This window comes from Oncorhynchus mykiss, chromosome 9 (assembly GCF_057628025.1).
Source record: "Oncorhynchus mykiss isolate SJ-2025 chromosome 9, ASM5762802v1, whole genome shotgun sequence".
NCBI classification, from domain to species: Eukaryota; Metazoa; Chordata; class Actinopteri; order Salmoniformes; family Salmonidae; genus Oncorhynchus; species Oncorhynchus mykiss.
Genome location: NC_143030.1, coordinates 55,208,850 through 55,450,895, shown reverse-complemented (window position 1 = coordinate 55,450,895; position 242,046 = coordinate 55,208,850). Strand labels below are relative to the sequence as shown.

At 42.6% G+C, this 242,046-nt stretch overlaps 3 protein-coding genes across 11 annotated transcripts; 1 reads left to right on the top strand and 2 right to left on the bottom strand.

Annotated features, from left to right (window-relative positions):
• Positions 1–16,890: 16,890 nt before the first annotated feature.
• Positions 16,891–160,924, bottom strand: LOC110532305 (plexin A3). 2 transcript variants are annotated; one of them, XM_036988238.2, is made up of 32 exons: positions 160,715–160,924; positions 153,232–154,500; positions 133,681–133,863; positions 91,910–92,050; positions 88,156–88,256; positions 82,279–82,402; positions 81,892–82,048; positions 80,973–81,072; positions 74,509–74,623; positions 57,945–58,145; positions 44,771–44,867; positions 43,757–43,947; positions 43,462–43,610; positions 43,184–43,304; positions 40,299–40,435; positions 39,927–40,097; positions 39,293–39,386; positions 35,097–35,336; positions 34,641–34,784; positions 33,042–33,276; positions 32,461–32,609; positions 31,624–31,880; positions 31,426–31,492; positions 29,437–29,583; positions 23,562–23,721; positions 23,084–23,187; positions 22,857–22,953; positions 22,580–22,770; positions 22,290–22,459; positions 21,440–21,652; positions 21,190–21,340; positions 16,891–21,055 (listed from the first exon to the last, which is right to left on the bottom strand). In XM_036988238.2, the coding sequence occupies exons 2-32, from the start codon at positions 154,411–154,413 to the stop codon at positions 20,960–20,962; spliced, it is 5,685 nt and encodes a 1,894-aa protein (XP_036844133.2). In that variant the 5' UTR covers positions 154,414–154,500; positions 160,715–160,924; the 3' UTR covers positions 16,891–20,959. The 2 variants fall into 2 exon arrangements, with proteins under 2 accessions (XP_036844133.2, XP_036844134.2); XM_036988239.2 differs by having other exon boundaries at positions 32,467–32,609.
• Positions 160,925–180,291: 19,367 nt separating this feature from the next.
• On the bottom strand, positions 180,292–195,454 carry LOC110532304 (tyrosine-protein phosphatase non-receptor type 18). Its single transcript, XM_021616072.3, has 15 exons — positions 194,672–195,454; positions 189,530–189,638; positions 189,339–189,415; positions 188,711–188,806; positions 188,497–188,535; positions 188,291–188,359; positions 186,068–186,130; positions 185,168–185,310; positions 184,725–184,791; positions 184,487–184,564; positions 184,274–184,363; positions 183,218–183,303; positions 181,336–181,664; positions 181,037–181,126; positions 180,292–180,826 (listed from the first exon to the last, which is right to left on the bottom strand). The coding sequence occupies exons 1-15, from the start codon at positions 194,753–194,755 to the stop codon at positions 180,753–180,755; spliced, it is 1,494 nt and encodes a 497-aa protein (XP_021471747.2). The 5' UTR covers positions 194,756–195,454; the 3' UTR covers positions 180,292–180,752.
• A 4,466-nt stretch (positions 195,455–199,920) lies between these two features.
• On the top strand, positions 199,921–241,609 carry LOC110532303 (GRIP1-associated protein 1). Of its 8 annotated transcripts, none has more exons than XM_021616070.3 (28): positions 199,921–200,099; positions 201,015–201,081; positions 201,336–201,397; positions 201,559–201,585; positions 202,316–202,423; positions 202,636–202,792; positions 202,930–203,102; positions 205,691–205,739; positions 206,355–206,425; positions 206,729–206,776; positions 206,885–206,916; positions 208,561–208,608; positions 208,768–208,867; positions 209,108–209,185; positions 209,962–210,054; positions 210,458–210,592; positions 210,845–210,940; positions 211,329–211,541; positions 211,649–211,762; positions 212,176–212,253; positions 213,404–213,499; positions 213,678–213,734; positions 214,265–214,364; positions 219,965–220,098; positions 221,067–221,183; positions 222,639–222,732; positions 237,347–237,531; positions 239,522–241,609. In XM_021616070.3, exons 1-28 carry the CDS (start codon positions 200,058–200,060, stop codon positions 239,597–239,599), a joined length of 2,652 nt encoding a protein of 883 aa, XP_021471745.3. In that variant the 5' UTR covers positions 199,921–200,057; the 3' UTR covers positions 239,600–241,609. The 8 variants fall into 8 exon arrangements, with proteins under 8 accessions (XP_021471745.3, XP_021471746.3, XP_021471743.3 ...); XM_021616068.3 differs by having other exon boundaries at positions 199,943–200,099; positions 206,259–206,425; XM_021616067.3 differs by having other exon boundaries at positions 199,943–200,099; positions 206,256–206,425.
• The last annotated feature ends 437 nt before the right edge of the window (positions 241,610–242,046 follow it).

The following is a 242,046-nucleotide window of genomic DNA, read 5'->3' as shown; positions in this document are numbered from 1 at the left end:
TTGTAAATGATATCATGAATAGGACTGGTGGAATTGCCACACATGCAGCTAACAAAAATACATGGAAATGTTTGCTCTACCCAAAATTACAACCAACTAATTGCAGCAATATCGCAAAAATGGAAGAGGCAAGAGGAAGGAGGAGAAAGTAAGCATCTTGTCTGTCGGCCCCACATTAAATATCAAAATTGGTTACAGAAAATTGTGATAAATATAAAAGTATACCAGTTTAATTTAAGGACAAAAAAATTGACAGCTGTACCATATAGATTGTAAAATAGTTGCAAAGAGATTTTCGATGTAGCGATTCCATGGAACATGGTTTATGAAGTAATACGCAAAACGATACCAGGTTCAAACTTAAGAATGGTTCTATTTAAATTCTTGCAACCAATAGAATGTTATATATATGGGGGATACAACCATCCCAGCTCTGCAAATTTTGCTGCAAAGAGACGGAGTCATTGGATCATTTGTTTTGGTACTGTCCATATGTAGCTTGTTTTTGGTCACAGGTCCAGGAATGGCTGAAGAATTGCAACATTTACAGTTGAAAAATACATGTCAAATAGCAGTCCAAAGGATGGTGTTATAGATAGGAGGGGTTGAGTGGAACTAATATCAACAAGATAACTAATGTAAAATATACTGTGTCGGTAAACTGTATATAGGTTCAGAAATTTTGTGAAAAATACTTTTAAAATAATGTGTGTGTGTGTGTGAGTGTGTATATGTATATATATACATAGTAGGTGTTCTAAAAGTAAAAGCAATGAGTGGGTGTTCTAGTAGGTGGTTTTTCTTTATTTGTACTATTTTCTACATTGTAGAATAATAGTGAGACATCAAAACTATGAAATAACACATTTGGAATCATGTAGTAACTAAAAATATTTTATATTTGAGATTCTTCTAATAGCCACCCTTTGCCTTGATGACAGCTTTGCACACGCTTGGCTTTCTCTCAACCAGCTTCACCTGGAATGCTTTTCCAACAGTCTTGAAGGAGTTCCCACATATGCTGAGCAGTTGTTGGCTGCTTTTCCTTCACTCTGCGGTCCGACTCATTCCAAGCCATCTCAATTTGGTTGAGGTCAGGGGATTATGGAGGCCAGGTCATCTGATGCAGCACTCCATCACTCCCCTTATTGGTAAAATAGCCTTTACAGAGCCTGGAGGTGTGTTGGGTCATTGTCCTGTTGAAAAACAAATGATAGTCCCACTAAGCACAAACCAGATGGGATGGCGTATTGCTGCAGAATGCTGTGGTAGCCATGTTGGTTAAGTGTGCCTTGAATTCTAAATAAATCATAGATAGTGTCACCAGCAAAGCACCCCCACACCATAACACCTCCTCCTCCATGCTTTGGGAAATACACATGCGGAGATCATCCATTCACCCACACCGCGTCTCACAAAGACGGCGGTTGGTACCAAAAATCTCCAATTTGGACTCCAGACCAAAGGACAGATTTCCACCGGTCTAATGGCCATTGCTCGTGTTTCTTGGCCCAAGAACGTCTCTTCTTATTATTGGTGTCCTTTAGTAGTGGTTTCTTTTCAGCAATTCCGACCATGAAGTCCTGATTCACACAGTCTCCTCTGAACAGTTGATGTTGAGTTGTGTCTGTGACTTGAACTCTGTGAAGCATTTATTTGGGCTGCAATTTCTGAGGCTGGTAACTCTAATGAACTTATCCTCGGCAGCAGAGGTAACTCTGGGTCTTCCATTCCTGTGGCAGTTCTCATGAGAGCCAGTTTCCTCATGGCGCTTGATGGTTTTTGCGACTGTACATGAAGAAACTTTCAAAGTTCTTGAAATGTTCCGTATTGACTAACCTTCCCCAGCTAGCACAGTGGATCTAGGCCTATTCCGGCTCGAGAGTCGGGGCACTCGGCTGAGAGTTAGACTCGGCCGACATCATGTGGCCCGAGTCTGGGCCACCTTTGGCAGTATTACTTATTGCTAGGATGCGGGGATTGAGCTCGGGCCGATTCCAGCGAGAGTTATCTGGCCCAAATGTATATATTACTTTGGGCTCGGGACGATTCTGGTGAGAGTTATCTGGCCCAAATGTATTACTTTGGGTTCGGGGCTACTCTCTGGCAGATGATTACACGCTTTATATAATTAACATTTCATTATTTATTTTTCCATATTTTCTCATTGTTTCTGTGATCAAAAAATATAATTAACATTTAAATGAAATTCTTTAGGAGTCCTGTGTAGTATTTTAGTATTTTGATACTTTGTGCAAGGCAATTGATAAGCATTAAAAACTTTGCGGCTGGAACTTCCCAAGTGGCACAGCGGTCTAAGACACTGAGTCGCAGTGTAAACTGCGTTTCTACAGATGCTGGTTCGAGACCCATGCCGGCCGTGAACGGGAGACCCATGAGGCAATGCACAATTGGCCCAGCATCGTCAGAGTTAGGGGAGGGTTTGGCTGGTCGAGATGTGCAGTACCAGTAAATGTTCTGCAAGAGGACCGAACAGTTGGTGGTTAAGAAGCCCTACGGCACTTTCGGGCAGTCTTATCCAGCTGGCCCTTCACTGCAGACAGGACAAGCGCATCGCCATAAGCACAAAGAGTCTCAGCTTCCCCAGCCCACCATTGCCAGCGTATCGAAGCCGGTTAATGGCTGCGTTTAAACAGGCAGCGCAATTCTGATATGTTTTTCACTAATTGGTCTTTTGGCCAATCAGATCAGTTCTGAAAAAGATCTGATGTGTTTAAGACCAATTCATGGAAAAAACATATCAGAATTGGGCTGTAAACACAGCCAGTGTGGCTCAGCATAAGACCATGTAGAACAGGGGTCTTCAAAAATTGTTCCTGGAGTTCTACCCTCCTGTAAGTTTTCACTTCAGCCCCAGTTGTAACTAACCTGGTTCTGTTTATTAACCAGCTAATTATCAGAATCAAGTGTCCTAGATTAGGGTTGGAGTGAAAACCTACAGGAAGGTAGTTCTCCAGGAACAGGGTTGGAGAGCCCTGATGTAGAACCACCATAAAATAAATATGGATATTTTCTATCAATCTTTGAAATTTGTCTGATCTTATGGATTCACAGAAGATATTTATATAAGCTGTACAGGGCTCTGTAGCATCAAACAGATGCTAGACATTCAGATATCCAAAGAAGGTTTGTTTATTTATCAAAATCTGAAATAATGGAGAGTGTACACTGTTTAATGCTAACTCAAGAGAACTGGGTATTCAACAATGCTATATGGTAAAAGTAACATACCAAAAACAGTGTAGTACAGTTCAGTATGTCCGAGTGTGTCTCAGGTGTAGAGACAAACAAGTGCAGAGAACTGTAGTTGCAGATTGTTACACCAGATAATGTGATTTGCCCAAAGATTTTTGCCGTCATCTTGTCTATTTCAAATCTTCTCTCACTGATTGAGACAGGTGGGTGTCCACCCCAAAGTGCTGCATGTCATGATGACAGCGACCCGTCTCGATCAATGAGTGAGAAGACTTGAAACGATGGTGGTGCACATATTGTTGGATTACTTTATGGAGCAAAAAAAGTATTTATTTTAATAACGGAGCATTTTCTAAATTCAAACTGACCCCCTGCAACTGGTAACAGACATTTTATGAGACTCCTGTTTCCCCGAATCAAGGACGAAGACAGCACCGCTGACATCATGTTGTTGGTCCAATATTCTTTGTGCTTCACCAAACAGTACCTATCTTGTAATGCCCAGTAATGTATATCAAAAATCTTTGGTTAAATCACATTATCTGGTGTAACAATCTGTAGCTAAGAGACCTGGTGATCAGCAGGTGATGGGAGAGATCTTCATGATGAAATTGCTATTCACAAAGAAACATACAGTATGTTCAGGGAATACTTGTAAAGCTGCGGGATGGGTGTTGTCATGATCAAACTGCCATTCAGCTTCTCATGAGTCATTTGTTTGAGATCCAGCATAATGTCTAATCCCTCGAGAGGAATACAGTTGTGTTACATTGACCCCCCCCCCCCCCCCCATTTGTTTTGTATACTGCTGCTACTCGCTGTTTATTATCAATGCATAGTCACTTCACCCCTACCTATATGTACAAATTACCTCAACTAACTTGTAACCCCGCACACTGACTCGGTACCGGCACCCCCTGTATATTGTTATTTTCGTGTGTTACTTAAAAAATAAATAAAACATTTGTTCATTTGGTAAATATTTTCTTAACTCTTCTTGAACTGCACTGTTGGCTAAGAGCTTGTAAGTAAGCATTTCACGGTAAGGTCCACTACACTTGTTGTATTCGGCGCATGTGACAAATAAAGTTTGATTTGATTTGACACGCGCAGGCAAAGGAATTCTGTTCCTGTGTCTAAAATCCACTCCAGGAAGACGACCAGGCGCCACACGATATTGTATGTAAGACTAAAAACAAATAAAATAATGCTCTATTGTACAGTTTGTACAACAGTTGAACCGTGCCAGTATGACATCAATGTTAGGGTAGACTAGTTGAACATGCATACATGTGCACAGGCACAGAGATTGGATTTACAACAATATCTAGCCTAATAGAAATAAATATTGTATAACCCTCAACCTTTGCACAGTCACCAAACCTTACAAATGAGCCTAGGTAGGTAGGCAGACAGTATCTACCTACAGCCATGTCTATCAGACATGCTTAAGCATGGAAACATCTATGAGGAAGAATGGCTCAGCCACAACGTGGTAGGACACAGAAGCTCACAGAACAGGAACGCCAAGTGGTGAAGCGTGTGTTGTGCAAAAATCGGTTGCAACACAAACTGCCTCTAGAAGCAGCATCAGCACAATAACTGTTTGTTGGGAGCTTCATCAATAGGTTTCCATGGCCGAGCAGCCACAAACAAGCCTAAGATCAACATGCGCAATGCCAAGAGTTGGCTGGAGTGGTGTAAAGCTCGCCACCATTGGACTCTGGAGCAGTGGAAACGCGTTCTCTGGAGTGATGAATCATGCTTCACCATCTGGCAGTCCAACGGATTAACCCGAGTTTGGCGGATGCCAGGAGAATGCTACCTGCGCAATTCCATAGTGCCAATTGTAAAGTTTGGTGGAGGAGGAATACTGGTCTGGGGCTGTTTTTCATGGTTCAGGCTCGGCCCCTTAGTTCCAGTGAAGGGAAATCTTAACGCTACAGTATGCAATGACCTTCTAGATGATTCTGTGCTTCTAGTTTGGGGAAGGCCCTTTCTTGTTACAACATGACAATGCCCCAGTGCACAAAGCGAGGTCTATACAAAAGTGGTTTGTCAAGATCTGTGTAGAAGAACTTGACTGGCCTGCACAGAGCCCTGACCTCAACCCCATCGAACACATTTGAGATGAATTGGAACGCCAACTGCGAGCCAGGCCCAATCACCCAACATCAGTGCCGACCTCACTAATGCTCTTGTGGCTGAATGGAAGCAAGTCCCCGCAGCAATGTTCCAACATCTAGTGTAAAGCCTTCCCAGAAGAGTGGAGGCTGTTATAGCAGCGAAGGAGGACCAAATCCATATTAATGCACATGATTTTGGAATGAGATGTGATGAGCAGGTGTCTAAATACTTATGGTCATATAGTGTATGTTCGCCAGCAATACACAATATGGGTTTCAGTAGATCATTTAAGTTAGCTAACTAGCCTGGTAGCATCCAGGAAAAATAATTCAGCTAGGCACCGTATTTGTCATCTGCCCTCTTGATGCTGGCATCGGCTGTAGCTGAGGTTCTAATGTTAGCTGAATCCAACTCTTTGTTCGAATTCTCTTCTCTCTATTCCGGTTGAAATATGTATGGTTGAATGTCTCCATGTAGCTAATAGATACTCCATCGTCGAATTCGTGCTGATGAGAGAAATCACTTGAAGCCATTGTATCTGGTCAGTTTTTTCAGTTTTGCCCAAAGGATTGTTAGTGTCTGCCTCCTTTTCAAAAGAACATCTAATGGCTCTATCGAACAAGGACATCCATATCTACACCCACAAAAGCGTATAGAGTGATCAGTATAACATTGAGCCTTCGCAAAATGCCACAAAGCAGGTTATATCAATACCCCCCTTCCCCCCCACCCCCATCAATACACCGGAAGACGTCATAGGGTGTATCATTCAGCACGCGAAGCCCTGACCTGCCTTCCTCCTGGGCAATTATGTGTGAAACACAGCTCACTGTCCTAGAAATGCCTCAGATATGATGACAACAAGCCCAGATTCCCCCAGGGTGAAATTCCACTTTAAAGGGACAAATATAAGGCTGTGTAAAGCTCACTCCTCTCTGGTCTGTCTGGTGTTGCCCATATAAAACATCAATGGGCATAAAGCAATAAAGCAGCTCTTGCCTTTCCATCACCCTATGAAATCCTGGTTAGGAGCACTCATGTGGAAGCTATTTAGTGTGCACCAAAGCAATTATATATTAAACAATTTTAAATGGGCTGTAAAGGGCACTTTACTGTGTTGTCAAGATGTTCCAAGGCAGAGAAATTGAGGTAGAACCCTGATTGGGTACCGCTGATGTCTCGCTGACCAATAACAGAGTAACTGTCGGAAAGATTATTTTAAATGTGCACACACTTCTGTATGAGAGCCATGGCTAATGCAGTGAATAAATAACTCATGGAGGAGGTTTTTAATCAACTGACATGGGAATGATGGAGATCTGGGATGGCAGGTCCTTGGGAACACAGGGTGACCTGGATTATAGTGCTGCTAACAAGGGAGAAGCCAGACGGGTAGCACCTCAACACATTATCCAGCCTGCATGGAATAGGTGTGAGGTCATGTGTGCGTGTGCGTGCGTGCGTGTAGGCTGCACTATTTGAGACACAACACAAGTCTATGTTCCTACTAACATACTAACACCCATTTGTGTTTTTTAATAGAGAGCATAGTGTTCAAAAGCCTACTGTGTAATCATTTTAAAATATGCAAATGACCCTAATGGTGTCACAGATACCTCGGGATGGAGATGTCCTCTCTGGCACACACACATGGATACATGTTAGCTATTGTAAGTTCCACACTGTTACCAGAACTGTGTTTACAGCTAATGTGGCTCATTTCCATAATGCAATCTGCCTCCCATCTGGTATAACTCATTTTAATTAAGACGGGTAATTCCCTCCCCCAAAATGCAGAGGCCTAATCATTAAAATATCCACGTTTTTGTTTGTTCTTGACGTTTGATGACAATGCCCAATGCGGCTTGGGTCAGGTAAGAGCCCAAACACCTGTCAGACGTCCGTCTCCCGGGCTGGTTCCACCTCCCAGCCTCCTCTCCTCTCCACACTGCTGCAGCCGACAGGCAGGCAGCCTTTTCAGACATGCAGCCCTCCTCTTTCTCTCCAGCGCTTCACTGCCCACTTCTGTGGCCAGATGTTTGGGACGTTACAGAGACAGCAGAAGCATCCATTATTGCTTTTTACCATGTGAAAACAGTACTCTGTATGTGTGTAATTGTCCCACAAAAAAATCTAGACTGACACCATGTTGTTTTTCTACAGATCTCTCGTCCAGGTGGTCTCCTAGGAGTTCTGGTACAGTAACAGTGAGTCGACAGGATCTGTTTCTTTCTCAGCCCACTGGAAGGACAAATTGGTTATTTACAGTAGCTCAGTGTTTTAGAACATGTGTTTGATTTCACATCCAATATGTCTGCTTGCACTCACACATGTATCTCATTAGGTCGTCTAAACTTGTCTGTGTGTGTTTATTGCACACACAACCTATTGGATCCTGTTGGAATGCTAGATCCAATTACTGAATTTCATAGACAGATTTTTCCATGAGGAAATATCCAAACTCTCAAAAGAATTTATCAAAACAGACTGATCCTTCAGAAGAACTATTGATTGCCAATAGAAAACGCAAGTTGGTTGTCTTGCTTGGCATTTCACCACTCTTCCCTACCCTTCAGTCAGAGTCCTGCCAAACCTTTCCTCCCTTATCAGTGGCAAACAGAACCCTCTGTTTGGCAAATCCGTGGCAGTTCAAATTGGGGCTAATGTCTTCCTCTTTGTGTGAGAGGCCGATCACATCACATGGATAAAGCGATTATGGAAATCCTGCCGTGGTGTAAAAATCAGCTTTAAGGGACCAGGGAAGGCAGTTGACATTGAGTCAAGAGAGAAGGAAGGGGCTGGGGAGTGTGGAGTATTTTATTGGAAACGCTTGGCTGTTCCATAATGATACAAGTTTTTTTGTAGTCAGACAGTCTGCCAGTATTGATATTGATCTGTCACCTTGTCTGGATTTCACGTTCATCAGCAAAAAGATTGTTCTTGATGAACCAGGGTACATAACATTTTGGCCAACATTTTGGCCAGGTTCCCTCAAGTCCCCGGACATTAGACAGAATAAGCCTCTGATAAAGACAGGTGGTTCATCATTGTCTCAGGAACGACGACCATTATTGATAAAGTGTATTAGAATTAAGTTTGATTTAGCTAAACCGGTATTCATGAGCAATCTACATCATTATCTAATATTTCAGACTCAGATTTCAGACAGGCAAGGGTGATGATGAATTCAATTTTATCCCAATTAGTCAGGGTTTTGGGCCATGGCATGGCAGTGGGAGAGATTAGGAATGTAATTTCAGAGAGCAAGCCAGTGTGTCTGGGCATGACACTGGTGTAGTGAGGAGATAAATAGGACTTTGGTGGGTGGTGTGCTGTATGAATGCCCTCTGGACTTATTATAGAGACATTACTCTAAGGTACTGTTCGGGGCGTTTATTTCACTCTCATAAGTGTAATAAGGATTTAAGAGTGAGGTTATAAGCACCGTATAAGCAGTTTTAACAACTGATGCCCTTATTATGTCAAAGCTATGCCAGTAATGCCACTTATATTTCATAATTGTAGTTATGCCATATGTTTAAAGCTTCCATCATGGGCTATGCGAAATGCAATACATCTCATAAACTGTTTTACAGATTTAAACATGGCTATTTCTGATCGGTTTATACGTTTGTAGATTTAAATTTGGTGGATAGTTTTCTCTGTTAAGGCATGGTTGCATTGGGTCATTTTTCAGGTTATTCATAGGGACATATTATGTGATGTGCCATTATCAGAAACTATCACTCCTGTGTTCCAATGGAATGTTGTGTTAGCTAATCCAAGTTTATCATTTTATCATCCTTTTGCAATTATGTTAGCAAAGCTGAAAACTGTTGTTCTGATTAAAGAAGCAATAAAACTGTCCTTCTTTAGACTAGTTGAGTATCTGGAGCATCAGCATTTGAGGGTTCAATTACAGGCTCAAAATGGCCAGAAACAAAGAACTTTCTTCTGAAACTCATGCGTCTATTCTTGTTTTAAGAAATGAAGGCTATTCCATGCGAGAAAATGCCAGGAAACTGAAGATCTCATACAACGCTGTGTACTACTCCCTTCACAGAACAGCGCAAACTGGCTCTAACCAGAATAGAAAGAAGAGTGGCAGGCCCGGTGCACAACTGAGCAAGAGGACAAGTACATTAGAGTGTCTAGTTTGAGAAACAGACGCCTCACAAGTCCTCAACTGGCAGCTTCATTAAATAGTACCCGCAAACACCAGTTTCATCATCAACAGTGAAGAGGCAACTCTGGGATGCTGGCCTTCTAGGCAGAGTTCCTCTGTCCAGTGTCTGTATTCTTTTGCCCATTTTAATCTTTTATTTTTATTGGCCAGTCTGAGAGATGTATTTTTCTTTGCAATTCTGCCTGGAAAGCCAGCATCCTGGAGTCGCCTCATCACTGTTGACGATGAAACTGGTGTTTTGTGGGTACTATTTAATGAAGCTGCCAGCTGAGGACTTGTGAAACATCTGTTTCTCAAAGTAGACACTCTAATGTACTTGTCCTCTTGCTCAGTTGTGCACCGGGGCCTCCTACTCCTCTTTCTATTCTGGTTAGAGACAGTTTGTGCTGTTCTGTGAAGGGAGTAGTACATAGCATTGTACGAGATCTTCAGTTCCTTGGCAATTTCTCGCATGGAATAACCTTCATTTCTCAGAATAAGAATAGACTGACGAGTTTCAGAAGAAAGTTATTTGTTTCTGGCCATTTTGAGCCTGTAATCAAACCCACAAATGCTGATGCTCCAGATACTCAACTAGTCTAAAGAAGGCCAGTTTTATTGCTTCTTTAATCAGAACAACAGTTTTCAGCTGTGCTAACATAATTGCAAGTGTTTTCTAATGATCAATTAGCCTTTTAAAAGGATACACTTGGATTAGCTAACACAACGTGCCATTTGAACACAGGAGTGATGGTTGCTGATAATGGACCTCTGTATGCCTATGTAGATACTCCATAAAAAAACTGCCGTTTCCAGCTACAATAGTGATTTACAACATTAACAATGTCTACACTGTATTTCTGATCAATTTTATGTTATTTTAATGGCCAAAATGTTTTGATTTTCTTTCAATAACAAGGACATTTCTAAGTGACCCCAAACTTTTGAACGGTAGTGTACATTTGGATATTCTTCCCCTAAATCCCTTAGAAAACTCAAAACCAGTGTATCCTGCCTGAGCAACAACACACATCAAGAATATATAGTCATGCATACTGTACTTACATTTTCCCTATTCAGGCAAATTAAGTGAGTATTAGGGCTTTCAAGAGAACCAGAATGAATTGCATTTTCAAATCAGTGTGTAGATGACAAAAATTAACCACATAAAATATGAGAAGAGAGAAAGAGGGCGCTACTAACTGCAACGTGCAGCCTGCTTGGAAGAAATGTGAAACCATGACCTATTCAAATGGATAATTTGCAAAGATCTGTCATGTCTTGATGGAAATGCTAAGCACATTCATTTAAGACCCCTTCATTTTTTCTGTGCGGTTTAAAAAAGAGGCAGAGGAGTGAACAGGGGATTTGCCATAGCCAGGGATTAGATGAGGGGAAGCCTTTGATGGATTCAATTATTACTGAAAGTTTGTGAAGGAAAAGGGGAGGGACATCAAAGAGTGCAGGCGATTAACTCACTGCTAACTCTGAGGCGGGCGCAGGCTAATCTTAAAGGTGACACCAAATATCTTGTTGGCTCTTGAATCCCAATCTGGGCATGTGAGCGCTGAGCCTGTTGGTTAATTAGCCTGGATAACTTTAGTCCTGTCCTCTAGGAAGGGAAATCACAGAGGCCAAGCATCAAACACCGACTCACCTCTCCCCTCACTTCCCCCAAGTCAGGAGGACTGGCTCTGCTGCAGCTTCCATCTGGAGGACGGTTGGCCGGGATTTTACTCAACAACGCAATGCAGTTGGCACAAGCCGCAGTGGGGGAATCTAGGAGAGAGAGAGAGAGGCTGTTGATGTGTCACAATCCCCATGTTCTCTGATTAGTTCATCATTCTGGAGGATTTGGTTAAGTTGTTGAGGAATATCGACAGCATTTTTCTGTTGCTCCTGTTGATAAAAGGCTTTAGAACTAGCTGTAGGTCACCTGCATTGAGCTGCTAATCATGTCAATATAGCGGAGAATGTGAGATAATGGGCCTTGTGGGTATGTATATGAAGTCAGGGGAGGGGATTAATGATTTATTCTGCTCTGCTCTATGAAAAGAGTCTAATTGATGAATGAGTGTTATCTCAGTACCAATTCTGTGGCTCTGAGGCAGACGTTAACAGAGCATTAAAAGGCTCTGTTATTTATCATTCAGCATTAAAATGCCAAAGAGTTTATCATTGAGCCCCATATTTCCTTGTATTTTGAACAATGCTTCTTGGAGTTTACAGTTTGACAAGTATTGGAGGATCAAGGGCATAAGTGTACTTTGACCGAGGATGTGCTCGGTTTGTTGTTTATTCTGGCATAGAATCTATCAGGGTGGGATCTGGTGAAGGGTGAAAGTAAGGACATAAGGAAATTGGACATTTCCTTGAGTAATGTGCTGTAATGGTTGGTCCAGTCAGACAAGGAGGTAGAGGACAAAAGGCAGCTAGTCTAGCATATTGACGAGGAAACTAAATATGGCTGCCTTCAATTCATTATTCGTATCTCATTTCACATCTTTACAAATATGATGTCATATATTTATGAATTAAATATGGGCAGAATTGGTGACTTCTAGTCATTTCAATAAATGATTCAAAGACTTTCTTCACTGGTGCCATGCAGTTTTTATGGTAGAATATGTAGGCTACATCATTGGCCAGAAATATAGCTTTGAGTGCCTTTTGAAAATGATATGAGTGATGGCATATGAGTCATGACTGGTTGCCAGTCCATTTTTTAACAAGATAACAATATGGTAATCACAGTAATCAATGCTCATCAAATGTATATAATTTACTCATAATTATTTTGTCATCACTTCCACAATGAGTAAAACCAGCTATGATCACATAGCTGCCTGGTGGTCATTGTTGAATTATTCTGTAATACATGATTGCTGTGTTTTTGTTCACTCTTGTGTGAAATATCACCTCATTGTTGTAGCTATCAGAGGAGTGAAATAACCTTGGCAGTGCACACACAGGTCCACAGTGGCATTGTGTAAATATGAGCACATGCAACTGCTCTAAAACCCTCTTCAGCAAAGCCTTGAAGGACGTTTCACCAGCTTCTGTATCTGTAAGAGATGATATCACTTATTGTGTCCTCTCACCTCCCATGTGTTGACACAATGTAGTGATCTGGAGCTGATGATCACCACACAATCAGGATCTGGAGCTGATGATTGGTCATGACCTCCTCTTTATCCCACCTCATACAGACACAACAATGGGGCCTGTGTACCATTCTCCTTGTATACCTTTTCTGAGTCTAGACATAACATGGCCTTTCAGGCTGGGTCAAGTCAATGCTTTGTGTGATAACAAAATATGGGCATATAATCCCTCTGCAACCCATCCCTCCTGCTCATCCCTGGATGTCGCACCAGATCATGTCACACGGTGAACACACACACACACATTAGAGCGTTGGACTAGTAACCGAAAGGTTGCAAGTTCAAATCCCCGAGCTGACAAGATACAAATCTGTCGTTCTGCCCCTGAACAGGCAGTTAACCCACTGTTCCTAGGCCGTCATTGAAAATAAGAATTTGTTCTTAACTGACTTTTTTATTTATTTTTTATCTCCAAACACACATATCTCCTAACTTCTGTCAGTCCTTAGAGAGTGAAAGCAATTAAAGTGTAGGTCTATGGGCTCAAGTCTGGATTGGTCCAGATTTCCTAAACTCTCTGGTTAGTGAAATCATTAAGTTAGTGGCTGAGAGCCAGCTGTAGGGATTCTCCTGGACCTTGAGTTGAGCAGCACCTGTATTTGCATTGATACTCAGTTCAAAAGCCCTTCGGTGATGAATTTGCCAATTTGCTCCTTCAAGCTCTTGTTCATTGATTCCACCAACCAGAACTTTGAGAATGATAAGGATTCCTAAAAGAAGCAGAATTCCTTAAAGCACATGCCTGAAAAAAGTGTTCCTTCATCTCAGTCCAACCATAGAAAGCTCTCCCTATGGAGACTCTCTCTGCCAATGTTTTGAGGTTGGGCCATTCAGTCTATCTTACAGGTGTATGATCTTCATGTGAGCCAGTTTGATACAGCAGGAAAATACAGGAAATGTCAATTATTATATGGATTATAATTATTGGCAATTGTTGTAGGGGTTGATACATTTTTCGTAACGGAAAATCAAGTCTGAAATTTCAAAGTGGAAATTACAAACTTCATAAGCCAATAAACCTCAAATACACTACAAGTTGAACATTTCCTGCATTGTAGGATAGCTCTCCTGCAACAGGCTGATTAAATTAAGATCCTACACCTATACTCCTGAGTTCATATTCTGGCAGGGCCTTGCTGTGTTTATACCCCTATATCAGTAAATTATGCAAGAGGTAGTCAACTGGCATGATATTGCACTTCTACACCCAACACCATTTTGTGATGTATGGAGTAGTGTATCATAAAGTAAAATGGAAGACCTGCTTAGAAGAAATTGTAAAAGTATTCGGTTCAATTCTCATCCTTTATCCAAATTGATTGAAGAACCTAATGTGTCTTTTCAAAGGACATTACCTAATTGGATGCAACCTTGTTCATAACAGCAATATGATTCGGCAAAGCTGTTTACACGTCTCTTCTCTACTTTAAGTAAATAAGACACCCAGTCTCATTGCCGTTTTAAGTCTTTTCCCTTGTTTTGTATGTCACTCATACGACTCCATGCTCATTAATCAGACAATCAATAGAGGGGAATGCAGAGGGAAAAAGTGAAACATATTCTGAGTGTATGTGGGTATGTTGCGGGCTGACTGTCAAACAATGTAATTGGAGGCAGAAGGCAACTTTTTAATTTTCCAGAGTGGTTCTAAAGCAGTCTCACGCGGATTGGGATTAAATTAGGCCCGCAATGACAGAAAGATGCACCCAGAATCCCTGGCTCCATCCATCCTGACAGCTAACTGGGGCTTCAGACTCGCTCCTGGATAAATGGAACGGACACAAGAGCATAGGGCCATTTAGAAAAATGTGCTCCCAGAAAACTAACCCCTGAGAACCCCATGGGTTGCATGGACAAAGGAGCTCTTCTCCACAGAGAATGAATTGAGTTGGATGGATAGATAGAAAATATTCTTACCTATCCAGAGATTATACGGGAGATATAAATGATTTGGCCTCTGTAATTGTGCAGAGCCATTCCTCTGAATTATTCATAAAACACCCAGGTTTATGATTTTTGAATGTGACTGCTGTCTGACAGTAAGAGGCTGAAAGTGAGGTCTGAATTCTGCATACAAGACTACTTCAAGACCTCTTTTTTCATTCTACTTCATTTTCAGCACAGTTATTACCTGCCTTTCATGTTCTTCCACATTTACTTTATTCACAGATTATATATTTTTTTTAGAAACTGCACCTCTGTTATTTTCTCCCACTGTCTTTATAAGTCAGTGTTTTGGAAAACAGCTTTTGGCTGGGCTTGGCTAAACTGTCATGCCTGCTCTTCCTGGTCAGGACTGTATCTGCAGGGTTTGGGCCTGTCCTGGGAGAATCTATCGCTATAGTAAGAGTAATTACCTTTAATAGTACCTATGAGGGGCTGTGTGTTTTGGACTTTGTAATCCCTGGATATCCAAGGCATATTTCTGTCCATACACTGCCTACTGGGAGAGTGGTACCTTGTCTTTTCCCATCCTACTGTGGACCCCTGGAGATAGCTCTCTCCCCATTTAACAATAGTGTCTCACAATGACTTCAATATACCTAAGAAAAGTAATTTTTGTGGATACAACATCTGGATCATATTATGATATCTAAAGGTCAAGAATGTGGCGATGTTCCCCCTCGGTTGATTTCAAGATGAAAACACAATTGACATTTATAAAGTGTGTACACAGACCTGCTAAAACACATCACCATTATAAAAACATCCTCCTTCTGTGAGGCGGCGCTTGTGGCCCGTGGCATAAGACAGCAATATCCTCCTCACTCTGCTGGGGTCTCCTTTTAACTGAAGAAGTTACACAGTGGCTTGAAAGACTATAGAAGAGGTGAAGAGTGTGCTGGAGTCACCCAGCTAGGAGTGTGATTGTGATGGGGTAGCAGCAGCGCTTTAGGTGTATGTTGTGGAGACGGGGGTAGAAGCTGTGCTTGTGTGTGCAGTTATTTTGTGTTTTTTTGCAGCCACACATTTCTGTTCCCCTTAGTATTGAGAGTGCTCTGCTAATGAGCACCCCCCAGCATGCATTACTTATTTATAAACCCCACACCCCCAGAGGCAGCCTGCCTTTTGCCGTCTGTTTTCCTCTTTCTCTGTAATCCTTCCCTTTTGTCTGGAGGAGCAGCTCTTCCGCTCTCACTCGATTTATCCCTCCTCAGAAGTTGCACCTTCACACACATAAATATTCATGACCGTGTTACTTCCTTTCTCAAAAATATCAGCCAGTGAAAGGGCGAGTCACCATTGATTTGTAGAGGAATGTGCATATATATAACTGACTGTGCATGCCACGATTTGGAAAAAAAAATATATATATATAAAAATATATGAAACTGACGTATAAACTGTAGATTGTTCTAGGAAATATGCTACGATTGGTCCGTCAATCCGAGATAGTCAATGCCATCAAACATCGTCCGTATACAAATCCCTAATAAAGACAGTTAAAGGTTGTTATAACAAAAATAGAAAACGTGTATCAATTCACAACCACTAATATGAATAACATCCCACCTTGACTGTTTTGACTCATCTTCTAGGGGGAATATGGTTGTAATGATCTGTTTTTCAGCTTTGTTTACAATCCTGCTTGATGTTCTACATCTTTGATCTGCTGTCCTAATTAATGAAGTTGAGGATTCTGGTACTACTTTTTCTTAATATTCCACACCTAGATACTGTTTCCATGCATACCTGTACCACAAGTGCACATCTTCATGTGTCAGGCCCAGATTAATTCATCTGTTTTTGATGAAATGTGAATATGGAAATCCCTGTACATAAAACGGTCTGCAATCCCATTTTTCTCTCTGATCTGTATACCAAATCCTCTGCCCTGCTTTTAATCCAGGGAGGCAGAGAAGAAAGCACAATCTCCCCCTTTCATGATAAAGAGATGATATCTGAAAGGTGGGATAGATTTGCAATCTTTTAAAAAGATGTGATACATATTCTGTTTTTATTATGAACATGCTCACAGCACCACTGGTCATTTCAAGTGTATACTTCTTAGACTGTGAATTGATCTCCTCTGTTAGTTTTGTAACAGTATTTTGTGTACTGAAGGAGCAAAGTAAGGACACTGAATTTCATATACGTGGTCCACTTTGGATAATCTTTGTGGAATTTTTACTAAAACACTTGCCTTTATTTGAATTCAAACATTGTTCAGAGAAAATAATCATTGAGGATCATACACGAATAAAACATTCAAGAACATACAGCATCATCCACATATTTTAATTAGCAAAACAAAACACCATGCTTGTCATTTCAACATTAAGTTAGAATCCAATCTTTTAAAAACCTCTGACTGAGTAAAAAAAAGTGCAAATATATACAAAACACTTCATTGCAGCCAGCGTTTAAAGGACTCATTACTACAACTCCTTCAAACTAACAAAATAAAATATAAAAAGAAATAACAATAATTTAAAAGGAAACATTTTAAACAAATAATTATACAAAATATATTTATATATTTATATAGAATTAAGGACTAGGCAGAGCAATCATCCATTCGTCAGTCAGTCACAAAGCTACCTTCTCTCCAGACAAAGTTAATAAATTCCATATATCTTTGAAGCAGTAAAGAAATTTGTTACGTTAAATCGATTAAAACATTTGGGATAAACAGACAAAATCAACAAATAAATTATAATTTATTTATTTGAGACAAAAGTTTAACTTTTTTACTAGAACACTGACTGAAATGTAATTATGGATCTAAAACGGACATAGCTTCTACAGTATCTACTTAGAAACATCACAAGTTTGCACTCCCTCCTTTCTTCCTTACATGTTACAGGTGCTTTTTTTTATGTTGCTGTTTAAACAACATCGCAAAACCAGACGTACGGCCGCGGCTCTGAGTTCTACAGCCCAATCACCTGGCCCTTCACTAGTTTACATATGATGTATGTGTAACAGTGTGGATTCAGTCCCTCTCTTTGCCTCAATCTGGGCTCGAACCAGGGACCCTCTGAACACATTGGCAACTGCCTCCCAAGAAATATTGTTACCTATCGCTCCACAAGAGCCACGTCAAGGTCTCAGAGCGAGTGACGTCACCGATTGAAACGCTACTAGCGCACGCCGCTAACTAGCTAGCCATTTCACACCGGTTACATATGGCAGGCAGCCAAACTACTTTGGATGATTTCACCCCCAAAAATGGATACCTTATTGCAGTTACTATTTGAATTGTTTACTTATGTGGGTAGATTGCAACCAGATTCAAACCCTATGAGATGGCGTTAACCAGAGGTACTAAGTCAAAATTCAAGACGTTCTCTTCCAGATTTATGATAAACTTTAATTTTGTAAAGTGGCTCAAGCAGAGCTTTGATATCTGTAATACACCTGCAATGCTGACAGAGCAGCTCTGGCAACCAGGCCGTCATTTCTGACTGAGTCATTTTCACATATGGTGGAAGGTGATATCCCCCCCAGAGCTAGATCCAGATACACTGACCCAATTTCTCTGCCCCAAAATAACACCAGGATGTTGAAACCCATTCTCCTTAATTATCCTCCTGCAGCTCTTAACATGCTAATGAGCTCCAGTTTTATTTGAAAATGTATTTCTCTCAGAGTTCCAAGACCAAATTCTAAATTGATTTGGTGGTTATCTACAATGTGCATCTTCCATGTAGAAAAATGGGTCTCTCTCTCTCTCTCTCTCTCACTTGGTGTGGATTTAATGAAATGTGTGCAGGGTTATGAAAATATATAATAATGGCTCTTTTGTTCCTGGGCTGATAAGCAAGCCTAATTAGTCTACAGTAATGAGTTTGTTTCAGATCCATTTCGGTCAGATCTAAACAGAGCATAACCGTGTTAAAGGTCCCTATGAAAAACAACACACAGCCAGCGTCTAGAGGACTAACACCTGTACACTGATAGACCAAAGTATTGGTTTAATTTATTAACAATAAATTGTATTTCATCTTCGAGGAATTAATGGATAAAATAACTGTTAGTTATACTGAAATATTTATATTCAGGACCAGGATTACCACAAACCTCTGGCTTTAGTAGTACAAATACATATTTGTCAAACATTAGTTATGGGGAACATTGGAATTTGAGGCTTTATCCTATTAAACTAAAAATCTTTTAAAGGTATGTTTGTAGCTGAATTTTTAAACGTGGTGTAATCTATGGTTAACATATATTGTAATATGTGGGTCAACCCAAAGACAAGAGCGTGATCATCTGTTCTCTGTTCTCTGTGCCTCCTTTGGTCAGTCTGCATTCCTCACTGTTGTCACCAAACAGTTGATGTGGCGACCAAAGATTTACTTTTCAGTTATGGATGTGAAGGAACTCTGTTATTTACTGAATCTATGATGTATCCTAAATGAACCCGGCCCTGTGTGGGAATTGGCATCAAAAAGACTCCCGCAGCAGTGTTGCAGACTCGGCCTATAGTACAGTACAGAGCACACCAACTGTGTTCAGGTGTACAGTCACTAAAACTGTACAAAACAAGAGTTCACATTCTTGTGTAAAATGTAAATAAATATGAAATAAATAAAGACAAAACAATAAATACTTCATCATTGGATAGGGCCGAACTCAGAACCACATGTAAATGCACTCAAATAATATTGAGGTATAAGACCACCAGACTGCATTCCCTCCTAGTAGAGAAGTATGGAGAGGGAGCATAGGAGTGTGTACAGTAAGCCGCTGTACCACCACTGAAACACACAGAGCTTCTACTGTCTGTCATGGAGGGAGTCAACACAGAGCAATGGCATTTACCAGCTGATCAGAACCTACGAAACAGCCTACTGCTGCTGGCTCTCTGGGACCGTGGGGTAAACAGAATGAAGGATTAAGGTCTCCTGGGTTGGGAATCAGAATTCAACACAGTAACCTCTAGCATGGTAATGGAAACACGGGCAGCATAGAGGCATTTTCTCCATTTACTACTGCGAATGACCTACATAAGTGAACTCACAACCACACAGGTTGTATTTAGACCGCATTCTGTTTCTAGAATTTAAAAAAACAATGAATACTGGTGTCCTTGGTGTTGCGTTACACATTTTGATCAAGCTGTCATTTGCAATACGGAAAAAATCTGGAACAGAAAGATTACTACACAGAATGATTATCGCAACATAGAGATACTCTAACATAACTATTGGTTTAATGTAATCTAATGAAACATGGCTTGCTGTTTTAGAACTAGACTTATTGCTCGTGACGGATCGATTAGATTTAGGATGCTTGATATGGGTAAAAATAGTTGTTTCCACGACAGCAGTGGCCCTGGGCTCTGGATGGGAATTCCTCAGATCCTGACAGATCAGATTCACAGTGGTGCAGACTGACACAGGGATCTAAGTATAATTAGCTGGACAGTTACAATAGGGGTGGAACGTCTACGAGGAGAGGGCTTCACTTCCTGCAACACAAAGGCAAGCTTTAAAACTCTGGACTCTGAGCTGAGCCTCACCATCAGCAAAGGTCCATTTGGCCCCAAATTTTAAGAACAAAAAAAAAAAAAAAAAAAGGAAAAAGGCGCTTTGTCGCTATGGCATTTGAGAGACGGGGGGATGGCCCAGCCTCAGCCCAGCCCCAACACTCCCCTCAATTTGTCACTTAATTAGGCCTCTGGTGCTTCCAGAATTTGGTCTCTTTTGTCCATACACTGCCTCCTTCATCACACACTGGCATTGAATCTCCCACCCTAACACATCAAAACAGAGCCTCAAAGCTTTCCTTTGGGGCCAATAGGTTATGGTATCTTACAATACTTGTAGTAAAGCCCATACGTTTCTAGATAAAATCCAGTCCACACCTAAATGTTACTTTTCAGCACTTTGTACAAATATTATCCCAGACCAAAAGCTACTCATCCCATGGCACTAGCTTGGCAATTCAGAACAGTTCCCAAAGCAACTTACTGTATGCCTCTATTGGAATGTATCTCATATTATCCACAGTAGTCCTCTTCCATTAGATTAGGCAGTTACTAAAGAGTCTGTCATTGAAAAGGCCAGTGTGGAGAAAAAAATGACTCAGAATGTTTCACTGGCAATGGCAGGTAGAGGTTTGAGGGAGTGAGGATATTGGGCACAGAATCTGGTCAGTAGACATTGGGCTTAATGTGCTGTGCTGTGGTTCGTTGTGTTGATTGTCCAGTGTCTTATGTCTTCATTTTTACTAGCACAAGCTGCGTATGTTCCAACACAGGTCCGTTCCCCAGTTCAACTACCCCCCCCCCCCCCCCCCCTTCCTCCCGACCCCTGACCCCCTGTTCCATCCTCCGCCCTCAGCTGCTGCCCGACATAAGGTTAATGGCTTGTTCCAGTTTGTGTCGCAACTTGTGTTTGCGGCAGTACCCATCCCTGTCCAGTGCTGTCAAAATCTGAACAGAAGAGTAAGAGAAAGAATTCCTCAACATTAATAAGAACGTTCATTTACATTACATTTAGGTATAAAATAAGTTAACCTGTGCAATATGAGGCATAATAAAGCAGAGGATTGGCCCATGCCTCTTACCTCCTCTTTGTACTTGTTAATGTAGAAGTAGAGCTCACTGAGAGCACTGAGAGTGTTGAACTCGGTGCCATGGAGACGAGACTGCTCCACCAGATAGGCATCCATGTCCTGGTCACTGATGGTAGGCATCTTACTGATATCTCTGTAGTACCTGACACAAGCAAAGAGACACAAGAGTGCTCAGTGTTTGACTCTTTGAGAGAAAAGTCGATATGACAGCCAATAAAATTGATGGTAACTGAAATTATACCTCTCCACCCAGCTCTTGTAGTTGGGGATGTCTTTAGCGTACAGCAGCTTGTTGGAGGGGGAGTCCTTGCCCAGGCGGTGCTCTGATGTAGAGCAGGAGTCCATGAAGGTCTGGGCCACCACAGACAGACAGGCGTCCGTAATGCTGCTCTTGTGGATGTCAAACACAAACTGAGGGTTCTTGATCACATTCACCCAGAAACGCAGGGGCAGACTGTCAGAGAGAAAGCAGAGAAAAGGTAGGAGAAAAGGTTTGGGACCATTATAGGGGAATCTTAGAGTTAGAAACATGTTTTAAAGTGTCACTCCACAATGATACAATAGTTGGCAATACAAAATACAGATTTTAAAACCACATTGTGGACCACTCAAATAGAGCTTTGAGACAATAAAAGCAGTCACAGTCATGGTACTGTACGATACAATCTTATGAATTTTTATTAATTAAATCTATATTCCAAGTGTCCCATTTTAGTCATTTGTCATAAACACGTGACTAAAAAGACTCAGTTCTATACCTTTATAAAACGAAAGCCAAAAGCAACAGTGGTGAGAGAAAAACTCCCTTTGGTTGAGGAAGAACCGGAAATTGCACATAATTCTTTTCATTACTCCCTCCTTTGAAAAGTTGATTATGGAGTGGGCTTGTAAGTATGCCTGTACCATTCCTGCGAGGCTAGTAGCACTGACTCATTAGTGGCCATTTCAAACAGCCAAGAAGACTGAGACAGATTGAGACAGAGGTCCCAAACTCTTTTACCAAATGCACAGATACAGCTTGGGTTCCAGAGGCTTATTTAAGGGGCAGCTATAAGAAACAGGGGCAGACAGAGAGGTGACACTGTGCTCACCAGTTGCTCTTCCAGGTGTGGCGGACGTCCGGGTCAGTGATCTGCCTCCTGTCGGCCTGCTCGTCCAGGAAGTCAAACATATACTTGATGGCCAGAGGGAGGGCACTGCCGCGGTGGGCCGTGCTGAACACCGTCTCAAACAAATCATCTACAAACTTCTGCAGAGTTCCCTGTAGGGTGATCAGACAAGTGGTGTTAATACAGTGTCCAAGAAAGGAACGTGTGCCTGGCAATGATACATTATCATGACACATTATGAGACAATTCACAAAAATACAATGAAAAGAGACCTTGGTTGCCAGTAGGCGGGTGAGATAGATCTCAGACACCATCTTGCTGCCGCGGTCGCCCTCCCGTTGGTCAGCGTGCTCGTGGTTCTTGACCAGGTGCCAGAGCTTGGTGCCAGTCTCCTGGTCAGGGGTGATCATGGGGGCACGGGAGCGCAGGCTATCTGGGCTGCTGGACGTCCTCAGGAGGCTTTCTGGAAACACAACGACACAGTCAGATACTGTAGGAGGCTGGGTGGGGCCAGGCTTTCAAACAGTACTGTAGGTCATTGATAAGTACCATAGCGGCTCAGAGAGCGGGTGAAGGTAAACGAGTTAGCAATATTGTAGGCTGAGACTTGCTTCTGGACCAAGGCTACCAGAGAACCATCGGTCACCTGAAGGAGGAGAGATCTTTAATGTTGTATCATCAAATGAATGACCATCAATATGATAGTATTTGTCTTTGTGTGTGAATAATGTGGATGAGTATTATGTGGATGTGTCCAGCTGGTGTTGCTGTCTGACCTGATAGTGGGCCAAGGTGTTGAGCCTTTTCCAGTCACTCTCAATCTTTGTGGTGACGTCCTCATCTTGAAGGATAATTCTGGTCAGTCTACCTTGTCGCCACTCTGTGAGGACATAAAAAAACAACAGAAAATTGGTTAGATCTGATTAGTTTAATCTGTATCTTTAGTTTCAAAAGGGAATCACTATTAACCAATGTCGCAATTAGTTACAATAAATGCTTCACATCCTTCACAATAAATCCTTCATACCCAAGAAGACTCAAGGCTGTAATCGCTGCCAAAGGTACTTCAACAAAGTACTGAGTAAAGGGCCTGAATACTTATGCAATTAAGGTATTTCAGTTTTGTCATTATGGGGTATTATGTGTAGATTTATGAGGACAAAAAATGCTATTTAATCCATTTTAGAATAAGGCTGTAATGTAACAAAATGTGGAAAAAGTCAAGGGGTCTGAATACTTTCCGAAGGTTCTTACCCAGGTCCATGTCGTCAGCCTGGGGTCTCTGGGAGTAGGGGATGCCCTTGTATACAGCGTCCAGCAGCTTGTCCTTCACCTGAGTGACCGTGTCACAGTTCAGCACCTTCACCGGGACTTCCGTGCCTGCCTCTCCCTCCGGAGGGATACACATCAGAGTCTGGGGAGGGAGAAACCATAGGGCCGTCAGTACTAGGGATGATGCACTGTCAAACCTTTGTATAACTTCAGACAATCATTTTGAAAATAGCGCTCACAAGCCGAAAGTGGTCGCCGAAAATTGCATACTACGTCACATATGAGCAGATATGTGCACCACGTTATTGCTCTCTCAATCTCTCTCTGCTGTGTCCACTTGGACCCGCCCTGCAACCACATTGGATAATGCTGGGCAGGCCTTTTGCTAGCTGTCACTCAAATGGCGAGGGGCAAGCTCATTGGTTAAAACTCTAATTACCGGTGGTGCACGTGGGGTAAAATGGAGCAAAAATGGCGCTGCACAGCTTCCAGAAAACAAACTAGGGATTTTGTGGCTAGTTGAGGTAAAACAGTAATTCTGCTCATAGATTATGCATGTATGAACTACACATTGACACAACCATCCCAAAGCGGGAGGTTTAAAAAAATACTTACTAGGCGTTAAAGTACCGTTCAATCTCTTTAAAGAAAGAGAGAGGTTTTGACTGCAATTTCCTAAGATGTTTTTTTTTTTTCTGAATCACTTTATATGCAATTTTATCAATAATCCCCCCAGATATATTAACTGCATTGTCGATAATGAAGATTTCATCTGTTTGAAGACAATCACCGAAGAATAAAAGCGATATGGAGGACACATTTATGAGCCATCCTGAGGTCAATATAAAACTGACAGAGGACATTGATTTAACTACAAACAAGGATTTATATGACACAATGTACCATAGTTAAAAGGAGGAGATTGAGGATAGAGAGCAACCACATAACATCTTTTTAACAGTTCTGGCACCCCTTCACAGCTCACTCAGTCACAATATAGAGAAGTCAGGCTCTATTTGGGAAACTGTCATTATAACAAATGAAGATGCATTCAGCCTAATTTGCAACTTGCATTGACAGATTAACTAGCATAGAGGAGTGGTGTCACAACGAGTCCGTCTTCTGAGTTCATATACAAACTCTATGCAGGGATTACCATGTCACTGTATAGTGGACATAAATAATAGATTCCGTATTGTCTACTGGCTAATGTCTTTCTGTAAACTAGTGTGCCATGTTGACGGACGATAAAAAATGATGCTGTAGGCCTGACTGTTTCGCTAGAGGAATCCTGACTATTGGAAAAGCATTGATTCTTGTTTTCACACAATCTACTAACTAAAACGCCATCAAATGACCTACGTTGCCTTTTGGAATAACCAAGGTGTACTATCCATCCAAAAAGGATAGTGACCAGAGAGTAGAGGGGTCCTTCTAATGTATTTATATACTGGGCATGTACACACCATGCTGCCAGTCCATATAAATTCATGAGGAGACCTTTGGTGTGGGCTGGGTGCGTTAATCAGGTGATTAGCACAGTGTGCAGCTGGCACAGGGTACCACAGACATCTGTACCACTGCCACTCATTGATCATTAGCAAAGTCAATTTCCTTCTTGCCATGCACTGGAAATAGTTAACAAGTGGGGCATTTGTGATTAAAAACCAATTATAAAGCAAATTATAGGAATTCTCAAGGAATGGGAGAATCCTCATCATTTGAGGAGGTCCAAGGCCAAGCAAGTTCTGACATGGGAAGATTTGTGGCACCTTGGTGGTAAAAGATGCCTTCAGTGCCTTCAGAAAGTATTCATACCCCTTGACTTATTCCACATTTTGTTGTGTTACAGCCTGAATTCAAAATCAATGCAATATTTTTTTAAATATCACCCATCTACACACAATACGCCATAATGACAAAGTGCAAATTTATTGAAAAGGAAATACAAAAATATCTCATTTGCATACACTACCATTCAAAGGTTTGGGGTCACTTAGAAATGTCCTTCTTTTTGAAAAAAAACTGGCCTTCTCTAGACTATCTTCAGTTTCTTGGCAATGTCTCGCATGGAATAGCCTTCATTTCTTAAAACAAAAATAGACTGACGAGTTTCAGAAGAAAGTTCTTTGTTTCTGGCCATTTTGACCCTGTAATCAAACCCACAAATGGTGATGCTACAGATACTCAACTAGTCTAAAGAAGGCCAGTTTTATTGCTTCTTTAATCCGTTTTCAGCTGTGATAACATAATTAGAAAAGGGTTTTCTGATGATCAATTAGCCTTTTAAAATGATAAACCTTGATTAGCTAGCACAATGTGCCATTGGAACACAGGAGTGATGGTTGCTGATAATGGGCCTCTGTACGCCTATGTAGATATTCCATAAAAATTCTGCCGTTTCCAGCTACAATAGTCATTTACAACATTAACGATATCTACACTGTATTTCTGATCACTTTGATGTTATTTTAATGGACAAAAAATGTGCTTTTCTTCAAAAACAAGGACATTTCTAAGTGACCCCAAACTTTAGAACAGTAGTGTAAGTATTCACACCCCTGAGTCAACAGTTTGTAGAAGCACGTTTGGCCGCTGTGAGTCTTTCTGGCTTCGTTTCTAATACCCTTTAAAGATATAGAACGCTGCTACAGTAACGCCGCTACGGTAATGTGCTGATAGCGACAATTGATAACCTTTCAGACAATTATCATTATTTTATTTTTTATACAGTAGAATTCTGGCATAGAATGTTCTGTATTGTTTCCCTGACAACAACAAACGTTGCTGACTGAGGTGCTGTTGTGTTGTTTACATGCTGTTTTTTTTATGGTAGGGTAGCTAGATGTGTTTTCTTTCGACTAAATGTGTTGGTATGTCATGGTATTTAATGAACTTTAAAATGCATTTTTTAGGAGAGAGTGATGTGTGTGGAGGCAGCAGACATGCAGGCCGTGCGCAGGCAGTTGATTTGATTGACAGTTCTGGTTGCCTAGTGATGGACATTAGTCCCGCTTCAAAAGCGGCATTCCTTTGCAGACAAGTAAAATGCCTGTTCAGTGGCGCTTCGAAACTATCTCCAGAGAAGGTTTAGTTTTGGCATTTAAAAAGCTGTAGTGTACCCTTACAGACACGCCGTAGCCGAGACGCTTTCAAGGCAGCACATTCCATGTGTCTGAAAAGGGTGTAAGAGCTTTTCACACCTGGATTGTGCAACATTTACCCAATATTATTTTCAAAATTCTTCAACCTCTGTCATATTGGATGTTGATCATTGCTAGACAACCATTTTCAGGTCTTGCCATAGATTTATCCAAGTAGATTTCAGTCAAAATTGTAACTCGGCCACTCAGGAACATTCACTGTCTTCTTGGTAAGCAACTCCAGCGTAGATTTGGCCTTGGATTTGGTGTACTAGGTTATTGTCCTGCTGAAAGGTGAATTAATTTCCCAGTGTCTGGTGGAAAGCAGACTGAACCAGGATTTGTGCTTAGCTCCCTTCCGTTTCTTTTTTATCCTGAAAAACTCTCCAGTTCTTAACGATTACAAGCATACCCATAACATAATGCAGCCACCACTATGCTTGAAAATATGGAGAGTGGGACTCAGTATTGTATTGTATTTGCCCCAAACATAACACATCCTGAATTGCTTTGCCACATTTTTTGCAGTATTACTTTAGTGCCTTGTTGCATGTTTTGGAATATTTATATTCTGTACAGGCTTCCAGTTCCCTCTGTTAATTAGGTTAGTATTGTGGAGTAACTACAACGTTGTTGATACATCCTCAGTTTTCTCCTATCACAGCCATGCCATCATTGGCCTCATGGTGAAATCCTTGAGCATTTTCCTTCCTCTCTGGCGACTGAGTTAGGATGGATACCTGTATCTTTGTAGTGACTGGGTGTATTGATACACCACCCAAAGTGTAATGAATAATGTCACCATGCCCAAAGGGATATCCAATGTCTACTTTTTCATTTTTATCCATCTACATGTACCAATAGGTGCCCTTCTTTTACTTATTGACTCAAGACATTTCCGCTTTTCATTTTTTATTCATTTGTAAAAAAATATATATATATATATATATAAAAAAACATAATTCCACTTTGACATTATGGGGCATTATGTGTAGACCAGTGACAATATATCTCAATTTAATCCATTTTAAATTCAGGCTGTGACACAAGAACCAGCTGTCAGAGCAGCTCACAGATTGCTGCACCTGTACATAGCCCACCTATAATTTAGCCCAAACAACTACCTCTTTCCCTACTGTATTTATTTTATTTTATTTATTTTGCTCCTTTGCACCCCATTATTTTTATTTCTACTTTGCACATTCTTCCACTGCAAATCTACCATTCCAGTGTTTTACTTGCTATATTGTATTTACTTTGCCACCATGGCCTTTTTTTTCCTTTACCTCCCTTATCTCACCTCATTTGCTCACATCGTATATAGACTTGTTTATACTGTATTATTGACTGTATGTTTGTTTTACTCCATGTGTAACTCTGTGTCGTTGTATGTGTCGAACTGCTTTGCTTTATCCTGGCCAGGTCGCAATTGTAAATGAAAACTTGTTCTCAACTTGCCTACCTGGTTAAATAAAGGTGAAATAAATAAAAAATAAAATAAATAAACAACAACAAGTGGAAAAAGTCAAGGGGTGTACCTTCTGAAGGCACTGTATATCTATCCGATCTGTGTATCTATGGTGCATAGGATAACTTTACAGCATCAGAGTATCAAATACTGAAATACTTCCCAGTAAAGTTGCCAGTCTTGGTTAATGCCATTTAAAGGGATACAAGAGATAACCATGAATGATAGTTATCGATAGAGTGCCCAGATGGCCCTAGACTTATCAATAACAGAGCCTCCATCATCCATAGGTGGTACAGATTATGAGTGATTTAAGGGTATATGGAACCAGGGGGCATAAAGCCGTCCTATAGGGTTGACCTTTACTTGGGTTCCCCAGGGCCAGAGATATAGACAGCTCCTCGGGGAGCATCTGTCTCTTTAGGGCTAATTCCTCTGACATCTGCCATTCCTTCTATCGATCCCTCTGAAGGAGGTAGAGATGAACCTGTCCTGAGTTGATGCTGCAGTGTTTTACCAGGCAGTGTGCTCGCGAGTGAAGAATGGCCTCGGATGCAGATTCATGGAGAAGTGGAGGGGTGGGTGTGGGACGGGCTACTAGTGTATCCTACTAAGTCAGAGTATTGTTATTGTTCCATATAAATAACTAATATGAGGTAATATTTAGAGAATTCCTGTGCTGTTTCTATTTTTTATTCGCAAATGTGGGGTGTGACGCTTTTATGTGGAAGTCAATGGGTTGCTGACGGTGAGTAAATCAATAATTGTTTAAGTGTAGTATTTCCTGGCAGTGCTGCTTGGCCGCCTCGTTGGGGAGAGAGAGCGATGTGGTGGGAAGGTTTGTTTTATGGGCAGACAATAAATGCTTGATTTGTTTGAATCATTACTGGCCCGCAGCAGGTCATTGTGTGATTGAGTGATGAGTGGGTTCGTTCCAAGAGACCTCCTTCACCCATACAGCCCCAGCTCTGCCTACCCCTGCCTACACTGGGATCCCACAGCCAATGGGGGAGCCACAGCCCACATCACTTCCTCAGTAACATGACAGGTGATTTCCATGGCAAAGCATGCTAAACATCCTCCTGTTTGTTTTGCTTCTGCAACCACATTAAGAGAGAATCAGTACATGGATTCATCTTGCTGTCCTGGGACTGAGGGGGTTGGCTCCGTTGGGCCACACTCAAATGAAACATGAAACTGGTGTGTGAGAGCTGTGTGTGTGTGTGGAGGGAGGGTCCTTCCTTACCAGCTGTTTGTAGTCAATCTGCTGTCTGATGAGCTTGTCCTCACTGAGGGAGTAGCGCGCCTCTCCTGTGATGGAGTCTATAGGCCCCTTCTCCATCTGCTGCTTGATGGCACAGTACAGCATGAACAGAGGTTCGCCCGCACACTCCTGAGAGAGGGGGGGGGGGGGGGGGGGGGGGGAGAGTAGAAGCGGAAGAGAGGGAGTGATTGGGAGAAGGGGAGAGGGATCGGCAATCACATCCCTTTCAGACAGCGTAGTGAAGAGTGGGGAAGTTACCAATTACCCACTTACAGGCTTTTGATTACTAACCAGTGATACTGAGAACACTATTATTTAGTTCTTAAGGCTGATTAATTTGACATCATTAATTACAACGTGACATCCTGAGTCTCAAGCTGCTCGCACAGAGTGGCCTTCCAGCCCAGACACACAGAGGACAATGGACAATCTACCAGGCCTCCAAATCCTGCTGTCAATGAGCAAATGGAGCATTATTCAAATCCATACTCAAACAAAGGAAACCCCAAACACACAAACGACCCCAAATTGTCAAATTTAAGTAGGGCAATGAGAGTATGAGCAGCATTCAGTAAAACTGATTGGTCATGCTGGGATGTGTCAGGGATTTTCTGTATTACCGTACGTACTGTTTTCAAGGACATGCTCTTCTGTGGTCTTAATCTTTAAAGTTGAGTTGACGTCATATTTAATAACATCATAACTACAGATTTCAAGTTACTCTCCAGAATTTCTTCTCAGTTGAAAACCAGTCAAACTTCTATATTTTTCCAGACCATGTCCAATTAGATTAAATCCTCAGATAATTTATTCTTCACTAAATGTGTTTATGTTGCTAAGTAAGTTTTTTTGTTTGTTTTCAGAACTTTAGAAATCTTAACATGACATTACATGTGTTATTTTAAACAAGTCTAGAACCTTTACCTTCCCGAATACCATTTATTTTTATTTTTAATTTAACTAGTTAAGTCAGTTAAGAACAAATTCTCATTTACAATGACAGCCTAGGAAGACTGGGTTAACTGCCTTGTTCAGGGGCAGAACGACAGATTCTTACCTTGTCAGCTCGGGGATTTGCTCTAGCAACCTTTCAGTTACCAGCCCAATGCTAGTGCTCTAACCACTAGGCTACCTGCCACCCCCATCTACCATAAGGTACTGAACTCCCCCAGTTAAGATATATATTTGTGTTAAAACAAATGTTTTGCAGTGATAAGCCTTACTAAGAAAGATGAATATTGCTATGCAAGCTGAATATGAAAATGTGAAAGTTAATTCTGAATAGAAGTTTAAGTAAAGGCTTGTGGAAACATTTCAGGGTGATTACTTGGGGAGACTGGGGAGATGGCCAGAACACTTTAACATCTGCACTGATGTAACTTAAATTTACTTGGCTGCTATCCATAGCTACATTCCAAGAGGCATTTCAGGCATGAACGCTCAATGGGCCTGATGTTCGTGTCCTTAACGCAAATGGCCATTTCGATCCAACCCCAGAGTAAAGCAGGAGCAGCATATGGGCAGGAAAAACACAGAAAGGCCATTTTGGTTGGTGGATGTGGTTAGACAAAATGACCACAACTGCCCCTGGAGTGATTCCCCGATATGGTTCATGCTGTGGCCGTGCTGTGTGTGCACTCAACTGTGCTGCGGTCACACAGAGTGAGAATTAACAGCACCAGGACCATGATTAGCCAAAGAACTCCACCTCAAAAATATAATTACAACTCACAGATTACACTAATAATAGTCATTAAAGATCATTTTTACAGAATTTCAGGTTCAAAAATGAAAACGTGAACAGAAAGAATACAGGTCACAGTGTTGCTTTAGGCCTATTAGTGTTTCAGCCAAACAGACGTTTTTCGAATAAATCACGAACATAAATCTTCTGCTATGTACTTAAATCTCTCTTCTCTGAACCTAGATCAACCCTCAGTTAGAAATAAATCGGAGCACCATTAGAATTACCTTCAGGAATCGATGCAGCAGAAACGTAAACCAGTTGGTGAGCATCTTCTCTGCCACAGACTCTGTCCTACAGGAGAGATGAGACACCGGTCAGTTTCAAAAACACGTGTCCTGTACACATACAGCATGAGTAGAGGTGTTAGTGAGGGAGCGAGAAGATAACACCCAGCCCGTTTCTCTCCAGGTTAGTAGCCTCACCGTCGGAGCAGCAGTTTGGGATGGTTGCGGTTCTCAAGGTTCTTCTCGATGAGGTCTGCCAGCAGCTGTTTGAGCACCATGGTGGCATACTCCATGCGGCCCTGCAGCGCGGCCATGAGCAGAGAGGCCACGTTGCCGCGATCCCGCATGGAGAAGGACCTCTGGGCTTCCAGGGTGTGGATGAAGGTTAGCAGAAACATCTTATTGTGCAGCAGCTGGCTGAACAGACGCAGGGCTTTCTCCACATTGGCCGGGGACTGAGGGACAGGACACAGGAGGATGGGGGTGTACACAAATCACATTTCAAAGGGGGTGGTGTACACAGACACAGAGGTGGGAATAGACAAAAGGAGGTCCAAAGGGTTAAGAGGGGAGAGGGATAGAGGGAGAGAGAGGGGGAAAGTGTAAGAGAAAAAGGGGGAGAGAAAATTGTTTGTCTTTTGTAGTATGAGTATTACATGGAGTACCAGATAAAAACTTCACTATTTTCCAAACATTTCTGTAGCAGTCTCTAGACGAGTAGTCTACGGAGGCCTGGTGGGGCTCCTGCTTTGATTCTGCCTCAGGTTTTAATTAAAAAGAAAAGAGGTTGAGAGGAAAAGAAAATAGGTTGCTCTGAAGCTCAGCACTAAGAGAGGAGGAGTACTGCTGGCTACTGAGCTTGGGGGATTTTGAAACAGGATCTGTCGCTTTTTATATTCCTTATTATTTGGGCAGTGAGTTACAGTACAAGAAAAGTGAACCTCATGAAAGCATACTCTTCTAAGTTACCAAGACAAATGAAGATATAAACACAAGGCAGTGAAGTGAAGGGAACTGGAGCTGTAGTTCTCTTACACTTACATCCAGCTCCTTGAGGACGGGGTGCTCCTCGATACCGGGGAACATGACTCTCATGGTGTAGGTGCGATACTCCAGGAAGGGGATCTTCACTCCGTCCATGTCATTGGTCAGCTCCTGGATGTCTGTCTGCAGCTCAGCGAATGCTGTGTTGACAGAAGCAGAGGAGACAAATCTCTGAGTCACTGTCTGGATGCTTTGATAATCCTCATACTGTACACAGTCAGCCGTGTGACATGAGTAATACTTATTTTACCTCGTACAGAGTCAACGTCTGAGGAAACATATGGTAAAGAATGTGGAGTGATTCACTTGTATCATGTTGTCACATATCGACTGCAGGAGCATCACAGTAACAGAAACTGTTCAGGGCAAGCAAATGCTGATAGCACCCTTGTCACTACTCTTACAAAAGTACACACAGCTCTCTGATAAGAGAATATCAAAATAACCTGCGAGCACTGGTGTCATTTCAGTGACAGCCATGTATGTGGAACACATACACATAAACCTGTTTGTCAGTGGTCGTGGTGAAAAGGACAGGAGAGAAATAGGATAAGGAAGACCAGTGCTCCTACCTTCTTTACACTCCAGGGCCACTCTGGACTCCAGGTTGTCCATCTGCAGCTGCAGGCGTTTCAGGGTGCGGTCAGCGTCCCGGGTCTTCCTCTTGTAGGCGATAAGTACGGCGATGATGGCGATGAGGAGCACCCCTCCTCCCGCCCCGATCCCGATGATGGCCGGCAGGGTGAGGGTGCTGTCGGAGTAGATGTGCAGGGTGCCTGGGAAGTACTCCAGACCACCCACCACAATCTGGAGGAGAAACGCAGAGATGGAAAAATGTGTCTCTGTGATACGAAGGGTTTCATAACTACAGTATGTAGCAGAGACTCAGAGATACGTGTTGAAAGTTTTTAGATTTGACCCAGGTTCATTGGAGACCCTTCTAACATCTCCTTTTTAAACTTCAGGCCAATTACTGATGGCCTCCAACAGGTTTGGCTAACGAGTTTCACCTTTACCCGCCCATTCCACTCTTGCTGAGTGCTTTAATTATTGAGTGGCGTGGATGGAAGGGAACAGGGAGAATACCACTCTGCTGTCTGTCTGTGTGTCTGTCTGTTGCTGTGCTGTGTGTCAGGTCATTAACACAGCTGGCCCAGCCTTCTCGCTATACCATGCATCTCCATCCCTCCCTCCCCCTGGGAGGGAGATCACTCCACCTCACCCATCACCCGCTACTGCTCTCTCTTCTCTCCTTCTTCCCTCTCTCCCCCTCTCTTTGATCTCAGCTTTGATTTGTAAACGTACCCTTCTCTCCACAGCTGACTCTATTGATCTGATGAAATTGAGTCTGAGCGTTTCACTGAATCAACAGCCAGTTACCTCGTCCAGGCGTGTTAATGTCAAGTCAATACCATAGGATCAGGACGATGCCTTTGATACAAAAAGTAAACAAGCTGCCACACTCCAGACTAAATCTACCTGCTTCTAATCATTCTGTGCCGTGATTGTCTTGGCAGCTGGCACTGTATAAGAATACATGGATAACTGCTTATGACACTTGCAGTTATCAAATTGACCAGACTGCCCTCTGCCGATTAAATCACCTGCTCCGACAACGGTTGTCTGTCCATAAAACTGTTTAAAAAGGAATTGCATTTCATCAATCCAAGATGATTATTTTTCACCTTAACTGCTTAAGCCCACAGCTGAAATCATTGTGCGCTGAGGCGTGCCTGTAATAAAGAGAGGTAGTCCTGTCTGGCATTGATGATAATGCTCCGAGCTGCGGAGTCAACAGATAGTTAGATTAAATGGGAAATTGCTTGTATCAGCAGGCCTCCGTAATCATCATAAGTGCTTAATGCAGAATGACCCTTTCCCATTTGACCTTTACATTTGTTGGATTAGCATTCAAGTTAAAAAACATCCAGACAGCCAGAGCTATTATAGAATTGATTATGGATGTACAAAGCCCTCAGAGTCAGACATGTTCCCAAATAGCACAGATAAAAGTGCATTAACTACATGGCAAATATATTTAGGGAAATAACAGCACTGGGTTATGGCCAGAGCAGTTTTGACAATGTCAATAAAGGATACTTCACAAAAAGCTATTGTTGACATAAAATACTCAAATTACAGTAACTGGTGGGCGGGACCTCTGGTCTTACCAGGACTCTCTGCTCCCCGGTCAGGTCTGGCGAATCACAGAGCAGCTGAGACTCCGAGACGGTTAACAGACAGGGAGTTTCACCAATCATCACACTATAGTTCAGGCGGGTGTTGCCCGGAGCAGGGGGAATCAGATTCTTTCCCTGTTTTAAAAAGAAGCATGTTGTTAGTTTTCAAAATACATTTTTTGGGGACAATAATATCTTTATCAGACTAAAGCACACACACAATAAAGTGTTTTTATGGGTCTTCAATCCTGACTTGTAAGTCCATCCTCAGCTCAGGGATTTGTAAGTAGACATGTAGGGAAGTTGTCTTTGTACTGGTTCTGTCTCACAGGACCTCTCTTGCTTTGGGCCAATACCCAAGACGCTTCATCTCTAGAGATTTTTTCTCCTTTCTGTCAACTGACAAAAGTAACAGAAAATGAAATCAAACGAACACAATCTACTTACTTTGAGTATAATGGGAGAGCCAGGCTTGACCTCCAGTATCCCAGAGTTCCCTAGTGTTTCGAAGGTGGGGTTGGGGTAGTAGGTAAAAGGTGTCCCATTGAGGACGAGCAGCGCGGCCACGTGATCCAGGATGAAGCCGTACTCGTCGGGGTGCAGGCCTGACTCTGGTGCCTGGTGCTTGGTGTAAATGATGCCCGGGGCCAGACAGGTCATCACAGAATCATTAACCACAGTGCACACCTAGACAGGAAGAGGAAGATGAAGGAGGAGGGTCAAACCAGGAATACGTATGAGACAAAGGGCCTTGTCTTACCAAAACTAGCGCAATGGTAAATCTTAGCGCTGGCGGTTGCGCTATAGGTCTGGGGGTGTGTCAGAAATATTTTTTGCTATTTTCACAGTGGGAATTATGGGCACAAGAGGTGGCGGTGGTGTGAAAGGGCTGGGTTTTGATTAACAAATAAGTTGTAGGTGTGACGAAGGCTTGACCATTCACTAGCCAATCAGCGGCTTCCATGGCTTAATACTGCATGCGTTTTTCTCAAGTTGTGTAGCCTACCGTATGTTATTGACGGTCTTTGCTTTGTCATCAACTGCAATTAGTCTGGGGGCCGGAATATCCTCGTCCTAGTCCATTGTATATTGATATGTTTATTAAATACATAGCATAGGTTACAGTAACAAATAATACAAACAGTTTTTGCTAAATATGTTTGAAGAGTTGGCAGTCAACATTGATGTAATTGCTTCAATGAGTATAGGCCATACATGTCTTGATGTATCGCAATTCTCCTGAAATAAAATACTAGGCTCCCCTTAAAATGTTATGTAGCCTATTGCATGTGTGAGTCACTTTCGCAATAAGCAAGATATAGGCCTATGCACCATTGTGGCGTTATAAGACTGAATCATTTTGTTTGGAGGAGCGTGTCTTTGGTAACCGGACAAGAGGAGCACTTTGGAAATGGGGATGGATACAAGCGAAATGGAGTATGCAGGTAGGCCTATGCGAATTGTGAATAATGCAAAAGCATGACTGTAAAAGCCTCACAATTAGACCATTTGGAAACCTTTTATGGATAGGCTACTTTGCTAATGCATGGCCAGGACAAGAAAGATACTCGACGCATTGTTGTGGAACCAGCTTTAAGGGTAGCTCACTGAGCAGGGTTGGGGTCATTACCATTTAAATTCCAACCAATTCAGAAAGTAAACCAAATTCCAATTCCGATTCCAAATCTTCCTCATTGAAAAGCATGGAAGAGAATTGGAATTCCAGTGTACTACCTGATTTGACTGAAATTGAAATGGAATTGACCTAAACCCTGCTCCTGAGGGCTTGTTTTTCAATCAAATGAAACGGAAAACAAGCTATTCTTACAGGAAATAACATAAACGTTTCTAAATACGAGGGTCACCGACATCATCTCATCTCTCGTTCCATGATGGACATGTAGCCTAACTGGAGGGGGTTTTACGCACATCACAAATAATAACAGTAGCTGGCTGAAACAATGTAGGCCTATAATACATATACGAAAAGGGGATGTCAGCTAGATATTTGCGGCTCCCAAACGTAATCTTTTAATAAAGCTTTGGTGATTAAGATTTATTTAAAAGCGGTCTCACGAGCCAAACCCTTTCCTGATAGACTTGGCTACTTTGTGAATGCATTGGCAGGACAAAAAACAGCCTTCATTGAGGGGAGGGCAGGCTAATCTTGGGTTTTTATTAAATTAAACAAACCTTCTAAATACAAGGTTCACAGGCACAAAAAGCACATCTCTCTGTTCCATGTGCATATGGGCACTATGAGTCACGGCTGGATAGGCTACGGTTCCACTGTCCAAATCCATGCCATAACCAACCACGTTACTGCTAAGACCTGCTTTGGTGAGTCTTGAAGACCCAGTGGAGTGTTTTATATATATTTACACACTATGATCCCTGATCTCTCGTTTGACGAACATATCAAGACTGTTTCAAGGACAGCTTTTTTCCATCTACGTAACTTTGCAAAAATCAGAAACTTTCTGTCCAAAAATGTGGCAAAAAATGTAATCCATGCTTTTGTCACTTCTAGGTTAGACTACTGCAATGCTATACTTTCAGGCTACCAGGATAAAGCACTAAATAGACTTCAGTTAGTGCTAAACACGGCTGCTAGAACCTTGACTAAAAAATGTGATCATATTACTCCAGTGCTAGCCTCTCTACGCTGCATTTCTGTTAAGGCTAGGGCTGATTTCAAGGTTTTATTGCTAACCTACAAAGCATTTCATGGGCTTGCTCCTACCTATCTATCTTGCTCCTACCTATTACTGGTGCTCTTTCTTGCCGTCCCTAGGAGGGGTGCGCCACTTGAGTGGGTTGAGTCACTGACGTGGTCTTCCTGTCCGGGTTGGCGCCCCCCCTTGGGCTCGTGCCATGGGGGAGATCTTCGTGGGTTATACTCGGCCTTGTCTCAGGATAGTAAGTTGGTGGTTGAAGATATCCCTCTAGTGGTGTGGGGGCTGTGCTTTGGCAAAGTGGGTGGGGTTACATCCTGCTTGTTTGGCCCTGTCCGGGGGTATCATCTGATGGGGCCACAGTGTCTCCTGACCCCTCCTGTCTCAGCCTCCAGTATTTATGCTGCAATAGTTTATGTGTTGGGGGGATAGGGTCAGTCTGTTAAATCTGGAGTATTTATCCTGTCTTATCCGGTGTCCTGTGCAAATTTAAGTATGCTCTCTCTAATTCTCTTTCTCACTCCCTCTTTTTCTCTCTCTCTCTCTCTCTCTCTCTCTCTCTCTCTCTCTCGGAGGAGGACCATGCCCCAGGACTACCTGGCCTGATGACTCCTTGCTGTCCCAAGTCCACCTGGCCGTGCTGCTGCTCCAGTTTCAACTGTTCTGCCTGTGGCTATGGAACCCTGACCTGTTCGCCGGACGTGCTATCTTGTCCCAGACCTGCTGTTTTCAACTCTCTAGAGACAGCAGGAGCGGTAGAGATACTCTGAATAATCGTCCTTGAAAAGCCAACTGACATTTACTCCTGAGGTGCTGACCTGTTGCATCCTCTACAACCATTGTGGTTATTATTATTTGACCCTGCTGGTCATCTATGAACATTTGAACATCTTGGCCATATTCTGTTATAATCTCCACCCGGCACAGCCAGAAGAGGACTGGCCACCCCTCATAGCCTGGTTCCTCTCTAGGTTTCTTCCTAGGTTCCGGCCTGTCTAGGGAGTTTTCCTAGCCACTGTGCTTGTACACTTACATTGCTTGCTGCTTGGGGTTTTAGGCTGGGATTCTGTACAGCACTTTGTGACATCAGCTGATGTAAGAAGGGCTTTATAAATACATTTGATTGATATAAATCCATTTGATTATGAGGTTGGAATAATACTGTGAAATTGTGAAAATGATGAGAATGCCCTTTTAGTGTAAGAGCTGTTTGAAAAGACTGCGACAAACAGCTGCTTTGGGCCATTAAATCTCCGTATTTGCACTGAATGAAATTGCCATTTTCCACTTGTTTTTAAGGATACACCTCAAATATTGCCATCCTCCCACCTCAGCGCAAGTAATCTGATGTTAGACGGGTAAATTGCAGAACCTGGCACAAGGGGTACTTTTTCACATATGGAAATTTCCAACTAAAGTGTGATGACATTTGCGCAGCCTTAGCGCCAGACAAAAATAGAGCCCATAGATTACTGTGTAAAACCACAACACTGATGTTTCACTAGAATTCCATGGGCACAGTAGCAAAAGCTTATTGCGTAAGTCCTTGCTGCTACAGATGTGGTCAAATATATTGGCACCCTTAGACTTTACAATGGAGTGCAATGGAGCAGAATGTTAAGATTTTCCATTTCAAAACTGGTTGTATAGCTATTTTTACCCTGTAGACACCTGCAACTTACCACAGTTGAGATACATTACACAGTAAACAAGAATAATTGTCTCTAACCAAATTCATTTAAATGTTGAATAATTTAGTCCAGGCCATTGTTTTTAGTTCAAAGTGAAAAATCTCCATTTCAGTTTTGATTAGTTTCTTCTTGGTCCTGTGCAGTTGTAAATCAAACAAATATACGTGTAAACACCAAACGTTTTTTCAATTTCTGTAGCTATTATACACGTTAACCAACTGTAATAATCAAAGCGATGCTGTGCAAACATGGAATGTATTATATTTGGAACACTTGCATTAGTAGTCTCTATTCCTCCATACTTGGCACGGACTTTGGGTTCCTGGATGGTGAGCAGGTTGGTACCTGTGACGGTGATCAAGGTGCTACCACTGAAACACAAACAGAAGCATGGTGGTTAAGAGCTATCAAGCTATGCCAAATGACCTGCTAGTTATTGCATACTGGTGATATGGGCAGATAGAGAAAAAGGAATGAAATAAGAACTTCCGTGTAGCAGAGGTGCTATTTTGCTATAGCATGTTGTTTGTATGATTTATCTTACAGTACTGTTGGGATTCAGAGGAAAGGGAAGCTCTACAGTCCCCTCAAAGGTCCCATGAATTCTGATTTTATATACATTAGATACATCATCCCCCATACTGTCTATTGTGCTTTAAGTGTCATGGTGAAATGGCTACAATGGGACTGTGTGGGCATCTGTGTGTGGCTTTGGGGATCATGTTGTAATCTCTGTGTGTTCCTGGGTCATTACTGGCAGTAATAGATGGTTGGGCTGAGTTTCTCTTCAGGACTCTCCCAGGACCCTGGTTATGCTCTGAGAGGCTCCAGCCCGTTGGCTGGGAGAGGAGAGGAAAGGAGAGTAGAGGAGAAGAGAGGAGAGGAGCCAGGCTGGGATCACCACCACTCACTTCACTATACTCCAGCTGGGCTCGATGCTGGAGATGGTGGGGTCCTCTGTATAGATGTAGCGTGTGTCACTGCTGGTGACTTCAGCTTTGTCAATTAACAGCTTGATTGACGCGGGGCCTGATCCAGACAGTGACGACGGTGTCACACACACAATGTCCCTTTTGGTCCTCCTGTGTGGGTTAGGCAGAGAATGTCATATAGTAGTATCTCATAGAATGAATTCACTGTCTGAAATGACACTCAAGACAATGTCATGCTGTCACACTGTCACTGTCACAGGCAGAGTGTGTCCAGTATGTTCAGTTCTGAGTGTACTGCACAGACAACACTGCACTACTATACTACCACAGTCCATTCCCCTGACTACTCACTTAACAAACAGACACTCCTCCTGGGCGATGAATACAGTGACAGTGCTCCCAGCATCCAGATGACGGCCTGATATTGTCAGCCTGGTCCCCCCAGACACGGGGCCCTTCTCCGGGCGCACACGGTTGAAGCTGGGGGTCTGAGAGAGGAAGGAAACTCACTGTTAACACTCAGCACACAAAACAATTATACAGTTTTTGTGAAAAGCTACAGTACAACAAACCGATTCCCATTATATTTCTGGTAATTGTTGCAACACACTGCACTACAGTAAGTGTTTTCAACAGCACAGTGACAGTGACATGAGTGAGAATGTTACTTTTTTCTGTAATTAGCTACATACGTAATTGCTCCATTCACATGTATTCATTTGGCTGGGAGCTGCGTTTGGGTTCTGGTGGAATAGAACTGCAGGACTGCTATTGATTGCTTGTTTAAGGGCAGCAGTCAAGCCCATTCATTTCAGTCAGCTGCTCGCCTTGCAGGCTGAGGAGATTATAAACTAACGCCACATTACTGTTTCACCGCTGCTTAATGCTCTGTTGGGATAGCTGGGTAATTACTGTATGTCACATTGGCAGGGTTGGGTAGGTTACTTTCTAAATGTAATCCGTTACAGTTACTAGTTACCTGTTCAAAATCGTAATCAGTAATGTAACTTTTGGAGAACCCAAACTCAGTAATGTAATCTGATTACATTCAGTTACTTTTAGATTACTTTCCCCTTAAGAGGCGTAAGAAGAATAATATGTTATCAATTGAACAACATCTATTGCAGGATAAATCATTGTTTACTTTGTTGGGTAGTTATGTAGGCTTCTTCTAACCCATTGCTTTCTACTAAATAATAATAATATGATTAAATTATATATTTACACCAATATATTTAATTTATAAGTTCAAAAATGGATGTAGCAACTACAGATTGCCCCTTTAAGATTGCCCCAAAGCATTACATGGGCTTGCTCCTACCTATCTTTACGATTTGGTCCTGCCGTACATACCTACACGTATGCTACGGTCACAAGACGCAGGCCTCCTAATTGTCCCTAGAATTTCTAAGCAAACAGCTGGAGGCAGGTCTTTCTCCCATAGAGCTCAATTTTTATGGAATGGTCTGCCTACCCATGTCAGAGACGCAGACTCGGTCTCAACCTTTAAGTCTTTACTGAAGACTCATCTCTTCAGTGGGTCCTATGATTGATTGTAGTCTGGCCCAGGAGTGTGAAGGTGAAAGGAAAGGCTCTGGAGCGATGAACCACCCTTGCTGTCTCTGCCTGGCCGGTTCCCCTCTTTCCACTGGGATTCTCTGTCTCTAACCCTGTTACAGGGGCTGAGTCACTAGCCTACTGGCGCACTTCCATGCCGTCCCTAGGAGGGGTGCGTCACTTGAGTGGGTTGAGTTAATGAAGTGGTCTTGCTGTCCCCAGTCCACCTGGCCGTGCGGCTGCTCCAGTTTCAACTGTTCTGCCTGCGGCTATGGGACCCTGACCTGTTCACCGGATGTGCTACCTGTCCCAGACCTGCTGTTTTCAACTCTCTAGAGACAGCAGGAGTGGTAGAGATACTCTCAATGATCGGCTATGAAAAGCCAACTGACATTTACTCCTGAGGTGCTGACCTGTTGCACCCTCGACAACTACTGTGGTTATTATTATTTGACCATGCTGGTCATTTATAAACATTGGAACATCTTGGCCATGTTCTGTTATAATCTCCACTCCACTCCACCCTCATAGCCCGGTTCCTCTCTAGGTTTCTTCCTAGGTTTCCGGCCTTTCTAGGGAGTTTTTCCTAGCCACCGTGCTTCTACATCTGCATTGCTTGCTGTTTGGGGTTTTAGGCTATGTTTCTGTACAGCACTTTGAGATATCAGCTGATGTAAGAAGGGCTATATAAATACATTTGATTTGATTTGAGTCTATCAAAAGTGTGTGATTTTGTACATGTGTCCGTTAGGCCTATGGATAAAAATATTTATTAGCACTAATTAGATTGAGCAATAAAAGCCCCACTTTTATTCCATAGGCTGGGATCCTCACTATGCAGCTGTTGCAAGAGCACACTGGCTGTCCACTGGTTTCAAAAACAATGATTGATAGGCAACTTAAACTTCTTCAAATCAACCATTATTGGGTTCAAAAACACATTTAGATTTCTGAACAGCCATCCACAACAACCAGAATCCATAAGGCACAAATAGCTAAATGAGAGAGCAGCAGGGTGATTCACATCAATGCGCTATGTAGATATCAATAATAAGTGATATCAATATCGCTGTAGAATGCACCACTGCTCTCATCCTTACCTCCAAGCATTTTTCAAGTTGGATAATGTTCAGACGCTGACAGCAGTCGCACCATTGGAAGACATAGCTTGGACTGTCACCTACAAAAGCCTATTCTTGCTCTATTCCCGCGATCCATCAAACACATTTGGTGTGTCATCATAGTGGTCTCTGACTTGTGGTCAGACACTCTAAGGTGGAACAAACTTAAACTTGCACCTTTTTTCAATGCTGATTTGAATTTGATTGAGAAAACAACTTATTTTTTTTGCAAACATTCTTTCTGAATTTAAAAGTAATCCTCAAAGTAATCATCAAATTTTTCGAAAGTATCTGTAATCTGATTACAATATTTTTTTTGCCGGTAACGTAACAGATTACAGTTACCGTTTTTTTTGTAATCTCTGACATGTAACATTGGCCACACTTTCTTTCACAACACGTTCACCATCTCTGTATTGCAGCATAAGACTAGTTAGTTGCCGGGGAAGAACCACTGCAATTGATCGGGTATCCTTCCTTCGCCTCCGGAAACGGCCAGACACTTTCTCCACAGTCATCTTTCTGGGAAGAGATGGGGTCATGTGGGGTCATACGCACCACAAAGGAGTAGGTCTGGGATGACTGAGTGCGGTACTCTGCACTGCACACCCCGATACACAGCTCCACTGGGCCACCTGGAGAGTGGGGCAGTAGCGCCTCGGCCATGTCACACACGATCCTGAGGGACAGAATACACTCAGCTGTCAGTCAAAGGCCCACTGCTTATGTTGCCTAATGTTAAAAGGAAATAAAGTTAGAAGACATATGACCGAGTATCACTAATTTACTTGCATACCATTCAAGTGAAACCCTATTGACAAAGTCACCACACTCACCTCTCAGCACTGATGTACTCTGAGGGCACAGGGTTACAGCGAACCCCAGCCACCTGGACGTGGGCGATCTCCCGCACCTGCAGCCCGAGGTTCTCCCCCTCGATCGTCACTCGCGTGCCCCCCTCTTTGGGCCCCGTCAACGGGCGGATCTGTCCATGGAAACAGGGTCAAGGTCACAGAGAAGCAATCTCCCTGTCAGCATGCTCGCACACAGCAGAAGGCCTGGGTTCTGAGGCTCTAGAATTAAACACACCCATACAGTATTATACACAGTATATCTCTGCTCCAGTCTTACCATGGTGATGCGGGGGTGGCTGCAGCGGACGTTGTGCCTGCCGGGGTGCATCCAGTTCTGCTCCGGCGTCTGGCAGTGCTGCTTCAGGAGACACTTCTTGTTGTCCAGGCACCAGCCACACTCAAACGCTGTGCTGGCCTTCAGACACAAGCCACAGCTGTCCCTCTGGGCCTCACACTTATACAGCAGGGCTGAGCACAGACAGACAGACAGACAGACAGGGTTAACACTCGTCTAAGATGGAGTCTGAGACAGAAAGGTGAGTGGTGAGGTACGCGGCACTGTGCTGTCTGTATGTGACAGCACACGTCCTGAGCTGCTAATCTCCCTTTATCCCCTTGCTCAGCCTCGTCCTCGCTCCTACGCAGCCGCCTCGATAAAAACAGGTTTGAAGGTGAAGATGGTACACAGAGTTATTGACCAGTTCAGGAGGAGAACATAATCAAATACTGTGCAGCTAGCTACATGACTAGCTCTCTCCTCTCAGCTCATCTTCGCGCAGGGCCAATCGCCCAGTGGAGAGATGGTATCTGCAGTCTGATTGTGGAGCTACGAGTCTCTTTCAGAGTGGCCCGATGAAACCAGTGAGATAAAGCTCCTTTGAGGGAAGTATTGACAACCACTATGTGTCCCCGACTTGCAGTTATACAAGGTATGTTCATACAAAACATGGGACTGCACATTTAATTCTGTATTTTTTACATCTTACTCATCTAACAAAAATCTTTGTCAATTTAACAGTTTTGAAGACAATAAGAAAAAAAAACTGCCAAGGCTTAATCCACATTTGCGACTGAATTATCCCACTGAATATGATTTATTGTGTTAGCCATAGCCCCAATCCCCATAGAGTGCCACTAGAGGGCTCAGCATGGGATGACCACATATTTGACCAGTGTGTCTGCTGTTTCCTTGCTGTGTGCCAGTTACGTCTTCGACTTGTCCTTTACACTACTTAGCTGCAACACTATTATGAAGAACGTTTAATTCTGAAAATGAGAAAAAACAACATACCTTTCATGGTGGAAGGCTTGTCGATGAAGAAGTCTCCGTCCCAGACGATAGAGAAGTCAACAGGCAGGTCTCCCGTCTCGTCCCCATCATACCAGTACTGCAGGAAACACACACATTTAAACCATGAGTCAATCATCATACTGTACTGATGGTGCATAAAGCCCAACATCATTCAGAGCATGACAAGCCTTCATAGGGCCCTATTAATAAAGACAGTGGCACTCATTCCACTTATTGTGGTTTATGACTTGGCTCATCAGTATAAACTGAGTTCATGGCTGGCATGGCTGGCTGGCACAGTGCAGTGGAAATCATAATGCTATACTATACACTATACTGTACAACGAAAAACATTTAATCTGCTCTGTATAACAACCCATTAGCCACCAGCCTAGCCACTAGTCACAACATTCCATAGTTGTGAGGGAGTCAGAGAAACCTAGTGGCTTTTTTGACAGACTAGGCTTTGAGTTAATCTGGCTTTTTGCAGAGAGAGAGAGAGAGAGAGAGAGAGCGAGAGAGAGAGAGAGAGAGAGAGAGAGTGTTGCTGCTGCTGTGTGTCTGTCAAGTGAAGGAGGGGGTGTGGTTTTACTGCCTGTGTTTTAATTAGCAGCAATACTCAGAGCACTAAGCCAGCAGCAACCCTGAGAGAATATCGCTGATCAGCCACATTGATGCACGGCCAGAACACTTATGGGTGTTCTTAAGGAGGCAATGGAGGAATGAGGGCAGACTAAAAGCAAGCAAGGCCCTGAATTCAGCTTTAAAAATATAACTTATTTCAAACCACATTAAGATGACTCTCAGCAGATTCAAAGAGAGAGAGAACAGCTACAGTATGACCACCAAGATGGAGATACAGTAGAACCTGTACGTTCCTGTTGAACCGTGGCAGTATCAGATGTGGCATGTTTATCCATCCATACCTAACCTTTATCCATCCACAGCTCATCTTTATCCATCCATACCTAACCTTTATCCATCCACAGCTCACCTTTATCCATCCATACCTAACCTTTATCCATCCACAGCTCATCTTTATCCATCCATACCTAACCTTTATCCATCCACAGCTCATCTTTATCCATCCATACCTAACCTTTATCCATCCACAGCTCACCTTTATCCATCCATACCTAACCGTTTGTCCATCCATAGCTCACCTTTATCCATCCATACCTAACCTTTATCCATCCACAGCTCATCTTTATCCATCCATACCTAACCTTTATCCATCCACAGCTCATCTTTATCCATTCATACCTAACCTTTATCCATCCACAGCTCATCTTTATCCATCCATACCTAACCTTTATCCATCCACAGCTCATCTTTATCCATCCATATCTAACCTTTATCCATCCACAGCTCATCTTTATCCAGCCATACCTAATCTTTATCCATCCACAGCTCATCTTTATCCATCCACAGCTCACCTTTATCCATCCATACCTAACCTTTATCCATCCACAGCTCATCTTTATCCAGCCATACCTAACCTTTATCCATCCACAGCTCATCTTTATCCATCCACAGCTCACCTTTATCCAGCCATACCTAACCTTTATCCATCCACAGCTCATCTTTATCCATCCACTGCTCACCTTTATCCAGCCATACGTAACCTTTATCCATCCACAGCTCACCTTTATCCATCCACTGCTCACCTTTATCCAGCCATACATAACTTTTATCCATCCACAGCTCACCTTTATCCATCCACAGCTCACCCTTATTCAGCCATACATAACCTTTATCCATCCACAGCTCATCTTTATCCATCCACAGCTCACCTTTATCCAGCCATACATAACCTTTATCCATCCACAGCTCACCTTTATCCATCCACTGCTCACCTTTATCCAGCCATACATAACCTTTATCCATCCACTGCTCACCTTTATCCAGCCATACATAACCTTTATCCATCCACAGCTCACCTTTATCCATCCACTGCTCACCTTTATCCATCCACTGCTCACCTTTATCCAGCCATACCTAACCTTTATCCATCCACGTTGCCTAATGGGTAGGAGCATTGGGCCAGTAACCGAAAGGTTGCTGGATCGAATCCCCGAGCTGACAAGGCAAAAATCTGTCGTTCTGCCCACTGTTCCCCTGAGCAAGGCAGTTAACCCACTGTTCCCCTGAGCAAGGCAGTTAACCCACTGTTCCCCTGAGCAAGGCAGTTAACCCACTGTTCCCCTGAGCAAGGCAGTTAACCCACTGTTCCCCTGGGCAAGGCAGTTAACCCACTGTTCCCCTGAGCAAGGCAGTTAACCCACTGTTCCCCTGGGCAAGGCAGTTAACCCACTGTTCCCCTGAGCAAGGCAGTTAACCCACTGTTCCCCTGGGCAAGGCAGTTAACCCACTGTTCCCCTGAGCAAGGCAGTTAACCCACTGTTCCCCTGAGCAAGGCAGTTAAATCACTGTTCCCCTGAGCAAGGCAGTTAACCTACTGTTCCCCTGAGCAAGGCAGTTAACCCACTGTTCCCCTGAGCAAGGCAGTTAACCTACTGTTCCCCTGAGCAAGGCAGTTAACCCACTGTTCCCCTGGTGCGGATGACATGTATCTCTGAATTCCTCATCAGTCCAGGGGCATGTTAACTGGGAAATCATGTTGTTTTCATTTTTAATTCAATTGTATTTTTCACCACTTTTTTCTCCCAAATTTCGTGATATCAAATTGGGAGTTACAGTCTTGTAACATCACTGCAACTCCCGTACGGACTCGGGAGAGGCACCCTGCTTCTTGACACATTGTTCGCTTAACCCCGGAAGCCAGCCACACTAGCACGCCACAAGGAGTCGCTAGAGTGCGATGAGACAAGGACATCCTGCCTAGCAGGCCAAACCTTCCCCTAATCGGACGACGGTGGGCGAATTGTGCGCCGCCTCGCGGTCGGCTGCGACACAGCCTGGGATCGAACCCGGGAATGTAGTGACGCCTTTAGCACTGCGATGCAAGTGCCTTTGAACACGCTGTGGTATGTTTGACTGTGTTTGAATGTGTGTGACTATTTGTGTGTATGTGTGTGTGTGTGTTGGTTCTTCTCTCCTTGTGGGGACCTAAAATCTCCCAAACTCCCTACGACAATAGTAAAACAAGGAAAATTCTCCTTCGTTGGGACATTTTCCATGTCCCCATGAGGACAAAGGCTATTGTAAGTTTAGGGGTAAGGTGTAGGGTACGAATTAGGGTTAGGGGTTAGTGGTTAGGTTTAGGGTTAGGAGTTAGGGTTTGGGTTAGGATTATGGTAAGGGTTATGTTTAGGGTTAGGGGTTAGGGAAAATAGGATTTTGAATGGAAATACATTTTGGGTCCCCACGAGGAAAGAAGAATAAAACGTGTGTGTGTGTGTGTGTGTGTGTACGCTCACATGCCTGTGTGTGTGTGTGTGTGTGTGTGTGTGCACGCGTGTGCACACGTGTGAAGTCTTGAATCTTTGTGCAGCTGCTCTGCGAAATATCTGGGAGCAAGTCAAGCAGGGAATGCAACAGTGTGGGTGCTGAAAGGCTGAACTAAAGCCCACTGAACCTGTTGACACGTGGCTCCAAATGTTCTTACATCTCTATAGGGTCCAGTTGGTTCTGCAGGCACCAGTTCATAATTGAGGTAACTGCAGCTCCCTGGGTGGGGTCACTGAATTAACTTCCCCCAATCATATCGCTTCACAGTGTCACACAACAAACAAAAACTCAACTCAACTTGAGACCATCCTCACTCCTATCCATCAAACAGACATATAAACTAGTTAACCTTTGTGGTCTCTGTTTATTCAGCCGAAAAAGGGAAAGTCTATCGAAAATGCCTCATTCAATAACAGCATTTCGTGAAATGGTTGATAAGGCCAACAATATTCTTCACAGTCCAATGAGGCGTTACATTTGTTCAGTAGGTAAACCAAATCAGGTTGGTGAGTTGACGTCAGCGTTAAAGCCTTGGCAGGTTCAGAAACAGATATTCATTTGTAAATATCTAGGTTGTTGTCATGCAGTCTTCCCAAGGCCCTGATAATGAAAGCCACAGGAGAGCCATACAATGTATTTCTGGAATTAATATAATATGCATTTCCTAGCCTTCTCCCTCTTTTTCAAGTGAAAGGCAGGCAGCTTTGAGGAGATTAGCGGATATGTGTAAATGGGGGGGACGCTTTTGTGTTGGGCCATACAATGCAGCTTATCTCTGCCAGTCGTGAATTGATTTTCCTCCGGCCTTGGTTCCACTGGATCTGAGACTAGCGAGTGGAGACAAATTGGCCTGGTTCTGTCAGACATGTCTCTGGGATGACAACGAGGCGAGTAAGTGAGGTAATCTTACCTTTAAAAAAACAAATCCATCACTGGATACAGATACAAACTTGCGCTACCTCTGAGACAGAGACACTATTTTCATGATTTATTGTCTACTTATCCTTCGGTTTTAATGGGTTGCAAACAACAACAATGGAAGATATTCCTTTTGATATTCCTTTTGATCAATGAGAATTGGGTCTATTGAAGGGATTAATGTGAGAGATACACAATGTAAGCAAGTTCATTTTACTGTAGGAATTGGAATGGCAGGTAACCTAGTGGTTAGTGCGTTGGACCAAACAAGGTCGCTTGTTTGAATACACGGGCTGACAAGGTGAAAATACGTTGATGTGCCCTTGAGCAAGGCACTTAAACCTAATTTGCTCCAGGGGTACCATACTACTATGGCTGACCCTGTAAAACAACACATTTCTCTGCTGTATGTGACAAAAAAAAATATTATACTATATATCAAAGACGATACACGATACGTTCAGATAAAAAAATACACATTTAGAATTTGTGTTTATTCAGAATGAAGTAATTAAGATTTCAATTAAGCCATTGAACATTGACAAGGATCGACTGTAGTTATCTGCAGCGGCTCAACCATCAGTCTAAATGAAGAGGACAAATACTGTGAGTAGTAGAATTGGCTGCAACTGTGCCGTCGATGCTGGCTCCTTGTAGTGACAGAGTGAAAATCTATTTACCTTAATGATGAAGGCTTTCCTGTTTCATTTAATTAAGTTTAAAAATTCGACCGACTTCAGCAAAATTACCTTTGAAAAAGGGCATTTTTTCCTTCATAAACATACACAGTAATTAATAGGGAGTTCATATTAGTGAACATAAATTATATTTTCTGCAAACCAAACTTTCATCATTATGATTACTGCACTAGGAAAAAATGTGTACTTCGTCACGGTGACAGATTTAAAGTCACAAGGTTTTGGTTAAAGAAACAGACAGGGTAATATGGAGTGGTCTTATTGCCCGTGAATAATTGTGCCTGGTTCAGAGCTCACTCCATAAACACAGAATATATGACTTGCATGTTGAGGCCATGCTTGAACTTGTGTCATCATATTTGTGGTAAGTGCTTTAACACAAGAAAACCAAAGCATTCTTTGTAGATGACTTAGGGAATCTAAAAAAAATGTCAGAGCAGGGGTAACGAATGCCCTGATTTCTCAGTTAGGGGAATACAGCTGAGGCTCTCTCCCCTTCCATTGCTAGTGCCTAAAACAAACAGGATGAAACACAGACATGATGAAACAGGCTCATAATTCATGCTATTGATTGATCACCTCGTTTAGTGGACAATTTATTCCACCAGAACCCACCTGCTACAGAGCCTCACAGGCACAATCCAGTATATCCAACCTCAGAGACTGACAGAGGTGCAATATGCAACAATCAAAATGGAAAGGATAAATACCATAGCATTAGACTGCCATTTTCTATGGTAAATACAACGAGCAGGTGTAAGATAAATCTACATGAAAATATATGCATGCAGTGTACAATATATCATATCCTACTACTTAGTGTGCATGGAAGCATGTTTACATTGACCATGAGGTGACATATCCACAGTATCACTAACATGTAGATTGTTCCATGCTACATCTTTTCCATTAGTGGGGCCTTTGGTGTCAAGAGAAGGGCAGGTCATTTCCATACCTTCCACTTAGAAGCACCAAAGACGTTGATAGTCTGATTGGACACTTGATGAGAATAATAGAATAATGAGGGCATGCCGGTTCAGAAAGCCTGAAAAAATAACATGTAAGTGTTTTTATTCAAAAAAGATTTGCCACCATCGTTCGGGAATAATGGTGTTCTTTGTGAGAGCACTTTCCATCAAAAGGGTAGTTCAGAACTTGGTCATTGTGCAAAAGGCTTTACTGTACGTTTCCTGGGTAACACCGCCAATGCCTGTCGCTAAGGGGTCAGCAGCGCTTAGCAACACTTACGTCCATGGGATTCATTTGGATTTCCTCTCATCTTGATACAAAAGATGAAAAGTCCCATGTATGCCGATTCAGCCTATCAAAGGTTTACATGTGTGCCATGTGTAATCTGCAACGTAAAGCATGCTGTCAAACAAAAAGGCACAAAAACCCTTTACATTATCAAAGCAAATTCGTATTGAGTTTCAACGGCAAAGACCCTACTTATCATTTACTTGAAAGGCCGTGTGTATATGTGTGGGGGGTGTATCATACTGATTTACTCCGGCTGTGGGAGCACATTGTCTGCAGTACAAATCAAGCGGGGAGACAGATAAAAGAAAGAAACAAGCAGGCCTGCGTTTGAGCTGAATTACAGTACATCTACGCCTTTTGACGTGATACCAAATCACATTTCTGAAGGAAATCCCACAGTTGGGGAATGTGATTGATGGATTGATGTGGATCAGCATGAATTATCACACCGTGTTGTCTAATCTTTATGCATATGTACCTTACAAAAAAAGGTCATGCATTTCTGTTTGGATGCAGGATGCACCTGCTGCAGTAAAAATGTAAATGACATGTATCCAGCAACGCCAGCAGGAAGCCAGTACAACAGCGTAACGGTATCTATTCTATTTAGCTGGAGAAAATGAATGAATGGAAATGCCAAAGTAGAGGCAGAGAGACGGAAGAGGTGGAGCATGGAAAGAGGATGGCATGTATTTGACTTCAAGTTTTATGTGGGCAGAGGCAAGGGCACAACCTTGTGTTGTATTTATGCAGGATGTGCTGTCAGACACGTGTGTTGCTCTGGTCTGTTCACTGGTCTGTCTGTCTGAGGGAAAACTGTTGTTATCTGTCTGCATCACTTACACAGAGCTACTCGAGATCTGTGGCAGATGCATCTTTCACATGCTGAACTGCACATCACGGGTCAAATTCACATACAACAGTCCTGGAAACACACGCACACCAACATGGACACACGAGCCTCAGGGCTAGTGTCTCTGGTGAATGACATCTCTATGTACTGTATAGTGGACTTTTAAAATGTATTTACCAGGACAAACCAGCTGGCTCTAAATGGAGATAAGGGTGTACATACAGAGAGAGCATTGTGAGAGTGAGAAAGGCCAGGTGGCGGGAAACAGCAGAGAAGTGAGGGAGACGGGAGGGAGGCTTGTTGGTCCACTAGAACGACCCCTCTCTCCCAGGGAGGGCCAGGAAGGGGCTCTCATTAGAAGAGAAGATCGTCACAGGGATAAGAGTGCTGATAAGAGGACAATTATGAGGCAGTGATGGGGTAATATGAGGGGTCTGGCTGTGTATTTAGTTCCCATAGGATGAATCAAATCAAATCAGAGTTATATCTCTGTTAGTTCCCCCCTGAGAACATTTACATCATCAAGCAGGGCCAAAGTAGCCTGGGCGCCAGTCTGTTTCTGCTCTCCTGTCAACTCCTTATGGAATCGTCATGCCAAACAATGACACGGAATACAAGGAGTGAAATGTTAACTAAGCAGACGGGTACCCAGGCTAGGGCCAAGGCTACAGCTGAGTCACAGAACGATCACTCAATCTCCGCATTACTCTACCTACAGTAACAGTTTTAAAGCAAGACCTGACAGTGAAATCACATCCAACTGCAACATTCAACTACACTAGAAGTTGAAGTTGCCCTGTCTGGTAAAACATACTGTCACAGCTGGTGAACATGTCCAGCAGCATGTTTAACCTAACTAACCCCCCACCTCAGTGGCCTCCCATCAAAGCAAAAGTGCTGACTGATATCTGAAAGTTCTCAGTGAGGGGGAGACTAAACAGCAGATGAAATTGATTGATTCAGCATTGCCCATCTGAGGCCACTCACAATTGCATTAGCATGGACCCCATGGCCTCAAAGTCACCTGGCTGCAGCAGTCTTGACAGCCAATCGTCTTGACGACCATACTGATTGATAGCCGTTGAGTGTGAGGGGAGGGAGGACAGCACACACCCCAGGAACTGAGTGTAATCTGCGGCATGTCTTCACTATGGCTAGATTACGATTCAGGAGAGATCCATCAGATAGGGGCAGAGACAGAGAAGAAGGGATGATGTGGCCCCAGCCCACTGTGTCACAGGTAATAACACTATCAATTCATCTAAAAATCCCCTCCAAACAGAGAGAGGGGGAGAGTGGGAGAGAGAAAGAAAGAGATAGAGACAGCGGGTAGCAGCTGCTGGGGGAGGGAGAAAGAAAGAAAGAGATAGAGACAGCGGGTAGTAGCTACCAGTCAGAATGGGAGAGGGGGAGGGAGAAAGAAAGAGATAGAGACAGCGGGTAGTAGCTACCAGTCAGAATGGGGGAGGGAGAAAGAAAGAGATAGAGACAGCGGGTAGTAGCTACCAGTCAGAATGGGAGAGGGGGAGGGAGAAAGAAAGAGATAGAGACAGCGGGTAGTAGATACCAGTCGGAATGGGGGAGGGGGAGGGAGAAAGAAAGAGATAGAGACAGCGGGTAGTAGCTACCAGTCAGAATGGGAGAGGGGGAGGGAGAAAGAAAGAGATAGAGACAGCGGGTAGTAGCTACCAGTCAGAATGGGGGAGGGAGAAAGAAAGAGATAGAGACAGCGGGTAGTAGCTACCAGTCAGAATGGGAGAGGTGGAGGGAGAAAGAAAGAGATAGAGACAGCAGGTAGTAGCTACCAGTCAGAATGGGAGAGGGGGAGGGAGAAAGAAAGAGATAGACAGCGGGTAGTAGATACCAGTCGGAATGGGGGAGGGGGAGGGAGAAAGAAAGAGATAGAGACAGCGGGTAGTAGCTACCAGTCAGAATGGGAGAGGGGGAGGGAGAAAGAAAGAGATAGAGACAGCGGGTAGTAGCTACCAGTCAGAATGGGGGAGGGAGAAAGAAAGAGATAGAGACAGCGGGTAGTAGCTACCAGTCAGAATGGGAGAGGGGGAGGGAGAAAGAAAGAGATAGAGACAGCGGGTAGTAGCTACCAGTCAGAATGGGAGAGGTGGAGGGAGAAAGAAAGAGATAGAGACAGCAGGTAGTAGCTACCAGTCAGAATGGGGGAGGGGGAGGGAGAAAGAAAGAGATAGAGACAGCAGGTAGCAGCTACCAGTCAGAATGGGGGAGGGGGAGGGAGAAAGAAAGAGATAGAGACAGCAGGTAGCAGCTACCAGTCAGAATGGGGGAGGGAGAAAGAAAGAGATAGAGACCGCGGGTAGTAGCTACCAGTCAGAATGGGGGAGGGAGAAAGAAAGAGATAGAGACAGTAGGTAGTAGCTACCAGTCAGAATGGGAGAGGGGGAGAAAGAAAGAGATAGAGACAGCGGGTAGTAGCTACCAGACCAGAATGGGAGAGTGGGAGGGAGAAAGAAAGAGATAGAGACAGCAGGTAGTAGCTACCAGTCAGAATGGGAGAGGGGGAGGGAGAAAGAAAGAGATAGAGACAGCGGGTAGTAGCTACCAGTCAGAATGGGAGAGGGGGAGGGAGAAAGAAAGAGATAGAGACAGCGGGTAGTAGCTACCAGTCAGAATGGGAGAGGGGGAGGGAGAAAGAAAGAGATAGAGACAGCAGGTAGTAGCTACCAGTCAGAATGGGAGAGGGGGAGGGAGAAAGAAAGAGATAGAGACAGCGGGTAGTAGCTACCAGTCAGAATGGGAGAGTGGGAGGGAGAAAGAAAGAGATAGAGACAGCAGGTAGCAGCTACCAGTCAGAATGGGGGAGGGAGAAAGAAAGAGATAGAGACAGCGGGTAGTAGCTACCAGTCAGAATGGGAGAGTGGGAGGGAGAAAGAAAGAGATAGAGACAGCAGGTAGCAGCTACCAGTCAGAATGGGAGAGGGGGAGGGAGAAAGAAAGAAAGAGATAGAGACAGCGGGTAGTAGCTACCAGTCAGAATGGGAGAGGGGGAGGGAGAAAGAAAGAGATAGAGACAGCGGGTAGTAGCTACCAGTCAGAATGGGAGAGGGGGAGGGAGAAAGAAAGAGATAGAGACAGCGGGTAGTAGCTACCAGTCAGAATGGGGGAGGGAGAAAGAAAGAGATAGAGACAGCGGGTAGTAGCTACCAGTCAGAATGGGAGAGTGGGAGGGAGAAAGAAAGAGATAGAGACAGCAGGTAGCAGCTACCAGTCAGAATGGGGGAGGGAGAAAGAAAGAGATAGAGACAGCAGGTAGTAGCTACCAGTCAGAATGGGAGAGGGGGAGGGAGAAAGAAAGAGATAGAGACAGCGGGTAGTAGCTACCAGTCAGAATGGGGAGGGAGAAAGAAAGAGATAGAGACAGCGGGTAGTAGCTACCAGTCAGAATGGGAGAGGGGGAGGGAGAAAGAAAGAGATAGAGACAGCAGGTAGTAGCTACCAGTCAGAATGGGAGAGGGGGAGGGAGAAAGAAAGAAAGAGATAGAGACAGCAGGTAGTAGCTACCAGTCAGAATGGGAGAGGGGGAGGGATAGCTACCAGTCAGAATGGGAGAGGGGGAGGGAGAAAGAAAGAAAGAGATAGAGACAGCGGGTAGTAGCTACCAGTCAGAATGGGAGAGGGGGAGGGAGAAAGAAAGAGATAGAGACAGCGGGTAGTAGCTACCAGTCAGAATGGGAGAGGGGGAGGGAGAAAGAAAGAGATAGAGACAGCAGGTAGTAGCTACCAGTCAGAATGGGAGAGGGGTAGGGAGAAAGAAAGAGATAGAGACAGCGGGTAGTAGCTACCAGTCAGAATGGGAGAGGGGGAGGGAGAAAGAAAGAGATAGAGACAGCGGGTAGTAGCTACCAGTCAGAATGGGAGAGGGGGAGGGAGAAAGAAAGAGATAGAGACAGCGGGTAGTAGCTACCAGTCAGAATGGGAGAGGGGGAGGGAGAAAGAAAGAGATAGAGACAGCGGGTAGTAGCTACCAGTCAGAATGGGAGAGGGGGAGGGAGAAAGAAAGAGATAGAGACAGCGGGTAGTAGCTACCAGTCAGAATGGGAGAGTGGGAGGGAGAAAGAAAGAGATAGAGACAGCGGGTAGTAGATACCAGTCAGAATGGGGGAGGGGAGGGAGAAAGAAAGAGATAGAGACAGCGGGTAGTAGCTACCAGTCAGAATGGGAGAGTGGGAGGGAGAAAGAAAGAGATAGAGACAGCGGGTAGTAGATACCAGTCAGAATGGGAGAGTGGGAGGGAGAAAGAAAGAGATAGAGACAGCGGGTAGTAGATACCAGTCAGAATGGGGGAGGGGAGGGAGAAAGAAAGAGATAGAGACAGCGGGTAGTAGCTACCAGTCAGAATGGGGGAGTAGTAAAAAACATCAGGGCCTGAATATCAATCTCAAAGTGTGGTTTCTCTTTCTGTCAGATTGAGATGAAGCAGGGGAGTGTGAGGGAGGACTAACATTTACAGTTTAATGTGGTATACTCAATGTTTCAGCCTGTCCTTGTGTGTGGTAAACAGCCTCAAATGTTTACCTTTAGGTTTTTACTTTTTTATTTATTTAACCTTTATTTAACCAGGCAAGTCAGTTAAGAACAAATTCTTATTTACAATGACGGCCTACACAGGTGAAGTGATTAACACACTAGAACCCATCTATTTAATGCTGATTTCCTCACTATATTCATAGAGCTGTTGCATTGTTCACACAGCATCTGCAGCTTTATGCTTTGAACAATCCAAACCCCAATGCCCAATCCTCTAACCTTTGTACACTCACTTAATAATTGTCTACCACAAAACTACTTTTCAATTTCATTTTAAATGCATAGCCGCAGCACGCGGGGCGGGGGTCAGAGAAAGACATAACGATGAGGGGGAGGAAATGAGTGGAAACAGATGGAAGGACAACAGTTGCTCTTCGCGGCAGGGTCCTTCCGAAGGCCTTCACAACGTAGTGTGCCAGACAGCATGTGTCAGCCAGGGAAAGGACAACAATCAATCCTAACCCAACCCGCTGGGGAAGGGTGTGTGTGCTGGATACGTGATCCTCATTATTAAATTGCCACGGGACATCAATTGTCCTGTCAAAGGACAGTGGCCCACAGCCTGACCTTTGACCTCCAGGGGTTAAGGGGGTTAGAGGGGAGACACTCCGTGGCAGAGGGCTAGTCAAACCCTACCCAAGGAACGCTCCAGCACCTCCACCCACAACACATTCCCTTTCCCTAGGTCACATTGTCCAACCAAATTAAGACCCGCATCCTGTGACTGGCTAATTATTTTACAAGATTCCCTGGGGTTACTGTGACAACCAGATGGGTCACAGAAGGCAGCCGTCTGTAACATTACTACGAGACAGAGGGAGTAGGAGAGAAAGGGAGAGAGAGTTCTACAGAGCAATAGAGAGAGAGAAAGAGAGAGAGAGAGAGAGAGCGAGAGAGAGGGTTCTAAGGAGCAATAGAGAGAGAGAGAGAGAGAGAGAGAGAGAGAGCGAGAGAGAGAGAGAGAGAGAGAGAGAGAGAGAGAGAGAGGGTTCTAAGGAGCAATAGAGAGAGAGAGAGAGAGAGAGAGAGAGAGAGAGAGAGAGAGAGGGGTAGAGAGGATACTCTCAATGTCAGCTCTTTGACATGCCACATTTTTCACTGGGATTGAGAAAACAAGTTTAATGCTCTGAATTGATGCCTTTGCTGATTTTGCGGATAACGTTTTTTTGTGATCAGTGACTCAGTGGAAAGTCACCTTGATTTTTCTGCCTATTATTTCCATGAGACAGAGAGGAAGAGAGGGAGAGGGGAGGCATACTCTTTCTTTATACACGCATTAGTAAAATACCTGTGGAAAACTAGTTCAAAAGATCGGTATAAGAAAAAATAGTTTTTAAACTGGACCAATAACTAAAATCCAACAACAATTCACATCATCTTTAACAGTGAATACTGTATAAATAACAACATTCTGCAGGGCCTGGAAATAAGGCTGTCAGGGCGGGTAAGTCATAATTATAGGCCATGTACTCACTGAGGTGTTCTGGCATTGGATACAGGAGCTGTTGAAGCGCACAGCTGGGATGCGTTGCATCTTGCCCTGGATGTTGAACACACACTCATAGTTCTTCTGTCCAGACTGAGGCTGAGGGAGGTTCCGGGCTCGCAGCGTGATTGGACGAATGATCCCTGCAGGTACCAGGATGTCACTGGTGGGCAGGATCTGGGGACAGCCCTGAAAATCAACAAACAAAGTTACAAATGAACACAGCTCATTTTCTTTGTAAACTCATCAGAATACGGGATGCCAGAACTGAATAATAAACATAATCATTCATTAAAACTTGGTCTCCATACCTAAAGAAAATGTATTGATTCCAGTTTATTGAGCGGAGAGCAGCAGTGAGTTATGTCCATTAGCAGCTCTACTTTCCCAACAGAGCAGTGGTACAGCCAACCAGATGTGAAAGATCTGCACAGAGGCCATTAAAAGTGGAATAGTTTGAAACCAAAGCAAACGGAGGTTAAAATCCCTATTACACAGCTGTTGGATCCATCTCTGATTTTATGAGCCACAAATCATACTGATGAAGCGGGAAATTAATATCTTCCTTAGTCCTGCATGTCTGCCTGCGTGCTAGTGAGGTGAGCACAGCTCCAGAGCCCAGTCAGGGTCCAGGCATTTATTAAAGGGATTACTAGTGACATGGCGGGAAAGAACACATAAAGGATCTCGGAAGTCACAGGAAAGTCACTATTGATGCAATGATTACAATCCGAGAAAATTGCTGATGTGCCCATCCCCAACCGAGATGCCACAGCAGGCTAATGTCCCTTCAGACCCCCTGTGTATTAAAGGATCTTTAGAAATAATCTGTTATCCATTTAGCGCTGAACAATAATCAAGGAGGCTGTAAAAGCAATTTGCCAGACTGGAGGTGATAAATCAGAGGCCTTGTCTGGGCAGGTGGAGGCGGCAAGCGACGAGGAAGGCGGTGGGGCGGAGGGGAGGGAGAGAAGCCTCTGTCTGCAGGACAGATACACCGAGCACCAGCCAACACCATGGTAACAATGATGCAACTCCACAGCTCACACAGCCATAAATCTTGCGTCTGGCAAGCGATTTGTAAAGGTTTGTATATTGGTGCATCAATAAATCTCATTTTCATATTCTGTGGATGAAGAGAAAGATCTACTTCCTGCAGGGAGGTGGTGGTGGTGGGCACAGGTGGTGGTGTTAGCAGGGTTCTGCCTGCAATATGAATCCGATTTATCAGCAGCACCATTGAATAACCTCCATCTCCATAGTGAGGACAGAAGGCTTCAGACTGAAGATGGTTAGCCTTTTGGAAATGATGAAATGATGAATGGCTCAGATCGCTTCTCAACCCTGCTTTGTCAATTGGCAAATTGACGTTCAAAACACCAAATAGATCCACTGATATCACATATGCCACATTGAGTCATCAGGGACCTAGCCTCAACACCTGGTTTGCCAAAAAATTCAAAATTATGTCCAGTATGACAAATGTATACATCAAAGGTAATGTGAGTGAAAACATTTGTGAATAGCAAAACTTTTCCTGGTAACAGCCAAATACATTTGACCACATTTGTCAATTTTGACTGGATTCATGGTGAACAATGAGATGAGACTGAGATGAGACTAGAAACATCCTAGCAACCAGGCGATGGTGTGCAGTAGCACATCTCTGATGGCCTAAGAGCTACTATCTTTGTAGAGAGCTCTAGTCAATGGGTGACATATACAGTAGGTACAGTGGATCTGGTTACTTAGAGCCTGTTTATTGGATTTTATGGCTACCTACATCAGAGTAAAAGTAGCATCACAAAGATACTTTGAGAGGTTGGCACAACAGAAACACATGGTTCATCTAACAGAGTAGTACAGTCACAACTGTGACATATTTTAGGCGAGGACTCACGATGGAACTTAATGTTTTATTTTTTTCAATTATTTGAGTGGACACATTATAAAACCCCAAACTACTATTACATTGCTTTGGAAGTACTTATTTCTGCTTCTTTTATCAGAAAAGCGAGAGAGTGTTTAATCCTAAATGTATCATTCTATTGGCCATTCAAAATAAACTTTAAGCTTTCTCTAAGTCGTAACACGGTGTTCTCTGTATCTGCAACACTGTCATGTATAAGGCATTTCTACTGGTTTATCTCAGTGGAGTTTGAATTTTTATGAATTCCTCTTGTCTGTGTTTGAGCGGAATTGAATATAAGCGTAACCCCAAGACGCCACCACTATTTCCCCTTCATTCCCGTCTACTAAATTGCATTAACAAGCTTTAATCGGCTGCATATTAGGGCTGAAGCAAGCACAGGATAAGTGGTTTGTTTATCAGAAACGTTTGTGTGACATTCTAAAAAGCCCAGGGCAGGTAAGTGAGGTTTGTCATGATGAATTGGGACTCTTTTCATAGGCTGACTGGAAGACAAAGAAGGGGAGACCCATCCTCTTCAGTGAATTTCATACAAATAAAATAGTGAAATATTTAAAAAGTTTTCCTTTTTAGATTAAACTATACTGAATATTTTCACATCACCAAATAATTGATTAGAACACACTGTTTTGCAATGAAGGTCTACAGTTGCCTCAACAGCACTCTGTAGGGTAGCTAGTTTCCGTCCTCTGGGTACAGCTCATGGTTCTGGCCCCCTTCCATACACTTACACAATAATTATGACAATTTCGGGGGGCGTCCTCCAACCTATCAGAGCTCTTGCAGCATGAACTGATATGTTGTCCACCCAATCAAAGGATCAGATAATTAATCTAGTACTGAAAGCATAAGCTACAGCTAGCTAGCACTGAGGTGCACAAACTGTGGTGGGTAGCTGACTCAAAGAGAGAGAAAGACAATAGTTAAACAGTTTTGAACAAATAAAAGTATTTGAGAGAGAGAGAGAGAGAGAGAGAGAGAGAGAGAGAGAGAGAGAGAGAGAGAGAGAGAGAGAGAGCGCAAGCTACAGTGGCAAGAAAAAGTATGTGAACCCTTTGGAATTACCTGGATTTCTGCATAAATTGGTCATCAGATTTGATCTGATCTTCATCTGTCACAACAATAGACCAACATAGTGTGTTTAAACTAATAACACACAAATTATTACATTTTTCTTGCCTTATTGAATTAGGGATGCGCGATATATCAGTGAACATATCGGAATCGCCCGATATTAGCTAATGTGCCAACATCAGTATCAGCTCGATATCTAGTTTAACACCAATGTTAAAAACCGATTTCAAACTTACCGTGATGTAATGACGCCACGTAAAATTTTGCGCTACATGTGCAACACAGCATTCCTAACCTAGCCCACAATGTCTGCTGTGTGGATCGAGCAGTCATTTTAAAGAGTAAGAACATTTCAGCGAGACAACTCAAAGGCGAAATCCATTAAAGCCAAGATAATGGAATTCATTGCCCTTGACAATCAACCGTTCTCTGTCGTAGGTGATGTTGGATTTCGCCGACTGGTCGAGCACCGGTACACACTACCAAATGCACTATTTTTCAGATGTTGCCCTACCGGAGTTACACAGTAATAGCGCAACTGCTATTAGATTCACGACATACATACTATGGAACGCCGTTTGGGTCTTTGCGTATCAAAAAATATACAGTAGCACTGTCAAAGCTGTAGAAAAATGTCTGCAAACAAGCAAACAAGGGCCATGAACGATGTGTTTACAATACCGCGTTGGTAATAAAGCATAATTTGCTCGACCGCAACTCCTGGGATAGCTAGCTTTAGCTTGGCACCTAGCTAGCACCAATACAATCAGCCTGAAAACAATGACCAGTAGAAACTACAGTCATTTTCATTATTCTTGGCAATGATTTAGGAATCCCTGTGAGTAAGTATTAGCTAGGTTGACACCTTTGGCATACTTTGATTTTGAAGGCTAACCGCAAAGTCCACTATTGTGGCTAGCTTCACATAGATGGGTCCGACCACCATTAATCAAATAAGAACTGTCTTATAAATTAGGGTTGTTTTAGATGATGACACCTAGCTACTGAAACAGATTATGTCATTTTGCTATGTTTTTGGGGAAGAACAGTGTTATGCATCCATGAGCTAGCTAGCTTTTTTTTATGAACATCAATGTAGGTGACATATGAAATATGAGTGATACTGTAATCAATGTGTAATAATTATGTAAAAAATGTATGAGCGCGTTAAATTATTATGTGACGTGCAGTCATATTCAGATCCTGATTGGTCAACAAGTTTATTTGACACGTCAAATAGTGTTATTTGACGTGTATATTTTTTTACACACAAAGACCCAAATGGTGTTCCATAGAAATCCTGGTTGAGAATGAAACTACTGAACAAATGAACAATGAAACAGCACAGTGTCACGCCCTGGTCAAAGTATTTTGTGTTTATTTTCATTTATTTGGTCAGGCCAGGGTGTGGCATGGGTTTTTGTATGTGGTGTGTTGGGATTGTAGCTTAGTGGGGTGTTCTAGTGAAGTCTATGGCTGTCTGAAGTGGTTCTCAATCAGAGGCAGGTGTTTATCGTTGTCTCTGATTGGGAACCATATTTAGGCAGCCATATTCTTTGGGTGTTTCGTGGGTGATTGTCCTTAGTGTCCTGATGTCCTTGTGCTGTGTTTATGTGCACCAGTATTAGGCTGTTTCGGTTTTCGTTACGTTTATTGTTTTGTAGTGTTTGTATTTAGATTTGTGTTGCTTCAGTTTAATAAACATGGATCGCAATCTACACGCTGCATTTTGGTCCGATCCTTGCTACACCTCCTCGTCAGAGGAGGAAATAGAAGAAAGCTGTTACAGAATCACCCACCACAACAGGACCAAGCGGCGTGGTAACGGGCAGCAGCAGGAGAAGCGTGATAAGGACTTCTGGACTTGGGAGGAAATCCTCGACGGGAGAGGACCCTGGGCAAAGCCAGGGGAGAGTCGCCGTCCCAAGGTGCAGCAGGAGGAACGGCAGCAGGAGCAGCGAGAGGAATGGACATGGGAGGACGAATTGGACTGTAAAGGACCCTGAGCACAGCCTGGAGAATATCGCCGTCCCAAAGAAGAACTGGAGGCGGCGAAAGCGGAGAGGCGCTGGTATGAGGAGGCAGCACGGCGACGCGGATGGAAGCCTGAGAGTCAGCCCCAAAAATGTATTGGGGGGGGGGGGGGGCTCACAGGGAGTATTGCTACGCCAGTACCAGGTAGGAGACCTGCGCAAGCTCCCTGTGCTTACCGGGGGGCTAGAGAGACCGGGCAGGCACTGTGCTATGCTGTGGAGCGCACGGTGTCCCCAGTGCGGGTGCATAGCCCGGTGCGGTACATTCCAGCTCCGCGTATCGGCCGGGCTAGAGTGAGCATTGAGCCAAGTGCCATGAAGCCGGCTCTACGCAGCTGGTCTCCAGTGCGTCTCCTTGGGCCGGCTTACATGGCACCAGCCTTGCGCTCGGTGTCCCCTGTTCGCCTGCATAGCCCAGTGCGGGCTATTCCACCTCGCCGCACTGGCAGGGCGACTGGGAGCATTCAACCAGGTAAGGTTGGGTAGGCTCGGTGCTCAAGAGCTCCAGTGCGCCTGCACGGTCCGGTCTACCCAGTACCACCTCCACGCACCAGCCCTCCGGTGGCAGCTCCCCGCACTAGGCTTCCTGTGCGTGTTCTCGGCCCAGTACCACCAGTGCCAGCACCACGCATCAGGCCTACAGTGCGCCTCGCCTGTCCAGCGCTGCCAGAGCCTTCCTCCTCTCCAGCGCTGCCGGAGTCTCCCGCCTATCTAGCGCTGACAGAGCCTTCCTCCTCTCCAGCGCTGCCGGAGTCTCCCGCCTGTTTAGCGCTGCCAGAGCCTTCCGCCTCTACAGCGCTGCCGGAGTCTCCCGCCTGTTCCCGCCAGTCTGCAAGGAGCTGCCAGTCTGCAAGGAGCCGCCAGAGCTGCCAGTCTGCAAGGAGCCGCCAGAGCTGCAGGTCTGCATGGAGCCGCCAGAGCCGGCAGTCAGCATGGAGCAGCCAGTCAGCATGGAGCAGCCAGGGCTGCCAGTCAGCATGGAGCAGCCAGAGCCGCCAGTCAGCATGGAGCAGCCAGAGTCGCCAGTCAGCATGGAGCAGCCAGTCAGCATGGAGCAGCCAGAGCAGCCAGTCAGCATGGAGCAGCCAGTCAGCATGGAGCAGCCAGAGCAGCCAGTCAGCATGGAGCAGCCAGTCAGCATGGAGCAGCCAGAGCAGCCAGTCAGCATGGAGCAGCCAGAACTGCCAGTCAGCCAGACTCTTCCAGATCTGCCAGTCAGCCAGACTCTTCCAGATCTGCCAGACTCTTCCAGATCTGCCAGACTCTTCCAGATCTGCCAGTCAGCCAGACTCTTCCAGATCTGCCAGTCAGCCAGACTCTTCCAGATCTGCCAGTCAGCCAGACTCTTCCAGATCTGCCAGTCAGCCAGACTCTTCCAGATCTGCCAGTCAGCCAGACTCTTCCAGATCTGCCAGTCAGCCAGACTCTTCCAGATCCGCCAGTTAGCCAGGATCTGCCAGAACCGCCAGCCAGCCAGGATCTGCCAGATCCAACTACCTGCCTGAGCTTCCTCTCAGTGCTGAGCTTCTTCTTAGTGCTGAGCTACCCCTCAGTCCCGAGCTACCCCTCAGTCCCGAGCTACCCCTCAGTCCCGAGCTACCCCTCATTCCCGAGCTACCCCTCAGTCCCGAGCTACCCCTCAGTCCCGAGCTGCCCCTCAGTCCCGAGCTGCCCCTCAGTCCCGAGCTGCCCCTCAGTCCCGAGCTGCCCCTCAGTCCCGAGCTGCCCCTCAGTCCAGTGGGGTTCTGGGTGAGGACTACTAGGCCATGGTCGGCGGCGAGGGTGGACTATCCAAGGACGCGAGGAGGAGGGACTAAGACTTTGATAGAGTGGGGTCCACGTCCCGCGCCGGAGCCGCCACCACGGACAGACGCCCACCCGGACCCTCCCCTATGGTTTTTGGTGTGCGTCCGGGAGTCCGCACCTTGGGGGGTGGTTCTGTCACGCCCTGGTCAAAGTATTTTGTGTTTATTTTCATTTATTTGGTCAGGCCAGGGTGTGGCATGGGTTTTTGTATGTGGTGTGTTGGGATTGTAGCTTAGTGGGGTGTTCTAGTGAAGTCTATGGCTGTCTGAAGTGGTTCTCAATCAGAGGCAGGTGTTTATCGTTGTCTCTGATTGGGAACCATATTTAGGCAGCCATACTCTTTGGGTGTTTCGTGGGTGATTGTCCTTAGTGTCCTGATGTCCTTGTGCTGTGTTTATGTGCACCAGTATTAGGCTGTTTCAGTTTTCGTTACGTTTATTGTTTTGTAGTGTTTGTATTTAGATTCGTGTTGCTTCAGTTTAATAAACATGGATCGCAATCTACACGCTGCATTTTGGTCTGATCCTTGCTACACCTCCTCGTCAGAGGAGGAAATAGAAGAAAGCCGTTACACACAGGAAGTAATTGAAAGAAATAGGTTTTGATGATGTTTTACTGGTAATGGGGACATACCTAAATGCGAACATACCTAAAATACATTTTTGGTCAGTGTGGTGTGTGTGTGTGTAACCTTTATTTAACTAGGCAAACCAGTTAAGAACAAATTGTTATTTACAATGACGGCCCGGGTGACGCTGGGCCAATTGTGGGTAGCCCTATGGGACTCTCAATCACGGCGGAATGTGATACAGCCTGGATTCGAACCAGGGACTGTAGGTAGTGATGCCTCCTCCACTGAGATGCAGTGCCTTAGACCGCTGCGTCCATGTGTGTGTGTTAACTACTTAACTGTACTAGAATGCTTAAAAGGCAGCTAAACATTTTAAATATTGGTTATCGGTATCGTTTTTTTTGGCAAGGAAAATATTGGATATCGGTATAGGCTAAACATGTCATATCGGTGCATCCCTGTATTGAATACATAATTTAAACATTCACAGTGTAGGTTGGAAAAAGTATGTGAACCCCTAGCTAATTGGAGTCAGAAGTCAGCTAACCTGGCGTCCAATCAATGAGATGAGATTGGAGATGTTGGTTAGAGCTGCCTTGCCCTATAAAAAACACTTACAAAATTTGACTGTGCTATTCACAAAAAACATTTCCTGATGTGAAACATGCCTTGAACAAAATAGTTTTCAGAAGACCTAAGATTAAGAATTGTTGACAAAAGTATCTCTAAAAGCCTTGATGTTCATCAGTCCACGGTAAGGCAAATTGTCTACAAATGGAGAAAGTTCAGCACTGTTGCTACTCTTCCTAGGAGTCTGAAGTTTGAAAAATTGTACCTGGATGTTCCACAGTGCTACTGGCAAAATATTCTGTGGACAGATGAATCTACAGTTGAGTTGTTTGGAAAGAACACACAACACTATGTGTGGATAAAAAAGGCACAGCACACCAACAACAAAACCTCATCCCAACTGTAAAGTATGGTGGAGGAAGCATCATGATTTGGGGCTGCTTTGCTGCCTCATGGCATGGACAGCTCGCTATCATCGACGCAAAAATGAACTCCCAAGTTTATCAAGACATTTTGCAGGAGAATGTTAGGTAATCAGAATGGCTTCAACAGAAGAAAATACGCCTTCCCGGAGTGGCCCAGTCAGTCCTAACCTCAACCTAATTGAGATGCTATGGCATGACCTCGAGAGCAGTTCACACCAGACATCCCAAAAATATTGCTGAACTGAACAGTTTTGTAAAAAGGAATGGTCCAAAATTCCTCCTGACTGTTATGCAGGTCTGATCCGCAACTATGATGTCAAAACTGGTTATTATCCTGGCTGGGTTCTGTATGATGTGTAAACTGGTTATTATCCTGGCTGGGTTCTGTATGATGTCTAAACTGGTTATTATCCTGGCTGGGTTCTGTATGATGTCTATACTGGTTATTATCCTGGCTGGGTTCTGTATGATGTCTAAACTGGTTATTATCCTGGCTGGGTTCTGTATGATATCTAAACTGGTTATTATCCTGGCTGGGTTCTGTATGATGTGTAAACTGGTAATTATCCTGGCTGGCTTCTGTATGATGTGTAAACTGGTTATTATCCTGGCTGGGTTCTGTATGATGTGTAAACTGGTTATTATCCTGGCTGGGTTCTGTATGATGTGTAAACTGGTTATTATCCTGGCTGGGTTCTGTATGATGTGTAAACTGGTTATTATCCTGGCTGGGTTCTGTATGATGTCTAAACGGGTTATTATCCTGGCTGGGTTCTGTATGATGTCTAAACGGGTTATTATCCTGGCTGGGTTCTGTATGATGTGTAAACTGGTTATTATCCTGGCTGGGTTCTGTATGATGTGTAAACTGGTTATTATCCTGGCTGGGTTCTGTATGATGTGTAAACTGGTTATTATCCTGGCTGGGTTCTGTATGATGTGTAAACTGGTTATTATCCTGGCTGGGTTCTGTATGATGTCTAAACTGGTTATTATCCTGGCTGGGTTCTGTATGATGTCTAAACCGGTTATTATCCTGGCTGGGTTCTGTATGATGTGTAAACTGGTTATTATCCTGGCTGGGTTCTGTATGATGTGTAAACTGGTTATTATCCTGGCTGGGTTCTGTATGATGTGTAAACTGGTTATTATCCTGGCTGGGTTCTGTATGATGTCTACACTGGTTATTATCCTGGCTGGGTTGAGGTTATTGCTGCCAAAGGAGGGTCAACCAGTTATTAAATCCAAGGGTTCACATACTTTTCCCACCCTGCACTGTGAATATTTACACGGTGTGTTCAATTAAGACATGAAAACGTATAATTGCTTGTGTGTTATTAGTTTATGCAAACTGTGTTTGTATATTGTTATGACCTAGTTGAAGATCAGATCAAATCCAGGTATTTCCAAAGGGTTCACAGATTTTTTCTTGCCACTGTATATTTTTGTTGCGAATGCAGCTAGCTAGTTTAGCCTACTCAAACACCCGGCTGAAACAGAGAGGGATGCTATGCTAGCTAGCTGGCTATGGCTATCCAACACTGGAACTCTTCCAAGTCAAGGTAAGGTTTTGGTTTTATAAATGTATTGCCATTGGGACCAGCCGGTGTAACTGCTAAACTTCTTGCTGACTGCACACTGTACTCCATGATTGTAGTGGGTTTACTAACAAGTTAATTCTCGTAGCTATGTTGACTATGGCGTTAGCTAATATGGTGACAACGATGTAAGCTGTGTGTAGCGGTTAGCGGATATGATATGAAAGTTTGGCTTGGAAAGTTTTTTTTAGCTGGTCAGTGACAGCTGATGTGTTTTGCACTGAAGTCCGCAAGCGAAGTGAAAATGTGAGAGGAGGAGAGCATATAGATGCGAGAAGGAATTATACAAGCAAAAATATCATGCTGCTTGTATGTGATCAGGGTTGTATTCATTCTGCCGATTGTGTTGAAAATCGTTTCTTAAACGCATGTAAACGGAATGAAACGGGGATAAACATACCTGAATTTGTCCAATGGAAACTCTTGTTTGTAACTGTTGGACTAATGATTACACCCTAGATCAGCTAGATGTTGGCAAGAGTGTATAAGGCGGCATAGAATCTGTCACTGTCTGTCACCATGATTACTTTAATTTTCCTCTCGACCTTGAACGTTGTAAACGTAACCTCATGATGGGTAAAGAGAGAACCTGAGTCTCATGTAGTAGCTTAAACCTATCAATGTTACATTGAGCTGGGTGAATGGAATATGAATGACAGTCATCCAATATGCTGTAATAGCCATGCTCATAACAAAAGATTTGTCCTCCCTCATCTTAAACCTCACGACTGCCACTGCTGGCTATGCTATAAGACATGTAATACATGTGAGGCTAATGCAATAAGCCATGTAATAGAGGAGCAATCCCTCCTCGGTGGTAGGCCTACAGTACAGTAACAGTATAGTCTCTGAGGCAGCTGTATATTCTCCCCCAGCAGGGCCATTCCCTAATGCTGATTAGCACCCCATTAAGAAAGCCCGGGAGTTTACAGCCTGTTGACAGTGTTTCCATTAACCTTATTGTGCATATCCCAGTTATCACACAGCTAAGCACTTTTCTCTGTTGAAACATTAAAAGCCAGAGATGGTAGTGAGGTATAATTTTTCTCTCGCTTTCTCCCTCTCTCTCTCCCTCTCTCTCTCTCTCCCTCTCTCTCTCTCTCTCTCTCCCTCTCTCTCTCTCTCTCTCTCTCTCTCTCTCTCCCTCTCTCTCTCTCTCCCTCCCTCTCTCTCTCTCTCTCTCTCTCTCTCTCTCGCTCGCTCGCTCGCTCGCTCGCTCTCGCTCGCTCTCTCTCTCTCGCTCGCTCGCTCGCTCTCTGAAAGCAGTGACTAGCAAAATCGGGCTGTTGCTGCTTACATATGCCTACATTTCTCCTTCACCATTGCTTAGCCACTGTTCTTTCCCTTTTCTATTTCTCCTCTCTTAATCCCATTTACAGTCTCCATTCGCTGTAGTCCTTGAAATGGTCTCCCTACGCATGGTAGAAAAAAAACACAACCCTCCAAATCATCTGAGAGCTGCTCCAATTAAACGCTAGCTACACGGCAGGCTCCTAATTCTTCCTAATCAAACTCAAACTAGTAGCATCTAAACTCAACGTCGGAAATATATGGATTGAACACTGGCAGTTTGCTATTCTGGACTCCAGCATCTTCTACAATTTATGGATAGATTTTTATTTTATTTTATTACTAATAGAAAAGCAACCATGTTTTAAAAAAAAGAAGAAAAAAAAGAACTGTTATGATATCATAGCTGACATGGAAACAACCCTTGATGACAGAGAAGGATTCAAGTCACTTTGTGCCACAAAGACCGGTAGACTGAGGCAATAGAAAGTTCTCACATATAGGCTGTTACCAATAACAAAGCATGCAGGGAACCAATCTGATCTTGATGTTTTACTTGCAAAGTGTTTTGTAGCTTATCTTTCTTGTTTGGCATTAGAAGAGAAGACAGGGGGGGGGGGGTCTTATGCTTCTCCTCAGTGGGATGTACAGTGGCCTCTGGATTACACAGTGAGTAATGGGCCAACTTGATTTCTGTGGCCGTGGAGGGGGCTCGGTAATGGGCTACTGGTGACAGATGCACACAGTGTCACTTCCTGTCTTGCTGAGGCACTGAACCTCTTTTGCCGTCCCCACCGCTGAGTGCCAGGACCACTGCCATGCTTCCTGCCGGGCTAATGGCTCCTCGGTCACTCATCCCACAATTAATTACTGGGCCATCACTCGTTAATAAAGGGCCGTCCCACTGAGACACAGCACCGAGGGGAACAGAGGGTTGTTTTCGAGAGCCCAGCAGAGCGCTGTTTGATCTCAGGGGCCCTCTGGGAAAGGCCAATATGAAAATGTGTCTTTGAGCTCTCACTAAATATTAGGAGTCCCAGTGAGACGCTCCCCCTGAGCTGGCGAGGAGCTCCCTTTAAGGTTAAAGATCTACATGGTGTAATTAACTTTAGTGTAATGATTAATGTGGGGGAAATGTGGGACGGAGCAGGCTGCACAGTATCTATCTGCCAGCCTGTCTGTCTGTTGGGCTCTGTGGCTGGCTGGCTGGTGGGGCCAGAATATTTTCTTCAGATGGAAAATCGATTCCTACTCTGATACTCTCAACTGAGGAGCTGAGGCTGAGAATAAAAGAGCATCCTTGGCCGTGAACAACTCTGCGATCTCTCGGTTTAACCAACCAATTAATGTAGTAAATAAGGAACCTTTCACATCACAAAACCTGTTTCCAAACTCTGTATGCAAGATTTGGACTCTACCCTTACATTTGCAGCACAGCAACTTTTTAAACCCATATCAGGTTTCAGTCATTCAAAACATTCCCCTCACAGAAACCAAACAGTTTACGGCTGCTGGTTCCCACAGGGATGACTTTTCCCACCCTAATGAACCTGGTGAAGGACCAGTAATGAGCTATATATCTCATGTCAATAGTAGTCATCATCACATCACTGAATACACCAACTAATGACGCTACCTAATCTAAATGACAACACATGATTAAGGGCAAGAACATTTAAAATGAGCCTATAGATACATACAGAATGAAACTTTTATTTAGGGGGGAAGGGGTTTGTTTTTTATTTCTCATTTCCTGTGAGCCATGCATCCTTGTGGAGGACAGTGAGTTTGGACGGAGCTCAGTTCTGATCCAGTCCTATCTCTCTCTGCACACTCCTGGAATGAAGTAGGCCACTGTGCTGTGGATTATACAGTAGGATCTGGCGGGCTGGCGTGTCCTTGGAGAGACATGGGGGAGAAACCTGTTCTGAGTAGAGCAGCACATCTCCTCCCCCCAGCCCATAGCCCTCTCTCTTTCTGTTTGTCTGTTTGGAGTGCCCCCGCTGTTTCTCTGAAGCACCTCTCCAACCCAAGGCCAACAAAGCCCTGGTAGCACACTGGAGAACAGGGCTGCAGATGAGACACGCTCCACTGACACAATCACACACATATGCAACCAGAGAGATAGACACACTAGAGGGCTGCATTCCTGCGGGACCTGCATGTCCCGACAAAGATCAGTGCTTCATGGGCTGTATTTTTTGACCTGCGGTTGGGAGTGGGCGGTCAAACAGACAGCTTTGGGATTCAAATATTTGTTTTCCCACAAATCATTTGGAAACGGTTGACTTTGCGCTTTGTCTGCGCTAGCCTAGGCCAGGAATGGGCAACTCCAGTCCTCTGGGCCTGATTGGTGTCACACTTTTGCCCCAGCCCCAGCTAACACACCTGACACCAATAATCAACTAATCATGATCTTCAGTTTAGAGTGTGATTAGTTTAATCATCTGTGTTTGCTAGGGATGGGGGCACCCCCCAAGGACTGGAGTTACCCATCCCTGGCATACCTCTTGTATTAAAAACACATCTTTGTTGCATTATTCACACACTCAGAATTCGCTGCTTCAAGTTCAGTAGCCTACCTCTCCTCTCCTAGCTGGGCGTGCGAGATCAAGTGTGCCTACTATATGTGTAGTCTACAGGTTCAGTAGCCATACGTGGTGCGCGTGTGGTCTCAATTCAATAGAGTAGGCTATAGCCTATGCATAGACGGAGAAGAACGGGGCAGTTAGCTATCCAAGGAAATTTACTTCACAAATATGATTAGCCTCTAGTTTACTATATTGTCTAGAAATAAATAATGGTCAACCATATTTGTCTCCGTCTGAAAATCGTCCCTCCCCTAAAAGGTGGGCTATAAAACGGAGCTCAAGAGAAAGTGCAAGTCTCTCCAACTCTTCTCTCTTGAAACTATGTCTAGCCTATTGGCTGATATTGCCCAGTAATACAAATAGCCTATAGAATGGACCATGTGAGAATCTCTGGTAATTAGTTATTTATGCGCATTTTGATATTGCCAATAGGCTGCCCAATTGCTGCGACCATGGCTGGCAAGTGAGCTGCGTCATATTCATCTAAAATAACATTGGATATATAACGTGGGAAATAATGTGGGACTGCGGTTGGTTCCGGAACCAGTTATTGCGGTAGCGTGTGGGAGTCAGACAGAAAGTCAGCGGGTGTGGGCAGGTGTGCTATGAAAAGCCGTGGGTGGGAGCGGGTTGAATAAATCAGTCCCACACAGACCTCTAACACACACACATATGCACACAGAGACAGAGATAGACACAGACACGCGCACGCACACAGATCCACACACTAACAATCTAAAACTTAAAACCTGAACAACTGACATTGACCACTGGACAGAAATACTATCTGTTGAATAATAGAATAATAGAGTACAAAAAACGCTTTGGCCGTTCCTACGTCATAATAGATTTTTCCCCTTTGCTTTACTTTACAGCAAATGACAGTGAACTTGTTTAATCACAACATACCAGTCTAAGCCTACTTCTAAAATCCTCTTATGATATGTGTGCTCGTTTGTGAATCACCCCCTCTTTCTCTGTGGGGGTGGAGGAAGAGGAGACAATACTGACCTGCTTCTCCACCATATTCCCCCTCCAGTATCAACAGTGCATGAGTCACTCTTTTTCGCTGAGTAATTCCTTTTTTTTCTCAGAGGGAGATAAGGAGATTGTCAATCGTGGTGCTGGGGGCAAGGAGGCTGGGGGAGGCAGTGACGGGCTGGCTGGCACATCCCTGCCGCCCTGCTGTTGGCTGCCTCTGTCTGATAAGCCTAGATAAGGCATCGCTTTGATGTTCAGTTAAGTGTCAAATTAAAATGTGCCAAAAGCCGAAGGGAGCGTGTTTCCACCCCCCTGTTACAAAGGGACGCTGCTCCTCTTTTTTCTTAACTTCTCTCCCCGACCCCCTGTCACCCCTGATCCTTATTCTGAACAGAGATGGCTCTACTTGTAAAGTAAGGTGGTTGTTAATTAGGGGATGTATTCTTATATGATGCTTGTATTAGTCAAATGACTGTTTCATCTTCTGTCTCCAATTCATTACGAATCATCCATTATGATTCTCCTGCTAAGAACACAGAATAATGGGGTCAATTTGCTTTATTCTGTTTGTTTCAACGTTCATTGCTAATCTACCAGCATTTTGTGTTATCAATCATGTTTGAACAGAACATGGACGTTTACAAGCTGGTAGAATCTTCTGTGAGAAGACAACAACAGCAGATTGGGGGGCCTGTCTGTATCCCAGTCATATAAAGGGTGTTAAGGTTCTGTAGGGCATCTCTTGCTGAAAAACAACCACCGCAATAAAGCTACAGTGTTAAGTCTGAGCCTCTCAATACCCTCCTAATATACTGCTGCCCTGGGATTCTCAGCTGGTCTGTGGACCAGTCAAGTGTGTAATCAATGTGTTCTGAGACACTGAGAAAGAGAGCGACGGGGTAAGGGTTGATGCAAAGCCATTATGAGATCCAGACAATTACTCTGGTGTCACTCTCTGTCACAGTAAACCATCATTTGGCCTAGTTTGATGGTTTGACACTCTCAGGGGCATTGGGGAAGGAGCAGAGGCATATAGACGATGTAGGTTTTTATATATAACATCAAATAAATACACATTGTACCAGATATTATGACGTACAAAAAAAAAAAAAAGTATTGTGAAACCAATTCATAGCACATTAGTTTATTGTTAACCGAGAAGCTTTTGACCTTTCTGGTCAGTTCGCTAGTCACCTCATGCTCTTCTTTCCTGCAATTTTTCTGGAGGGGAATACTACAACCCACCTTAAAGTGCCTGCATGTAAACAAAGGAAAATTACATTTGCTTTGAAAAGATGGGCGAACAAAACTTCTATGGTTCAATATGACAAAGAATTCCAAGTTTACGACTGAATGGGACTTTAAGACCACTCCTCAAGTTAGTTCCCAAACAGTGCCGACAATGTGTCCGGGTCGTAGTGAATGCTCCGATTGCGTGGACGACACACACAACATTGGGACCAGTGTGTTAGACTATGGGGTCAGCCAGACCTAGGTTCACAGGACCATGACCAGGTTGGATTCTCCACGGGCTGTAAAAGGGCCACAGCGCTGAGGTCATATGAATAATAAAAGGAGACAGGCAGCTCCATGGACAGCCTTCCTGTCACCCTGGGGGCCTCATCCTGTGTTCAGTCTGCTGTAAGATGCCATTCATTAGTGTCTGTTTGGGCAGTATCTTACCTCCACGCTGCTGACGCGTCCCTCCTGGAAGGAGCACTCTGCCAGGTTGTTGGTGCAGATGTGGCGGTATTTACACCAGTTGCAGGGGAAGGGGCTGCTCACACAGGAGGTGCACCTGGGGAGAGAAGGGGGAGAGGGTGAACTCTCAGATTTAACAGCCCGACTTCGACTAAAGAGATCTACTGTCTGTGTGGATGAGAAGGGCTGCCTACAGATCTCCTGGTCAATATGTCCTCAACCTCTCTGGTAAGCCTGCAGGGCCAATGGGCTAGGCTAGCATCATATTCTAGCTGCCTTTCAATTAGAAGTTAGAAATTAATTACAGCCTGAAAAGCTATTTCATCTGCAATCAAAATTATGATTCCAATGAAATAATGCATCTAAGGACTATGAAATACCCGTGGACCACTGACAGTCCCACCATCAACGATAGGCAACACAGGTAAACGTCAGACTCTCAACGCATTGTAGGAGGACAGAATAAAAACTCAAGTGGTTTCCTTCCATGCTCGTTCCACTCTTACTCTGAGCCTTTCTGCGTTCCCCTCCGCCCCTCCTCCGCACTACAGCCTATTGCATTCTGAGCACAAAAAGGTCTGCATGAGGAGAGGAACATCCACTTTGTCCCATACTAATCATAGCCTTCCTCTGGAGGCACGGTTCAAATCCCCTTTGGAGGGTACTCAGCAGTCTGCTCACACTGACTCCTCAGCTACACTGCACTGTATAATCTCCAGGCTGACTGCTGCCTCCCTGTCGGTGTGGGGGATATCGGAAAGCATTCTGCAGGCGAGCCACATTTTATATACACCTGGAAATAATACCAACACATTTTCAATAGGGTGGACTGGCTACTTGTCGACCATGTTAATATGGCATTTGAGTCCGTGTATTCGTAGAGATTTACAATGCCTGCTCTACACATATAGTATACCTCAGCAGCCCTGACTCTTGTAAAGGGAATGAAAATGCCTGCTTTAATATGAGAACAATGAGTGCCACTGGCTGTAGGCTGGTGCAGTGCTGCCTTCCACTGCAGAGGGAGGGGATCTGTTGTAAATACTGTGTGCAGATCAGCATGTCTTGACTGAAATATGCAATATGCTGCGTCAGGGGTATAAACTCCATCAATTCACTTTGGTCTAATTTCAGTGAAGCCTGAGAAACACAGCACAGCCAAAACTTGACACACTGATGAAGTGAGTTTCCTTCCTAACATCACTGCTTGGAAGTGGATTCAGGAGCCTATCGGAGTGGTGTTTCTGGAAACTGGTCAAATCAAATTTTATTAATCACATGCTTTGTAAACAACAGGTATAGACTAAAAGTGAAATGCTCACTTATGGGCCCTTCCCAACAATTCAGAGAGAAGGAAAATAGATAAATCATAGAAAAGTAATAACAGTTAATAATACAAGTAATAATAAATACACAATGAGTAACGATAACTTGGCTATATACACAAAGTACCAGTACCAAGTCGAGGTCCAGGGGTACGAGGTAATTGAGGTAGATATGTACCTATAACTAGGACTATAGTACAGTTGAAGTCAGAAGTTTACATGCACCTTAGCTAAATACATTTAAACTCAGTTTTTCGCAATTCCTGACATTTAATCCTAGTAAAAATTCCCTGTCTTATGTCAGTTAGGATTACCACTTTATTTTAAGAATGTGACATGTCAGAATAATAGTTGAGAGAATGAAGATGATTGAGAGAATGCCAAGAGTGTGCAAAACTGTCATCAAGGCAAAGGGTGGCTACTTTGAAGAATCTCAAATATAAAATATATTTTGATTTGTTTAACAATTTATTGTGTTATTTTATAGTTTTGATGTCTTCACTATTATTCTACAATGTAGAAAATAGTAAAAAAATATATAAAAAAATAACCTTGAATGAGTAGGTGTGTCCAAACTTTTGACAGGTACTGTATATCTCTGATCTTTTATCTCCATATGAGCCAGGACGCAGCTTGAGATCCTCTGGCAGACCATTCCAAAGTCTAGTTTGAAAACTAAAGCAGACCGGGCATTTGCCATTAGGGCCCCTAGACCTTGGAATGGTCTGGCAAAGGAGATCAGGCTTGCAGATGCAGTGCCTCTTTTAAATCCCTGCTGAAGACATACTACAGTATTATAAAAAATACTTGATTTCACTGTAAGATTTTAATGAGCTATCTTGTTTCTTTCTCCTTCCTTCTGTCTATGTTTCTTTGTTAGCACTTTTATTTTATTTGATCATTTTATGATGTGAAGCACTTTGTTACTTGTATTGAAAAGCGCTGTACAAATAAAGTTGTTGTTATTATTATTATTGGAATGCCTGTGGAAAATATGACTGACAGGTAAATAATGGAGATAGGAAGGGGAGAACTGAAAGGTGTTGCAGGGGAGACGAGAGAGAGCCTTAAAAGGTATCCCAGAGATGTAATCATTTCTTACCTTCCAGTCTTACAATAAGAAGCTTTTGTGCTTAAATGCCTAAAATGGCAAGGGGAGATACGGTGAAAGTATATAATCAGTCAGAGCTTCAGAGCTAGCTAACTTCCCTTTTACAGGTGGTCATTATCCCTGAGGATGCAAGAAGGGAAGGAGCTCTTACAAAATTGCGGGAGAAGAAAATGAGAGGCAACGTGGCAGGGCTGGGGTGAGTGAGTGAGTGCTGTCCACTAGCAACACCAGAGGGGGAAACAATTCAAGGGCTAAATGTTCCCACAGGGTTTTTGTGAAAACAGGAAATCTGGCTTGGCTTCAGGCAGACTACTCTGGCAAGGTAGGCCTCTGCCGAGGTTGCCATGGCAACTGGCGAGCCCTGCATGGATTATGTTACCCTGCTTCCTTACACTAGAGAATTGATCGTTGTGTATGTATTCTGCCAGCCGACAAGGCCATTTTATTCTCTGACAAAAAAAACGCATTCATTTAATAATAATAATAATAAGTAGAGCGCTTGTCAATTTACAGACGTAAATAACCAAGCTCTTTACATTGAGAGCAACCATTAAAATGAAAATTAAAAGGGCTCTACAAATAAAACATTAAGCGAGAAATTAACAGATAGCTAGCGGTCTAGTACTATACAAGACACAGTAAAGGAGGCAACAAGGTCAAAACAATAGAACTCGACACTAACGTACAAGACCAACGACAGACACCCCAACAGAGATCACATTATGTGAAAGCCAGTTTGAAAAAGTGTTTCTTAATCTCAAACTTAAAGGCAGTGGTGGTCTGGGGCATGCGGAGGGTGTGAGGGAACTCGTTCCAGAACCGGGGTCCGAGAGAGCAGAATGCTTGGTTACCCATTGTTTTTAGGCGTGTCTTTGGGACTGCAAGAAGTCTTTGACCATTTGACCGGAGTGAACGTGAGAACTGTTAAGGGCTGAGAAGTTCACTGAGGAATTGGGGACCAGAGGCATTTTTGAGGAATAACAGGAAGATTTTGAAGTTGATTTTGAATTGGATGGGTAGCCAGTGCAGATAGGCTAGAATGGGGGTGTGATGTGGGTTCTTGTGAGGACCCTGGCATTTCTGTTCTGCACAAGCTGCAGCCTGTGGATGCCTTTTGAAGGGAGAGCACCAAGGAAGCCATTGCAGTAATCAAGTCGGGAGGTGACGAGGCAGTTGACCAGCTTTTTCAGATCAAGTTTGGAGAGAACAGGACAGTGATGTTTCTCAGGTAAAATGATTGTTTTTTTGCAGACAGATTTTATGGGGTCGGAGAAAGTGAGGGAGGGGTCCAGTAACACTCCAAGGTTGGAGACGGAGGAGGACAGTTGGATGGAGTGGCCGCCAAGGTGATGGGATTGGTTTTGGTGTGATGGCGAGTGCCGATGAGGATGGCTTCTGTTTTAGTATTGTTGAGTTGTATGTGGTTGTTTGACATCCAGGCTTTGATGTCATCCAGAATGTTGGTGAGGGTGTTTATGAAAGAGAGGGAGTCTGGAGTTGTTTTTATGTAGATCTGTGTGTCGTCAGCCCAGCAGTGGAAGTGGATGGTGTGTTTCCTGATTAGGAGACTAAGGGGGAGCATGTAGATGATTCATAGAATGGGGTCTAAGACGTAGTCTTGAGTGACGCCACAGGTGATCGTGGTGGGTTCTGACTTGGCATTTCCTTAGCCGCAAACAAATTATAGTAAGCATGTTTGGATGTGATGAAGACTGAGTTTGCCAGATAACCACTTTTTCTACATTAACGTGTTCATCTTAAACTGTGAGGCATCATGTAAATTCAAAAACAATGGCAATGTACACAATATTCAGTATGATACTGAGTGTCATACACTCCTCCATGTCAAAAACAAGAACACTGACACCCACACCATCGACCCAGTGCTAACCGAGAGTCTTGTGCAGCTGAAATGCAAATGCGCACATATGGCAGTAAAACGGTACAGCTCCACAAACGAAGCAGAAGAAAGACGAGACCTCGGGCATGGAGCTCAGCACTTCACAGAAGCTGGAGCCAGCGAGAGGCTCTGAGCGAGGGGCTCCGACTGATCCTAGGAGAGAGGCACAGTCCCATTGTTCTGCCTCAGCACAGATGTGGTCTGGAAGCCTGGCCCTACCCTGCGTGAGGCTGCTGCTGCTGTTCCAGACCAGGACCATCTGAAATCATATTAGCCAGCAGCATCTGGCCAGCCTGTCCAGGACGTTATCTGGTCATGTGTCCTGTGGTCGTATGATGGATAACAGCGACAAGGAGTATGGACGTAGCAGTGGAACATCACTCTGTGTATGGCATGATTGCCAGTTCTCATTGGTTTTGTCATTGTATTTATGTGTCCTTCCTTGTATTTTTGCTTTCCAACATGACGAGTTTCTGAAAGTCCTTGTTGAAAATAATGACAATAAACATAACTTTATACCATCTACAGCAGTGATCACCAACCTTTTCTGAGTAAAGATCACTTTCGCAGGCAAAAAGCAAAGCCGAGATCTACCACTCAGATTTGTTTTAAAACATGACTTGCATTTTTTAAACATTAACCTAATAAAAACAGTTCTGTTGGAATGAGGTTTGTGCAGTAGGCAAGCATAAGACTTTATCACAGCATATTGGCTAGATGTCAATATTATTCTTCTCAGACCACATTATATTTCAAAACTTGAGCTTTGATGACAAAATAGAACAGTTGGTGTAGCACCTGCGAGGCACAGCTGAGTATAAATTGAAATAATTTGCTTTTTTATTTTACTGGACTGATGGCACCTGTATTTGATGGTGATGGTGCTTTCAAGGCAACTGGAAAAAAACTAGATAAAATCACGACGTCAGTGACGTTCAGGTCGGAAAGTCGGGGCTCTAGAAAGACGCCAAAGATTTTGAGTTGGATGACCATTCAAAGCAATTTTTCCCAGTCTAATCTAGTTTTTTCCCTAGTTTCCAAATGTCTTGAACGCACTGAAGTCGGAGATGTCGGAGTTACGAGTTCCCAGTTGTTTTGAACACGGCATTAGTCTCAGCGGATTGAGGGAGAGAGCAGCAGAGGGTCCACCTCTCACGGTCCATGCTCTCTCCTTCCTTTCCTTCTGGTGAGACTGATCAGAGAGAGGGGACACCGTTGTCCACTTGATGGTGAAACTCGAGTCGCATCGCATCCGCATCTGCCTCAAGCACAAATTCTTGTTGCTCCTATGACCAGAGAAATTGAAATATTCCTTGATATTAAAATAGACATAACGAGCTGCTAATAATAACACAAATTCAGGGCTACTCATTCATTGCAGCTGCAGTGCAAACGGCAGTAGGGAGAAGGTGTTTTATGTTTTGTAATAGTGTTGAATAAAAACAGTGACAGTGCTGAATGAAAAATTGAACCTGAGCTCACTCATAAAAACAGCAGCTCTCTTCTGTATTCTTTGACAGTATCTCTGGTCATTGTTTTAAAAGTTATGAAATCTCAGGTAGGCTAGTATCAAACTTCTAGGCATGGTGATTTGAGCTATCCAATCGGCCAGCGCAGTAGGCGCACTCGATTTAGCCACAGGTCTCCTGGTCCACCAGGTAGGTAGAGTTTGTCTTCTCAGACAAATGAAATGGTTATAAACTTTGCCAACCCGGTATGCAGGGCTTCTGAATCAAGTGTACCTACAGCCAACAGCGCAACACGAATAATAAAAAAAAAGAACGCAAGCCTTTTATCGTCGGCTTTTCTACAGAAATGTTTGGTAATCGACTAGAAATGCGATCGACCAGTTGGTGACCACTGACCTACAGTATTTTTTATACCATCATAAAAACAACTTGACGAGGAGATAAATTAATGAAAAAAAACAGGTAACCTGTGACTTGTCAAGGCAGTTTCTCAGCCTGACGTGGCTACACAGTCCCATAGAAATCTTCAAGTAACTTCAAGTGACGGACTGACCCAATCAATATGTTACTTCACTGAACGCTCCTCTGTATTTCCTCTCCTCAGAGAGCGAGATGAGAGATCGTAATAGATAGATACTTACGACTGGAGCACGCTGCAGTTGTAGAAGATGAAGTCAGTGGTGATGAACTTGTGCCCTGTCTCCTTGGACTTCAGGAAGAACTTGACCACTCGTTTGTCACCTGAAACGACAAAAGACCCACAGTGAGCCAAACAGCCTAGAAGCTCGGAAACAATGATCCGTCCGTCTGAGATCCCATACCCCAGGAAAATAATCTTCTTCTAAGCAAATTAAATCATGTAGATTTGTATAAAAATGTCTAATTGCTCCTGCCTTTTATCTAACATTTCCATTACCAAGAGAAGTGCACTTATGGTCCTAAACAGGAACCCATGAACAGATGTACTATTTCATTTGAAGTAAAGGCCGCATCTCAACTAGTCCAATTATACCTGTAGGCCTGACTTCAAGATAATTGGCAAAGCATTTCTAGTGGACTTTAAATAATTGCCGTTAATGGAACAAAACACGAGCTACTGCACTTTTCAGGTTCCCATCAGTAGATCCAGCAAGAGCATTCAGTTGTTTTTCAAATGTTTTCGAAAAACACATTAAGGCCCATGTCCACAAGGCTCAGAAAAACCAAAACACTGTGTACGTCAGACACATTACAGCAGTCTGAACAAAAAGCCAATATGATACAACCAACTGAAGTGTATAAAAACGTATAGATAATATCATACACAAAAAGTATGGCTATAGTGATAAATATGATCATCAGAAAATAACAACATTATTATTCAACGGACAAACTTTGAACGTGGTCCTCTGTATCTCACTTGATAGAGCATGGCGCTTGTAATGCCCGCATAGTGGGTTTGATTCCCGTGACCACCCATATGTAAAATGTAAGTCGCATTGGATAAAAGCATCTGCTAAATGGTTTATATTATTAGTATTATTACTATAGATTTATAGTGGTATCTGATAGAAGCTTTACCGTATCCCTGTGCGAGGGAGGGGACATCTCTGAGGGAGGGGGACATACAGAGGATCTGCCCCTTGGCCAGCACCTCCCCTGGGCTCTCTGTCAACTCCTCAAACACACACGTCACCCCGGCTGACAGGCTGGGCACGTTTACCACTTTCACACTCAGCTGGAGGGAGGAGGGGGGAGAGAGACGGGAGAGAAGCATATCAGGTGACAGGTGGAGTCGTCCCTGCGCGTATCCTTGCATCTCAGTGAAGGTTAGACTAACACCAGAAATCTTTAACGACAGCTTAATGAGCCAACTCCATATTGGTCATGTTGAGATTAGCTAGCGTCGTGCTTTTCTCTGGTGAGAACATTTTTTATTTGTTTTATTTTTTTACAGCCTGTAATTACCTGGGTGGAAGTAGAGGTCACAGATATGTTGTTAGGTGTGACACTAATGTCCACACACTGGTCCAGCTCTGTGTTAAAATGCTGCGGCTCGGCCCACTTCTCACAGGCCTCCTGTCTGGAACACCTGGGAGAAAACCCAATGAGGTTAGGGGTCAATAATGATCACAACATTACATGCTGTACTACTCCTAAAATGACACTCAGCTCAATGCAGTACACAGCCTGCAGCCATATTACTGGGTAAAAATCCATCCACTCCAATGTCCAACAGAGCACCGGGAGTCTGGCACAAACTTGTAACCTCTGGAATAAGATTTAGGTGTAACAAATGACTGAGGTGGTTTAAGTGGGCAGGTCAGGTATGAGCAGCATAGAAATGATTCCAGTGTATGAACTAAGGTAGGGCTAACATGGCACCAATGGATGGTGCCTCGCTTCGAGCTCCTACAAAACATGGCAGGTTTCTACTTTTTCTTCACACCTGCACTGTTGGAGCTCGGAGCGTAAGTATTTCACTGTGTACTGCAACTACATCTTCAACCCAGCGCATGTGACTAAATAGACATCTAATCTACTCTAATCATGAACACACATTTAGGAAAATACATGGAAATACCCCAAAATTACACATTTGGAAATATTCTGAGCCAAGCATCACTTCGCAACAAACTTCAAAGATGTTTTTGTCACCAATTTCCCCATTGTCAGGTTAATGTTGCATAGCAGAAACTTTTATACTGCTAATTTACCTAATTTACCTGGTCTTGATGATTGGAACCAATTCTTTCATAAATCCCTATTGAAGCCAGAACAATGACAATTCAACCAAATGTTTTTTGTGATAAAAATATGATCAGGTTAATACGGCATAGCAGCCGTTCTCTCTCTTGTTGCAGTTTTGTTTTAAGCCTGTTATTTTCTGCTGTGGAAGTGAATGTCCTATTTTTCTCCTTACAGATTCTAAAGAGCAGCCGGATATTAAAACATTTATAACAGCAGCACATTTGTTAGACGTGGCGTTACTGTAAGTGCAGTTAAAAGTTTCACATGTTTAAGCTTGACAGCTGCACTGAAAGTGGCTGAGGATTATCCCCAATAAAAACTCCTGCTTACGCACCAACCAGCCCTGTCCTTTTTACCATGTCCAATATGCCACTGGATTTTACTGCAGACGATTAGGGATTATTTCACATTGGGACAGACAGAGCAGAGCATGACAACACACAGCATTATCTCACTACAATCTCCATTAACACCATGTCCAGAAACCATTCAATAAAATATTGTAACGTGATGAAAATTAAATATAAGGAAAAAAATAAACATCAAAATGAAATGAATGAAAATATAAACTGTTTTGTTCTGCCAATAAAATAAACTTGAAATGTGTCACATGCCTACTAATATTTCACAGGCTCGTCAATGCGAGAAAGCAGAAGCAGTGAAGCACAAACTTGATTTGAAGGTTAGCATTCAACTTAAGCGCATGATAAGCGTGTCTCCGGAAGGAAATGTATTTTATTTTCCTTTAGAAGAACATCTTCTTAAAGAATTAAGAAGCCGCTACAGTTCCAGGGCTGTTTTTTTTACCCAAGACGCAACACACCATAAATGATTTGTTTACTTCTAATTAAAGCCATATGTCTGGGGAAAGAATGGGAGTAGGCTTAATAAAAAATGCAGGGCCTAGACATGACTGCTCTCTGTAAAGTAAGTGGAACTGTGGTGCGTCTCCTCGCCAGCCAACAACAAACAATTCATATCACTGCGATTCTTCTGTTGCTTTGTCATTTCTTCTCATTCAGTTTCCAGGAATGAGATTTAATTCAATTACAGTGCAGCCCTCTTCCTAGTGGAATGGCAGATATGTGATTTATGGTGAAACGTTGTCCCCCTGGGGTGGAGGTCCCTTCAGCTGCTTTCTTTCTTTCTCTCTCTAACAGCCCTGCAATGACGCCATGAGAAATACAGGGGATCAGGGACCTGCATTAGTGACTGTTCTTTGTGGGGACAAAATGGACTCAACACATCTTCAATTAGCAGGTGAGGAGTCCTCTGTAATATATGATCAAGTGAAATGGGGATAGAAACTGTCAGAGGAGAATGTAGCGAGGCACTAAAGGCACTAGAGGGACATGGGTGAGAAACGGGAGATTGGGGGCTCACATTAACCCTAAGAGAAAGCCACGCGTTGAGCACATGGCTTCATTTAAACTTGAGAACAGGCTTTTTCTAAGGAATAAGCCCAAGAGAGTGGAGTAACTGATTTAGTCATTTATTTTGGCAGATAGGCTCCCACCCTACATGCCCAATTCACCACTTCAGGTTATGTGAATTCTATTAAATAAATCCAAGGCCACATTCAAACCACATTATTTAAATGTTTTGTTTCACCTTTATTTAACCAGGTAGGCAAGTTGAGAACAAGTTCTCATTTACAATTGCGACCTGGCAATTATGACCTCTGTGTTCATTCTGACACTAAAAGGCAAAGTTTCAACTTGTTCAAATTATTAATTGGACGGAGGAGATTAAAAAAGCCTTTCATAACACATGTAAATCATCTACTAATAATGTCATTACATAACTAAAATGGCAGTGTTGGGGTTAACTGGGAAGCATTGGGACACAGAGACAGGATCAATTGAGCACATTAATTGATATGGGGAGGGTGGGGGCCGTAACGGACACTAAGGGTCTGGGTTAATTATCTATTTGACTTTGATTAGAGAGAAAGACAACACAAGAGACAATCATGTCTGCTGAGGGGGCGAAACTATTGAAAGGGCAGTCACTTATCACAGGCTTTCTTCACTGTCCTTTTTACTATAACCTTGAACCATGTTAATCTGAAACACCTTCTCTCAAAGACATCGGACAACATTTTCAGAATGTGCATTAGCTGCTCTGCAAAATGTTGGATAAAAGAAAGGCTGTCTTCAAACAATAAACATTGCAGATGTTCCATATTACATTAAAAGCAAAAGCATATGATATTTTCCTGTAATAGTAGTTGCTCTCAATGATCCTCTAATTATAATAATACGCTGACAATCCCAGTCTTATTTAAACTAACGCAGAGGTACCTTCACCATTCAGTGAGCACTTTACATTAATAACTGAACAGATACTGACATATGATGGCGTGCTGTCATTTCACGGTGTGCTTTCATCATTTATAGAACATTAATGAAGTCTCTTGAGTAGGGGAAGTTTCCACAAGATAAATGCCACATGAGACATCCTAACCAATGCCCCACTCAACAGATAGAGTAGCAGAGAAATCACGAAATGAGCCTGATTTGAATCACACTGCAAATCCATCTTCCAGTTTCCTGTTGTTGCCATGGACACAGACCATTTCCCAGGGTGCATTTTTTTTTTCTCCTCTACCCTGGCTCGACTAACATGATGGCTCGAGGCTAAAGAGCCCTGGAGGAATAGCAGACAAAGCAGAGACAACAAGTAAAAGAAAGGGAAGCAGGTCAAAGCTAGTCTCCCAAACAAGAGTGTTTTTGGCAGGGGGTGTTTTTGAACAGCCATCTCCCATGGCAACCCATCTTCCCAAGGGAAGGGGAGCTCTGGCAACACGGTTTAAGAATTAAGATTTAACAACCCCAAAATTTCACTGCATCGTTTTTCGGAGCATCACTCCAATACGTGTCATAACAGTAGCAAGACAAGTGATAAGTGCCTAGATAAATGTAGATATTACAGATCAGAGGAGCACATGACAACCCACACCACAGTTTTCATATGAAAACTCATCATACCACCTTCAAAAGCTTGAGGCAGTGCATTCAGATTGATAAGTGCCTTAAATGAGGCCTTGAGAGTTATGTCACACAGACGTACCAAAATAAAGCTCTCTATCTGTGAAATGAGAGCAAGGGTTGAATGGGGCCATTGCCGACATCTGTGTTAAACACTGAAATATACAGCTGAAATAGCTACCTCATGATCAAAAAAGCAATATCCCACAAAGGACTCAAAATAAAAAACCTCAAGACCAAAAAAAAAACAGCTTTAGAAAGTTCAGTATATTATTAGTTTCATTTTAGGATCTGTGACCGCATCGATTGGCCTAGAAAAAGTAATATCAAAGATATCGAAGAAACCACAGTGAGTTTTAGTAGTCTGGTCAGAAATTCTAAAAAATGAAAGACAATCTAAAGTTGAGCACCAAGTAAAGTGTGTGCTGAAAACGTGGCTCATTGACTGGGCTTGAATAGGAGATGCCCATTGTGGTCCATGGAAGCGAGTCATCCCAGTAATTTGAGTTACCTCCTGCACATGAATGAGCAGTCTGAGGTTGCCTGGCCTGGCCTGTACCCTGCTAGGAGGAACAAAGCCCTGCTCTCTGTTTCTCATGGGCCCCAACACTGTGAGACGACACAACTCAGACTCCACCGAGCATATGACCTGAGTGTGTCCGCTGTCCCACTGACTGAATGTGCCTGTCACCCCATCTCAATCTGACCCAATCAAATTCCCTTTGTTTCTCTGTTTGAGCATCATAGGGGTTCAAGTAGACAGCCAGCCTGACAGACAGCATGTTGAAGCCATCTAAAGGAGCAGAACACGAGTGCATGGGAATAGAAGCGGATTGTGTCACACTGGGATGACGCTTCACCAGAGAGGAACAGAGGTTGGACGTATGAATCAGGCACAATTCAGCCATTCAATCTATTCATCACTTTGCTTGATCTCACACTAATTGCGCTGTGCAGTGGTTGTCACAAGGTCATGTAAAAAATGTTGGGGATATCGCATTAATATGCAAACAAATGTCACTTTCAAACTAGTTTGGCAAAATCTATGCTAATTATTACATCATCAGTCCGAAGATTGTTATCTTGATTAAAGTATGGATGGCAGGGAGAAATATAAAGGACTGAATTCATTTATTTGTCATTTAAAAAAAATTGGATGTCATTGAGGTTTTAGGCTCAGAAAAAAAGATTTTCATCTACCTCTGGACATTATCTAGATATGTAACACAGTGACAAAACCAGGCCTTAGTGTGAGAAATGTAACATAATGAAACAGTTTCAGGACTTTCCCATGGCTTGCTATTTGAAAGACGTGCTTACATTTCTGGACCTTTCATTGAAATCCACTCAGGGGATTTCTGCTCTACTTTATTAGTGTTACTTTGTTTTTCCGTTAATCATATGTCAGAGAAACCCCCTCCATATTGTGGCCATTACACTCAATAAATTAAAGTGTACACTATGCAGCAGCCACACATGCTTCTCCCTTCGCAGGAATACCCTTCTCCCCGTAACTGAACACATCACTCTGTCATGACGTACCCAGTCAATTAATCTACAGTGGGACTGGAGGACAAATGTGCATGATGACAAGTGAGGGAGTGAGAGAGGAGTGGCAGAGGGCCAGCAATATTTAGACATTTCCTGAGCTCCTACTAGCTGCTGCCCAGGGGTCATCCCAGGGGTCAACAGGAAGGATCACATCTGGAGCAGCTGTCACCTGTCACTTCCTGTGTGGAGCAGACTAGAGCGGGCCAGGTGGATTGGGTGACAGCAGGCAGCTTCCCACTAGTTGGGCTGAACCCCGGATCTCTTAGTGGTGCTATTAAAAGTCCATAATAAACTGGCTGTATTGCTGCTAGACTTTTACATTCCAACAGCATCTGGCCACCCTGATGTTTAACAGAGCCTCCATTATTCTCACTTTGATTGGTATCAAATGTCACCTTGGAAATCTGTGCAGCAGTTCTGGAATCAATTAATTCTGTTAAAGTTGGCATCAACTGAGGCAACTTGATCACACAAACCAACCAACCATTATTTTTTTCCCCCCCAATACATTAATTTAGCCTTACAAGATATGAATGTAAAGTGATCCACTTACTTGTTGTGAAGAACACACCATCCACAGTGGGGATCTCCAGAGCCCAGACAGGTCTTGCAGGTGGTGTACTGGCCACAGCTCTCCACAGGTAACCTGCTCACCTGCAGAACACAACAGAGCTTCAGCTTACCATCTGATTCAACCCACACACACCCTCATAGGCTCACGCTAGCACGCTAGCACTGTGCTTTTCACACATACAGGTTTTTTTTTTTAAATGCGAAGAGAGTGTCAAACAAATCTAAATCCAAGCCATAACCGTGAATTTGTCATGATAGCATTAAGTTTACGTAAGATTTTCTGCTATGAAACAAAACAGAGTGAACATTTTATGCTCACAATTTTCATGGGTTTTAGGGCACATCCAGGCTTCACAGACTAAACAATTCCCCGACACAAGGTCTGAATCAATTTATTAAACTGTGGCTTTCGACACAGACGTCTCGGATGCTGAAAATCTTTTTTTAGTGTAAGAGATGATGTGGATGCATCAGACCAAAAAACTGTAAGCACTACACTACACTAGACTACACTACTTTACACTACACTGTATTTGGTTCAGTGACACCAGCTAAGCCTCCAGCCTCTGCAGTGATAGAGTGGGTCAATTCAACAGTGTTAGTAAACATTTCAAGCCTTTAAACGCTAGACGACTTATTCAACATACCACCCATGGCTAACTAAGAGTGACACAGTGCAGAGTCAGTGGAAAGAGTCATTTGCGGTTGTTCCCCTGTCGTAAACACGCACAGTCTAATGGGTTGCCTTGAATGATTGATTTAAATATATAAAAAATATATATTTTAGTGATCATCCCCCTCCCTTTGGCATCAAGTGAGACCATCCTTTTACATTTCCAGATGTCACTGGGTAATATGCCACGTACACCGTATGTACAATTCCGTTCTCTGCATGTCAATCATGTGCCCGGAAAGGACTTTAACAAAGACATCCTTGCCACTTTCATCTCTCCTAAAGTGCTGAAATGCTTACGCTGAGGGTACCTAATCTCCTTTGATCGCCTTAATTTTTTATAATTTTGAAACAGAGAAAAACACAATCCCGCCCAAAGGGATGTGGCGTTGCCTTTCAAGTTGCTGAGCTTCTGGTTCCAAGTACTGCTGCAGTGGAGAGGGCTACTAGCATTAACGCTAAGCGTTAAGCCTGGCAGGCCCTGTGGAGCGCAGGCCTGCCTCTCTGCCTCTAGTGTCAGGGAGTCAGGCGGTGGGTGGGCGAGGTGTTATGCCGAGATCTGTGCTTCCTGTCCCATGCTAATTTATGCAGCAAAGAGCCAGCATGTAAACACACCACCACCACCGACATGTTTTATAATCCTCTGCCCTAAGTCTCCGTTTATGACATGATGCTCGGCTTTCAGCATCCCACAAGCACCTTGCAGACAGACAACTCACAAAGGGATGGAATTAAACAAGTCCATTTTATTGAAGCTGCAATATGTAACTTTTTGGGCGACCTGACCAAATTCACAAAGAAATGTGAGTTATAGATCTGTCATTCTCATTAAAAGCAAGTCTAAGAAGCGGTATATCTGGTCTCTGTGCGCTATTTCTATGCTTCCTGTTCTTAAGTTCAGTTTTTGCATCTTTTACTTTCAGTTTTGTACACCAGCTAAAACCAGCTGAAAATACAATATTTTTGCTTATGGAAAATATATATCACAGTGGTTTAGATGGTACAATGATTCTCTACACTATACATGCTTATTTTGTCACATAAACTGAAATTAGGTGATCTATTCGAATTTTAATAACCAGGAAATGGCGGAGCGATTTTTGCATAGTGCAGCTGTAAATCGATAATAAAAGCAGGCTGTCCACTGAGTACTTATCTTTTATCCTTTTTTTGTATGATGGTTATATATTATATATGCACAGTACTGTTAAAGTTAGTGTATGAAAATAGCATCATCAACTGCCACACATTAATCTGTGTTTAAAGTGGGCCCGTGTGAAAGGCAGAGCGCTATAGTAGTTCATCTTTGATCCAATGTATTTACCTCCCTGTGATGACCTACAACAAGAGGGTCGTTATGGGGCTGAGGTGCCCTCACGCCAACCTGTGCACCTGCCTTTAATGAAATATTCAAATCTCCCTGCAACGCTCTGCTCTGCCGGTCAGTGTTGCCTATTAATTATTTACCTACCGCAATTCAATCACATTTCATAAATACTGAAAACGTAAGCAGGAGGCAGGCTCTGAAGACGCATGTACGGTACAGTAGGCAAAAATCCCAGTGCAGGAGTGGTTTTAGAGAAGATGAGAAAAAGGATCGACTCTACATGCTTTTCTTTAATCAGTTCCAGATAAACAGCTCTTAATACACATTCTGCATACAAAACAAATCAATTGGGAATCATTTGACACACGCTTAAGCATCGGAGTGCCTCACATTTAATCATTATGGGGAAATATCAATATCTGGAGCAGACCCATGTGGTTTTACTCCATCATGCGTAAGGGAGGCCCATTGTTTGAGTGAATGAGCTCGGCCGCACAGTGCAGTGCCATTCTCCCTCTATCAGATTCCATTCTTTCATTCTGGCATTAGGGGATCCTCCTCTCCTCTGTGATTCCTGTCCTCGTGCCCCCCCCCCCCCCCCCATGCTCCAGGAGGGGCTGCTCTATTCCTTTGATCATGCACCACCTCTCCCTAACATCAGTCTCAATCTAACAACTCTTCAACGACAACTCTGGATTATAGCTGGGAGTTTAGAGAAAAGTTTTCTTTTTTTTGCTGTCCACTAAACTGTAGTACTGAGGTTTAACAAGAGCTCTACAAGCTGCGTGGCGTATATCTACTTATATAACACTGCGCCAAAATCATATCTCCTCATTTCGACGACGCAGACCTTTTCTAAATCACAAGACAGCCTGCCAAGTCTCCTCATTGGAGGGCTCTTTCTTTCTTTTCTCTGAGACATGGCATTCTGGCGGCAAAAAGTGAACGGCCAAAGATCAAATCTTTGTGAGAACTGCACAACGACAGCAATTCATCCTTTCTTTCAATGAATTGCTCAATTCCGAACAAAACAAATAACCTCTGAAAGATGTATTATGCAGGGGAACCAGCATCATTATTGTGCGCAGCTGCGTGTACTGTATGTATGTGGCTCTCTTCTAGTCAGCTGCAGAGGAACTTGGTGTGTTAACCTTCCTATCCGATCCTCAGCTGTACAATAAGACCTCTTAGAATAGAGCTATTCTGCAAGCCTCTCCATGGAGACACTTCCCCGAGGTTTCCTATTAGGGAAGCAGCTGAGGCAGAATTCAAAGACAGAACTGGTGTTTCATATTCTGTCTTCCTGTCGCGCAGATTCTAAAACAACATAACTGAAATTCCGGTTAGGTTTTAAAACAAAGCAGACTGTTGACAGTGCCTGAGTCTAATTTGATTCCTTTTGACAAATGTATCTTTATATGGCCAAGATAGGTCATCATAGCGCAGAACAAATATTTTCACACGCATTATGATTGGAACCATGAAACAAAAGTAAATCTCTCGAGAAGTAAATCAGCTAGAGATTACATAAAGGTCTGAGAATCTCTGAAAGTAAGACAACACTGTATTAAACTGTGGTGGTTAATGCTGGAACAATCTACTGTAGACGAGTTCATACTTTTCCTTTCTCACATCCTGAAATAAAACTATGGATCGTCTTTTGTGGTCAGTGCTTTCTTTATGCTGTGTGTGTGTTTGTGTGTGTGTGTGTGTGCGTGTGCGTGCTTCTCTCACCTGTTTGTCACTCAGCAGGTAAATGTATTGGTAGTCAGGGCTGAATACCATGTCACGCAGAATAGGTTTCCCTTCAACCACTGTAACGGTTTCATACAGCAAAGCACTCTGGGATGGGGGAGGTATGCCATCCACTCGGATCTAAGGAAGAAAGAGACAACAAATTGCAAAATAATTTCAGAATTTTTGAATTACTATTTCATGAATCATGACTATGTAATATCATGTGGAGATTTGTTATACACCAAACTGCATGTGGGGAACATTTTTAACGTTTACAAACATATATATGTTTTATTTTGCTTTGCATCAGACACAAATAACATTCCACAAATCTCCCACAAATCCTCAGCTCTTTCGATGACCTAGAAAATAAATTCTGAGGAATTCTGAATATGGATGGCAGAGGGGGGCTGATGAGGAGGAATATCCTCAATATGTAAGATCAGTAAAAAAGATTAATCAAATTTTAATGATGCTTACTATACACAAACAGTAACACACACACACACACACACACACACACACACACACACACACACACACACACACACACACACACACACACACACACACACACACACCCCACTGTTTCATCATTACCACCTTCTCTGTTTCCTTACACTGATAATTAGAACGCTGAGCGGGCTTGGTAAAGGAGTTCTAAAAATGTCAAATTCGCATAATCTTTGATGTGATTGGGAATAAATGCTGTGAGCTTTGACAACTGCAGTTACAGCTGCAAAGCTCACCTATATTCACATCCTTTATTCAGGAGGGAAAAAAAGGTGGCAGCTTGCTTTTCTGTCCTAATCAATTGTGATGGAAATGTGACAGGGGGAGGAATGGAATGGTAAACAAACCAAATGAATGCAGAGGAATCCATTTTGAAAGAACATGAAATAGAAACGTAGAAATCTAAGGACAGATAAAGTGGAGCAGATGTCAAGGTGACAAGCTCGGCTTTCTCCTAAATATCTGGGTCAGCCTGAAGTGACAAACATCGTTAGTCTGTTAATTAGCTGCCTCCTCATTGCTGCAGTCTTAGTAATTAGTGTTGACAAGGTGGCATCAATTAGTCGAAGGCTGCCATATTGGATGTCACAAGTTTCTGGCCAAGATGAAGACTGACTGAGACCATGTCCCCCCCAAAGCAGTGGGACAGCAGGGATGGAAAAATATGACGTTTATTGTCAGCGCTTTGTCAGTTCAAGTGATACCAGCTGCAGTCATCTCACACCCAGCTATCCGCTGCCATGTTCTTCATTTTCACAACTTCCAAATGCAGCACCATTAGCATGTTCCTCTAGCCAGTTCTCTCTTTTTTCATTTTTTAAATCCAGGGCCATCAGAAAATTTGGGAAATGGATCCTGGGGCTTATACCTGATTACACATCATCAAATATGAGATGTTAAACCACTTTGCATGGCAGTTACGCAATACTTTACATACAAACATCCAAAGCTAAGATGTAAAATGCCCTCAGATCAAACTGAAGAAAATCTTACTCATAATTAGTTGATGTCGTGATCAATAGTCTCCGAATCCCATTTCACGGACTCATCCTCTCAACGTAGTGAGTTGGAATTTATTTTATATATGTTTTAAACTACATCCAACTATATTTTCTTGCCAAATCAAAAATAGCAACAACAAAAAAAAGTGGACTACTTCACTGACAATGACTGAAACACTGACTGTAACAATTGTTGCATTATCAAGCAACTAAGCAAACAGGCAGCCAAAATACAGCAAGTTCACACTTAAACACATCGCTGACATGCAAACAGCTAAAGGAAAACAACCTGCCAACCTGACAAGATGCAGGACCTGCCGGGTCCAAAATAAACCACTGTCTAACAGTTGACCTTTTATTGTGCCTGTTTAAGACTGAAGAATATGTCAACACAGCAGAGGGAACTCCTTGCCCTTGTTGATGCTGTAAAACCATGTGGCATACAGTTAATCAGGCCTGATGGTACAGTACAGTTGGGCTAGCCCTGTGGGAATATGACATGCTAAACCAGAACAATATCACTGATGCTAAAAAGATGCTGAGGAAAAGGCTGGTTCATCTGACTAAATGAAAGTGCGGTGTTGTTTTAACGGAACAAACATTTGAAAAAAATCCTAATTAATAATCGGTTCTTATTTGTGAGCAGTCCTCAAGCCATTTTAGAATTACGCTGGCAGCCCTGCAGCAATGCTTCATGAAAGTAACACTGCTATGATCCACAGATATGGTGCTGCTAGTGATAGACAACATTTAGAGACCGCATGTGTCTAAATCAGTGGAGGTCAGTGCCATTTAAGATGAGGGAGAACAATTTATTTTATTTCTATTAAGGCATGTTGAATGACTATCATTTATATTTCATTCACCCAGTTCAATGTAAAAACGATAGGTTTAGGCTACTACATGATACGCAAATTTTCCCTATACCCATCATGAGGTTGCTACAACCTAGCCTATGAAGGAAAGTTTACAACGTAGGTGCACACAAGTCGAGAGACAAATTGACACAAGGACAGACAGTGTGATTCAATACCGCGTTGCACACTCTTGCCTGCATCTAGCTGATATAGGGTGTAATCATTAATCCAACAATTGCAAACGAGAGTTTCTATTGGACAAATTCAGGTATGTTTATGCTCATTTTGTTCCGTTCGCTTCCGTAAAAAAAAAAATGTTTTTGAACAGAATCAGCAGAATGAATACACCCCTGATTACGCGTTAACACAGTTCACTTTCCTAGCAGCAACGTTGTATTCCTTCTCGCATCTATGCGCTCTCCTCCTCTCACCTTGTCCCTTCGCTTGTGGACTTCAATGCACAACACATCAGCTGTATGTGACCAGGTGAAAAAACCTTTCCAAGCCAAACCGCTACACACAGCCTACACCGTTGTCACCATATTAGCTAAAGTAATGTCATAGTCAGCATAGCTAATAGAACTAACGCTTTAGTAATCCCGCTACAATCATGCAGTAACGGTACAGTCATTACAGTCAATAAGCAGTTACACTGGCGGGCCCTGGTGGCAATAAATTAGTAAAACCAAAAGCTTAAATTGACTTGAAAGAGTTCCAGAGCTGTGTTGGAAAGTGATAGCCAGCTAGCTAAAAAAAACATCCCTCTGTTTGAGCAGGGTGTTTCAGTAGGTTAAACTAGCTAGCTGCATTTTCTAGCTAAATAAGTTAAACTAAATGTGAAAAGAAATGACAATCTCTTCCTATTTCTCTCTTGCATCTCCATCGTTTTGTAAGAAATGAATGTGTTAACCCTAACTACTGTCTTTCTCTCTCTTTGAGTCAACTACTCAGCACATTTTATACACAGCAGTGCTAGCTGTAGCTTATTCTTTTAGTACTAAATTCATTTTCTGATCCTTTGATTGGGTGGACAACATGTCAGTTCATGCTGCAAGATCTCTGATCGGTTGGAGGATGTCTTCCGGAAGTTGTCATAGTTATTGTGAAAGTGTGTGGAAGGAGGTGAGAAGCATGAGCCTCCTAGGTTTTGTATTGAAGTCAGTGTACCCAGAGGATTATGGAAGCTAGCTAGCTACACCATGGTGCTACCCTACAGAGTGCTGTTGAGGCTACTGTAGACATTATTTGCAAAATAGTGTGTTTAATCAATTATTTGGTGACATGCGATTATATTTAGTATAGTTTTATCTGAAAATGATAACTTTTTCTGAAATTCACTGAGGAGGATGGTCCTCCCCTTCCTCCTCTGAGGAGCCTCCACTTGTCTAAATGTTTATACTGTAGGTGTTGTCTATCACTAGCAGCACCATATCACCAAGTAACATTCTGAGTATGAGTAAATGTGCTTGGCGAATCAAGGTGATTCTGATAGTTGTCTGCAGTCCGTATACTGCCACTGCCCTCCACACAAGCCTCAATATATCAGGACATAATGAAGTCTGGGATATTGCAACTGCATGTGAGTCTCTGGGAAGGTAATGTCCTCCTCAGTGTCGTTGGAGTGTTTGAAATGCAGAGAGCTTGCTACAGCCTGCTGAGAGCTGACCTCTTGACATCAAACAGATCAGATGAAGGTAATTGGAATTTAGATAAATATTACACTCTCCTGTCAAATGATGTCATGGTGGCACAGGGCTCCGATTCATCCATTAATGAACTTGCCTGGGCCCGGTTTCCCGACAGCGATGGAACTTAGGCTTACGAGCATTTTAACAATGCATCTTTCCTATAACGGCCGAAGCTGTAACATGCGTTTCCCAAATTACCACCTGGAGAAAACATTCACTAAGTGCGTCGTTGAGGCATGTGTCAAGACTGATAGGATCGACAGAATGGCAGCGCTGCTCTCGGATCAGCTATCTCCATTCAAATCTTACCTTAACATTAGAATACTGATGAAGGATCAGCTCCTAGAAAGATATTATCTCCTATGGCTGCAAATATTGAGGTGGCTTATTCGAATGCTTACCCTATAATAATACCCGAAATCAAGAATATGGCACATAAATGCACGCATGTTTTTACACACCATGCAATATATTGAGGCAAAAATGGTAACCTACAATAAGTAAAATATAATTAAATTGAATGACATGAAATTGATTAAAATATTAATGAAATATAGGCTTATAGCCTAAACTGTAGGCTATTTATATTTTGAATGCATGCAGTCATCTCGGTTTTCATTTGAGGCATATTTTTACCTTTCGCTTGTTTGTAACATTTGCAAAGACATTGGCAACTTTGAATTTGTAGTCAACTTCATTGTGAAGTTATGGGATGTCACAGAGAGACAGATAAACATCTTGATTCTATGTTTAGCGGAGATCTTCTGTGTATAAAGTGACGCGGTAGGGGAAAAAACGCATCTAATGACGCACTTAGCTGTTCTATGAGTAGTCTGAGGCAAGCGGTAAATGACAAGTGTTTTTAAGTGCAACTTTAGTAATGATGTTTTTGCGAAACAGCTCTGAGATTTAACAATGCTCCTACGAAGGTTCTAACAATGAGCTTAGCCTTAAGATGCTTTTGGGAAACTGGGCCCTGGCTGGCTGGTGGGAGAGAGCGAGACTGGGCCCAGGTGCTCTGACTGCAACACCGCCTGCCTGACGGGTTTCATCATAAGCCCATTTCACCTCTATCTGCTTGTTTGGTTGCTTGCCTGCAATTGCAAGAACTCATCAGGCCTTCTTTATAAGGGCCAATCATGTGTAGTTTAGGCTGATTTGTACCTTCTCTCTGTGAATCTGTAATTTATCTTATTTCAGTCTCCTATGATTTTGCACTGCATCATGGAATGGTGAGAGATACTTTATATTATGTAGGCATTCTTGCATGTTTTCTGCAAATATGAATATCAATTGATTATAGTTACTATTTCCGTAACTGCACTGAATGTTCTGTAAAATTGTACTTGATAAAAGAGATCATCTTCATTTTTGATTAAATTTGAGATAATAAAATAAACATGACTGTAAACATGACTGTAATGACTCCTATAATCCTTTTATTTAAATGTCTGCATATCCTCTGAAGCCGTTACAGTAAATCAATGTAGCTATGTATAAGGTCCTCCATGCACCAGTATATAAACACATGTTAAAGAGAGCAGGGCGTTGTGAGAGCTCTGACCTCTGTCTGTGTTCCAGGGCTGTGAGAATACACAGGCCGCTGGCCCTGGGCCCCAGCCATACAAGGTAATTGTGGGAAAGAGATTACATTTTAAAAAAGGGCAACAAACACATTAATTAATAAAGGTGGAGAGGGGAAGGAGCATTGTGAATCAGAGGTCGAGCAGGGGTTGTTGACTTTACCGCCAATCACAGCCGGATGGATTGTCTGTCTCAGGAAGGCGGCCATTCATCCGACAGAATGGAGGGTGAAAAACAGAAAGAGAGAGATGGAAGGAGGATGAAGAATGAGAGAAATGACACCATCTTAGGCCTTCATTGTAAAAGGAAATTAGAATTTGGAGGCAAGTACTTCAAAGAAGGAAGGTACAATACCTCCCCCTTCAATAGACAGGAAGACGTTCTGTGGAACTATTAATGAGCTATATAGTTAATTTGTCAAATCTCTCCCTAAATATCTAAGAGACTCACATTTCTCCTTGTTGCAAATGACAATAAATGTGGTCATTTTCAGAAATGGATTGAAAATCATCCTTTGATGATGAAGAGAGTGGAACCTAATATAGTGTGTTTTTCCACACAGGGGATGCACAACATCTTTCAGTCTTAGATCAACTTCCTTTATTTGGTTTCCCTTTATCCAGAATTCTTACCACAGATATGCAGTAAGCACTGAACACAGCTGAACTGAACTGTTCAACTATTTATATCTTATTTTCTACCCATGTTTCAGTCAGTATAACATATGCATCCTAAAACTGCAATTGCAATGCTCAGTGTTATCCATATAAGGAAATACATTACAAAGGACTTGAACACAATAACCATGGTCTGTACCCTCTGAATCCAGCCAAAACAAATTCCTGCTGCCCCAATGTGACTATAGTTAGGGTACGTGGGAGGACCAGAGAACACGCTTTTTGTTCAATAACTGCAACATATATTTGATCCACTGGTTCCTGTCAAAGTTGGATATAGCCTGTCTTACACTCAGGTCAACCTCGCAAAAGAAAAAACTCCCAGCAGCCTCAACATTATGTAATAAATGTAAAACAGACATTGGCACTTAAAAGCACTGCCTACGGACATGCCCTAAGCACTGCCACGCTGATCCTAACTATCTAACCTTTTCTTCAAAGCGTTTAATAAAAGCTGTGTACCTGGGCCAGATGTGGCCGTTCCTGGCTCTAAAGGTATAAGTGTGACTGGGGATGGTAATGGCAGATGGCTCATTTCCTTGGCAAAGGTGAGTTTCCTTCGATGGAGAGAGTACTAACGTTTTTAAGTGATTCAAGGGATCTGACTGAGCAAAAGTGCTGGCTGGAGAGTATTTTGCAATAACTGTCAGACGTGGGGCTTGAAATAAGAGATGAGGGAGGAATGAGACACGAATGCTATTTCCTTTTCTTTCTTCGTTTGCCATGTGTTGTATTGTATGTTAAACGTCATCAAAGAATATGATTTTATCACAAAATCCCACAGATATGACATGTAACAGTATCACTTGAATATGGTCTGCCGAGTGTATTCGAGTTAAGGAATACATTGAAGCAGCAGCAGTTTAAGTGAAGTGATATTTACTGCATGTTCAGTATTTATGTCCTCATGTGCCATATGTTTCAATGCAGAGCAAATGTCTACATAGCCTTGCTGTATTCTTCATCATATGATATTTTGTCACCTTGGCATATATAGTGCCTTCAGAAAGTATTTACACCCCTTGACTTTTTCTGCATTATGTTGTGTTACAGCCTGAATTTAAAATGGACTAAATTGAGATTTTGTGTCTCTGGCCTACACAATACCCCATAATGTCAAAGTGGAATTTTAGACATTTTTACAAATGAATTAAAAATGGAAAGCTGAAATGACTTGAGTAAATATAATAACTATTGAATATCCCTTTGAGCATGGTGAAGTTACTAATGACACTTTGGATGGTGTATTAATACACCCAGTCAATACAACGATACAGGCGTCCTTCCTAACTCAGTTGCCGGAGAGGAAGGAAACTGATCAGGGATTTCACCATGAGGCCAATGGAGACTTTAAAACAGTTAGTTTACAGAGTTTAATGGCTGTGATAGGAGAAAACTGAGGCTGGATCAACAACATTGTAGTTACTCCACAACACTAACCTAAAGGAACACATGAAAAGAAGGAAGCCTGTAGAGAATAAAAATATTCCACAACATGCATCCTGTTTGCAATAAGGCACGAAAGTAAAACTGCTAAAACTTCGGCAAAAAAAAAACAACTTTATGTCCTGAATACAAAGCGTTATGTTTGGGGCAAATCCTTCACAACACATCACTGACTACCACGCTTCATATTTTTTAAGTATGTTGTTATGGGTATGCTTGTCATCGGCAGGGACTAGAGAGCTTTTTGTAGGATAAAAATAAATGGAATACATCTAAGCACAGGCAAAATCTTAGAGGAAAACCTAGTTCAGTCTGCTTTCCAACAGACACTGGGAGACAAAGGTTCACCTTTCAGCAGGACAATAACCTAAAAGTCAAAGCCAAATATACACTGGAGTTGCTTACCAAGAGTGGCCTAGTTACAGTTTTCACTTAAATCTGCTTGAAAATCTATGTCAAGACTTGAAAATGGCTGTCTAGCAATGATCAACAACCAACTTGACAGAGCTTGAAGATAAAAAAAAATAAATAAAAAAAAGCAAATATTGTACAATCCAGGTGTGCAAATCTCTTAGAGACTTACCCAGAAAGACTCACAGACGTAATCGCTGCCAAAGCTGATTCTAACATGTATTGACTCAGGGTGTGAATACTTATGTAAATTAGATATTTCTGTATTAATTTTCAATAAGTTTGCATTTGCCATTATGGGGTATTGTGTGTAGATGTGTGAGAGAAAACAAATCAATATAATCTATATTGAATTCAGGCTGTAACACAACAAAATGTGGAATACATCAAAGGGTGTGAATCATTTCTGAAGGCACTGTACATAACACTGAAAGTTTTCACATACAAAATGTAGAATTTTATAATTGTTCATTTCATATTGCACCTTATAGACCCCACAGTACAGTGAATGTTAAGAAAGAGCTAATGCTGTTACTACACATTTGAAAAGAGAATGGGTAAAAAAAACATCCCTGATTCCCTATCAGATTATAAGGGAAAGATACACTCCTGCAGTTAGTTTCATTTTCAAAAAAATGGCGACCCTTTTGTGTTAGAAGGGAATTTATTCTACATTAAACCTGAAAGCTCTGGGTCTGTGAGATGAGGTCAAAATCCTCAAGCTGCACATTTATCCTCTTAAGAGAAGGGAGGACACAAAGCCCTGCACCCCAGGAACTGAACAAAGGGCCTGTGATTCAATTAAGAGCCTTATCCTGTTTCCCCGCAGCCAGCCTGTCACATCAGGCTAAAAGCACTGGTGGACCCAGCAAACAGAGGTGGCTCTCAGTCTCCACTCACACTCAACACCTGCTTTGTTCCAGCTCTGCTCCATGGCTCCACGGCCACATAGCCTGAGGACCAGCTCAAAGTTTCCAACACAAACGGCCATTCCTCTCTTACACCTCGATGGTTGGCCTATGGCTGTGTCTCTCTGACCCCTGACCTAACCTGACCTCTGTCAACATGAATCTGTGGTGCATCTGTGTTATGTCTGTTTTACAACTGTGATGAACAATTAATCGACCTGTATTTTTTTCAATTAGTCTTCATTAAAATTAATTGTAGGCTGTGTGTAGAGGTCAACATGATTGTGAAATTGCTGCCTCACGTAGAAAATCAGCTACACAGACATGATACTGACCCCAATTTGCTACAGAAATCTGTAAGAGTGTGTATGCCGTGCGGCACACTAGAAATTAAATCTTGTTTGAACAAAGTCAGCCAATATTGCTTCAACAAGTATAGTCACAGTAAAAATCCAATCAGGAATGTTGATGTCCAAGGGTGTCAAATAAATGTCTGACACTAATTTTCCTTCTATGACACAATTCTCAGACTCCTCACATCACTTACACTAGCATCTGCTCTAGCGACATCCAGAGATACACTTACGTAAAAATGGCCTCTTTTAGATAATCTTTTTTTGAAATGTGAGTTGCATTCATGTTTGTCCTCCTCTCAGACCTGTTTCTAGCATGTTTCGGTGGCCAAGCAGTACTTGGTTTGTGTGTTATCATCATATGCCTCCCAGGAGTCCTCTTTTCTCATCTCTAGGCCGGTAGGGTGAAATCTGTGTGCCCACACTTGGAGGTCCTCCACCAGCCAAGCATCATAGAGTGGCTCTCACCAGCCTAACTAGAGTCCTCCACCACAGTTGTCATCTATCTCACCAACAACAATAACTGCAGTCCTCCACTATGACATCCATCAGGTCTCATCTAAAATTAGCAATTACTGAGGAGTAGTCATGCTTACTGTCAATCCCCTACAGAAAAAGACAATGCAGGTGCAACACAGGTTAGTTTATTAGGTTAGAGTATGGCCTATCTTCTCCATTACTCTACAGCCATACTTACTAGACCCCCTGAGGTGACATCAGCAGATAATGTAGGCTGATCATGTGACATGGTTCTGGTTGATTAGACAACTAAATGCTGCACTTTGGTCAAGTTGCTAGGTCTATCCCTTTAATCACAAGCACTACGTAAATGATCTGACGTATCACCAAAAGTCATCAGTAGTCACTATCTATTATCCTCGCTAGTTAACCAATCATTGTTTTATTATTGTAGGAAGTCAACGTGTCAATTGGTTGCAGATGAATCAAAGCAGTGGTGGTGAAATCTTTCTTCCTGTTTGTTCTAAAATCACGACCTGCCAGAGAATCCCAGCAGCCAGTGATTGGTGGTGAATTCCGCTCAGGCCTCTGAGCCAGTCACACAGAGAAAAAGTAGTATCCCAGGATGTTCCCTTTCAAGAATTGCTGTCAGGAAGCAGAGTCTGGTCAGGCTCCAGTGATCACAGCGGAACCAGTTGCCAGCAGCCACTCCTCAGGTACTGGGCTGGAGCCAAGGGACTGTCAGTAGACTGCCCAGTCATCTCATAGCAAGACTACGAAACACACACACACACACGTGTACGCGCAAGCATACACAAACGCACATGATACACACACTCACACAAACACACATACTCAGGCATAAGGAAGGTCTTTGTCAGGGCTCTAGTAAAAAGGAGCTAAACTTGGTCTATGACCCCAAAGAGACTCCTAAAACTCCTATAAGCCAATCCGCCCTCCATCTCCTGGCCAGCCACAAACACCCTGAACATGAAACTGCACTTAATCTCGGAATTAATTAAGCAGGAAATTGCTTGTTGGTTTAGCACATCCTCATGCTAGGAATGCACCCCTGAAAGTGAACTGGCATATGAGTGGACTGACAGTGTTTGTGTTAGCTGAACCACAGTCCAGGGAACTTTATTTCCATCAAATCTTTAACAATGTTTGAAAGCTTTCCTATGGTCTACAACATGAACAGTGTGAAGTATAAAAAGCAGATAGACCTAGTTGCCCACAGGGCGGGTTATGACGGTTAGCTAGGGGAAAACAATTGGGACTATTTATGTGTAGAAACAGAGTAAAATGGAGCGGCTGCCTAATTTATGATCCATTATGTTTCTAACGCAAGTGTGAACCAACAAAAGCAGGAAACTAGGAAACTCACACAGGAAATGCAAACAAATGTCAGAGCTCTTTAACGTGACACGTGATATGACAAATGATTACTGACAAACCTTTCTTCTACCTGTTCCAGTGAAGAATGTGGGTACTTTCTAGAACAATATTAATCATTGGACAGGTCAGTACTTACATTTCTGTCAATTCTTCTATATGGAACAACCATTGTATTAATGTATTAAGAGGTTAGAAAAACATGATTACAATCATATAATTGTAATACACTCATGTTCTGCATCTTGTTGACTAATATGCCTGAAGCAGTACAAGTTTGAAGATTTCCTGGTGAATGAACGACAGTAGCCTTTACAACAGAATACATTATCATCGCCAGCAGTGTACACAATATCTGCATGACGAGCTATGCTGTTATCCTCCAAGTGCCAGTTCTAATCTGTCAGATTAATTTGAGTCATTTTGAGCAGAAACTGTGTACACTGTCTGTAAGGACAAACAACAGCCATGTCCCGATGTTTGAAGGCAAACAGAGTTAATGGAGCTTAGTGTGAGGCACTCTCCTGGTTCAAAACACTCCAGTGCTGTTGTTGAATCTCTCTCCGACTGTCAGGAATACAGGGCTTTGGCACAGTACAGTACAGTGTTGCCACGACCAGTACTCCTTCTCCATCATCTTTACTGATAGTTTTGCCTATCGGAAAGTTGATTAGGATTCAATTAATTTGCAAACAAAGGCTGTCTTTGTCATTCGCCTTCATTGCATGATCAACAGGGGCACAGAGAGATAAATTATATATATAACGTCTGAAATAGTTCTGCTGTTTATCTTAGTTTCACTTTTTTTTATTTTATTACTTATCGTAGCATCAGAGACAGACACCATGGGTTATGTTAAATCATACATTTGGCCAATTAAAATTCACTTAACATGTTGATTGTGTTTGGCTTGGCCAAAATGTGAGGCCCTGAGAAAACCATTAAACAGAGATTGAAGGAATCCAGGTGTCCTACTCTCCACACCCCTATGCCTGCAAAAGCAGAGGTGTAGAGTTACTGAACAGGAATGCCATGCACTCAGGTTCTGTGGCTCAGACAGGATGGAACACTTGGAACATCCATTTCCCCTCTCTCCCCCCTCTCTCTACGTCTGTGGCTGGTACTAGACCATGAACGCCCTCCTTTCTCACCCTAAATGGGGAATGACCAGCTGCCAGTGGTGGAGACTTCCTGGGACTCAGTTACTGTAGATATCCAAATTCCTCATCCCGCTCGGGTTCATAGACTTTTTACTCTCTACTTCCCGTTTGCATTCTCTCTTTACAATACCTACATGTCTGGTAGCATTCCTGGCTTCTAGGGCAATTTAACACACACTTACTCAACTTAATGTACTGTTCACTGTGCTGGAGACATTGTTATTTATGTGTGCGTATGAGGCATTCGTTTGATGTATAGGTCTTCATTCCATTGTATTTTTTTTAAGCTGTCATACAGTGGCGTCGCTGCTAATAAATCTATGGCAGAAATGTGACTATTCTCCGTCACTGTGCGTTACGCTCAATAACATTCCATGATTTGGTGTGCATACACAACACATATACTGCACATACATGAATCAGACCCCATGATTAACACTGACAACTAAACAATCACACCGACCCAGGAATATTGTCACCCGTGTTTATTTGTGTTGAGCGGACAGGCCAGGGAGTCACAGTAGTACCCTGTTGTTCTCTACTGTAGAACACAGACTCAGGAAGGCGGTGGACCTGCAACACTCCAACCAGCTAACCTTTTACAACAAGTTCCTGGCCACGATTTATGACCTTTAGTTGCAAAAAAAAAATAATCAACTCAACCTCTATATAAGCAATTTCAAGTCATCCTATATATTTGTGGCTGACCCGAATTGGTTTTTATGCACTAAATAATTACATTTGAACCATCTGGAAGGAAGCCTTGTGATCTAATTCCGTCCATCTCCAAAGAGCTGGCTGGCTGTAGTTTACAGCGTTTCCACCCATGCCTTTGTGGAAGCAGAGAGGGAGGAGAGAAGGGGAAAAAAAGTACCATTTTAGAGTGATGTGTCAGTAAGTCTCCCATATCTCAGAGCAGCTTGAAACTGCCTGGTCATCTCCGGGTGGGATATAGACCCGTTACTTCTTAGCACACACACAGCCTTGGCCTGAACTCCCGAATCAATCAGAGCATGTGTATATCTCTCAAAACAGATCTGTCTGTCGGGAAAGGTGGGGGTGTTGGTACTCGTCTGTAAATGGCTGACATGGGTTGGCCCTTTGAACCGATCTCTCTCTGCTCTATGGGAATGGGGGTGTCTGTACGCCCCTAACTTGAATAGCAGCATGTAAGCGTAGTCAACACAGAGCCTTTAATCACACCCCTATCCTGGGCTTTTTGTGTACTGCTGGCATCTAACACGTAAAACCCCACCCACTCGTTATCTGATAAGTTAGTGTTAAGACACAAGCAGTCTGTGTCAACAGAGCTCTGTATGTCTGTAGGAGAGGAGAGCCTCCACAATAGAGGAGCAGCACCTGGCCAAGTGATTCTTTCACCCATCCCCCATCCCCACACCTCCTCGCTCTGCCCACAGGCCCCCAGCCCCGTTTTAGTATGCACTTGCTAACAGGAGGCGATAATGGCTCCTTTCCACAGGGTGTGTGCTGCTCCTAAATTAGACACTTTCATAGCATATAGAGAGGCTGAAGCTTCACACAATTGTCAGAGCTGACTGAGGTTGGCAGACTTTCTCTCTCCCAGGACATTTATCCTGGAAAAATGGACCGTCTGATCATACATTATCATATATTGACTCTGATTCAAAATATGTGTGGCCAAATGTGGGAAGAAGGACATTTTTTGACATTCCCTCTAGTAAAGAAAGCCTGCAGCTCCTGTGTGAATATGGACACTGCGGTACAATCCCTACCTGTTCGACCTCTCTCTATCTCTCCTCTTCAGGCCACAGATTAAGAAGGCCAGACCCATTTGGCCTTATAAAGCCCTTTTAACTCTCTTTTTAACATTGTGAGTGCTTTTGACCGTGGACTGTCCAGAGGGTCTTGAATAAAGGATTGATTAGGTGGATAAAGGGAGGCCATTTTGCTGATCTTTTGCTCTCCACCATGGAGGGAATTATGGGTGTCTGTGAGAAACCAGGGGAGGGAGCCACTGTCGACTCCTCCACAGCAGCATGCCTCTCCCTCTCTCTCTCATTGGGGGCTGGAATGAGCTGAGGATGGGGAGGGGGGGGGGGGGCTATGTTGTTAGCTGGGGTACATGAAATACTATCTCCAATATTAGTGATGACAGCGATGATGAGTGGTCTGAGCCATAAGCAAATCCCAGCTATACTCATATACCCACTTAAAGGCCCCCAATAACAAATCACTGTAATTATATGACTAAAGCCATTGTTGATTATCTTAGCTAATATCTTTCAGCTCATTTGTGTTCCAGTGACGTATTCTAATCCAAGTCGACTCCTGGCACGCTTTGCTGACATTTCCAGTGAACAGGTGTTTCAAAACATTCAGAGCTATTTAAAGCCCTGACTTGCACTCCCTACTTCTCTAGCTCTTGTACGACTTCCTTAAATCCTGGTCTTACTCTATAAACCTGCAAATGTTCCTGCCAATAGCCATTCTGAGGAGAGAATATTAATCCAGAGAATATCCTGACATGAACACAAGCCAGTGCCAGAGAAATGCCCTTAAAAGTGAAGTAGACATATTACCTGTATATGTCTGATAGGATTAAGTGTCCTATTCCTCAATCCACAAAAATGAGCTATTTCATTTGTAAATAAAAATTGTTGATGAGGCTTAATCTTTATTTTGTATCATATCATATTCTAATTGTATTTAGTGGATTTTAAAAAAAAGTAACAGATTGATTCGTATAGAAACCAATTAAATCAACAGTGGTGTAAAATCAGTGGACGTCAGTTAACAACAAACGGCAAAAGGAAGGCAAAAGCTCTCCTTTGTTCCAAGCAATTGTTGCAACAAATATCTAGAGACAAACCATTGTCATAGCGATGGAAAATACAGTAGGTCGTTGTGGATATTGGATGAAATACAGTGAGGTCCAAAAGTATTTGAAGAGTGACACATTATTTGTTGTTTTGGCTCTGTCCTTCAGCACTTTGGATTTGAAACAATACAATAAAATTGGAATATCTACATTAATGTGGATCCTAACATGATTACGGGTAATTCTGAATGAATAGTGAATAATGATAAGTGAGAAAGCTACAGAGGCACAAAGATCATAACCCCAAGACATACTAACCTCTCACCATTACGAATAAGAGGGTTAGCATTTTTAGGGGGGGGGTATGATATTTACAGTGCCTTCAGAAAGTATTCATACCCTTGACGTATTCCACATTTTCTTGTGTTAGAGCCTGAATTCAAAACGGATTAACCTTTTACTGCAGTGGGCTAAATCAGGGTCACACAAAGTGTTTCTTGGTAGTCTTAAACAAATCTACTTTGAAACAAAGGTATACACCTCACGCACATGGTTATGGGCTTAAAAATAGGAAGACACCTGTACCATGTCAGATATAGAGTATTCACACCCCTGAGTCAATGCATGATAGAATCAACTTAGGCAGTGATTACAGCTGTGTGTCACGATCGTCATATGGAGGAGACCTAAGCGCAGCCTGGTGTGAATGCATCTTTTTAATGAAAGACGAAAAAACACGAAGTACACTGAACAAACTAACAAAACAACAAACGAACATGACTGCTAATGACCACTGTGCTAACATGCAACATAACATAGACAATAACCCACGAAATACCCAAAGAAGACGGCTGCCTAAATATGGTTTCCAATCAGAGACAACGATAAACAGCTGCCTCTAATTGAGAACCAATCTAGGCAACCATAGACATACATAAACACCTAGATGATAAACAATCCCATAAACCTACAAAACTCCTAGACAGTACAAAAACACATACATCACCCATGTCACACCCTGACCTAAACAAAATATATAAATAAAACGAAGAATACTCAGGTCAGGGCGTGACACTGTGAGTCTTTCTGGGTAAGTCTCTAATCCAGCACACCTTTGTCGTGACTGGGAGTATTGATACACCATCCACAATGTAGTGAATAACTTCACCATGCTCAAAGGGATATTCAAAGTCAGATTTTTTTGTTGTTGTTACCCATCTATCAAAACGTGCCCTTCTTTGTGAGGCATTCGAAAACCTCCCTGGTCTTTGTGTTTGAATCTGTGTTTAAAATCCACGGCTTGACTGAGGGACCTTACAGATAGTTGTATGTTTGGGGTACTATGTGTTAAACACTATTATTGCATACAGAGTGAGTCCGTGCTACTTATTATATAACATTATAAAACATAATTCCATGTTGACATTATGGGGTATTGTGTGTAGGCCAGTGACAAAAATGCAGGCTGTAACACAACAAAATGTGTAAAAATGTATGGGGTGTGAATACTTTCTGAAGACACTGTATATGCCAAGGTGGAAAAATATCATATGATGAAGAATACAGCAAGGCTATGTAGACATTTGCTTTGCATTGAAACATATGGCGCATGAAGACATAAATACTGAACATGCAATAAATATCACTTAACTTAAACTGCTGCTTTTTTGGGGGGGGGGGGGGGGGTACCCCCCTTTTCTCCCCAATTTCGATCTTGTCTCATCGCTGCAACTCCCCAACGGGCTTGGGAGGCGAAGGTCGAGTCATGTGTCCTCCAAAACATGACCCGCCAAACCGCGTTTCTTAACACCCGCTCGCTTAACCCGGATGCCAGCCGCACCAATGTGTCAGAGGAAACATCAGGCTGACGATCGAAGTCAGCCTGCAGGCGCCCGTCCTCCACAAGGAGTTGCTAGAGCGCTATGAGCCAAATAAAGACCCCCCGGCCAAGCCCTCCCCAAACCTGGGCCAAATGGGACTCCCAATCACAGCTGGTTGTGATACAGCCTGGGATTGAACCCGGGTCTGTAGTGACACCTTAGACCGCTGCGCCACTCGGGAGGCAAACTTGAATACTTTCTGAAGGCACTGTATGGTTCTGTAACTTTCTCACTCATCATTATTCACGATTTATCCATGATTATCCATAATAACAGTACATCCACATTAATATAGAAGTGTTCAGAAACATATTTAATTCTTATTTACAAAGAAATTACTCCAAAATGACAATACATTATTTACCATTCATTTCTATTGGGCACAAAATCATCTGAAACACAATCAAAACGAACTGCAAATGCATCCAACAAGTTTGAGAGTCACAAGCTTGATGTAGTCATTGTATGCTAGGAATATATGACCAAATAATACACTTTTAACTCCTTTATTACACATATACTGTAAGTGAATTCGTCCAGATACATTTGGTTCCCTAAAATGAGGGGACTATGTACAAAAAGTGCTGTAACTTATAAACGGATCACCCGATTTGGATGAAAATACCCTTAAAATTCAAACTGTCAGTCTGCACATTAACCTCATGGTCATTGTATCATTTCAAATCCAAAGTGCTGGAGTACAGATCAAAAACAAACAAACAAAATTGTCACTGTCCAAATACTTTTGGACCTCACTGTAGTTGCATTCAAAGAGAGCATTATCTACATAATTAGTTTGACACTATATCTAAAAGCGATCATTTTGGCTGACCCACTTTTTTTATGAGCTAATTGTTAATGTCCATCTGCCTTTTTCTGTGTGATGACGGCCTGCCTCATGTACTAGATATTACATTACTGGTGTAATACATCCGTGACTATCCAGTGTCATGAGTAATGAACCTTATTGGCCAAGGGTGAACAGTACACAATAGATTAACAAGATGGACGACAGCAAGTCTCCTCTCCTCTGTCTGCAGCTGAGCTGACCATCATGTCTGCTTATCTCAAATAACTACCCAGGGAGCCCCTGGATACACCACCCAAGCATTGCCCACTGAACCATTAACCCTTGAGGAGAAAATGGGGTAAGGGGAGGTTTAAGCTCATTAATCGCCTTTCAGTCCCCCTTGTCACACACACACACACACACACACACACACACACACACACAGATGCATCAGTCCACAGAGAGAGGGGAACAAACAACACAGGACCACCAACCAGCGTGGCTATCCCCCAAGGCAAGCAGCCACACAACTGTCCCTCCCTTCCCCCTCCTCTCCCAGAGAGATGCTCTGTCTGGACACCCCCTGGTCCCCCTGTGCTGCCACTCATTGTTCCAAATTGATAGAGGCAGAAGTGGGGAAGAGGTGAAAGCTACGGGACACAGACAGGCAGATGAAGCTGTTTCTACCGGCCCCCAACCAAACCAAATTGAAGGTTGCCGTCAAATCAAATCAAATGTTATCTGTCACATGCGCCGAAAACAACAGGTCTACCTACACCTGACCTTACAATGAAATGCTTACTTACAAGCCCTTAACCAAAAATGCAGTTAAGAAAATACCTTAAAAAGAGTAAGAGATAAAAAAAATATATATAATAATTAAAGAGCAGCAGTAAAATAACAGTTGTGAGGCTATATACCGGTACAGAGTCAATGTGCAGGGGCACTGGTGTCGAGGTAATTGAGGTAATATGTACATGTAGGTATAGGTAGAGTTATTAAAGTAGCTATGCATAGATAATAAACAGAGAAGCAGCATAGAAGGGGGGGGGGGGGGGGGGGGGGGCACACACGAGATACCAGCCAGTTCCTTTCCTTTCTTCGTCTGGTTACATACAACTGCCGTAGATTTTTGTTGTGCGCACTGTCTTCCAAAAATAAAACCAACGTAACTGTATTATTTATAACATATACTTATTATGTATGTCTTATAACGCAGCATTGTACATCTATTCACATGGCTTTATGCAAAACAGAAAACACTGTGTTTTGTTTTCAGCATTTTTCAGGTCTACAGCCTGTCCCCATTTGACAATAGGCTCATTGTAAACTTTAAGCCAATTGTCTAGTCGGGCCAGGTGTTGACACCGGAGACGTCAGTGTTTGAGGCTTGCTATCTGATTGGCACCCTACTATTCTTCTGAATCCTCTGAAAGACCTTTTTTTTTAATCAGATGAGTTTTAAATGGTGTTATATCATACTGCGACTGTGAAGAAAGAATGTGTTAGTGATGAGGTCAAATGAAAACAGACCAGAGGATGGGTTTAAAGTTGAAATTCTGGTAAATATTTTTTTAAATCCAAAAACACTGGCTACCGTTCTGTTGCTCGTGCACATTTTTTATACATGGAAAATGTATATTTACTTCCGAGAGGGCTCTTAAATAATTCAACATGAAGGTTACCACACACTGTACTTCTATCACAATTTTATTTCAGTGCCCCCGGAGACAACTTCCAAGGTCAGGCCTAAGCAGGCTCACTCCATCCAAGCAGCAAACCCCAGTACACTCCCAGACTTTACTGCCTAATCCACAGCTATGTGCCAAGGAGCATTCTCAAGTGATCCCAGTGGTTTCTCCCAGACAACAACACAAAAGTTTTAATCACATCTTGAGGAGAGAGGGAGAGAGATAGGGACGCAGGGAGAGAGACGAAAAAACAAGGGCAATCATTGGGGAATGCCAGATTTGCGTATTCCTCTATTTCCCTGGCAAGCAAATAGTAATTAATTTACCTTTAATTATGGCCTTATCAGATTTTTTTGACTTTGTCTGTATCATGTCTCAAACAGCTGCTTAATGTTTCGTTTTCCTACCAATTACAATGGACAATTTACATCATTTCCCCATAACGCTCACCGCTGAAACCAACTGAGCACCAGTATTGATGAGGTTGGTTTCATGGTTACTTGTCTAGCTCCACTGTCCTATGCTGCAGACATACACAGTATTACCTTGGTGCTCAATGGAGTCATAATCCTGGCAAATCAATATAATTGATTAAGATATCTTTAAGCCATTCTTTAATAATTGGATGAGGACATACTGTCTCTCAGGGACAGATGAAGCACTGAACAATACTAACTAGATATAAAAATGTAAAAACATAATTAAATCAATTCATGCTATTATAAGGCTTACTGCTTCAGCCAGATTTGATGAGCAAACTCTTTATCTACATTTTAATAATCTGGCCAATGATGATAGTACAATACCATACGTTATACATTCATAAGCTAAAGTCTAAAATGGTCACATTCAGGCATTTACTCACTCCAGTACACTTCATTTGGATTCATTTAACAATGGACTCAATCATGTCTGGATGCAAGCTGAGTTGTCTTGCTTCTGTTTCGAGGCAGATAGGCAGAGGCTAATTGGAAGGAGAGCAGAGGGCTCTCAGAACTGGGGCTGACTCAGCTCTTTGTCAAGTAAAGTGCTCTCACTCCAGTGGTAATTCTAAAGTCTCAATCTTAAATGTACTACTGTAAAGCATTTTGTTATGATTCTCTGAGTATTCACCCCCTTCCTATTCACCCCCTTCCTACGGACCAAGGTCGAGCCAAAAACAGTTCCTCACAAAGGGAGGGCGGGGTCACCTGACCTAACTTCACCACCTACGTACGTAAAAACGTAGATGAGACAGACCTACGTTTCACTCTGTCTGCGTTCGTTCCTCATCTCTCTATCCCTCGCAGCCCGGATTCAATCATTACATGTTTAATATTCCTTTGACATTTCTGTCTTATTTTCATTAGCTTCTTTCATCTTTATGTAGGTGCCCTACCCTTTTGTTGGGGTCAATGTGGATTCCAGACCCAGCATCTCCTTCCCTGACTTCATCAAGACAAAGAGAGAGAGAAGAGAAAGTGCAGCGCAGTGGGGCTCGGGAGAATTGTAAATGTTTTCAGCATGAGGTAGCCAGCCTGTGCTAAGTCAATCCTGGTGAGGAGAGGCCTGGCTGGCCCGGTGGCTCAAGGGGAGTGTTGGACCGGTTCCCTACTGGATCCCTAATCATAAACACCGGGAACAGAGTGGTATCTCGTGTCAAAACCAGAATGTATCAGTTGGAGTTTTCTCTATCTCTTGCTCTCATTCTGTGGCACTGATATATACTGTGCTGGCAGCGGCAAAAGAAATATGATTAGGCTGCATTCCAAATCCTGGTTTGGATCTGCTACTGGTATCTATTGTCTAAAGACATAGACAACACTTTCTAGAGATATAAAACTTCTTATATAAAACTTCTGTGAAGATAAAATGAGATGTAATCTGCTTTCGAGCAAACTACATTTGTATTTAAAAGGAAACATTATTTAGCTATGTTAATTACAGTATTACGTAATTTACTCATCATAAATGAGAAACAAATGCAACAAGTAACTCATCTTATTGACGAGTGGTGATTTAATCAAGACCAAAAAAATGGTATCTAGGGGTTTCTGCTCTGACAGGAGACAGAACCCGTCCCTCTCTCTAGTTGTGTCCCTTATTGCTGTACATCAGTGAGTTCTCATCTGGACAGAGAAATGGTCATAACATTAAATGACACAAAGCAGACCAACCACAAGACACGTATTTCATGTACGGTGAAATAAACATTTCAAAACACAGAGAACGAGGAAAGCTGAATCTAGGGCAAAAGCTCATATCAGAAACAGAGTTTTTTTAAAATTTTTTATGTTTTCACAACTGAATGAATAAAACTATTGTCATAAACCTCACCGCACCACTCCTGCTAATCCTTGTCAATTTTCAGAGGTGGTTATGAAAATAGGTTACTAAATAAAGGGCTTTAAGAAGATTATTTTCCCACTCTGCCATGAGTGTGTGAGATTTGCACCGACTTCAACGTCCTCTCCCCGTTCAAACGACTGTTCAGGCTGACAATGCCATTAGCAGTGAGAGCCTTAAACACAATATTGGGGACAGAATTGGACACATACTGTTCGCAGCCCATAACACCACACTGACGGTATGTCTCTTTTATCAATGCACTCTGTCATAGTGCTGCTGTGAAGACAAAGACAAAGGAGGCTGAGTAGACAGGAGCGGCCGTGTAGCAGCATGCTACTCTATAGAGGTGCTGGAGGAGACTGTAGTTACATAGGGGGACTGTCAACTCTCCCACAGGGAATGTGCACCCCACAATGCACTTTAAGAAAGAGCCAGTCAGGGTTGATTAAGTCCTGGGCTGACGGGGAGGGTGGGGGTGGGGAACGGAGGTTGAGGGGGACACAACCAATATGACACTGCCAGCAGGGTATGATTACACCTCATGTGAAGGCGGAAAAATCTTCTGAGGCAGACTATCTTTCACACAGGCATCTGCCATGTCCTCTCTGTGTGTGCCTGGAAGTAATCAATAGTTATCGAGCAAATAAATGGAAAATAATAATTGATTTATAGAAAGGAGGAAGATGCCTTAATTTGCCATCTTCACATGATTTACAACATTAGAGGGGAAGACAAAAACACATTTCAAAAAGGATGATCACATCATTACGAAGGTACTTAAAAAACCCAAGGTCACATTCCCCTCAGGTTCTAAAACTAAACAGTAAAAACTTGGAGGCTGTGCTGTGGATGAGGTGACGACACGCTAAAAGTGGCCATGTGGGCAAATAGACGATTAGAGCTGTGCAAACACAGGACCGGGCTAGTGGCACCGGCTCACCCATGGCTACAAAAGCATTTCCCCCACAGCGGAACACATAGCAAATCTGCTCAGCATAGATAAACCCAGACAGAACAAGACTGAGCAGCACCACAGCCCAAAAATCATCAGGCACACACAGAGGTCAAGGTGTTTTTGGTAACTGCACTGAGAAACCCTCAGTCTCTCCCTCTGTCTGGGGTGTTGATTAAGAAAACAAGCATCAGCACGGGGCTGGACTGAAGGCCTCGGCCGTGCAGAAAGTATAAAGGCTGGAAATGTAATTAACAGTAAGAGCATGAGCACCTCCACTAGCTGCTGTTTCCAACCAATGTAAATTATCAATTAAGAATGTTCCATCCTCAGATGTTCCTAGCACTAAATCTCAGCCAGGACAATTCATTTACAGCATCTAAACACAGTCAACGCTGCTGCATCTTTAGCAGAGGGAGACGAATCGCTGCACCACTATCTAATCTGGGCGCAAGGGACTGGGGTCTGTCTAATTTACTGTGCAAACTACCATAAAGCAACGCTATTCAAGATGGCATGATTCATTTACAAATCCATCCCGGGCAACAATGATGAGGGCACCCGTCACATCCTGCCGCTCAGCATACTAAACACTAAACACTGCCGAGCTAACGAACAGGGGAAGCAGTGCTGAGGAAGGCCTTATTATTGTAAGGAAATAATTGTCACTTGGCTCTATCTAGCTCAAAACAAACTTGCCAATAACAGTGTATGAACCTGATCAGCATTTTGATGAGAGTATTTTCTTGTTGAAGCCATTGTCTTCCGGGGGGGGGGGGGGGGGGGGTAAATTACCTTCCTGTTCTTTATGTAACAACAAACACATAAACCAGATTTGACCGTCAGTCTACATGCAGTATGTGTCTTATATAGACCGTTAGAGACTAGAATACAGACCGCCTTGTCAGGCAAATGTGAGCATCCGGCCAAACTATAAGAAGCGTCTTATCAAGAACATCACCAGTGAAGCAACAGAAGACTTAATTAAGCAGATTTTGTATGTGGCACTATTAAAGCCCATCAGACAGACAGACAGACAGACAGCCCTTTGTTTCCTCGTCATTGTGCTCCATAGAGGAGCGTTTCCTGCCTTCAACTCCAGAGACAATGGAGAGCACAATGAACAGTAATCATAGAATTATCAGAAATACAAGACTGATTCATTTGACAGATTTCAATCCCTACCCTTTTCAAGATCGTCAACAGCTAGCCTACAATTCTTCTAGCGACAATTTATAAAAAATAATAATAATAATAATTCCATGAGGATTGTATTCAGTCTTTAGTTGTTGTCCTTTTCCTCAGAGAACCAGGGATTCCGAAAGCAACACAAACAAAAGGTGTTCGACACTTTTAAATAGAATATCAATAGGTAGATGTGATTGCAGAAAGAATCATTAGCCCATTTATTGTTTAATACACCAAACATGACCCTATGTAGGCCTAGTCGTCATGTCCATGTTTAGACCCATAAATATGAGTCAATAAACAATATCTAAATGCAATTTCTGGTTCCCAATACACCGCCACCCCCTTTTCCAATACACCCCCACCCCCTTTTTGTGGCATTCGCTTCACTGCTCAAATCAGTGTTCTAGCGAAATACCCCTCTCCCCTCCCTTTCCCTCCCTCATTCTTCAATTCGTTTATTTTTTTTCTGGGAAAATGACCTAGTTCCAGGTGCCGGGCTTAGAAAGTCGCTGAGCAAAATCCACTTTCACCTCTTGCCCTCCGAGGTCCCCGGAAACATCTCCTACAATCCACTAGCAATGACATCAGACATCTGAAACGGCTGACACACCACACACGGACCTAAAACAGGATTCTGACTCAACAACAAAATGGAGGGAGAAATGGAGAACAAGTCTCCCATGAGATAAGGAGAGGCCAGTCAACCAGCCAGCCAAGCAGTACGTGAAGAGAACACATTATAGGTTTTGTGTTTGTCCTGCAGGGGAAAGGAAGGGGAGGATGGGTGAGAAGACACAATCTGGAATGGATAGCCTACTGTTCAATTCAATTGGAGGATCTGTATAAATCCATTCATGTAAACATTTGTTATCTACAATCTGGGATTGCTTACATATTCATCCCTTCAAACGTGTTTGGGGTGTTACAGACACTTAACGCCAATGTGTACAGGCTCAAATAAGCTTTAAATTGAACTGTCTGCTTGGTCATTTAGAGCAGGATTGAAGGTGGCTGTTGTTGAAATGGGCCAGTGTCTTGTGACGAGGCTTTTCCCCATCTGTCTCTTCCAGTTAGCTCGTTGCCTCCAACAGGATCCCAGAAGTTAACCAACACTAATTACCTTGGACAAACCATGTCAGTCTCAAAATATTATGTTTCCTTACTTCACGGAAAATCTAGAAAAGCAAAAAAGACGGAAATTACATGAAACAAAACATATATAGTCCAGTGATAGTTGCTTGTCAAAATGTGGTGGTGGGCCCATTTTATAAACCCACGACTAACCATAGGCTTGGGTCAGTCTCTTGAAATATGGAGCTAGGCCTAATTAAATTAAAATAGGTTAGATATTACTGCACTGTTGGAGCTAGGAACACAAGCATTTCTCTACACCCGCAATACCATCTGCTAAATATGTGTATGCGACTAATAACATTTGATTTGATTTGATAAAGGGAGAGTTACCGCTTTAGCCCAACTATGTAACGGATAGCTTGTTTAATAATGTACGATTCCTCCTCTTTCTGTATTCTGTCCTTGGTAGAAGCCATGTCCAATTATCTTTTCTTATGAGACAGTCTGTCTGGACACACTCGTCACAAAAATGAATGGCTGACCAATAAGACATTCCACAACAGTAGCAGAGATGTAACTTGGCCCATGTCATTCTGTACCACACTGACTCGTCCACAGAATTAAAGAGGCTTCAAGGTCAATTCTGCCCAATTCCAGCCTTGCTAAAGCAGTCCCAGTGTCTTGCACCCAATGGAATTTGGGAGAAATGTTGTCAGTAGTTCATAGAATAAAACAAAAAATAATAATTTTACCCAATCACATACCTATAAATGGTAAAACCAGAGAAACTGATCATTTTGCCGTGGTCTCTTCATTTTTTCCAGAGCTGTATGTGAAGGTTTGAGCTACCCTGTCACGATCCACAATAGGGTCTGTATTGAGGACTGGTGAGAGTGAATAGGGTCAGTGTTGGTCAGGGGGAAAACCGGTTTGTTGTGTGTAGTAGTAGTATCATGCAGGTCACAGACACAGAGCTCTTCTTTGTTGGCCTCTTTATTAAATAACTCATCTCTAATCGTCCCATGTGAGGAGGGTAACATTTCCAGGGAAATTTCAAGAGACCCCTCAATAAAAACAAAAAATAAAAACAGAGTGTTCATTGAAGGTACCTTCATTTAAGTGCTAGGCTCTTAACTCAGGACTCTTGTTTGCCAAGAAATTTCACACACATGCTGCGACTTAACCGGCGCCATTCTTGTTTACAGGAAAACAGCAATGTGGGTAGTGGAGAGTTGTTAATAGTTAATGACAAATGAATAATGCTGTCCGTCTCAAACACTGTACTAACTACAGTGAATCTACAAAAGTATGAACATATTAAAACAGTATAATAGGAGGAGAGTCTGGGCCTCTAAAAAAATATGCATGCAATAACAGCATGCCTTCTCCTTTGTCAACATAATACATCTTCACTCATGACCTTTCATCGTTCTTTGGGAGTCCAGAAACAGCAGGGAGTTAATGTGGGGCCATAGAGGAAGAAGAATGATAAACCTGCTGGATCATTTCCCCAGCAGACTCCCAAGGTTAGTTCCAGCCTGATGCTAGAGCCTGCAGTCAGAGAACGAGAGACAGCAGGACAGCAGCGGAATGATCAAATGTGCCAGGCAGGCAAAGCCAGGCTTTGCAGCTACGTCGCATTTTGACCAACTGAAAAATGACACATCATTTTCTTATCGAAATTTCAGAAACTGTTCTGGTTCCCGACGGAGTAGCCTGCACAGTAGTAAAGATGAAGTGAAATGTTTCCTTGCTACAGAGGCCAGCTACTGAATCACGAGGAGGGAGGCAGGAGCACTGGGCCTTTATAGCAGACAGCCAGACACAGGTGCTTAAGTGCTAAACACCCTGCATTTACGACGGTGGCAGCACTGACCTTAAATGAAGTTATGAGTGGTAAGCCATTAAATTATAAAAAGAAAATGCCCAGACGAGGGCTTATCCAAGAGGGACAGAGTCGGGCTGCCTGCCCAAAGGGGCGTAATCCCAAAACACAATACACAAGCACTTACTGTACCTGTGTCAGATAGGTCAGAGGGGTAAAACAATTATTCTTGACAAGCACATAAAAACAACAACCATAAACACATACAGTAGCAGTAGTAGGAGCCTGCACACAGTAGTGAGCAATGTCATGGCAGTGAACGAATGACATTCTTATTTTTTCACCATGACAATCTTTTTGGGGGGGGCGGGGTCCTCAACTCTGTAACCCTTTTATGTTCCAATTACAGTACATGGATTCTTGTCATAACATACATTCCCATATTCCAAGTATGTTGTAAAAAATGGCCACTTTGTGACACCCCCTTTGTTCTTCCATCAGCAACATCGCTTCATCACAACAAGTTGTCACATCTGGTCTTAAAGACGGAAGGAAAGATCGGTAGAGAGAATGGGATACACATCTGGAAGCTATTTCCCCCACCATGTCTGAAACTCTCTACTGTTTAACAGCTCTCCCCTCCCCATTCTCACCACCATAGCAGCGACATCCCTCTCTGGTTCTCCCTATCCCTGTGCTCCCGTCAAACAGAACAACAGCTCACTCTGGACATGGCAAAGCCGATAGCAACAGCTGTGTGGTGGTCTACTACTAGTCTGCTACTCGGGTGTTGGGTAATCAGTCCACTTGGGCAACAGAATGCTTGTTTACAATGAAGGTATGTAGTATAGACATGGACTCTGGGACTGAGGCATCTACAAAAAGGCTGAGGATCTGATGAATCTCTAGTTCATGAATAGATTCTGAGGATCTAATGAATCTCTAGTTCATGAATAGATTCTGAGGATCTAATGAATCTCTAGTTCATGAATAGATTCTGAGGATCTGATGAATCTCTAGTTCATGAATAGATTCTGAGGATCTAAGGGCTCAGACAAACCAATAGAGTACTTAGCAACTCTGAACGGAATTTGCAAACCGAGTGCGCAACGATTTTACAAGTAGAATCGGGTGAAATGTCGGCAGTCAGACGTCTATAGTGGGTGGTCCCTAAAACACAGCACTCTGAACGATCGGCAGACAAACGCTAGATCCATATTCGGTGCGATGTGTGCGAGCCTTAAAACCTGTCCCTTGGAAAGGCTGAGTGCTTAGCTATGTCAATGACTCACCAACCATATGTTTGTGAGACAATGCTTGAATGGCTCGACAACCTTGACAAGGTCAATGAACAGCAGCACAAGCGCAGGAAATATTTCTTAGCCATAAGAACATTTTCCAAACAGAATGAAAAGCATCAAAAGTGAAAATGTACAGCTTGGCAGAAAACAGCGCCTTTCCACACAAGAACGACATGACAGAGATGTGGTAGGAAAAACGCTTGAGAACACTCCCATTCATGTGATACAGAGTGGACACTTCAGCAACACTCCCCTTAAAACAACACATGGAGAACAATGGACCCTGCTCTCCAGACACAACATCACTCAGCCTTGTTCTGGACCGGGGGATTTACAGCAAACAGATTTCCCCATGATCAAACCTGTCGTGGGCCGGGAAGGCTCGTAAATCTAGGCCCTGGCCTGCTCCACAGACCATTCACCCAACACTGATTTATACTGAAGAATTAGCTCCCATACCAATTTGAGGCTGACGCCAGATGCAGGGTGAATGGAACAGGAGACATTGGGATGCAGACCATGTCATTTAGATTAACACCTGACCTGCTTTACTCGTCTACTGCTGTAGATATAAACTGTTATAAGTCCTCTTTAGGATGGTGGGCTCTGCTTGAACATCCTATGGATTGCCAGTGCTGTAAAATGTTGAAGCTCTATAATATACTGTAGTAAATGTCTTCGCTTATGGCAGTATTTCTTATTGAGTGCCAGCTATTCAATATTTCCAGTATCATAAAAAGCCAACATCAAAAACAAACCATTGCTTGGCATCTAATATTAAAACAACGTATTCAATATTGAAAACTGTTGAAGAAACTTGATTCTTGTCGCATTAATTCCCTATGGAAGACCAGACAAGATGACTAGCATTCGGAAAAATAGGCCAGTTTATTCACACACACACTCAATCGCATGCGCTCGCACACACACACACACACACACACACACCAGCAGTGGCACCACACCAACATAAGCAATAAAATATACCTGAGAACCTTGGTCTCATACACAGCCTGTTGCTTACTCACAGACTATGTAATCCAGAAAGGCCTTTTTCTATTTCAGCAGTAATATATTTCTCAGCCTCCTCCACAGTGGTGATGGGAATATGAGGTGTACTTGGACAAAATGAAAGAGAGGAAATGATGCAACCAACCACTGCTGCATTAATGACACTCTATTGTCTACATTTCAATACTTTTTTCAAACTGTTGATTACATTACAGTTGTTTCAGCTGAATGCATCTTGCTCAGTGTCACAGTGTAAGTATCCAATAGTGTGTAATAGAATTAGCAGAATCCCAAACAAATACACAGCTGTTCATTACCTACACAAGAGTACAGGTGCAAAATCAAATCAATCGGATGCAATCATCGTTCATTCATAATTATAACTTTACAGTAATTCTTGCCTGAAAGTATCATCTTACAAATCAATACAAATACGTTAAAAGCAGTGCTCAGTTCGGTTCTCGCCACTTAAAATATTTCATATTTTCATAATAGCCTATTCTCAGTTACCGTAGATCTAATGTTGGTTCCTCATTCCTACAGATGTCATTGTATCCCAGTGAAAGCCATTGGTAGGCAGCCGGAAACAGGAAGTACTGGGGCTCATGGGTGATTTCCACATGGCTCCAGAAAGCAGCTTGTGTTCTCTATTCTTTTGCCAAAACAAACAAGCCATTCCGAGAGGAAATATGGTGCAATTATACAGCCTCCTCCTTCATTCTCTAGCTCCCGGTTATGGCAGGTAGTCTAACACTTCACACTGACATACAACAAGCTATCTCTCAAAGCAGCATTTCACTGGCATAAAAAAAAACATAACATCCACAGGATGAAACGTGCAATATCCACTTTCTGCTAACCTTTTACTGCAGTGGGCTAAATCAGGGTCACACAGAGGGTTTCTTGGTAGTCTTAAACAAATCTACTGTGAAACAAAAGTACACCTCACACACATGGTTATGGGCTTTAAAAAAGAAGACACCTGTGACATGTCCGATATAGAGTTGAAATGTATTATTATTTTGAGTTTGCATCCCAATGTTACACTTTATATTCATCACAGAAGACTGAAATACAACAAAACTGTTTAACATAGAAACACCAGATTCTCTGCCTTTAAAAAATACATAATGTTGATTAATTATGAAAAATATTAATAACATTCCACCCATAAGGCCACTATGTCAATTGACTGCAGGAAAGGGCTACAGGGCAATTCCACCACTTTTCAACATCATTTTCATCATCATCTCCAGCACAATACCAGTGTCTACATATGTGAAAATGGAGCATTTCTACATTTTGTAGAATTAAAAAATATATAATTAAATAATTAAAAAGTTAAGTTTCTTGCTCCCCATGAGCAAGGAACTTAAAAACAGTGATTTTAAAACACTATGAGATGTGCAGTGTATTGTGGAGCAAGATAATACCCTCCCCTCTGGCTAGAAACTATTTGCAGGTTTGGAAATCACTGTTTTTCATACTTTTTAATCCTACCCTGTGATGTCACAGAGAAGCATTTTTTAGGAACTTTCTTCTTCTCTTTTTAACCACAGATCATAGAAATGCCCCATTTTCAAATTTGTAGACACTGGTATGGTGCTGGAGATAATGAATATGAGGTTGAAAAGTGGCAGATTTGCCCTTTAACTAGAACTGTGATGCAACCTATCTATTCGGTTTCTTTGAGGAAAATACAGTGAGCTTAACACCAAAGCAGCCAGTGGCTGGTGGGAATAAGCCTTTTTAGATTGTGTGAAAATGTTACTTCCCTGCCCGGGCTTGGCCTCTGCAGTCTCGTGCTTTTTCTTTCGCAATAATACATTGTCATGCGCCCCTAAAACATGATTCACTCACAAATTCAAACCTCAACCCACTAAAATTGTGTGTTTGCAAATAATGGAGTTACAGTTTTTTAATACACCTAATTAATTCATGACGATGATCTATCTGCATTTAAGACAAGTGTATTAAAGTGGCAAAAAAGCAGCATCTTTAAAAACTTGAAATGGGAAAATGTGCAGAGAGATGATCATAAATGTCTCGCTTTATTATTATTAAGCAGATAAACATATTAGGTACAGAATCCTCTTGACAGACACTGTCATCAGTATGGGCTAAATGCTGCAAACTCTGTTTGTAGGCATAGCCTTGTGACCCAGTCATTTTAGCAACAAGCAAGCAGATGGAGGTAGGGAATATATTGAAACATGCATCAACAGGAGACCTCATAAATAACTGAAATAGAAAACAAAACACGAGACTACTCTCCAAGGAGAAGAGATACTAACTAAACCCGTGCTTTTCAGTGTGTATGTGAGCACAGTTTAATTTCTCATCTGGGAATAGGATGGCAAGAATACAGAACTGGGGTGTAATTAATTTTCTCTATGAAGCATTATAATTACTGTGTCGAGTGAAAAGTAGCAAAGTCAGCCTCTACATCCTGCCCAACATCTCGTCTAACATTAGATGCTCACTGTCAACTGCAAGTAAATCCTGTAAAAATAAACACAACAGACCTCCCATTTAACATACACAACAAGGACGAGGGACTGTGGCATTTATAATAGAATGATTATTGATTCCAATAAAAACATGATCTTACGTTTGAACTATAAAGATTTCTTCTCATCCAATCTCAAGCTATTATGTCAAATGCAGAGCACAGACTAAATGAATTGATGCTCAAAGATAGAAGGATAGATTTGACCCAAAGGAAAACTAGAGGAGGGATGAGAGATATTGGAGTTGGCTGGGCAGGAAAGTAAGAGGATCATTTCTCAGAAGCACCATTTGGAATACTGTTATTGTTCTAGGCAGTGGGTACAGAGGGCAGAGTGAGTCATGGGGTGTTTTTTATTTTAACGTATCATTGTGGGGGTAGACCATGATTCTCTCTGGTAGGGTGCAAAACTACATTCTCCTGTCCACAAAAACAATGGAGGGTGACTGAAATAGCATCATACAGTAGGTATCCCTCTCCCAGTCATTGTCACATTTAGTGGAGGTATCATTATGTCATTAAGTCCAAAATGAATTCAAAATCAGTGGTCACCAACTGGTCGATGGATCATTTCTGTACAAAAGATAACTATGAAGGCTAAAGACTTGCACTCCTTTTTTTGATGTTGCGCTGTTAGTGGTAGGTACACATGATTCAGAAGCCCTACGCACCAGGTAGGCAAAATGTTACCATTTTGAACCATTTAATTTGCAGCTCATCGTGTCTATTTTAATATCGAGGAGTATTTCACTTTCTCTGGTTACAAGAGCAACATGAATTTGTGCTTGAGGCAGATGTGGTGCAACTCGAGTTTCGCCATCAGGTGGAAGATGGTGTCCCATCTCTCTGGTCAGTCTCACCAGAAGGAAAGGAAGGAGAGAGCATGGACCGTGAGAGGTGGACCCTCTGCTGCTCTCTCCCTCAATCCGCTGAGACTAATGCCGTGTTTAAAACAACTGGGAACTCAGAAATCTCAGACATCAGTGCGTTCAAGACAACTGGGGGGAAAAAAGGTCAAGTCATGGCGTCAGTGAACAACAAGTTCCTAGACGTCACTGGTTAGTGATTATAATAGAGGTTGACTGATTATGATTTTTCAACGCCGATACCGATACTGATTATTGGAGGATTATTGGAGGACCAAAAAAAAGACGATACCGATTAACCGGACAATTATTTGTATTTATTTGTAATAATGACAATTACAACAATATTGAATGAACACTTATTTTAACTTAATATAATACATCAATAAAATCAATTTAGCCTCAAATAAATAATGAAACATGTACAATTTGGTTTAAATAATGCAAAAACAAAGTGTTGGAGAAGAAAGTAAAAGTGCAATATGTGCTATGTAAGAAAGCTAACGTTTCAGTTCCTTGCTCAGAACATGAGAACATATGAAAGCTGGTGGTTCCTTTTAACATGAGTCTTCAATATTCCCAGGTAAGAAGTTTTAGGTTGTAGTTATTATAGGAATTATAGGATTATTTCTCTCTATACCATTTGTATTTCATATACCTTTGACTATTGGATGTTCTTATATGCACTTTAGTATTTTGCCAGTGTAACAGTATAGCTTCCGTCCCTCTCCTTGCTCCTCCCTTGTCTCGAACCAGCAACACAACAACAGCCATCATCAAAGCAGCGTTACCCATGCAGAGCAAGGGGAACAACTACTAGAAGGCTCAGAGCGAGTGACGTTTGAAACGCTATCAGCGTGTGCTAACTAGCTAGCCATTTCACTTCGGTTACACCAGCCTCATCTCGGGAGTTGATAGGCTTGAAGTCATAAACAGCGCAATGCTTGACGCACAACGAAGAGCTGCTGGCAAAACGCACTAAAGTGCTGTTTGAATGAATGTTTACGCGCCTGCTTCTGCCTACCACCGCTCAGTCAGATACTTAGATACTTGTATGCTCAGTCAGATTATATGCAACGCAGGACACGCTAGATAATATCTAGTAATATCATCAACCATGTGTAGTTAACTAGTGATTATGATTGATTGTTTTTTATAAGATAAGTTTAATGCTATCTAGCAACTTACCTTGGCTTACTTCATTCGCGTAACAGGCAGTCTCCTTGTGGAGTGCAACGAGAGAGAGGCAGGTCGTCATTGCGTTGGACTAGTTAACTGTAATGTTGCAAAAGTGGTTCCCAGGAGCTGACAAGGTGAAAATCTGTCGTTCTGCCCCTGAACAAGGCAGTTAACCCACCGTTCCTAGGCTGTCATTTAAAATAAGAATGTGTTCTTAACTGACTTGCCTAGTTAAACAAAGGTATAAAAATATTAATAATAAAAATAATTACCAAAAAAAATCGGCAAATCGGCGCCCAAAAATACCGATTTCCGATTGTTATGAAAACTTGAAATTGGCCCTAATTTAGCGGCCATTCCAATTAATCGGTCGACCTCTAATCACCATGCACTCTTCTACCACTCCGTTTCCCTGCCAGTCTGAGGTTCACATACTGATTACAAACCACAGATCCACATGAGGGGATGTGATCAAAAAATGCCATACATACGTGTATATCAATCAAAAAGGCTATAATGCATAACACATAGAACTACAATGAATTCAATAGACTAATAATAATTATCCATCTATAGAGTTTATGTCATTAGTCAAGACCCACTAAGGTTTTTCTTTTTCAGAAATGAAGTGCAACTGGGGCAGAGATTTCCTCAAATAAATGTATACTTTTTGACGTGGCGTTGAATATAAACTACCCAGCATTTAAACCCAGTGGGTCTCACTGCTGATGATCTTCATCTATTTTAAATGACAGAGCAGCGATGATAACACAAAATAAATCCATGCAGAAGAAGAAGGAGGCTGGGCATGTACTACCGCCAACTCAAGTCAGAAAGGCCTTATCTATACAACACAAAGTCCCAAACTAGAGAAACATCATTGATTTTCATAAAGCTTTTATAGACTCAACTGACAAAAGACCTCCATGGCTTCCACTAGCAAAGTCATGGAATAGTCGGTCCTGTTTTTGACAGAACAAGCATTCTACATCAAGCTACATCAAGCCTGGTATTGACAAATTAGATGGAAAGCTACTGAGCATGTAGTGGACTATATTGCCACTCCTATATGTCATATCTTGAATCTGAGTCTGGAGAAAAAAAATTGTCCTCAGACCTGGAAGGAAGCCAAAGTAATTCCACTACCAAGAATGGTAAAGCACCCTTTACTGGTTCTAACAACTGACCATTCAGCTTATTGACTCTTAGCAAAAAAATGTGTTTGACCAGATACAATGCTATTTCTCTGTAAACAAATTGACAACAGACGATCAGCATGCTTATAGAGAAAGGCAATCAACATGTACTGCACTGACAGAAACTAATGATCATTGGTTGAAAGAAATCGATAACAAAAAGATGACTGATGATTGTGGGAGGTGTATTGTTAGATTTCAGTGCAGCCTTTGATATGATAAGCTGTTATTGAAAAAACATATGTGTTATGGCTTATGTGTTACCTCTGCCATATAGTGTATTCAAGAGCTATCTATCTAACAGAACAGAGAAGGTTTTCTTTAATGGACACTTCTCTAATGTTAAACATGTAAAGTGTGGTGTACTGCAGGGGAGCTCTCTTGGTCCTCGATTTAACATTATACATGTCAGCAACCACAGCTGGTGAAATCACTGCAACCATAAACAAAGAGTTGCAGTCAGATTTAGAATGGGTGGCCAGTAATAAACTAGTCCTGATCATCTCTAAATCTAAAATAATTATACTTGGTACAAATAATTTCCTAAGTTCTAGACTTCAGCTGAATATTATAATGAATAACCTGGTAGAGGAGACTACATTACTTGGTGTTCCCTTGGATTGTAAACTGTCATGGTCAAATCATATTGATTTAATGAATGTAAAATGGGGAGAGGTCTGTCCTTGATAAAGAGATGCTCTGCTTTTTTGACACCACACTCCACAAAGCAAGTCCTACAGGCTCTAGTTTTATATTATCTTGATTATTGCCCAGGCATATGGTCAGGTGCTGCAAAGAAGGACCTAGAAAAACACCAGCTGGCCAAGAAAAGAGTGGATCGTCTTACTCCACTGTAATCAGAGGGCTAATATCAATACTATGTATGCCAGTCTCTCTTGGGGATAGACTGACTGCATCGCTTCTTGTTTTTATAAGAAACATTCATGTGTTGAAAATTCCAAATGGTTTGCATAGTCAACTTGCACACAACACTGACACACACACTTATCCCACCAGACATGCTACCAGGGGTCTTTTCACAGTCTGCAAATCCAGAACCAATTCAAGGAAACGTACAGTATTATAGAGCCATGATTGCATTTAACTGTCACGGTGAGTGAATGAGGACCCAAAAGCGAATTAACTTAACAGAGCTTCTTTAATAACCAAACATAGGTAGGCTCAGATAGACCGGCAGATTCCGACAGGACAGGACAAGGTTACAGCAAACATGACGATAGTCTGGTTCAGGCATGAAACACAACAAACAAGAATCCGACAAAGACAGGAGCAGAAACAGAGAGAGATATAGGGACCTAATCAGAGGGAAAAAGGGAACAGGTGGGAAACGGGGTGAATGGGTAGTTAGGAGGAGACAAGGAACAGCTGGGGGAAAGCGGGGGAGAAAAGGTAACCTAATACGACCAGCAGAGGGAGACAGGGTGAAAGGAAAGGACAGAAAGACACAACATGACAATACATGACAGTACCCCCCCACTCACCGAGCGCCTCCTGGCGCACTCGAGGAGGAAACCTGGCGGCAACGGAGGAAATCCTCGATCAGCGCACGGTCCAGCACGTCCCGAGAGGGAACCCAACTCCTCTCCTCAGGACCGTACCCCTCCCAATCTACGAGGTACTGGTGACCACGGCCCCGAGGACGCATGTCCAAAATCCTGCGGACCCTGTAGATGGGTGCGCCCTCGACAAGGATGGGGGGGGGGGGGGGGGAGACGAGCGGGGGTGCGAAGAACGGGCTTGATACAGGAGACATGGAAGACCGGGTGGACGCGACGAAGGTATCGCGGAAGAAGAAGTCGAACTGCGACAGGATTAATGACCCGAGAAATACGGAACGGACCAATGAACCGCGGGGTCAACTTGCGAGAAGCCGTCTTAAGGGGAAGGTTCTGAGTGGAGAGCCAAACTCTCTGACCGCGACAATATCTAGGACTCTTAGTTCTACGCTTATTAGCAGCCCTCACAGTCTGCGTCCTATAACGGCAAAGTGCAGACCTGACCCTCTTCCAGGTGCGCTCGCAACGTTGGACAAAAGCCTGAGCGGAGGGGACGCTGGACTCGGCGAACTGAGATGAGAACAGCGGAGGCTGGTACCCGAGGCTACTCTGAAAAGGAGATAGCCCGGTCGCAGACGAAGGAAGCGAGTTGTGGGCGTATTCTGCCCAGGGGAGCTGTTCTGACCAAGACGCAGGGTTGCGAAAAGAAAGACTGCGTAAGATGCGACCAATAGTCTGATTGGCCCGTTCTGCTTGACCGTTAGACTGGGGGTGAAAGCCGGAAGAGAGACTGACGGAAGCCCCAATCAAACGGCAAAACTCCCTCCAAAATTGAGACGTGAATTGCGGACCTCTGTCCGAAACGACGTCTGACGGAAGGCCATGAATTCTGAAAACATTCTCGATGATGATTTGTGCCGTCTCTTTGGCAGAAGGAAGCTTAGCAAGGGGAATAAAATGAGCCGCCTTAGAGAACCTATCGACAACCGTAAGAATAACAGTCTTCCCCGCTGACGAAGGCAGTCCGGTGACAAAATCTAAGGCGATGTGAGACCACGGTCGAGAGGGAATGGGAAGCGGCCTGAGACGGCCGGCAGGAGGGGAGTTACCGGACTTAGTCTGCGCGCAGACCGAACAAGCAGCCACAAAACGACGCGTGTCATGCTCCCGGGTGGGCCACCAAAAACGCTGGCGAATGGAAGCAAGCGTACCCCGAACGCCAGGGTGGCCGGCTAACTTGGCAGAGTGAGCCCACTGAAGAACGGCCAGACGAGTAGGAACGGGAACGAAAAGAAGGTTCCTAGGACAAGCGCGCGGCGACGGAGTGTGAGTGAGTGCTTGCTTTACCTGCCTCTCAATTCCCCAGACAGTCAACCCGACAACACGCCCCTCAGGGAGAATCCCCTCGGGGTCAGTGGAGGCTACTGAAGAACTGAAGAGACGAGATAAAGCATCAGGCTTGGTGTTCTTAGAGCCCGGACGATAAGAAATCACGAACTCGAAACGAGCGAAAAACAGCGCCCAGCGCGCCTGACGCGCAGCGCATTAAGTCGTTTGGCAGAACGGATGTACTCAAGGTTCCTATGGTCAGTCCAAACGACAAAAGGAACGGTCGCCCCCTCCAACCACTGTCGCCATTCGCCTAGGGCTAAGCGGATGGCGAGCAGTTCGCGGTTTCCCACATCATAGTTACGTTCCGACGGCGACAGGCGATGAGAAAAATACGCGCAAGGGTGGACCTTGTCGTCAGAGAGGGAGCGCTGAGAAAGAATGGCTCCCACGCCCACCTCTGACGCGTCAACCTCGACAACGAACTGTCTAGAGACGTCAGGTGTAACAAGGATAGGTGCGGATGTAAAACGATTCTTGAGGAGATCAAAAGCTCCCTGGGCGGAAACGGACCACTTAAAGCACGTCTTGACAGAAGTAAGGGCTGTGAGAGGAGCTGCCACCTGACCGAAATTACGGATGAAACGACGATAGAAGTTCGCGAAGCCGAGAAAGCGCTGCAGCTCGACGCGTGACTTAGGGACGGGCCAATCAATGACAGCTTGGACCTTAGCGGGATCCATCTTAATGCCTTCAGCGGAAATAACAGAACCGAGAAATGTGACGGAGGAGGCATGAAAAGTGCACTTCTCAGCCTTCACAAAAAGACAATTCTCTAAAAGGCGCTGGAGGACACGTCGAACGTGCTGAACATGAATCTGGAGTGACGGTGAAAAAATCTGGATATCGTCAAGGTAAACGAAAACAAAGATGTTCAGCATGTCTCTCAGGACATCATTGACTAATGCCTGAAAGACAGCTGGAGCGTTAGCGAGGCCGAAAGGAAGAACCCGGTATTCAAAGTGCCCTAACGGAGTGTTAAACGCCGTCTTCCACTCGTCCCCCTCCCTGATGCGCACGAGATGGTAAGCGTTACGAAGGTCCAACTTAGTGAAAAACCTGGCTCCCTGCAGGATCTCGAAGGCTGAAGACATAAGAGGAAGCGGATAACGATTCTTCACTGTTATGTCATTCAGCCCTCGATAATCTATGCAGGGGCGCAGAGACCCGTCCTTCTTCTTGACAAAAAAAACCCCCGCTCCGGCGGGAGAGGAGGAGGGGACTATGGTACCGGCGTCAAGAGCTACAGACAAATAATCCTCGAGAGCCTTACGTTCGGGAGCCGACAGAGAGTATAGTCTACCCCGGGGGGGAGTGGTTCCCGGAAGGAGATCAATACTACAATCATACGACCGGTGTGGAGGAAGAGAGGTGGCCCTGGACCGACTGAACACCGTGCGCAGATCGTGATATTCCTCCGGCACCCCTGTCAAATCACCAGGCTCCTCCTGTGAAGAAGAGACAGAGGAAACAGGAGGGATAGCAGACATTAAACATTTCACATGACAAGAGACGTTCCAGGAGAGGATAGAATTACTAGACCAATTAATGGAAGGATTATGACAAACTAGCCAGGGATGGCCCAAAACAACAGGTGTAAAAGGTGAACGAAAAATTAAAAAAGAAATGGTTTCGCTATGATTACCAGAAACAGTGAGGGTTAAAGGTAGCGTCTCACGCTGAATCCTGGGGAGAGGGCTACCATCCAGGGCGAACAAGGCCGTGGACTCCCTTAACTGTCTGAGAGGAATGTCATGTTCCCGAGCCCAGGTCTCGTCCATAAAACAGCCCTCCGCCCCAGAGTCTATTAAGGCACTGCAGGAAGCTGACGAACCGGTCCAGCGTAGATGGACCGACAAGGTAGTGCAGGATCTTGAAGGAGAGACAGGAGTAGTAGCGCTCACCAGTAGCCCTCCGCTTACTGATGAGCTCTGGCTTTTACTGGACATGAAGTGACAAAATGACCAGCAGAACCGCAATAGAGACAGAGGCGGTTGGTGATTCTCCGTTCCCTCTCCTTAGTCGAGATGCGGATACCTCCCAGCTGCATAGGCTCAGCTCCCGAGCCGGCAGAGGAAGATGGTAGTGATGCGGAGAGGGGGGCAACGGAGAGCGCGAGCTCCTTTCCACGAGCTCGGTGACGAAGATCAACCCGTCGCTCAATGCGAATAGCGAGTTCAATCAAGGAATCCACGCTGGAAGGAACCTCCCGGGAGAGAATCTCATCCTTTACCTCTGCGCGGAGACCCTCCAGAAGACGAGCGAGCAAGGCCGGCTCGTTCCAGCCACTGGAGGCAGCAAGAGTGCGAAACTCAATAGAGTAGTCAGTTATGGATCGATTGCCTTGACATAGGGAAGACAGGGCCCTGGAAGCCTCCTCCCCAAAAACAGATCGATCAAAAACCCGTATCATCTCCTCCTTAAAGTCCTGATACTGGTTAGTACACTCAGCCCTTGCCTCCCAGATTGCCGTGCCCCACTCACGAGCCCGTCCAGTAAGGAGAGATATGACGTAGGCGACACGAGCAGTGCTCCTGGCGTAAGTGTTGGGCTGGAGAGAAAACACAATATCACACTGGGTGAGGAACGAGCGGCATTCAGTGGGCTCCCCAGAGTAACACGGCGGGTTATTGATTCTGGGCTCCGGAGATTCGAAAGCCCTGGAAGTGGCCGGTGGATCGAGGCGGAGATGGTGAACCTGTTCTGTGAGGTTGGAGACTTGGGTGGCCAGGGTCTCAACGGCATGTCGAGCAGCAGACAATTCCTGCTCGTGTCTGCCTAGCATCGCTCCCTGGATCTCGACGGCTGAGTGGAGAGGATCCGAAGTCGCTGGGTCCATTCTTGGTCGGATTCTTCTGTCACGGAGAGTGAATGAGGACCCAAAAGCGAATTAACTTAACAGAGCTTCTTTAATAACCAAACATAGGTAGGCTCAGATAGACCGGCAGATTCCGACAGGACAGGACAAGGTTACAGCAAACATGACGATAGTCTGGTTCAGGCATGAAACACAACAAACAAGAATCCGACAAAGACAGGAGCAGAAACAGAGAGAGATATAGGGACCTAATCAGAGGGAAAAAGGGAACAGGTGGGAAACGGGGTGAATGGGTAGTTAGGAGGAGACAAGGAACAGCTGGGGGAAAGCGGGGGAGAAAAGGTAACCTAATACGACCAGCAGAGGGAGACAGGGTGAAAGGAAAGGACAGAAAGACACAACATGACAATACATGACATTAACTCCCTTCCATCTCCTATTGTTCAAGTGAACAGCAACCTGACTTTAAAAAACAGATAAAGCAACACCTCGCAGCACAACGCCTCACTAGATATTTGGTGTGTATGTACTGACAGATGCTACAGAATGTAAATCTAACATATGAAAATGTTCCTGATAAATGGTCAGGATAAATGTAGGCCTAGAATAGTAGGCCTCTCTGCGTTTTTTCTCTCTCTGTGTTTTACATGTATGCAGTTCTGTCCTTAAGCTGTTCTTGTCCATTAATGTTCTGTATTATGTCATATTTCATGTTTTGTGTGGACCCCAGGAAGAGTAGCTGCTGCTATCACAACAGCTAATGGAGATCCTAATAAAATACCCCTAAAAAATACCAATGTGCTACAAATATTTAATCACATTCAAAAATAAATCAGACAAAACGGTTGGTGTTTGGTGAAATCCCATCTCTGCCTCCAACACCAGAGCTTCCCCAGGCCTTCACCTTTTAAGCATTCATGTAAAGGATTCTAACACAGCTACCGGGGGAATAATTGATCGGCCCAAATGAACAGAAAGAATCAGAATTTCTCTCTTTACCTTTTTCAGGTGTCCGCTGCGGGTTCCCACAAACACCACTGAGTGGTCTCCATAGGTGTAGGCTGCTACTGCTCCCATGCCATCTACACGGTCGTCATACAGAGGGGTCCCCTCTATCACCCGTAGACCCCCCAAAGGCTGGTTCAACACCAGCCCACAGAAATCATCTCCAATCTGCTTTGGCTGCAAAACAAAACAAGAAGGGGACAATGTTCAGAATGTATCAAGGTATTGGATCAAATGTAGCCTATTTACTAATAAACAAAACGGTAATAGATTTTGGGAGCTTTCACTACACACCTCTAGGGGTACACAAAGGAAAATGACAATGCAATTTATTATAAAGATAAGAAATTTAATAAGAAATACCCCTCTGAGCACAGGTGACATTTGTGGCATGTTAAATAGAGATATTTATTTTTGTTCCGAAAGCTACACACTGGGCACAGACTTGTTCAACATCTAGTTTTGATTGACATTTGGTTGTCAACTAACGATAATTCAACGTGAAATCAACCAACAAATGTAACATTTGGTGAAAAATATAATGTTGATTCAACCATTTTTTGCCCAGTGGGTAGGCTGACCATGTCAGTCTGAAACATGCCGGTGTGGGAGGAGCAAACGGTTGTTGATGAGTCTTTATGAAGGATAAATATATCAAACAAGGCCTGTGCCAGACTCTGGCACGCACACTCTCATTAAGAGGTCAAGGGCTATCGCTGTGCATGAGAAGGGGCTGATAATGCAGATGAAGCAGGCCATAATTTATCAAAAAGACCCGATTTGCATCAGCTATGGGGAGCCCTGTTCCTCCTAATAAAAACATCCCCGGCAATCCTAAAGGGATCCAGGTCAGCTACTGATGCTTGTTGTTCTCCTCTCCATCTGCCTTGCTCTGCCCTAAAAACTAACGAGGTGGGTTTGGATGGGGGTGGAGTGCCCTCAGACATTATAAATGTACAGTACAGTTATGGGAGCAGCTCATCAACTGTTCCTGATTTCAATCCTTGAGACAGGTACCCTAATAAGATGCATTATTTGAAATACCCTGTTGTATTTAAATGGGTCACAACTTAACTGTATGTTTTATGAGATCCCTCAGGAAGCTGCGAGACAAATAAATGATACTGTAATACAGTGTTATGACTGGAGTCAGCTTCATTTGACATAACCTTCTAAAGATAACATTTTCAGAATTTTTTATCCCAGATAAAGTTACTGTAACATACATTTTTCAATTTTTCAAACATTGTATAGATCAGCAGGGATTTTTCATTCTGCAAAAAAAAAATCTGGATGGTAAAAATACCAAAATAGTCGTCATAGCGTCATAAAGGTGGAGAGTTGTTAAAATATCATAGGCCTAGAACGGGTTCGCAAGCCTATTAAGGCCAGGAACCAAACCCTAATAGGTTTTTTTTTCTTCTCTTAATCATATCATAATCAACTTTTACCAGTTGAATGTAGACACACAACAAAAATGGTATTACAATCAAGGGTTGGAACTGTTTCAGGGAACATTTTTTGAGGAACAGAACCCGAACCGAAAACAAAAGTGATCTATACTGTTCCGGAACAGAACCGTTATACTAAAAGCATGGGAACCGGTTAATAACATTCCTTTACATTTCGGGCCTTTTTTTCCAGTCCCACAGAAATCGTAACAAAGCGCCTATGCAAAGCCCCAACTCCGTCACTAAGCAACATATTACTGCATCTGCCTTCCAGCTGGAAATCTTTGCCAGTGGGTGTGCGTAGGCTACCTGCCCCTCCCCTCCCCTCTGAAGCATAGGTTACTGTAGCCTACTGATGATGCCACAACCATAATTCAGAAATTAGGGAGCTATTTAATTAGAGAAGAAGGGATTTACTTTTTCAATGCTAGTTAAGGATACTATAGTTATCACGTTTTACATTGGATTTATTAACTACAATCAGGTAAGGTATCCTATTGGCAGGTAGCCTAGTGGTTAGAGCGTTGGACTAGTAATCGAAAGGTTGCAAGATTGAATCCCCGGAAAAAAAGAAAGAAAGAAATGATCTCACTCCAATAAATTTTTATAGAAAGTTAGCAAAAATAGATAAGATCTTGCTACCATGGAAAGGAAAATACCTGTCTATTTGTGGAAAAATCACCCTGATTAACTCTTTAGTCATATCACAGTTGACCTATTTGCTTATGGTTTTGCCTACACCTTCTTTTTAAATTATATGAACATAAAATATTAAATTTCATTTGGAACGGCAAGCCAGATAAAATTAAAAGGCGCCTATTTATATAACGAATATGAATTCAGAAGGCAGAAATGATTAAATATTAAAGCATTAGACCTCTCACTAAAGGCATCAGTCATACAAAAGTTATACTTAAATCCAAACTGGTTCTCTAGTAAATTGGTAAGAATGTCTCATCCTATGTTCAAGAAGGTCCGTTTTCCCTTTATTCAGATTACACCGGCCAACTTTCGATTGTTTGAAAAGGAAATAATCTCCAAAATATCTTTATTTTTTAAACAATCCTTAGAAAGTTGGTTGCAATTTCAGTTTAATCAACCTGAAAAGACAGAACAAATAATACAACAAATATTGTGGTTAAATTCAAATATACTAATTGATTTTTTAAAAAAGGTATTTTTCGAAGAAATTTTTAAAAAAGGTATAATTTTTGTGAATGATATCATAAATAGGATTGGTGGAGTTATGTCACACATGCAGCTAACACAGACATATGGAAATGTGTGCTCTACCCAAAATTACAACCAATTAATTGCAGCACTACCACAAAAATGGAAGAGGCAAGTAGAAGGGGGAAAAAGTAAGGAACTTGTATGTCGGCCCAGTATTAAAGAACATAAATGGTTAAAGAAAAGTGTGATAAATAAAAACATATACCAATTTCATTTAAGGACCAAAAAACTGACAGCTGTGCCATATAAATAGCAAAATAGTTGGGAAGAGATTTTCGATGTACCCATTCCATGGCACATGGTTTATGAATTGATACGCAAAACAACGCCGGACGCAAAACTTCTAATGTTTCAATTTAAATTACTATACAAAATTCTTGCAACTAATAGAATGTTATATATATGGGGGATACAATCTTCCCAGCTCTGCAGATTCTGCTGTGAGGAGGCAGAATCATTTATTTTGGTATTGTCCATATGTAGCTCGTTTTTGGTCACAGGTCCAGGAATGGCTGAAGAATTGCAACATTTGCCTAGAACTAACGCTGCAGATAGCAAAACTGGGTAATTTGAAAAGCCATCAATCAATAATATAATAATTTTTTTAGCAAAAATGTTTATTTTAAAATTACAATCTGTAGAAGCTATGAGAATAGAAAGGTTCAATTTGTTTTTGAAGCATCACAGCACAGTTGAAAAATATATGGCAAATAGAAATCCAAAATGGATGATGTTGAGAGATAGATGGGAGAGGTTGAATGGAGCTGAAGGGTAGGACTAATAGCAAGATAAAACATGTAGAACATACGGGGTCTGTAAAATTTATATATGTTCAGAACATTTGTGAAATCGCACAGATACAAATAGAAATCAAACTGGATGGACATCAGAAATAGTGGAAGGACAAAAAAACAAACAAAAAAGAACTATTGTAAAATAGGCTGTGTATGTAAAATGTGTATAAGATGTATAAATTGAAGGTAAAAGCCGAAGTGTTTATTAGTTTACTCCAATTGGGAGATCGGTGGTAGGGTTAGCGGGGAATAATAATAAAGGTATATTATTTTTTAAAGTATGTATGTCTATATAGGTATGTGTATGTACAGTGCCTTGTGAAAGTATTCGGCCCCCTTGAACTTTGGGACCTTTGGCCACATTTCAGGCTTCAAACATAAAGATATAAAACTGTATTTTTTTGTGACGAATCAACAACAAGTGGGACACAATCATGAAGTGGAATGACATTTATTGGATATTTCTAACTTTTTTAACAAATCAAAAACTGAAAAATTGGGCGTGCAAAATTATTCAGCCCCTTTACTTTCAGTGCAGCAAACTCTCTCCAGAAGTTCAGTGAGGATCTCTGAATGATCCAATGTTGACCTAAATGACTAATGATGATAAATACAATCCACCTGTGTGTAATCAAGTCTCCGTATAAATGCACCTGCACTGTGATAGTCTCAGAGGTCCGTTAAAAGCGCAGAGAGCATCATGAAGAACAAGGAACACACCAGGCAGGTCTGAGATACTGTTGTGAAGAAGTTTAAAGCCGGATTTGGATACAAAAAGATTTCCCAAGCTTTAAACATCCCAAGGAGCACTGTGCAAGCGATAATATTGAAATGGAAGGAGTATCAGACCACTGCAAATCTACCAAGACCTGGCCGTCCCTCTAAACTTTCAGCTCATGCAAGGAGAAGACTGATCAGAGATGCAGCCAAGAGGCCCATGATCACTCTGGATGAACTGCAGAGATCTACAGCTGAGGTGGGAGACTCTGTCCATAGGACAACAATCAGTCGTATATTGCACAAATCTGGCCTCTATGGAAGAGTGGCAAGAAGAAAGCCATTTCTTAAAGATATCCATAAAAAGTGTCGTTTAAAGTTTGCCACAAGCCACCTGGGAGACACACCAAACATGTGGAAGAAGGTGCTCTGGTCAGATGAAACCAAAATTGAACTTTTTGGCAACAATGCAAAACGTTATGTTTGGCGTAAAAGCAACACATCTGAACACACCATCCCCACTGTCAAACATGGTGGTGGCAGCATCATGGTTGGGCCTGCTTTTCTTCAGCAGGGACAGGGAAGATGGTTCAAATTGATGGGAAGATGGATGGAGCCAAATACAGGACCATTCTGGAAGAAAACCTGATGGAGTCTGCAAAAGACCTGAGACTGGGGCGGAGATTTGTCTTCCAACAAGACAATGATCCAAAACATAAAGCAAAATCTACAATGGAATGGTTCAAAAATAAACATATCCAGGTGTTAGAATGGCCAAGTCAAAGTCCAGACCTGAATCCAATCGAGAATCTGTGGAAAGAACTGAAAACTGCTGTTCACAAATGCTCTCCATCCAACCTCACTGAGCTCGAGCTGTTTTGCAAGGAGGAATGGGAAAAAATTTCAGTCTCTCGATGTGCAAAACTGATAGAGACATACCCCAAGCGACTTACAGCTGTAATCGCAGCAAAAGGTGGCGCTACAAAGTATTAACTTAAGGGGGCTGAATCATTTTGCACGCCCAATTTTTCAGTTTTTGAAATATCCAATAAATGTCGTTCCACTTCATGATTGTGTCCCACTTGTTGTTGATTCTTTACAAAAAAATACAGTTTTATATCTTTGTTTGAAGCCTGAAATGTGACAAAAGGTCGCAAAGTTCAAGGGGGCCGCAAGGCACTGTATATATGAGTATATGTATGCATGCGTGTATGGATATATATATTTACCAAAAAAAGCTGACAAGTTAAAAATCTGTCATCCTGCCCCTGAACAAGGCAGTTACACCCACTGTTCCTAGGCCGTCATTGAAAATTTTTTATTTTTTTTATTTTACCTTTATTTAACCAGGTAGGCAAGTTGAGAACAAGTTCTCATTTACAATTGCGACCTGGCCAAGATAAAGCAAAGCAGTTCGACAGATACAACAACACAGAGTTACACATGGAGTAAAACAAACATACAGTCAATAATAAAGTATAAACAAGTCTATATACAATGTGAGCAAATGAGGTGAGAAGGGAGGTAAAGGCAAAAAAAGGCCTTGGTGGCAAGGTAAATACAATATAGCAATTAAAACACTGGAATGGTAGTTTTGCAATGGAAGAATGTGCAAGGTAGAAATAAAAATAATGGGGTGCAAAGGAGCAAAATAAATAAATAAATTAAATACAGTTGGGAAAGAGGTAGTTGATAGGGCTAAATTATATGTGGGCTATGTACAGGTGCAGTAATCTGTGAGCTGCTCTGACAGTTGGTGCTTAAAGCTAGTGAGGGAGATAAGTGTTTCCAGTTTCAGAGATTTTTGTAGTTCGTTCCAGTCATTGGCAGCAGAGAACTGGAAAGAGAGGCGGCCAAAGAAAGAATTGGTTTTGGGGGTGACTAGAGAGATATACCTGCTGGAGCGTGTGCTACAGGTGGGAGATGCTATGGTGACCAGCGAGCTGAGATAAGGGGGGACTTTACCTAGCAGGGTCTTGTAGATGACATGGAGCCAGTGGGTTTGGCGACGAGTATGAAGCGAGGGCCAGCCAACGAGAGCGTACAGGTCGCAATGGTGGGTAGTGTATGGGGCTTTGGTGACAAAACGGATTGCACTGTGATAGACTGCATCCAGTTTGTTGAGTAGGGTATTGGAGGCTATTTTGTAAATTACATCGCCAAAGTCGAGGATTGGTAGGATGGTCAGTTTTACAAGGGTATGTTTGGCAGCATGAGTGAAGGATGCTTTGTTGCGAAATAGGAAGCCAATTCTAGATTTAACTTTGGATTGGAGATGTTTGATATGGGTCTGGAAGGAGAGTTTACAGTCTAACCAGACACCTAAGTATTTGTAGTTGTCCACGTATTCTAAGTCAGAGCCGTCCAGAGTAGTGATGTTGGACAGGCGGGTAGGTGCAGGTAGTGATCGGTTGAAGAGCATGCATTTAGTTTTACTTGTATTTAAGAGCAGTTGGAGGCCACGGAAGGAGAGTTGTATGGCATTGAAGCTTGCCTGGAGGGTTGTTAACACAGTGTCCAAAGAAGGGCCGGAAGTATACAGAATGGTGTCGTCTGCGTAGAGGTGGATCAGAGACTCACCATCAGCAAGAGCGACCTCATTGATGTATACAGAGAAGAGAGTCGGTCCAAGAATTGAACCCTGTGGCACCCCCATAGAGACTGCCAGAGGTCCGGACAACAGACCCTCAGATTTGACACACTGAACTCTATCAGAGAAGTAGTTGGTGAACCAGGTGAGGCAATCATTTGAGAAACCAAGGCTGTTGAGTCTGCCGATGAGGATGTGGTGATTGACAGAGTCGAAAGCCTTGGCCAGATCAATGAATACGGCTGCACAGTAATGTTTCTTATCGATGGCGGTTAAGATATCGTTTAGGACCTTGAGCGTGGCTGAGGTGCACCCATGACCAGCTCTGAAACCAGATTGCATAGCAGAGAAGGTATGGTGAGATTCAAAATGGTCGGTAATCTGTTTGTTGACTTGGCTTTCGAAGACCTTAGAAAGGCATGGTAGGATAGATATAGGTCTGTAGCAGTTTGGGTCAAGAGTGTCCCCCCCTTTGAAGAGGGGGATGACCGCAGCTGCTTTCCAATCTTTGGGAATCTCAGACGACACGAAAGAGAGGTTGAACAGGCTAGTAATAGGGGTGGCAACAATTTCGGCAGATAATTTTAGAAAGAAAGGGTCCAGATTGTCTAGCCCGGCTGATTTGTAGGGGTCCAGATTTTGCAGCTCTTTCAGAACATCAGCTGAATGGATTTGGGAGAAGGAGAAATGGGGAAGGCTTGGGCGAGTTGCTGTTGGGGGTGCAGTGCTGTTGACAGGGGTAGGAGTAGCCAGGTGGAAAGCATGGCCAGCAGTAGAAAAATGCTTATTGAAATTTTCAATTATGGTGGATTTATCAGTGGTGACAGTGTTTCCTATCTTCAGTGCAGTGGGCAGCTGGGAGGAGGTGTTCTTATTCTCCATGGACTTTACAGTGTCCCAGAACTTTTTTGAGTTAGTGTTGCAAGAAGCAAATTTCTGCTTGAAAAAGCTAGCCTTGGCTTTTCTAACTGCCTGTGTATAATGGTTTCTAGCTTCCCTGAACAGCTGCATATCACGGGGGCTGTTCGATGCTAATGCAGAACGCCATAGGACGTTTTTGTGTTGATTAAGGGCAGTCAGGTCTGGGGAGAACCAAGGGCTATATCTGTTCCTGGTTCTAAATTTCTTGAATGGGGCATGTTTATTTAAGATGGTTAGGAAGGCATTTTTAAAAAATATCCAGGCATCCTCTACTGACGGGATGAGGTCAATATCCTTCCAGGATACCCCGGCCAGGTCGATTAGAAAGGCCTGCTCGCTGAAGTGTTTCAGGGAGCGTTTTACAGTGATGAGAGGAGGTCGTTTGACCGCTGACCCATTACGGATGCAGGCAATGAGGCAGTGATCGCTGAGATCTTGGTTGAAGACAGCAGAGGTGTATTTAGAGGGGAAGTTGGTTAGGATGATATCTATGAGGGTGCCCGTGTTTAAGGCTTTGGGGAGGTACCTGGTAGGTTCATTGATAATTTGTGTGAGATTGAGGGCATCAAGTTTAGATTGTAGGATGGCTGGGGTGTTAAGCATGTTCCAGTTTAGGTCGCCTAGCAGCACGAGCTCTGAAGATAGATGGGGGGCAATCAGTTCACATATGGTGTCCAGAGCACAGCTGGGGGCAGAGGGTGGTCTATAGCAGGCGGCAACGGTGAGAGACTTGTTTTTAGAAAGGTGGATTTTTAAAAGTAGAAGTTCAAATTGTTTGGGTACAGACCTGGATAGTAGGACAGAACTCTGCAGGCTATCTTTGCAGTAAATTGCAACACCGCCCCCTTTGGCAGTTCTATCTTGTCTGAAAATGTTGTAGTTTGGAATTAAAATGTCTGAATTTTTGGTGGTCTTCCTAAGCCAGGATTCAGACACAGCTAGAACATCCGGGTTGGCAGAGTGTGCTAAAGCAGTGAATAGAACAAACTTAGGGAGGAGGCTTCTAATGTTAACATGCATGAAACCAAGGCTATTACGGTTACAGAAGTCGTCAAAAGAGAGCGCCTGGGGAATAGGAGTGGAGCTAGGCACTGCAGGGCCTGGATTCACCTCTACATCGCCAGAGGAACATAGGAGGAGTAGAATAAGGGTACGACTAAAAGCAATAAGAATTGGTCGTCTAGAACGTCTGGAACAGAGAGTAAAAGGAGGTTTCTGGGGGCGATAAAATAGCATCAAGGTATAATGTACAGACAAAGGTAAGGTAGGATGTGAATACAGTGGAGGTAAACCTAGGTATTGAGTGATGAAGAGAGAGATATTGTCTCTAGAAACATCATTGAAACCAGGAGATGTCATTGCATGTGTGGGTGGTGGAACTATTAGGTTGGATAAGGTATAGTGAGCAGGACTAGAGGCTCTACAGTGAAATAAGCCAATAAACACTAACCAGAACAGCAATGGACAAGACATATTGACATTAAGGAGAGGCATGCTTAGTCGAGTGATCAAAAGGGTCCAGTGAGTGGAGAGGTTGGTTTAGGGTCACGGCGATTTAGACAGCTAGCCAAGCCAACCGGTAGCAAGCTAGCATAGGATGGAGTCTGTTGTTAGCCACCTCTTGCGTTCGGTCAGTAGATTAGTGGGGTTCCGTGTGGTAGAGGGGATTAATCCAAATCACACAACAACAAAAATAAGAACAATAGATATAGTTATAGAGGCCCGAGAAGAAAACATAATAATTCAAATAAATAAATTGTCCGATTGTCTATTCAGATAGCAGCCGGAAAGACAGCTAACGGTTAGCGGGCCGCAGATGGGCGTTCCGGTAACGTCGCGACAGAGGAGCCAGCCGGATCTCCTTCAGGTAGATAACGTCGGCAGTCCGGTTGTGAAGGCCCGGTGGGGCTCCGCGTAGGCAGTGAAACGGGTCCGGATAGGTGACTGCAGCCCAGGAGTGAATGATGGAACTCAGGCGTGATTGACGGAGCTGGCTAGCACCGGAACAATCGATGTTTGCTCCGGAATCGACGAAAGCCGACTGTCACACGGATAGCAGCTAGCTAGCTGTGAGATCCGGGTATGAATGTCCAGAGAGCAGTTGAAATCCAGGGACATGGAGAGAAAAATTGGTCCGGTATGTTCCGTTCCGAGCCGCGCTGCGCCGTACAAAACTGGCGATAGATTTTCGATAGATTTTCGAACTAAAGGACAGCCGATGACCACAAACCGTGGTTAGCTTCTGATTAGCTTCTGGGCTAGCTCCTGGCTAGCTTCTGGCTAGTTTCTGGCCAGCCTCCTGGAGTTTCTGGCTAGCTTCCTGAAGGATTGCAGATCTGAGGTAAATAATACTTTTTTATAAATATAAATTGGTGAGGCTGGTTGCAGGAGAGTGTTTAGAAGATGAGTTGATGGAAAATAAAAATAAAATGTATGTGAAAAAAGTTGTAAATATATATATATACAGGACACGACAAGACGAGGACAAAAGACGTCTGAACTGCTATGCGATCTTGGATCTTGAAAATAAGAATTTGTTCTTAACTGACTTGCCCAGTTAAATAAAGGTTAAAAATATTTTTTTTATTATAGTGATGCTCTACACACACAATCTTGTTAGCTAGCTAGCTAGTTAGCTAACATATGTTCTGGTCCAAAGTAGAGGTCGACCAATTATGATTTTTCAACGCCGATACCGATACCGATTATTGGAGGACAGAAAAAGCCTATACTGATTAATCGGCCGATTTTTTTACATTTATTTGTAATAATGACAATTACAACAATTACAAGAAACACTTATTTTAACTTAATATTATACATCAATAAAATCAATTTAGCCTCAAATAAATAATGAAACATGTTCAATTTGGTTTAAATAATGCAAAAACAAAGTGTTGGAGAAGAAAGTAAAAGTGCAATATGTGCCATGTAAGAAAGCTAACGTTTAAGTTCCTTGCTCAGAACATGAGATCATATGAAAGCTGGATGTTCCTTTTAACACAAGTCTTCAATATTCCCAGATAAGACATTTTAGGTTGTAGTTATTATAGGAATTATAGGACTATTTCTCTCTATACCATTTGTATTTCATATACCTTTGACTATTGGATGTTCTTATAGGCACTTTAGTATTGCCAGTGTAACAGTATAGCTTCCGTACCTCTCCTCACTCCTACCTGGGCTCGAACCAGGAACACAACGACAACAGCCACCCTCGAAGCAGCATTACCCATGCAGAGCAAGGGGAACAACTACTCAAAGTCTCAGAGCGAGTGACGTTTGAAACGCTATTAGCGCGCACCCTGCTAACTAGCTAGCCATTTTACATCACATCGTTACACCAGCCTAATCTCGGGAGTTGATAGGCTTGAAGTCATAAACAGCAGAGCTGCTGGCAAAACGCACAAAAGTGCTGTTTTAATGAATGCTTATGAGCCTGTTGGTGCTTACCATCGCTCAGTCTGACTGCTCTATCAAATCATAGACTTAATTACAACATAATAACACACAGAAATGCGAGCCTTAGGTCATTAATATGGTCGAATCCAGAAACTATCATCTCGAAAACAAGACGTTTATTCTTTCAGTGAAATACGGAACCGTTACGTATTTTATCTACCGGGTGGCATCCATCAGTCTAAATATTCTTGTTACATTGCACAACCTTCAATGTTATGTCATAATTACGTAAAATGTTGGCAAATTAGTTTGCAATGAGCCAGGCGGCCCAAACTGTTGCATATACCCTGACTCTGCGTGCAATGAATGCAAGAGAAGTGACACAATTTCACCTGGTTAATATTGCCTGCAAACCTGGATTTCCTTTAGCTAAATATGCAGGTTTAAAAATATAAACTTCTGTGTATTGATTTTAAGAAAGGCATTTGGTGTTTATGGTTAGGTACACGTTGGAGCAACGACAGTCCTTTTTCGCGAATGCGCACTGCATCGATTATATTCAATGCAGGACACGCAAGATAAACTAGTAATATCATCAACCATGTGTAGTTATAACTAGTGATTATGATTGATTAAGTTTGATGCTAGCTAGCAACTTACCTTGGCTTCTTACTGCATTCGCGTAACAGGCGGTCTCCTCGTGAGGCAGGTGGTTAGAGCGTTGGACTAGTTAACCGTAAGGTTGCAAGATTGAATCCCTGAGCTGACAAGGCAGTTAACCCACCGTTCCTAGGCCGTCATTGAAAATAAGAATGTGTTCTTAACTTACTTGCCTAGTTAAATAAACATTAAATAAAGATGTATAAAAAATAAATGTTAAAAAAATCGGCGTCCAAAATTACCGATTTCCGATTGTTATGAAAACCTGAAATCGGCCCTAATTAATCGGCCATTCCGAATAATTGGTCAACCTCTAGTCCAAAGTCAAACCAACTTGGAAGTTTAAAGACAATAAAAGTTCTTCCATAGAAGCTGCTTCTCCGTATGTATAATTATTTAGGCCTATTTCAGATAATGCATGTCATAACAAGATGTCCAGCACATTAAGGCAAGCTTCCTCCATTCTCTCGCCTCTCCCTCAAAATGTCAGCTGCATCTTGCGTCCTACACTCTTACTGGTGTGTGTTTGTCTTTCATTCTGATTAACCATGCTGTTACGGCAAAATACAATTTGCTTTTCACGACTTTCCTATATAGATTGAATTGCTTATCAGGTCCACAGCAAGCTGATCTAGCCACGCTGACTGGTGAAATAATTTGTGATGCACCGATATGACATTTTTGGCCGAAAGCGATATCCAATATTGTCCGTGCCAAAAAGAAACGAGCAGCGTGGCCAGGAGGAGCAGACATCCTGGACACAGTGCGTATCACCGCAAAACATGGTGCCTGACCGGTCACACGCTCCCCACGGTGAGTACAGGGAGTTGGCTCTGGTTTAAAACCTGGCTCCGATCTTCTCCCACGTCCAGGATCCCTTACCATCCAAGATATCAGAGGATATCTTGGATGGTAACGGATCCTGGACGTGGGAGAAGATCGGAGCCAGGTTTTAAACCAGAGCCAACTCCCTGTACTCACCGTGGGGAGCGTGTGACCGGTCAGGCACCATGTTTTGCGGTGATACGCACTGTGTCTCCAGTGCGCATTCACAGCTCAGGTGCATTCTGTGCCAACTCCTTGCACTTGTCGTGCTAAAGTGGGTATCTGTCTAGGACGGGTTGTGCCGGCTCAGCGCACCTGTTCTCCAGTGTGCCTCCTCGGTCCAGGATATCCTGCGCCGGCTCTCGGATATCATGCGCTGTATCCCCAGTGCGCTTTCACAGCCCAGTGCGTCCTGTGCCAGCTTCCCGCACTTGCCGTGTGGTCATTTGTGGTCATTTGGTCATTTGTCAAGGACGCATTGTGCCTGCTCTACGCTCCAGACCTCCAGTGCATGTCCACAGTCCAGTACGTCCTGTGCCTCTTCCCCGCACTCGCCCTGAGGTGCGTGTCACCAGCCCGGTGCCACCTGTACCGGCCCCATGCATCAGGCCTCCAGTGCGCCTCCACAGTCCAGAGCTTCCGGTGACAGTTCCCAGTCCAGAGCTTCCGGCGACAGTTCCCAGTCCAGAGCTTCCGGTGACAATTCCCAGTCCAGAGCTTCCGGTGACAGTTCCCAGCCCAGAGCTTCAGGCGACGTTTCACAGTCCGAAACCTCCAACGACGGTCCACAGTCCGGAACCTCCTGAGACTATTCACAGTCCGGAACCTCCAACGACGGTCCATAGTCCGGAACCTCTTGAGACGGTCCGCGGTCCGGAACCTCCTGAGACGGTCCACGGTCCAGAACCTCCTGAGACGGTCAACGGTCCGGAACCACCAGAGACGGTCGGCAGTCCAGAGCCTCTAGCGACAGTCTGCGGTCCAGAGTCTTCACCGACGCTCTGCTGTCCAGAGTCTCCAGCGACGGTCTGCGGTCCAGAGCTTCCTGCGACAGTCGGCAGTTCAGAGTCTTCAGTGACGGTATGCAGTCCAGAGCCCCCAACAGGGGTTCCCAGTTCGGTCCGGTTCCTCTGGCAACGATCCATCTACTGTCACGCCCTGACCATAGAGAGCTGTTTATTCTCTATGTTGGTTGTGGCGTGACAGTGACTAGGGTGGTTTAGCCATTTCCCCATTGTGCTTTGTGGGATATTGTCTAGGTATAGTTGCCTGCGAGCACTACTTTGAGCTTCAGTTTTTATTATTATTTTTTTTTTTTGCTTTATTGTTTTTGTTCTTTGAGTTTCTCTTCAAAATAAAAGGATGGAAACATATCATGTGGCATCTTGGTCCACTCCTTATAACGATCGTGACAGTTCTTCCCCCAAAACATAACAAAACAACATAATCTGTTTCAGTGTCTATAGTTAGCTAGCTAACTATAAAGCTAGGTGTCATCATCTAAAATAACCCTAATTTATAAGACAGTTCTTATTTGATTAATGGTGGTCGGACCCATCTATATGAAGCTAGCCACAATAAGGATTAGCCACAATAGTGGACTTTGCGGTTAGCCTACAAAATAAAAGTATGTCATTGACAGTGATGCAAATGAATGCAAATAGAAGAATTATGCCATAATTTAATAGATCATAAACGAGGTTGGAATGTTGTTATATAAAATCAACAAAAGACAGTTATTTGTTAAGTTGACAAAAATCTGTTGAAATCACACTGGATGTATTATACTTTAGAATTGTGTTGGGGGCATACTTATTTCACTGTACAGCCTTATCTATGGAATGTGGATCAATGACATGGGTTATCAGTCTACTCAGTGACACCCAAAGAAAATTAGCATCGTAGCTCTTATTGCGGGACTCTGAAACACCGGTGAATTGAGACACATTTATTGTCAACCTGTGTGTATTCAATACTATTCCCAAGGAAAAACAATACTGTGTGGATGTTTTGGAGTCTGATAACTCTGAGGAGGACATTGGGAAAAAATATATTGGGTATTAAGTAGACTGTTACCCCATTTCATTGATCCACAATCCTTATGTAAAGCTGTACAGTGCAATATGAATGTCAATACACACAATAGGCTGAATGGGGAGGTGATTTCACAGTCACAGTCCCGCGATAAGAGCTACAACGCTAATATTTGCGTAAATTCTTCACAATTGTGTTCTGTATGTGTCACCGAGTAGACTGATACCCTATGTCATTGCTTCACATTCCAACCTTGTTTAATATTATCTAGTCTAAATATGGCATGATTCCACCAATTGTATCCTTCTGCATCACTCAAAGAGGTACTTTTATTTTGAAAGCAAACAGCAAATTCCACAATTGTGCCTAATCCTTATTGTGGCTAGCTTCACAACACATAACCCAGTTAGGTCGAGCTTCACTAGCCAGATGAAGCTAGCTAGCTGCTTATTAGGTTAGCTTTGGGCAACAGGGTTAAGTAACTGGCTAGCTATTTATTTTCAAGAACTGAAGTTCAATTTCAATAGGCAAACAACAAGTGGCTACCTAGCTAATACTTACTCACAAGGATTCCTAAATCAAGTGAAAATGACTGCAGTTTCTACTGGTCATTGTTTTCAGGCTGGTTGTATTGGTGCTATCTAGGTACCAAGCTAAAGCTATCTAGCTACCCCAGAAGTTGCGGTCGACAAAATAATGCTTTATTACCAACGTGGCATTGTAAACATATCGTTCGTGGCCGGTGTTTGCTTGTTTGCAGACTTTTTTGTACAGTTTTGACAGTGCTACTGATAGTAGTGGTGGCGCTTGGCTTGCACTTGCAAATTCAGAACACACAACATTCTATAATAGAACTGTGTTATTTGACGTGTCATAGTAAAAGCTTATTTAACTCGTCAAATAGTGTTATTTGACGTGGATCTTTTTTGACACGCAAAGACCCAAACGACGTTCCATAGTATGTCGTGAAGCTAATAGCAGTGACGCCACTCCTGTGTAACTCCGGTAGGGCAACATCTGAACAGTAGCGCACTTGGTAACGTTAGTGTGTACCAGTGCTTGACCAGTCGCGAAAGCCAACATCACCCACGACAGAGAATGGTTGATTGTCAAGGGCAATGAATTACATTATCTTGGAGTTAATGGATTTCGCCTTCGAATTGTCTCGCTGAAATGTTCTTACTTTTCAAGTGACTGCTCGACTTGTTGACTGCTCAAGCCACACCGCAGACATTGTGGGCTAGCTTAGGAATGCTGTGTTGCACGTGTAGCACAAAATTTTAAGTGGCGTCATTAAGTCATGTACCTACGTTATATAGGTATGCACGTCAGCTTTGACATCGGTTTTTCACATTGCCGTTAAACTAGACTAGATGTTGGCATTTTTAGCTAATATTGGCCGATTCCGATATGTTCACCGATATATTGTGCATCCCTAGAAATAATTGAATGTCGAGCTAAATGTAAATTAAATAAAAATGTATATTTCATAGGTTTAAAAAGGAACAGAAAGGAACGATACAAACCGTGACTTTTTTTTGGTTCGAAACTGGTTCAAAACTTTATTTTGCTGGTCAGAACATTGGGGGGAAAAAATAAAATATGGTTCTGTTCAGAATGAAACGATCAGATGATTTTTTTCCCCCCCTGATTACAATTCTGAAATATTGTATAAAATCTTCATATGAGGTGATATCTCATCACATTTGAGCATATTTGCATATAACACAAATACATTTTTGGGGACACGGGATAAAGACAGCCTTAATATTTTGGTTAAGACATCTCCAGGACAGGACTTACTTAGCCCAAATTATTGATATGTCCTTTTTTATTCTTTCTAGCTGTAAAATACTAAAGACGTAGGTAAAAATGCATTTCTGGCAAATTGTTTCAAGAAAATGTTATCAATTCCCTCTGAGTAAGACTGGAGAATATATGTAAGGATAACCACAAAACTTCGGTGAATGTAGATGCTTCTGAAGCTGAGAAAAATCTCTTGGCGTGTGGGAAGAGTCTAACTTTCGGGAAATGGCAGTTAAAGGCAAGTACACTGAATTTAGCCTACCAATCGCCAAACGCCTATTTTGACCCAATCACTATCTCTTAAAAGTAAGTTAGTACTGTATATACTCCAGTTTCTAACATTTCGGTGTGCGAGTTCATTAGAACGTGCGTTGAAGATGTTGTTCCCATAGCAACGATTAAAACATTCCCTAACCAGAAACCGTGGATTGATGGCAGCATTCGTGTGAAACTGAAAGCGCGAACCACTGCTTTTAATCAGGGCAAGGTGTCTGGTAACATGACCGAATACAAACAGTGCAGCTATTCCCTCCGCAAGGCTATCAAACAAGCTAAGCGCCAGTACAGAGACAAAGTAGAATCTCAATTCAACGGCTCAGACACAAGAGGCATGTGGCAGGGTCTACAGTCAATCACGGACTACAGGAAGAAATCCAGCCCAGTCACGGACCAGGATGTCTTGCTCCCAGGCAGACTAAATAACTTTTTTGCCCGCTTTGAGGACAATACAGTGCCACTGACACGGCCTGCAACGAAAACATGCGGTCTCTCCTTCACTGCAGCCGAGGTGAGTAAGACATTTAAACGTGTTAACCCTCGCAAGGCTGCAGGCCCAGACGGCATCCCCAGCCGCGCCCTCAGAGCATGCGCAGACCAGCTGGCCGGTGTGTTTACGGACATATTCAATCAATCCCTATACCAGTCTGCTGTTCCCACATGCTTCAAGAGGGCCACCATTGTTCCTGTTCCCAAGAAAGCTAAGGTAACTGAGCTAAACGACTACCGCCCCGTAGCACTCACATCCGTCATCATGAAGTGCTTTGAGAGACTAGTCAAGGACCATATCACCTCCAACCTACCTGACACCCTAGACCCACTCCAATTTGCTTACCACCCAAATAGGTCCACAGACGATGCAATCTCAACCACACTGCACACTGCCCTAACCCATCTGGACAAGAGGAATACCTATGTGAGAATGCTGTTCATCGACTACAGCTCGGCATTCAACACCATAGTACCCTCCAAGCTCGTCATCAAGCTCGAGACCCTGGGTCTCGACCCCGCCCTGTGCAACTGGGTACTGGACTTCCTGACGGGCCGCCCCCCAGGTGGTGAGGGTAGGCAACAACATCTCCTCCCCGCTGATCCTCAACACTGGGGCCCCACAAGGGTGCGTTCTGAGCCCTCTCCTGTACTCCCTGTTCACCCACGACTGCGTGGCCACGCACGCCTCCAACTCAATCATCAAGTTTGCGGACGACACAACAGTGGTAGGCTTGATTACCAACAACGACGAGACGGCCTACAGGGAGGAGGTGAGGGCCCTCGGAGTGTGGTGTCAGGAAAATAACCTCGCACTCAACGTCAACAAAACTAAGGAGATGATTGTGGACTTCAGGAAACAGCAGAGGGAACACCCCCCTATCCACATCGATGGAACAGTAGTGGAGAGGGTAGCAAGTGTTAAGTTCCTCGGCATACACATCACAGACAAACTGAATTGGTCCACTCACACAGACAGCATCGTGAAGAAGGCGCAGCAGCGCCTCTTCAACCTCAGGAGGCTGAAGAAATTCGGCTTGTCACCAAAAGCACTCACAAACTTCTACAGATGCACAATCGAGAGCATCCTGGCGGGCTGTATCACCGCCTGGTATGGCAACTGCACCGCCCTCAACCGTAAGGCTCTCCAGACGGTAGTGAGGTCTGCACAACGCATCACCGGGGGCAAACTACCTGCCCTCCAGGACACCTACACCACCCGATGTCACAGGAAGGCCATAAAGATCATCAAGGACATCAACCACCCGAGCCACTGCCTGTTCACCCCGCTATCATCCAGAAGGCGAGGTCAGTACAGGTGCATCAAAGCTGGGACCAAGAGACTGAAAAACAGCTTCTATCTCAAGGCCATCAGACTGTTAAACAGCCACCACTAACACTGAGTGGCTGCTGCCAACACACTGACACTGACTCAACTCCAGCCACTTTAATAATGGGAATTGATGGGAAATGATGTAAATATATCACTAGCCACTTTAAACAATGCTACCTTATATAATGTTACTTACCCTACATTATTCATCTCATATGCATACGTATATACTGTACTCTATATCATCGACTGTATCCTTATGTAATACATGTATCACTAGCCACTTTAAACTATGCCACTTTGTTTACATACTCATCTCATTTGTACATACTGTACTCGATACCATCTACTGTATCTTGCCTATGCTGCTCTGTACCATCACTCATTCATATATCCTTATGTACATATTCTTTATCCCCTTACACTGTGTACAAGACAGTAGTTTTGGAATTGTTAGTTAGATTACTTGTTATTACTGCATTGTCGGAACTAGAAGCACAAGCATTTCGCTACACTCGCATTAACATCTGCTAACCATGTGTATGTGACAAATAACATTTGATTTGTTTTGATTTGATTTCTCTATTAAATGGCCTTTACAATTATGTGTGATTCAATGTAGAGAGCTCTTGAAATGATGGATGTATGTCCATTTAAAAGTGCTTAAAATTAATGAAATGTTAATGTCGGTAGTATGATCAACTAAATAAAATATACATTTACATTAAGTTTTTGACATTTTGACATTTACTTTTTGAACTCATATAGTACTCATATTAAAGTACCAAAACAACCCAAAATCTCAAAATGTATAAGTAGATGCAAAAATCTCTGGTGCCTGGCTTTAAATGTTTCAATATATTCATAGGGCATTTGGGCTATTTAAGTTAATGAGGTATGGATGAAATATGCAAGTAAACCCAGCAGAATATTGCCTTTGGGGCTAGGGCCTGAGGCTGGATAGAAGTACTTCATTTGAAGTGGAATTACTAAAAAGAAATGGTGATGACTCACCGTGTTGATGCAGGGTAGCTCCTTGTTGAGCAGCCAGGGCAGGGACAGCTTGCCTTCCCCACGGTAGCACGACTTGATCCTCTCCCTCATGGCCAGGTTGATCTGATGCAGGGTAAAGAGACACAGGACCGTTTCCCGAGGCGGGTTGGCCCGGTTCTTCTGGCCCTGGGAAAACACCACAAACAGCACATCCTCGTCCTCAGACAGCCCCAAGGCCTGGGCCAGCATCCGACCTGGACGGTGCTTGTAGGCAGACTGGACCAGCCGGTACTCCACCCCATCCTTGGTGCAACCCAGGGGGAACTCCACGTAAGAGTAGAACTCTGTGTCATTGGAACACATCCGCACTATCTTGGAGGTGAAGAACTTTTCACCGGTGGCATCCATCTGGGTGAGCTGTGTGTCCAACTGCAACGTCAGGAAATAGATGTAAGTACGGCTGGAGAATCCATACACGTAGTAAATGTCAAACGCCGGGTAGAGGGACAGAGTGTCGGAGGGTATCTTGATTTGTGAGGACACAAACTCGTCCTGGTAGACCAGACTGAACATGTTAACACTCTCTTCATCAGCGACCAGTTTACGGCTGGACAGGGTAGGGAAATACTCTGACTTGCCATCGATGGCTGCCCCGATAAACAGCCGGCTAGCCCCCTTCTTCTCATTTTTCCACTTCCCTTCTGTTCTGTCAACCACCACTCCTGCCATGCCGTCAGCCTCCCTGGCTCCAGAGAGGTAATGCTCCTTGCGGTGGTGGGGCTCTCCCAGCTTGAAGAGGTCCTCCAGCCGCAGGAACTGACAAACACCCTGCCAGATGCTTCCACATGCTACCAGGCGGTTGCCAGCGTAATCAACCAGCAGCAACTTGTTGACGTTGTCAGAGGACTCCAGTTTATGTGCACAAGCTCGGACGCTGGGAGGGGGGTAACATTTGGCGTTGTCATCCACAGGGCCAGTCATGTGTGAACGCAGCTCTGTTAGGTTGGCAGACAGCTTATAGACCCGGTTCACTGCTCCCACATAGACCTCTCCCGTCCGGCTGTGCACTGTGAGATGAGTGAGGCTTGTGTCTGTGACCCTGTAGGTGCCTGTCTCAGGGGGAAGCTTGGTCGGGGCCATAGGGAATGCATTTTCGGTCCCAGATTGTAGAAAAAGGAAAATAACCAGCCATTTGGGTGTCATAATTGAGATCTTTTGGTGGTGGGAGAATAGAGCTCGTCACGTGAGCTTATTGCAGTCCTTGTCCGTCTCAGCTTCAGTGGTTCATGTCTGAAATGAAAAATAAATGTTGGTTAGGATAGGATAGGATAAAGGATATTACCTTAATTTCGACAGGGAAGTCATATTGAGACGAAAGTCTCTTTTACAAATAAGACCTGAACAATAAAAAAACAAGCACATTACAACAGGCAATGGATTGTATGCACAAGTAAATAGCGTCCGCTCTTCAAAGTTTAATGGGCTTCATGCACTCCAAAAATTAATTAGCGTGAGAAAAATCACATTCAAGGAGTTGGTGAACTCCTCACTGTAGTCCATTTTGAGGTATTAATGACTAAATGTGCGAGTCAGCCACTGAGACAGTTGTGTGTGTGTGAGGGAGGTTTGGGGGAGTGTATTGATCCTAGGGCTTCTGCTGGTGCCAGGGATTGTCACTCCCGCTCCCCTCACTCAATGGATTGCTAATAAACTTTTACAGCCATCACCAACACTAATCCAGAGCACATTTGTTAATTAGAAAGTATCGCTACTAAGAAAAGAGAACGTGACGACAACAGAAGATACACAAATGTACAGGGGTAAATTACACCAAGATGTCTGTGCTGCGATATATTAGTAGCCGACAACAGGATAATGCTCTAGTGCTGGGATAATGATCTAGGACCGGGATAGGAAGTTGGAACACAGGAAGAATGGGCCTTCAGTCATCTGACACATTTCAGCAGTTTGGGGTTGAAGGTATTAGCAGCACACAGACAGCACCTCTAGCTCTTACTAACCGCTACTTTGTTCTCTGGGTGAGGTGTGCACGATACTCTATCGTCAGCTCATTTAGTGTCCACAGTGTTTGGTGAGTTTTGATATTGATGTTAACTCACAATAATAACAGTAGCTTTGTTAGGTTGCTGTCTGTGAGTGTAAACATCTTTGAAGACATGTCTCTGACCTCACTGATTATGAGTCATCATGAAGTAGTTACAGAGAGGGCATGAAAAAACAGGAACTCATCACAAATCCAATCATCCATGTAATAGTGTTTTTCCAGAAAATAATTGTGTCTTACTAGCATTACCTACTCTCCTTTAATGCATTTTATGTCACATTCGACAACAGTTGGGGATATCAAATCCTTTGTTTCGCAAATAGATGCACCCCAAAATAGCACTTCTATCAAAACTGATTACCTTCATTGTGAGAAATGATTTATTTGTGCTCACAGGTCTAAATGGATACGCATGGATAAGAATGACATTGCAAGACCTCTCCTAGTGATAGTCTCGTGTGAAAAGTGAGATTTTCTAATGTTTTTTTCTCTTTCATCCACCCATACATACCCTCATGACAATGACTATGCTTCATGAATACAGAGAATGGATAGAATCATTCCCCCTGCAAAGATCAGTGCAACACTTTCTCATTAGCAGCCACTATTTGAAAAATCTGCCCCTGAGTGTTTTAAGTTTCATAACAAATGGTAGAACGTTTCAATGAATACAAAATATCTATCTGCTGCAAAAAATGCTCAGGGGCAGATAGGAATCTACTGCAAAAGAGCAATTCTGAAGATAGTGGATGCACCCTTCCCTTACACGTCTGTGACTCAACAAAGCACTCGCGAAGTTCTGAAACAGAATAGGTGAGGCCCCTTGCTGCCTTTAAATTCAGCGCAAAAACAATACAATGCAGTATTGTAGTACATTTTCTGACTTGTGGAATACTATTGAGCAGCAGTCACAATGATTTCATTACCACAGTAGAGAGAGGAACACTGGTGCCATTTAAAGCTGAATGCCCTAGCAGAAAATCAGGACCTGGAATCTCAGAATTCTAAAGCAGGGATGGTGCTACGGCTGAATTGAAAAGCAGACTCCAATGATTGACTTAAATAACAACTGTAAATAACATATGAAACCTCAGCGGGAAATAAGACCAGCGAGAGAGAGAGAGAGAGAGAGAGAGAAAGACAGAGAGAGAGAGAGATAGTGTGTGTGTGTGTGTGTAACTATTAACCACCCGAGAGTAAGCTCATTTGACAGTGATTAGGTTTAGTTGAAGACTTACTAGTGTGGAACATATCCTATGGGTTTGTGATGCGATATGTAATAAGCTATAGATTCACTAGGCTATTACTCAATACCTACCAATGGCTTTGTTCAGGACATGACATCTAAGACATTATAAGAACAGATCGCACCCAATATTGCACTATTCTGATACGTAATAAAAATTAACAAGCAAGTTCAAGTTATGTGTAGTGCAATTCCAAGGCCCAAGACAGCCCAACTCCACTCTTTCTCCATTATACCATTATTTACCTGAACGTCTATCTACTAGTGTAGTTGGATAAGATGAAGGATGGAGGGGATGAGAACATCAGAATCATCCTTAAATACTGACTGGCTGCTGCTGCCTGCCACCAAGCTCAATATCCTTTAGAGGAGGACATGGGAGGGGGCCATGTTTTTAGATGAATGGTTAGGAATGGAAAGAGTCTGTGGAGTGTCTGTGAAACGTGAACTCAAAGAAGCAATCAGTGCAAACACCATTTCACTTAATCAAGGACTCTGAAAACACCACTCTCTCTTCACTCGTACTTCTCTAATGAGGGTCAGCAGAGCTTGATAAAAAAAAATTGCTCTTTTTGCTAAATTAAAGATGCTGTACACTCATGGCTACAGATGACCAATACCAATAATCTATTTGAGAGGTTCATTTCAAAAGCACTCACCCCTACTCAATTTTCTTAAGTTCACATAGGGGTCCGTTGGCCTCTTACTTCGTACAGTAAACTACTGCAGGGTGGAAGGTAGCCTCGTGGTTAAGAGTGTTGGGTCAGTAACCGAAAGGTCACTGTTTCCAATCCCCAAACCGACTAGGTTACAAGTCTGTCAATATGCCCTTGAGCAAGGCGCTTAACCCTAATTGCTCTGGATAAGTGCGTCTGCTAAAAGACTTAAATGTCGGATTGAATAGGACCACCAAGATCTTTCCTTTTATAATCAAGTCATATTTTTGCCATAAAAATGTATATGTATTGGGACGAATACAAGCTCAGTCCGATGATGCTGTGACACACCGCCCCTGACCATGACGGACCCTCCACCTCCAAATCGATTCAGCTCCAGAGTACAGGCCTCGGTGTAACGCTCATTCCTTCGACGATAAACGCGAATCCAACCATCACCCCTGGTGAGACAAAACCGCGACTCTTCAGTGAAGAGCACTTTTTGCCAGTCCTGTCTGGTCCAGCGACGGTGAGTTTGTGGCAACGTTGTTGCCGGTAATGTATGGTGAGGAACTGCCTTACAACAGGCCTACAAGCCCTCAGTCCAGCCTCTCTCAGCATATTGCGGACAGTCTGAGCACTGATGAAGGGATTGTGCGTTCCTGGTGTAACTCGGGCAGTTGTTGTTGCCATCCTGTACCTCTCCCGCAGGTGTGATGTTTGGATGTACCGATCCTGTACAGGTGTTGTTACACGCGGTCTGCCACTGCGAGGACGATCAGCTGTCCTTCCTGTCTCCCTGTAGCGCTGTCTTCGGCGTCTCACAGTACGGACATTGCAATTTATTGCCCTGGCCACATCTGCAGTACTCATGCCTCCTTGCAGCATGCCTAAGGCATGTTCACTCAGATGAGCAGGGACCCTGGGCGTCTTTCTTTTGGTGTCCTAAGATTCATAACTGTGACCTTAATTGCCTACCGTCTGTAAGCTGTTACTGTCTTAACGACCGTTCCACAGGTGCATGTTCATTAATTGTTTATGGTTCATTGAACAAGCATGAGAAACAGTGTTTAAACCCTTTACAATGAAGATCTGTGAAGTTATTTGGATTTATATGAATTATCTTTGAAAGACAGGGTCCTGAAAAAGGGATGTTTCTTGTTTTGTTGAGTTTAAGTCCATTACATCAGTGGATAAAGGAGCACATAGGGGACAAACGAAGGAAGTCAAAGAGTCATCTGATTGTTTCCTCTTTCTGTTATTTTAGTACTGTTTATCATCCTGTAGGGTCAGTAGTTCCCTCTCTATCCTCTCTCTATTACAGCAGCAATGAGAACAGGAATCCTGGCTGAGACACTGGCCCAATGTTGTTCATTATGAACCCAAACCAATCCCCAAAGACCACTCACTTGCATAAAGGAAACAAACGTATTGCACAGCTTATTGCACAGGGCCATGAACTAAACTAAGGAACAACAGGGGTATGGAATGGCTAATACACTGCATAGGCAGAGAGTGGTATGGAAAACCAGTGTGTGTTCCCATTAAGATGTTCCCTTTAGTCTTTGGTCAGACAATTAAGAAATTGGTACCATTACTTTCCCCATTAGAATTTCAAAGATAAAGCTTAATGTGAGCACGAGCCTCAGCACATGGTGTTCACATTGTGAGTGTGGCTATAACACATTAGGTAACTATTAGGTCAATCTATTGGAGGTTGCTCAATGTGTTTCTGCTCTACTTGTTGCCTATCATTTGTAACCACATAGGGTGTTTCCTTTAAAGCCATTCCCTGGCTGTTACCTTTGGGAAGAGGGAGAAAGAAATGACCTGCCCAGGAAAAAGAAAAGTTGTCATTAAAGATAAAAGCTAAGTGTGTTACCTCCATGGCAGAGCAGGAGCAGACCATGGAGAGGATGATATTAAACTGAGAAACGGCTTGCAGACAGAAGCTATAACCAATGTCTGTGACTCTCCTTGCCAACTAAGCCTGGACCTTACTCGGCCAATGATATCATGAAACTCTAATGCCCCTTGTATACAATGACAAATACAGGATAGAATCTTGCTTTGGTGATTTCAAGATCGCATGTCTGAACTGGCTGACCATTTCTGCTCTCTGATATAGATGAGCCAATAGGTTTAGAGGTATGCAAATGAGTTTATTAGGCGTTCCATAGCCTTTATTTCGCCACCAATTTTCCCATTTATGAGTGTTAGCTGTAGCTTAGAGGAATAGGCTAAAGCACTAACAGTTTCATTCAAACTCATTCATACAGGGAGGGTAAAGTGAGGGTGAAAGAAGGGTGAAGGCCAGTCCCTCCATTAGTTTCTTTCCTTATAATCTCATATTGTCTGGATTAGTCTAAAAACTGGCATTATTCTGCTGTGCTGACATTAAAAGACAACCAGACATCAGACAAGTGCTTGTTTTTGCAAATATTTTGTGGCACATGAACAGGGCGGCCCTTGCATTGGCCCTGTATTAATTGCAACCTCCCTATAACCTATGGTTTAAACATCATTTTCGTCAACAGTGGCTATAATTTTAATTGTTAAAATACACATTGTATCGTCTGCAGTGTCCTCCCTTACGAAAACCGTCAATATTTCATAGGGATGAAATAGGCTACGTGATTTGAAATTGCATTGTGAAGAAATCCATTGTCTTACTAATTGAGAAGGACATTTGAGGCAATGGGTAGCCTATTAGATTACAGTTATTCACAGAAGGGAATGTGTTTCTAATTCGCGTCCACATTTTCTGATAACAAATGCGAAGTCACGTGACAATATATCACAGGAGCTGTTACAGATGTATCAGGCAGTAGTAACCTGTGTGAAAACAACCCGAAGACGAATACACCCTGTTCGTGTGGCAGCCAGGTTAATCCAATTGGCAGGTCCTGCTTGGAAGACTATTGTAGTCACATAAAAAGCGCAGATTCCCAATTTGATAACATTAATCTGCCAAATTAAACCTTAATGTTGACATTCAATCTATATAATAGTCTACTGTGTTTTGGCTTAATCAACTCTCTAGGAAAATAACCTACCCATGATGTTATCAGATATTTGCAGATGTTGGATAATAATTAATGTGTCGTTTTGTAAATAAGAAAATGAACTATGTATGAAGACCAGGGTGTTCCCATGTTAATTTCAATGAAATGTAAGGCAAATCGATCTGTTTTTCAATCTGATAAATAATGTTTTTAACGCCCCCTTTGTTCTGAATGGAACGGCGGCGTCTCCTTGCATCACACACTATGCTACACATCCAGGCAAAGCCCGCACGCATCCTTTCAAAAGGCATGATAAAACTGAAACATGCAGTCCTAGTGACTATTGCTTGTGGATATGTTATAATCACATTCAAGATACAAACTGCATGGTGTTCTAAAAGCCATATAAAGCCCCGTCATGTTTTTTTTTTTTTAAAACATGCTTCGGAATCAAACGTTAACGTTACTCTTTCTCACCAGCATCGGCATCGTGAGATGAGATCTGCAATGAAACACGGGCTCATGGACCTACCTGTATTTAAAGTGCAACAGTTACATCCACAACCACGTACAGTTCTTTTTCCCGCGGTTATCACATAGGCCTATAATTATTTGTTCATTAATTCTGTGCAAAATCCTCGAAATAAACCAGCAGGGAATTCACTGCTTGAATCGCATGACAGTCTCTAACCATTAGGAATGGTCTCGCTTTCTTCAGGAGAAAGGCTTGGGTAGCAATCCCTTTATGGAACGTACCACTTTCAACAAGGGGATTGAAACTCACTGTTGTTCAATAAACCATCGAATAAGAACAAATACGATTGCTACACTGAGTTACCTATGAACTATTACATCTATTTAATTACAATACACAGTTTTTCTTCACTTTTGGTCTCTATGTATTAGAATCATATATGATCACATTTGGCATGTGCTTAAATCTATCCCAGTACCCTATTTGGAACAGGCTCGCCCATAATTTAGTATTTTTTCTACCAAACCCAGTCCCAGATGTTAGGGAGAAGGCTGGATTTCCAAGGCGGGTGGAGATGTTTGCTACAATATGACGACGAGATACATGAATGAATGATACATATGTTGCAGATAAATTAGTCTAAACTCTCTCACGTGGAAATAACTGTTAGGCCTGATCTGTGACTGTCTCCAGGTTATGACTTTGAGGGACTTTCTGTGCTTCAACTAAAGGAAAATGTAACTCATATTATCAGTCATTTTAACTCTGTAGAGTAACCAATCAATATTTTTATACAATCTCTTGGAACTGGACAATGTGTTGTTTATAAACATTTATATCTGTTACATTAAATATTTAAATTACAGATGAAGAAGAAAAAAAGTAGGTTACAATTTCATAAACCCAATGGTTATTTCCTGTAATTACCTGGCTCCATCAGCACCTTTGTTTAAGACACTCAATACCTTGTCTATTTATGACATTAATGTATGCCAATTTTGCACTTTCATCTACTAATACTCATACCTCCCAGACAGTTTACCTAAAACCTTCAATGGATGCTTTGTTAGAGTAGTCAAGGATCATATCACCTCTTGTCACCCTAGACCCCCTTAAATTTGCTTACTGCCCCAATAGGTCCACAGGCGATGCAATCGCCATCACACTGCCCTATCCCATCTGGACAACAGGAATACCTATGTAAGAATGATGTTCATTGACTACAGCTCAGAATTCAACACCATAGTACCCTCCAAGCTCATCATTAAGTTTGAGGCCCTGGGTCTCAACCCTGCCCTGTGCAATTGGGTCCTGGACTTACTGACGGGCTGCCCCCAGGTGGTGAAGGAAGGAAACAATATCTTCACTTTGCTGATCCTCAACACTGAGGCCCCACAAGGGTGCGTGCTCAGCCCCGTCCTGTACTCCCTGTCCACCCATGACTGCGTGGCCATCCATGCCTCCAACTCAATCATCAAGTTTGCAGACGACACAACAGTAGTAGGTTTGATTACCAACAACAACGAGGCTCTCGGAGTGTGGTTTCAGGAAAACAACTTCTCACCCAACGTCAACAAAACAAAGGAGATGATCGTGGACTTCAGGAAACAGCAGAGGGAGCACCCCCCTATCACCATCGAGTGGACAGCAGTGGAGAAGGTGGAAAGTTTTAAGTTCCTTGGCGTACACATCACGGACAAACTGAAATGGTCCACCCACACAGGCAGTGTGGTGACGAAGGCGCAACAAAGCCTCTTCAACCTCAGGAGGCTGAATAGATTTGGCTTGTCACAAAAAAAAAACTCACAAACTTTTACAGATGCACAATTGAGAGCATCTTGTCAGGATGTATCACTGCCTGGTATGGCAACTGCACCGCCCACAACCTCAGGGCTCTCCATAGGGTGGTGCAGTCTGCACAACACATCACCGGGGGCAAACTAACAGCCCTCCAGGACACCTACAGCACCCGATGTCACAGGAAGGTCAAAAAGATAATCAAAGACAACAACCACCCGAGCCACTGCCTGTTCACCCGGCTACCATCCAGAAGGCGATGTCAGTACATGTGCATCATACCTGGGACAGAGAGAGTGAAAAACAGCTTCTATCTCAAGGCCATCAGACTGTTAAACAGCCATCAATAGCACAGGGAGGCTGCTGCCTACCTACAGACTTGAAATCATTGGCTACTTAAATAAATGGAATACTAGTCACTTGAATAATGTCTACATATCTTGTGTTACCCATCTCATACAGTTGAAGTCTGAAGTTTACATACACCTTAGCCAAAAACATTGAAACTAAATTTTTCACAATTCCTGACATTTAATCCTAGTAAAAAATCCCTGTTTTAGGTCAGTTAGGATCACCACTTTATTTTAAGAATGTGAAATGTCAGAATAATAGTAGAGAGATGTCACACCCTGACCTTAGAGATCCTTTTTATGTCTCTATTTTGGTTTGGTCAGGGCGTGAGTTGGGGTGGGCATTCTATGTTTTCTATTTCTGTGTGTTTGGCCGGGTGTGGTTCTCAATCAGGGTCAGCTGTCTATCGTTGTCTCTGATTGAGAACCATACTTAGGTAGCCTTTTCCCACCTGTGTTTTGTGGGTAGTTATTTTCTGTTTTTGTGTCTGCACCAGACAGAACTGTTTCGGTTTTGTTCATTCTCTTTTTTATTCAGTGTTCTATTAATAAATCATGAACACTTACCATGCTGCGCTTTGGTCCACTTCTTCATGCAACGATGACCGTAACAAGAGATGATTTATTTCAGCTTTAATTTCTTTCATCACATTCCCAGTGGGTCAGAAGTTTACATACATGCAATTAGTATTTGGTAGCACTTTCTTTAAATCTTATAACTTGGGTCAAAATGTTTTGGGTAGCCTTCCACAAGCTTCCCACAATAAGTTGGGGGAATTTTGGCCTATTCCACCTGACAGAGCTATTGTTACTGAGTCAGGTTTGTAGGCCTCCTTGCTCACACACGCTTTTTCAGTTCTTCCAATACCTTGACTTTGTTGTCCTTAAGCCATTTGGAAGTATGCGTGGGGTCATTGTCCATTTGGAAGACCAATTTGCGACCAAGCTTTAACTGATGTCTTGAGATGTTGCTTCAATATATCCACATAATTGTCCTGCCTCATGATGCCATCTATTTTGTGAAGTGCACCAGTCCCTCCTGGAGCAAAGCACCCCCACAACATGATGCTGCCACCCCCGTGCTTCATGGTTGGGATGGTGTTCTTCGGCTTGCAAGCCTCCCCCTTTTTCCTCCAAACATAACGATGGTCATTATGGCCAAACAGTTCTATTTTTGTTTCATCAGACCAGAGGACATTTCTCCAAAAAGTACAATCTTTCTCCCCATGTGCAGTAGTCTGACCGTAGTCTGGCTTTTTTATGGCGGTTTTGGAGCAGGGGCTTCTTCCTTGCTGAGTGGCCTTTCAGGTTATGTCGAAATAGGACTAGTTTTTACTATGGACATAGATACTTTTGTACCTGTTTCTTCCAGCATCTTCACAAGGTCCTTTGCTGTTCTGGGATTGATTTGCACTTTTCGCACCAAAGTACGTTCATCTCTAGGAGACAGAACAAGTCTCTTTCCTGAGCGGTAGGATGGCTGCATGGTCCCATGGTGTTTATACTTGCATATTATTGTTTGTACAGATGAACGTGGTACCTTCAGGCATTTGGAAATTGCTCCCAAGGATGAACCAGACTTGTGGAGGTCTACCATTTTCTTTCTGAGGTCTTGACTGATTTATTTTGATTCTCCCATGATGTCAAGCAAAGAGGCACTGAGTTTGAAGGTAGGCCTTGATATAAATCCACAGGTATACAGTGCCTTGCGAAAGTATTCGGCCCCCTTGAACTTTGCGACCTTTTGCCACATTTCAGGCTTCAAACATAAAGATATAAAACTGTATTTTTTTGTGACGAATCAACAACAAGTGGGACACAATCATGAAGTGGAACGACATTTATTGGATATTTCAAACCTATTTAACAAATCAAAAACTGAAAAATTGGGCGTGCAAAATTATTCAGCCCCCTTAAGTTAATACTTTGTAGCGCCACCTTTTGCTGCAATTACAGCTGTAAGTCACTTGGGGTATGTCTCTATCAGTTTTGCACATCGAGAGACTGACATTTTTTCCCATTCCTCCTTGCAAAACAGCTCGAGCTCAGTGAGGTTGGATGGAGAGCATTTGTGAACAGCAGTTTTCAGTTCTTTCCACAGATTCTCGATTGGATTCAGGTCTGGACTTTGACTTGGCCATTCTAACACCTGGATATGTTTATTTTTGAACCATTCCATTGTAGATTTTGCTTTATGTTTTGGATCATTGTCTTGTTGGAAGACAAATCTCCGTCCCAGTCTCAGGTCTTTTGCAGACTCCATCAGGTTTTCTTCCAGAATGGTCCTGTATTTGGCTCCATCCATCTTCCCATCAATTTTAACCATCTTCCTTGTCCCTGCTGAAGAAAAGCAGGCCCAAACCATGATGCTGCCACCACCATGTTTGACAGTGGGCATGGTGTGTTCAGGGTGATGAGCTGTGTTGCTTTTACGCCAAACATAACGTTTTGCATTGTTGCCAAAAAGTTCAATTTTGGTTTCATCTGACCAGAGCACCTTCTTCCACATGTATGGTGTGTCTCCCAGGTGGCTTGTGGCAAACTTTAAACAACACTTTTTATGGATATCTTTAAGAAATGGCTTTCTTCTTGCCACTCTTCCATAAAGGCCAGATTTGTGCAATATACGACTGATTGTTGTCCTATGGACAGAGTCTCCCACCTCAGCTGTAGATCTCTGCAGTTCATCCAGAGTGATCATGGGCCTCTTGGCTGCATCTCTGATCAGTCTTCTCCTTGTATGAGCTGAAAGTTTAGAGGGACGGCCAGGTCTTGGTAGATTTGCAGTGGTCTGATGCTCCTTCCATTTCAATATTATCGCTTGCACAGTGCTCCTTGGGATGTTTAAAGCTTGGGAAATCTTTTTGTATCCAAATCCGGCTTTAAACTTCTTCACAACAGTATCTCGGACCTGCCTGGTGTGTTCCTTGTTCTTCATGATGCTCTCTGCGCTTTTAACGGACCTCTGAGACTATCACGGCGCAGGTGCATTTATACGGAGACTTGATTACACACAGGTGGATTGTATTCATCATCATTAGTCATTTAGGTCAACATTGGATCATTCAGAGATCCTCACTGAACTTCTGGAGAGAGTTTGCTGCACTGAAAATAAAGGGGCTGAATAATTTTGCACAGCCAAGTTTTCAGTTTTTGATTTGTTAAAAAAGTTTGAAATATCCAATAAATGTCGTTCCACTTCATGATTGTGTCCCACTTGTTGTTGATTCGTCACAAAAAATACAGTTTTATATCTTTATGTTTGAAGCCTGAAATGTGGCAAAAGGTCGCAAAGTTCAAGGGGGCCGAATACTTTCGCAAGGCACTGTACCTCCAATTGACTCAAATGATGTCAATTAGCCTATCAGAAGCTTCTAAAGCCATGATATCATTTTCTGGAATTTTCCAAGCTGTTTAAAGGCACAGTCAACTTAGTGTATGTGTCACACCCTGGTCAAAGTATTTTGTGTTTATCTTTATTTATTTGGTCAGGCCAGGGTGTGGCATGGGTTTTTGTATGTGGTGTGTATGTATGGGGATTGTAGCTAGTGGGGTGTTCTAGCTAAGTCTATGGCTGTCTGAAGTGGTTCTCAATCAGAGGCAGGTGTTTATCGTTGTCTCTGATTGGGAACCATATTTAGGCAGCCATATTCTTTGAGTTTGTCGTGGGTGATTGTCCTTAGTGTCCTGATGTCATTGTTCTGTGTTAGGTTACACAAGTATAGGCTGTTTCGGTTTTCGTTAAGTTTATTGTTTTGATAGTGTTTGTGTTTAGTGTGTTACTTCATTAAACATGGATTGCAATAGACACGCCGCATTTTGGTCCGACTCTCCTTCTCATCAAGAAAACCGTTACAGAATCACCCACCACAAAGGGACCAAGCAGCGTGTCAACAGGCAAGAACAGCCCAAAGTGGAGTACAGTATGGACTATACTTCTTGGGAGGAGATAGACAGGTGGGCGGTCGACCCAGGGAGCGTGCCGGAGCCCGCCTGGGATTCGATGGAGCAGTGCGCGGAAGGATATAGGAGAATGGAGTTTGCGAAGCAAGCAAGGCGGCGCGGACGGAGGCCCCATAGTCAGCCCCAAAAATTTCTTGGGGGGGGGGCTCAGGGAGAGTGTGGCAGAGTCAGGAGCCAGACCTGAGCCAACTCTCCCTGTTTATCGTGAGGAGCCAAGGAGGAGACCAGAACCAGAGCCGGTGTTGGAGGTGAGCGAAACAGAGACTGTGAAGGAGTTAATGGGGAAATTGGAGGAGAGAGAAATGAGGGAGTTGCTGTGTTGGTGTTTTAAACATGGAATTCGCCCGACGGAGCGTGTCGGGGATTTGATGGCACCTGGGTCAGCGCTCCATACTCGTCCTGAGGTGCGTGTTAGTCGGCTGGTGAAGATGGTGCCAGTCTCACGTACCAGGCCTCCTGTGCACCTCCCTAGCCTTGCACGTCCTGTGCCAGCACCGCTCTCAAGATCTCCAGTACGCCTTCACGGTCTAACCCATCCTGTGCCACCTCCACACCCCAGCCCTCCGGTAGCAGCTCCCCGCACCAGGCTTCCTGTGCGTGTCCTCGGCCCAGTACCACCAGTGCCAGCACCACGCATCAGGCCTACAGTGCGCCTCGCCTGTCCAGCGCTGTCGGAGCCCTCCTCCTCTCCAGCGCTGTCGGAGTCTCCCGCCTGTTTAGCGCTGTTAGAGCCTTCCTTCTCTACAGCGCTGCCGGAGTCTCCCGCCTGTTTAGCGCTGTTAGAGCCTTCCTTCTCTACAGCGCTGCCGGAGTCTCCCGCCTGTTCAGAACTGCCAGTTAGCATAGAGCTGCCAGTTAGCAAGGAGCTGCCAGTTAGCATAGAGCTGCCAGTTAGCAAGGAGCAGCCAGAGCTGCCAGTCGACCAGACTCTCCCAGATCTGCCAGTCGACCAGACTCTCCCAGATCTGCCAGTCGACCAGACTCTCCCAGATCTGCCAGTCGACCAGACTCTCCCAGATCTGCCAGTCGACCAGACTCTCCCAGATCTGCCAGTCGACCAGACTCTCCCAGATCTGCCAGTCGACCAGACTCTCCCAGATCTGCCAGTCGACCAGACTCTCCCAGATCTGCCAGTCGACCAGACTCTCCCAGATCTGCCAGTCGACCAGACTCTCCCAGATCTGCCAGTCGACCAGACTCTCCCAGATCTGCCAGTCGACCAGACTCTCCCAGATCTGCCAGTCGACCAGACTCTCCCAGATCTGCCAGTCGACCAGACTCTCCCAGATCTGCCAGTCGACCAGACTCTCCCAGATCTGCCAGTCGACCAGACTCTCCCAGATCTGCCAGTCGACCAGACTCTCCCAGATCTGCCAGTCGACCAGACTCTCCCAGATCTGCCAGTCGACCAGACTCTTCCAGATCTGCCAGTCGACCAGACTCTCCCAGATCTGCCAGTCGACCAGACTCTCCCAGATCTGCCAGTCGACCAGACTCTCCCAGATCTGCCAGTCGACCAGACTCTCCCAGATCTGCCAGTCGACCAGACTCTCCCAGATCTGCCAGTCGACCAGACTCTTCCAGATCTGCCAGTCGACCAGACTCTTCCAGATCTGCCAGTCGACCAGACTCTTCCAGATCTGCCAGTCGACCAGACTCTTCCAGATCTGCCAGTCGACCAGACTCTTCCAGATCTGCCAGTCGACCAGACTCTTCCAGATCTGCCAGTCGACCAGGATCTGCCAGTCAGCCAGGATCTGCCGAAACCACCAGCCAGCCAGGATCTGGTAGATTCATCATCCTGCCTGAGCTTCCTCTCACTCCTGAGCTTCCTCTCACTCCTGAGCTTCCCCTCAGTCCCGAGCTGCCTCAGTCCCGAGCTGCCCCTCAGTCCCGATCTGCTCCTCAGTCCAGTGGGGTTCTGGGTGAGGACTACTAGGCCATGGTCGGCGGCGAGGGTGGACTATCCAGGGACGCGAGGAGAAGGGACTAAGACATTGATTGAGTGGGGTCCACGTCCTGCGCCGGAGCCGCCACCATGGACAGACGCCCACCCGGACCCTCCCTATTGTTATGAGGTGCGTTCGGGAGTCCGCACCTTAGGGGGGGGGGGGGTTCTGTCACACCCTGGTCAAAGTATTTTGTGTTTATCTTTATTTATTTGGTCAGGCCAGGGTGTGGCATGGGTTTTTGTATGTGGTGTGTATGTATGGGGATTGTAGCTAGTGGGGTGTTCTAGCTAAGTCTATGGCTGTCTGAAGTGGTTCTCAATCAGAGGCAGGTGTTTATCGTTGTCTCTGATTGGGAACCATATTTAGGCAGCCATATTCTTTGAGTTTGTCGTGGGTGATTGTCCTTAGTGTCCTGATGTCATTGTTCTGTGTTAGGTTACACAAGTATAGGCTGTTTCGGTTTTCGTTAAGTTTATTGTTTTGATAGTGTTTGTGTTTAGTGTGTTACTTCATTAAACATGGATTGCAATAGACACGCCGCATTTTGGTCCGACTCTCCTTCTCATCAAGAAAACCGCTACAGTATGTGAACTTCTGACCAACTGGAATTGTGATACAGTGAATTATAAGTGAAATAATTTGTCTGTAAATAATTGTTGAAAAACGTTCTTGTGTCATGCACAAAGTAGATGTCCTAACCGACTTGCCAAAACTATAGTTTGTTAACAAGAAATGTGTGGAGTGGTTGAAAAACAAGTTTTAATGACTCCAACCTAAGTGTATGTAAACTTCCGACTTCAACTATATGTATATACTGTATACTATACTATTCTACTGTATTCTATGCTGCTTTGACATTACTCGTCCATATATTTCTATATTCTTATTCCTGTCTGTGCGATGAACAGCAACGCTCCCCATCCAACCTGACAGAGCTTGAGAGGATATGCAGAGAAGAATGGGAGAAACTCCCCAAGTACAGGTGTACAAAGCTTGTAGCGTCAATCCCAAGAAGACTCAAGGCTGTAATCGCTGCCAGAGGTGCTTCAACAAAGTACTGAGTAAAGGGTCTGAATACTTATGTAAATTATATATTTCAGTTTTAGATTTTTATAATTGTGCAACAAGTTTTTGCTTTGTCATTATGGAGTATTGTGTAGATTGATGAAGGGAAAAAACAATTGAATCCATTTTAGAATAAGGCTGTAACGTAATAAAATGTGAAAAAAGTCAAGCGGTCTGACTACTTTTCGAATGCGCTGTACAATTATTTTAGAGTACCATTTGCCCTGAACAGCGTAAATATATAATAAATAATTAATGCAATGCTATTCTGATTCTGCAATATGCACCTTATGTGTGGGAGTCATAACCTATCAATGATGTCGTCTGTCATTCACCAGTGATGAGGTTTGATGTCAACCACCAGTCAGCAGCAAAGCAATCCACTTATTCAAATCATGTGGCCAGTAATAGCCTGTTTAGGAGAAATGACACCTGCAATACCCCACTGCACTAAACACAAATTCAGCTAAAGTACATTAGGTATCTCCACAAACTACTTTTCTTTGTTGTGGTTTAAATTAATAGCATTGGATGCATTTCTATTTGTCAATGTACAGAGTATACCAAACATTGGGAACAGTCTCAATTCATCAGGGCATGGACTCTACAATGTGTCGAAAGCGTTCCACAGGATGCTGGTTCATGTTGACACCAATGCTTCCCACAGTTGTGTCAAGTTGGTTGGATGTCCTTTGAGTGGTGAACCATTATTGATAGACATGGGAAACTGTTGAGCGTGAAAAACCCAGCAGCGTTGCAGTTCTTGACACAAATCAGAGAGCTTGTCAGCTACTAACATACCCTGTTCAAAGGCACTGAAATGTTTTTTTCTTGCCCATTCACCCTCTGAATGGCACACATACACAATCCATGTCTCCTTCTTTAACCTGTCTCCTTCCCTTCATCTACACTGATTGAAATGGATTTAACTAGTGACATCAATAAAGGATCACAGCTTTCATCTGGATTCACCTGGTCAGTCTGTCATGGAAAGAGCAGGTGTCCTTAATTCTTTGTATACTCAGTGTATGTGGGCCTTCATGAGGCCTGGGAAGTGGAACCATATAATGCAAAACATTTCATTAGGTAGTATGGTATTCTAGGTTGAATCACACTCATTGAGTTGATGGGATTGGAATTGGACCAGTCCAGATACAAAAACCAGAAAGTTCCTAAAATAACCCTTGGTTTGGGTTGGGTGGGTTAGGAATGACCAAGTAGCCTGGCATTGGTAGCCTCCCTGTCCCTGTCCCTGTAATCCAGTTGGAGTGTGAGCATGGCAGGTTTGGCCACGTGTACTCCCTCCCTCTGTAATTGTGACTGTCTCTAATTGAAGCCACTTGAGGAACACAGCCCTTCCTCCTCAGTTCCTCGACCACACTGTGCTTTCGGAGGATGGTGCCCTGCTGAAAGCCGGGAGATGTGAGCAGGGGAAATGCAGGACCATGAACCTCCAAAGCAGATGAAATGTCCATGTGGTTTCCTTAGGAAAACACAACCCTCATCACAGGGACCCCAACATCTTTACTAAAGCCACCCTCCAATCACATTTGGTGTGGGGTGTTCTTCCCAGATGTGTTTGTTTACATTTATTTGGTCTTGGGAACTACAAAAATACACTGCACCCCAATGAAGTTTCTAAATATAAGAAAAGTATTATTCAGCAGTCATAGCAAAGTTCAATGGATTCCTCCAGAAAGGTTGCTATGTCTGGAGATGTCATTTCGAATAGATGACTCCCACTGAGGACACACAGTAACTAATTCTATCAATCTAATTACAGTTATTTTCTTATTCAATGAGCAGAGATTCATAAATGTACAGAATATTCTGATATCAGTCTACAAAGCAGGTCTGTGTTATCATGGGACAATGATAACATGCCAGATAGGAAATGGAAACCAGAACGGTATTGGCATTTTACATACAGGCCTATGGCACATGGTCTCTTTAGTACTGTATATGATCTCAGTCCAATTCTGTAATATTCATTTACAGTGACTTGCGAAAGTATTCGGCCCCTTTGAACTTTGCGACCTTTTGCCACATTTCAGGCTTCAAACATAAAGATATAAAACTGTATTTTTTTGTGAAGAATCAACAACAAGTGGGACACAATCATGAAGTGGAACGACATTTATTGGATATTTCAAACTTTTTTAACAAATCAAAAACTGAAAAATTGGGCGTGCAAAATTATTCAGCCCCTTTACTTTCAGTGCAGCAAACTCTCTCCAGAAGTTCAGTGAGGATCTCTGAATGATCCAATGTTGACCTAAATGACTAATGATGATAAATACAATCCACCTGTGTGTAATCAAGTCTCCATATAAATGCACCTGCACTGTGATAGTCTCAGAGGTCCGTTAAAAGCGCAGAGAGCATCATGAAGAACAAGGAACACACCAGGCAGGTCCGAGATACTGTTGTGAAGAAGTTTAAAGCCGGATTTGGATACAAAAAGATTTCCCAAGCTTTAAACATCCCAAGGAGCACTGTGCAAGCGATAATATTGAAATGGAAGAGTATTAGACCACTGCAAATCTACCAAGACCTGGCCGTCCCTCTAAACTTTCAGCTCATACAAGGAGAAGACTGATCAGAGATGCAGCCAAGAGGCCCATGATCACTCTGGATGAACTGCAGAGATCTACAGCTGAGGTGGGAGACTCTGTCCATAGGACAACAATCAGTCGTATATTGCACAAATCTGGCCTTTATGGAAGAGTGGCAAGAAGAAAGCCATTTCTTAAAGATATCCATAAAAAGTGTTGTTTAAAGTTTGCCACAAGCCACCTGAGAGACACACCAAACATGTGGAAGAAGGTGCTCTGGTCAGATGAAACCAAAATTGAACTTTTTGGCAACAATGCAAAACGTTATGTTTGGCGTAAAAGCAACACATCTGAACACACCATCCCCACTGTCAAACATGGTGGTGGCAGCATCATGGTTTGGGCCTGCTTTTCTTCAGCAGGGACAGGGAAGATGGTTAAAATTGATGGGAAGATGGATGGAGCCAAATACAGGACCATTCTGGAAGAAAAAGACCTGAGACTGGGACGGAGATTTGTCTTCCAACAAGACAATGATCCAAAACATAAAGCAAAATCTACAATGGAATGGTTCAAAAATAAACATATCCAGGTGTTAGAATGGCCAAGTCAAAGTCCAGACCTGAATCCAATCGAGAATCTGTGGAAAGAACTGAAAACTGCTGTTCACAAATGCTCTCCATCCAACCTCACTGAGCTCGAGCTGTTTTACAAGGAGGAATGGGAAAAAATGTCAGTCTCTCGATGTGCAAAACTGATAGAGACATACCCCAAGCGACTTACAGCTGTAATCGCAGCAAAAGGTGGCGCTACAAAGTATTAACTTAAGGGGGCTGAATAATTTTGCACGCCCAATTTTTCAGTTTTTGATTTGTTAAAAAAGTTTGAAATATCCAATAAATGTCGTTCCACTTCATGATTGTGCCCCACTTGTTGTTGATTCTTCACAAAAAAATACAGTTTTATATCTTTATGTTTGAAGCCTGAAATGTGGCAAAAGGTCGCAAAGTTCAAGGGGGCCGAATACTTTCGCAAGGCACTGTACCATTTGATAGAATAAAATAGTCTGTCCTTTATGATGATGTCAGGTTCTCCCTGGAAGTACCCTTATTAATTAGATTGCATACATTATTATCAGACTTTTGCAAGAGAGCAGTTCAGAAGCAGTAGTCCCCTATGGGTCCTGTCTTCTCGTGGGGTTGGAGCGGGGCCAGAGTGTATTAGAGAAAGGCACTTCTTGAGTGTTACACAGATATATTGTTATGTTGAGGGACCTATGATTTCTGCAGTTAAACTTCATTAACCTCAATATGAATGAATTATTTAAGAAACCATTAATACTTTAAACTCAGCCTTTGAAATAAGAAATGATGTTGGCAATTTCAGAGGCTGGAAACATCTAATGGCCAAAGTTAATTCCACATGCTTTAACATTACTCTGTGCTGTAGTCAGCCTGAGAGCCTGTCTTGAACTGCACTCTACCCCCTGGAAGCCACCACTGCCTCCCAGTGGCTACAGGAATGCAACAATCAAACAAATTAGTTATTTTTGTAGGCAGATACACATCGGGCTCTATTCAATCATAGCAAGTTGTCTAATGTCTCCAGGGTTAGAGAACAACATTTTTATTGCACTGAGAGAATATATGTTTGGGTTATTTAATCAATAAAACAACTCAACATGTCATCCCCAGCTCTGCTCCAGTCAGTCTTTGCCAAACGCTCAGCTGTACTAGAATATTCTGCTGGTACAGAAGCCTACCTACAGTATATATTTCCATTTTAACACAACACACCCTCTTGTCCCCAATAGTTGTTGTCCTGTTTTTGTAGTAATCACAAATTCAAAAATATTTGCCTTCAGCCAAAATCACAAGATGTGAAGCTTTCTTAATTTCACAGAAAACCATGCTTGTAGTTACTGTTGCGAGTTCACCTATCATTGAATCTTATTTTCACCCCCCAAAAAAAGTTAATGGCCATTTGCATTTCCAAGGATCAAACTGAAAATAGCGCTCCCCTGATGTGTATCTTTGTAACACAGAAGTGTTACACAGTAGTAACTCTAGGGAGTTTTTCCTAGCCACCGTGCTTCTACACCTGCATTGCTTGCTGTTTGGGGTTTTAGGCTGGGTTTCTGTACAGCACTTTGAGATATCAGCTGATGTACGAAGGGCTATATAAATAAATTTGATTTGATTTGATTTAGCCCAGTGTAAAGAAGCAGGCAATTCTAATTGTTGTGAGGCATAACCACCCTCACATCAGGGGCTTTAGGTTGTAAAAGTTTGAAATGTTCACAACATACACACACACTCTCAATGGTTTTACTATCCATGTGGGGACCAAAAATTGTATTCCCATTCAAAATCTTATTTTCCCTAACCCCTAACCCTTAACCTAACTACACACAGAGAGAGAGAGAGAGAGAGAGAGAGAGAGAGAGAGAGAGAGAGAGAGAGAGAGAGAGAGAGAGAGAGAGAGAGAGAGAGAGAGAGAGAGAGAGAGAGAGACTTGGCAAACAGAAAATGTTACTATTACGGAGGAGGAATGTATGTGTAAATTGATGCCTACTCCCTGTTAATTTGCTCAAGTCACCATAAAAAGGGTTGCAGCATGCATGACAATGCCCCTTTCTGTTGACTGCTGGGCGGTTAGGCCGGTCCCCAGGCTGCTTCTTCCACAGCACTGCAGCTTTAGTCCCATGAGCCTCACATCTGGCCCCTATAAGCCACTGCAGCTGTTTGTGAAATCATGTGTGTAGTTTAGAGGATCCAGACCACAAAGAGCCCCCTCCTTCCCTTAACCACAGCGAGGTGGAAAGGAAAACTGGTCAATTTGACTGTTTGAGCCTGTATCTCATGAAGGTTCTCGTTAAAATCAAGCCAGTAGTCCTGTTTCATTGTAAAGATGTATTTTTAGGCCTTTTATGCAGCGATTTATGTGCTAATTTTCTTTCAACTGTGTGTGATTGCTTGGGTTCGTAATGGAAAACAACTGATCTCAAACTCTTAAAATGTGACATGAGAGAACACTTATCAAGTTTGGCGATACACAGTAAAAAGACAGAAAAGCACTATATAGCTGCTTTTCATAGTGCATTATATAACCGCAGTTTACAATAGTGTACAATTTCCATTGTGTTGTTTTTATCTTATTGCAAAAAAAATAAGTAAACTTCAAGATGGAGCTGAAACAGTTGCTAAGCAACACTTGTTTGTGCTGTGCCCCAACAGCAGTATTTACATTATTCCAGTCGGTGGGATATTCCAGGGGGGAAATGACTTTTCAGTTTGCATTAAATGCTGCATAGATATCTGGGAAAGTTCTCCATGCATTTTTTTTACTTTATTGACATGAAATTGCTTGTGGCAATATATTGAGTAAAACTCAAAACATGAGATGCCAAAAATAATCTACAGTAAATACAGCAGTATTTTACAGTATACAGCGATATTGTGAATACTAGTGTGTGTGGTACTACTAATAGGCTAGAGAGAAAAAAAATAGTGTTGTTCATATAGAGATAATAGTAGTATGAAGTGTATGGCCATACTTATGTACGATGATCAATAAAGATGGTCTATGCTCAGGGCATCACAGGAGATGGACAGTAGGTAATGGCTGGTATCAGTGATGGGTTGAGTGGCAATTTGGTAAGCAGCTGTTGTTCACTGATACACAGGCCTTTCCACTTGAATTCCAATTCATGCATGCCTGTGGTCTCCTTTCCCCTCTTTGAGCCAACACCCCAAGTCTTGGAGCTGCATCAGCAAAGCAACTGCCACGCAGCACACTCACTGTGCCATCCCCCCACTTCTGCCATTTCAGAAAGAGACGTACTTTGTGATTGGAGAGAATGAGTGAGTGAGTGAGATAGAGAGATAAAGAACGCGAGCGAGAGAGAAAGTTAGAGAGGAAGTGAGAGAGAAAGTGAGAGAAAGAACACAGTATGTATATGTTTCAGAGGGAGTATAATACATTTGAACCACAGTTCCTGCTGCACTACCAGCATCCTTTGCTGTAATCATTGTACACTCCCAAACCTCCCACACCCCAGCTCTTTGCCCCAGAGAATCCAACTCATAGGCATTCTCAAACTGAACTGGAGATAATTCAGTTAACTTGACGCTCGCCTCTAGCCTGTAGCTTAATCCCATATCAATGTATTAATCAATAAACATACCCAGTGATGGTGACATTTACATTACAGTTTGAAGTCTAGGGGGGAACTGACAAAGGCACTAAGACAGGAAAACGTTGTATGTTGCCCAGACACTGTATGAGACAATCCTTAAAGGCCCAGTGCAGTCAATAATGTGATTTCCTGTATTTTATATATATTTTCACAGAAAATGCTCTTTGCTATGAAGCTTTTTTTGTTTATTTTGGATCATTTTAATTGAAATCAGTCACAGTAAGGTACTTAATTGTTACTCAGAAATGATTTGATATTGAGATAAAAACGGCTGCATTAGACCTTTAAAGGTGCACTGTCACTCACTACACATTCTGTAGCTATGACGTAATCCAGTGGACTTTCTGTGGGTCTGGAAGTGTCATAATGTCATTATGTGGATTTCATTACAGCTATTGAACTCTTGCCTCTTTTCACCAGAGTCAAACTACTGAGGGTCCAGTCCTGCCAGGTATTTAATTGAAACCAGCCTCTTCCCCTCTCTCCCTCCTGTCTTACAGCACTTTGACACCGATCCAACCCTACTCCCTCTCGCCCCTTCATCCCTCTACTTACATTCTGGCTCTAACCCTCAGCAGCTCAGAGCAATATACATCCAAAACCCCTATTCATTCTATGCCAACACACATATTCACAAAGGCCAGAGTTGATGTTGTAATCTTCACCCTTCCCCCTCCCTCTCCCTCACACTCATTTTCGTACCGAACAACACTGTGTGCAATTGGATTCATGTTATTTTTCTTTATTCATATGGATATGGATTTATTTTCATTGATATTTGACCTAAAAGATAGGAAAGGTCTTACTGTAAAATTGATTTCTCTGAATGTATTGAATAGCAATTGAAGCAAGAAAACATATGGGTAATGAGATCAGATGCAAGATATGGACCAATCAATAATTTTCTGCCCGTAAAAAAGACTGAACAAGCCAGGATCAATTTCTAAGTGCCTACCCTATACACTCTGTGTCTGTAGTTTACACAATGGCCACAGGCTATGGTTGACTATTTAAATTTAGCTTGGTAATAACGTGAAAAATGTGTCTTAGGAGAGCAGTTTTACACCTGATCTGCATTGTACTCACTGGAAACATTAACAATCCTAAGAGATCAACCACAGAATGACCCACTTAGACGAAATAGAATAGCTTCTGCCACATCCATACTGAATAATAAACTGATACAAATAATAGAACTTGTGGCATTTTAACGTAATGCCATCCAGATAACTACTTTTCTTTCTCTGATGTATTTGCACACAAAGCAAATACAGTGCCTTGCGAAAGTATTCGGCCCCTTTGAACTTTGCGACCTTTTGCCACATTTCAGGCTTCAAACATAAAGATATAAAACTGTATTTCTTTGTGAAGAATCAACAACAAGTGGGACACAATCATGAATTGGAACGACATTTATTGGATATTTCAAACTTTTTTAACCAATCAAAAACTGAAAAATTGGGCGTGCAAAATTATTCAGCCCCTTTACTTTCAGTGCAGCAAACTCTCTCCAGAAGTTCAGTGAGGATCTCTGAATGATCCAATGTTGACCTAAATGACTAATGATGATAAATACAATCCACCTGTGTGTAATCAAGTCTCCGTATAAATGCACCTGCACTGTGATAGTCTCAGAGGTCCGTTAAAAGCGCAGAGAGCATCATGAAGAACAAGGAACACACCAGGCAGGTCCGAGATACTGTTGTGAAGAAGTTTAAAGCCGGATTTGGATACAAAAAGATTTCCCAAGCTTTAAACATCCCAAGGAGCACTGTGCAAGCGATAATATTGAAATGGAAGGAGTATCAGACCACTGCAAATCTACCAAGACCTGGCCGTCCCTCTAAACTTTCAGCTCATACAAGGAGAAGACTGATCAGAGATGCAGCCAAGAGGCCCATGATCACTCTGGATAAACTGCAGAGATCTACAGCTGAGGTGGGAGACTCTGTCCATAGGACAACAATGTATTGTATATTGCACAAATCTGGCCTTTATGGAAGAGTGGCAAGAAGAAAGCTATTTCTTAAAGATATCCATAAAAAAGTGTTGTTTAAAGTTTGCCACAAGCCACCTGGGAGACACACCAAACATGTGGAAGAAGGTGCTCTGGTCAGATGAAACCAAAATTGAACTTTTTGGCAACAATGCAAAACGTTATGTTTGGCGTAAAAGCAACACATCTGAACACACCATCCCCACTGTCAAACATGGTGGTGGCAGCATCATGGTTTGGGCCTGCTTTTCTTCAGCAGGGACAGGGAAGATGGTTCAAATTGATGGGAAGATGGATGGAGCCAAATACAGGACCATTCTGGAAGAAAACCTGATGCAGTCTGCAAAAGACCTGAGACTGGGACGGAGATTTGTCTTCCAACAAGACAATGATCCAAAACATAAAGCAAAATCTACAATGGAATGGTTCAAAAATAAACATATCCAGGTGTTAGAATGGCCAAGTCAAAGTCCAGACCTGAATCCAATCGAGAATCTGTGGAAAGAACTGAAAACTGCTGTTCACAAATGCTCTCCATCCAACCTCACTGAGCTCGAGCTGTTTTGCAAGGAGGAATGGGAAACAATGTCAGTCTCTCGATGTGCAAAACTGATAGAGACATACCCCAAGCGACTTACAGCTGTAATCGCAGCAAAAGGTGGCGCTACAAAGTATTAACTTAAGGGGGCTGAATAATTTTGCACGCCCAATTTTTCAGTTTTTGATTTGTTAAAAAAGTTTGAAATATCCAATAAATGTCGTTCCACTTCATGATTGTGTCCCACTTGTTGTTGATTCTTCACAAAAAAAATACAGTTTTATATCTTTATGTTTGAAGCCTGAAATGTGGCAAAAGGTCGTAAAGTTCAAGGGGGCCGAATACTTTCGCAAGGCACTGTATGTAGAGGCACATTTTGTTCTGATTTATTTCTGAGTTTCTGTTAGGATGAGATTCTATTGATCCCATAAGGGGAGATTTGATATCAGCCGTCGATACATCAGACACACCAGCAAATAAACATCAGAATAGGTCTAAATATGTATTCCGCTTTAGTGAATTTTAATGTGTGTGTGTGTGTGTGTGAAGCTGAGTGAGGGGTTGCTATGAGATAGCTGGAGGCTTGGGTTGAGAAGCCATGGCAGAAGGTCATTAGATTCTCATTTCACATTAGCATCTGCTGAATGGGATTAGCCATCCAGCCGAGTTTAAACCCCTGACATGCCACAGGCTCTGCCAACTAGAAAATGGAGTGGTCATTAGCAACACCCCCTCAAGTGTCTCTTTTTTTCTGCCTAAATCCAATACACTCTCACTTTCTGATGCTCCTCCCAGCATTGGGTCTCCATGGTGGGGTAGAAAAAATATGTTATTGTGGGCAAGTTTCTATAGGAACATGACATAGGACCACACATTTAAACCAGTGGCTATAATTGGATAGATATTGAGGTGTATTGCAGACTTGATGTCCAGAGACTGCTCCCAGTTTTCTTCTGCAGACAGTATTAGCTTAGTATCTGGAAGATATACAAATGTTAATTTCAGAGTATAAGAAGCTGGCTTTCGATAGATTTGTGTGACTGAAACATCATAGCTTTGAAGAGGTCAATCTTCAAAGATGCACAGAATGTCCAACAAACTCTTTTCCAGTACAGTACACAGTTTTTACTGTGATCACAAGAACATTTAATGTATCTACATGTACACTGCAATTATTGTGTGGTACACAGAGCTAATGCAAAGACGTATTTCAAAGAACCTTGAAGAAATTGTTGTCTTTATTGTAAGTCCTTGTTACCAGCAATTAGTAGACATCAAGGGCAATAAAGCATGAGTCTCCCTGTGAAAACACATTTTACAATACCTGAAACGTCAATAATGGAAAAAACTAATTATCTCCTGTTACTATAGTGCCACCTGTTGGTTACTACAATCACACTATAGCACCACTGCACTTCAATCGGTAAATGGTATTCAAAACCAATACCTGTCTCAGAATTGAAAGTGGTTTAATATAGTTTTTTCGTTCATCAGTAATATAAATCACAAGAACTGAAATATATACAGACTCAAATAGGTTACAAAAGATAGATAGATAGATAACTGTATTTCTGTGATCACATACAGTAGATGTTCACAGCAAGTAAAAATAAATAAAGAGCCCATTCCCATTGCTTGTCAAACATAAAGATGTGTCCAGGCCTGGTATATGGCTGCTATGTCATCTCTCCACACGACTCCACTCTGCCGGTGGATCCCGAGGCCCTTTGGGTTTTTTAATGCGACAGTTGAACTCTGAGGGAAAGTTGAGAAGTGTGGTTGGAATTACTTTAAGACACCTGCAAGTGCATCTAACATATGACATAGCCTTGTTTTGACATCCAGTCGCAATCATTTTACTCATGAGATTCTGAGGAAATGGATATTACATTGGGTAGCTATAATGGCTTTAGATACAGTATATGACATTGGACAACATTATTAGAAAGACAAGCAGATATTCACCCATGCTACCAGGAGTGCAGCTGTTGGTCATTCGTTTGATGGGATTTGAGACATACTCATAGTCATCTTCGGCCGAGGAATAACCATCAGCTAGAAAAAAAGCAAACGAGAAGAACCAGTAAGACATTTTCCACATAAACAGTTCAACATGGCCGTCAAGGAATTGTTACTTTCAAGAAACCTGAAAGTATTGGTCACTAGATCTAGATTGCAATATTTTGTGCAGGGCACTGATGACACAAACAAAACCATAGCTGGCCTCACATTGGTCTCCAAACACTGCCCTGAAATTCTCTCACCTGCGACCAGCTCATAGCCACTCTGGTCCTCCCCTGCCGAGGCCTCAGCTAGCCTGTGATTGGCTAGTCCGGCTGTGTCATATATGGGTGAGACAGCTGGTGGCGGTTTGGCTGGAAGACACCTGCTCTTGGGCTTGACCATGCTGTAAAGAGCACCTACATGGCATTTTGGGACGCCCAGCTCTTCGTTGTCATAGTGATGGAGACCTGCCAGAGGGGCGGTGGAAGAGGCTGGTGGCGGGAGCTGTTTGGACTTGTTGACCATGGCATATACGTCATTCATCTTTTGCTGACGAGGCCGAGGCGCTCTGTACTGCACATTAGAATATCTAAAGAGGAGTAGATATCAATATCAATTCACACAAACAGCGAAAAGCAAAAAGGTACAAATATAGCCTTGTTGTTTCTACCCTACACACCAGATGGTCATGCCTATTATATAAGAGACTGGAATTTCATTACCAAGTCTGTTTTCTTTTGGAGCATCTACAGCAGATCTTTGCTAGTAGGATAGTAGAAATTAAGATTGATAAGGAATTGCAGCTTTACCATGATGATTTCCTACTAACTATATTATTGTTTACAGAGAAATAGATCATTTTTCTCTAAGCCTGTGATGCGAGCTGAGGGATTTTCAGTAGCAGTTTAACATATGGGAGGGAGGAGAGAGGGTGTGAAAGTGAAATTTAACAGCCCAGTTTGTCACTTCCTCTGCAACATGATGAATGTTTAGTAGTACAAGCATGGTGAAATCCTTCTGCTTCATTAATCATAAGGACGTTGTGTCCTAAAGTTCTGTTAAATGTTAATCTAAAGCTAACTGGATTAAAGTAATGTTTTATTCAAGATCATCAATGTGTACCACAACACAGTATTTCAATATACAGTACATATTTCAATGTAGCCAACTAATTGCTTAACTGTCAAGGCAAGGAAGGTGTGTATATATTGTAACAATCAACTACTATGAAATAGTACTACATAACTTGGTGTTGATAAGCCTACGTACACTTAAACGTCATACCCTACACACCATAGTGTAAAGCACGCAAACATAAAACTGTTGTACTGCAAACTAAAATAGAAGACTGTGAACTCACTTGAACAAAACAGGAAGCATTCTTTCTTCCCTTGTCTCAAAACTCTCCATCTCTATCAACCCGGAGTCAACTTCCCCCATTGTGTCTGAGCACCTTACTGTGGTATCATTAACTCAGGCTGCTTATTAAAGTCACAACTGTTGTTGTAATTGTGTGTAATACAATCACACAGTGTAGTGTACAGCAAGCAGTTTATCAGTTATACTCGCGGGCCCCGGTGGCAATACATTTATAAATGCTTACCTTTACTTGGAAGAGCTGCAGTGTTGGATAGCTTTAGTCAGCTACCTAACATAAATAGCATTCCTCTCTGTCATTCCTCTCTCGCAGGTTGTTGAGTAGGCTAAATTAGCTGCATTAGCTAAGTAAGTGAAAGGTAAACTAAGAAGAAGAAAAAAGAACGTCCTACGGAAGTTGTCATAATTACTGTGTAAGTCTACGAAAAGGTTTGAGAACCATGAGCCTCCTACTGTAGGTTTTGTATTAAAGTCTATGTACCCAGAGGAAGATGGAAAATAGCTGTCCTCCAGCTACACAATAGTGCTGAGATTGTGAGATTGCTGTTGAGGCTACTGTAGAACTTCATTGCAAAACAATGTGTTTTAATCAGTTATTTGGTAACATATATTTGGTGATATATTTAGTATAGTTTGATCTAAAAATTATAACATTTTTATGTTTCACTATTAAAAAAAAAGAAATTCACTGAGTAGAATGGTCCTCCCCTTCCTCCACTGAAGAAAATCATTTGTTTCAAAGTTCATGTGTCCATGAACTCTTACCTTTCTGCAAGTGTCTGAGCGCTGGCTGATGTTGTCGGTGGAGATGTCTTCACAGATGCAACATCATCATATAAAGGTTGGTTACTCTATTCAGAACAAAATCAACAGTACATCAGAGAGTTATAGGACTTTGTCTCTCAAATTCAGGCGCTGCTCTGTCTGAAAATGGGTGAACAATGATTTTAATGCGCCAGCACTACATATAGAGGAAGCATGCAGGCTGGATGTTTCCTGCTTAACATTTCTCTTTTTTTCCTAACTCAACTCATCACATTGAAATTTCAGAGAGAAGTGTAATACAGTATGATCTGATGAAATGGGTTTTTGTCACAGAAAAACTCACACACTGCCAGCTGAAGTTATTTTCAAACTGTATCAGCTTTGATCTCATGCAGCTTTCTGACTGCATCACAGACATGCCAATAATTACCATAATCAGGGTTTGGGAGTAACTGATTACATGTAATCTGATTACAAAAAAACGGTAACTGTAGTCGGTTACATAATGTCATCAGATTACAGATACTTTTGAAAAACTATATGATTACTTACTGGATTACTTTTAAATTCAGAAAGGATGTTTGTGGGGGGAAACAATTGATAAAAGCATTGATAAAAGATGCAAGTTTAAATTTGTTCCACCTGAGTGAGTCTGACCACAAGTCAGAGACCACTATAATAACACACCAAATGGGTTTGATGGATCCTTTTTGTCTTCTTCTAATGCCTCTTAAGGGGAAAGTAATCCAAATGTAACTTAAAGCAATCAGATTACATTACTGAGTTTGGGTAATCCAAAAGTTATATTACTGATTATAATTTTGGACAGGTAACTAGTAAATGCAATGGATTACATTTAGATAGACCTACCCAACCCTGACAATAATACTGCATGCCCTCTCATGTCATTGCTTTAGTAAAGCTTGCTTGACCATGAATACCAGTATGGCATGTGCTGAATACTGTGTTGTAGAAAGGCTAACACCTGGGGGTTGGAAATAGCAATTACAAAAACATTATACTATGGTTGAACAAAAGTAGCAGTTTCTGTCTTACCTTGGTGAGATTCTGGGAGTTGTTCTCAGCTGACCGTAAAGCCTTCTCAAACATATAAGCCACGGCAGAAAACACAAACCGATACTGTTCCTGAGTGGAGAGATGGGAAAAATATTATTTCCACAGTAGAGTATTTCAGTATGTACTATAACACATAGATGTAAATAAACACCATTTTGATCTGATATTAAATGATGTCTGATAATAAAATACCTTTGTCTGAACTGCTGATGGCCTCTGACTCCTTAGTTCCACTACAATCTTCATGATACTGAAATCTTCTTTAATTTGCTGGTGTGGAAACATGGATTTACCAAAACACTCACTTATCGTTTTTACAGTTTGTATTGTTCTTGTTTTATTATTCATCGGTGCAGTATACACATGTTTTGTTAAACCAATTCTCTAAAGGATGCCATCAATGTACTGTCCTGAACATAAGTAGTAATACCTTTGTGACAAGAAGATCGTGAACATAATCCAAGGCACAAATCACCCCTGTTCTTCCACAACCAGCACTGGAAATACAAGAGAAAAATACCTGCTTCATTTATCGCTCTGATAACACTAGAACATAACCACAGACGGCCACAACATGGACATGGAGTCATATGAGTCGACGGACCACATCAGGTCCTGAATATTTAACATTTCTCACTTCATTTAAATTGCGTCATTAAAATGCATTGAGCTCAAGGAGTACATGTGGCCTCGTGATAAACAACATTAAATTATATGCATGGATGAATTTTAATGGGCATATGGATCATAATCTGTCTGAGCATGATCATTACATCTCAGAGCACAAAAAGCCCACCAGGCAGACAGTAATGACAGCTTGGCATTTTGGGCTGTGCTGTATCAAATGTACTGTACAGTAGGAGACAAACAAACCTGCAGTGGATGAGAACAGGGCTAGTGTTGTTTCCTTGGTCTTTGCGCGCCATATCCATCATTCCTAAAATACCATAAACGGTGTATGGAACGTCATGATCAGGCCAAGCTGTGTATTGGAATTGAGATATTTTCCGTGTTTCCTAGCACAAAACATAGTTTGCATTACTACCGTACCAAGCAAAAGAACGGTAACTGCACATTTTGTCAAAAATTAGTTATTGACATTTTTTATACATTAAATATATGCTTTATCATGTGGACAAATATCCTGCCTACATTGTGTTGTGTTATGGAGAAAATGGGGGGTTATGTTTACAGTAACTGGAAAAAGGTAGTAACTGCCATCACTCAATTCAGTTACTACCTTTTACCTTGGTTTCACTGAGCTTTGGACTGCAGTGTCCACGGTTTACCATGGTATTATTTATTATTCTTTACTGATACAAAATATATGACACTGACAGCCACGTACATAAATATATTAACACAAGTTTGTGTAAAAAAATATATACAGTATATATATATTCCAGTGGGTGTACCAAGCAAGAAGGCAGTAACTGCCGTCTAGGGTCAAAGGTCATGTCAGGGGTCAGGGTCAATATTAATAAAAAATAACCTCATAGTAACAATAAAACATAGTAACAATAAAACAACTTTGAAGTAATTTTTCTCAGTTTCACTCTCTGAGCAAATACTGCTAATTTGCTTGGTCAGGCAGATTACTTCACTGGCTCCCTCATTCAACTTCCTGTAAATTTACAAACAATGTGAGATTATCCAAAGTGAATAACGGTTGTTGGAAAATACTGATTAAATTCAACCATTTTGAAGAATTGTGTAACTAGTGCTGCACAGAAATAAAACAATATTTCCCCTTTTTCATAGTTGGACACGTACCTCATGATATCTCACTGTCAGAGTGCGGAAAACTACTTCCTCATTTGGGCTGGATTCCTCAAACTGAAAAGACATTTCACTAAACATTTTCTAGTGTTTCCTGAAACAGATCCCTGTGTTCTATGCAGACAACAACATATGGGTCAATGTGCAGTGCCATGAAATAACAAAACAGAGTACACTTAGTTCACAGGTGTTAGGTAAAAATGGACTCTTCATGAATAGTTTCAGAAGACTATAGGGCAACAGCACTATGTGCACACTGGAACATTGGTGTGGGAGGCAACCCGTCTGTCTAGAGACACCATATTTCATCAATAGTAATACAACTGTGCACAAACACTACCGTTCAAAAGTTTGAGGTCACATAGAAATGTCATTGTTTAAAAACCCCTTTTTACCCCTTTTCCTCCCCAATTTCGTGGTATCCAATTGTTTTAGTAGCTACTATCTTGTCTCATCGCTACAACTCCCGTACGGGCTCGGGAGAGACGAAGGTTGAAAGTCATGCGTCCTCCGATACACAACCCAACCAAGCCGCACTGCTTCTTAACACAGCGCCATCCAACCCAGAAGCCAGCCTCACCAATGTGTTGGAGGAAACACCGTGCACCTGGCAACCTTGGTTAGCGCGCACTGCGCCCGGCCCGCCACAGGAGTCGCTGGTGCGCGATGAGACAAGGATTTCCCTACCGGCCAAACGAACCCAGAGTCTCTGATGGCACAGCTGGCGCTGCAGTACAGCGCCCTTAACCACTGCGCCACCCGGGAGGCCAAAATGTCCTTGTTTTTGAAAGAAAAGTACATTTTTTGGCCATTAAAATAACATCAAATTGATCAGAAATACAGTGTAGACATTGTTAATGTCACAAATGACTATTGTAGTTGGAAACAGCAGTACTTTTATGGAATATCTACATAGGCGTACAGAGGCCCGTTATCAGCAACCATCACTCCTGTGTTCCAATGACACGTTGTGTTAGCTAATCCACGTTTATCATTTTAAAAGGTGAATTGATAATTAGAAAACCTTTTTGCAATTATGTTAGCACAGCTGAAAACTGTTGTGTTGTCACGACTTCCGCCGAAGTTGGTGCCTCTCCTTGTTCGGCGGTCGTCGTCACCGGCTTTCTAGCTGCCCCCGATCCACGTTTCTGTTTCCATTTGTTATGTCTTGATTTGTTATTTGTTATGTCTGGTTCCCATTACGTTATTATTATTTCCCTATTTAACCCTCTGGTTCTCATTATGTTTTGTGCGTGATTGTTCCTGGTTTTGTGTTCGTCTTTTGTGTTAGGGTTTGTTATCCCTGCGTGGATTTATTGGCTGTTTATTTTTTCTGAGTAAAGTACGCTATTTTACTCAGTTCTGTGTCCTGCGCCTGACTCCGTCCTCATCTCTGCACAACTGACACTTGACATGTGCTTATTATAGAAAAAACTGGCCTTCTTTAGACACGTTGAGTACCTGGAGTGTCACCATTTGTGGGTTCATTTACAGGCTCAAAATGGCCAGAAACAAATAACTTTCTTCTGAAACTTGTCAGTCTATTCTTGTTCTGAGAAATTAAGGGTATTCCATGCGAGAAATTGCCAAGAAACTGAAGATCTCATACAACACTGTGTACTATTTCCTTCACAGAACATCACAGACTGGCTCTAACCAGAATAGAAGAGGAGTGAGAGGCCCCGGTGCACAACTGAGGCCAGCATCCCGGAGTCACCGCTTCACTGTTGACGGTGAGACTGGTGTTTTGCCGGTACTATTTAATGAAGCTGCCAGTTGAGGACTTGTCAGGCATCTGTTTCTCAAACTAGACACTCTAATAGAATAGCTTTCATTTTTGAGAACAAGAATAGACTGATGAGTTTCAGAAGAAAGTTATTTGTTTCTAGCCATTTTGAGCCTGTAATCGAACCCAAAAATGGTGATGCTCCAGATACTCAACGAGTCTAAAGAAGGCCAGTTGTATTGCTTCTTTAATCAGTACAACAGTTTTCAGCTTTGCTAACATAATTGCAAAAGGGTTTTCTAATGATTAATTAGCCTTTTAAAATAATTAACTTAAAAAGCCAACACAACGTGCCATTGGAACACAGGAGTGATGGTTGCTGATAATGGGCCTCTGTACACCTATGTCGATATTCCATAAAAAATCTGCCGTTTCCAGCTACAATAGTGATTTACATACAATATAATGAAGATATACTGACAAACACTTACATTTGACACAATAAAGGGACCAAAATGGGTTGTTTCTTTGAAAGTAGTCCAGTAGCACTCACACTTTTTCTACAAAAAGACATTGAATAAAATGTTAAGTGGACACAAGCATCAAAATTATACAGTTCATAAATCTTACAGTACACTAATACGTTTACACTCCCACTGTGCCTTTTTCAACAAGAGGTGACTAAAAGGGCATTTACTTTTCCCATTTCAATTTCTCTGCAAGTCATGATTATGACCTAAAACAGGGAGAGAAAATATGGCAAGCATAAGATATGGAGACAATTCTCCCATTATTCATCTTTTAGTGTCATTTTTTTCCTATGTATTTAGTAATAGAGTAAATTATATGGAAACAGAGCTACTGTACAAGCTGCACTACATGTATATAAAGCTGAAAATGATCTTCCATACCTTTACATCATACTGCCAAATCATTCGCCAGAAGTCCACCAAAGTGTGTCTCAGAGGCCCTTGGGTCGCTATGTATTTTTTGGTCTTTGTTGCACCCTAGAGGAGAGATTAAATAAAGCGATCTGTTTAAAGAGCAACTGCTTTTTAAAAACAACAAATCCCTTTGAAAATGGCCTATGTGACATCGATATGAGTCAAAAACAGTTATTCTAGTGTCAAAATGTACTACACAGTGTAAATAGGATCATTTTGGTCATAAAGTCAGTCTGGTCTAAAATGGAGTTTGGAACATCTGTGTGTCACAACGGGTGAATTAAGGTTGGGTTTTGATGATGTCCATTTGCCCACAAACATATGGGTGAACAAATTAATTACTGATTTATCTTGAATCATTCTGGGGATTTTGATGAAAGAAAATAGGCTTCCCTGTCTACAGTGTCTCATGGGGACAAACATCATTAACCAAATGTGGAATCTGTCAAGAAACACACCTCTATGACTGAAATAAATTTGTTCTAATAAGCAACAGAAAAACACAGGTGCCAATCGATGTGTTCAGTGACTCTTTCAGATTGAGCTGAATGATGATACAAAATAGGACTGTTACTAAATGCGAGCAATACTGTACCTTAACGAAGCTGGCGTTGATATAGTCAAAATCATTCTCATTTGTCAGTAGAGTCAGGGGCACACGGGTCTGGTCATCTATATAAAAATACATGAGTTTTTGTTCAGATAAGTTTAATATTAAGCAAGAATCAAATGTTCAATTAGAGTAAAAAACAACAACAGTTTGTATGCCTCTATTGTGGTGCTTACATGGTAAAATGTCTCTGTAACGGTTCTTCTTTACATTCTCCATCAGTTGCCCCGCTATCGTGGTAAGGCCAAAATCTTTCTTGATGACAGAAGTCTGAGCACGAATATTCTACAAACAAATAAAGACAAACATAACACATGAAAGCTGAGTTTGGGAGAAATGTCCATTGTAAAAGTGAAAGTCACCCAGTAAAATACTACTCGAGTAAAAGTCTAAAAGTATTTGGTTTTAACTATACTTAAGTATCAAAAGTAAATGTAGTTGCAAAAATATCCTTAAAAATCAAAAGGAAAAGTTCAAATAATTTCAAATTCCTTATATTAAGCAAACCAGACGGCACAAATGTTTTTAGTTTTTATTTAAGGATAGCTAGCGGCACACTTCAACACTTATTTACAAATGAAGCATTTATGTTTCATGAGTCTGCCAGATAAGAGGCGGTAGGGATGACCAGGAATGTTCTCTCGATGAGTGTGTGAATTGGAACATTTTCCTGTCCTACTAAGCATTCTAAATATAATGAGTACTTTTGGGTGTCAGGAAAAATGTATGGAGTAAAAAGTACATTATTTTATTTAGGAATGTAGTCAAGTAAAGGTAAAAGTAGTCAAAAATATAAAGAGTAAAGTAAAGTACAGATACAGTGGACTGTATTCGATACACTGCCGATTTTGCAGGTTTTCCTACTTACAAAGCATGTAGAGGTCTGTAATTTTTATCATAGGTACACTTCAACTGTGAGAGACGGAATCTAAATCTAAAAAATCCAGAAAATCACATTGTATGATTTTTAAGTCATTAATTTGCATTTTATTGCATGGCATAAGTATTTGATACATCAGAAAAGCAGAACTTAATATTTGGTACAGAAACCTTTGTTTGCAATTACAGAGATCATATGTTTCCTGTAGTTCTTGACCAGGTTTGCACACACTGCAGCAGGGATTTTGGCCCACTCCTCCATACAGACCTTCTCCAGATCCTTCAGGTTTCGGGGCTGTCGCTGGGCAATACGGACTTTCAGCTCCCTCCAAAGACTTTCTATTGGGTTCGGGTCTGGAGACTGGCTAGGCCACTCCAGGACCTTGAGATGCTTCTTACGGAGCCACTCCTTAGTTGCCCTGGCTGTGTGTTTCGGGTCATTGTCATGCTGGAAGACCCAGCCACGACCCAGCTCTTACTGAAGGAAGGAGGTTGTTGGCCAAGATCTTGCGATACATGGCCCCATCCATCCTCCCCTCAATAGGGTGCAGTCGTCCTGTCCACTTTGCAGAAAAGAATGCTGTTTCCACCTCCATGCTTCACGGTTGGGATGGTTGTACTCATCCTTCTTCTTCCTCCAAACACGGCGAGTGGAGTTTAGACCAAAAAACTATATTTTTGTCTCATCAGACCACATGACCTTCTCCCATTCCTCCTCTGGATCATCCAGATGGTCATTGGCAAACTTCAGACGGGCCTGGACATGAGCTGGCTTGAGCAGGGGGACCTTGCGTGCGCTGCAGGATTTTAATCCATGATGGCGTAGTGTGTTACTAATGGTTTTCTTTGAAACTATGGTCCCAGCTCTCTTAAGGTCATTGACCAGGTCCTGCCGTGTAGTTCTGGGCTGATCCCTCACCTTCCTCAAGGATCATTTTTTTTGTTATTGAATTTTTACCCCTTTTTCTCCCCAATTTCGTGGTGTCCAATTGTTGTAGTAGCTACTATCTTGTCTCATCGCTACAACTCCCGTACGGGCTCGGGAGAGACGAAGGTTGAAAGTCATGCATCCTCCGATACACAACCCAACCAAACCGCACTGCTTCTTAACACAGCGCGCATCCAACCCGGAAGCCAGCCGCACCAACGTGCACCTGGCAACCTTGGTTAGCGCGCACTGCGCCCGGCCTGCCACAGGAGTCGCTGGTGCGCGATGAGACAAGGACATCCCTACCGACCAAGCCCTCCCTAACCCGGACAACGCTAGGCCAATTGTGCGCCGCCCCACGGACCTCCCGGTCGCGGCCGGGCGCAATCCCAGAGTCTCTGATGGCACAGCTGGCGCTGCAGTACAGCGCCCTTAACCACTGCGCCACCCGGGAGGCCCGATTCCTCATGATCATTGATGCCCCACAAGGTGAGATCTTGCATGGAGTCCCAGACCGATGGTGATTGGCCCTTCATCTTGAACCTCTTCCATTTTCTAATAATTGCGCCAACAGTTGTTGCCTTCTCACCAAGCTGCTTGCCTATTGTCCTGTAGCCCATCCCAGCCTTGTGCAGGTCTACAATTTTATCCCTGATGACCTTACACAGCTCTCTGGTCTTGGCCATTGTGGAGAGGTTGGAGTCTGTTTGATTGAGTGTGTGGACAGGTGTCTTTTATACAGGTAACGAGTTCAAACAGGTGCAGTTAATACAGGTAATGAATGGAGAACAGGAGGGTTTCTTAAAGAAAAACTAACAGGTCTGTGAGAGCCGGAATTCTTACTGGTTGGTAGGTGATCAAATACATATGTCATGCAATAAAATGCAAATGAATTACTTAAAAATCATACAATGTGATTTTCTGGATTTTTGTTTTAGACATGCTTTGTAAGTAAGAAAACCTGTCAAATCGGCAGTGTATCAAATACTTGTTCTCCCCACTGTACATCAAAAATGACTTAAGTAGTACTTTAAAGTATTTTTACTTAAGTACTTTACACAACTGCATACAGTGATATCTAAGATGTTACACATGAAACATATAAGAAGCCCTTAGCTTAGTGCAAGAACTCACAATCCAATTTACGCAGGAGCTTACATGTACAGTATCTGAGAAATGAAAGGCCCCTGAGTGGAAATAGACTTGTCTTTGTCAACCCCCCAAAAATATTGGTTGCTTACACATATTTTGCAAACGTTTTCGTGGGTGTGGTGAAATATCAGAATAAACACATAAAAACCTGTGGTGTCTGCTTTTCACCACAGATGTCTGTGTTAAGCTACTGTAATGTGGAACCAGTAAAGAAAGGCTGGGCAGTTATGTGATAACACAGGTCTCTTCACAGCCTACAATAGACATCATTACATTATTACATGACCACCATTTCTCACTTTGCGCATTCTGTCACTTGAATTGGGCTACTTAGTAAAGAGTTCACCTGTATTACTATTTTGGTCATTGTTGTCATTGATTCAACATACAAACATAACCATGTTTATTGATAAGAATCTAGCTCTGGAAATTAAAAGACACTGACATCATTCACAATGGACCAGTAGGGCTGAAAGGGCACTGCTGTAACAAGGAAATGTTAGTGGACTCAGTGTTAATAGATAACTCACTTTGCAACCTAAATGAGGAACAAAATGACTAGCCTACCTATCTTGAAACAGAGGTTCAGATGTAACAAAAACCTACAGTAGCTAGAGTTGAAGTCAGAAGTTTACATACACTTAGGTTGGAGTCAACCACTCCACAAATGTCTTGTTAACAAACTATCGTTTTGGCAAGTCGGTTAGGACATCTACTGTGCGCATGACACAAGTCATTTTTCCAACAATTGTTTACAGACAGATTATTTCACTTGTAATTCACTGTATCACAATTCTAGTGGGTCAGACGTTTACATACACTAAGTTGACTGTGCCTTTAAACAGCTTGGAAAATTCCTGAAAATTATGTCATGGCTTTAGAGGTTCTGATAGGCTAATTGACATCCTTTGAGTCAATTGGAGGTGTACCTGTGGATGTATTTCAAGGCCTACCTTCAAACTCAGTGCCTCTTTGCTTGACATCATGGGAGAATCAAAAAGAAATCAGCAAAGATCTCAGAAAAATTATTGTAGACCTCCACAAGTCTGGGTCATCCTTGGGAGCAATTTCCAAACACCTGAAGGGACCACGTTCATCTGTACAAACAATAGTATGCAAGTATAAACACCATGGGACCACGTAGTCATCATACCACTCAGGAAGGAGGCGCATTCTGTCTCCTAGAGATGAACGTACTTTGGTGCGAAAAGTGCAAATCAATCCCAGAACAACAGCAAAGGACCTTGTGAAGATGCTGGAAGTAACAGGTACAAAAGTATCTATATCCACAGTAAAACGAGTCCTATATCGACATAACCTGAAAGGCCGCTCAGCAAGGAAGAAAACCGCCATAAAAAAGCCAGACTACGTTTTGCAACTGCACATGGGGACAAAGATTGTACTTTTTTGAGAAATGTCCTCTGGTCTGATGAAACAAAAATATAACTGTTTGGCCATAATGACCATCGTTACATTTGTAGGAAAAAGGGAGAGGCTTGCAAGCCAAAGAATACCTTGACTCAGTTACACCAGCTCTGTCAGGAGGAATGAGCCAAAATTCACCAAACTTATTGTGAGAAGCTTGTGGAAGGCTACCCGAAACGTTTGACCCAAGTTAAACCATTTAAAGGCAATGCTACCAAATACTAATTGAGTGTATGGAAACTTCTGACCCACTGGGAATGTGATGAAATAAATAAAAGCTGAAATAAATAATTCTCTCTAATTTTATTCTGACGTTTCACATTCTTAAAATAAAGTGGTGATCCTAACTGACCTAAGACAAGGAATTTTTACTCGGGTGAAATGTTAGGAATTGTTGAAAACTGAGTTTAAATGTATTTTGCTAAGGTGCATGTAAACTTCTGACTTTAACTGTAAATAAACTTCTGCAAATGTCACTATTCAATGTTTTGTCAAAATAAAACTGAATTAGTGGTTTACTTCTATGTACACTTCTTTCTCAATGTGCCTTAAAGACTTAATCCACTGATTTGAAAGGTTTGTGTTAAATAGGCTACATTCGAGATTGTGCATTTATTTATACTATAGAGAAAGCAAAGAGCCAACATGATTTTCAGCTTTATTACAGGCGAAACATTTGAGTAGCCTATTTTTCCTTTATCCTACCTTGCAGGTTTACCCCATCTGGACCAGTGATAGACATGTTGCACATCACAAAACATCATTAGACCTATTTTAACCAGTTAATTACAATCAATTTATGAATACACATGCCCTAAATCATATATTTTACATCTGAAAATATTGCCTGATCTTATTTGTCTATATATGGGAATTAATTATAAACTAACAATAGAGAGTTATGGTGATGGTCACACCAAGGGTTCCCACTTACAATATACTCAGATGAGATGTTGCCCTCCGCTCTGCTGTCATCTGCCAAGGACATCTGACCTACGAACCTCGATAGGTGCTCCATCTGCGCGACTATGGATGTCAATTTCACTTTTTAAATGCCAGGCAGTGGTTGACCGCTTTTGCCTATCAATACAATTCGAGACAAACGCAGAGCGCCTTGCCGCTCCCGTCTCTACCGCGATTATTAGCCTTTAAGTTCCGCGTGTACCTCTTGGAACGTTCCTCATGTCACTGTCACTATAGGACAGTCATGTAAATTTCCGCATTGAAGGCTACTTTGCCTTAATTATTGGCGTGAGGTGAGGAATTTTCACATAAACTCCAATACACTACAATAGCTGGAAACATGTATATAATTTATTTTTTTGCAAACTAGGATAATTAAAGTATCTTTAAAAATAATTTAAAGCTTTTTCAAAGCTTTATGATGAAGTTAGTTATACAATTAAATATAGGCGAATGTTTTATTATTACATAACGTTATCAAGCAGGCTTTCAGTACACAAATCTAATTTAGACTTATAATATAAGTGAAATCTAAAACGTGCACCCTGATAAGATTTTCAGAAAGATTGATAAGCCTTGCACGTTCTAAAAATATATATCATATGCGGTTTATTGCATTGGCCAGAGGATTCGTAAACCCATATGAACTCAAAGCCTCTGTATTCTAACAGGAATTGTAAAATCACGGAAGTTTCCTGAGTGTTTTAGATGGGTGTTCTACTGCCTATTCCTATTAGGGAAGGCATATCGAGGCATGGTTTACTGTAACTGTACCTTCAATGCATCAGAAGATACCTCATCATCAGCACGTGCCTTTTTTTTGCATCGCAATAATACAGAAAAATGGCTAGCCTATCCATAGCTGTGTCCAGATTCACATAGACACCAGTTACACTCAAAACGGGTGGCCTTATTTACGTGCCTCCTTAAATTTAAACAGACTGGGAAAAGGATTGTCAACTTAACTGTGAATGGTGAAATATTTTCATGCGAATATTCTAAAATCCGCATTTTCCAGTTTTTATGCCGTTAAAGTAAAGACACATCGTGACAGCTGTAATCGAAACAGGAAGTTTCGGTCCAATTTATAAATGCCGACAGATAGGACTAATTTGTTTGTTCGACATGGTAGGATCTTTTTGTGTCGGTTTAATTAATTATGCGAGAAATGGCGATGAAACGCATTAATGCGATAATATTGATGTAATAAGCATCCTATCGATGTAAACTTGGAGTCATATGGTGTGTGGTCCTCCCACTACGACTAGGGAAACCATGCAGTGTATTAGGCTACAGATGAAATAACTCATGTTGAACTTCACAGGGTGATGAAAGTGCATGGTGATCTTGATGCTCTTTTCCAATAAATATTGAGGGTCTGATTCTGGTGACAGGATAATGGATGCTTGACTTCCATTTGACAATAATACATATTATTGCTCTTATGCATAATAAGCTCATCACGTAGACTAGCCTAACTGCACGGTATCTGCAAACTGTTCAGAGCAAGTGTTAAGATCACAGTAGGCATATTTGCTACATATTTAACTCAACAGTTTTTTTTTTTTACAAAACTATTGGTAGAATAGAAAATGCGATGGAAACACATTGAACTTTAGATGTTTATTTGGTACATCAAAACATAAACGAAAAAGTACATTGTGTGCACCACTTCATCACGCACTATTTTTTTATCTGCAACAAATCAATTTGGTGGAAACACCACTGGCTGGAAAATTGGCATATTTTCTTTAAGAGAATTCTAGAATATTCACATGACAATCACCAATTGGATGGAAACCTAGCTAATGACACTGAAATGTTAGTTCAAAAGCTAAAAAGTTGCACTTTTGACGTCAGTTTGACATAAACTGTATACCATCTAGCCATGTCCCTTTCCCACTGCCTCTGGAAGTTGGTGAACCCTGCCTAAACATTTAAAATGTCAATTTAATATAGTACCACAGTATGAGCCATAATATATTGATAAAAGTCACCCACACAAAACACAGCCCTTATTTAAAGTTTTTCTAAAATTCCCCATTGGAAAAATCAATGGTGGAAAAACGATTGGAACCATTTCCCTGTATGACCGCTAGGTTTTAAGGGTATTATATGACACCTCCACCTTGACGATCTATTGGGTGGTAGGGACTTCCCAATGATCCCGTATAGCAAGGACCGGAAACGCAACACCATATTATAGAAAATATGGCAGATAAATTAGGATGTCCCACTCAGGCCGTTTACCTTTGTAAAAAATGGTCCCCGGTGTGCTTAAGGGGTTGGCTCTCCCATAGGCACCAATGCATTAGCAGTTGGGTCTGAACTCCTTAGTTCATAGCAGTCCTTCACGGAGTGATGTTCACTGCGATCACGTGGGTCTTACTGGGGTACGGATGTAAAAAATACCTTCAAATTTGCTGTTGGCGCCCATTCAAATTAGCCCAAAGGTTGCCTTGATAAATCTAGTTCATTCTCTAAATTAAATACCATGACTATTTTCTCATTAGCTGGGAATGTTGTTTGAAATGTCTGATACAACATACTTTATTGATATGGTTATCAACCTACTGCATACCCCTACTGCATAAAATATTTATTTTCATGTGCAAGGTGTTCTATTAGCGTGCCAACACTCATTAAGACAGGTAGAATAGCTAGCCATCGCTAGCATTCACTGGTTAAAGTTGAAGTAACTTTTGAGTGTAATGGAGTTGACTGGTGACTATAGCATGAATATTTAGAGAGCTTGGGACTATAAGGTTCTATATGCAATTTTGTCAAACTGTTGTTATGGACATAGCCTTGTTCAGTTCAATGTTCTCTATGTATATAGCACTATAATATATAATATAGCACTCAATATATAATTCATGACATTTGGTCAGGAGCTATCCAGTTATAACAAATTTGAGTTTTTATATGCGTGTCATTATTGCTTGAAATCAGGCTTAGCTGCATTGCTTTCAATGCTGAATGATTGCTTCCGTACCCCACTTGTTCCAGCTTGCGTGAATTTCGTGGAAAACATCACTTTGCCATCTGGACCTATTGCTGTAGCCTACAGTGCCTTCGGAAAGTATTCAGACCCCTTGACATTTTACACATTTTGTTACATTACAGCCTTATTCTAAAATGGATATAAAACATCCTCATCAATCTACACACAATACCCCATAATGACAAAGCAAAAACAGGTTTTTATACATTTTAGCAAATTTATTACAAATAAAAAACAGAAATAACATATTTACATAAGTATTCAGACCCTTTGCTATGAGACTCGAAATTGAGCTCAGGTGCATCCTGATCCCATGGATAATCCTTGAGATGTTTCTACAACTTAATTGGAGTCAAACTGTGGAAAATACAATTGATATGACATGATTTCGAAAGGCACAAACCTGTCTATATAAGGTCCCACAGTTGACAGTGCATGTCAGAGGAAAAACCAAGCCATGAGGTCGAAGGAATTGTCCGTAGAGCTCTGAGACAAGATTGTATCGAGGCACAGACCTGGGGAAGGGTACCAAAACATTCCTGCAGCATTGAAGGTCCCCAAGAACACAATGAGCTCCATCATTCTTAAACCACCAAGACTTTTCCTAGAGCTGCCCGCCCGTCCAAACTGAGCAATCGGGGGAGAAGGGCCTTGGTCAAGGAGTGACCAAGAACCCGGTGGCCACTCTGACAGAGCTCCAGAGTTCCTCTGTGGAGATGGGAGAACCTTCCAGATGGACAACCATCTCTGCAGCAGTCCACCAATCAGGCCTTTATGGTAGAGCGTCCAGACGGAAGCCACTCCTCAGTAAAAGGCACATGACAGCTCGCTTTGAGTTTGCCAAAAGGCACCTAAACGATTCTCAGACCAGAAACAAGATTCTCTGGTCTGATGAAACCAAGATTGAACTCTTTGGCCTGAATGCCAAGCGTCACATCTGGAGGAAACCTGGCACCATCCCTACCATTAAGCATGGTGGTGACAGCATCATGCTGTGAAGATGTTTTTCAGTTGCGGGGACTGGGAGACTAGTCAGGATCGAGGGAAAGATGAACAAAGCAACGTACAGAGAGATCCTTGATGAAAACATGCTACAGAGTGTTCAGGACCTCAGACTGGGGCGAAGGTTCACCTACCAACAGGACAATGACACTAAGCACACAGCTAAGACAACACAGAAGTGGCTTCGGGACAAGTCTCTGAATGTCCTTGAGTGGGCCAGCCAGAGTCTAGACTTGAACCTAATCGAACATCTCTGGAGAGACTTGACAAAACTGTGCAGCGACGCTCCCCATCCAACCTGACAGAGCTTGAAAGGATCTGCAGAGAATAATTGGAGAAACTCCCCAAATAAAAGTGTGCCAAGCTTGTAGTGTCATATCCAAGAAGACTCAATGCTGTAATGCTGCCAAAGGTGCTTCAACAAAGTACTGAGTAAAAGGTCTGAGCACTTATATTTAATTTTTGTATTTTTGATACATTTGCAAAAAATTCTAAAAACCTGCCTGTGCTTTGTGATGATTGGGTACTGTGTGTAGATTGATGAGAACCCCCCCCCCCCCCCTCCCCACAGGGGTCTGAATACTTTCCGAATGCACTCTATATGAACTAGAAAAAACTAGCGAGTGAGATGTCTTGCTTCCTCTTCCAGTTTCAGATTGTCGGTAACAGTTGGAGGTGCATTCATCATATCTGCAAACAATCGAAGCAAACAAACAATTAATTCAAATGGCCCAGTAAGCTCGTAGCTCAAGATCAGGTGGTAATTCACTGATAGAGGCACCTCAACGCTGTTACATATCCATGCATTATGGTTCTTGTCTCCAACTACGGGACAGGTGTGATTATTGCAAAGACAATTACCTGGCTATGGTGTAATGTTTAGACTAGTGAAAATAGTTAGTGCGGCCCTCCCTTATTTAATAGCCAAGTCGTCCCATGAAATTACATTTCCCTATACAACTACTCTGCGTTTTCCATAGGATGCAGCATGACATGAAAACGTACAGGTTGACTTTTATTGGCATGAATTTTGCCCCGGAGGCAGAACTCTCGATTTTCGCTTGATGTGCCAGCAACAAAGTTAAAATTGGCTATATTGTAAAAATATATGAAAACAAAATTAGCTTTTTGGTGTTAATTTAAGGTTAGGCATTAGTGTTAGCGGTGTGGTTCCGTTTAAAATGAGATTGTATGACTTTGTAGCTGTTCCAGCTAGTGCGCTGCAGACCTGCCTCCAGAACAACATTTGTGACGAAAAACGCTAACCTGCTGAAATTGTAGCCTACTTCTCCACACCGACTCCTATCAAACCTCTACTAACAGCAGAGTCCTTCCTAGCTCTTCAGTGAAGATGGCGCAGGCACTATCAGAGGAGGAGTTCCATCGAATGCAGGTAGGCGGAAACGTGTCCATTTTCAATGCCAGTTGTTTCAAATATGCTGCGATCTTCAGAGTATTTCCTGAAAACTGGACTGGCCATCAATCTGTCCAGCGCTAAACTACTCAGTGGCAAAAGCATCACAACCTAGCTAGCTAGCTTCCCCTAGCTAGGCCAAAAGCAACACTCCAACCAAGGAATGTAGCTAACTAGCTAGCTGCTAGCTAAATAGCTAATATCTGCATTCATTGTTCTTCGAATCCAATAACCGGTAGTTAACATATTAGGTCATTTGGCTCTGTCATTTTAGTATTCAATGCAAATATATGGAATTGTGGCTTCGTGTTCTATCTAATAACATTATCAACTAACTGGTTTGCGAGTTATCTAGTCGGTGTGGATGGCTACCTAGTTAGTTAGCCAGCTGGCTAGCTAGATATCTTGAAATTACACTGGTCTTCGTTGTTATCTTAATAACAACGAATCGGTTATTGTATTCGTGTTAGATAATGATTTCAAATGGCTGTGTCTTATAGTTGTTTGCTCGGTCACGGGTTTGGTCAGATAACGTTAGCCTAGTGTTAGCTTTCAGCCTGTGTAAGAACTGGATACCAGTTAACGTTACTTAAGTTATTATTATGGTTGTGTTCAGCTTTCCAAACCAGATATTGCATAACAACTTTACTGTTGTTTGTGTAGTAGACAATTCTCATTTAAGGGGTCATCAACACACCTAGCTAACATCCAAAGCGTTGAAAACAATGTGACATTTCAGTGTGTTGGATTTGACACATCAGTTAATAACACACTAAAAGCTGTGGCATCAACACACCCAGCTAACATTCAAAGTAGTGTTGTTCAATAAGCTATTTTACGTTTTAAGTTGAACCTCGATAAAGTCATCCACTCCGCCTATAACCTTTTTTCCAGGCTCATCTTTTAGAGCTGAGGACACAGAACTACCAACTTTCTGATGACCTGCGGAAGAACACCGCTGGTAAGCAGTAGCTAATAAAATAAAGACATTCTGTAAAGCCAATTTGTGACCATGAACAGGGATCAATATTTACTGCTGAAATTAAATGAGCATTACATTGCAACTCCAGGATGGGCTTCAGATTTAGTATCCCTCCTAAAGGTAGGTGTGTGTGTGTGATGCATTGTCTCCAACTTCAAAATGGGTTAGTTCAAGTGACTGAAATTAAAATACTAGTAACTGGTGATAAAGATTTGTGGTTGTTTCTATTTCAGAGCTAGTGGCTGTTCGTCAGAAGTCAGTGACCTTGGAGAAGGATTACATCAAAGCACAGAAGGTATTGCAAGCTAATCTACATTTGATTAAACAAACTGATAATAGTGTTGTGGATTTCAATACACTGAAACTAAAGGCATCATCATGTTTTGAGGAAGAATAAAAGGAAACTTTGTTTGGGATTTGACTTAGTTTCTAATGATCTTTTTGTTTCATTTGCAGGCTTTGAATAAGAGCAAGAAAGCTCAGGTGAGTTCCTTGTCCTATTTCTGTTGATCTTCTCAAACTCATCAAAGCGGTCTATAAAATTATCTTGAAAAGATGGTCTGAACATTAGTTTGTTATATACTGTGTGTATTACAATAATGGATTGAAACTTCCTCAATGAAGACGAGGTGATTTTTATGCCCAAGCATAGGTAAAGAAAGGAGGAACACTGCTGTAAATTTAATTTTATACATTTACTAATTAGGATCACAAATGTTATATTGACCTGGTTTATAATGTATTAATGTAGTTAACTGCGCCATCTGCTGTTGCGATATGCATATTCCATCTTTCCCTAAAGCATTTTAGATCATTTGACAAAAACTGATTTTTGAGTCTCATCAAAGTATGAAACAGACATTTGAGATGGAAGTACAGCAAAGTCCTCCAACTTTTTGTTTTGGTTAATTTCACCATCCTGTCTCACCAGCAAACAATATTATGTTTTTTGTGAGATTATTCAAACTAGAAATCCGGGGTATCATAAAGTCCTTAGCCTGTGTTTTTCTTATTGGATTGTTATTCAGTGGATATTCTCATATTATATTACATTTGTATTGTGCTAGTTAGAAATGCTTTCAGTTCAACAGATCAAATATTTCAAGTAGGGTTCTTCTATTAAACCCCAAGGTGAGGAGAGTCTGTAATTTGTGTTCACATGGGTTGATTTGCTGTCTGTCTGGTGTGTGTGGGTGGGTGGGCGCACGCTCAGGAGGTGGATGCCTTACTCAGCGAGAATGAGATGCTGCAAGGGAAACTGCACAGCCAGGAGGACGACTTCAGACTGCAAAACAGCACCCTGATGCAGGAGCTGTCCAAGGTACTATATCTCCCCTGCTCCCACTCATGCCACTGGTGATGGGTTGTGGTTATGAGTAGTTGCGCCTCGTTACAGCAGAGGGGAATGTTCTTGTAATTGGAAGATGTGATATATGTCTAGCTAATGTGACATAAAAGCCCTACCTTTCTGATCCCGTTTCATGATTATATTACAGAAATATGTATTCATTTGATTCCCTTTTGTGTTTTTAGTTATGTACCCAGATAGAGGAGCTAGAACATGAAAACAAAGACCTAAAGGATCGAAAAGTGTTTCAGGCAGAGTCCTCCAGTCCCACCTCCAGCTCTGTGGATGGAGAGCTACTCCGTCTCCAGGCAGAGAACGCTGCCCTTCAGAAAAAGATGACGGGTATGTTTATGTTGGTCATCATTGTAGGAATTCCACTTTTTCAAAGACATTTCTTACATAAGATGTATCTAAGTAATGGCAACACATCAGTTTTTTAAGTTCTGGCTTCTATTTCCATCCCTGTGTTTTTCCCTCAGCCCTCCAGGAGCGCTCTGAGAGTGCGATAAAGAGCCAGAGGGGAGTAGATGTCAGGGACACCAATGCCTCCAAGATGGAAGGGCCTGCTGACACTAATGGTGTCCAGTTGCATGCTGATGTCAGTGAGAACATGGAGGATGCTGCCGCCGGAACCAATGACAGACTGGAACAGGTGACAAAAAAAAAAAAAACACTAGGCACTGATGAAAAAAGACAAAAACATTAGCACTTTTCTTTTGCGCCTAGCACTGACTTTGCTGATAACTAATTTGATGACAAATGTACTTACTACGACTGATGTGGTTGTCTCACCTAGCTATCGTAAGATGAATGCACTAACTGCACGTTAGTGCATGCTAAATGACTAAAATGTCAAGTGTGACACCATGAACAAGTACAGTGCCTTGCGAAAGTATTCGGCCCCCTTGAACTTTGCGACCTTTTGCCACATTTCAGGCTTCAAACATAAAGATATAAAACTGTATTTTTTTGTGAAGAATCAACAAGTGGGACACAATCATGAAGTGGAACGACATTTATTGGATATTTCAAACTTTTGTAACAAATCAAAAACTGAAAAATTGGGCGTGCAAAATTATTAGCTGCGATTACAGCTGTAAGTCGCTTGGGGTATGTCTCTATCAGTTTTGCACATCGAGAGACTGAAATTTTTTCCCTTTCCTCCTTGCAAAACAGCTCGAGCTCAGTGAGGTTGGATGGAGAGCATTTGTGAACAGCAGTTTTCAGTTCTTTCCACAGATTCTCGATTCGATTCAGGTCTGGACTTTGACTTGGCCATTCTAACACCTGGATATGTTTATTTTTGAACCATTCCATTGTAGATTTTGCTTTATGTTTTGGATCATTGTCTTGTTGGAAGACAAATCTCCGTCCCAGTCTCAGGTCTTTTGCAGACTCCATCAGGTTTTCTTCCAGAATGGTCCTGTATTTGGCTCCATCCATCTTCCTATCAATTTTAACCATCTTCCCTGTCCCTGCCGAAGAAAAGCAGGCCCAAACCATGATGCTGCCACCACCATGTTTGACAGTGGGGATGGTGTGTTCAGCTGTGTTGCTTTTACGCCAAACATAACGTTTTGCATTGTTGCCAAAAAGTTCAATTTTGGTTTCATCTGACCAGAGCACCTTCTTCCACATGTTTGGTGTGTCTCCCAGGTGGCTTGTGGCAAACTTTAAACAACACTTTTTATGGATATCTTTAAGAAATGGCTTTCTTCTTGCCACTCTTCCATAAAGGCCAGATTTGTGCAATATACGACTGATTGTTGTCCTATGGACAGAGTCTCCCACCTCAGCTGTAGATCTCTGCAGTTCATCCAGAGTGATCATGGGCCTCTTGGCTGCATCTCTGATCAGTCTTCTCCTTGTATGAGCTGAAAGTTTAGAGGGACTGCCAGGTCTTGGTAGATTTGCAGTGGTTTGATACTCCTTCCATTTCAATATTATCGCTTGCACAGTGCTCCTTGGGATGTTTAAAGCTTGGGAAATCTTTTTGTATCCAAATCCGGCTTTAAACTTCTTCACAACAGTATCTCGGACCTGCCTGGTGTGTTCCTTGTTCTTCATGATGCTCTCTGCGCTTTTAACGGACCTCTGAGACTATCACAGTGCAGGTGCATTTATACGGAGACTTGATTACACACAGGTGGATTGTATTTATCATCATTAGTCATTTAGGTCAACATTGGATCATTCAGAGATCCTCACTGAACTTCTGGAGAGAGTTTGCTGCACTGAAAGTAAAGGGGCTGAATAATTTTGCACGCCCAATTTTTCAGTTTTTGATTTGTTAAAAAAGTTAGAAATATCCAATAAATGTCGTTCCACTTCATGATTGTGTCCCACTTGTTGTTGATTCTTCACAAAAAAATACAGTTTTATATATTTATGTTTGAAGCCTGAAATGTGGCAAAAGGTCGCAAAGTTCAAGGGGGCCGAATACTTTCGCAAGGCACTGTATGTTCTATGGAACTGCAATTTGACAATATCCTGAAGTTCAAGTTTAGTCACATGCACAATTACAGTGAAATGCTTAACTTGCGAGCTCTACCCAACAGTGCAGTAATTAATATCAAAAGGCTAATGATATATATTTGTGTTATCTACAGTACCAGTCAAGGGTTTGGACACCTAATCATTCCAGGGTTTTTCTTTATTTTTACTATTTTCTACATTGTAGAATAATAGTGAAGACATCAACACTATGAAATGACACATGGAATCATTTATTAACCATCAGTAGTTGTGACAAGGTAGGGGTGGAATATAGAAAATATCCCTATTTGGTAAAAGACCAAGTCCGTATTATGGCAAGAACTGCTCAAATACGCAAAGAGAAACGACAGTCCTTCATTACCTTAAGACAAGGGGTCTGAATACTTTCTGAATGCACTGTACATGTAAACCTGAGTAATGGTTACCAGTAGCAGCATAAATACAAATGTTAATGGCAATCAATAATCAATGAACAGCAGAGCATAGTGGTAATAACTCTAAATAAATGTTACATGCACTTTCACTGTTTCATGCATACACTAATTCGGGTTGCTCTGTTTATTCTGCCCATTATGATGTGCCTGTATGTTTCTACATCATATTGAACCGTTCCAGTATGGTACACCAACTGGGATATTACAGCAGACATGAATCAACCCCTATTTAGATACAACTTTTGAATTATGCATGGTGTATGGCAATGTGTTGAATTGTCCTTAAATTACTTTAATTTTTTTTCCCCAGGCAGAGGCAAAATGTGCCAAACTGGAACAGCGAGTGAATGAGCTTATCGGTGAGTTGTCTTTTTCTTATGGAGACTATATCTTCAGAAATAGTTGGGAAATCTCAGCACAGCAGTCATTTATCTCAGTGGAAACTTTCCCATTTGGTTGTTGTGCTACTTTACATGAGTAATTGACTTAATTTAAGTCTTTGTTAACAATGTTGACTTCCAGCACCCAATGTTGCGTAAATAATTTAACTGCTGGTTTCCTTCCAATCTGATAGGACATAGTCCAGTTCACTGTTCCTCAATGCAGGCTCTGTGGGGCATGGGTCCAGCAGGTGTCTAGTTTTTCTCAACAGCATGTCAGACTAATTCGTTCAGGAGCGTGTGACTGAAGCCAGTGAGAGGGGTACTGTAATTGTAGATGCTAAGTTGGACCCTTGGGACGACCCTAGCTTAACCTTAACCCGTACCGTTAATTTCAACTTCAATCGGGTGGCATCAGAGTTGGATGTCCCAAAGATTCCTCTTAGCAATTACTGTACTGTAATTAAGACTAAGATGGACTACCTGCGTGCCCAGCAGGACCTGCAGTGAGGAGCACTGGTCTAGTTATGAAACAGGATGCTCTTAGGTGGTCAGCACTGTGTCCAAATCCAATAACGCAATGCTTTGGGCCAGAGGTGGAGCTGCAGCTGCACACTGAGGTGGAGGAGAAGCGCCTACTGAAGGAGCAGCTCCAAGCACTAGAGGTAACGACCAATCTCACAACCTTGGGCTAGGTGTCAACATCCCAGGGTGAGAGAAATGGACAGTCTTAGATTTGTTTTTGCTGCTAAGTGATAATTGTACTCTAGGTTAAGAAGAGTTAAGTTGTAGTCAGTTCTCGTGTTACCTGCCCCAGTGCCTCAAAGTGAAGCAATAAGCTACCTCATTTACTATGCTAATTGAGGGCACTTTGGCATGTATAAATATGATGAGCTGGACAACAATTTGGTTTGGCTATTTCGAAGTCTTCATTTTAAGTACTTATATCTTTCTCTTCTCTCCTCCAGTCATCCAAACAGACAGATGTCACTAAACTTCAAGAAGAGATAGCTAAGGTAACTATAACAGATGTGTTCTTCAGTGTATAAATGAGGCTCTAGTGTATGTTAGCATCTAGGCCCCTGCATGTAATCTAACACTGATTTTGTTCATGTGTGCCCTAGCTCTCTGAAAAATTGAAGAAAAAGCAAGACAGGTAATCTATTTAGCTTGCAAATGTTACGAATGCATTTCTTTGGTTCTTCATAAAGTCAACCTTAAAGCCAGTCTCAGTAACTTTCAGTAATGTCGTTTGTGTTTATGAATTGTCAAACCGTCGGGCAAGACGTTGTAAAGGTCTACCTAAGAGTTCCCAAGCGGCCTCTGGGCCAGCCACTCTTGATCAGACAGATGGTAGTTTTCTCATTTGCTTGTAGCCTATACAACAAGCGGACTACTGTATTAAAAGGGACATTTGTAAGTCGAGTCAGCTATGAAAGTTACAGCAGTAAAATGTTATTCTAATGTACATGAACAACATTAATAGGCTACTGCGGTGCAATGTTAGCAGTTTTCTGCTTGAGCCCTTGCAGTGCAAACACTTGTCTGGAAAAGTAAACGATCATATACGGTTGAATTATTATAAATTAAATCAGCCATCAAAAGGTTGCAATAGTAAACTCCACACCCAAGAGGAAAACATTTAGCCAGCTAGCAACTCCAGCAAAGTAAAAGCAGGTAAGTGCAGGAATGTTTATTTGGCTGTATAATCACCCAGCGGTATGCTACCAATGCATGTGTGGCTATATTAGCAGTTTGCTAGCCAGCTGAATTGGCTAGCGAGTGAGCTAGCTAGCATCTTAAATGTCTTAATTTACCAGTAGACGGGTATAGCTGGCTTTCGTGATTAATCTTGCGGAGGAGTCTAAAACACGGTCCAACCAGCAAGTATTACACTAGGAAAATATTCCATTGCTGAATCAAAATTGCCCACAATTCCGAAGCTCAAGCAACATCAAAGCAACTTTGTAAATGACCCGCCTGTGTTTTCAAATATGCGCAGCTGCACATCAGATCAGCTGTCGCACAGACCGACAGAGGGACTGACAGCCAGGAGCCAATATGAACCGTTACCACACACATCTGTCGTCTAAAAATGACACTTATTCTGTATCACTCAACTCTTGTTTATAATGAGAGGGATATACACTTGATATGTGATGTTGTGAATCGTGGATGGATCAGAGGAACAGATGGAAAGTGCGCAAGAGAAATGATAAATAACATATGCCTCATATTTACCTCGAGAAAGCTGACCTGCAATTTGTAAACAAAGCTGCTGTACTTAAAATGTGTATCATTTTGAAGTGACACACATGGCAAATTATGCTTTAATCTATTAATTTTGAGATATATTAACCCCCCTCCCATTGGAAGACAATTCCATGATACATTGATTGTATTTCCTTGCAGAAATGTGGATTGATTGTATTTCCTTGCAGAATTGTGGATGAACTTATTTAAGTTATCTTGGCTCAGCTGTGATGAACTACATGAGAGTAGGACAGTCATGATTATCCCCTGTCCCATTATAGTGGTATTTCTCTGGCAATATTGGGCCGCTGTTTCAGGCTCAGTACTGCATTGTGACACTAGGCTCTGGCCCCATGTACAGTCAGCAGGCAAGAGTAATGAGACTGAACCTGTCGTCTGCTGCGTTTGCAAAGTCGCCTGCCCAAAGTTGCCCTTATGTGCTCAGCCCTGGCCTCCCGCTCGAGAAGTCTGTCTGTTATACCTCCTCTACGGGGTGATTTCAGGGTTGAATAGTTTTCTGACTGGCTCTTTGCGATTTGTTTTATAGCTTTCTGCATTTGCAAGGCGAAAAAGAAGACCTTTACAATGACAGCAGGTAAGGGTATAAAGATTCAACTTATATTTCACTTTCACCAAGCTTCTGAAGGTGGTGTTACTTGTTTATGACTTAGAGAAAAGTAACAAAAAAACCTGCCAGACGCCATTTGGAGACGAATACGACAATTGGATGAATATACATTTCTTTCTGCACCAGGACCAAAATCGACGAGATTCAACAGAGGAAGGAGGAGGAGCTGAAGTCTATGAACATCCGCATCCAGAAGTTACAGGGAGATCTGCTGTCAGCCAATCAGGTTAAACATCCTGATGTTGCCTGTTCTGTTATGAGATCAATCACCCAAAATATATATCATCTGGTTTTGTACCTGGAGTACTCATATTGTTGTATTATGACAATACATAGGCCTTCTTAACCTCACAACCTGATCTGTACCTGGGTTGCGGTAGGCATGCCATGGAACCATATCCTAAAATGATTGACAGAATATAGTGGGAAGCTGAAGCTGACTCTTGCTACCTGTTTTTATATCTAGAGTGTTGGTGAGATGAAGGAACAGCTCCAGAGCCGGCAGAAGGAGCACGAGTTAGTTCTACACGCACTTAAAGATCAGGTAAACTCAAAACTTTCTTGAACTATACGCTCTCTTCCCTTCCTGTTGAAGTTCCAAAACACTCAAATTATCTTAGAGTCAAGACATTTTAATTGACGGTTAATGAAAAGGCAAAGTGGGGATCACCCTAAATAATTGGAGATTAGTCTGTGTCTGAAGAGGTTGTCTGAAGAGAGTGGTCCACAGTCTTAAGTGGGCACAGTGCACTTCATTAGGGACCAATCTGTTTTCCACTTAATTAAGCCTCTTAGCACGACTGGCACTTATGTCTTCTGTGATGTCGCGCGTCTTAATTAACTTGAACTCCGCTTTGGGTAGACGACAACAAGATAAGGCATTCGTACCTGCTCTTACCTTCTCTTAATTTTCTCTTTTCAATATGGAAGTTAATTTTTATTTTAAGTCCAGCTTTCTGTTTTGGCTAGTCATGCAGAAGTTCTGTTTCTGGTCTGGCTTCTGTCACCGTTCTTTGTTTCTTTTACATTGCCTAATTTATACTTATTTTCCACATTTCTTTGCCATCTGACTTTCTTTACTCACTGATCCTCTTCTGGTCATTTCAACTTGCCCCTTCTGCCTTCATTCTTTTAATGATGATCTATCCACCCTATCAAATCCCCCCCCCCACACTTTTCTATCCCTATTCTCGAGCTGCCAATCGCCACCTTTTTGTATCCTTCTCTTCACCTTGCACATTGTCTTTTTCCTCCCTCTCCCCTCCTTCCCTCCCTGGGTGGTGCCCCCTGTGTTACCCTGTGTGTGGGGCTGTGATACAGGTAGCTTGTCAGAGTGCTGTGAGTCAGGAGCAGGTGGAGAGTATCCTGACTGAGAACGATGCTCTCAGGACTAACCTAGCGGCTCTAGAACAGGTACAGCTCATCTTACTGCCCCGCGGAACCTCCTCAATATTCATTCTGCTGCCGTCACCACTCACCAGCCATTAACCATGATGCATCACCGATATGACAAGTCATGCTAATGTGAATAAAGTCAGGGAGGTACAGAGATTTTTCACATAGTGACGAATGGTGTTCACACATGAGTTGCTAATCCTTACAATAATACTGTCAGTTGTTTTGCCCTACAAAGCTTAATCCTAAATCATCATTGTGTGTCAAACCTCTGCTCACCTGCTTTTCTTTTCTTACTTTTTCCACTTCTGCCTTACTGACCCATTTGATCCACTACCATGTTTCATTAAACAAAGTCGTCAGATGTTGGTCCATTGTGATGGGGACTGTGTCCTGACTAGTGGGTGTTGTGTGTCATTAGATTCAGACAGTGAAGACTCAGGAGATGAACCTTTTGCGTGACCAAAACACGGCTCTGAATGTGGAGCTGCAGCAGAAACGGACGGAGCAGGAGAGCTTTCTGGCACAGAGAGATGACCTTAGCTCTCAGCTACAGGTTTGTGTGGCCCTCACACTGTCCTAGTACATGCATACTAAGATAGAGAACCAATCTTAAATAAATGTGGAGCACTGTCTATGACAAATAATGCAGGACTCGGTCCTCTTAATTGGTAGGTCAGAATCCTTTCTTTTTTTACAATGATATAGTGCTTATCTTGTAGGTCAGGGAGGAAAAAGCTCCCGTTGCAAATGTATTTTTATACCCATCTCTTGCTCATGTGCTCCTCTCTGATGAATGTATCTGTAGGAGTCAAACCGTGCCAACAGCAGACTGTTGGAGCAGCTGACTGAAGTTGGCCAGGAGAAAGACAGGGTACAGCAAGAGCTGGAGGAGGCTAAAAAGGTATCTGACACGCACACGGAAAGGGAGTGATCAGAGACACACTATTGTTCTGTAATACACATGGCACTCTCATTACTGGCATTCTCCCAGGGAAGGTGGGAATGCTGAGTTGACCTCTCTCAAGCTCCACTCGTTATCCCCACAGGATCACAGACCGTAAATTAACATCACAGCTTCAATGACCTTATGTGCCTGTCTTAGACTTAGCATATCACAGAGTTATATTTGAGTCCAATTTATATTATGATTCAAAGATTTGTCTTATGGTTTGTTTAAGTGCCAAGTGAGATGTGAATGTTATTGGTCATGTATCATCACAGTAAATGTCAGAGATGTGTAGTAACATCCAGAGATATCATCTCCCATTCCCATGTCCCTCCCCCTTCAGACAGCAGACAAGCGGAAGGCCATGCTGGACGAGCTGGCCATCGACATTATCACAGAGAAGTCACGACACAAGGAAGAGCTGAGCGACGTGCGTCTGCAGCACGAGAAGGAGGTGCTGGGGGTGCGGGCGCGCTACGAGAAAGAGCTGAGGGGACTCCACGAGGACAAGAACCGCACCGAGGAGGAGATCCGCTCACAGCTTCGAGATGAGAAGGTGGGGGGGTGGCGCAAGTCTGGGCCAAAGGGCCAATGAGAGGGAAGAGAACATGAGAAGGTACACTGCTTGTGTATTAATGTGACCTTTGCCCTATGACCTCCTAGGCTCGCAACAAGGAGTTGGAGGGTCTGCAGCAGAGTGTAGAGGAGCTGCAGGCCCAGGTCCAGTCTATGGAGGGAACTAAGGGCTGGTTTGAACGTAGACTCAAAGAGGCTGAGGTACAGTACCAACTTCAGTTTCACATTGATTTATTCACCAGGATATTACAGTGTATATACTACCTGCGCTGTAGTAATGCTGGGTTCTACCACTATACACTAAATATTTTACATTAACATGAATAGATGCTATTGAAGATAAGGTTAATAGGTGATCAATATTGTTTGTTGAGAGTGGAGCTCTTCACTGCCTGGAGTAACCCCTGTCACATTAACACTGACCACTTGGTGTCACTAGTGTGTTTCTTCTTTCTGATTAGATAGTTTTGTTTGTTTTGTAGCATGGTTTAAGGACCTTAAATATTTAGTTTAGCCTTTAAAAAAAAAAAAGAAAGAATGCTAAGAATAGACGTGTGCTGATGATTAGGTGATGGCTTGTTCCAACGTTGACCCTGTTGTATTCCTGTGTTCAGGAGAGCATGGAGGAGAGCAGGCTGGAGCACCATGAGCAGATGGAGAAGCTACAGAAGGAACATTCTATCCAACTGGAGGTAAACTTGTTTTCCTCTTCCCAGACAGACATGGCAGAGTGCTGTACACAGCAACACACTCTGACACTTTCATCCGGGCCCAGGGGAGTACTGACTGGTATTATGTATAGTGTATGTAGGCTTTGTTCACTGCAGCATGCCCTGAGACATGGACTCATTGCTATTCATTACTATTCTCATCGCCTGAGTACCTAATGTGTGTTTAACTGTACATCTTCAGCAATTAAGTGTTTCATCTATTTAACTGTCATTTCTCAGCATATGGTGGCCCTTAGGTTGCTCATAGGTTTGACGATATGATAGTGTTTGACGTGGTCTGGTGTGTTTTTGGTGACATACCCCCACTGTTCCAATAAAAATCATGTTAGTACACTATATGAAGTGGAAATGTCTAGGAGCAACAAAGGCTCAGCCGCGAAGTGGTAAGCCACACAAGCACACAGAACGGGACCGCCGAGTGCTGTGAAGCACGTAAAAGTCGTCTGTCCTCGGTTGCAACACTCACTACCGAGTTCCAAACTGCTGCTGGAAGCAACGTCAGCACAATAACTGTTTGTTGGGAGCTTCATGTAATGGGTTTCCATGGCTGAGCAGCTGCACACGAACCTAAGATCACCACCCGCACTGCCAAGCTTCGGCTGGAGTGGTGTACAGCCTGCCGCCATTGGACTCTGGAGCAGTTGAAATACGTTCTCTGGAGTGATGAATTACACTTCACCGTCTGGCAGTCCGATGGATGAATCTGGGTTTGGCAGGTGCCAGGAGAACGCTACCTGCCCCAATGCATAGTGCCAACAGAATAGTTTGGTGGAGGATAAATAATGGTCTGGGGCAGTTTTTCATGATTTAGGCTTGGCCCCTTAGTTCAACTGAAGGGAAATCTTAACGCTACAGCATATGACATTCAGTGTCCACATACTTTTGGTCATGTAGTGTATCATGAAGTTAGTTTCAAACTGTTAAACATTGTCCAACTGTTATGTTAATCTTGTAATTACTGTAAGTGACGCCATTAGCATGGTGTACATAGAACCCTAATTATGTTGAAACTGATTTAAAATTGGGTTTTCTCTCTAACCTATTAAACCCAGCAGATTGTATATAGGAAAATAACAGAACTGAATACATATTCTTTGTGTTTCTCATTCAGGGAAAGGCATCTGATATAGATGGTGTGAAGCTGCATTTGACAGAGGTGGAGAAAGAGAGGGATGTGCACAATGAAACCATTGGAAAACTGAAGCAGGTAAACTAACCCCCTTGCAATTAGCATAAACTACTATTAACCCCCCCCCATCACATTTTCAGAGGAATGTACAGTTTAATGTTCCATAAATGTACACAATCCAGTATAAGCAGTATAATGAGCCTGTGGTCATCTAATGATTTTCATGATGTACTCTCCCTGTTGGTGTGGTATACAGGAAATTAAAGATACAGTGGATGGCCAGAGGATCCTGGAGAAGAAGGGCAGTTCAGCAGTAAGTGGAACACCTCTGTTTCTGTCTTACCATTAACAGCTGAGCTGAGGGGAAACTGAGTCAGGCCACTTCCATTTGCTATGGAGAGGAAATTGAATGATTACTTCCAGGTGGTAGGTAGGCAGTCGGTGCACGACGCCACACCCACTCTGCTCTTTAGAAGTGGAATCGGGGCAGCCTTTTCAATATGCCAGTTTGACCCCTTGTAACCAATTATTCGATGCCTGCCTTGATGATAAGAATCTGCCTCTGCAGATAATTGCAAGAATATGGGCTAGCCTGAGGCGTAGGGGTCGCGAGGGCTTTGCAGTTCCTTCTTCCAGCCAGCTATCTAAATTGTTTTCTGGGGAGGATGGGTCATCTTATTTGATTGTTTTCTTTGTCTTAATCTGATGCTTGTCTGAGATTACCTTTGTCTCCCTGAGTCAAACTGGCGCTGTTGTCTCTATAGAAAACCACCCGTTTGCTGCAGTATTTTTCAAATTAAGTAGTGTACTCTCCTCTCATGGGCTTTGTAACGCTGTTTGTAGCTGAAAGACTTGAAGAGGCAGCTACATCTGGAGAGGAAGAGAGCTGATAAACTACAGGAACGGCTACAGGAGATCCTCACCAACACCAAGACCAGGACAGGTGAGAGGACATCGGAAAGCCAGGTTGACCGCCACACATTTTATGTAGTCAGGCAAAAGTCTATATACCAGTACATGTTCTGTATTGGCATTTGAGGGAGGGAGATGGTTGACTGTTTTGAAGGACATCCTCTCATTCACTGAACCATGATGTAATGTCTGTTAGCCTACATCTTCACAGACATGAAACATTGAGCACAGGTAAGAGAATATGCAGATTACATATAAACGAGAGCAGATAAACTGCCATGTCACAGTGTGGTTTGCTACATGTGATCTGAAACATACTTCTACTTATCACAGACAGGAAATAATGAGGGGAAAGAGGTGCTTTGTACACCAACATCATACATTGAAGAAGTGAATTATGTTTAGTTATGGTAATTGTTTGGGACCAATGGTGTGCTTGTAAGTTAGCTTTCTTGAGACCATTATGTTCTAGTACTGAGCATACATACAGTGGGGTCCAAAATGATTGACAGCCTTGATAAAGATGAGAAATAATGACTGTATAATACAAATAATTCAAATTTTGAGCTATTTTATGCAACAAAAAAATGGGTAATCACTCTTGTGACTACAGACTTGATGGATGCATTTGCAGTTCTAGTGCGGCAGGTAGCTTAGCGGTTAAGAGCGTTGGGACAGTAACCAAAAGGTTGTTGGTTCGAAGTGAAAAGTCTGTCATTGAGCAAGGCATGCAACTGTAATTGCTCCTGTAAGTCACTTTGGATAAGTAGGTCTGCTAAATTACTAAAATGTTTCAGATTATTTTGTGATATATATATATATATATATATATATATATATATATATATATATATATATATATATATATATATATATATATATATATATATATATATATATATATATATATATATATATATATATATATATATTATTTTGTCAATTTAATCACAAGCTTGATGTGGTCATTTTACTGATTGGTCCTCCTCTGTGTCTTTCTCACTCAAGCACTTACATGGACAACCACACACAGTCCTCAGGCGCTGCCCCCTTCCAATACAACTGAATTTTCTCATCCAAACCACATGAGGTCTCAATCCCCCAGGAAAGAAAAATACTTTTGAGAACCAATCAAAGCTACAACTGCTGTGATTATTATTATTTGACCCTGCTGGTCATCTATTTATATTTTGAACATATTGGCCATGTTCTGTTATAATCTCCACCTGGCACAGACAGAAGAGGACTGGCCACCCCTCATAGCCTGGTTCCTCTCTAGGTTTCTTTCTAGGTTCCGGCCTTTCTAGGGTTTTTCCTTGCCACTGTGCTTCTACATCTGCATTGCTTGTTGTTTGGGGTTTTAGGTTGGGTTTCTGTACAGCACTTTGTGACATCAGCTGATGTAAGAAGAGCTTTATAAATACATTTGATTGATTGAAAGCTCAGACCATTTCTGCGCGACTACTGCATTTACGACAGACTCCTGTCCAGACCAGTGTGTCACAGCTCATTTGCTCTGTGCCAGGCTAGGAACCACACGCTTCTTTCTGTTCTCTGAATTTAGCTCTTTACTTTATAAATCCCTATATCTGATGGCGCCGACAGATGGTCGCCTCGCTTCGCGTTCTTAGGAAACTAGGCAGTATTTATTTATTTTTTATTATTTTTTACACTGTTACCCCAGGAAATCTGAAGTCTTATTACATACAGCCTGGAAGAACTATTGGATAAAGCGCAACGTCAACTTACCAACATTACGACCAGGAACCCCACTTTCCCGAAGAGGATCCTCTGTTTTGACCACCACCCAGGACAATGGATCGGATCCCAGTAGGCGACCCAAAACAACGGCTCCGCAGAAGGGGCAGACGGAGCGGTCTTCTGCTCAGGCTCTGTAGACGGGCACATCGCCCACCGCTCCCGAGTATACTACTCGCCAATGTCCAGTCTCTTGACAACAAGGTAGATGAAATTCGAGCAATGGTTGCCTTCCAGAGAGACATCAGAGATTGTAACATTCTCTGTTTCACGGAAGCATGGCTCACTCGGGATATGTTATCAGAGTCGGTACAGCCACCCGGTTTCTTCACGCATTGCACCGACAGAAACAAACATCTCTCTTGTAAGAAGAAGGGCGGGGATGGATGCCTTTATGATTAACGAGTCGTGGTGTGATCATAACAACATACAGGAACTCAATCCCTTTTGTTCACTTGACCTAGATTTCCTTACAATCAAATGCCGACCGCATTACCTATCAAAATAATTATCTTAGATTATAATCACAGCTGTGTACACCCCCCCCCCCCAAGCAGACACCCCGACGGCCCTGAAAGAACTTCATTGGACTCTTATGTCAACTGAAAACCTTATATCCCAAGGCTGCATTTATTGTAGCTGGGGATTTTAACAAGGCTAATATGAAAATAAGGCTCCCTAAATTTTTATCAAAATATTAGATGCGCGACCCAGGCTGGCAGCATTCTGGATCATTGCTACTCTAACTTCCGCGACGCGTACAAAGCCCTCCTTTCGGCAAATCTGACCACGACTCAATTTTGTTGCTCCCAGCCTATAGACAGAAACTAAAACAGGAAACGGCCGTGCTCAGGTCTGTTCAACGCTGGTCCGACTAATTGGATTCCACGCTTCAAGATTGCTTCCTTCATGTGGACTGAGATATGTTCCGGATCGCCTCAGACAACAAAATTTGATGTATACACTGATTCGGTGAGCGAGTTTATTAGCAAGTGCATCGGTGATGTTGTACCCACCGTGACTATTAAAACCTTCCCCAACCAAAAGCCGTGCAATGATGGCAGCATTCGTGTAAAACTGAAAGCGTGAACCACTGATTTTAATCATGGCAAGGTGACCGGAAACATGACCGAATACAAACACTGTAGCTATTCCCTCCGCATGGCAATCAAACAAGCTAAGCGTCAGTATAGTGAAAGTAGAGTGGCAATTCAACGGCTCAGACACGAGATGTATGTGGCAGGGTCTACAGTCAATCACGGATTACAAAAAGAAAACCAGCCCCATCGCGGACACCGTCTTGCTCCCAGACAAATTTAAACAACAATACAGTGCCACTGACACGGCACGCTACCAAAACCTGCAGGCTCTCCTTCACCGCGGCCAACGTGAGTAAAACATTTAAACGTGTTAACTCTCGCAAGGCTGCCGGCCCAGACTGCATCTCTAGCTGCATCCTCAGAGCATACACAGACCAGCTGGCTGGTGTGTTTATGGACATATTCAATCAATCCCTATCCCAGTCTGCTGTTCCCACATGCTTCAAGAGGGCTACCATTGTTCCTGTTCCCAAGAAAGCTAAGGTAACTGAGCTAAACGGCTATCTCCCCGTAGCACTCACTTCTGTCATTATTTTGTGCTCTGAGAGACTAGTCATGGATCATATCACCTCCACTCTATCTGACACCCTAGACCCACTCCAATTTGCTTACCGCCCCAATATGTCCGACGCAATCACACTGCCCTAACCCATCTCGACGAGGAATACCTATGTAAGAATGCTGTTCATCGATTACAGCTCAGCATTTACACCATAGTACCCTCCAAACTCGTCATTAAGCACGAGACCCTGGGTCTCGACTCCGCCCTGTGCAACTGGGTTCTGGACTTTCTGACGGGCCAAGCCCAGGGTGTAAGGGTAGGAAACAACATCTTTACCCTGCTTATCCTCAACACTTGGGTCCCACAAGGGTGCGTTCTCAGCCCTCTCCTGTACTCCCTGTTCACCCATGACTGCGTGGCCATGCACGCCTCCAACTCAATTAAGTTTGCAGACGACACAACAGTGGTAGGCTTGATTACTAACAATGACGAGACGGCCTACAGAGAGGAGGTGAGGGCCCTCGGAGTGTGGTGTCAGGAAAATAACCTCTCACTCACCGTCAACAAAACAAAGGAGATTATCGTGGACTTCAGGAAACGGCAAAGGGAGCACCCCCCTATCCACATCGACAGGACAGTAGTGGAGAAGGTGGGACGTTTTAAGTTCCTCGGCGTACACATCACGGACAAACTGAAATGGTCCACCCACACAGACCGCGTGCTGAAGAAGGCGCAACAGCGCCTCTTCAACCTCAGGAGGCTAAAGAAATTTGACTTGTCACCGAAAACACAAACATTTACAGATGTACAATCAAGAGCATCCTGTCGGGCTGTATCTGTTACAGCAACTCTGCCCACCTTAAGGCTCTCCAGAGGGTAGTGAGGTCTGCACAAAGCATCACCGGGGGCAAACTACCTGCCCTCCAGGACACCTAAACCACCCGATGTCACAGGAAGGCCAAAAAGATCAATGACAACAACCACCCGAGTCACTGACTGTTCACCCCGCTATCATCCAGAAGGCGAGGTCAGTACAGGTGCATCAAAGCTGGGACCGAGAGACTGAAAAACAGCTTCTATCTCAAGGCCATCAGACTGTTAAACAGTCTGCTGCCAACATACTGACTCAAATCTCTAGCCACTTTAATAATTAAAAATTGGATTTAATAAATGTATCACTAGTCACTTTAAACAATTACACTTTATATTATGTTTACATACCCTGCATTACTCATCTCATATGTATATACTGAATTCAATACCATCTACTGCAGCATGCCTATGCTGCACGGCCATCGCTCATCCATATATTTATATGTACATATTCTTATTCATTCCTTTACACTTGTGTGTCTATAAGGTAGTTGTTGTGAAATTGTTAGATATTACTGCACAATCATTTTTCTACACTCGCATTAACATCTGCTAACCATGTGTATGTGACCAATACAATTTGATTTGAAATCACATGTGGCAACCAAAGATTCTAACAGAAAAATAACCCTCTTACTGCTGTACCTGTATGTTTCTCAGTGATGTGTATGGCATCTTGAAAACATTTACTCCTGTGGGGACCCCCCCACCCCAATCAAACCGTCAACAAAATGCAGACCTCTTTAATATTTTATGGTGCCCCCCGCCCCTTCTTAAAATGTGCCACAGAGCAATGCATACTCTTGTTTCCTGGCTGTAGGTTGTTGGTGATGCCAGGGAAATCCTCTTTTGGGCCATGTATAATTTACTAGGGGTCCTTTAAATGTTTAATGGTTGCTCTACAGAAAGTTGAGAATCAGACATTTTAAAGTCAGGAGCTTTTATCTTTGTCCAAAGTTAGTGCACATCAGTGGGGGCCTTAAAGGTAGATACCTATATCCCTGCAAAGACAGGAGTTCTTCCTACATTAGCCTTTAGTTTACTATAGGGAATCCATCAGTGCTTATGGACTGAGGTTTCCCTCTATGCACAATGCAATCGGTCCTAACTTAATTAGTGTGTTTCCCCATCAGAAACACACAATGGATGTTGTTAGTTGACAATGTTCTGTAGTTCTCATTGGGATGATTGGAATGCTGCGTTTGAAAAACTGCCAGACTTAAGAGGGTTGAGAAGGTGTGTCCTTGCTTTGATATGGCCTGAAAAGTCATATTAACCACGTCAAGAAAATGCCAAAAGGTGTCTGACGTTAGAACAACTTTTTTCCACACTTAGAACATTTACTTCTGATGTAATTCTTTAGCAAGACTGCTCGATTGAGTATGTGTCTGTTTCCAGGCCTGGAGGAGCTGGTGTTGTCAGAGATCAGCTCTCCTAATCGTACGCAGCAGAGGGGAGATAGCAGCAGTGTCTCCTCCTTCAGCTATGGGGAGATCATGAAGGAGGGCGCCTCTGCACAGAGCACCAACAAGGTACACTACACCAGTCCGCACAGAGCACCAACAAGGTACACTACACCAGTCTGCACAGAGCACCAACAAGGTACACTACACCAGTCTGCACAGAGCACCAACAAGGTACACTACACCAGTCAGCACAGAGCACCAACAAGGTACACTACACCAGTCTGCACAGAGCACCAACAAGGTACACTACACCAGTCTGCACAGAGCACCAACAAGGTACACTACACCAGTCAGCTAGAGTCACAACAGGACACCAAGAACCTGGCCAAAGCACATACAATGTTTGTTAAAGCAATAGTATGCAGAGTGTTGACAAGATTGGTGATAATCAGAATGTGAACGTTGAATATACATTTTGTAGTCAACAGAACAGCGTAAGCCACATAAGAAAAAATACATTATTTGATGTAAGGGAACCACAAAGAGAACCAATGAGGTCGTCTGCATCAACACATCACCTTTTACATTGCATTTTTAACTGCCAAGAGTACAAACTGTACATTCTGAGGCAGAGATGAGTCTGAACTTTCACCAACCACAGCTATGACAGGCAGCTCAACAGGGAGTTCACATGCGTTTCACTTTTATGTGCCGCTGTTAATAGCCTATAAATAGCGTAGATACTATTATTATAGCCCTTTGAATAAACACATGTCCTGAATGTTTTTCTTTGCAGGGGAGGTGGATTGTTGAGGAAAAGGTGTGGGAAAGACTGCGAGAAAACAATTTAGAATTCTCCAATTGTTTCCACTTAAAACATAATGTATTCCAATTCTGTCCCGAACAGACCTCCTGCCTAGGTTGTGTACAATGTACAGATGAGCCTGTACCATTAAAGCTGTCAAGCTCTGAGCCAGTGATGCAGAGATAATGAATTATATTACACAGAATGCACAAAATAGCTTCTCTCTGTCTGACTCTCTCTGAGTGGGAGGGAACAGACGTTTAACAGTTGTCTGGTCCTGTGTTCTAAGTCCGCCAGCGGCAGCCCCCAGTCCCAGCGACCTGCTGACCTGTCTGATGATGAGGTTGGGGAACTCTTCCTGAGGCTGGCTGAGGTGCAGCAAGAGAAATGGATGTTGGAGGAGAAGGTAGGCATGCTATTCATACTTACAATACAACTGTATTGTCTGTTACTAACGAACAATGGAAATGTGTCTTATGCTTTGTTCTACTACGTTTTCAACTTGGCTATCATTTACTATAAACTGTGTAATATATTCTATACATGGGTGGCAGGTAGCCTAGCGGTTTAGAGCGTTATGCCTGTAACCGAAAGGTCGCTGGTTCGAATCCCTGAGCCGGCAAGATGGAAAATATCTGCCGTTCTGCACTCGAGAATTGCGGTTAACCCCCAACACCAACTGCTCCCCTGGCTTAATCGACATTGGGTTAAATGTGGAAGGCACATTTCGGTTGAATGCATTCAGTTGTGTAACTGACTAGGTTTTTCCTTTCCCTCTCCCCTTCGTATTTATTTGCACAGTTAAGCTAAAATTTGTACATTTGTCTCTATACTCCAGCATTTTGGATTTGAGAACACATGTTTCATATGAGGCGACAGTATAGTATGTCAACATTTTTATTTGAGGTTATTTTCATGCGTATCTGTATTCCTGTTTGGAAATAAAAGCACTTTATATATCTACTCCCCACCATTTTTTGTAAGTAGTTTTTTCCCCTCTCATGTATTTGGACAAAATCACTTAAAGTTTAGTATTTGGTCCAGTATTTGGGGTGATATTCTTTCTCACTCATCATTATTCATTATTATCCATAATCATGGAGACATCCACATTAATGTAGAAATGTTCAGAAATATCTTGTCAAAATATTTATGAAAAAGTCTTCAAATGGTGCTATTAGATAGGAGACGTGCTTTCATTTCTAAATGGTAAATCAGATATGTATGAAAAAAAACTGGAATAAAAGGTGACATTTCTGTACTGTCGCTTCATAAGAAACATTTAATCAAATAAAAATGCTGCAGTGTGGAGCCAAATTCACACATTTTAGTAAACAAGGTGGGGAGTGTATGGTTGTACAACTAAATTACAGTTAATAGTATGAATGTAAGATCAAATGAAACCAAACACAATTTAAAAAAAAAATAATCAACCTGAACTGTCAATTATATTTGGGAAGAAACTGACATGACAGATAGTTGTGAGATAATGATAATGTTCTTCACTGCAATTTATGGGCATTCATTAATCATTTTTTTTTACCACTAGAATAGATTTTATTTCCAATTAAATTGTGAAACCATCTTTTACTGGTGACTTTATATCAAATTCACCAAAAATATGGCTACACTGGACAGGGATCTGCTGCTATTACTTGTTTTCGTGCCTTGCTGTTCTTCCCCAGATCATATGATCTATTCACACTTGTTGCCTGCCTGCTCTGGGTGTGAGAGATGATTGATGTACATGCTAGTAGCTGTGACGGGTCCTTTGTGTTGACATTTGGTGCCCCTTTTCTCAGTAAACCAGCTGTGGGGTTATCTCTTTAGGTGTATCTAATGTGTGTCTAATATGCTGCAGGTTAAACACCTAGAGGTCAGCTGCTCCTCCATGGCTGATGACATCTGTAAGAAGAGTGCCATCATCGAGACCTATGTCATGGACAGCAGGATAGGTAACCATCTGTCTCTGTCTCCTTGCCTTGTTGAACTGGTTTTCCCCTCCTTTAGATGTGATACTTGTTTTTCACTGACAGGAATACAGTGGGACAAAAAAGTATTTAGTCAGCCACCAATTGTGCAAGTTCTCCCACTTAAAAAGATGAGAGGCCTGTAATTTTCATCATAGGTACACTTCAACTATGACAGACAAAATTTGAAAAGAAAATCCAGAAAATCACATTGTAGGATTTTTAATGAATTGATTTGCAAATTATGGTGGAAAATAAGTATTTGGTCAATAACAAAAGTTTATCTCAATACTTAGTTAAATACCCTTTGTTGGCAATGACAGAGGTCAAATGTTTTCTGTAAGTCTTCACAAGGTTTTCACACACTGTTGCTGGTATTTTGGCCCATTCCTCCATGCAGATCTCCTCTAGAGCAGTGATGTTTTGGGGCAATGCCCTTGCTGATGGTAGGCTTTGTTACTTTGGTCCCAGCTCTCTGCAGATCATTCACTAGGTCCCCCCGTGTGGTTCTGGGATTTTTGCTCACCGTTCTTGTGATCATTTTGACACCACGGGGTGAGATCTTGCGTGGAGCCCCAGATCGAGGGAGATTATCAGTGGTCTTGTATGTCTTCCATTTCCTAATAATTGCTCCCACAGTTGATTTCCTCAAACCAAGCTGCTTACCTATTGCAGATTCAGTCTTCCCAGCCTGGTGCAGGTCTACATTTTTGTTTCTGGTGTCCTTTGACAGCTCTTTGGTCTTGGCCATAGTGGAGTTTGGAGTGTGACTGTTTGAGGTTGTGGACAGGTGTCTTTTATACTGATAACAAGTTCAAACAGGTGCCATTAATACAGGTAACGAGTGGAGGACAGAGGAGCCTCTTTTAAAGAAGTTACAGGTCTGTGAGAGCCAGAAATCTTGCTTGTTTGTAGGTGACCAAATACTTATTTTCCACCATAATTTGCAAATAAATTCATAAAAAATCCTACAAGGTGATTTTCTGGATTTTTTTTCTCATTTTGTCTGTCATAGTTGAAGTGTACTTATGAGGAAAATTACAGGCCTCATCTTTTAAAGTGGGAGAACTTGCACAATTGGTGGCTGACTAAATACTTTTTTGCCCCACTGTATGTATGCCTACATTATAGTTTGTCTATTGAACTGTTATGTACAGTGTAAAGCCATCTAAGATTTACTTGAAAATGGGATTATTTTGTCTGCTGAAATGTAGCCCACCTAGGGAGTTCAGAGTTCTTTCGCTCTTCGCTCAATTTATTTTGAATCGTGAGTTTAAAACCTCTTATGGATCTGACCCTTTTTTCCAATTTCCGCCTAAAATGACATACCCAAATATAACTGCCTGTAGCTCAGGACCTGAAGCAAGGATATGCATATTTCTGGTACCTTTTGAAAGGAAACACTGAAGTTTGTGGAAATGTGAAATTAATGTAGGAGAATATAACACATTCAATCTGGTTAAAGATAATACAAATATATTTTTTTTTTTGTACCATCTTTTGAAATGCAAGAGAAAGGGCATAATGTATTATTCCAGCCCAGGCACAATTTAGATTTTGGCCACTAGATGGCAGCAGTGTATGTGAAAAGTTTTACACTGATCCAATGAACCATTGCATTTCTGTTCAAAATGTTGTATCAAGACTGCCCAAATGTGCCTAATTGGTTTATTAATAACTTTTCAGGTTCAAAATTATGCACTCTCCTCAAACAATAGCATGGTATTATTTCACAGTAATAGCTACTGTAAATTGAACAGAGCAGTTAGATTAACAATAATTTAAGCTTTCTGCCAATATCAGATATGTCTATGTCCTGGGAAATGTTCTTGTTACTTACAGCCTCATGCTAATTGCATTAGCCTATGTTAGCTCAACCGTCCTGAGGGGGACTCGACCTCTACAAGATTTGTGAGGTTGAATGTTGAACCAAAACCAGAGAACACTCAAAGATGAGTTGACTCTCTATTATTCCAGTACATCTTGTTTCATGTCTTGAGGGTAAAACTATACTGAACAAAAATATAAACACAACATGTAAAGTGTTGGTCCCATGTTTCATGAGCTGAAATAAAAGATCCCGGAAATTTTCCATAAGCACCAAAAGCTTATTTCTCAAGTTCGGTGCACACATTTGTTTACTTCCGGGGCGGCAGGGTAGCCTAGTGGTTAGAGCATTGGACTAGTAACCAAATCCCCGAGCTGACAAGGTACAAAATCTGTCGTTCTGCCCCTGAACAGGCAGTTAACCCACTGTTCCTAGGCCGTCATTGAAAATAAGAATTTGTTCTTAACTGACTTGCCTAGTAAAATAAAGGTGTGTTAAAAAAATAAATAAAAAAAAAACCCTTCCCTGTTAGTGAGCATATCTCCTTTTGCCAAGATAATCCATCCACCTGACAGATATGGCACATCAAGAAGCTGATTAAACAGCATGATCATTACACAGGTGCACCTTGTGCTGGGGACAATAAAAGGCCACTCTAAAATGTGCAGTTTTGTCACATAACACAATGTAAAAGACATCTCAAATGTTATAACCCGGAAGCCAGTCGCACCAATGTGTCGGAGGAAACACCATACGTCTGGCGACCGTGTCAGTGTGCACTGTGCCCGGTCCGCCACAGGAGTCGCTAGTGTGTGATGGGACATGGACATCCCTGCCGGCCAGGCCCTCCCCTATCCCGACGACGCTGGGCCAATTGTGTGCTGCCCCATCGGTCTCCCGGTTGCGGCCGGCTGCAACAGAGCCTGGACTCGAACCCAGAATCTCTAGTGGCATAGCTACCACTGCGCCACTCGGGAGGCCCCAGATGTCTCAAATTGAGGGAGCATGTAATTACCATGCTCACTACAGAGATGTCCATCAGAGCTGTTGCCAGATAATTTAATGTTAATTTCCCTACTATAAGCCACCTCCAACGACATTTTTTAGAATTTGGCAGTACATCCAACCAGCCTCACAACCTACGACCATGTGTAACCACGCCAGCCTGGGACCTCCACATCCGGCTTCTTCACCTGCGGGATTGTCTGAGTTGGGGTGCTGCTGAGAAGTATTTCTGTCTGTAATAAAGCCATTTTTTTGAGGAAAAACTCATTCTGATTGGCTAGGCCTGGCTTCCCAATGGCTGTTCCCCTGCCCAGTCATGTGAATTCCATAGGTTAGGCCCTAATTAATTAATTTAAATTGACTGATTTCATTATGAATTGTAACACAGATTTTGCAGATTTTTTTCAAATATTTTTGTTCAATATAGAAACAGTATTTTACTGAAATGAACCCATGCTAACAGCTTGCATAAATAGACAATGTCCCACTCTTTCACAGTAGGGAAGTTATTCAATTATATTATTACATTTGAACCTGTTTCACTGTCTTGCTTTTATAATCCACTCGTAAATGTTTCACCGGTGCTATTTATAATAATTCTATTTTAAGTTTGCCGCTATTGGAGCGCTCAGATACACTTTGTTCAATCTAATAACTCTATGATCTGAGCTGTGGGCTCTGCTTAACATTTTATGAGTTTCTCTTTAAAGATTGGGGTGTTTCGGCTGGCTGTGTTTTTAAGATTCCTCTGCAACCTGTTCTGCTACTCTCCTCAACCAGATTAGCACATAATGTCCCCTCCATATTATCCTGCTTCTATGCTAATCCATGAGGCATGATTTATAGTTTGGTGATAATTGGAACCCCATTACCATATGGAACTGGCAGAGTTTACAAAACAAACTAGAATGAAATATGATTACCTTTTAGGATTAGCACTGTGAGTAATGCATTTACTATAAGCATGCTAGCTGTGGTGTTTAGACACGAGTAAAGACAAAGTTTCAGAAACTCAAATCAAAATAGCAGATTTTGCAGATCCAAAATGTCAACTATAGCGATATTTCACGTTAAACCGATGTAGGTGGGCTATGAAATGTATCGTAAGCTTTGGAATGGAGACTGACCCAGTTTCAGTACCTGGACTTGTCTGAAGTGCTCAGACTTGTGTCTCTGTCTGACTGCCTTCCTCGTGAACATGCAGGCACTCAAGCTCACTGATATCATCAGGCTTTCGGGATAGGGCTGCACTGCACTCAAAGGGCACCCTCAAGTGTATGCCTTTTAGGAAAGCACTATTAAAAAAAATATTTGAGGCAGTTCACTCTCGAATAAAACGCTCGTTAACCCTCATGTCGTATTGGTCCTATCCGATAGGCTACGTCAAAGTTAATGTTTTCATTAGCTTTTTCTTTGTAGATGCAGTGCCCTTAGCTGTAACTACTACAATGATTGAATAATAATAATAAGACTTTCATATAGGCCAAGGCATACAGACTACACAGATTTGGGCTGGAAGGGAAAGCCTTTCTGAACCTAGGAATGTGTTTACGCCACATTGTTCTAAAACACTGCAATGTTTAAAGCTTATAACTTTGAACAGTTAGCTCTCATATTGAAAATATATTTTTTTATTTGTCTAATGCGCCCTTTCCGTGTGTCCTCCTATAACCCAGTTAAAGGAATCTCAAAGAGAGAGAGCGAGAGAAATGGGGAATTGTTTGTTTTGGAACTGGTGCGCTGTTGGAATGCATGAGGCCACTGCATCTATCATATTCTTTAAAAGTAAGCTAAACCACCGGCAATGGAGAGGGATGATCTGTGACTTCAGCAATACTGCAGTAGTCTAGTGTTTCAAAACTCCATAAAAAGAAAGGCTCAATCACAGCAGATAAAAGTTTCTCAAAGCAACTTGTCTTTCAATAGGGATTTCTTTTTTTTTTTTTTCTTTTTTTGCCAAAAGAAAGACTGCAAAAATAAAATGGAATGCCTTGAATATGAACAGGCTTAGATCATAGAAGATTTTTCATTGGATATAATGCAATGAAGTAGAGTGTAAAAACATGCCAATCTATGTTTACTTCCATTAGGCCTACTGTAGAAGTTCCATGGTCCGTAGTGCTTTCTGTCTCAGCGCTGAGTGGAGGTTTTAATAAATAAATAATCTTCCAAAGGCCCTAATCTCTTTCCACAGTGCTTGGTACATGCTTCTTGACACTGGTTATGTCCTAATAGCCGTACTTGGGTTCTAAATAGTAGGCATTTTGGGTATGCGAAAATGACAACGTCAAATCAATATTTCTCAGATGTTATTGCGGGTGTAGAGAAATGCTTCCTAGCTCCAACGGTGTTGTCGAACCTAACAATACACAAATCTAAAAGTAAAAGAATGTACTGATATGGTATGACATTTGGAAAATGTAGTATTCTTTAAATGCCAGGATGTCATACTCCATTTGGGCTTTTCATCTAGTAAAATTTGCTGCTCTTGAGGAAGATAATCCTCTTTCCTGACCCACGTGTGTTTTACAACAGCTGATATTTAAAGAAGGGGATGGGCTGCACCAAAAATGAACGTATGGCGGTATAAGGCATTGTCAGTATGAATGAGCCTAGTATGTTGATATTTGTGGCTTACTGCATTAATTTTCACTAAATAGTACATTCTAAATAGTATGTAGTACAATTATTACAGTATGTTTTAGGATGTAGTAGACAAGAGATTTTTGGATGAGTGTTGCATGGTTTACTGAAACTTTGGTACTTTTATTTATGTTTACCCTTCGGTATTTCTGTAAAATGTGTCTCACGTTATCTACTGATTTGAGGATCAAGTCTATCAGCGCAGCCGATGTCCCCTTATAGAGCGAGCTTACCGCGGCTGCTCCACTTTAGTCATTGCCAGCTCTATTCTGTTCTGAACAACCACTGCTCTCACTGGGAGTCTGGGCTGTGTCGCCACTTATGCTGCACAGAAGTTGACACACTTGAATAATGCAACACGCCATGTAGCAATGTTGAAACTGTTAATTACTGTTCGCAATGTCCATTACAGGATATAACACTTGACAGTGCAAGAAGATACCGGTAGCATCCAACTTTGTAGGCTAACTTCCCTTGCTCGCTTAATGCTGAAGCTGAGATCAGTTCACTACCCCTAGTACCTTGTTTGTGATATGCAAAATATTTCTGATTTCAAAACTGATTGTGACCAAAAACTTTATTCATTCACTTAGTCGGGGTTCAGACCCAGGGCCCCGAGCTTAATGATGAGCTTGGAAGGTACCATGGTGTTGAAGGCTGAGGTATAGTCAATGAACAGCTTTCTTACATGGGTATTCCGCTTGTCCAGATGGGATAGGCCAGTGTGCAGTGCGATGGCGACTGCATCGTCTGTGGATCTATTGGGGTGGTAAGCAAATTGAAGTGGGTCTAGGGTGTCAGGTAAGGTAGAGGTGCAATCGCAAGACTTCCGGGAACGTTTTCGAAACAGACCAGGCCGGGGTTTGATTCAATTCGACGCGAGACAACCGTTAGACCCAATGTGTTTCTGTGCGTGAGCTTAGCTAGCCAATGTCGACATCACAAGTGTGCTCAGGCAGAAACTGCTTCTCCAATAGAAATCCTATCTTCATACTGCACCGCCTTTGCTGGAGCTGTGTGTTAATGATGTCACGGGTCTTCGACAGCGCTTTTATCATGTAAGAGATTGCTTCTTCTATGCTAATCAGTACAATAAAATAAGTCTCAAATGGAAGGGAAACATGTTTTTCTCTCCATCTGTAGCCCCATGAAATCAGCCAAAACAAGCTCAATAACTTGATGCAGGCACACACTTATTGAACATACATTCATCTGTATTGTGCATAGACTACATATTGAGTTGCCCAGGTTATCATTAGAGATTTACCATTCAAATAAATGATTACCATTTGTTATGTAGTTTGGTTTAAAAAAAACTATGTCAAATTGATTGTATAATTTGATTGATTAATGCATACAAAAATGTCATGTAATTATATTGAACTCAATATCTGTCTGGACTAAGTGCCATTCTGCGACAGGCTAGTGCCCCCCTACCCCAGGGTATTGTTTTGGTATCTCCATACTAAACCTGGTATCGAAGTAAAAATTCTGTTATTGTAACAACACTATTTAGGACACACACACACACACTGATGCCAGTTTACAGAGGGGTGGAGGTAGGATTCGTAGTACATCCTGTGCCCTGTAACAACCTTTGTTTAGAACCACAAGATGATGGTAATTACTGTGTTTCACACAGTCATCCCCATTTAGAGGAAGTTGGTTAGACTTCTTATCCCCTGCTTATAAGAGAAGAGCTTTCCCTTCTACCACTGTCTGTGTGCTCTCCTCCTGTTTTAATTTCATGACTGGCTGATTTTAACATTTTAATGCCAGGCTAGATTCCATTATGGCCAGTTTCTTCTAATTGTAAATGTTGTGCTATAAAAGCTGAAGGTCTCTAGTTGTCTGGGCTTGTCAGACTGCGTAAACAGAAGGGTGAAGAAAAAAACATTTCTTTATCTGATATTTTTAATGGGAAAATAGGTGTGAGATATGAGAGCTAGCACAACTTTTGGTTATTTTCGGGGGAGGGGGTTCTTGCTTACATATTGCTACTGTCTAGTTGCATGTTTTCATTCAGCTGGAGTGGTGGCAGTGTTTTAGTCTATTCAAATACGGCATTGTGTAAACATTTTACAAGGTTGCTCGTGAACATGACTTGATATATTTTGAGGCATTTTATGAGGGTGTTTTGTCACACTTATTGAAAACAGTTTGTAGCGTTGCTAGATATTAACATGTTCACGTCTGTCAAAGGGGCGCACATGAAAGCAGACACTCAACCTGATGTTTATGGCGAAGGTGCATAAAGATGGAGAAATTCAGATATGGCGTCTTTGTTTTAGCACTATCGATAGACTTTTTAAACTACTGCGCGCGACATGGTTCAATGGGCCAGTAAATCAGCACAATAATTTTTTCTAATTGCCGTTGTCTTGGAGCTAGAAATGGGATAATTCTATACTGTGCTAATGCCTATACAAAACTGAGGGCAATGTACACTGAACAAAAATATAAACGCAACATGTAAAGTTTTCATGAGCCGAAATAAAAGATCCCAGAAATGTTCCATACGCACAAAAGCTTATTTCTTTCATATTTTGTTCACATCCCTGTCAGTAAGCATATATCCTTTTTGCCAAGATAATCCATCCACCTGACAGAGGTGGCACGTCAAGAAGCCTATTAAACAGCAGGTTCATTACACAGGTACACCTTGTGCTGGGGACAATAAAAGGCCATTCTAAAATGTGCAGTTTTGCCACAGCACAATTCCACAGATGTCTCAAGTTTTCTGGTAGTGTGCAATTGGAATGCTGTCTGCAGGAATGTCCACCAGAGCTGTTGCCGGATCATTTTAATGTTAATTTCTCTACCATAAGCCATTGCCTATGTCATTTTAGAGAATTTGGCAGTACTTCCAACTGGCCTCACAACCACAAACCACGTGTGGGCGAGCAGTTTGCCCGACAATGAACACAATTGTATTTTATCGATGTCAATTTGAATGCACAGAGATACCGTGATCCTGAGGCCCATTGTTGTGCCATTCATCCGCAGCCATCACCTCGTCTCAGCATGATAATGCATGTCGCAAGGATCTGTACACAATTCCTGGAAACTGAAAATGTCACAGTTCTTCCACGGGCTGCATACTCACCACACGTCACCCATGTTTGGGATGCTCAGGATCGATGTGTTCCAGTTCCCGCCAATATCCAGCAACTTCGCACACCCATTGAAGAGGAGTGGGACAACATTCAACAGTCTGCTAAGGAGAATGTGTCGTGCTGTGTAAGGAAAAGGGTGGTCACCAGATACAGACTGGTTTTCAAGGTATCTGTGACCAACCGACTCAAATCTCTATTCCCAGTCATGTGAAATCCATAGATTAGGGCCTAATGAATTTATTTAAATTGACTGATTTCCTTATATGAACTGTAACTCAGTAAAATCTTTGAAATTGTTGCTTGTTGTGTTTTATTTTTGTTCAGTATAACATATGGTGAACTTAGCAAACAAGGCATTTGTACAAAGTACATGGGGGCCGCCATCTTTATGCACCTTCGCATCCCTAGAATGATCATACAATGGCCATATTTACAGCCAGACATACTGTGTAATGTTAGTGCAGCTATTTCTTGGTTCAACAACAGGAGACAGGGTGGGACAGCAGTGGCAAATATCTTTGGTTAAATAACCTTGCCCCCCCCATAACAGCATCCGAGAATTCCGCAGAGAAGGCTGTGTAGGCTGTGGAAAAATGAAGGGCCTAGCCTCCAGAAAGCAGGCAGTAGGACACGGTGCTAGATGAGAGCTGACATTAGCAGGATTTAAATGATTCAGGGTGCAGACATGCCTGAGTGAACCCAGCACATATTCAATAATGCAGCAGCCGACTGAGACCTCAGCCCTGCTGGTGAGATGGGAGGCGCACACAGTAATGTTACAGTGCCTGCCAGACTGCCTACCTGGTCAAAACCCAGCCTACTGCTTTCTGTCTGCTCTGCTGCACCTTGCGTCATAACGTAGTCCCATCAGCAACTAAATGACACCACATCATGTTCTTGTAGCTAATGGTAATGTAAACACTTGTGCTGCTGTTAACTGGTGGTGTACACAGTGACAGTTCTTTGATTAATCCTTTTTCAAATGGTTCCAACCTGCTTTCCTCAGCGGATTTTGTTCACTGAGATCTTCCACATCTTATGAAAGGGCTTGATGGATAATGATTCACAAACTCTCCACACGTTACCAGCATGTTGATGAACCATCTCTGAATCAGTACATTGGGCTTCTGTGGAGGAGCACACTGGCACTCTGTTCTACTTCATTTCTCTATCTATCTCTATCTATCAGTTAGTGCAATGGAGGAAGTGTCTTGACGTGATGTGTAAGACTGCAGTCTGGTGATGGAGAGAGAGATGGAGAGTGTGGAAGGGATTGTGGGAGTTGGTTAATTGAGCAGTCAGGTACAATGCCGCAGTCATGTGTGGAGTTGGACAGGGAGTTTATTTGTAGATGAGCTTCCTCTCCTGGCTAAGTGCTCTTCCCTGCTGGAGAAGTCAGATTGGGTAAGTTTCCTACTGCTGCAGTCTGTAACCCCTGCCTCTCGCCTAGTATTGTACACGGCTGCTCCCACTGTGACGTAGCCTCTAACCTTTTCATCCAACACTGTTTGTTCTGCATGGAGAACTCCAGGAACTTCACAACCTTCAAGAATGTTAGGATATGAGTCCGTTATAAAGCAGCCTTCAAGTTGACGTTTATAGGTTGTAATTAATAACAATAGGTTAAGACTTGGGAAATGTGTTGTCAAATTACTTGATGGTTATTCTATTTTCTGAACTTGTTTAATGGAAAACTTGTCTTGGGATTGCTCCGCACAAAGTCGTTTATAATGATGAAGTTGTTTTTAAGTGAGCATTGTAACTCTCTTGCAAATGAGCGATTCATCACTGGGAATGACACCTGTAATGGACGAGGGGGTACATTACAAGAAATGACGCATACACTTTAAACAGGCAGGGCTACATTTCTATAGATCTAGCCTGTATTTTTCCTGTCAGTGTTTCCACTTAGCACACTGTGATCCTGTGGGAGTTGAGAGCAGGCAGAGCTGCAGTTAGTTGTAGTGACTCTGGCAGCAGGCAGGGCTGCAGTTGTAGTAGCTGTGTGGTGGCAGCCAGCCACGGCTCACTGTGTTGCTTCAGCAGTTCAGTAGCAGCAGGACCACTTAGATTAGTAACGTTACTGTTCAGCCATGTTGGCATATCAGTGCACTTCTGCAGCACACTGCTCTTAGGAGAAGAAAGACCTGGAAGGTTTCCATGATTCTAGATGAGAAAAGCAATTGTCACCTATTAGGGAGACTGGTGTTTTTTTTCAATGTCTGTAGAATTCTTCCCATACCAGGGCAAAGTAGAATAACTATTTGACTACATTTTAGCTAACCCGAGAACGACTTACAGGAGTAATTAGGGTTAATTAGGGTTAAGTGCTTTGCTCAAGGACACAGACCGATTTTTCACCTAGTCAACGCCTTTCGGTTACTGGTCCAACCCTCTTAACTGCTAGGCTACCTGCCGCCCCTGACTAGAGGTATCATTGGTTAAAGGGAGTTGAGAATGTCTATCTTCCATCTGTGATCTCAGCCTGGCTTTCAGCATCAGCGAGCCGGTGTTGCAGATGTCAGTTTGGGTTATGTTATTCTGCTCTGAGTCAACTGAGTCTCCCCTCACTGCACTCAGCGCTAGTCCCAGAAGAAGAGATTGGTTTGGAGAACAAGTATATCTAGGCTATGTTCATGTATTGCTTCAGAGGTTTGTTTATATTTTCTTTTCATTTGTCAATTAAGTTAATTTCTTAGAACAATCACATGAATATAAGGGTGACCTTTTTAAAGTCAGGACCGTAGCATTTCTGTACTGTATTATAGCAATGATGGAAAGAAATGTGTGTTGTCTACTGTCTGCACGGGTGAGTGAAATGCCAAGCAGGGTTGGAACTAATGTTTCCATTGACAATGTGTTGTCACTTACCTTGCCGAGCTTGCAGCTTCTTGATAAGACCGCTGTTCCTTTATCAGCTACAGTACTAAAACACAATTTTGATTTGTCACGGTAAACAGCATTTTTTTAAAAGACCCATTTCCAAAGTGTCCCGTATGAATTGTGTCCCGTACAAAAGCCACAGAGATTCAGAGAAAGTTAGTCTTAACGTCTGCTCAATATGGGCGTGATGTTTTTAGTGTCAGATTGTGAAAAGTGATCTTGATTGGCTGTGCCTGCCCCACAAAGTGTATACTGAGCGACGAATAGTGTCATTTACAACGTTGGCAGCCGAGGCAGTTCAGACGATCACCGCTCTCGTCCTGTGGAAAACCCTACTTAACAGGGCGACAGTGCAGTAGGGACCCACCTGACTAGTCATGGCCAGAGAAGCACTGCAACTTTCAAGAGGTGACCCTTGTTTCTACAAAGAGCTGGCAATGTCAGCTGTAAACTGGCATCACAACTCCCCCAATAGAAAATATGTTCTCAATTAATCACACCGTAAGCTTGTCCAGTTACAATATCACGCCAATGACTGCCGCCATGATCTTTAGGTAAAGCCAACTGCGTTTAGGGGGACAGTTGCTCAACTCTAATGTTTCATTGCATAACTCGATTTCACTCCTTTAACTTAAACTTCCAGAAGCTTTGGTAATGGGAACACTTTGTTTGAACCTGTAACACTTTAGAAATGGGTATGCCCTAGTTATAATAAACCTGAAAATGTTATGCTTTAAGTCTTGAACTGCGCTATGGGTACGCTAGAAGACCTAAACTCATTATCACACGTGAGGTTCAGTATTTTATCTCGACTGTCGTTGTTTGGCATCAAATGTATACCTGTCTTGTAGAGCAACTGCAGCGTTGTCGTTTGAAATGCTGTCAGACGTGAGGAACATCTTCTCATCAGTCAGACAGATATTTGCTCCAAGGCCTCTAGGACATTGTTGAGCGGTTTGAGGTTACCTAACCAGGGATCTACAGCTGGCTGTACCCCACCCAGAACAGACTACAATCCATAGAAATGGAGCAGCTGACATAATGTTATCAAGGCAGGAGTGAGACTCTCGAGTGATTGATGTAGGTTAATGAATGGATGATACTGCTGCATTTAAAACATTAATCATGAACATGTACAACATTGTAACCAGTGTAGTTGAGCTTGCAGACCACCCGAGAGGTGGGGCAAGTACTGCATTGAGCAGAGAAGCATAGCACTGCCACCACCTGTGTTTGAACTGTATGATCCGGCATCAGTCTTGGATGCACCTGAACTCAACACAGATCCAGTACCTTGCCTAGTTAAATAAATACATCAAAACTTAAAGTATTCAAACGCCTTGACTTTATCCACATTTGTTGTGTTACAGTCTATGATTATAAATATTTATTTATTTTGACATTGAGATTTTTGGGCACTGACCCAGACACACTATACCCCATGTCAAAGTGGAATTGTTTTTTTTTTGGGGGGGGGGGGGGACAAATAATACAAAATTAAAAGATGAAATGTTGAGTTAAAGTTTTCAACCCCTTTTATGACGAGCCTAAATAAGTTCAGGAGTAAAAATTAGCCTCCAGTTGCATGGACTCACTCTGTGTGTAATAATAGTGTTTAGCATCATTTTCTTTAATGACTGCCTCATTTCTGTGCCCCACATACAATTATCTGTAAGGCCCTTTAGTCAAGCAGTCCCTCACTGCAAACACAGATTTAACCACAAAGACCAAGGAGGTTTTCTAATGCCTTTCAAAGAAGGTCACCTATTTGTAGACAAAGCAGACATTGAATATCCCTTTGAGAATGGTGAAGTTATTAATTACACTTTGGATGGTGTATCAATACACCCAGTTACTACAAAGATACAGGCTTCCTTCCTAGATCCGTTGCCGGAGAGGAAGGAAACCGCTCAGGGATTTTGTGACTTTAAAACAGTTTATTGGCTGTGATGGGGGAGAACTGAGGATGGATCAACATTGTAGTTAGTCCACAATACTAACCTAGTTGACATGGTGAAAAGGAAGCCTGTACAGAATAAAAAATATTCCAACACATGCATCCTGTTTGCAAGAAGGAACTAAAGTAATGTGGCAAAGTAATTAACACTGTTGTATTCAGGACAAAAAGTTATGTTTGGAGCAAATCCAATACAACACATTACCACCACCCATATTTTCAAGCATAGGGGTGGTTGCATCATGTTATGGGTATGCTTGTAATTGTTATGGACGTGGGAGTTTTTCAGGATAAAAATAAATGGAATGGCGCTAAGCACAGGTAAAATCCTAGAGGAAAACCTAGTTGTCTGCTTTCCACCAGACACTGGGAGATTAATTCACCTTTCAGCAGGACAATCTAAAACACAAGGCCAAATCTACACTGGAGTTGCTTACCAAGAAGACAGTGAATGTTCCTGAGTGGCCGTGTTAGTTTAGACTTAAATGGGCTTAAATCTATGGCAAGACTTAAATGGTTGTCTAGCAATGATTAACACCAATTTGACAGAGCATGAATAGTTAAAAGAATAATTGAGAAATATTGTACAATCCAGGTGTGCAAAGCTCTTTTGACTTGCCCAGAACTACTCACAGCTGTAATCGCTGCCAAAGGTGATTCTAACATGACTGAGGGGAATTAATACTTATGTAAATGAGAGGTTTCTGTATTTCATTTTCAATACAATTTTCTTTTAATCATGTTTTCACTTTCTCATTATGGGGTATTGTGTGTCAATGGGTGAGGAAAAACATATTTAATCGGTTTTGAATTCAGGCTATAACACAACATGTGGAATAAGTCTAGGGGTATGAATACTTTTTATGAAGGCACTGTACAGCAAACAATTCTATTTTTACTAGAGACATACAATTTCATTAGATAATGTGGATTAGAGAGAAGTCCTGCTCAATTCCTGTAACCCATTGAACATTGATACAACAATAATTCACATTGAAAGAATTGCATGCGTCTTGTTACAAATAACAATGTTCATTAGATAAAATTCATGGGCCAGTTATAACTAGGGCCCTAGGTTTTTCCCTGGGTTTGTCAAACACTCTAGTTCAATGAAGCATGCCGGAGGTTGGTATGCTTTAATTGATTTGTTCCCTCTCTCCCCTGCAGCACATGGTGCACATGGTGCGGTGGCGGTGGCCAATCACGGGGGCCAGGTGGGGGGCCATGGACATGGTCTGGGCTCTGTGCTCCGGGACCTGGTGAAGCCTGGGGACGAGAACTTGCGGGAGATGAACAAGAAGCTGCAGAACATGTTGGAGGAACAGCTGACAAAGAACATGCATCTACAGAAGGTAGGCTGCTGTACACTACAGAAGGTAGGCTGCTGTACACTACAGAAGGTAGGCGGGGTTGGGGAAACCGTTGCTGTTGAGGGTGGTGGTCATGCTAGTGAATGAAATGGTTTGTGTTCCGTAAACACATTGGATGTGTTTTTAAGTGGTTGAGAACCTGTGGACATCCCTGGGGCCTGTAGTTAAAGGGTGGGGATCCATACCAATGACCACTGACTGGGTGATGTGTGTGTAGTCAGTGTGACTGTGCGTGTGTAGGTGGCATGCCTGCCTGTGTGTTGCTGTCGTCCAGCTCTGAGACTAGCGCATCATGGGGGGGGGGAGTATTCATCACAGGCCAAGGCGTGGGCGCTCCTTAATGTTCAAATGGTTTTCTATGCAGAAATAGAAATGGGTCTCCTCCAAGCAAAGCATGGTGGCGCAGTCTCATTTGTTTGATGGGATTACAGTGTGGTGTTTCTATCTTCATGCAGATTTTTACCTCAGAACACAAACCTATCAAATGTCTCCTGGCATTTTGTGGTGAAGTAATGGGGGGAGGGCTCTTTCCACTGTCCATACTGAGTGGTAACTGACCCTGCTCTGTTTAGTGTTGCATCAGTAATACTGTGAGATGTCTGTGTTTAATATTTGTGTGTGTGTGTGTGTGTGTAAGCTGGTTAGCTACAGTGAGGGGGTGTAGTGCTGTAGTCGGTCTTGGAGACAGTCTGGATCCTTGGCTGTGTGGTGTGTAGGAGTGCTGCGTGCCCATGGGGAGTTGTAGGTTACACAATCACCCGGTTTAAACTTTGGCTTGGAAGACACCCGAGAAATCTAGGATAGGACTTGCAGGCACTCTGGCTCTGCGTAAAAATAAAGCTAGCCTGAAATTCTGTTCTAGTCTTCTTCGATATCCAAAATTAAGAAATATACACTTTTTATTTTATTTATAGACAGCCGAGCCGATGATCCTCTTTGACATTGTCATCGTAAAATATAATAATTTATGCATGATACATTTTCTGAGAACTTCATGCATTGGTTTTATGCAGATAGGAGCTCAATTACAGTGCCCAAAAAATATGCCAAGGGATAGACTGTATTCAAAATTACTCATCCAAGAATGAGACATGGAGAATTGTCATTCAGTCACAAAGCCTTTACATGGCAGCTGGAAGAAGCGGCTGCAGGCTCTTACATGAGCATCCCAACGCTGGTGGCAGTTGTACCATGCTTGTTAACAGCAACATAACGGTTTGCTTTTATCCAAATTTAAATGAGAAAAATCTTGTTCTGATTAAACAGATAAGAGGGTGCTCAAGGGGAGAGCAACCATGTGTAGCTGCCCCTATCCCTCTCCTCCTCCTCCTCTGCTAATGCCTTTCCACCCACCCCCTTCCCTCCCTCCTGCTACCAAGCAGCCCTTCAGGCATGGGCTCCTAATCATGCACTAGAACATGATGAAGCAGTGTCACAGCCCACCAGAGCAGAATGACAGGGCGCCATGGCGGAAGTGCAAGACGGTTGTGTTCGCTACTGGTAAACCTGCAGATGGGCAGGCAGGCTCCTGGTTGCCCCCATCTTCTCTCTGGATTCCAGGGGCAGCGGCGGGCAGCGAGCTCATGAATATTTAGTGCCTGTTGGGGCCGCCAGCCCAGAAACAAACAGGCCTGTTAATATTTCATGGCTCTTGCTTTAGTGAGCACACAGAGGATAGGAACGTTGGCTTTTTATGGGAGGAGATTGTAGCTGAACCCGAGTCCGGCTGTCTAATGGCTCCCCCGCACCCTCCACGCTATAATTGTCACTGTTACAGTTCTTTCCCAACACCTTGAATCAACTCTCTGAAGTTCAGTAGTCCGTAGCTGAAGTACATCAGAATGGAAGAGGATGCATGATGAAAGAAATGTCTTGCAGTTAGATATGAAGCTGCCAGAAATTAGCAGAGGTTGTTGTTTGTACCCAGCTTTGTGGTATTAAAATAGCAATTTATGTTTTTGTCTTTTTTTAGGATCTTGAAGTTCTGTCTCAGGAGATTGTCCGTTTAAGTAAAGACTCAAGTTATGGAGCTGGCTCAGCCATGGGCTAAAAGACTGGACCCAGTCCCGCCGACCAGCACTTCTCCTTCTCTCTCTCATCACCTGTTTCTGTGGCTAATAAGAGAACACTACACATTCATCCATGCTGACTGACTGAACTTCTGGCCGGGAACGCAGAGAAATGGAGAGAGGGGAAGGGGGGGGTTAGTTATTTTGCAACTGCTTTACAACTGAATGTACTTATTGTAACATGTCTTGGTTCTTTCTGTAACTCTTGAGAAAAATTGTGTATTGTGGCCTGACTTCTATGACAGGCTGCTCTGTCTGCTCCCCCCCCCCCCCCCCCCCCCCCACACACACACACTGGGGTGCTCTGAAGAATGCAACGCTGGCAGGAACCAGGATGCCAGGAAATCTCTCGGACAGTGCATTACTGGTTCACATCTTCAAGAGATTGTTTAATGTCGTGAATAACAAGAGACATTCTGCTTACTCATACAGAGAGGCTTAAGCTGTTGTGTTTTGCCTGTACTCGTATTCATTTCGCTAAACTTCAAACTCTGCAACTCTTGTTTTTTTTTTGTTTTGTATGAATCCTGTATATATGAATATGAAAAATCAACTGTAGTAATTTATCGGTCTCGGAGTTAGAAGTATTGCATATGAAGCAAAATTATTGTCAAAGATTTACATCCGGCATAGATTATAGATGCGGTGTCCAGTTGAATATGTCTGGGGAAAATAGCAAGTATGCTAAAGCCAGTAGTACAGTAATTAGACAAAAACCTCAATAGATTGCATAGCCTATCGTCTGACTAGCATTGCGGACTGGACCAAACCACCGGTGTCTCGACTCACTGGGTTAGATCTCTGTGCTCTTTTAGTTTGCACCCAGCACCAGGGCTGTGACTGCAGCAGAGGATGAGGCCTTGGCTGCTTGAACATCTGCTGTCAACTTGAATAGGCTGTCCAGGAACTGGCTAGATGCCTGCTTTGTGCCCTGCTTTCAAATGTCACTTTGGCTGCTTTCTCTATCCCCAATTGGTTAGATTTGTGGATGTAATTCCGGTTTAACTCCACTTTGATATGTTGTTAAGATATGAGATTATAGATGCACTAAGAAACAGAGGATTCTCTTTGGGAGGATTAATTAGTTTGAGAACTAATCTCCCCCTGGCTAAGGTCTAACAGCAGTGTTGGTAGTCTGAGTGAAACTCTTCCATTCCCTCTGGCCAAGCTCATCAGAATGGTCTCTGAGTTTCACATGGACTGGAAACTCCTCACAAATAATTATCTGGCGTTGTTACCCGGCCTTTACCGTTTTTATTAGAAGAACTGGCCCAGTGTACTGGAGTGACGGTCCAGATGAGGGTAGCTTGGATCATGTGAAGTTGGGCTCTTAGTTTGCCTTTGACTAATTTAGCAAATGTATTATTTTAAGTGATTTCTCAACGTGACTGATCAACAGTAGCTTGGCAGATGAAATGTGGGATTGTTTAAGTGGACGTGAACGTGTGTACTGGTGTTAGCCTTTCACACTAGTTTCCCTTATTTGAGGATGTTTTTAACATTACTTTTATCTTTAACATTTGTAAATTCTTTTTTTTTTTAGCAGTAATCTGTGTAATGCTAAGTTTATACAGTAATGTACCATAGGCATGTTTGGCGGATGTGTTCCGGGACTTTCTTTGAACACCCAGACACCCATTGGAGACAAAATGGACTTTGATTCAGATGAGTATATTGGGTATAATAGGTGATACTGTAGATAAGTACACTCTGCACTTTTTCCAATACATTAAAGATTGTGTGCTTTATTTAAATAATCCTCTCCCCTTTTACCTAAATGTTTGAATTGCCAAACTCGGCTGCAGCAAAGTCCTCATAACTACTAACAGATATAATCATTCAGGGTTTTATTAAAATATCAAATATACAACCCAGCACTCGACTGCTTCCCCAGTGGACTATTCCTTTCCTTCAGATGTATGCATTTGTCAACTGTTTCTCCAGCTAAATGATATTCATGCAGTGTCAATAAAAATGGCTGTAAAATGTAATCCATGTCTAATCTCTTTGGTGATTTGTCATTTCGGAAAGTAAGAGCAACTTGTTTCCCTGACTTGTAGAGAATAGAAGGTGGATCTGAAGTTATATTTGCGCTCGTGTTTCTACAGTTGTCAGTATGTCTCCCTTACTTATAGCTCAACACCTCTGTTCGAACACCTGCTGAGTTCATATTGTGTGTAAACTAATATGCCGAAAAAAGGACATGTGAGACAAACGACAATCACACAAACATTTTGTGGGATTGTGTTCTTTATAGTTGTTGATGACCGGTCGCTGCACCACTCCAAATGTTCTCTCTCCTATGCCTGCAGTTAGAAAACAACAACAACTATTATTTGTGTATTCTTTGAGCATTTGATAATTCTGTCCCTGTTGAGAGCGGTGATTCTCAACCTTTTTTTTTTTGTTTTCTGTACCACCAAGTGTC

Excerpts from the sequence above, each read along its gene's own strand:
- LOC110532303 (XM_021616067.3), top strand. The coding sequence starts at position 200,058 with ATGGCGCAGGCACTATCAGAGGAGGAGTTCCATCGAATGCAG. Across the intron at positions 208,868-209,107 it reads ATCTGCTGTCAGCCAATCAG|AGTGTTGGTGAGATGAAGGA; the intron begins GTTAAACATCCT and ends TTTTATATCTAG. Across the intron at positions 220,099-221,066 it reads CTGCACAGAGCACCAACAAG|TCCGCCAGCGGCAGCCCCCA; the intron begins GTACACTACACC and ends CTGTGTTCTAAG.
- LOC110532305 (XM_036988238.2), bottom strand. The coding sequence starts at position 154,413 with ATGACACCCAAATGGCTGGTTATTTTCCTTTTTCTACAATCTGGGACC. Across the intron at positions 133,864-153,231 it reads AGCTACCCTGCATCAACACG|CCAAAGCAGATTGGAGATGA; the intron begins GTGAGTCATCAC and ends TTTGTTTTGCAG. Across the intron at positions 21,056-21,189 it reads TTAACAAGTACAAAGAGGAG|ATTTTGACAGCACTGGACAG; the intron begins GTAAGAGGCATG and ends TCTTCTGTTCAG.
- LOC110532304 (XM_021616072.3), bottom strand. The coding sequence starts at position 194,755 with ATGGAGCACCTATCGAGGTTCGTAGGTCAGATGTCCTTGGCAGATGAC. Across the intron at positions 189,416-189,529 it reads TTACAGAGACATTTTACCAT|ATGACCAGACCCGTGTGCCC; the intron begins GTAAGCACCACA and ends ATTTTTATATAG. Across the intron at positions 181,665-183,217 it reads GCTCAGACACTTGCAGAAAG|ATATTCTAATGTGCAGTACA; the intron begins GTAAGAGTTCAT and ends ACTCCTCTTTAG.